Raw genomic sequence first — 288,358 nt, 5'->3', positions numbered from 1 at the left:
GCCATCTGTATGTCTTCTTCGGAGAAATATCTATTTAGGTCTTCTGCTCATTTTTTAATTGGATTGTTTGTTTTTTTAATATTGAGCTGCATGAGCTATTTATATATTTTAGACATTAATCCTTTGTCAGTTGATTTGTTTGCAAATATTTTCTCCCATTCTGAGGGTTATCTTTTCATCTTGTTTATGGTTTCCTTTGCTGTGCAAAAGCTTTGAAGTTTCATTAGGTCCCATTTGTTTATTTTTGTTTTTATTTTCATTACTCCAGGAGGGGGGTCAAAAAAGATCTTGCTGTGGTCTATGTCAAAGAGTGTTCTTCTTATGTTTACCTCTAAGATTTGTATAGTGTCCTGTCTTACATTTAGGTCTTTAATCCTTTTTGAGTTTATTTTTGTGTATGGTGTTAGGTAGTATTCTAATTTCATTCTTTTACATGTAGCTGTCCAATTTTCCCAGCACCACTTATTGAAGAGGCTGTATGTTCTCCATTGTATGTTCTTGCCTCCTTTGTCATAAATTAGGTGACCATATGTGTGGTGGGTTTATCTCTGGGTTTTCTATCCTGTTCCATTGATCCATATTTCTTTTTTTGTGCCAATACCATACTCTTGATTACTGTAGCTTTGTAGTATAGTTTGAAGTTGGGGAGCCTGATTCCTCCAGCTCCTTTTTTCTTTCTCAAGATTTCTTTGGTCATTCAGGGTCTTTTGTGTTTCCATATAAATTGTAAAATTTTTTGTTCTAAACCTGTGAAAAATGCCATTGGTAATTTGATAGGGATTGCATTGAATCTGTAGACTGATTTGGGTAGTTGAATCATTTTCACAATATTGATTCTTCCAATCCAAGAACTTGGTATATTTCTCCATCTGTTTATGTCATCTTTGATTCTGTTCATCAGTGTTTTATTGTTTTCTGAGTACAGGTCTTTTGTCTCCTTAGATAGGTTTATTCCAAGGTATTTTATCCTTTTTGTTGGTAATGGTAAATGGGATTGTTTCTTTAATTTCTTTTTCTGATCTTACGTTGTTAGTGTATAGGAATGCAAGAGATTTCTGTGCATTAATTTTGTATCCTGAAACCTTACCAAATTCATTGATTAGTTCTAGTAGTTTTCTGGCGGTATTTTTAGGATTTGCTATGTATATTATCATGTTATCTGCAAATAGTGACAGTTTTACTTCATCTTTTCCAATTTGTATTCCTTTTATTTCTTTTTCTTCTCTGATTGCCGTGGCTAGGACTTCCAAAACTATGTTGAATAAGAGTGTTAAGAGTGGACATCCTTGTCTTGTTCCTTATCTTAGTGGAAATGCTTTCAGTTTTTCACCATTGAGAATGATGTTTGCTGTGTGTTTGTCATATATGGCCTTTATTATGTTGAGGTAGGTTCCCTCTATGCCCATTTTCTGGAGAATCTTTATCATAAATGAGTGTTGACTTTTTTCAAGAGCTTTTTCTGCATCTATTGAGATGATCGTATGGTTTTTGTTCCTTAATTTGTTAATGTGGTGTATCACATTGATTTGCATATATTGAAGAATCGTTGTATTCCTGGGACAAATCCCACTTGATCATGGTGTCTGAGCCTCTTAATATGTTGTTGGATTCTGTTTGCTTGTATTTTGTTGAGTATTTTTGCATTTATGTTCATCAGTGATATTGGTCTATAATTATCTTTTTTTGTGATATCTTTTTCTGGTTTTGGTGTCAGGGTGAGGGTGGCCTCGTAGGGGAAATTGACAGTAACACAATAATAGCAGGGGACTTTAACACCCCAGTTACACCAATGGGCAGGTCATCCAAACAGAAAATAAATAAGGAAACACAAGATTTAAATGACACAATAGACCAGATAGATTTAACTGATATTTATAGGACATTCCACCCAAAAGTGGCAGAATACACTTTCTTCTCAAGTGCACATGGAACATTCTCCAGCATAGATGATATCTTGGGTCACAAATCAAGCCTCAGAAAATTTAAGAGATTGAAATCATATTAAGCATCTTTTCCTACCACAATGCTCTGAGATTAGAAATCAATTACAGGAAAAAAACTGTAAAGAACACAAATACATGGAGGTTAAACAGTGCACTACTAAATAATCAAGAGATCACTGAAGAAATCAAAGAGGAAATAAAAATACATAGAAACAATGACAACAAAAACATAATGACCCAAAACCTATGGGACGCAGCAAAAGCAGTTCTAAGAGGGAAGTTTACAGCAATTCAATCTCAGCTCAAGAAACAAGAAAAATCTCGTATAAACAATCTAACCTTACACCTAAAGCAACTAGAGAAAGAAGAACAAAAAAACCCCTAAGTCAGTAGAAGGAAAGAAATCATAAAGATCTGAGCAGAAATAAATGAAACAGAAACGAAGAAAACAATATCAAAGATCAATAAAACTAAGAGTTGGTTCTTTGAGAAGATAAACCAAATTGATAAACCTTTAGCCAGACTCATCAAGAAAAAAAGGGAGAGGACACAAATCAATAAAATTAGAAATGAAAAAGGAGAGATCATAAGTGACACCATCAGAATACAAAGGATTATAAGAGACTACTAAAAGCAACTATATGCCAATAAAATGGACAACCTTGAAGAAAAAGACAAATTCTTGGAAAGCTACAATTTTCCAAGACTGAACCAGGAAGAATTAGATAATATAAACAGACCTATCATAAGTAATGAAATTGAAACTGTAATTAAAAATCTTCCAACAAACAAAAGTCCAGGACCAGATGGCTTCACAGGCGACTTCTATCAACCATTTAGAGAAAAGCTAATATCTATCCTTCTCAAACTTTTCCAAAAAATTGCAGAGGGAGGAAGAATATCATTTTAGATATCAAGGATTTCATTACTGTTAACTGGTTGTACAGCTATTGTGAACTTTTGTATTAAATCACTAAAAAAAGAATCCTTCCATATATACAAAAATTCTTCATGAGATCTACAAATACAAAAATTGATTAGAGTTGGGAAACATAGATTGTCACTGAGTTAGGAATAAACATGTAATAAGAAAATAGAGGCCAGGTTATGAATAAAGAAGAATGAAAAGTTTGGATGAGTTGTACATTTTTCAAAAATGCCCAAATTCCATCCGCTTTCTTTCATTTTGCAGGAATTTAGCTCAACAATGGAGCAAAATTGCCACCCCAAAATGTGTCTCTTTGGCATGAGCATTAATTTAGGCTGATTATTTTTAAGAAACAAAATTCAGAAGTTTGTCTTGTTACTTCTCCCTTAACTGCCTAAAAAAATTTGACAAAGGACCTGTTCTCAGAATAGAGCAATCACCACAGATATCTGCAAAGAACATGAGCTAAGGGTGGTTAGGGAAACAAAGTCAGCAGGGTCTAGACATCAGAGTCCACTTTGTGTCCCATTGTTGTGTCCCCTGACCCAGCAAATATTTGTTTATCAAACATTTGCTTTTTCATCTCCATGTGAATTGCCTTCCTCCTCTTTGAAGTCCCAAACCACGGTCCCCTACATCCTCTTTTGTCTTTTGCTGAAGGTGGTGTTAAAAGGTGAGGTTTTCAGCCATTCTGAGGAGTTACAGTTTTCCTGGGTCTCTCCCATATATACATGTTATTAAACTTTTGTTTGATTTTTCTCCTGTTAATATGCCTCATGCCAATTTAATTCGTGGATCATCCAGAAGAATTTGAAAGGTAGAGGGAAATTTCTTCCTCCAAAACAGTAATGAAACTGATAAATGCAGACTCTTGGAATCTGCTCTACACTGTGTGTTGGTATAAAAGGCAAATAATGCCAAAGTAGAAGATCAAAAAAGGAAAATGTTGAATGAGAGTAATGTCCTCAGAATATTACCTTATGCTTTTAGGTCCTACCAAGAGAAACATTTCCTCTCCACCACATTTTTGTAATTGCTCATTTGGAAGACTGACCCCTTGCTCTAAACATAGCTTTAATGGCACAAAAAAAAGATAATTAGGGTAATTCAGGGAAGATAGCCCACAGAGATAGATGAGATATGCAAATTTTGTTAACGATTTTTAAAATTATGGATGATCGCTAAGTTATTCTAGAATTTTCATGCTAGTATTATAAATATTTCTAGTTGGATTGAAACAGTAAATTATACCAAATATCTGCTTAAGTATGGGTTCACTCATTCTAAAATAGGCTAAACAAACAAATGAAAAATTCTGTTGTCTTTAGTCAACTTGTGTTGGAAAATGTCTTCTTGAGAGTTATTAATAAATTTATAGAACATGTTCTGCACTTTAGATTCTGGTAGACAGAGAGGCCAAACAAATTAAGCAGAACCACTCACCAAACTGTGACCTTACCAGGCAGGTAAGGCTTTACCGAGGCTTACCTGGGTCTGAAGTGTTTGTCACTTAGGGAAGCATATGGCCTCAATCAATGAGTGAAAGTACAAATGTATGGAAAGTATTTTCACGGCAGATGACATAAAAAGTATTGGAAAAATTTCTGCTCTGAAACTTTAAAATATTTATGATTTAATTATATTTACTTACATTTTAAATACAAAAAGAAAAAAATTAAAACTCCAAAGCATATCCTATCATAAAAGATTTCTTTCATAGAAACACAATATTTCTTCTTGTAACATATAGTTGTTGAACTCTAATGTATCAAGCTTTGTGTTGTGTGCTCAAAATAACAGTGTGAACCTAACATAATACATGTCCTGAGTCCATAATTTACATTCCAATATTATTCTATTCATATGGACTTCAAATTCCAATGTAGAGAAGATACACTGTAACCTGTAGTTTAAAAACAAAGTGTACTAGAGACCAGAACTGGAATGCTGGAGCTAGACACTAGCATTAACATTTATTTTTTTAGATATTTTGGGTAATTTTAAGATAAATGTATAATGTATTCTTTGAGGAATTAAACCAATATTTGTTCAGCACATACAAAATAGTGAATATAAAAGTTAAGTCACAGACTCTGTTCTGCAAGTTCTCACCGGCTAAGGGGAAGGCAGATATTAAAAAAGATAGCTATGGGCTTCCCTGGTGGCGCAGTGGTTGAGAGTCTGCCTGCCGATGCAGGGGACGCGGGTTCGTGCCCCGGTCCGGGAAGATCCCACATGCCGCGGAGCGGCTGGGCCCGTGAGCCATGGCCGCTGAGCCTGCGCGTCCAGAGCCTGTGCTCCGCAATGGGAGAGGCCACAACAGTGAGAGGCCTGCGTACCGGAAAAAAAAAAAAAGATAGCTGTGGCAATTTGACAAGGGTTGGCAGTGGGATGACAGCAAAAAGGAGGAAGAAGTTAACTTTTGCAGAGGAAAACCTCAGCAAAATTTTCCCAGAGGGGATGAAAATTGAGTTGAGCCCTAAAGTTTACATGAACTTCAGTAAGTGAGTTCATGGGGGAGAAGGGAGTGTGACCATTCTTAAAAACAAAAGTACATGGAAAACTGGAAGGTGGAAAACCACTGCTTATTGGGCTTTAGCTTGACTTTAACTACAGGTAAACCACAAAAATCAAGAAATCCTACCTAGACCTATATGACACCAGATAGTATATAGGCAAAAATCTGCAATCTTAATAACAGAAAAAATATGGGCATATATTAGGTCCCTAGCACACTGTAGCTTCTTGAGTGTTGGTGGAATGAAAAAGTCAGAATATGCATACATAGGTACAAAAATGTTTGACCCATCCTATGTGGCAGGCAGAATAATGGTCCCAAAAGATATCCACGTCTAAATTCCGAGAACGTGTAAATATTCTATCTTGTCTGGTAAAAGAGACTTTGAAGGTGAAGATTACATTAAGAATTGGGGGATGGGGAGTTTAGCCTGAATTGTTCAGGTGGGTCCGATGCAATCACAAGGTTCATTATAAGTGGAAGAGGGAGGCAAGAGAGTCAGTGTCAGAGTGAAGCAGCTTGACAAAACCTTGACCAGCCACTACTGCCTTTGACGGTAGAGGAAGCAGCCAGGGTCCAAGGAATTCAGGAGGCCTAGAGAAGCTGGAAAAGCCAAGGGGACAGATCCCGCTCTAGGGCCTCCCGAAGGAACACAGCCCTGCCAGTATCTCTCTTTTAGCCCACTATGACCCCTTTCAAACTTCTGACCTCCAGAAAGCTAAGATTATAAACCTGTGTTGTTGTAAGCCACTGAATTTGTGGTAACTTGTCACAGCAGCAATGGAAAACTAATACACTCTACTCCCAGAGCAAACTGCAGAAAAAATTTCGTGTAAAAAAAGGCAGTGAGAAGGATGTATAGATTCATTCAATTTTGACTTTTCAGAAGTATTTAAAGAGGTCAGGCAGTTCAGACTTCAGGCCAGTTTGATTTTGTCCTAGCTGGTAAATTTATAGTTTTTGTATTTCCCTAGGATTAAGAGATCATGTGACAACCTCTGAAAGACAAGATTCCTGAAGGAGTCTTGATTTCAATACTAGAAAGGAAAAAAAACCAAGGCTTTGAATTTTGGTAGTGGTTAATATTTTTTTTTCATTTAGTTATAGCTTGCTTCTCCAAGCACACTGGCACTGTGAAATCACTTAGCAAGTTTAAATGAAGTATGAAATAACACTGAGATTGGCCAGCTGCTCTCACTTGGATAGGAGAGAATATACTTTGAACTGCTGTTTGCATTCCTACCAAATGAAAAGAGTCACGTAAAATGCAGCTGTTGTTTTCAGTTGAAATATGGCAAATCTGACGTAAATACATTTAACATAAAATAGTATGTGTTCTATAAACTCTACTTATTCTAAATTGCAACTAATAGTCAAATATTTAGACTAGCATTTGATTGATCCACGATGGCAGCAGCTGGATTTAAATAAATTCTTCACCTTTCTCAAGCATCTGAGAAACACGAGGATAGTTTAGCTTTTACTAGTAGACACTGCTGATTCCCTTCCAATTTTTGTTGTTTTTACAGAACCCCGATTTTGCTTCTATGATTCAGAGGAACATGGCTCCAACCCAGCTCCAGAGGAAGCCTCTAATTAGGTTAAACCAACCCCACCGTTATTTCCCTGGTACTATTTTTGGTCCAGGAATAGCTGCTTAACCTAAGTTAGCAAGTTAGCCATTATATGCCACTCACCCCTGATTGCCACTGAAGGTTTATTGTGACAGCAAGAGGAACCAGTTTTAGACAAAACTGACTATAATGATAACATTGACGGAAAATGGACAAACAACCAAAGGAAAAAAACAAAAAACTTGCTGCCCACTCTTCCTCTGAACTGATTATGTATGAAAATAATATCATCACTTAGGTCATTTTGATTCAGTTTTTCTTTTACTTACAGGTACAGTTAGGATGCTGATGACCTCAGATATTTACCTATTTTCCACTGACACTGGCTCTCAGTATGTTAATTTGAGTTCTTAATAGTTATGATAAAGACAGTCTCCAAGCTTTTGTGTTGGGCAAAGATAGCTTCTCAATGCATCTCAAGAGTCGCTGGCATATATGTAAGATTCATAAAACCAGTGCCTCTTCTTGGCCTGGTCTTGGCCTGATTAGCATATAAAAACCTAGTTGTGAGCTCCTGCCTCATTTCTGACTCCCCAAATGTGGTGGACAAAACAATGCGTCCCAAAAATGCCCAAGTCTTATTCCCTGAAACCTGTGCATGAGTCACTTTACATGACAAAAGGGAATTTTCAGTTGTGATTAAGTTAAGGGTCTTGAGATAGGAAGATCATTCTGGATTATCCTGGAAAACCCAACGTAATCACAAGGGTCCTCATAAGTGAAAGGAAGAGGAAGAAGAGTCAGGGTCAGAGAAGGAGATGTGTTGATGGAAGCAGAAGCTTGAGTGACAGGAAAAAGGGGCCATGGGCCAAGGATGCAGGTGGCCTTCAAAGGATGGGAAAGGCAAGGGAATAGATTCCACTGGAAAGCCTCCAGAAGAAATTCAGCCCTTTTGACACCTTGATTTTAGTCTAGAAAGACCCATTTCAGACTTCTGACCTACAGAATGATGAGATAATACATTTGCGTCAGGTCACTACATTTGTAATAATCAAGAAATAAATACACCAAGTTTAATTGCTATTTCAGACCCACAGACCATGGCTCTATTTGGTCTTCTTGACTGAGTGCTCCAGAGCTGTATTCTTTTTTTCCTGAAAAGCTTCATGAAGACCAGAAATTCTGAGGTTCCTTCAGGATTTTCCTCCTACAGTCTGACCCGGGAGTGTAGAGTACATTAAGATGCTCTCCATCGCCCCCTGGCGGAGGCTGGCGCAGTGACTTCTCTGTTCCTAGCTCTGAGGCTAAAACCAGTGGTTCTCCATTTGGCTACACAGCAGAAAGCTTCTTAAGCTTTGTTGCACCTGGGAAGCTTTTGAAAGCTCAGGATGCCCCGGGTTGCACCCCATACCGATTAAATCAGCATACTTGCGGTGAAACCCAAGCATCAGCATGGTTTAACTCCCCTTAGGTGATCTCAGGATGCAGCCACACTTGAGAATCATTAGGCAAAACAACTTCTCCTCACTTGTTCAGAAGTGGTTATAAGTCAAAATGGGAATCTAGCTGTACTTTACGCTACAGTATGGAATAGTCACAATGGCTCAAAGTTCTTTTTCTGCCCCTGGCACAGTGCACCCCGAATTTCTCTGGCATTTGGTAGCAAAAGCCTGAACAAATGCAGTGTAATAGCCCAGATGGGATTGGATTCTGGCACAGAAAAAGGACCTTAGTGGAAAAACTGGTGAAACCCAAATAAATTCTGAAACCCAAATAAATTTGATTTTAATGTACCAATAGTAGTGATGCACCATAGATATGTAAGAATAGGGAGAACCAGGGGGAGGGTATAGGGAAATCTTTGTACTCTCTTTATGACCTCTCTGTAAAGCTAAAATTATTTGAAAGTAAAACGTGTAATTGAAAACAAAGCCTGAACTAATTTCTCTATAGCAGCAGCCAAGACCCACGTCAGATCTTACGCGCTGGAATAAGCAAACGCCTTGAATGTGTCTGGACATGTCTGCCACCAATGGCTATTCCACCTCATAAAAGGATTTGATTTCTTAAGAAATTGGATAGCTCTAGATGCTGAGTTAACTGACAATTTAATTTTGCTTATTTTAATAGGAGGTTTTCAGATTCATTTAGCACAGCCGCATGCTGCTGCTTAAATCAAATCATCTGCTTAGAATCCTTCACAACAAACCTTATATGCTCACAGTGCTTGTCATTATGGAATCTCTTCAGCTTTCTGGTAATTGTTTAAGAGCACAGCAAGCAGAGGTCTGGCCCATCTTCATCCTTTGCCATCATTCTGTCAATAGTTAAACTGTCTGAGGTAGAATGTTGCTCTTTTTGTTTCCAAAGTAGGCTTCTCCCTGGTGGTCTAGCTGTACTTGGTGTCACATTAAAGACAACCCTCAGAATGGGAGAAAATATTTGCAAATGAAGCAACTGACAAAGGATTAATCTCCAAAATTTACAAGCAGCTCATGCAGTTCAATAACCAAAAACAAACAACCCAATCCAAAATTGGGCAGAAGACCTAAATAGACATTTCTCCAAAGAAGATATACAGATTGCCAACAAACACATGAAAGAATGCCCAACATCATTAATCATTAGAGAAATGAAAATCAAAACTACAATGAGATATCATCTCACACCAGTCAGAATGGCCATCATCAAAAAATCTAGAAACAATAAATGCTGGAGAGGGTGTGGAGAAAAGGGAACACTCTTGCACTGCTGGTGGGAATGTGAATTGGTACGGCCACTATGGGGAACAGTATGGAGGTTCCTTAAAAATCTACAAATAGAACTACCATGTGACCCAGCAATCCCACTACTGGGCATATACCCTGAGAAAACCATAATTCAAAAAGTCATGTACCAAAATGTTCATTGCAGCTCTATTTACAATAGCCCAGAGATGGAAACAACCTAAGTGTCCATCATCAGATGAATGGATAAAGAAGATGTGGCACATATATACAATGGAATATTATTCAGCCATAAAAAGAAATGAAATTGAGCTATTCGTAATGAGGTGGATGGACCTAGAGTCTGTCATACAGAGTGAAGTAAGTCAGAAAGAGAAAAACAAATACTGTATGCTAACACATATATATGGAATTTAAGAAAAAAAAATGTCATGAAGAACCTAAGGGTAAGAAAGGAATAAAGACACAAACCTACTAGAGAATGGACTTGAGGATATGGGGAGGGGGAAGGGTAAGCTGTGACAAAGTGAGAGAGTGGCATGGACATATATACACTACCAGATGTAAAACAGCTAGTGGGAAGCAGCCGCATAGCACAGGGAGATCAGCTCGGTGCTTTGTGACCACCTAGAGGGGTGAGATAGGGAGGGTGGGAGGGAGGGAGACGCAAGAGGGAAGAGATATGGGGACATATGTATATGTATAACTGACTCACTTTGTTATAAAGCAGAAACTAGCACACCACTGTAAAGCAATTATACTCCAATAAAGATGTAAAATAATAATAATAATAATAAAGTAAAAGAAAAAGAGAGAGGAAAGAAAAACAGGAAAAGCAGTCAATTCAGAGGCCTTGAAAGTTCAATGGTCCATTAATAAGATGGCGACAGGCTTCAGGAAGCACATCACAGCATGTGGAAGTTGCCTCAAACTCTGTTGTCAACACCATGCCCCCAGCTTCTCATTCATGGCATCCGTCAGTGCTCTCTATCCACATGAGATGTCCACACTTCAACCCACAGAAGGTGGCATCCACTGTCTTTCAGGAAGGAGCCCTCTTAACCGTTCCCTGAAATACAAGCCCCCTCACTATTGTGGAACAAAGCCCCTTCCTACTGCTCTTCTTAGGAGTATCTACTCGTCTAGAATTCTGGCTACTTCCTTACATTTCATTGATATTGGTTGGAATTTGGGAATCACCTTACGAGAGGTGTCAATCAAAACTTTGTTTGTTGAGGTAGTCCACAGAAAATAATATTTAATATCCTAAATGCTAATTTCTGCCAAGACAATGCTAACCAAAGTATAATTTGATTTAGCAAATAGAAATACAGGACACTCAGTTAAATTGGAATTTCAGACCAAAAAATACCTTTTTTTAGAATCATGTCATACTGATGCTAAAATATCACTAGTTATTTACCTTAAATTCCAGTTTAATTGGGCATCCTGTATTTTATCTGGAGATTCTAAGAGTGACTTTTGTGATCCAAGGAATACCTTCCTGTGTAGGCCAGTACTTGAGGGCACAACTCTTTGTGGCCTGAAATGGTGTAGGGAGACATCCTTTCCAAGAAGTCAAGAATAGAAAAGTGACTTTCATCTTTGATGATGGCATCTATGGCCCTGAGTAATGCTTTTTCTTCCTCCTGTACTTTCCACAATGTCTTTCCATTGTGTAATTTATTTTGACATTTATAAAAGTACTATAGATAGCAATTTTGAATAAAATTAATTTTTGCTTTTTCCTGCACCTAAGAAAGACTTTCCAGGAGAGAGAGAAGTATAGTACCTATCAACAGGTGATATCAAAATAGCACAATTCAACTTTTGGTTTAAAAATAGGGTGATATTATCCACAAGCCCTCCTGAGTGAAATATATATGCCATAGATAAGTGTTTCTCTTGCATCCCAGAACTAAATTATTCCTTAAAAATGGTTGGTCTAAAGTCTGCTGTGATACAAATACCATTTTTATGATCATTATAAAAATTACCATCATCCTATTTGCTGCAGCCGATATTGTTTGCTTTCTTTTGACTTGAAAGCTTCACAATGAGTTTTATGGGTTTTTTCTGACAGCCAGAAATTAGTACTTTGTAATTGACATAGGTCTTTAAGTTGGGAGTTTAAACAAATGCTTCCATTTGACTTTAAATTGTTTTCCCTGATATTTTTCTATTGGGTTATAGAGAAATGAATTCTTCTTTGTTATATCTTTAAAAAGGTTTATAACTGTTCATGACAATAAACAGGATTTTTCCATTTCGTTTGAGATGTACAAAAAGATTAGGAAAAAGTAGATATAAAATTACCCTCCTGGACCAGATGACCCACCAGATTACATCTTTCCAGCTTTCTAATATTCTGGAACTTTATGTCTAGGCATGAGTCTCCTGTATCATTATTCCAAAAATTATTTCTCAGAACTTTGTTAAAATGTATCCAAATGTAAGGTTATATTTCTCACCTGCTGGTGAGAAATATAAAACACATCTACCATTCTTTTCCCTTTTTTTTTTTTTTTTTAGCAAAATAGTGTCCAACCCAAATAGTAAGACATTTAAATTCACTGCAATAAATTACCAGTCTCCCTTCTCAACTTTGACCTTGATCATCTGCATTCATGTTTATGTGAATCACCAAGCAGTTCTCTTCCCAACAGACTAAATCTGGGCAACCAAGTTTAAAGAATAAATGATAGCATGATGACAAAATAGATGAACTAGATTTAAACAATAATTATAATAACACAATTCCCTGAGATCAATAAAAATTTGTAGTTAGCCCAGGCTTTTCCATCCATACTTCGTTAGATACTCATAATAACCCTATAAAACAAACAGTTAGTCATTATTATTTCATTTAATACATGAAGACACAAGCTCGGAATGGTTAATGGCTTGTGCCTAAGGTTATAACATTAGTGAGAGGTGGGCAGAGCCAGGAGCAGTGCTCATTAATTTTTGAACACCAACCCATGTTCTCTCTGGTATTTACAGGGAAAAAAATTCTCAAGCTATAAGGAAAAGCATAGAAATAATTTGAGGCTTGGGAGAAAACTGCTGCAATCCATCTGAATAAGAAGCATGATGAGAAAATATTCTATTATGAAACCCTTAAAAATTAAACTGTGATATTTTGAGTAAAGCCTCAGGATTAACCCTAAGTCTAAGGATGACACTTTAAGTAGCAGCAGGCACTGACAACAATGTCCAGAGCCACCAAAACAAAGATGTATTTTACAGGAGCACAGTATGGGACCTCTGCTCCCAACACTGGCTCCTCCAAATCCACCCATGCAAAATGACTCTTGTCCGCTCAGAATCCCACAGCACATAGCATTCCTCTTAGGACACACATATGCTCCACTTCAATGGCTAGTGACTGACCATTGTGTGTGCTGTGCTTTTGAAACAATACACGTTCCTAGTATAACCATAGTGTATCGCCTAAATCTGATTCTTAGAAAGTAGAGACAAGAAAATATTCGCAAACCAAATCCAACAATACTTTAAAAGGGTCATACACCATGATCAAGTGGGATTTATCCCAGGGATGCAAGGATTTTTTCAATTTCCACAAATCAATCAATGTGATACATCACATTAACAAATTGAAGAATAAAAACCATATGATCATCTCAATAGATATGGAAAAAGCTTTTACAAAATTCAACATTCATTTATGATAAAAACTCTCCAGACGGTGGGCTCAGAGGGAACAAACCTCAACATAATAAACACCATATATGACAAACCCACAGCTAATATCATACTCAAAGGTGAACAAATAAGATCAGGGACAAGTCGAGAATGCCCACTCTCTCCACTTTCATTCAACATAGTTTTGGAAGTTCTACCCACAGCAATCATAGAAGAAATAGAAATAAAAGGAATCCATATGGGAAAAGAAGTAGCAAAACTGTCACTGTTTACAGATTGCATAATACTATGCATAGAAAATCCTAAGTATGACACCAGAAAACTACTAGAGCTCATCCATGAATTTGGTAAAGTTGCAGGATACCAAATTAATATGAAGACCTTTATATTTTTATAAGATACTCAGGCAACTCTGATGCATATGTAGGTTTACTCAAGGTTATACCTTGAATTTGTAAACTGCTAATTACTTTCAAGCAACATTTATCGAGCATCTACTATATCTGAGGTACAGAAAAGAGGATCTGAATAAGATATAGAAACTTTCTTCAGAGGGCTCATGGTTGGTTAGGAAATAGAGCCTGTAAGTAAATTCAGTATAAATGTGACCATGATGCAACTACTGTAGTAACAACTAAGCAATGGAGTCTTTATATGAGAACTACAGTGGAATGACAGCAGGGCAGGGTCTATGCTTATTCTTCTCCATACTCCACATCACACTTAATGCAATCCTGGAATAAATGTCCAATAATCCGATGAGTTGGAATGATAAATGGCCTCAAATTGTTCTTTTTAAAACCTGATTTTTATGTTTCTTAAAATTAATTCCATGTTCAAAATATAAAACTTTTTTAAAAATAAGAAACAAAGAAGGAAAGTTCTTTCCCACCTGCTCCATATTCTGGATTCCTGTTCCCAGAGGCAAACTTTCCACTCCCTTACAAGTCTCATCTGTTCTTTACCTCCAGGTTTCCAAATAACCTGCTACTGTTATATCTCTTGAGTTTAGGTTTAGATTGTATCTGTTGGTTTCTGCACACGATTCTCTACTTGAATCACTCACATATTCCCCTCCCATCTTCAACATAATAATACACATTATTTGTTAAATCAATATTCAGTGTTTGCATTATTATATTATGTAGACATTATATTTAAAGACAAATTACCATTTCTAAATTACTGTGCATTTTTAAATTTTATTTTGATGGTAATAATTACCTTTTAAAATTATTTAGCTTTATATATATATTTCATATGCACATATATGTATATTTCTTATGCTTATATAATATATTTATATGTTTGTGTGTGTGAATAGAACGGTGCATACATGGATTAACTATTAATTCAGTCACAAATTAAGTAGCTCACGCCTAAAATTTCTTTTATCATCGTTAAATCTTATAACCAAAAATATCAGGTGAACTCTTTGTCCATTCTTTCTCTTTTTTTTTTCTTTCTGCTTCATGATGGTCTGTTTATTCTCAAGCCTTACACACATGTGTGCACGTACATGTGATCCTGCCTATGTTACCTTCCTGTCTTTCTCTATCTTGACTGATTCTTTTCTTTCAGTGAGCATTCTTACTATAGCTTCTGAGAAGGGTAGATACATCTGAATATCTTTGGTCTACCTTTATATTTGATTGACCATTTAGATTGGGATAGAAGTCTAAGTTAGAAATAATTTCTTCCATTTTGAAGCCATTGCTTCATCATTTGCTCATTTGTTGCTATTTAGAAGTCTGATGCCATCAGATGCCCAATTTTATAAAAGTTACCAGTTTATGTTTTCAATCCTTTCTCTGGGATTTGAAACTTTCTGGTAGCAGGTGTCATGGGTCATTCATTGTACTGAAAATTTGCTAGAAAATGAATCATTAAATAAAACCACTAATATTGGACTTCCCTAGTGGCGCAGTGGTTGAGAGTCCGCCTGCCGATGCAGGGGACGCAGGTTCATGCCCCGGTCCGGGAAGATCCCACATGCCGCAGAGCGTCTGGGCCCGTGAGCCATGGCCGCTGAGCCTGCGCGTCCGGAGCCTGTGCTCCGCAACGGGAGAGGCCACAACAGTGAGAGGCCCATGTATCGCAAAAAAACAACAACAAAAAAATTCCTCTAGCTGCACACTTATGAGTTGTTTAATTTTCTATGTGTGTACTTCAATAAAAAAACTAACAAAAAAAACTCAGAAAAGTATGTAACTTAATATTTAGTGTCATGGAATAATGCCCACACCAGATTGTCAAGGCATGTTTTAAAACAGTATGTAGAATATGAGCTCCCTTTTAATTTTAAAAAACCTTATATACATTTATAGATTTTATATAAATATAAATGCATGAAGAAATGCCTAAACATATGTTCACCAAAACATATTGAATATTATCTCTGGGTGGTAGATATAGTGGTGATTTTCCTTTCTTCATGATATATTTTCTCTATTGTTTGAATTACATTTTAACTGAGCATGATCTATTTTTGATAATAAAATGAGAAGGCTATTTTCATTTTGTAAAATAAAAAAATTAACATCCCAACTCTGTAGTTCTCTCCATGTTAAATACATAAATGTAGTGCCAATTACAAAGAGAAGATTTTCTAGCCTTAACTGAATACACAGAAAGTCGCCAGCGATAACTCTAGCCAATGCTCTTGCGTCCACCTTTCCTTGACACCCCTAATCCCCTTCTACCTACCATATTCTAATTTTGCCAATACATCTTAGGTTAAGTTAATTTTAAATTTTAAAAGCAGTAATTAACATTTATTATTTTAAATGGAGATCTAAAGCCCCATAGAATGTGAGCAATGCATTTCTTTCCTCCTGAACTCAATTTCACAAATCTTGCCCCACTCAAAAGAAAATATTCTTGTAACCAGCTTCAAATGGATTCACCTTTCTTATCTCTTATTACAAACTTAGTTTTTTTTCCCAATGTTCCCATATTTCTATTTTCTCTCTTCATTTCCTGAGAATTCTTTCTGTTACTCAGCACCAATCTGGTCTACTAAACCTGCTTTTTTTCTGCAGAGGCTGGATGTCTGGAAACTATCTCTATCTTAAACGTCCATCCAGCAGTCTTCTGGTCCGGATTACATCACCATGTAATGTGGCTTTTCGACATTTTCTTGAGGATAGCTGCTTCAGAACAGTAGGCAGCTGAGATGATCAGCATCAGTTTATTGTGATCCCTGAAACACGCTGATTTCCTAAGACTTTTAAAAAATTTTTATTGGAGTAGAGTTGTTTTACAATATTGTGTTAGTTTCTGCTGTACAGCAAAGTGAATCAGCTATACATATACATATATCCCCTTTTTTTCGGATTTCCTTCCCATTTAGGTCACCAAAGAGCACTGAGTAGAGTTCCCTGTGCTATACAGTAGGTTCTCATTAGTTATCTCTTTTATTATACATAGCAGTGTATACATGTCAATCCCAATCTCCCAATTCATCCCACCACCACCTTTCTCCCCTTGGTGTCCATATGTTTGTTCTCTACGTCTGTGTCTCTATTTCTGCTTTGCAAATAGGTTCATCTGTACCATTTTTCTAGGTTCCTTTTTGACAGCTACCTTAGAAATACTGTTCCTCCAGCCCTTCCAAAGGGTTTTAGAAGCATCTCCTATGTTAATTTCTATTGTGCCTCAAGTATTTAGATTAGTTTCTTTTTTCTTAACTGATGCCTAAATGATAGACCCTTCAAACTCCTGCTCTAATTTGGATAGTTTTTCTTTTTTAAATTGAAACCCACTTTGCATTTTTTTTACTGCATTGATTTTCCTTCATAAACCACCTGCATTAGATCCACTGTTTCTTGGATATATGTCTTGATATTTTTACTTATTTCTGCATGCTTCTTCCTAATTGAATGTTCAAGGAAACTGCTTTAATTTGGTACAATGAGATGTAGCCATGTATTACTTGTTTAGGCTGAAAAATATTTTTTTTAATAAGGCATGCTCCATATAATCTCGTTTAATCCTCACAACAGCTAGATAAATTGAAGCTGTTTATTATCATTTTGCAAATGTAAGAACCGAAACACAAATTTATGAATTAAGTTAATATACCCTCTTGTTCAAAAGTATGTTATTTCTACCACAGAGTAACATCTCTCTAAGCACAAATTAAAAGGTAAAAAATATCTTTCTTTCATTATATCTACAAGTTAGCTTTTGATTCCTACAAACTAATATAATACTGCCTGAAATTAAAAAGTTGGGTCAAAAATGTCCAATAGTGGTATTGGCAAGTTTATTTATAAATTGAATGGAAAGTATCAAGGTCATAATGGTAATAATAATATCACTAAATAATTTGAAAATTATAGACTTCTAAATTATGAAACATTTTATTTTTCTATGAATCAGTCTTTGAATGATAATAAAATACAATGTAACATTAGCAGTGGAGAAAAAAAAAAACATACACAAACATACACCAAGAAGTGAAGACAATTTCCACTCAAGCTATCCATGAAAGACTGATACTTAGAGCTCATATTTTTAATAGCATCTAATTCCCCCCTAAAAAATCACTGTGCATACAGTCAAGATGGAATTTATTGTCCCTAGCTTAAAATCATCCTAATTAGTACAGATATTCCTCTATTTTTGATGGGATTATGTCCTGACAGACCCATCATAAATTGAAGATAGCCCAAAATGCATTTAATATACTTAACCTACCAAACATCATAACTTAGTGTCCCATCTTTAACATGCTCAGAACACTTACCTTAGCCTATAGCTGGGCAATATCATCTAACACAAAGCATATTTTATAATAAACTGTCGAATATCTCATATAGTTTCTTTGAATACTGCACTGAAAGTAAAAAACAGTATGGTTGTCTGAGTCCAGGATGGTTGTAAGAGTATTCATTGTTTTTCCTCATGATTGTCGGCTGACTGAGAGCTGTGACTCCTTGCCACTGTCCAGCATCACTAGAGACTATCAGACCACATATTGCTAGCCTGGGAAAAGATAAAAATTCAAAATTTGAAGTACAGTTTATATCGAATGCATATCGCTTTTGCACCATCATAAAGTCGAAAAATCATTAAGTTGAACCATCACAAGTCAGGGACCGTCTATATGTGGACATAGGTCTCTACAAATTATTGACTGCAGATTTTGAACTTCTACTGGAGAAAGTTTAGTGGCTTGTGGTTAAGGCATGAATTTAGACTTTGATTCAAATCCTAGTTCTGCCACTTTGTCAAGAGCACCTTAGTAAGTTACAAAACTTCTCTAAGCCTCGGTTTCCTTATCAGTAAATTACTATACTGAACACATAGCCTGTACTTATGATTAAATGACATAAAGCCTATAAAGAACTCAGCAAGGTGCCAGGCACAAATATTTTTCTCAATGTCGGTTATTAATATTGCTGTTGCAAAAGATATGAGGTTGGTGGGGGAAGGAAAATGTACGCTGATGGCACGCATCCGGGTGTCATTTATTGTAAAATGGTTAAAAGAAGAGAAATTTTTAAAAATTGCTACCACACTCTAATCTTCCTTCTATAACAAATATTCTATGTTCTATGATATCATTTAATAATCACTCTCACTTACTGCTTTCCCTGCAGTACAAGGGAAACAAAGTGTGTCTCACACTGAAGTTCAGCTTCTTTCCAACACTGCACTTTGCCAGTGGCACACCCCCAGAGCATATGGCCAAAGGAACATTCTCTTCTACATTCTGCACTTAAATCTTCCCTTTGGGGAGGTCCTCTTTTTTTTCCAGTTTTATTGAGAAATAATTGACATACATCACTATATAAGTTTAAGGCATACAGCGTGTTGGTTTGATTTACATATGTTTTGAACTGATTACAATACATTCAGCTTACATCCATCTTCCCATAGAGATTCAATAAAAAAAAAAAAGGATAAAAGAAAAAAGAGAAACAGTTTTCTCCTTGTGATGGGAACTTTTATGGTGAACTCTCTTAACAGCTTTCCTATATATCCCACAGCAGTGTCAGCCATAGTCATCAGGTTCAGGTCCTCTTGCTTTAAGATGTACTGCACTAATATTACCCTCTATGGGTAATCTCAAAACTGAAAAAAAAAAAGAGAGAACATTTCTTTCTCCAACATAATTAACAAATCCAGTGTCAGCTTGGGTCCACATGTAAAGCGAGTCACTTGAGCCTATGTTAGACCATACGTGTCAATGCCGACAAGTTCTATAAAACATGTTTTCCTTACAAAAAAAAAAAAAGATGTACTGCACGATTCAACTACTATTTAATAGTAGAGAAGGAAGATGCACTCATCTGTAGACTTCACTTGATTTTGCACTAATATGTAAGAATGAAAATTTGTTTGATGTGTTTTAGTTGATACTATATAGTATCCTTCACAGAATTGCACTGCATTTGCTCATCCATTTGGAGTCCAGTTTTTAAGTGAGCCTATTTAAATCAAAATGGTAGTGATCAGTAAGAGAATTTTTGGAGAAAATGAGAGGCAACAGCTATCAATCACAAGCAAGAGTACATTTCTTCCTTTTATGAAACTGATTTACCTAATTATGCCCACAAAGTCAGTTCCTGCAGAGATACTGGTTGAATAGCCAGCATTTATGTAACCACTCCTGGCAGACCAGGGCAAGTACCACCTTTACATATGAACCAATTTTGCTGAGTGCATCTGGAAGCAAATGTTTCTGCTTTAACAACACTTGCACGAGATTCCTTAACTTTGATCTCTGGACAGGAATATATGGCTAATTGAGGTAAACCAGAAAAATACTTCAATGTGAACTATATACAGTATAACCAACAGCTTGTTAAGATAAGTAGTAAGGCTATAGACTCTTTAAATGACCAAAGAGTACATACTGTTGTGTATTTAACTTATATGTTGAAGTTATCAAAGATCTTCAAATAAAGGAATCAATCATTGCCTTCAGTTAATTTAATATGCAATATTTCAAAAATGGGCAATATCTTGACTTTGTCAACACCTTCAAATCCAAACTGGAGTATTTCTAGAATAACATACATTTTTTTCTATGCACAAGTTGAGGCAAAAGAAGATCAGCGTTTGCTGTAGCTTTTCTAACTCTAACAGCAGCATATTTGGCCTGATTTGTTTCATTATCTCGATGCTATTGACTGTCATGCATATCCAAGGCCTTAATTACAGAGAGGAAAGACATGATTCACAGTTGATAAGAAAGAAAGTCATTAGAATCTCACAAGCAACCTGCTTTCCTGAGCAATGATGTGGTCTGATTGAGGAACATTGCACTGTAATTATGGTATCCTTTTAGGCATGATTGTAAAAGATTTGTCCTCTGACCACAATCTGCTTTTTGTTCATGAGATAAATTGTCTCTTGTTCAGCAACTAACATATCTTTGTGCTTTGTCTTGATTTGCCAGATGATCAGGAACTCAACCAAATTTGCAGTTGTTTCTGTTTCACTGAAGCAAATATTGAGAAGGAGTGAATATTTGAGTTATTTTGGAAATTGTTTCCAGTGAAAAGCTTTAAGGACTGTTAACTGCCATTCACATGGCACAAAAGGAACAAGTTTTCATTTTTGAAATGGAACCTGTCTTAGGCTGGGGATCCATTAAAAATATTAGTAATGGCAAGTTAGATTCAAATGATCAGTTTTCTATTTCAGGATCATCCTTACTCGAATATTAAGATTGACAGCCAATCACTTATAACCTCAATTTATAAAATTTAGACAGAAATTCCCAAGTGCAGAATGTCTGTTTATAATAAGCTTTCCAACTAATCTGCATACATTTTTTCCCCTTAATGATAAAATGGAAGTCCAAACTCATACTATAGAAGTCTTCTAGGGAACGGCTTTAAAAAGTATTGACATAGGCAGGTGTGCTACCTCCCCACAAAAATCTTCCTCCAAAACCTCAAGTCATTTCTTTAAACCACACTTAGTTTTTTCACGTAGGTTAATTCAAATTGCAAGCCCTCTCTAGGGATCTCGCGTTTCTCATTTATAAAATGTTTTCTGAGTCCAATCAGCAACAAATCATAAGGCAATTATCTCACTACAGGAATTATTTCACTAAAGAAGAATATAAGACTTGGAATAATCACCCCTTTGTGGTCTTAACACAGCTTTCCCTACCAGGATGTACCACACACACGCACACACACACACACACACACACACACACACACACCCCTATGAATCTGCAGCATCTTGGAGGTGGAGGGATATTGAAGTCACTTCTATTTAGGTCAGTACTTTCTCACCGTGGTAATTAGCTTTCAGTATCCTGGCAGACTCAGGTATATTTTAGGATTTCAATTCTGTGTAACCATCTGGGTTATATATAGATTTTTCCCTACAAATCTCTTTTTCTCTTCCTCATTACCAATCTAAAATATTCCTCCTTTAGTAATGATATGCTGCTTATTAGACATCAGTCCAAGAGTTGAACATTCAAATATTTTCCAAGATAATTACAGAAAAAAAATGTTTATTTCTTTCACGTATGAGGGAATTCGTATTTTTTTATTAGTTTCAGGTATGCAATATAATGATTTGGTATTTGTATACACTGCAAAGTGATCACTACAATAAGTCTAGCTAATATCATTAACACCTGGGAATTAGCATTTTAATTATTACAGGGTATCTGAAAATCAGTAATCATTTTATATTAAAATTTAAAAAGTTAGACTTTAATATATAATAATTTTATTTATTTAAACAATAAATTAAAATGACAGCTCAATAGCAACATCTATGTACAACTCTTTATGAGTCAACAAATCTGTAATCATTTTATTGGATTTCTTTGTTTTTAGCTAATATGAGAGCTTTTTTATTTTTAATAAGAAAGTTTATTCATTTACATCTATCATGATAACTGATGTTGTAACTTTTTTGCACATTTTTCTCTTTGCCCTGATTTATAGCTACATCTACTAATATTGTTTTAGCCTTTTCAATATTTTACCTTATGGGCAGAGTAGAATCATTTTATTTTGACACAGAGAGTACTTAATAAGTAAATGATAATTTACCTTTTAGAAAGACTCAAGATTTTCCCTTTGTTTTCTTAAAATTCAGCACTTATCACGTTATTCTCTTGCTTAAAGTATCCTAAAAGCTTCCCAACAAAGACAGAATAAAACAAGTTCCTTGCTCTGATTGACAGAGTCCTGCATGGTCTTGCCAGCCAACTGCTCTCACCTTGTCTTCTATGACACTCTCCACTCTGCTCCAGCCACACTGACTTCCTCTCTGTATTTCACTCTTACCAAGCAATTTCCTGATGGCCTTTGCAATATAAAATTCAGAATCTCAGTTTAGAAACCATGCCCTCAGATCAGCATCCCTGATCACCAAATCTGGACTACCAGAAGTGTCCTGCCATGATGTGCTCCATGACATCAACCTATTTTTTTCTCTGTGTTGCTTTTTTTCATTGGCACTTTCCTAATGTTGGTCTCTCTCTAACATTATTAGTCTCTCCAATACAAGATCTTGTCTATCTTATTCACCATTTTATCTTCACTTCTTTCTAGGCAGTCATTCAGTAATATTTGTGGACTATATAAATGAGTAAGTAAGTACTTATAAGGTAGATTTTAAGAATTGTCATCCAAGCTGATTGTAATGCTTGGTGTCAACTGTCCTGTCACTACTGGTTTCTAAATAGGTCTGGAAGAGTAGTCTATTCTGAAAAGATTATGATTACAATAAATCCACTTTTATGTGGCCAATTCATTGATGGACTGATGAACATACAAAATATATAACCTGTCTCTCTACAGTATCATGCATTACACTGAAACAAACAAACAAACAAAAAATAGAAAATTATTCCTGAAAGTTTATCAGGGAAGACTTCAAGGAAACCTATGGCCCAAATACATGTAGCAACTACAAGTGTTTTCCCAGAATAAATGTTTTAGTCCTATCTAAATTGCAAACCTACAGTTTGCTATGAACCAGTGAAATATTCCAGAAATGCTAGTATTTTGGATTTCAGACAATATGTTCAGACTTCTCAAGTCTGAAAGCGGTTCGAATATTTTTTAGCCTATGAATCCAGTCTTGTCTTCCTATAAAATGTTTACCCTAGGCAAATAGAAGGTATCTGGATTTTCAGTATGGTTATGGTTGCCAGATTTAGCAAATAAAAATAAAGGACACCCAGTTAAATTTGAATTTCAGATAAAAAACAAAAAATTAGTGTAAGTGTTTTGATGCAATATCTGGGGCATACTTAGGGTAAAAATCTTTTGCTCTTTATCTGAAGTTCAAAATTAACTGGGAGTCCTGTATTTTATCTGGCAGCCCTGACCAAACGATCCTGCTGAGCTGTATGTCCTCTAATTGGTACACTTAGAATGACCATCATATTTATAAAGCAGGAAAGGGTAGCAACCAGTTCTTGATGAATCTTGCTTCCTGATCATAAAAGAACAGATTCACTGATTGCCTTGGACTCTGGACCTTAATGGGCATTTTGACTCTTAGTTTAATAATAAATCGTGCCCGAGATGTGGAAATAAGCATTGGTACATCCCACATCCATGTTTGTTTCTGTTAACAGCACATTTTCTTTTTCTCAGACTCTTCTGAGACTCCATTAAAACTCACTTGGTTCCATCATTCACTTAACAATCTGCTACCTAGTCAGTTATTCAGTCAAAAATCCAAAGTGTTTTGAGATGATAGCACTAGTGGGAAATGGTTTATGTTTCCCAAATAGTATAAAGTACGCCATCAACCTTGGTGAGACGTAAAACATGCCTACAACAGGGAGTTACTTCATTTATGTACAGTGTGAGCTGGAAGTTTTCACTTAGCAGGCAGGACTTTTTATACACTGGGGAAATATTATTGCTATATACTATGTTTATTTTTAATAATCATGTCCCTAATTTGCTAACTCTATTCTACTTTTCTTATCGGCATTTAACATGGAAAAGAGGACATAAAATGTGAACTTTTCAGATTTCTGCTAATAAACATATAAATGTACCTACATGTTTAACTTCATTTCTTATGTTTACAATAGGGATAAAGGCAGGCTTAAGGTTTCCCCCCTACCTGTTCTCTCAAGAACCTTAAACTATTGAGTATCATGTCTCTCTGTTGTATAGACAACCTCTCTCAATAGGATACTTTACATTGGTTTTTAGACATTTTCATGAATTCCCATAAAATAACTCTTCCTAGGTCCCAAACCACGCACAGCTACATGCTACTTCCTTTTTTTCACTCACAACCAAACTTCTCATAGTTTTCCAGAGTCACTCCATTTCTCACCACCTACTTCACTCTGTACCTACTGAACTACTACTTCCGTCTCTAGCATCCTTCCAAGCAACTGTCTTCAAGATCATCATCATATTACACACCCTGTGGATCGATCCTTAACTTTTGTGGCAGGCAGAATAATGGCCCCCAAAAGACATCTACATTCTAATTCCCAGGACCTGTGAATATGTTATGTTACATGGCAAAGGGGAATTAAGAAAACAGAGGGATTTATAATTGGTAATCAAATGACCTTAAAATAGATTATCCTGGATTATCCAGGAGGGCTGAATGTAATTACGAGGGTCCTTAAAAGTGGAAAAGGGAGGCAGAAGAGAGAGAACCAGATGGCAGTATGAAAAGGACTTGGATTGATGTTGCTGGCTTTGAAGATTGAGGAAGGGGCCTTGAGCCAAGGAATGCAGCCAACCTCTAGAATCTGGTAAAGGCAAGAGAACATACCCTATCTAGAGCCTCCAGAAAGGAATGTAACCTCACTTATGGCCTTGATTCAAACCCAGTAAGATCTGCGCCAGACTTCCAGCTGAGAGACTTGCAACATAATACATTTGTGATGTTTTAAGCCACTTAGTTTGTGGTAATTTGATACAGCAGCAAGAGGAAACTAATACAAGTTCCTTGATCTAACTGTCCCCTGGCTTCCCTCCCACCCCTCAGGCTGTCCCACCTTTGCAAGCATATCTTCTTCTCCTGAACCTTTAAATCCTCATGCTCTTCCTAGATGCACTTTCTTCTTATTCTATATTGTCCTCATCCAGGGCTCTCATCACCAGCTCTACACAGAGAACTCACACATTTATATTCCAAGCACATATTTCTTGTTGGGTTCCAGGTCTATAAATACAATTGCTTTCCTGACAGCTCTTCTCAGATGAATCGTGGTCACTTCAAAACACATACGACCTAAAAATGAAATCATGACCTTTCCTCCCAGACTAGATCCTCTTCCAGCATGTTCTATCTCAGTAAATGGAACCAGCATCCACCTGGCTTTACAAGTCATACACTTAAGGGTCATCTTTGACCTTTCTCCCTCTCTGTCATCTATATGAAAACTACCACTCTCTCCTATCCATTTTACTTACTAAATATTGATAAAATCCATCCATCCTCTTATTTACATCTCTACTGCCACAATTCTGTCTGTATTGTTTTTCTATTGTTGTGTAACAAATCAGCACAAATGTCTCATCTTAAACCAACACTGATTTAGATTTATTAGGTCACAGTACTGTAGTTCAGAAGCCCACAGTGTATGTGGCTCAGTTCTCTGCTCAGGAGGAAATCAAGATGTCAACTGGCAGGACTTCCCTGGTGGTGCAGTGGTTAAGAATCCATCTGCCAATGCAGGGGACATGGGTTTGAGCCCTGGTCTGGGAAGATCCCACATGCCGCAGAGCAACTAAGCCCGTGCACCACAACTACTGAGCCTGCACTCTAGAACCCACAAGCTACAACTACTGAGCCTGCGTGCTGCAACTATTGAAGCCTGTGCTCCCAGAGCCCGTCCTGTGCAACAAGAGAAACCCCTGGGGTGAGAAGCCCGTGCACCGCAACGAAGAGTAACCCCTGCTCGCAGCAACTAGAGAAAGCCCAAGCTCAGCAATGAAGACCCAACGTAGCCAAATAAATAAATAAAATTTTTTAAAAAAGAAAAGATGTCAACTGGCTGCATTGTCATCTAGGGCTCAGGGTCCCCTTACAAAATCATTCATTTTATTGGTAGAATTTAGCTTCTTGTAGTTATAGCACCAGAGTCCCCAATTCTTTGCTGGATATCACCAGAGGACTGCTCTCAGCTTCTGGAGGTTCCCCACATGCCTCATCACAATAGTCGCTCCAACTCCAAGTTAGCAAAGATGCAGTGACTCTTCTACTTTGAAGCTCTCTGACTTCTCCTCCTGCAACTAGCTAGAGAAATCTATGTTTAAGGGCTAATGTGATCAGATCGGGCCCACCAGAATAGTCTCCCTCTCTTGAAGTCAACTGTGCATACAACATAGAACATAATCAAAGGTGTAATATCTCATCACATTCAAAGATTCTGGGGATTAGGATGTGATATCTTTGGGAAACCATTTTAGAAATTCTCCTACAATATTGACGCAAATTATTATCATCATTCTCTGTACCAAGAATTGACCTCCTAATTCATCTTCTCAGATCCAGTCTTTCCTGCTCCCCTAGTCTATGCACACTACAACCGGAGTGATCAGCTCCAAACACATGCCTGATAGTGTTACCCACTTCCTAATGTTCTTAAGGACAGCTGTGGCCTGAAGCAGAGATGCCTGATTTGTTGTCTGCAGCCCAGTGCCTGTGACTGCTCCTGCCCTGCAGAGAGATCAGAACAGAAACCAAGAGCAAGTATTTAAACACTTTCACAGCGTTTCAGAGTAATTTTCTGTCTGATGAAGCTAAAAATAAATGGGGGGCGGGACTTGTATTTTTATGCATTTTTAAATTTTATGTTTTTGGTAATTTATTTTATTTTTATAAAACTATTAGACCATGAAAATTGAAAAGAGAAACAAAGCAAAACAAATACTGGTTCTTTACCTCGGAAAATTGAGGAGGTGCTGCACCCGTGGGCTCTGCACATCCTGGCCTGCACTCCTCCAGCTTTATCTCATTCCACATGTCCTCTCACTCTCTAAACTCTGGTCAGTGTCCTTCTTGTAGTTCCCTCTGTGTTCCATATTTCTGTACCCTGTTTACTGCCCTCCCTAGATTACAATCACCCCATTATATTCTCTCATTCCACGAGGGACGTCCAATATGCACCCATCAGAATCTCAATATTAATAAATATGTAAATATTTATTTTTTAAATGTTTGCTTGTCTCCTAAATCGTAAGCTCTGTGGTATCAGAGAGCATATCTTCCAGCTAATGGGGATATATGCAGCTCCCTGCACAGTGCCTGATGCATTATAGGTACTCAATAAATGCATACAGAATGAGGGAATGAATCAATAAATAAATATGATCCATATTATTCAAATCAAATAGTGCCTCAACCAATTATTATCTGTTTCACCTTAATCATGATAGTTAAATCTCCTAAGCTTCATTTTTTATTATAGGCAAAACTAGAATATCATTTCCAGTCGCGTAAGATTGATATGGACATTAAAGCATGTACAACTGTTTTGTTTCAAAGTGTAAGATGTTTCTAAAATGCAACTGATAAGCTGGTATGAATTATGTCTCATATAACATTGGTAGAAGGGTGAAATGTATAATGAATCTAAAAGCCTTTTGGAAATATGCTAAAATCTTTAAAAATATCAATTTTTGCTTCCATTATAGAGGTTCTAAAATTTCATTCTAAAATATAATTGGATAAGTAAACAAATATATATGTAGAAGCCTGTTCATTCCAGTGTTGTTTCTAATAAAAACATAGAAATTATGTTCTAAATGTGTTCTCATATACGAAAGGTCTGATGGGAGAGGCAACCTGGTTGGCATAATTTAAGAAACAACCTAAATATTTTCTTACTGTGTGAAACTATTTTTTCATTGCTGGTGGAGAGCTGATCCTGGCACATTGTGTGGCTGATTTACACCCAGTTACATGATGCTGAGAATGTGCTTTGGCTACAATATCAAGAGCATATGAGTGTAAACTAAACTTGAAGACTTATAAGCTCAAGCATGGAACAAACTTGACTGAACATAAAATTGAGAAAATAGGTTGAGATCTACACCAACGCTAGTGATAGTAGAGCAGGCGACTCATGTCCAGTCACATAAGTTGTACAGCTACTTCCATCAGAGATAACACTTCTGAAACAGCCTTAACAATAAGAGAGTCCCTGAGGGCTTTCCTTCTGATAGCTGTAATACCCTCAGCCACTTCTAAAGTAGATGTTTCAGAGGCAGTTGTAGGTTTGCAATCTCAATAAAACAGTATTTCTGAGCTCTGAAATATCTATACCAATGCAAGAGAGGTAAAAGCCTCTAAGGTTTTAGAAAACATCCAGAATTCTTGATTAATTCTTGGAGGACCCAAAATTGAAATATTGGATTGCCTGTTCATCTGGACAGATAGTGGCTTGAGACACTAATTTGAATTAAAAAAAAAAGAGGTATAGTATCTCCCCCAAGCTGATAAATCTGGTAATTCAATCTATAGATCTATCTACCAATATGTCTACTTATTATATGTAACAGAATGTCTACACTTTTTAAGTAAGAAAGTAACATATGCTGTTTTGTACCTTCTCTCCCATATCCTTGTGCTGATTTAGGAAAGGATGGACTGAAAAAAATATACCATTGATGAAGACCCATATGTCTGATTCCTGAAGAGCCATGTGGGGAACAGCCCAAAGGAGAAAAAGTATTTCAGGGAATGCTGTCTATTACTTACTGGAAAACACTCAAATAATCATTCTCACCAGGGAGAACTGAGTAGTGGTGGGGAAACAAGAGTGCCACACAGATGTTACACCACACAGAACTGTACAGTCCTCCACTAACATAGGGGTCAAACCTAGAAGTATAGATAATGGCTCACTGGATAGTCCACTCAGCTTTCAGACATTCATGTTCAAATCTTTATAATAGTATGGGAGGTCCTTAATTTCTCTAATATAGATTAATTTCATTAAACATATCCAGGACATGGGTTGGAAGTTGTTAGCTAGGGAAAGATAGGCTTCAGTTACAGCAAAGCATAGAAAAATGTTGTTTTCGGAAGACAGAAGAAATAGAGGATTTTTTTTTATAGTGAGTACTGGAAAGAGTTAATAAAAAGGGGTATGCAATATTGACATGAGATTTATAAGAATAAGTGTGCTTAATAAAAATGAATGCTTCTATATATAAAGTAGAGAAACAACAAGGACCTGTTGTATAGCACAGGGAACTATATTCAGTATCTAATGAAGCAATTAATAATTTGAATGTAGATAAGACACTTTGCTATGCAGCATTCTAAAATGCAGAACTTTGAGCAAAAAAGTATGAAGTATAAATAGAAAGTTTATTCAATTATGGAAAACAATACCATATGAGCTGTAATTTATAATCACATAATCAAAGTAATTGGGACAGAAATCACTGTTAATAAAGTGGAGAGACAATTGGAGAAGGGGGAGGGGAGAGAGAGAAAGAGAGAGATAGAGGCTTGTTTCATGAAGAAATGCTGTAATACATAGACACATTATAGTGGTTGAATTTTTTGTAAGTGGGAGGTAGGTATAAAGTTTGTGTATCAAGATATTTGACATCATAAAGTACCTAGACAATTAGGGTACTGTAAGAAACTTTGACACACTGACTGAGAAAACTGTCTCTTCAGAACAGATTAAGAAAACCAAGAAAACAGTTGAATTAATTAATGAAACAGTAAATCCAGAGAATTGCATACCCAAGATCATATGTCACCTGTATTTCATCCAGGTTTCTGTTCTATGTATAGCTTGTTAATTCAGTGGATTAAAAACTGAGACTTTAAAAGGGAAAGGCAACTCTTCCTTTTGATATGCTCTGCAGTTTTCCCTCATGGGCTGTAGATTGTGATTACAAGTATTGTTTGAGAAAAGACCAAGCTTTTGCTCGTTTATTTTTAGAAAAAAAAGATATATATTTCTTTTAAGAACATAAGTAGAATAATTATTTAAATTTGTGTAATTCTTTGACAAGGACAAAAATCTTAAGAAAGTTGAATCTGTAATGGCTCTTATTTAAAGTCCTATGTCATGTCCAGTATGTTCAAACACATGGTTTTGAATCAAGATGTTCCAAACTACTATTTAATAACAAAAATTCTTTGGTTCTAACCTTAAAAAATACAAAGTTATCCTAAATTTCTGTGTATTAAAGTAGCTTTTTCTAAAAATGTAGAGATATAAAATATTAAAATGAAGAAAATAAAATTTTCAGTTTTTTAAAAAGATTTGTTGTGATTAATATTTTTTCTATGCCCTTCTTTTTAATTCTTTATAAGCTGTTAGTATTCATATTTTGTTTTTCAGTATTTTAGATAAACTAGAGTAAAAAGTTGAATCCATAGTTTAGTGAATATAATCCTCATAGGTGGAAATTCTTACTTCAGTGTCTGTACTACCTAAATTAACAGTTGGATATTATATAGATACTTTTAATGAAAAAGGAATTATATAGTCATACACAAAAATGCAGTTAGCGTGAAACAAAACACAAAGTAACTTATCCAACCATGTAAATGGTTCTATCATGTAAATGCTCATAATCATAAAAAAATTATTCTTGGAAATTTGTTCACATTACTATCATTTTCTCAGTGAACTGGACTTTCTCTGCATATATCACTAATTGCTTAACAGCTGTGTACCCAAATCTATTATTTCCTCTTAAATCATACACTGAAATATCAGGGTTACTTGAAATTCAGGTGAATCATCAATTTTTTTCCCCAAGAACAGCAACAATTTAAAATCCCATCCCTAGGAGCCAAGCATTTTGTTTCTATCAATCATGACTCTACCTTTATTTTTATAGTATCACTTTGTTTTCTTAATTTTCTAATAAAACAAGGAAATAAAATACCAGAATGTGAAACTCTGAAGATGATAATTTAGATCGAGTTTCACACAGTTGAAAAAAAAAATGTCAACCTCCTAAACCTCCAAGCAACACACTTCTAAATACTTAAATAGTGGCAGTAATAACTAGAATATTTTGAAAAAAATGAGTTTCAAACACACACAAATACAATCAAACATGTGTGGTTGGAATGTTTTTTTCTTAAGACCAAAAAAGAAGTAAAATTTCTCCTCTCACCATTCATTTTTAATACCACACTGGAAGCCCTAGCCAATACAATAAGACAAGAAAAAGAAATTTAAAATTATATAGATTCCAGAGGAAAAAATGAAAGCATTTTTATTTGCAGACAATATGATTGTCTACAATGAAAGTTCCAAAGAATTCAGGGTCCTAAAACCAGTGACTGAATGATAGAACTGTTCTATGTGACTGTGCTGGTGGATTCACAACTCTATGCGTATTTCAAAACACATAGAAATGTACACCACAAAGAATGGATTTTACTCTATACAAATTTTAAAAAGTCAACGAAGACAGAAAGAGATCTCAAGATGAGGTATAACTGTGATGAAGAATCTAACTATATTACAAATGAGTGACATGATTATTTTAATTTTGTAAAGAAAGAAACTGACCTAAGTAACTTTGAAAAACAACATTTGACCAGACATTGGAATGTTAAATATTAAAAATAAGAGTGCACACAGTATTCTGGTTGGTAAATGGAGTATAAGTTAGCAATTCTGAAACTTCTTTACATTTTATTCAAGGACTGAACAGCAAGATAGTCTACATTGAAAACCAAAAATGAAAGTTATAATACATGCTGTATTAAAATCAAAACACAAAAATAAAATGTAATTTTAAAATATTCAATTTATACAGTTTTTAGAAGTTACCTAGGTAAAAATATAACAAAAGACATGTACGAGCCTTTAGAAAAAATACTAAAACTTTATTGAAGGATATTTAAAGGACCCATATTATTTTCTATATCAAATTTAAGCCATTCACTTGTAGATAACAAATAAAGCAAAATTAAAGAAGATTCAAAGACTTAAAAGTGTGTGTTTCTGAATATTTCCCTTTACAAAATAAATGCTTATGATAAATTGTTGTATTATTTAATTAAAATTTACAATTAATGAATAGATGTAGAATGTTATACACAAAATAAGTAATTTGGGGTAGAGGGTTTTGTTGAGTCGGTTGAAACAACCTGATTCTTTTCCACAGACTGTACTGATTAAACTACAGGTAGTCAATTTGCCTAATGAGTAGAAATACTATGAGTTAATGCAACTTCTATCAATAGGTGGTATATAAACTGGTTAAGAGACAAGCTCTTGGGTAAGACTATCTGTATTTGATTTCTAGACCATCTGTGATATCTGAAAAAAATGATAGTACTTGCATTGTAGAATTATAAGGTTTTAATGAAGTGACAAATGTGAAGTATATGTAGCATGATGTCTAGCACAAAGTGCCCAGTAAGTAGTAACAATTTATAATATGAATATCATTAATTAACTGAAAAGGAAACATCCAACAACTCTATGGATATGAAAATCTAGATGGTCTTATAAAGGGTAAAGATATATTATCACAAGCACACATCCACTGGAAAGGACCTCTCATTCATATTGCTCTCCTATCTGACAGCTTAACACTTAAGAAAGAAGTTAACAGAGCACCTGCGACATTCAGCTTAAACCCCTCCCGACTTCACTTTTCACATAAGCTCAAATTATTGCTATAACATTTCCATATTCAGAATGTTAAATGCATTATTTCCCAGAGGAAGCTGACACCCTCACATTAAATTAAGAAAAAGTGGTATAAAGTATGTAGTAATTTTCCATTAAAATCCAGCATTTGAAAAATAACCAAAGAAATACAATAATGCTCTCTCATTATTTGCCATATTTAAGACACAAAATTTTCTTGTACATGAACTGACAATATTCACCATATTCTTTTAGGAGTTTCCAGGTTTAAAATGTCAAGTGTCTTTAAATATGCCAAATTATGGCATATAAATATTTTAATAATGATAGTTTAATATATGCACTTTCTTTTCAAATAATAACAGAATTGAATAGAAATAAAGTATAAAAGTCATTACTATTAAATACTTTAATATTAACTTACCTGTGAAGTACAAACTTTTGATTAAATAAAACAAATTTCCATATTATTTTTACATGTAGTTAAATCCAAAACTATTACCTAGAACTTGATGCTATCCCTACTCATTTTTATCAATTTAATGAAAGAAGAATAGGTAACATAAACTTATGTAAAAGGGATCTTGTTTTGACCTGGGATTTTTAGTCTGCTTTCTCAGCTCACACACATATATAGGATTTGAGTTTCAGTGTATTTTTAACAATAATAAATTAATATTATTAATATTAATATGAATAATAAATTGTTATTGCCTTCATATACACATTGCTATATAATATGCATATGTATGTACATATATAATCAAATATATTTAAACACACAGTTGTATGTTGTGTGAAGACTGAAACAATGAAGCAGCAAAAATTAACATTGATTTTTCTCAGTCACCGTTTCTATGGAAACATGACAGCAAAGAGAAATATATAACACCTGAACCCCTTTGCAGTAACACTGGTATAATTTTCCCACTCATTTCTTGACAAAAGCAGTAGTACTGCTCAGGCTTAGGCTTTCAAAATTATGGTTTCAGGACCCAAGCTAATGGCTCATTTAGAAACCACCTCCTTTCTCTTTTAAAACAAATTCAATTTTTTCTTATAGTGAATTTATTTTTAAGTTTCTCCTCGAAAAATGTATTAAGCCATTCGTAATATAATACCCATGATTATGGTCTATGAACAGATACCATGCCTGTAACTGCCTGAAACAATGTCAGGCAGAGTGTGTTCAAAATTGTTTTAAATTCAGTTTTAAATGGTGAACATTTAATATATTTCTTGATGGTAATATAAAATGACTCGATTTTTGAAGTGAAAATTGAATGTATTTTGAAAGAAAAGCTGCAAAATAAATATGTCTTTACATTAAGCATATAAGTATCTAGCACGGGTAAGAATTGAGTATATTAAATGCTTTATTTACCAGGTACCATAAATGTTATACTTAAAAAGAAAATCTTTTAAAAGAACTATAATATAATCAAGAAATTTATCATTAAAACTTGTGCATCTATTTTTCATCTTGATTCAGAAAGCATTTTGATATCTTGCCTAGAAGGTAGTCCTGACATTTCTGGCTTTGTTATGTCCCAAAATATTTTTAGAAATTTCAGCTGATTTAACAGAAAAATAATAAATATCTCACAATTATTAGATATTAACTATATATCAGATATCACTGAATTAATTTAAAACATACCTCATTTAGTCTTCAATACAATTTTGTGAGGTAGGAAGTATCTTTATTGTCCTTTTAGGTATTTTATATAATATAGTTAAAACTTATGGAGCTGTGATTAAGATTGTGGGCTCCAAAATCAAAAGATCTTATAGGGAAATGGCTCCACCATGCTGCCCTGATGAGCTTGTACATATCCATATTTGCCACATAAACAAAGGCTTGCCCCACAAATTAATCTGAGTCTTGGTGGGACACCTGTGACCCTCTGGAAATATGAAAGGATGTGAGGTTTGTGAGGAGCTTCCCGGAAGCTGCCTCTCTCTTGTTTCCTAACTTCCTGGGATGCTGTCAAGCGACAGTTTCTTACTGCCTCCCATTTCTGATGAGTATGACACTTTCTGCCATGTCCCCTCAAGCTATTGTTGCAGACTATAAAACTCTATAGCAGTAGTATACAACTATATAATTGTACTTAGTATACAGTTGGGTCCTCAGCAATGGGGTGTTCCACAACTCATGTTGCTTTGCCACCTGGCTCTTGTTGCTTTGATGACATTCTTTTGTGTATGTAAGACGAGCATCTGGGAGCTGACACCCTTGGCTGCTCATCCTTTCACATGAGTAATAAACTGACTGAACCATTATATCTTTACTGGACAAATCAGTCAAGACTTGCTTTGCTGAGTGTGCTTGACATGTTTCAAGTTTCCAATCCTTTTAGGCAACCTATCTTTCCGTTGATAAGAGTAACAATTACTTCATAGGATTGTTGTGAGGATTAAATGCTGAAAAGCTGAAAAGAATATCCATACTCCATTTATATTGGCTATTAATATTATAATATTTATATTTCATCCAGGGTCACATAGTGAACAAGTGACATTATAGGAATTTAGTTCCAGATTTCTTGAAAGGCAAAGCCTATTCTTTTAACTACTATTCCCAGAAAATTACGATCTTTACTACTGCATACATGTATCTATCTGTCCCATTCCAAACTATCAAAGCTTTTCTAGTTACAAAACTTATTTAAATAGGTTTGGTATTTTTAGTTTGAAGAATACTCGAGATAATTATTTGTTATCTATCGCTATATAACAAATCATCCCCAAATTTAGTGGATTTAAAAACCAATAAACATATTGTCCTAGTTTCTGTGGGTCAGGTTTTCAGGACTGGCTTATCTGGGCACCTTCTTTCTTTTTCTTTCTTTCTTTCTTTCTTCCTACCTTCCTTCTTCCTTTCTTTTTTTAAAATTAATTAATTTATTTATTTATTTTTGGCTGTGTTGGGTCTACGTTTCTGTGCGAGGGCTTTCTCTAGTTGCGGCAAGCGGGGGCCACTCTTCATCGCTGTGCATGGGCCTCTCACTGTCATGTCCTCTCTTTTTGTGGAGCACACACTCCAGACATGCAGGCTCAGTAGTTGTGGCTCACGGGCCAAGTTGCTCTGCGGCATGTGGGATATTCCCAGACCAGGGCTCGAACCCACATCCCCTGCATTGGCAGGCAGATTCTCAACCACTGTGCCACCAGGGAAGCCTTTCTTCCTTCCTTCCTTCCTTCCTTCCTTCCTTCCTTCCTTCCTTCCTTCCTTCCTTCCTTCCTTCCTTCCTTCCTTTCTTCCTTTCTTTCTTTCTTTCTTTCTTTCTTTCTCTTTCTTTTTTTCTCTCTTTCTCTTTCTCTCTCTTTCTCTCTCTCTCTCTTTCTCTCTCTCTCTTTCTTTCTTTCTTTCTTTCATTTCTCTCTCTCATATTCCATTGTGTCTGCCAAAATGTTATTTCATGAAATTTTCTCTATTAGTTTGAATAAATTTAGGGTTTGCAAACTATAGCCAAAGGGCCAAATCCTGCCCAATATCCATTTTTTATTGACCATGAATATAGCCATGATATGTATTGTCTATGGATGCTTTCTCATTACAAAGGTAGAATATATATCCTCTTGGCATATGAAGCTAAAATATTTACTACCTGGTCCTTTGAAGGGAAAAAAAAAAGTTTGAATAAATGAATCTAACTCAAGGCAGAAAGGAACCTTAGAGGTCATCTGATAGTTCACTCTCTTATACCTTCATACTGTGAGATTTGAGGTTGCTTAAGCCTTGTTCTGTGGTTCTTAGTCAGTTATTTGTCCATGAGGGCCACTACACTAAATTTATGCTACTTATTATTCATATAGGCAGTCTAACCAATTCAGATGAGTCAGTAATAACTTACTTCAGCTTTTATATTATCTCAAGAGGATATTCCATTCAATATACATAAAGCATGAATATTCCTTGTTAATCATGCACTGATTATTTTTCATCTAGTATCATCCATCCCCTATGGTATGCCAAGATCAGTGCCAGTAACTAAGGGTATAATCAGTAAGTCTCAGTTTCTGGGATCTCCATGGCCTGCAGGAAAAAAGATATATTTACAGAGCTAATTATTACAAAGCATAGTGTGTGCTCTACCATTTGAGCTACATTAAAGAGCTACGTAAACAAAGTAATACTGCATGGAATTTGAGGTTACGGAGAACTATTATGTAGGGTCTTATGGATAAGGTCTAAGGCTGTGAAACTGGAACCATAGCAAGAATTTCACTAAAAATTTGAGCAAATTTGCATGAGTGTGAAGTCCTCGAGGCAGAGATGTCTGCAGGGGTTGACAACAAGAAGCTCATAAGCCCATAATGTTTTATGATGAAGTGTGCATGACACATCAATTTTTTTTAAAAGTTAGGGTTTATAATTTCATCAGATTTTCCAAAAATCTGTGATGAAAACTTAAGAGTAATGGTTACATGGTGGTAGAAATGGATAGAAACACTCGCCCACCATCATATAATAGAAGAGAGAGATTAAAAAAGCATATTCTAAAGAGATATTACTGTATTTGTCACATTATCATCGCTAACATACAAGGCATTTTGATAACCTTTAAATTTGATGTTAAAAATGTAGGGTGCATTGATAATAGTCAAAGTGTGTTATTCTTATTGCTACTATATGTTTAATGTAGTGTATCTGATAGTTTAATTTTTTAGAACAGATTTGGATTAGAAAGGCTGAGGCCTAAACTCTAGGGTCAACTTGCCTAAATTCTAATCTTAGATCTGCCCTTTACTACCTGTGTGGTAGGTAGCTTCTGAAATGGCCCCCACGATCCAGCCTCTTAGCATTCACACCCTTATAACTCACTTGGGTGTGAGTTGGACCTAGTGACTTCCTTCTAACAAATGAATATAGCAAAAGTGATGGCATGTCACTTTTGAAATTTGGTTACAAAGACTGAGATTTTCATCTTGCTGATATATTTCCTCTCTCTGGCTCTTCTTGCTTGCAATGATGAAGCAAAGTGTCATGTGGTAAACTCACCTTTAGAGGGGACCAAGTGTTAAGGACCAGAAAATGTCCTCTGGCCAACAGTCAGCAATAAACCAAGACTCTCAGTCCAACATCCATGAGGAAATGAATCCCACCAATAATCAACTGAGTGAGCTTGGAAGTGGGTCCTTCCCCAATTAAGTTGTTATGACTGCACCTCTAGCTGACATCTTGATTCCAGCCTGTGGGAGACCCTGACACAGAAGACCAAGCTAAGCCACACTCCTATTATGACCTACTGAAACAGAGAAAATAAATGTTGCTGTTTTGAGCCACTATATTTGGGGGCTAATTTGTTGTGTAGCAATAGATAACTAATATAGATTTTGTTACAATATAGGACTGGGGCAATGTCATAACAAATACGTCAATATTTGGCACTGGCTTAGCAACCAGGAAGTGGACAAAGATTGGAAGGACAGGCAGTGGACAGAGGTTGAATAGATTTTGAGTGGCATATTAGAGAAAGCCCAAATTATCTTTAACAGAACATTAGTAAATTATAGACATTAAGGATATTGTCAGTGCGAGCTTAAAAGGAACTGAGAAACATGTTATGCAAAACTGGAGGAAGAAAGATCCATGTTATATGGTGTCCGAAAATTTATTGACACCATCATCTGCACTTATGTGGAAATCAGAACTATGACTAATAAACGTTGATTTAAGCAAGGAGATTTCCAAATAAAATGTTGAAGGAGTTACTTGTTTTCTTCTTGCTGCTTATTATAAATGGGAAGAGGAGAGAAATAAATTAAGGAACAGACTGTGTGATAGACAGAATTCTAAGATGACTCTCTAAGGCCAAAACCCTTGTAAAATCTTCTCTGTTTGGGTGTGACTAGGATTTGTGAATGTGATAGATGTCACCACTATGATTAAATTATGTGGCAAAGATGGCAGGAATGTGCAGATGTAATCAAGGTCCCTAATCAGATGACTTTGTGTTAATAAAGAGGGAGATTATCCTCGGTGGGCTTGAGCTAATCGGGTAAAATCTTTCAAACAGGGTAAAGTGTCCACAAGATCTTCTTCCTGGCTTTAAGGGAAGCAACCAGTCACGTGGTGAACTGTCTCTGAATAGGAGTGGGTCAAGGATCTAAATGCCTCAGTCCTACAACCATAAAGAACTGAGTTCTTCCAACAACTTGTATAAGCTATGGCTTTTTGTTCCCCTCTCCATTTTGTTCCCCTCATCCCCCTTCTCTACATCTCCAGAGGATGTGCCTTGGCTGTGTTCTGTCATCTTGCTCAGTTGAGTAAGGGCTCCCCCAATTCTTGGGTATGAGTCTGCACCGGTTACTGCTGTCAGGTTTATTGTCTCTCTGCACATAGTCTGCTTTGGTCTAGTATCACTTCGCTGTTCCTGGTCGCACCCAAGACAAGGTGAATTTTCAAAACCACCTAAGTTTCTTTCCTCTGCTCAAATAAACCGCTTTCCTCTCTGTGGTCTTAGGGCTGCCTTCTGGGTAATTTTAGGAAACAGCTGTTTCTGTTCTGGGATCTGCAGGCATCTCTTAATGCAGTAACTGCTCAAGCTATGGTCCTAGCCCACATCTTGCCCTCACAATTATGGAATGGAACAGAATAGATAATATTTTGTATGATCTCCAGAGAAGACTAATAGAAAGTAAAACATAAAATAAAACACTTAAAATATTACTCCACTACTCATGAAATGAACCAAAATTTAGGATTAAAGAATGGGAAGTTTGTAATATATTAGGGCTATCAGAGAGCAACGAAATCATTTAAACATAGAACCAACTCTAAGTAATTATTAAAATATGTATACAATTCATAATTCTTTAAAAAAAGATATGTATTTCCAAGTAAATAAATAATATGTCAAAACCCAAGCTTATAACCAATACACATTGAGTAGGAAAAGCCTACTCAGTCAAGTGATATGTGTTAGCATCTTCTAAGATCTATGCACATTTCTAGGGGTTGGAACTAGTGTGATTATAAGACTTTGATCCTTATTCTAAGGAGCTTGCCTTCTAATGGGGAAAGACATCAAAATTCTTTTAATAAATACAATGGATTAGGTACCAATATGTGCCGCAGGATTATATGATAAAGAACGAGTGGGAGCTACTCTAGCTAGTTTGATCAGGGATGGTTTTTCTGAGGTAGAGATTTACATTCATTCATGATTCTTAATACAGTTAATATTTATGGAATATCCAACAGTACAATACAGTTAATATTTATGGAATATCCAAGATGATCCAAACAAAATTCTAGATAGACAAAAGAAGAAACCTTTTTAAGAAAATAATGACCAAATTTCAGAACACTAATATCAAATGATCCTCTGTCAGGGGAGCCATGCTTCTGGAAGTCAGTGGGTCCATAGGAGCCTTACTCTAGTGACCACAGGATCGCCCCTGAAAGTCTGTCAGTCCCTAAACACTCTTGCTTATAAATGTTCACCAATGCTTGAATCCCTAAGCTAACAAAAACTTTGTATAGGATAGGCTCTGGCTCTGTACTGGAAGACTGCACTTGTGTGAAAATGGTTATAGATCACCACTTCAGTATTTTAACTCTGATCAGCAACAGATCACTTTCAAGCACTTCACATCTGATCCTGATGCTTCAGTCACTGACATGTGAGGCTACAGTGAGAAGACTGCTGTCTGTGACTGCTGCCTGTGCTGTCAGTGTCCCAACAGACAATGAATCTGCCAGCACCTTAACTTGGACTTCCTAGCCTTCAGAACTGGTATTGTGCTCTGGCTGGGTGTCAGTCCTGAGCCTCTAAGCTGGGATAGCTGAGATCAGGACATTGCTCCACCAGAGACATCCCAGCCCCATGTAATATCAAACAGCGAAAACTCTTGCAGAGATCTCCGTCTCAATGCTAAGACCTAGCTCCACTCAACAACCAGCAAGCTACAGTGCTGGACACCCTATAACAAACAACTAGCAAGACAGGAACACAACCGCACCCATTAGAGGAGAGGCTGCCTAAAATAATAATAAGTTCACAGATGCCCCAAAACATACCACCAGATGCAGTCCTGACGACCAGAAAGACAAGATCCAGCCTCATACACCAGAACAGAGGCATCAGTCCCCTCCACCAGGAAGCCTACACAACCGACTAAACCAAACTTACCCACTGGGGGAAGACACCAAAAACAATGGGAAGTACAAACCATTTCAGCTCTCTTGTGTTGTTTACACTGTCTGTTTCCCATACTAGGGTGCATTTTTTTTTATTAAGACTTTATTTTTTAGAACAGTTATAGTTTTACAACAAAATTGTGGGGAAGGTATAGAGATTTCTTGTATATCCACTGCCCCCATAAATGGATAACCTCATCCATTATTAACATCCCCACCAGAATGGTACATTTGCTGCAATTGATGAACCTACTATGACCCATTATAGTCACCCACGAAGAAATAGAAAATATAAATAGACAGATCACAAGCACTGAAATTGAGACTGTGATTAAAAATCTTCCAACAAACAAAAGCCCAGGACCAGATGGCTTCACAGACGAATTCTATCAAACATTTAGAGAAGAGTTGACACCTATCCTTCTCAAAATCTTCCAAAATATAGCAGAGGGAGGAACACTCCCAAACTCATTCTATGAGGCCACCATCACCCTGATACCAAAACCAGACAAAGATGTCACCAAGAAAGAAAACTACAGGCCAATATCACTGATGAACATAGATGCAAAAATCCTCAACAAAATCCTAGCAAACAGAATCCAACAGCACATTAAAAGGATCCTACAACCTGGTCAAGTGGGGTTTATCCCAGGAATGCAAGGATTCTTCAATATACAAAAATCAATCAATGTGATACACTGTATTAACAAATTAAGGAGAAAAAATATATGATCATCTCAAGAGATGCAGAAAAAGCTTTCGACAAAAAAATTCAACAACCATTGATGATAAAAACTCTCCAAAAAGTAGACATAGAGGGAACTTACCTCAACATAATAAAGGCCTTATATGACAAACCCACAGACAACATCATTCTCTGTGGTGGAAAACTGAAACCATTTCCTCTAAGATCAGGAACAGGACAAGTTTGTCCACTCTCACCACTATTATTCAACATAGTTTTGGAAGTTTTAGCCACAGCAATCAGAGAAGAAAAAGAAATAAAAGGAATCCAAATCGGAAAAGAAAAGTAAAACTGTCACCATTTGCAGATATGATAGTGTACATAGAGAATCTTAAAGATGCTACCAGAAAACTACTAGAGTTAATCAATGAATTTGGTAAAGCAGCAGGATACAAAATTAGTGCACAAAAATCTCTTGCATTCCTATACACTAATGATGAAAAATCTGAAAGAGAATTTAAGGAAACACCCCCATTTACCATTTCAACAAAAAGAATAAAATACCTAGGAATAAACTTACCTAAGGAGACAAAAGACCTGTATGCAGAAAACTATGACACTGATTAAAGAAATTAAAGGTGATACAAACAGATGGAGAGATATACCATGTTCTTGGATTGGAAGAATCAACATTGTGAAAATGACTAAACTACCCATAGCAATGTACAGATTCAGTGCAATCCCTATCAAACTACCAATGGCATTTTTCATGGAACTAGAACAAAAAATTGCACAATTTGTATGGAAACACAAAAGACCCCGAAAAACCAAAGCATTCTTCAGAAAGAAAAACGGAGCTGGAGGAATCAGGCTCCCTGACTTCAGACTATACTACAAAGCTACAGTAATCAAGACAGTATGGTACTGACAGAAAAACAGAAATATAAATCAATGGAACAAGATAGAAAGCCCAGAGATAAGCCCACGCACATATGGTCACCTTATTTTTGATAAAGGAGGCAAGAATGTACAATGGAGAAAAGACAACCTCTTCAATAAATGGTGCTGGGGAAACTGGACAGCTACATGTAAAAGAATGAAATTAGAACACTCCCTAACACCATACACAAAAATAAACTCAAAATGAATTTAAGACCTAAATGTAAAGCCAAACACTATAAAACTCTTAGAGGAAAACACAGGCAGAACATGCTATGACATAAATCACAGCAATATCCTTTTTGACCCACCTGCTAGAGCAATGGAAATAAAAACAAACAAATGGGACCTAATGAAACTTAAAAGCTTTTACACAGCAAAGGAAACCATACACAAGATGAAAAGAGAACCCTCAGAATGGGAGAAAATATTTGCAAATGAACCAACTGACAAAAGATTCATCTCCAAAATTTATAAGCAGCTTATGCAGCTCAATATGAAAAAAAAATAACTCAATCCAAAAATGGGCAGAAGACCAAAATAGACATTTCTCCAAAGAAGATAGACAGATAGTCAACAAACACATGAAGGAATGCTCAAAATCACTAATCATTAGAGAAATGCCAATCAAAAGTACAATGAGGTATCACCTCACACCAGTCAGAATGGCCATCATCAAAAAATCTACAAACAATAAATGCTTGAGAGGGTGTGGAGAAAAGGGAACCCTCTTGCACTGTTGGTGGGAATGTAAATTGATACAGCCACTATGGAGAACATTATGGAGGTTCCTTAAAAAACTATCAATAGAACTACCATACTACTCAGCAATCCCACTACTGGGCATATATCCTGAGTAAACCATAATTCAAAAAGAGTCATGTACCACAATGTTCGTTGCAGCTCTATTTACAACAGGCAGGACATGGAAGCAACCTAAGTGTCCATGAACAGATGAATGGATAAAGAAGATGCGGCACATATATACAACGCAATATTACTCAACTATAAATAGAAACAAAATTGAGTTATTTGTAGTGAGGTGGATGGACCTACAGTCTGTCATGCAGAGTGAAGTAAGTCAGAAAGAGAAAAACAAATACTGTATGCTAACACATACATATAGAATCTCAAAAAAAAATGGTTTTGAAGAACCTAGTGTCAGGACAGGAATAAAGACATAGACATAGAGAATGGACTGGAGGATAGGGGAGGGGGAAGGGTAAGCTGGGACAAAGTGAATGAGTGGCATGGACATATATACACTACCAAATGTAAAATAGATAGCTAGTGGGAAGAAGCAACATAGCACAGAGAGATCAGCTCGGTGCTTTGTGTCCACCAGAGGGGTGGGATAGGGAGGGTGGGAGGGAGATGCAAGAAGGAGGAGATATGGGAATACATACATACATACATATATATATATATATATATATAGCTGATTCGCTTTGTTATAAAGCAGAAACTAACACACCATTGTAAAGCAATTATACTCCAATAAAGATGCTAAAAAAAAAAAGATTCACATTAAGGATAGAACAATAAGCATATTATTATTACTATATTCTAACCCCTTTATTTTTAGAGTATCAGCACCACTCCCAAAAAGTTAACTTCACAACAGTTTCTTGGTTCCATGATTTTGTGGGGAGAAAAACAAAACTCCCTGGGTGATACCTATTATTCCTGTATTCAACTTCCTCTTCTCCTTCTCTTCCTCCTCCTCTTCCTCCTTCTTCTTCAGTCTATCCTCTTGGATAGATGGGTTGAAGAATTATGTACCCCTAAAATGTTGCATTCTAACCCTCAGTACTTGTGAGTGTGATCTTACCTGGAAATAAGGTGTTTGCAGATGATTAGGTTAAGGTGAGGTCCTTAGGGTGGGCCCTAATCTAATATGATTGAGTCCTTATAAAAAGGGGAAATTTAGGGGCTTCCCTGGTGGCCCAGTGGCTGAGAGTCCGCCTGCCGATGCAGGGGACACGGGTTCATGCCCCGGTCCGGGAAGATCCCACATGCCACGGAGCAGCTGGGCCCGTGAGCCATGGCCACTGAGCCTGCGCGTCCAGAGCCTGTGCTCCGCAATGGGAGAGGCCACAACAGTGAGAGGCCCGTGTAAAAAAAAAATAAAATAAAAAGGGGAAATTTACACACAGAGACGGATGCCTAGAGACAGAAGACCATGTGAAGACACAAGGAGAATGGCAGCTACCAGCCAAGGAACATCTGAGGATACAAGAAACTAGGAACACTTTGAAACCATCAAGATGCCAGTTTTATCCTATGGACACCCAGGGAGGAAAGTGGTGGGAGGAGGGTGTGGTGGGACGCACTGGGAGATTGGGATTGACACATACACACCAATAAGCATAAAATAGACAACCAATAAGAACCTGCTGTATAAAAAAACAAACAAAACAAAATTCAAAAAAAGATGCCAGTTTTCTGTTTTGTATGTTTACTTTGTGGTTCCCTACGTATCCCAGCATCCATTCACATCCTTTACCTCCTTTTTCCCTACTTTTTTATGAGTCAGATTTTGGTTTTCTGAAAGTCTGAATGTTACCTTCATTACAATAAGCATATTATTAAATGCTTTTAACTGTAAAATATATATATATATATGTGTGTGTGTGTGTGTGTGTGTGTGTATATATATATATATATATATATATATATATATATATATCTCAAAAGATCGATACATGCCATTCATTACAGATTTGTCCAAACCTATAGAATGTACAACGCCAAGAGTGACTCCTAGTGTAAATTACAGACTTTGGGTGACTATAATGGGTCATAGTAGGTTCATCAATTGTAGCAAATTTACCATTCTGATGGGGACGTTAATAATGGATGAGGTTATCCATTTATGGGGGCAGTGGATATATAAGAAATCTCTATACCTTCCCCACAATTTTTTTGTAAAACTAAAACTGTTCTAAAAAATAAAGTCTTAATAAAAAAAGATGCACCCTAGTATGGGAAGCAGACAATGTAAACAATACAAGAGAGCTGAAGTGGAAGAGAGGTTTAGGAGTTGGCATTTTATAGAGGGTGGTTATATATTGAGGGTATTATTTTGTATACTTGATATCTGAATAATGAAGAGGTAGTACAAGCAAATTTCTAAGGAGCTTTCTAGGAAGAAGGACAGACAAGTACAAAGGCCTGAATATGTGGCTTGAACACGTGGAATAACCCTCGTGTTTAATGAGTAGAAAGAGCTCTGTTGTATCTCCAGCTTAGTGAACAAGGGGAAGAATAGAGGTAAGTTGAGGTCAGAAAAGTAGGCAGAGCCAAACCATTTTTCATCCAAGAGCTGGAAGCGTGTGTGTGTGTGTGTGTGTGTGTGTGAGAGAGAGAGAGAGAGAGAGAGAGAGAGAGAGAGAGAGGATGGTGGCAGGGCTTTATTGATGTAATAAACTATCATGAGGAGGAAGAGAAAGGTCAATGGTACATTGTGCCTGAGGTCAAAGATATCAAACATCCTATAATGTGTGAGACAGATCCTTTACATAAAAAGATTACTGCAAAATACTAATATTGCCCCTATTGAGAAACACTGAGCCTTGTGTGCCATAATGAGAAGTTTTGATTTTTTTTTTCTGTTTGAAATAGAAAGTAATGGAAAACGATTTATCCTGGGAGGGAAATGATCTTGGAAAGAGTAAGTTCATCAGGGCTGCTATATGGAGGCTGCAATGCAGGACAAGTAGCTGTTACACAGTGCAGGTGGGTGATAGTGATGGCTTGTATTGGGTATACAGCAGTGAGGATGTGGTAAAGTGTTTAGTTTAGGGCTGTGTGTGTGTGTGCGCGCGCGTGTAGGTGTGTATAAAAGTAATCAAAGATCATCACTCTCTTGCCTCCTATTTTAGGCTTCTTTAAATTCCTCTACTCTACTCTCTTCAGTTGACCAATGAGTAAAAAGAATGCAAGAAAGTGACAAAAAAATTTTAAGAAGCCATCATGAAAGTGGCCTATATTATTTCCACATATATTCGTTTGGCTAGAACTCAGTTATATGACCAATACAACTTGCAAAGTAGGCTAGGAAATGAGGAGGAACCACAGACATGTGAGAGAACAATTTATTCTGCCAAAATGAGACCAGAATCCACTTCTAAGTATAATAACTCAAGATATTCTTACATATGTACAAAAGTATATTCACTGCAGCATTGTTACAATAGTGAAAATTTGGAAACAACTGAAATATGCTTGAGCAGGTGAGTGAATGATTAAAATATGACATATTTACAAAATGGAATATTGTGTAGAGTTAAAATGAATAAATTAGACACCTATGGACATATATAATATGGACATCTTGAAAATAAAATGCAGAGTGCATGAAGCTAGATGTACTAGGATACATTTTCAATAACACCATTTGTAAAAATGTTAAAAGCAGGGAAATAAATATTTTATTATGTAATAACTATTTTTAAAAATTTTGGAATTATAAATATCGAATCAATAATATTAGTGGCATCTAGTGAAGAAGGAGTAGTTGCTGGAAAGGAACCAAAGTGCACTTCAAATGTATCTGTAATGCTTTACTTCTTCAATTGTTTTGAAGAAAATATGCAAAATAAATAAGTGAATTTAATGTTATTTAGTTAATTAAAACACCATCAAAATATACAAATAAATGCCAAGTTACCTTCTCAATACAACTTATTACCAAAAACAAATTTTTTAAAAAATCCAACAGACTTACTGCTTTTTCTAAAAGTTAATTATAGAATTGATCATATATATTGAATATTTCTGTTAAGTGATTTTTTTTTCTATGTAAAGGTTGACTATCTAAGGATAAAAAGAGTTGTTTCAGAAAATCTACCTTTCTAATCAAGTATTTCTAGTCTTCTAATTAAAATCTTATCCTACATTGTTTTAAAGTTCCCTAAGAAGGAAAAAAAATGTAAACTTTACAATTCATCAGAAATAAACTTTCCTTTAGTGTGTGATCACCATTCTGAGCAGTTAAACTAATGTAAACAGTAAGTCAAAAATTTCAGTTTGTAGATTATGTTATCTTGAGTCTGCTGTTGAGAACATTTATACCTCACATTTCACTTCATTTCCTAGACTCTGCAACTGTTTTGGACTACATTTTTGTCCCCACCCCACAAAATCCATATGTTGAAATGCTAACTCCCCAGTGGGATGGTATTAGGAGGTAAGGCCTTTGGGAGTTAATTAGGTTTAGATGAGGTCATGAGAGTAGAGCTCCAACTATGAGATTAGTGTCCTTATGAGAGAAAAAGACCAGAGCACCTTCTCTTGGCCATGTGGGAAACAGCGAGAAGGAACTCTCCACAATCCAGGAAGCAGGCGCTCATCAGAACTGCACCAGGCTGGCACTGTAATCTGGGACTTCCAGCCTCCAAAACTGTGAGAAATAAGTGTGTGTTGTTTAATCCAGTGAAACTACGGTATTTTGTTACAGTAGCCTAGAGCCAACTAATACAGGGACCAAGAATAAATGATTGGGAAAGTCACTTTTTTTGCAAACAAGCAAAATTAATATATCATGAAACACTGCTGAAGAAAATTGAATTCAGTGCCTTGGCGGACTCCCAAATAACTGTTCTATTTTAAGCGACAACTCAGTGAACCACTTAACCTACAAGAAAGGAAAGAGACTCAAGTAAATTTTTATAATAAACATAATTATAGTATCCTGTTGTTACAACTCAAAAAAAAAAAACAGTAAAAAGTTAATCACAAAATGCTACCATTACTGTATTCAGTCTGATAATTCAGCAATGGTAATAGCATAAGAATTGATGAATAAAAGTAAACAGACTTCTTATTCTTATGTTAACAGAATTTTCAAATCATTGCATTTTTTTTAGCCCAGGTGCATAAAAATGTAGAAACGTTACTTTGTTTGAGTAACCACATAATATGTACAACAAATTTTCTTCCTAGAATGAGCACTTGAGTCAAGGGTAAATGAGATGATCACATGGGACAAGAAATGAGATGAAGCTTAGGAAGAGTTAAGACTCAAAAATTAGGTGGTTTCAGCAAAAGAGTGAGAATCATAAATAGAATTAGTTTCTAAGGTAGCAAGGGGGTGAGATTCAGGGGTAACATGAAACTCATGAAAGTAAGGTTCAGATATGGTTTGAAATTAGGGACTTAGGGAAAACACAGGGAAGCAACAGGCTCTACTGAGAGGCAGGAGTAGATGCAGAAACAGGTTAATTTCTAATAATTGGTAAGGATACATGTGGTGAACATTCCTTTAGAATAAGACACAATATATTTTGGGCTGCACTAAGATATGCCTAATACCAAACAGCCATGGCACAACTGCTATGTCATGCACCCTGTTCCTTGATTTTGCATCTATACGTGGAGGCAAAGTCTACAAATAAATCTGGCAGAGTCAGAATAAAACAACACTGACTTCTGGATCTGCTAAAATGGAATAAGCACAGTCAACCCAATCTGTTTCACTGATTACAAATAAAAATTCTGGAAACATTGCATAAGACGGATCTGAGAACTCCGAAAAGTAAATAAAAGCAAGCAGATTAGGGAGGGAATTCAAAATTCGAAATATGACGATATAACAACGACTTTCCTATTTGTTTGTTTATTTCCCCTTCCCATTATCTCCTGATCTAGACTAGAAGAACCCAAATTCCAGAATGGCATATGTGGAAAGGACAGAAAGTTCTCTAAAAAATAACTCTTATTTCTGGTCAGAGAGTAAGGAGTGGGCCCCCTGTGGAAGAATAGTGCAGAAAGTCCTTATTTAACTTTTTTTCTATTTTTGCCCTGCTGAATCTGTCCTGAGGCAAGACCCAGGCATGAAACTGCACTTCTTTGAAGGAATTGGTATCTGCACAGGCTCCTAAAACTCTTAAGACTATGTTCCAGGCTGAGTTTGAAGGCCTAACAACCAGGAGATCCAATAGTGTAGTTCCAGTCCAAAACTCGAGACACAGGAAGAGCCCATGTTTCAGTTCAAGTCCAAAGGCAGGAAAAACGATGTCTCAGTTTGAAAGCCTTTGGACAGGAAGAATTCTTCATTGGGGAAGTCAGCTTTTTTGTTCTATTCAGGCCTTCAACTGATTGGATGAGGCCCACTCACATTATGGAAGGCAATCTCCTTTATTCAGTCTACCAGTATAAATGTTAATCTCATCCAAAACACCCTCACAGAAACACCAAGAATGTTTGATGAGTACGTGGGCCCCCATGGCCCAGTCAAGCTGAGACATAAAATTAACCATCACAGGTGTAAAGCACTGTCCAGGTCCCAGGGAAGCCCTGAAGGCACACACATGAATCAGGTGAGGACAGCACTGCAAAGGGCCTTGTCAACTATAATGGCACAGATGAGCATTGGGACTCGTAGCCTGAACCTACAGATTGAGTGCATGCCAAAGAAGGAAACAACATGATCCAGGGGATTACAAAGGTACCAGGGTTTCATTACATGATTTTCAAAATGTCCAGGATATAATAAAACATTACCTGACATGTAAAGAACCGAGAAAATATTTCATGGAATAATTCACAGGAAATGGCAATCAATAGAAGGACATCAAACTCAAAATGGCCCTGATGTTAGAAATATCCAACAAAGACTTTCAAGCAGCTATTGTACTCAGGGGCCGTGAAGTATGGGTAAGCACTCATGATACATATGGAAAAATATTAGCTCTCAGGAAAGAAATAGAAACTATAGAAAAGAACAAAATGAAATTTTATAACTGATAAAGATACAATGCTGGAAATTTTAAAATTCACTGAGGGGATTCTATAGCAGAAAAATGATGATAGAGGAAGGAGTCAGTGAACTTAGAGATCAATAAAAATCAACTAATATGAAAGAAAAAAATGTTTGAAAAATAATGGAAAGAGCCTCAGAGACTTGTGGGACAATATTAAAGCATGCATGTTGCCATTAGAATCTGAGAAGGATAAGAAAAAGAGATTGGTAAGGAAACAATTTTTGATGAAATAATGTCTGAAAACATCCAAATTTGCTGAAAGACATAATTCAACAGATACAAGAAACTCAACAAACCTGAAATACATTAAAATCAAAGAAATCATCTCAGTTATATCATAACTGAACTACTGAAAATCAAATATAAAGAAAAGTCTTAAATCATACAAAAACATGACACATTACATAGAGAGGAATAAGGATTCAAAGACTACAAAGGTTACATACTATATGATTTCATTTATATGACATTCTGGAAAAGTAAAAACTAAGCATAAAGAACAGATCAATGGTTTCCAGGGGTAAGATCTGATGACAAAGGAATAGCGTTAGATAATTTGAAAGTTCTGTTTTATATCTTGATTATGTTGGTGGCTATTTGACTCTATTTTTGTTAAAATTCGTTAAACTCTACACCAAAAATGTGAATTTTACAAGTGTGTAAATTTTAAAAATAAATAACCCATTAAAATACTAGCCTTTCATAATAGCCAACAGCTTTTACCCACTAACATTCTATCAATACCATATATCATTCCTCACACTTGATTATATGCCTCTAACTCCTTTTGGTGGGAAAAGCTGAGTAGAAGACTTTGATGTACACTAGTATCTCTCTCTACATATCAAAGAGTGGAGCTATTAAAAGCAAAGCTTGTGAGCCTCTCCTGTAAAGCCAAAGTCAGAGGAGGAATAAAATGTAGGACTCTTCAGCATAATAGCAGAGTTATTTCTAAGGTAAGGGCATCACTTTGCTAATTAATATGAAAAATATTACTTCATAAACAGGAATTTATGTCATTTTACATTCCTGCAATACAATGGTACTTCAAAGAAGAATGCAGGGTATAGTCAGAACTCGATGGCAATGGCTTAATCCAGAGCTGCTATTCAGCCAGAATGCAATGATATCAAACTTCTTGCCAAAATACTGTAAAACTTCTGTAACAGTTGGCAAATAACATCTACTCATAACTCTGCAAGTGCCTCATTTTCACCCTAGTCACTCCACCCTTTCTCTAGAACCTCCCCATAATCCAGTAACTAAAGAAGTAACATGTGACACAGTAAGGAAACTCTAAGGACGGCTCCAGCAGCCAGGCTGGGTCTGCTCTCACTGGTCAGTGTCTAAGCCAAGCCAGTGGTTAATTACCTCGATAATGACTCCTGTCCTAGCCTCTCATAGATGCATCTTAAACTTCCTAAAACATGATAGGCCCTTATGTATTAGCAATCTTTCTCCCCTACTGGACATGATGGAGAATAATGTTAACAAATGAAGTAGGCTGAAGTCACAATATGATGTAACCTTGAAAGAAACACCAACCCCTCTGTGATAGTTGGATTATGGTAGTGTCCTCAAAGGTGAGGAAGGTGCCCAGTGAATTCTCTGGTTACTCTTCTGTCAAAATCAAGATTCTGCGGAGGATGACTGCCTTATTTTTTTGTCTTCAATCCATAAACCTATCAGGTATTTGAGAAATGCTTATTGAGGGAATGAATTGAAAAATATTGAAAAGAAATATTTCTACTTCTAAAAATAAAAAATATTAAAAACAAACATTTTAAATGACAGAAACACACTGGTCATTAAAAATATGCAATATGTAATGCAGAGAAATAAGTATTTTGTGGTGTTAATAATAAAAATTGCAGTATAAATTATTTTCAGTCTCTATCCTAAATTTGCTGTAGCAGTAATAAATGCAGTTATATAGGATAATTTTACAACTATATTTTATGTTTACATGTGATATTTATATACAGAAAAATCTGTTTGCTACTTAGGATGTGTTTTAACAGCTCTGTTGAGGTATAATTGATACACAAAGAACTGCACACATGTAATCTGTACTACTGAATGAGTCTGGACAGATGCAAACACCCATGAGACTATCACCACAATCAAGGTAATAGATATAACTAATCCTTCCCAGAGTTTCCTTATGTATCTTTGTTTTTTTGTGTGTTTTGTGTGTGTTGTAAGAATACTTAACATGAGATTTACCCTCTTAACAAATTTTTAAATTATTGTATTGTTAACTACAGGCACTACATTGCAGAGCAGATATCCAGAACTTACTTGTTTAGCATAAAAGAAACTCGTTACCCATTAGGATTTAAATGAATACTCAACTTATTTATGTTACAAGTTCAAAAATTTAATTTTCCTTGAGCCTCAAGTATACTGTACAAATAGTATTCTATTCATAAATCTAGTAAATTTTAACAATTAATTTCAACAGTATCCTTAATATTTACCAAATCAAACCAAATCCCCTTAATTAATTGTTTCTACTTATAAATTTATAAAAATTCCTCAAGCCTCACTACAAGCAAAATTGTTCACTCTTTAAAAAAATCACATTGTTTCATAAATTAAATCAACTGTAAAATTAAAATTCTTCTATCGTTCCAATATAATTAACAAATTTAGTACAATTCTTACACATCTTTCAACTAAATGTCAAAAATTTTAAATTTGTCAGCATTTACATTGGAACTATAAAGCACATCTGTTAAACATTTTATAAGACCACATTATCTTACCTATTTTAAATGCCAAATATATGCAAATTGTTCCTAAACTTAGTATAGAATTATTAATGCTGTGATTTAAAAAATTTTAATCACTACAGTTACTTCTAGTACTTCCCTTGGTTTGACATTCACTCAACCACTAAGTGAACATTGATATCATTTCAAATGAATTGATATCACTATCCTGACAATTTGTGGTTATCATCTTAAATTCACTGACTGTATGTACTTAAGAGCCATACATTTTCAGCAAGGAAGTGGGGTAAAATACAGAGTTTTTATCCAGAGAGTCTTATGGCCTCACTGATCCTTGTTTCCATAGTTGCTACAAAAAAAAAAAAAAAGAAAAAGGATTTAATGTAGGTCCATCAAAGGGAGTTACAGCAGCTCACCTTCTTATTTAATTTTCATCATAATCTAATTCTTTTATCTGACTTTTGTAAACAGAAGTCTGTGACCTCCTATTCAAAGTATTGAAAACTTCCTTCATCCATTCTCTAAGAACATACCAAAATGTGGTGCTGGCATAAAGACAGACATACACATCAAGAAATAGAATTGAGTGTCCAGAAATAAACCCATAAATCTATGGTGAAGTGATTTTCAACAAGGGTGACAAAACCACTCAATGGGTAGAGTAGTGTTTTCAATAAATAGTGTGAGGAAAAATGGTTAATCGTATTCAAAAGAATGAAATTGGGAGTTTGAAATTGACATGTACACACTGCTATATTTAAAATGGATAACCAACAAGGACCTACTGTATAGCACAGGGAACTCTGCTCAATATTATGTAACCACCTAAATGGGAAAATAATTTGAAAAAGAATAGATACATGTATATGTATAACAGAATCACTTTGCTGTACATCTGAAACTAACACAACATTGTTAATTAAATTTACTCCAATATAAAATAAAAAGTTAAAAAAATAAAGAAATTGGATCCCTACCTCATATAACATTCAAAAATTAGCTCAAAATAAATCAAAAACCTAAATAAAAATATAGCATGAACACTTGTGACCTTGGATTAGGCAATAGTTTCTTAAAATAACACCAAAAGCACAAGCAATCAAAGGAAAAAATATGGATAAAGTTGACTTCATCAAACTTTAAATCTTTTGTGCTTCAAAAGATACTATCAAGAAAGTGAAAAGACAACCAACACAATGGGTGATATTTGTAACATCTGCAAATCATATATGTCATAAAGCACTTGAATCTAGAATATATAAAGAATACTTACAACTCAATAATAAAAAGACAAAAATCGAATTAAAAAGTGGACAAAGGGTATGAATAGGCATTTCTTCAAAGAAAATATACAAATGGCTAATACATACAGAAAAAGATGCTTACCATCATTAGTCTTTAGGAAAATACAAACTACAATGAGATACCACCTCATACCCACTTTAATCAAAATGACATACAGTGTTTGTGAGGATGTGGGGAAATCAGAACTTTTGTGCATTGCTGGTAGGAATATAAAATTGTGCAGCTACTGTAGAAAAGAGTTTGGCAGTTCCTCAAAAAGTTAAACATTAGGGTTAACATGTGACCCAGCAATTCTACTTCTAAGTATTGAAACATATCCATGAGACTGGAAACATATATCCACACAAAAACTTGTATACATATGTTCATAGCAGAATTACTCTTAAGAGCAAAAAAGTAGAAACAACCCAAATGTCCATGTACAGATGAATAGAGAAACAAAATGTGGTATATCCATAAAATAGAATAGTATTTGGCAATAGAAAGAAATGAAGTATTGGTACATGTTACAGCATGGAAGAACCTTGAAAACTTTATGCCAGTGAAAGAAACCAGACACAAAAGGCCATATATTATATGATTCCATTTATATGAAATATCCAAAATAAAGAAACCCATGGAAACAGAAAATAAATTCATGATTGCCAGGGACTTGGGGAAAAGGGAATGGGGTGTGACTGCTAATGGGCACAGAGAATATTTCTGGGGTGATAAAATGTTCTGGAATTACAGAGTGGTGATGGTAGCACAACTTTGTGAATATACTAAAAACCACTGAATTGTACATTACAAGTGCGTGAATTTTGTGGTATATGAACTATATCTCCATGAAGGAAAAACAAACAAACAAACTAGACTGGAGAAGTTTGAAGACAAGAGGATAAGAGGAACCAACACTGCTTGAACAGATTAAGATGACCCAATATCAGAGCTACCCACACAGCAGATGACTATGTAACAGCTCTACTCTTTGGAAGCCCTGAGCTTTAGCAACATGGAAATGGAAACCCCTGGTCAATGGTAAGCATCCCTTTGGAACTGTCTGTTCTACAGAAACTGGGGCCCAAAGCAACTCTAGGTCCAGCACACTACAATTAGCACCAAATTTTGGCCATTTCGAAGCAAACCGCTAAGACCTGAAAAATATCTGGGCAGGAGAGATCTCTAACTAAATCCAGGCATGTTGTCATCAAGCCAGACAAGAGCTATAGCTTTTCATAACTTATGCAGTAAATGTTAAAATAATTACATTTTTTTTCCTGTGCACTAGTGACCTACTAACTATAATTGCAGACTTTACTTATTTCTTGATATTTCAATGGCCAAAATTATAGTAATTAGTTTGGTTAAGTTGTCAGAGATGTACATTTATGTCTATCTTCACTCAAATGTATTCACAGAAGAAAGTATTTCCAGTAGCCAAGACCTTAAATAATTATTTTTAATCTATCTTCATGTAAATCTAGTTTATAGGCTTTTAATCAACCAGAATGTTTTACGCTTATCCTAAATCTGGAATCTTTTTTTTTTTTTTTTTTGTGGTACGCGGGCCTATCCCTGTTGTGGCCTCTCCCGTTGCGGAGCACAGGCTCCGGACGCGCAGGCTCAGCGGCCATGGCTCACGGGCCCAGCCGCTCCACGGCATGTGGGATCTTCCCGGACCGGCGCACGAACCCGCGACCACTGTGCCACCAGGGAAGCCCTGGAATCTTAACTTCAAACACCTACAAGGAATAGGCATGTACTAGTAAGGTTAAAAAAAAAAAAATTAAGCAGGCAGATGTTGAAGGTCGGAAGAGATGAGAACTGTAATAAAAGAGAGAGCCCATGTCCATCTAAAGGAAACTACTTTACTCAGGTGCAGCTAAGTTAAAAAAAAAAATTGCTTAGTATAGACAGATCTCCATTTTTTTTAAGGGGTGGAAAGAGTGGGGAATTGTAGAGTTTTATACAGGGAATATGCTCAATTTTTTAAACATTGGATATAGATTTTGAGCTAAGAACAGTACATATCATATTTTTATTTCAAAAAAAAATAGATTTTAAAGGCCATATACGACAAGCCCACAGCAAACATCATCCTCAATGGTGAAAAACTGAAAGCATTTCCACTAAGATCAGGAACAAGACAAGGGTGCCCACTCTCACCACTCTTATTCAACATAGTTTTGGAAGTTTTAGCCACAGCAATCAGAGAAGAGAAGGAAATAAAAGGAATCCAAATCGGAAAAGAAGAAGTAAAGCTGTCACTGTTTGCAGATGACATGATCCTATACATAGAGAATCCTAAAGATGCTACCAGAAAACTACTAGAGCTAATCAATGAATTTGGTAAAGTAGCAGGATACAAAATTAATGCACAGAAATCTCTGGCATTCCTATATACTAATGATGAAAAATCTGAAAGTGAAATCAAGAAAACACTCCCATTTACCATTGCAACAAAAAGAATAAAATATCTAGGAATAAACCTACCTAAGGAGACAAAAGACCTGTATGCAGAAAACTATAAGACACTGATGAAAGAAATTAAAGATGATACAAATAGATGGAGACATATACCATGTTCTTGGATTGGAAGAATCAACATTGTGAAAATGACTCTACTACCCAAAGCAATCTATAGATTCAATGCAATCCCTATCAAACTACCACTGGCATTTTTCACAGAACTAGAACAAAAAATTTCGCAATTTGTATGGAAACACAAAAGACCCCGAATAGCCAAAGCAATCTTGAGAACAAAAAAAGGAACTGGAGGAATCAGGCTCCCTGACTTCAGACTATACTACAAAGCTACAGTTATCAAGACGGTATGGTACTGGCACAAAAACAGAAAGATAGATCAATGGAACAGGATAGAAAGCCCAGAGATAAACCCATGCACATATGGACACCTTATCTTTGATAAAGGTGGCAGGAATGTACAGTGGAAAAAGGACAGCCTCTTCAATAAGTGGTGCTGGGAAAACTGGACAGGTACATGTAAAAGAATGAAATTAGAACACTCCCTAACACCATACACAAAAATAAGCTCAAAATGGATTAAAGACCTAAATGTAAGGCCAGAAACTATCAAACTCTTAGAGGAAAACATAGGCAGAACACTCTATGACATAAATCACAGCAAGATTCTTTCTGACCCACCCCCTAGAGTAATGGAAATAAAAACAAAAATAAACAAATGGGACCTAATGAAACTTCAAAGCTTTTGCACAGCAAAGGAAACCATAAACAAGACCAAAAGACAACCCTCAGAATGGGAGAAAATATTTGCAAATGAAGCAACTGACAAAGGATTAATCTCCAAAATTTACAAGCAGCTCATGCAGCTCAACAACAAAAAAACAAACAACCCAATCCAAAAATGGGCAGAAGACCTAAATAGACATTTCTCCAAAGAAGATATACAGACTGCCAACAAACACATGAAAGAATGCTCAACATCATTAATCATTAGAGAAATGCAAATCAAAACTACAATGAGATATCATCTCACACCAGTCAGAATGGCCATCATCAAAAAATCTAGAAACAATAAATGCTGGAGAGGGTGTGGAGAAAAGGGAACCCTCTTGCACTGCTGGTGGGAATGTGAATTGGTTCAGCCACTATGGAGAACAGTATGGAGGTTCCTTAAAAAACTACAAATAGAACTACCATATGACCCAGCAATCCCACTACTGGGCATATACCCTGAGAAAACCGAAATTCAAAAAGAGTCATGTACCAAAATGTTCATCGCAGCTCTATTTACAATAGCCCGGAGATGGAAACAACCTAAGTGCCCATCATCGGATGAATGGATAAAGAAGATGTGGCACATATATACAATGGAATATTACTCAGCCATAAAAAGAAACGAAATTGAGCTATTTGTAATGAGGTGGATAGACCTAGAGTCTGTCATACAGAGTGAAGTAAGTCAGAAAGAAAAAGACAAATACAGTATGCTAACACATATATATGGAATTTAAGAAAAAAAAATGTCATGAAGAAACTAGGGGTAAGGCAGGAATAAAGATGCAGACCTCCTAGAGAATGGACTTGAGGTTATGGGGAGGGGGAAGGGTGAGCTGTGACTGGGCGAGAGAGAGTCATGGACATATACACACTAACAAACGTAGTAAGGTAGATAGCTAGTGGGAAGCAGCCGCATGGCACAGGGATGTTGGCTCGGTGCTTTGTGACAGCCTGGAGGGGTGGGATAGGGAGGGTGGGAGGGAGGGAGACGCAAGAGGGAAGAGATATGGGAACATATGTATATGTATAACTGATTCACTTTGTTATAAAGCAGAAACTAACACACCATTGTAAAGTAATTATACCCCAATAAAGATGTTAAAAAAAAAAATAGATTTTATTTAAGGCCTTTATCCATTGTCAGAAAAACAAAATGGCCTTTGTCTCTGGTACTCCAGATTCTAGATTTCCATATTTCCATATTAGACTTCAGAGACCTTTGATGACACTGTATATTTTTCAAACCTATGCCATCTAATTCTCTGGATGATTGCTCAGTTTACCAGATCCATACCAGGCTTTGTATATTCTGTGTAATTAAATTGAATTAAACCAGGTACTGTCGGTTGTTATAATACTTTAAAGCTAATTCTTTTAATCAAAATGGCAAGAGTCTAGCATATTTTTAGAGACACAGTTGTTACTCTCTGAATTTCCAACTGGCTAGTATTATTTTCCACCTGAAGTCCATGAAGCATCTCAAAATCAAAATGTGTAAAGAATAATAAATGTTTTGATCATTATATTCCTTTCTGTCTCACTCAATACCATCCACATAGCTCCGTCACCCTTGCCTTTCTCACTATGCAATCAGTTAAGACATTAATTTTCACTCTGAAATACCTCTCATGTCTGTATCCCCTTCTGCACTGTGAGTACCATAGCAATCAGAACCTTTTTACCTTACATGTGAACAATGAATAACTTCCACATACTTCTTTCCAGCTCTCCACCCAACTATCTACTCTAGGAAGAGAAGTAATCCTGTATCATCTCACTGACTGGTTTACTCTCCTACTCTAAAAGTCTGAGGACTTTCATTACTCATAAAACAAAGACTAAACTCTATAGGGAGGGAAAAAACTTGTATTTTGTGGGTATGCATAATAAAATAACCTCTGGAGTCTGATAGACCTGGGTTCAAATTCTGGGTTCACATTTATTAGAATACCTCCATCAAATTACATTACATAATATCAAACTCCTTGACTATAACTGGACTCAACGCTTATCTCAGAAGAGGTGGTGTAAGGTTCAAATGAGGTAGCCTGTGTGAAGTAGTAACACATCTCAGGTTCTTGGAACTGTTCTGCCAGTAATAAACTAGATCTAGAATCTTATCTCCTCCCCTGGCTTCCGAGGGCTCCTGGTTCACCTTCACAGAGGTCAAATCGTGAGCAAATGTCCTGAAGATAAACCAACAAGATTGTGGATAAGGTGGAATTCATCAGTATAACAATGTGCATGTCACACCCACCTCACCTGCTAAACCTCAAAGCCACAAAGCAGTGACCTCTTGCCTGAGAACCTGCAATTCTTGCCCCGATGAAGATATCTCTTTTGTGTAACCTGTTCACATGGGAAGCAAACATTTAGAAAGTAGAAGTAACTTCATAAGGGCAATAACAAGAACAACAAAAACAATAAATATGTCAGTAAAAGATGGAGTCCTGGAATGCTAGCAAAGATTGTTGAATTTAGCCTCTTCCCAGTTTCTCAGTCTTTTATCTCTACTACACATTAAACTTACTACTTCACAACTTCTTCCTTAGTTTGCCCAACATATGGATTGGAATCTAAAATAGCAGTTTATTTTCTGCAGTTTCTATGTTGGAAGTTTTCAGTAGGTGTTGGAATCTGCATTTGCATTTGCTGCACCAACAGTTTGGATTACTTTTCCACATTTCTTTGCTGGCAAACAATGCCACGTGGTAATAATCATTTAAAATACCCCTAGTTGTTAATGTCCCTTGTATTGTTTGGGTGCAAGTGGAAGTTATCTTCTGTTCTCCTCATCTGAGAAACATGCTGAGTATCCTGCCTGACTTTGGAAGAATACGTCCATGGCAGAAGATGGGCTTGCATCTCTCCCAGCTTTCTCATGAAAAATAGCCACGTTTTTACAGGGGTGGTTTGTGACCATGTCAATGATCGTTAGGTCCTGTTACCTGCCTTACACTGTTTCCCAGAAACATACTCTGAGACAAGTACCCTGTGCAGATGGATTAGGGGTTATTCTTGGATGATACCTATAAGGAAGTGAGGAAGGGAGGACTGGGCAAAGGGCAAACCTACCTGCACTGCTGTCATAGTTGAAGGTTTAGCCAATTCTATGCAGAGCTCTGGAGCTGGGAAAGACCTTTGGTATTGCCCCAAATTAAGAAAATGTGGCTACATCTTTGTATCTTTTCATCAGCAGCAAGTCACCCCAGAGAGAGACTATAACCCTGATTGAGGAAGTATCTTGTGGCTGCAGGCAACTCCCAGCGAGGGATGCAGCTATAATCAGGAGTTAATATTTCCAAAGGTTGATGGGAGGGGGAAAGAAATGGGTGTGTCATCCCTGAAGAAGAAATCCGGTAATCACTACCGATCCCCAGAGACATTAAACCCTACGTCATGAGCTCATTAGCTCTTGTCTACTCAGCTAACCAGTCACATGAGACTTGACTCACATGGTAGAGGAAATGAGACTAACCAGCTTATTTCAATGCTCAGAGGACCCCTTATTCTAGTTGAATTATGTAACTCAGGGATAGGAGAAAAACATGAAGAAAATGAAAGTGAAACTCAAATTCTCTCTGGACATAAGCTAGTAGAGAGTAACATCTATTTTGCTTTAGATACTGGACAGAGAAGTTGGTTAGATAAAATGAACAATCAATATAAATTAAGAGTGCCTAGGTCTCACTTCAATACTGTGGAGGGAACTTCAATATTCAGCTCTCCAATATTGCAGCAACGCACTAACTTAAAACAGGTAAATACCAAGGTCATTCTTGGTGCTGTATCGTTATTTCAGATATTGGTCACCAGTTTCACTTGACCTTCTTGGTTTTTGTTCCAACCCGTCTTGTCTTTCTTGCCTTTGTCCCTTCCCAATTTCATACACCCTGTCTACAAGTGATCCTGGAATCTCCTTATCATCTCACTCCTGCAACTCCCCCAGCTCTCGCATCTCACTACGACCCCACCCTCCCTTATTTTCACTCTGCAAAAGGTTGATCTTGGACCTGTCAGGAGGACCCTGTGTTATACAAGGAGAGGCATGAGATTAAGGGCAGGGCCATTCTTCCCGGACTGGACTGGCGAGGCAAACATTCACAATTTTTGCAACATAGAGAACTTGGCTAAGAGAGAAGGAACGAACCAAATGATCAATTTTCATGACTCATCTTTCTTGAGTTTTCAGGAGCATTTGGCACCATTGATCACTCCTTTTGCTTCGACCATTTTGTTTAGGAAGAACTTTCCAGAAATAGGGTTCCTGAAATGTCCAATTAAATACACAAAATTGTGGGAAGTTCTTTGTTTGAAACCATCCATTCTCCTGGGTTTCCTTCTACATTTCTGGCAGTTTCTTCTCCATTTCTGTGCCTAGCTCCTCTTCTTCTACAGGGTGGAGATTATCAGAGTTCTGCTGTGTTTTAAACATAAGCAAAATAGTCAGAGTTGAGTTATTTAGGGTGGAGATTTTGCCGCTTTCATAACACAAGAGAGAGAGGGGCAAGGGAGTTGAGAGTGATTTCACAACATTGGTAATAATGTTGAATAATGGAATCCAAGTTTTTTAAGGAATAAAATAAGAATATGTGGGGAGTTATGGACAATGGAAAAATTGAAGAGTCCGTGGATTAGAGACAGTGAAACAAAGATGGTTCAAATAGAGATAATGGAGTGAGTGAAAGACCGGGTGTGGTAAAAAAGAGTAAGATGGTCAAAATAGAGGTTTTTGACATGGCAATACAGCGTCAAATATAAGATTGGAACTGGATCTAGTTTTTCATTCACTTATATAAATGTAAAAGATTAGTAATAAAAAGAAAGATGGTGAGACCAGGTGTTCCAATCTTCAGTGATGCCAGAGAGATATTGTGGTATTGGTAGGCAGTCACCATGAGTGAGAATAATGTGTAGATAGTATTATTCTATTTACCTCAATGGAATTACGTTTTTTTTTAATTTTTCTTTACCTTTGCATTTATTTATTTATTGTTAATGTAGGAAGAGGAAGAAGATATCTACCCAATCTTAAGAATCTCTGTAAATTGTATTATAGGGGGCAGGGGAGGATAGGAACGGCCATTTCTTGAGAGACCTGCCCAGCAGTGTCCTCAAAAAATTCTCACATTTTAATTAAAGCCATAAGGTAAAGGGAATATTCAGAGAAACATTTAAAGATATAAATACATGTTACAAATGACAGTCTGTAAGTTGCACAGGATTTTGAGAGGGTTAGAGATGTATAAAAAAATGGGTCTAGTTAGGCTAAGTTTTAGGTCAGATTTTCCACAAAATGACTCAAAACAGAGATTTGCTTGAATGAAGTTTATAGATGAGAGTTCTCAGGAGTAGCACCCGTGAAGGAGTGAGGGAAACAGTATTGCACAGAAGTAGAAGTTATACTTCAATGCAGTTTTAGCACAGCTGATCCCAAGGGGAATTTGGAAGCTAAGATGGCCCTTCAGAGATTCACTGAATTTAATCAAGGAGGTAGGCCTTTAAAAGGCCTCATCTCACTCATCTCACCTGCATTGAGTAGCCTTTGTGTTTGGACTGTCCTCAGGGAGAATATATTTGGATGAGGTTCCTTTAGACCATGTGCAAGTTCAGCTGATGGACTCAGCTATGAGCTCTCAGCAGGCAACACTTCTGACATCTAAGGGAATGAGTCACTCAGACTTGAAAGGGGAATCTGAATAGAACAGAACAGCATTCACTGTTGTCCAACACGTGCACCACTCAGATCCACTGCTTCCTTCACCTCCTCCAGGAGGTGGCATAAACCAGGTGTCATCCATAGCTTACAACTGATAAAACCCTTGCTGTGTTTCCTAATGAAATCATTACTTTTTTTTTTTACATCTTTATTGGAGTATAATTGCTTTACAATGGTGTGTTCGTTTCTGCTTTATAATAAAGTGAATCGGTTACACATATACATATGTTCCCATATCTCTTCCCTCTTACGTCTCCCTCCCTCCCACCCTCCCTATCTCACCCCTCCAGGCGGTCACAAAGCACCGAGCTGATCTCCCTGTGCTATGTGGCTGCTTTCCACTAGCTGTCTACCTTACGTTTGGTAGTGTATATATGTCCATGCCTCTCTCTTGCTTTGTCACAGCTTACCCTTCCCCCTCCCCATATCTTCAAGTTCGTTCTCTAGTAGGTCTGTGTCTTTATTCCCGTCTTACCCCTAGGTTCTTCATGACATTTTTCTGAGAACTAAGACTCCTAGACCTTCAGAGACTAGAATTGCAAGGATAGGAAGCACAAATTCCTCAAATGATTCTCTAAGAATCAATTCTAGTGCCTGGTAACCTTGGCTCTATCCTGAGGTCACAGAGCTTAAGGAATCTACAGGTTACTTAAATCCTCATATAAATTTAGCATATAATTAGTAACTACTTGCCCAATGGTTTGGTTTAGTGATTGCTTTTCTACATCTATTTTCAACATCTACTAAAGATAAAAATAGTAACCCACTTCATGCTGCTGCTTTAAAATTAGGTTTCTTATATAAGTAGCCTTATGCAAAGCACTTGAATGGAGAGCCATTCAAATATTCGTTGGGGCTATAGGGAAAAATAAAAACCTAAAAAGTCTTTATGACTATTCCGGTTATGCATTGCTGCATAATAAACCATCTTAAAACTTGGTGGGTTAAAATGACAATTTATTATCTGTCGTGTTTCTCTGAGTTGACTGGTCTCAGCAGGGTGGTTCTCATGAAATGAGAAACTGACAATTGCAGTCAGATAACAGATGGGGCTGCAGTCATCTGAAAGCTAGATTAGGCTGAATGTCCACGGAGGCTTACTCATGTGGCTGTCAGCTTCTGCTGGATGGCTTTTGGGAGCTCAGCTGGAGCTGTTGACCAGAGCCCATACACACTGTCTCTTTATGTAACTTGAGCTTCTAAGAGCATGGCAGTTGGGTTCCAAGGGGGAGTGTTCCACAGAGGGAGTGTTCCAAGAGGCAGGAAGCCTTCCTAAGGGCTGCGTAGAAACTGCAGTGTCACTTTATTCAATTCTTTTGCTCAAAGGAATTGCTGGGTCTGCCTAGACATCAACGGGGTGGAAAAGTAAACTCCATCTTTTGATAGTGAATAGCAAGGTTATATCACTGAAAATGTGAATGCAATCAGCAACAATGACTGAATTCAATAAAATCTGTGACAAATAGTACTTATTCTAAAGTAAACTAATTTCATGCAGGAAGCAAATTTTATGATACTTTTCCAGTATGGATTTTGACATATGTCACAATAATTTTCAAATTAATTTGCAGTTAAAAGGAAATGCTATCTAAGTATTCAATGAACTATAGTTTCCTTTAAAACTAGTTTATTTGTTTTCATTTCAATAAGAGCTCCTAGTTTAGATTTTCTTACTGTGCAATGTTCCCCGAAACAAGCTAAGCCCTGAAATGACTGTAAAAGGCAGGAGGTTACATGGGTTGAACAACTCACTCAGTGAGTAGAGAATGGAAAAGTCTTTCTATCTTAGAAAAAGCAGATAAATCATTTAAAAAAATTGGCACAGTGCTTAAGGATCAGGTTTTGCAGTCATTCAGAATCGGGTTTGAATCCCAACTCTGCCCCAAGACAGTTTTCCCTTTTGAAAAATGTGGGTATTACCTACCTCAATGTATCCTGGCAAGCAGTAAATGACGTCATGTTTCTTGTTTACAACTTTTATTATAATATTTTTTTGAAAATTATGTTTTCCACCATCTTTAGTGAGAAAGTAGTTCTATGCACAGAACACCATTTTATCTACTCTCAAAGTACACTGTTAAAGCAGTTTCCTTATGGAAACCGTTTTCATGGTTCTATAGAGAATAGACCTCTATTTTTAAAGAGTTTATTTAAAAATGTAGATAGTAACAATGTATTTCTCAAACTAATGCTAATATATTTATAAGATAACATGTCTTGATACATCCTCTTGCTTTCCAACATCATGATACTTTGTAGAACAGTACTTGCAGGTAGTTTGTATATATTAGATATTACATTAATATTTATTAATTTAATAACTTTTAAATATTAATAATGTTCATCATCAAAATTGTACTCTTTAAGTGACCATTTACTTGATCCTAATGAGGGACAGAATTATGCTGCTAAAAGAAGTATTAAATCGAAATCATTCTAGTATTTTCTAGTAATTAACAGAGTTAAGTTCATGTATGCCACTAAATTACTTTAATGGTTTTCATTCACTAATTGCCTTACCTCTGTTCTGCTGTTGTTCCTTAGCATTATCAATCAGGTATTTGACCTTACATTTAGACAGAAATAGCACTTGCTAAAATTGTAGATTGCATGTCTTAGTGCTAAAAACAGTTTCATAGCCCTTTGGGGCTAGCTAAATTTCAGTTCTCCTTACTGACTAAACTAATCACATGTTAGTTTGACAAACTGTATTTTGGTTTGAAATATGAATTAGTGGTCATATTTGTCAAGTATTGGTAAATTCCCTCTCAGCACATGGCAGACTAAGCTTTAAGAAAATCCTATTCTAGGAAAACTTGGTACAAAATTAATAAGGTGAAATTCAACAGTAGTATATATACAGCCCTAAAATAAGAAGATTCAAAGTGAATCATACAGGACTGAATGGGAAAGATCCTTCTTAAGATCAACTCCTGTGAAAAAGCTACTCAAAACTTAGCTAAAGTCAAGAAGAAGATGATGTAGATACATTAAAAATTGAAGTCTTAGGCTGCATACAAAGAAACATAGTATCTTTATTTACTGTAGTACAAGCCACTGTGCCATGCTTGTGTGGTTTTTAGAAAAGTTAAGACAGCTAGAGGGACTTCTCTGGTGGTCCAGTGGTTACGACTTTACCTTCCAATGCAGGGGGTGAGGGTTCAATCCTTGGTCAGGGAGCTAAGACCCCACATGCCTCCCGGCCAAAAAACCAAAACATGAAACAGAAGCAATATTGTAAAAAATTCAATAAAGACTTTAAAAGTGGTCCACATCAAAAAAAAAAAAAAACTTTAAGAAAAAAGACAGCTAGAATATAACATTATAATGATATCATGAACATGGGTACATAGACTTATGCAAATGAGAAAAAACTTTGTGGCCATGATAGAATAGCCAATATCTGACCTACCATGCTGCTGCAAATAACTAATACATTTGAATGAATGCTTTGTAATACTGTTTGAATATTTCCAAGTGTTGGACAGCAATCAACACTAAAGTCCTTGAGAGAACAGATGCACAACAGGTGACCCACATTCATCTGGCTTTCCCATTCAAGAATATTCTTCATAACTATGGTGCAAAGAAATAGAACACAGAAAGAGAACAGAAGTCTTTCTGGATGGGAAAAAAAAAACAGAGATGAAAGTTTGGGTTGCTAAGGCAGTTGGGAGCAGATTACTACAGAGAAGGGACCTGCAGAAAATGAGCCCTGAATATCTGCCGAAAAAAAAAAAATTATTTCAGTTCCTTGGATGAATCCCACCTGCGCATGTACAGGGAAAAGCTTTAGAAGACTTAGCAGGAAACAGTCACTGGGAGCTTGGAGAGATGAACATAGATTTCAGAGATCTCAGCATGAGGGAAGGTAAAGGAATTTGGATATAACTAGCTGGAGAGACCTTGGTGGACATCCTGGTTTGCCAGTTGAGACTCCAAATGCTCTCCAAGTAAGAACCGTTATCTAGGGGAGTAGAGTCTGTTGTGGATGCATCAGGTGGAAAGTAAAAGCTGTAATATAGGACACTGAGCATTGAACACAGCAGCAAAATGTCCCCAACCATGGGGCTAAGCAGATTAAGCTAGCAGTCTTATAAGGAAGTGCCTTAAGTATGGTTTAGAATACATTGTTTCACTTGCCATAAGGGTGAAACGAGATCTAGTGCTGCCAGGGAGTTGGCAGGGAACTTAGGGTTTTGCAAGCATTTTGATAGAGGAAATTTTCACGGGATAAGCAGCTAGCAATTTCAGAAGAATAGTATTCTATGGGGTCCTCAGGGTGGATCCGTTGGAGGCATTGTCGCAAGCTGGCCTCCAGGTCATTTCCCTCCTGGTGGGTAGGCAATCTAGGGAAGGCAGGAATTACAATGTCTAATAAGGTTGTGGCGTGTTGTCTCCCTTTGTTGTTCTCTTGGGCTGGAGTGACAACATCTGAAGCACTTGTGTACTTGAAGGTGTCAGAGGCCGGCCCAGGAGAGGGGATGGGGGGCTTGTCTTCCCACATAGGGGCTCATGAAAAGTAGGTAGGCTGGTGTTAAGTTCTGAAATGTGCTAGAAGCTTGGCTCAGGATGGAATTACAAGTAGGGGCTTTACCGCTGTTTGAGCCAAATTCATTAAGCTCCTTTGAATCATCAGGGACTCACCTTGCAAAGAAGCATTGGGCACCCTGACTGAGCTTTGTGGGGACCCTATCCATGATGCATACAAATTCTGGGCACATTGGTTAAGGACATTTTGTGGATGGCAGCTTTACAATCCTGAGATCGTCCCATTAAAATTATAGTAAGATTATTTATACACAAACCTGCCAGCCAGATGGGTCTGATTTGGTTACATTGGGAGAGCCATTCCACCTGGGATATAATTTGAGGCATAGTATAAGGAGAAAGAGACTCATTTAAGCATCATTTCCATTGGCATCATTTCATGTAAAGGGACGTGAGCTCTGGTTCAGAATCCAAGCCTGGTGGCACTCTAGCTGAAACCCTTGTGATAGAGCCTGCCAGCACCTGGTGCTCAGTTATCCTGGGTGCATTTGTGCACCTGGCTGAATTTGTTCCAGCACATCTCCTGGGACAGGGGTAAGCCTGAGAGGTCTACTAGCAACCTTATTATCCAGGCTGTACACGATAACAGCAATAGCCACACGAAAGGAGTACATTTGCATTAGTTTTCAGAGGCCTCCTTTAGGGCAAGAAATCTGGGTACTGACCCAAGAAGGAGTGTGGTTGCTTTGGAGCTTGTTCACTTCCTTGTGTAAACTGGGGTAGGGACCTGGCTCAAACCTGCTGATAGGACCACTGGATTCTGGTGTTCCTTTGTGGTGTAGGGGAGGAAAAATCATTTTCTCTCCATCCTTCTGTGTTTTGACTGAGACCCCTGTAATAATAGACAACTTAACAGAAGAAAAATAAGCAAACGTTTAATAACATGTATACCTCCTGTATACATGAGAGATGTTACCAAACCAAACTTGGGTCTGCTCACCTGACACACAGCAAAGGCAAACTACTGACACCGAGATGCGCTGAAGGAAAGTACAGCATTTACTGCAGGGCACCAAGCAAGAAAAAGGGGTAGCTAATGCTAAAAGCCAGAACTCCCTAATGGCTCTCAGGGAACGGTTTTTAAAAGTAACATTTAGAGTGAGGGTTCCAGGGTGTGTGATTTTCTTCTCACTGGTTGGTGATGAGGTAATAGAGTGATGTTTTGGGAAGCTTAATCATCAGCTTTCTGCTTCCAACCACTCTGGGGTCTGTGTGCTTGTGGTCAGCGTGTAGTCACCATCCTTCACCTGGGTGGCCGGGGGTGGGGTATCTTAGTTTCTACAGAAAAACTCTAAGATATGTGTCAGATTGTCATGTATATCACTTGAGGAGGAACTAAGACTCTGTCTTATTGTTAAACTATTATTTAAGCTATTATTACTTTTCTTACTTGACTGCTTTCCTTTGTTTCTGCATTCCCTCACTTCTCTAGTTAGTATCTGCTTGAGTTTGCTCTTTGGAACTCAGGGAGGGCCTAGGAGACTAAAGGCTTTTTCTATAAACGTGAATCAGGGGACACAGAGGGGCTTTTGTACCCGGGAGGACTCTGCAGGGTCCTGCTCAGTTTCAATCCCTCCTTTTCATTGATACTCCTCAATCCTGAGGGGAACAGGGGAGGGACAAGAAAAGGAATACAGTTTTGGATAGAGAGGTTATTCATAAACTTGGCAGGAGAACTCAGTTTTAGAAAGACTCAGCTTCAGAGATACTCAGTTACTCCCAAGATGGGTCAAGCCACCACCTGATAGCTGAGTAACTCCCAAGATGGGTCAAATCACCATCTTAAAGACTGTCTCCAGCTAAAAACACAAAATATGGGCATGAGAGAGGCCAGTTTGGGGAGGTAACCAGGAAAAGCACAATGAGCAAGTACATGGTTATTATGCAGACGTAAATCCTAGCTTTCTCAATTAGTAAGAGTTTCTAGAGATGTGGTCACCCTCCTCTTCCAGGTAAAGAGAGTAAGACTCCCTTACAAACAGAGATTTCTCTTATAAATGTACATATCTCTTACAAAAGAGTAACTTCTTGGTTTCCAGAGCTTTCCCTGTGTTTGCCATTTCCAAAACATAACCTTTTAAAATAATTCTTTTGCCAAAGGGGCGTATTTTGGGGTAGCAATTTCTGCTCCTTTTAGTGGATTTTATTTTCTAATGTGACTGGCATCCACTCGGCAAAAGGCCTCTTTTCCTCTCTCTCTGAGATCCACACAGTTTCACTAGTGGATCCTGGGGCTATAAAAAATTCCAATTGCTTGCAAAAGTTTTGATGAATATGGTTTAATTAACTGATGTTTATAACCCAACAGTGAGGCAAAGCTGGTTGCCTTAGCTTTGCAGCTGGTATTGAGCTATTGTCTGAGCCAATAAAATCTGTATAATCATGATCTCTGAGAAATTTAGTAGGCATTCATCTCGGGCTATTATAAGAGGGTCATATTGCACAAGGAAAAAAGTCATAAATACCTTGCGTATTAGTTTCCTGTTAATGCTATAAAAAATTACAACAAAATTTAGTGGCTTAACAAAACGCAATTTTACTGTCTTACAGTTCTGTAGGTTGGAAGTCCTAAAATCAAAGGGTCAGCAGGACTGTTTGTTCTGGAGGTTGTAGAGGAGAATCCACTTTCTTGCCTTTTCCAGCTTCTGCATTCCTTGGCCTTACAGAGGCTATCTGCATTCCTTGGCTCACAAATGCTTCTACTCATCACACCAAGTTTGCTTTTACCTTGACATTTCCTCCTCTGCCTCTAACACTGGTGCCTTCCTCTTATAGAGATCCTTGTGATTATAATGGAGATAATCTGGATAAACCAGGAAAATCCCCCATCTCAACATCCTTAATTTATTCACATCTGCAAAGTCCCTTTCACTTATTCACACACTTACTGGTTCTGGAGATTTGGACACGGACATCTATTGTTTGGTGGGGAGGGAATTATTCAGCCTACTGCACCTGGTAAGTTGAACAAGAGACACAAATAATAGTTCAAAACAACAATCAACAAGTGATAACAAGTGGCAACCTGGAATATACCATTAGGATTTCCCTTCAAGAAAGAACTTGCAAGATGTGCACTTTGCTGACAGCCTTTAGTTGCAGTACTTTCTGTAGCCACCACAGCTTTGGAGCAAATGTGAGGCTCTTCCTGGAAGATCTCCAGCCAATGACTGAGCACAACAAGGCTACTAGAGCTTCTAGAGACATTTCTGCCCAACACAAGACTCTTCTAATAGGCAATCTTTGCTCTCAATTCCCTTTTCCACTGAGTGTGACTGTCAGACCTGCATCAAAGCTGAGAGTTTCCTTGTCTACTTCTGCTTTCTTCCTTCTTTCCTTTCACAGATGTCAGATATACATCACAACCTGAAGCCTTTTCCTGCACCATCTTGAGTCCTTTGTCATGATCTTTCCCAGGCACCCCCTCCCCAATAAACCTCTCTATTCCTAACCCCATCTCAGTGTCTTCGTGTTGAACTGGCACAAGACAGTATATTAGGAGTGCCTGAGTGACCACTGGACTTTATGTGGTTTAGAAGTAGAGAAAAGTGTAGAATAGAGAAATTAGGTAGAACTTCATGGAAGGAGAAAGAAGTTGGATGTCTATTCAGAGGCTGTGTAAAATTTATATAAGCAGCAGAAAAAAGACAGGGCAATTTTGGCAAGAGGAACACAAGAAAGGGTGAGGGCAAACATAAGGTATCCTTGAAGGACCAGAGATAGATCTCTCTTCCTTGGGGAGTTCCATTGCTGAAAGTTAGAAATGAAAATTCTTCATAATAAGCGATATGTGAACCCTGATGCCAGTGTCTGAGATGTCTATTAAGACATCTTGGTCTAAGCGCATCATTATGGGCTCACCTTAAGTTCTAAATATATAAGATTTACTTCCTTTGTATTTATTGCAGATTTTTATTTTCTTTGTTAATTCGAAAGAGGAAGCACACCTGAGGGGTTTTTTCAGGCAAAAGTGAGGCAATGTTTGTTACCTTGAGTGGAGTACAGAATATAGTGTTCTTTGAACCCCCTTTCTAAGTAATCTTAGAATGAGTTTTCACTCTTATAGACACACACTTCACGCTTACAGGAAGCAGGCAAAACATTATTTTGTTCCTCTCTTTTTACTGAAACAAAACCATGGCTGATCTAACTTCTAGGCTCCTCAGCTGTGAGGGAAAAAAAGGTCATTGGGCCAAGAATTCACTCCTTGAATATTCCTTTTAAGATTCAGGAATTAGGTTCACAGTGACTTTATAAATATGGTGAAAACCTTTAGTTTTGAGTCTGGACTTTCCTATTCATGGATTATTCTCAGATTACATTTTCAAGTTAGTGTGTTCCTTGCAGAAGGCATGATACACTCAGTCCTCTTTTCAATTAGTTTTATTTTGCATTAATGTCAAATTTTAATATCCTACCATCCCCTCCAAGCACACCCTTCCCCCCATGTATATTTATCTTCCCACCCCAATAATTCTTACTTCTAGTGAAAAAGAGAAGGAATTCAGTGGCTAAAAGGAAGTCTTGGTGAGTTACAGGTTTCATTTTAACCTTAAGAGCAAGCCTGAAAATGATTCTCCCAGTGTATAAATTGAGTCCCAAAATAGTAACACACTTGTGCTGACAGATGGAGGTACGGATAGAGGAATGTGTACGGCGATTGCTGCCTGAAGCACTTCCATCTGTCACCAGGTCTCTGCTGTGTCTGTACATTCAAAACTACTCTGTCCACTAACAGGCAATTATACCTGTTTTCTTTCTTCATTCATTTTGCTATGAAGTGGACTAAATGGCCCACAAGGACCTCTGAAGCAATAATAATTAAAAATATAACCAGAGTTCTATCTCTCTGGAACTAAAAGTTAACCATTTTAAAATAACCTCTCATGATTTTCTCCAGGTAACAAATCTAGGGGAAAAAAAGGTGATGAGTGGAATGGGGAGGGGGAGGGGAAGGAGGACAAAGAGAGAACAGTTTCCCACTCAAGTGTCAAGAAACTATGCTTTCTTTCCTTAAAAAATTCTTTTCTTCCCATCTATATAATAAAGAATAGCCATATGAATGTTAAAAATCTAATTTATTATTCTTATATGTAGGTAACATAGCAAATATGAATACAGATTCTGCAACCAGATTATCTGGGCTAAATCCAGGCAGCCACCACTACCGGCATCAGGACCTTGGGCAAATTTCTGAACTTTCTATGTGTCAATTTTCTCACTTGTGAGGTGAAGCTTAATAAAAAGAGCTATTCCCTTGGTCTGATGAGGGTCAAATCAATAAATATATGTAAAGCTCTCAGAGAAGTGCCTGGCACATGATCATCCCGGACAAACCTGGACAAGGGCATCTAGCCTGTTGACACCAGTACAGACCTGCCTGGGCCCCATAACACTTACTGAGACATGATATGAATGCAGCAGTGGCTTCTGGTCACCACAACCCCAGGGAGCCTCCCCTAGACTACAGCACAGCATCTCCAGCCAGCCACTGCCTATCTGACCACAGCCCAAAGATGGCCAGCTAATTGTCAGTGCCCAGAATTTCTGTTTTCCTAATATAAGAAGTTTGTGATATTTTGGCTTTAAAAGACCTCCCTTGGCGGGATGGAGACACAGTATAGTCAAGATCCACACTGTTGGGTAGGCAATCCACACATGGGAGGATAATCACAATTGCAGAGACTCTCGCCAAGGAGTGAAGGGTCTGAGCCCCACATCAGACTCCCTAGCTCAGGGGTCCTGCACTAAGAAGACAAGCCCAAGAATATCTGACTTTGAAGGTCAGCAGGGAGAACAGGAAGGTTGTAGGAAACAGTGACTCCACTCCTAAAGGGTGCATGCAAAATCTCACATGCTCTGAGACCCAGCACAGAAGCAGTAATTTGAAAGGAGCCTGGGTCATACCCATTTACTGACCTTGGAGAGCTTCCCAGGGAAGCAGGAGGCAATTGGGACTCCCCCTGGGGACATAGTAATTGGCGGCAGCTATGTTGAGGAGCTCATTTTACCATGAGGACGTTGGTGCTGGCAAGTGCCAATTTGTACTCCTCCCTCTAGCCTTTTAGTGCTGGGGGTTTACCTGTCCACCAGTGGGCTTACAGCCACTGCATGAGGCAGGTCCTGACAGCCAAATGGGCCAGGAGTCAATCATACCTACCAGCATGTCCACAGTAGTTGATCCCACCACAAGAGAAGAGTCCAAGCAGTACACATAGAGACACACCTCCAGAGCATACAGCTTTGATGACCAAAGAGGAGAGTGCTGCTGGGTCCATATCCTATATAGGTCACTTCTCAAAGATGGGGAAATGCAACTGAACTAACTAATGCATAGAAATAAATATAGAAAAGTATACAGAATGGCGAGACAAAGGAATATGTTTCAAATGAAGGAACAAGAAAAAACCTCAGAAAAAGAACTAAACAAAGTAGAGACAGGCAATCTACCCAGTAAAGAGCTCAAAGTAATGATCATAAAGTTGCCCAATGAACTACGGAGAAGAATGGATGGACACAGAAAGAAGTTTAACAAAGAAAAAATATAAATAAGAACCAAACAGAGTTGAAGAACATAAGACTGTTAAATAAAATATGCTAGAAGGAATCAACAGTAAATTAGATATACAGAGGAGTGGATCGGTCACCTGGAAGATAGAGTAGTAGAAATCACCCAAGGTAAGGAGAAAAAAGAAAAAAGAATGGTTAAAAATGAGGCTAGTTTAAGAGACTTCTGTGACCACACCAAGTCTACTAATATTTGCATTACAGGGGTCCCAGAAGGAGAAGAGAGAAAGTTAAAGGTGCAGAGAACTTATTTGAAAAAATAATAGCTGAAAAACTCCTTAATCTGCGAAAGGAAACAGACATTCAGGTCCAGAAAGCACAGAGTCCCAAATAAGATGAACCCAAAAAGTTCACACCAGGACACATTCATTAAATTTGCAAAAATTTAAGATAGAGACTTAAAAGAAGCAAAAGGAAAAGCAACTAATTACATACAATATAACTCCCTTAAGACAATCAGCTGAATTTAGGCAGATATCTGGGGGCCAGAAGGGAATAGCATAAAATACACAAAGTAATGAAAGGAAAGAAAAAAAAAAAAACTACAACCAAGAATACTCTACCTAGCAAGGATATCATTCAGGTTTGAAGGAGAGATAGAGTTTTACAGACAAGCAGAAGCTAAAAGAGTTCAACACCACTAAACCAGCTTTCTAAGAAATGTTACAAGGATTTTTCAAAGCAGAAAAGAAAAGACAACAACTAGAAACATAACAATTGCTGAAGGAAAAACCTCATTGGTAAAGGCAAACATATGGAAAAGAGAAGGGAGTTCCTTCAAAAAATTAAAAATAGAACTGCTGTATGATACAGCAATTTCACTTTGGGTATTTAGTCTGAAAAAAGAATAAACACTAATTTGAGAAGATATATGTACCCCCTTGTTCATTGCAGCACTGTATACAATACCTAAGATATGGAAACAACCTAAGTGTCCATCAGTAGATGAATGGATAAAGATATATATATCAATGTTAGTCAAACAAACAAAAAAGAAATCTTGCCATGTGTGACAAAATAGATGGATGGATCTAGAGGGTATTATGCTAAGTGAAATAACTGAGACAGAGAAAGACAAATATCCCATGATCTCACCAATATATGGAATCTAAAAAACAAAACAAACAAAAAATAATGAGAACAGATTCACAGAAACAGAGAACATATGGGGTGTTGCCAGAAGGGAGGAGGTTGGGGGTTGAGCAAAATAGGTGAGGGGATTAAGAGGTTCAGACCTCCAGTTATATAATAAGTCACAGGGATGTAATATGCAGCCTAAGTAATATGTCCAATAAATTGTGCTAATACAAAAGTATGGGAACTGATGGTTATTAGACTTACCATGCTGATCAGTTCATAATGGATGCAAATGTGAAATCATTATGTAGTTCACCTAAAACTAACATAATATAGTATGTCAACTATATTTCAAAGAAAAAAAAAATGACCTCCCTCATTTCTCCTAACCTGAACTTCATCCCCAGAGTCTGGACTCTTGTTCCAGACTTGGAAGTAAAACCCCTATACTCAGTGAAGTCTTTGATCACTTGGTAGGTGTGTATGTATGTATGTATTTTAAAACTATGTAAAGTTTCAGCTTTTATTATTTGACAATCCATGATAAAAATTACTAGGATAAACAAAATTAAATATAATTGGAGTAGGTAAATTTGAATTTCTCATCTGGAAAACAAACTTAATGAGTTGGTGATGGAGAAAATACCCAGGTGTTTGTACAGTTCTACCACACAGCTTATTCATTTCCATACAATTCAGCAGGGGAGGCAGAATGGGAAGGTAAGCCTTGATTAGGGGACCCATTGTTCTTCTGCTTTTTACTTATAAAATTTAGCTGCTCAATAGGAATATCAGTGCCTTGCGTAGTTCTTAATTCTATGGAACATCCAATATGTTAGGCTTATTTGACATTCTGTATGGTAAGTACTATGTCCCTGAACAGTAAGAGTTACATGGACAGGAACTTGATAAAAATGGATTTAAGAGGACTTTACAAAAAGCGTGTTGGGCCCATTAGGGGGAAGGAGAATGATATGATAACTAATGTTATCACTTTCTTTCTGTGTCTCTTCAAAGCTCTCAAGCTTTCTGGGTACAATTATTCAACTTGGGAATTTGTTCACCTGTCCCCATCCAGACTGAAACACCTAGATGGATTGAGGATGGTTAACAAATAACTGCTACTCGCTGTGAGAAAGTAAGCCACTGTGAAAAGATAAACAGTAACTCTCTTTCCTCTCTCACATATTCTATTTTCTCATTTTCCTTGAAGAGTTTTAGATCAATAGAACCCAAATGCCTTGGAATCGTCCAAACAAGCAAGCAAACCAGAAACAGAAAATCCAGACAACCGTGGCTATAGCTATAAATTTACCTTTCTGTTTTTCGATTTCAAAAAACAAAAATAAAAATTTACCTGCAGAAGGCAGGAAATTTCTAGATGTTGTTTGAAGTCATGCAAGCAATTCATAATGGTTTTTCCTACTAAGAGTAGGAGCAAGGCATAAAACTCTCTGGGTTGTGCAGAATGAGGAACGGTAAGGCTAAATGCCCTCCTAATTCTAAAAGTCAGTTATCTTATAAATGTACTCATTTGGCTTGTAGGTTGCGGGAGGCGGACCAAATCATTTAGCACAGGGTGGCCCTCCCTCCAGGCAGTCCTACTTCGCATCCTTCTAGCTTCTCCCCTCCATCCAAGGTCTTCTCCATAATTTCTGATCTCCCCAGTCCCAACCACAGCCCTGCTGCTGCATGGGTCTGAGGCCCCTTCTTGTGCAGGTCAGCACTGCCAGGAAAGGGTCCTGTTTGAGCTCCCTTTGTGTATCACATACTTTTCCAGAAAAATTCAATTTCTTAGTTCTATATACACCCATTATAGATCAATATATGAAAGATGAGACATTTGAGAGGACACAACACATAGATTTCTAAATAAGCAACCTTCTCTTCTTATTCTAAAGACACAGGTAATATTTATGTCCCTAGAATTAGAAATACCTTTACGATTTTTCAGAAAAATAAATCCCCGAGTATAAATAGCCATTGACAACACTAGTGATGGAATAAGAGCTTCCTTTAAGAAGGTTAAAGACTCATATTTTAATATAAAACATATATAAAATATTTTTTCTTACGGTGTGTCAAACCATCTATATCTGAGTGTTCCCCTTGTATGTATATTAACTACTGAGACAAGTAAAAGCTAACCTTTGTTTTTGCAAAGGCTTATTGTGTAGCATAATGACCAACACATTCTAAGACTGCAATAAATACTGATAGAATAGATAAAGGGTTGGGATGAACAACTTTCCAGCATCTTGCAAATATTTGACTTCACATTTTGACATACACTTTCATATTTACTTCTGATGCTTATGAATGTATACATTCTAGTTTATGTTAAAGGGCTTTAATAAATATACTTGTGTAAAGTATAAAACTAGTTTTAAGTTTCACCGGTTATTTAAGATGTCATAATCATTATATGTAAAATCTTCATATCACAGTCAGAAGTCTCTATTCAGTTCCATTGACTTGTTTCACTTTCTTCTTTCCAAATGTCTTAATTAATATACAATTTTAATACTCTAATGTGTAGTCAGAACAGAGTCCTGCTCCTATGACTTCTCATTTTCAGAACAAAATGAGAAGTATTTCTGCATGATTATTTTCCCAAAAACTTTTAGCTACAATTTTTCTTTATGAAATCCCACAGAACGAATTCCTATAGACACTTTAACTGGAGGGCTTTGAATTTATAGACTAGCATAGGGAAAACTTCATCTTTACAGAAGTGAATTTTTCATTCTGTGGTCAAATATGTTTTTCCAGTGACTTTCATAACTTAATAAAAATGCCATCAGACTGAAGCCAAAATAGGACCCACCCTAGTCCAATCTTGACTATGTTTGGGGATGGATTTAGGAATGACAGTCTGAAAATCTACTTTAGACAATCCATTCTGTGAAAATTAGGTTGGTCAAAGACTTCTCAAATAATACTTCTGATAATAAAGGGTAAGCAAAATAATTTATAAAAATAGATTGTCATTTCATGCATCAGAGAAATATTTCAAAGATAAATTGTACCATAGAAAGATATTGCTTCTCTTCATGCGTGAAGCAATTACTGATTTCCATCCCTAATGTGCAGGGGGCTCTTTTCTCCACAGTTGATTGAGATTTCACTGAACCATCCACATTTTGTCACTTGATTCCCATTAAGAACATGCCTTTGTCAAGAGGCTGTTTGGGGCTTATCTGGGCAGGCAGCTTGAGCCTTGGATCTGATCATAAGTAAAAGGCCACTAAGGGATTAAGCTGATCCCCTGGCCAGCAGTAACTCTGTTTTCTAACCAACTGAGCTAACCAGCCATGGGTATCTTCTACACAAGTCCCTCCTCACTCGTTTTGTGCCACCTAGAACTTTCTGAAATAAGGATGGATGCTGAATTCCTTTGATACATATTCGTTCAGAAATGTGAAATTCGATAGATTCAACAGGATGCAGTGAAACATTTTTTAAATGCCAGTTGTTGGAATTAGAAAACTAACACATGCTTATTTTAACAATTCAAACAATAATTGCTTGAATAATTTATATAGAAGCATTCAACTTAATGCCAACCTTCTGAAGTAAGCACTACTATCTACTTAGTTTAGAAGCAAAAGCACATACACATATAAAGACATGGACTTTCCATGGATTTCACTTCAGGAAGGCCGAGGAGGAGCCACAAAATATGTATTTAAAGGGACAGCAATTGTGGTGCATCCTGCATTGCAACGGATGAAGCCAATTGCCTCAGCTTTGGAAGTATTGGAAGTATTTTATGGCATTTTCCAAGTTCTGAGAAAAGGTTTGCATTCTCTGTTTTAAAAGAAATGATATAGTCAACCAACAGGCTTTTTAAATTCTAGAATCATACCTCCAGAATGAGGAAATCCCTCTGTTATCCTCTCTGAGGAGCCAGAAGCCCTTAGCAAGTCTTTCTTCTCTTAGGTTGACTAGGTCCTCCCAAAACTCCCCTTAATCTTCCCACCCACAGGAACCCATGACATTTATTATCTCTCCCATTCATTTGACACTTGTTCTCAGTCTTTTGAAACTGCTTGCATTATCTATTGTCAATGTTATTTAACATTCTGTAGGTCTTGTCTCATTAACTAGGACACAAATTTCCTGAGAAAAGGGACCTTGTATTTTACTTATTTATATTTGTCGTAAAGTCCAAGATACCATTATGCTCATAACAAGCACTTGATAAGAAGTGATCTCAAAGTTTAGTGCACACACACACACACACACACACATATTTGGGTTTGAGTCTCACTTGGGCCAATCAAGAGCTGTGGAATTTTGGAAAAGTCACCCAATTTCCTTCCGTTTTCTTCTTGATAATATCGGGATAAAATACCCATTTACAGAATTGTTGTCAAGGCTAAGTATTGCCTATAAATGCTTCACTATTTACTATAGAAAAGCCAGGTACAGATATAGTTGATAAATATTTATTGAAAAAAATATACCTAAATCCCAGTTTATAATCACTAACATAATTAAGGTATAAGATTTGAAAATGATCTTAGAGATTACCTATCCTAATCTTGTTTGACAGATGAGGAAAAAACACAGAAATGACTTGTTCCAAAACTACACAGCTAGTGTACTGCTATACAGGTTTAATAGATTTTTTGTTAAATAAAACCTCACACCTTCCAATGTATTTACTGTTAGAATAATCTGCTTCAAGTCAAAAAATATTTTATTGGTAACTAACCTAGAGTTGATTATAATCATTTTAGTAGTCCCCTTGGTTGAGAATAAAAGAAGTATGAATAGACCCTAAGTGATGAATTTGCTCAATATCCTTACCTGTTGAAGATGTCAGGTTGATGTTTTATCTTTGAGCTGTTACATAAATATCTAGGGCTAGGAAATGTGAATGTACCTGATGGTGAATTGAAAATTGTATTCACATAACATCTAATGTATGCAGATTTTAAATATACATATGGTGAAATCATATCTCCCTGATGCTGAGGAAAAAATACACTTAAAAATGAACAATACCGTAGAGAGTTCCCATCTCCTTGTTATGTAATATTTATATAACTAGCTATAATACTGAAATTTTTTAAAAAGGAAAGAAAATGTGCGTCCGGTTTCTTCTGAATTTGTGATCGAGAGCCCTGGGCAAGGTATGTAGGGCAAGTGTGGAGTTGCTGGGGCCCCTGAAAGGAGAGGTGACTGTCCACCCATCTTGACAATTATCTACTTTTGCTTGCTTAGTCTTTATTTAAATCTGCATGATTAAAATACAGGCCTGCCAAAGGAAAAGGGTTGGCTGAGATTTCTGACAACTGCATATTTAACTAGCCAGCAGTGATGATGAATATGCCACAATATCTGTCAGCACTTTTGCATTTGCCAGGAGGAAGAGCAAGAAAACTGCACTTTAAATATCAGGCTCAGAAAATCATTAGGCCATGGGTTCATTTTAATAAAGAACAAATAAGCTTTTCTGAAGGGAAAAAAAAAGGCTTCATCTTAGGATTTGCCTTTTAAAACTCTTTAATAGAATCATCGTAGGGAATCTTCATTATATCACCTCATAAATGCTGGCCTCTGAAATCAGATGGAAGATAATTACTGAAAGACTTACTACCATTTCAATAATTTTACAGAAACAATCTCTGTTTCCATGCCCAGTCTTCCTGGACAGGTAGCCTATATTCTTTTCATTAGGGGTTTGGACAGTTCAGACACAAGAGGCACAAATGAAAATACATACCATCAAAGGATGACCCCAGGAAGATTCTCCCAACAAAACTATTAATTCCTATCTTAGATTCCTGCCACATGGCTGCTAAATATTTTTTTCATTTTCTTTTCTTTGTTTTTATAATTCAACATGAGTATAACGTAAGTGATCTTTGGAGAAAAAAATCAAAGTGTTGAATGAAATTGGATTGAAGGTATAGATGAATGATACCAAATCCATCTTTCCCTCCCTCCCTCCCTCCCTCCTTTTTTTGGAAGACAGTTGGGGCAGGAGAGAAACCATTTAGTGCTTGAAGGCTGGCATGCAGGTAATGGCTTCTCAGATGGGAGAAACAGCTACTATAAAAGAGCTGCTGACAACGCCAGCACCAAACTTTGTCTGCTTCACAATTTTTCTCAGACCTAACAGTTAATAATATTTCTTTCCCAATAGAACATTATATTCTCTTTTGAACTGCAGCTTGAGACAGTCTGGAAAATATAGATTCATTTAAAAGGGATAAAGGGAGCTATGTTTTGTTTTAATGCTATAATTTTCTTTTCAAAAACAGGTGATAGTTACTAACGGCAGCAATCTCTATTTTCCTAGACAAAAATGAATCCTAAATTCAACAGCCAAATTTAATTGAAAAACATAAACTTCATTACATTATGAATTTGAGAGATTTATTACATAAACAGGTAATCTTTTCTCTATTTGCAGTTAAAGACATGACTATCCAGATGTTGTAGAATTCCAAGGCTGATATTGGGGGACTTTTAAATCAGGAGCTCATGGGGTTATTTCATATGGAAATAAGAGCACACTCTTTTCTTTTTGCATTTTTTAACTGTATGTGAATTATTCATAAGTATTAAATATTGAGATTTATTTTTCAGCATGAATGCACAAAAAAAGAGGGAGGAGAATGTGTCATAATCTGCTGAATTTACATCTTTACAAATAGCTTGAATTCTCAAAGGATTCTTGACTAAGAAAAGCATGAAAATTTTAACATGATTTTTTACTGAGTATTTCTGCAGAAACTCCTGGGCAGCTCATCAGCGTAAACAGACTCACAGAGGAAATTAGGTCTTTGTACCAAAAGTGAGATCTGACAAGTGTCAGAAACCACAGCACAGCTTTTCGTGTTTGTGTGGATGAAAGAAACAGAAAGAAATGCAGTATCTGACCCTTTCTGCTAATCATTAAGCCAAACTCTTCTTTTTCCTGTTATTTCTCAGAGTTTTGGTGCCCATGGAAATATATTTTAAATATCGGGGAGGTCACGTAAAAAAACCCTGCTCACCTGTCTCACCCCTGGAGATCCTATCTCAATAGATCTGTAGCTGTGCCTGGCAATCTGTGTTTCCCAAAGGCCACAAAAAATTTTGATGCAATGGATCCCTAGACCAAATTCTCAACATCTCAAAAGCATTGTAAAAGCCTGAGATTTGAACATCAGAGTCACAGGTGGAGAGGCGGGAGAAAAAAAATACCCTTTGTTAATTTTAACAAAGGCCTTCCCTGGGGGTTAGCATAGATGGCATATCCTTGGATTGTAGGCAAAGAGCCAGAATCAGCTCCAACCGAAGTGACGGGTGCTCAGCACTGAAAAGCTCTCTCTGCTGACTGCAGTGACAGAGCTGGCAAAGATGCTAAAGTGCTGGTTGGGTTGGGAAGGGGGAACCGGAAAGCGGGGTGTGTGTGTGTGTGGGGGGGTGCATCCCTGAAGACAGCCACTGTGAATTGAAACTCCTCTCTTTCTCTCTCTCAGCACTCTGTAACTCTGGCCAGTGGCAAACGTTACCTTATTAGTAGTAATGCTTACATCGGTATAAAAATCTTTAAAAATGCAAAGTATTGTAAAGTCCTTTCTAATCCTTGGTGTCTCCAAAGAACAAAGGTCAAGGACTCAAGCCCTAAAAATTTCAATATTCTGTAATTCAGAAGTCAATCAGAAATGAATTAGTTTGTGCATAGTAAACACTTGGAGATTTTTTGATGGTGGCCATTCTGACTGGTGTGAGGTGATACCTCACTGTAGATTTGATTTGCATTTCTCTAATGATTAGTGATGCTGAGCATTCTTTCATGTGTTTGTTGGCATCTGTATATCTTTGGAGAAATGTCTATTTCGGTCTTCTGCCCATTTTTGGATTGGGTTTTTTGTTTTTTTGATATTGAGCTGCATGAGCTGCTTGTAAATTTTGGAGATTACTCCTTTGTCAGTTGCTTCATTAGCAAATATTTTCTCCCACTCTGAGGACTTTTTGTCTTGTTTATGGTTTCTTTGCTGTGCAAATGATTTTAAGTTTCATTGGGTCCCATTTGTTTATTTTTGTTTTTATTTCCATTGCTCTAGGAGGTGGGTCAAAAAAGATCTTGCTGTGATTTATGTCATAGCATGTTCTGCCTATGTTTTCCTCTGAGTTTTATTGTCTGGCCTTACATTTACACAAATAATTTAATAAAAATGAGTTGTTCCAACTAAAAAAAAACAAAAAACACTTGGAGAGCTTGTCATGTAAGGTGGCAGGATTAACTTTCCTGGAGATTAAAAAGCCAGAGACACACTTAGTTATATGCCTTAAGATACACTAAATAGACCTCTATTCACTGTTAAGGCAGTGAATCTGCCTAGAAGGGGCTGATACTTTCCTGAAGTTTTCCTTTTCTCTAGCTTCCTTGGACCATTTCTATCCACCTAACCCACCCACAAGGATTACTCAACATCTGAAATAAGCAGGTGAACCTTAAGATTAGAATTCCTCTGCCTGAGTTGTTTCTTCTTAGACAGAAATAAAGAATGTACTACGTGTGGTCCAGAAGTCAGTTGATGATCAGATGGTGGTATTTCTGTCTTTGCGTTTCTTACTCAGGGTACATGTGGAGTAGTTTTCCCATCAGGAAAATTATAGGGAACAAAACATGGTGTTTTATTATGAGGGCACTTGAAAAATTCAAAAAGTTTCTGTTTAGCAGAATAAAAAGAGAACAGTGGAGGTGACTCTTGTGTGAGGCTGTGTGGAAGGGAAGGAATAATTGATGCAGATTTTGTTTTACAGTGGTTACATAGAAATTTCTCTCCTCTCCCCTACAGTCTAACTTCTTGGATAAAAGTTGATGTGTAAGGTGGTGAAATAACACCAACTGTATTAATTAATTAATTCAATAAATGTGCATTGAAGGCTGGGTATGAGCCAAGCCCTTTTCTAAGAACTAAGATACATCAGTGAAGAAAGCAATGAAATAAGAAACGCCTGCTTTTGTGAAACTTATGTGCTAGTATAAGGATACAGAAAATAAATATAGTAAGTAGATAAATAATACGCTATGTGAGAATGTGATAAGTACTATGGAAAAAATAAGACAGAGTTACAGAGGATCCAATGAACAATAACTGCCTTTTGACCACATCCTCAGTCGGGTGCTGTGTTAGATGTAAGGGATTCAGCAGCGTCCAAGAGAGAATCCTGACCCCTAAGGAGGGAGAGCCCTGGGCTGTGACTGTCATAATCCAGAGTTGGTCGAGATGAGTACATGGGTTGCCGCTCAGCCTTACCTGGCCATGGACGGTATTCATCATGGATCATAGCACTGTTTCCCACTGGGCTGCCTCGCTCATCTCAGTACAGTGTTTCAGGCAGTTTTGACCCATGAGTCAGAGCTGACACTTGAGAGTAACACGGTTTACAACCTACGTACAATCAGTGTAAGGCTAGAAGTTGATCAGTGCATGAATATATCAAAACAGGAGGTCATACCTGACAGAGAGAATGGACTTTATCCTATTATCCCATGCACAAAAATTAACCCTTGTTAACCTGCATTAATATTTTATAACATTTATTCAATACAGCTTTCTTTCAGTTATGTTGTTAACGAGGTTTATTACATTTTCTCTTGAGTGATGAATACTATCCCAGGGATAAATTATTTTCCCAAATAATACATATCTCATTTTAAAAAAATGCACCATGAATAAGTATAATCAAGTTTAGCAAAAATTCAAAATAAAAAAAACTCTGTAAGTGTATACTATATGCCATAGAAGAAGGGCATCAGTTTGTCATATGATAAACTCTCTGACATCTTTTCCTCTGTTACTAAGAATACTGATGCCACTCCTTCATGTCAGATATTGTGTGATTCAGAGAAGGCATTGCATATATACATATACATAATAGGGAGGGGGAGAGAGTTAAAAGAATTAAGAGGCTATTATCACCAATCAATTAACAAGAGAATGGGACCTGGTTCCTCTTAGAGAAAAAAGAAAAAGAACAATAAACCATACTATCAAATAGTCAGTGGTCCATATCTGGGGCATACCCAGTTTTGTGAGGCTTAAAATTTATACAATTGTAGAGCCCTCTTTACAAAAAGAATACAAAATTATAAATACAAAGTTATGTTAGAAAGTGAGTTGTTATTAAGAATGAAAAAAGAAAATACAACAAAATTGCATATTTTATAAAGCTGACATATCACAAATGTCCTAAAATTCATAAAAATAATATATTGTTATCAATTATGTAAAAGTGTAGTCACCAAAGGTCATCTCCTGGCAAGTAGAGCTGGACACAGAATTGTGAAATTAACAGCCACAAATATAGCATCATTGGCAGAGTTCTACCCCAAAATGTCTATCACCTTCCAATTAGTCATTGCCATGGTAATGTACAATGTTGAAGTTCATATTAAATATTTAATATTTTGACCTAGAAGGGAAGCATTTTTAAATGACTCTTGCCCACTAACAAGTTTAAACAAAATTTGAGGCCACTCAAATTATTGTAATCAGACTGACTAAGCCCAAATCCCAAATTTCTAATTTATTTGGGTCACAGAATATTGAAATTCTGTGTGGCATTTTAAGTTAATCTTCCACGGTTACTTTAATTTGTACAGTTTTCAAAGAGGATGTGACCTCTATGATTCTAATTTTAAAATAATCTTCACAGATATACAGATTTATTTTATTAGAGCTAGATTATGGAGTACATAATGAGTTAATTTTCAGAAGGTATATGGATACAATCAACCTTATTTGGAAAATATAGTTTACAACTTTGAGTAAACAAATTTTAACAAATGCAGTTTTCTTTAAAAAGTATTTTCAGGGGCTTTCCTGGTGGCGCAGTGGTTGAGAGTCCACTTGCTGATGCAGGGGACGCCCCGGTCCGGGAAGATCCGACATGCCGCAGAGCGGCTGGGCCCATGAGCCATGGCCGCTGAGCCTGCGCATCTGGAGTCTGTGCTCCGTAATGGGAGAGGCCACAACAGTGACAGGCCCGCGTACCAAAAAAAAAAAAAAAAAAGTATTTTCAATTTTACTAATAGAATAAACAGTCTTTAAAACTTTTAAAACTAAACTTTAATTATACAAAAAAATTCTTCTCTCTTCTTGGAAAAGAAAACTTAGGTAGCAACTGAAATTTGTGGTTAAACAAAATAAATATAGATTAAAATAATTGCTGTGGTAATTTTATGTAAATATTCACTGACATTTTCCTTATCTGTTTAAACAAGCTATGATGGCTGAATACTTGTCTCCTGGAAGCACCTGTATCAAAAATCTTCCTTTGCTTTGAATTATACAAAGGCTTATGTTCAAGACTGAATTTTAAAATGCAGAGTTTATAATTTTCTATTTTTTGTTTTAATATTAGTATGTGACCCTCTACAAGTTACTTGAATTTTCTAATTCTCAATTTCTTTTCCTCTAAAATGTGATACTAGCAGTACTTATACTATACAAGTATTGAGAGAATTAAATGAGAAAGTAATTCATGTGAAGCATTTAACTCAGTGTTTTGAACATATAAAGTGCTCAGTAAAAGTTTGCTTTAAAAGTTAATTACGTAGGGCTTCCCTCGTGGCACAGTGTTCGAGAGTCCGCCTGCCGATGCAGGGGACGCGGGTTTGTGCCCCGGTCCGGGAAGATCCCACATGCCGCGGAGCGGCTGGGCCCATGAGCCATGGCCGCTGGGCCTGCACATCTGGAGCCTGTGCTCCACAACGGGAGAGGCCACAACAGTGAGAGGCCCGCGTACCGCAAAAAAAAATAAAAATAAAAAGTTAATTACTTAAGGATATAAATGAAATGTGAGGAGGATGATGCTTGAAATTAAAGGATGTAAAAATTGAGAGATTAATACAAAAAAGTAACTGAACAAGGAAGATAGTATAATATAGTGAAAAGATACACTGAAAGTAAAAAACCTGATGTTCCATTGCAACTAAGAGCCCTGAATTGTGTGAAATTAGAAATGTCACCGAACTACTCTGCAGCCCAGTTTGCTCCTCTTTAAAGGAAGGGACACTCGATGTTTTCAAAATTCCTGCTAGTTCTGAAATTTAGCATCTCGCAGGAAGCATATAATATGTACCAAATGAATTTTATGGACCCTCTTGTTCTAGTACACCATCATTGAATATGGGCTGGTTGCATTTACTTATATTTTTGCATATTCTTTTTTCTTCCCTGAGGTATCAAGTTGCTTTGTTTTATAATTTCCTTTCTGTTTACAGAACTTCATTTAGCTATTCTTTTAGAATGAGTCTGCAGATGACAAATCCTCTTAGTTATTTTTCATCTGAGGATGTTTTAATTTCCTCCTCTGGAAGAATAATTTCATGAGGCATAAGGTTCTAGGGTGACAGTTCTTTCTTTCAGTTTTTGAAAAATATTGACCTCCATGGTTTCTGATGAGAAATCTGCTATCATTCAAATTATTTTCCACTACAGATAAGTAATTTTTCGACGGCCACTTTTACAATTTTATCATTGTCTTTTTTTTTTCTTATTGTAGGGGGTTATTTTTTTTTTTAACATCTTTATTGGAGTATAATTGCTTTACAATGGTGTGTTAGTTTTTGCTTTATGACAAAGTGAATCAGCTATACACATACATATATCCCCATATCTCCTCCCTCTTGCGTCTCCCTCCCACCTTCCCTATCCCACCCCTCTAGGTGGTCACAAAGCACTGAGCTGATCTCCCTGTGCCATGCGGCTGCTTCCCACTAGCTATCTATTTTACATTTGGTAGTGTATATATGTCCATGCCACTCTCTCATTCATCCCAACTTAAAATTCCCCCTCCCCGTGTCCTCAAGTCCATTCTATTCATCTGTGTCTTTATTCCTGTCCTGCCACTAGGTTCTTCAGAACCAGTTTATTTTTTTAGACTCCATATATATGTGTTAGTAAACAGTATTTGTTTTTCTTTTTCTGACTTACTTCACTCTGTATGACACACTCTAGGTCCAACCACCTCACTACAAATAACTCAATTTTGTTTCTTTTTATGGCTAATATTCCATTGTATATATATGCCACATCTTCTTTATCCATTCATCGGTTGATGGACACTTAGGTTGCTTCCATGTCCTGGCTATTGTAAATAGTGTGGCAATGAACATTGTGATACATGACTCTTTTCGAATTATGGTTTTCTCACAGTATATGCCCAGAAGTGGGATCACTGGGTTGTATGGTTAGTTCTATTTTTAGTTTTTTAAGGAACCTCCATACTGTTCTCCATAATGGCTGTATCAGTTTACATTCCCACCAACAGTGCAAGAGGGTTCCCTTTTCTCCACACCCTCTCCAGCGTTTATTCTTTCTTTCTTTATTTTTTTTTGCAGTACGCGGGCCTCTCACAACCGTGGCCTCTCCCATTGCGGAGCACAGGCTCTGGACGTGCAGGCCCAGCGGCCATGGCTCACGGGCCCAGCCGCTCCATGGCATGTGGGATCCTCCCAGACCAGGGCACGAACCCATGTCCCCTGCACTGGCTGGCAGACTCTCAACCACTGCGCCACCAGGGAAGCCCTCCAGCGTTTATTCTTTCTAGATTTTTTGATGATGGCCATTGTGACAAGTGTGAGATGATACCTCATTGTATTGTTGATTTGCATTTCTCTAATAATTAGTGATGTTGAGCATCCTTTCATGTGTTTGTTTGCAATCTTATATCTTCTTTGGAGAAATGTCTATTTAGGTCTTCTGCCCATTTTTGGATTGGGTTGTTTGTTTTTTTGATATTGAGCTGCATGAGCTGCTTGTATATTTTGGAGATTAATCCTTTGTCAGTTGCTTCATTTGCAAATATTTCTCCCATTCTGAGGGTTGTATTTTTGTCTTGTTTATGGCTTCCTTTGTTGTGCAAAAGCTTTTAAGTTTCATTAGGTTCCATTTGTTTATTTTTGTTTTTATTTCCATTTCTATAGGAGGTGGGTCAAAAAGTATCTTGCTGTGATTTATCTCACAGAGTGTTCTTCTTATGTTTTCCTCTAAGAGTTTTATAGTGTCTGGCCTTACATTTAGGTCTTTAATCCATTTTGAGTTTACTTTTGTGAATGGTGTTAGGGAGTGTTCTAATTTCATTCTTCTACATGTAGCTGTCGAGTTTTCCCAGCACCACTTATTGAAAAGGCTGTCATTTCTCCATTGTATATTCTTGCCTCCTTTATCAAAGATAAGGTAACCATATGTGTGTGGGTTTATCTCTGGGCTTTCTATCCTGTTCTATTGATCTATATTTCTGTTTTTGTGCCAGTACCATACTGTCTTGATGACTGTAGCTTTGTAGTATAGTCTGAAGTCAGGAAGCCTGATTTCTTGAGCTCCGGTTTTCTTTCTCAAGATTGCTTTGGCTATTCAGGGTGTTTTGTGTTTCCATACAAATTGTGAAATTTTTTGTTCTAGTTCTGTGAAAACTGGTATTGGTGGTTTGATAGGGATTACACTGAAACTGTAGATTGCTTTGGGTAGTCTGCCTCATATATATAGTGAAAATATAGAATGATACAACTACTTTAGAAAACATTTTGGTAGTTTCTTACACCATATGACCCAATCATTCCACTTCTAGGTATTTACCCATGAGAAATGAAAGAATATATCCACACAAAAACTTTCATGCAAGTATTCATTGCATTTTTTTGTGTGTAGTAGCTAAAAGCAACTCAAATAGTCATCAATAGGTGAGTAACAAACATACTGTAGTATAATCCACACATTGGAATGCTACTCAACAATAATAAAAAATGAGCTACTAATCCATGCACCAATAAGAATGCATTTCAAAATAATTATACTGAGTGAAAGAACCCAGCCAAAAATAACAGCACATACTGTATGATATCATTTATATAAAATGTAAACTAATATCTGATGACTGAAAGTGTATCAATGGATGCCTGGGGACAGTGGCAGGGAGTGAAAGGAATTTAGGGGTGATAACTATGTTTATTAACGTGACTGTGATAATTATTTCATGGGTGTATGCATATGTAAAAATTTATCAAAGTGTACACTTTCAATATGTGCAATTTATTGTATTTCAATTATACCTTAATATGTCTTATAAAAGGTTAAAAATGTCTTAAAAGAGGTTAAAAAATACTACTTTAGGAGGTATATATTAGGAGGTGTATATCAATTTGCCTGGTAGCTCTTCTTAGCCAGGTCTATCCCTCACAGAAAATTTTTGTAAATTTGGAGCTAACAAAATTCCAGGTAAAAACAAGCCTAATAAAATGCAGGTGTTCATCTCTAAATATTAACACCCTAGTTACTATACTTAAGAAAAAATACCATGTAAATAACACCTACAGATGAGAGGCTGATCATACTTCTTTTATTTGGCGTTGTAGTATTTACTTTGCTTTTTTTTTTTTTTTTTTTTTTAACTTGGCTAGTAGCAAGATGCAAATAGGAGGATGGAGGTCTTGAAGGAAACTTTTATGTAAGATTTTTTTTTACAGTCTGGCATCAGATTTTGACACGTGTTGTCTGTTAGCAATTTTCAAAGTTTGTGACATTCTTGAAATACAATAAGGACCCTGTCAATCTGTGCTTCAAAGTATAGAGAAGCCTGAAATATTTCAGATAAAATAGATAAAAATTACAGCTGAACTTGTGAAAGTAGAATTACCATATTTTTATTTCAAAGATAAGCCATGAAAAAAGCTACTCTTTATCCAAGGGGTTTCTATCAACCAGGACTCAAAATTATGTACATATATATTATTTATATGTATATATTTTGTATATATATATATATATATATATGCACACACACACATTTAATATCCTTTAAATTTACTAACTGAGTGACTATTTTAAGGGGATTCCATCTTACATTTCTACAGGGAATAATTTTCCTTTAAAAAGAAAATTATTTTCATATTTATTAGATATCAAACAGTTTACTGAAAACATGAACTAATATTTTAATTTTGAGGACCCTTAAAATAAATAGGTGAAAGCCCTGTTAAAATTTTAAAATCATTATCCAAGCTCAATACCATAATCCATTTTAGGATAGAATTTAGACTAAAGTTCTACCAAATTTGTGTAGAATAAACTGATTGCTTCTTTAGACTATCAGCTGACACCATATTCTCCCATCATGCACTTCACTGGCCTGTATACTAAAGCTGCCTAATGAATGCCTTCCCTTCAGTTATCAACAGCTATGCTTTCTTCCACAAATAGTTTTGTAAGCCCCAGCATCATTGTCCTTACCTAGTGGCTCATCTTATCCCATATCTAGATGATCTCCTTACCAGGCAGGAGGATTGGGACACTAGCAAATTAAATAGATCTTGGTGTTTGTAGAAGTGATTTTGTACATATCAGGACATTTATGGAATCCCATAATCCCTTCTCAAAGTGTTCACCCTGCTCAAGCAACAATGATTTAGTAGAATTTTAAGTCTCTCTGTCTGAGTTAAACCTCTTCTCTAACTTTTGATAACTCATTTCTCTAACACAATATTTCTCAAAGTATAGCCCAATCATATACATTAGACTTGACCAATCACGTACATCAGACTTGATCAGTGCTACTCAAAAAAATGTAGATTTCTAGATCTACCACTAGTATCAATTTGAATATTCATTTTTAATTAGGATGTAGGTGATTATTTGGTGTGCTGAAGGACTGAAGTCCTGTCCTAGGGTGCTGGATTCAGTTCCTCACTGTCTCACTCATACCTCATTCTACCGACGGTCTCAGTTATTAAGAGCACTTTAATATCAGAGAGACCACTGACATTTTTCAGTTCTAAGGAAATTAATTTAATTTAAAATAAAAAATGAGAGCAGGGAGGGAAATTCGTAATTCAGAACTTAGGGATTTTTTGGAAAGGATATGTAATAGAAATCTAAGTCTTCTTAGTATAGGATTTGATTAATATTGCCAAATAAATAGCTTTTAAAAGTGTGAGAGAGAGAAAAACAGAAAAAGAAACTGAAGAGATCACCCTTTAGAGACAAGAACAGAATCAAAATTGGCTGTGTTGGTCTTTCAGTGAAAATTGAAATCCCAAATATGACCCCTTACATTAGGGTGCTACTAGTAGGCCTCTCAGAAGACGTCAATCTTATTTCTTGAGGCATTTCTTTTTTAACAGCAGAAGTATATTTTTAGCCTTTTTCTATATTTACATTTAAAAAAATATTTCTATGGACTCAAATATTGGTGTTGCACACTAGAATAGTATTCAGAGTTGAAATCTCACATGCGAACATTTGATATTTTTAGTTTTCAAAAGTCGAGAAAGTTCATCACATTCATTCCCCATTGGACCATCATGCTATTGTGAGTAAGATAATGCCATGAAAGATAAAGACATCTTGGTTGGAAGATCAGGACAGAAAGGTCACTCCAAAGAAAATAGTGGAATCTCCAAAACTGTGTACCCTTTGTACACTCTTGAAAAATCTGGTTGCTGTCTTTTGTTTTATTTTTAATCAAGAAAACACATTTTCTTCTTAGTTTTGATTATACTGTTTATCTAGTACTTAGCTTTGAATGAAGTAAAACAAGAACATAATTCTCTTCTCTCCATAAAATTATTGAATGTGAAATGATAGTAAAACAGTGCTGGATTATTTGTTGTCTCATATATGAATATCAAGGGAATGATAGGATAGTAAAGGAAAGAAAAATGTGATAGAGTGTGGAAAAATAGCACAGAATACTTCAAGACTTCCAAAATGGCAAATTTTCTGAGATTTAAAATGTCTTTTATTTCTGTCTTATTCTGAAGAATAATTTTAACCTTCATATTCACGTTTTATTGAATAAAAATTCTGTTTCGCTCATATAAATGCCAGGTCTCTGTACTCAGCCATTGTAGTAAACAAAAGCTTAAATTATGGACCAGGATAGATAATGACTCAGGTCCAGTTCTTCCACTTAAAGCCATATGAACTTGAGACAATTACTTCAACCACTTTAGATCTAATTTTTTCTGAATAATAAAATAAGACTGTGCACTATTTCCTAGAGTCATGGTGAGGACTAAAGTGGGTTACATATAAAAATAACTACCACAGGCCCTGGCACATTGTAGGTACCACAGCTGTAAGTCTCTATCACTCTTAGTTCTTTGTAGGCTGCCCTCCTCTACTGATGCACAGCATCCTATAAAGATGGCAGAGAAAGCCATTTCATAACGATAGTTTTTACCTTTTATAAAAATATATGGTTTTAACTAGATTTCAAACGGTTAACTGAGGTAATGGCCTTTTTTCGCCCCATGATGATGTTGAATATGCTGGAGGTAAATGTGAAGCTACAGCAAAACTGTGCTTTACTATTAGTTGCCATTTGAGTGGGTACCATGTGGACAATGGTGTATCTGTTTAACTTGTGTTCATACATTCCAGGATCACAATTACAGCTTAGGCTGAATATTTTCATTGAAGGACTGAGAGCTTGTTCAGACTCTTTCCGTGATTCAATATGTAAAGATACATTAAAAAATATCGTGGGTTTAGGGCATGTTACTACATTGCCCAGTTCAACCAGGGAGTTAGAGTTTGTCTTTGTACCATAATCTCATACTTGGCACCTGACAGTAATAGCTTTTCCTTCCACTGAATACAGAGAAAAGCTATTTTTCTTTGAAGTGTCTGTGATCCAAAACCTGGGCCTTGGCTAGAAATTATAGAAAGGATGTAATAATTCAGAGAATGCCTATGTGACCAGCTTCCAATCGGCTTCCCTGGGTAGAAACGTCTCATACGTGTGGCTGCATTTTGCTGCCGGAGGGAGAAAGTGCTCTGTGTGACCACTTGCAGGAAGGAGAGAGCAGAGAACGGGGAATGCATATTTATCCACACTCCTCCTGCATTGTTTTTTCCCTTACAGATCCAGCTGTGTATGTTTGCTGTGTTAATGTATAGAAGGATGTAATCTGGAAAGCAGATTACATTAATTTAATTTTGTAACCACTTAGTAAAATCTATTCTCTGCTTCTTAGATATATCTATTACTTCTCCAAATTGAGCAAACCCAAGGAACATAAAGAAAAGGAGACATAGTCCCCTTTCCAACTTAAAAGTGAGGAGTCCTTGCTCCACTTTATAGTATCCACATAACCAGCTTTGCTTTACAAAGTTCCAAATTTAAATGTACATTATTGGCTTCCATCCATATCACCAGCTCCCTTCTTCTCTAGCACTTTCCTCAAGTCTGACAGTTAATTACATCCACCTTTCATGTTAATTCTTTATTTTCCATCAACCTCTTCTTAAATACAATTTCCCACCTAAATGCCATGACCATTACCCTTTGTGCTGATGCGGGCTAAAATCATGTTTTAAAAATAGCAAAACGAATGTCATTCGGTAAAGTTAAATATATTATTCTAATTTTATTGTGCTTTTCTAGTGTCTCATAGAAATGTTAAAATTTTGTCAATTTTTTTCTTGTTTACTATACAAGTCATACTTCGGTTACTAAACAAGTCATATACAACATCAAACTGAAATCATTACAAAATAAACTTGAAATATTTTGACCAACTAAATATGTAATGAATGAGAATGACCCTGCCTAATTTTATTATGTAAATGAAAATGGACTGTGCAGAAAATAGTTGACATAGCAGGTCTTAGGCTGCTATCTTTAGAAGATTCTGCTTTCAAGGTTGGCTCTAGGCTTCTGACACTTTCCCTAACTGATAGGGGTGTTTCATTGTGCCTAGACAGTTTGTACATACAATGTGACTTATGTTTAACATCTGCTGGGAGTCTGGAATTTTTCTAGTTGCTAGGCAGAGAATGCCTATGTGACCACCTTCCAATGGGCTTTCCTGGGCAGAAACATCAGAAACACGTGTGGCTGCATTTTGCTGCCAGAGGGAGAATATGCTCTGTGTGACCACTTACAGGAAGGAGAGAGAAGAGGAAGGTGAACGCATATTTACCCAGATGCCTCCTATATTGTTCTTTCCCTTACAGACCCAGCTGTGTATGTTTGCTGTGTGGATGTAATAAATCTTAGGTAAAACATGACTTGGTGCTGAGACCCTGAGTTCTTTTAGCAAATCACTGAACATATGGAGGTCTTGGGGACCCCTGAAATAATGACCTCATTAAATAAAATACTCATTAGTATAAAATAAAACAATAAAATTTGCCCTTTTCAATCTCTTGAGACAGAGCCAATAATTTTTCCTCTCTTCTCCCATAATACATATGTTACTTCCCTGCTTAAAAACCTGCCTTTATTTGTAAATATTTTCTCCCATTCTGTGGGTTGTCTTTTCCCCTTGTTTATGGTTTCCTTTGCTGTGCAAAAGCTTTTAAGTTTCAGTAAGTCCCATTTCTTTACTTTTGCTTTTAGTGCCATTTCTATAGGAGGTGGGTCAAAAAGGATCTGCTGTGATTTATGTCAAAGAGTATTCTTCCTATGTTTTCCTCTAAGGGTTTAATAGTGTCTGGCCTTACATTTAGGTCTTTAACCCATTTTGAGTTTATTTTTGTGTATGGTGTTAGGAAGTGTTCTAATTTCATTCTTTTACATGTAGCTGTCCAGTTTTCCCAGCACCACTTATTGAAGAGGCTGTCTTTTCTCCATTGTATATTCTTGTCTTTTTTATTAAAGATAAGGTGACCATATGTGCGTGGGTTTATCTCTGGGCTTTCTAACTGAAAAAGGATTAACCTCCAAAATATACAAGCAACTCAAACAGCTCAGTATCAAAGAAACAAACAACCCAATCCAAAAGTGGGCAGAAGACCTAAATAGACATTTCTCCAAAGAAAACATATAGATTGCCAAAAAACACATGAAAGGATGTTCAACATCACTAATCATTAGAGAAATGCAAATCAAAACTACAATGAGGTATCACCTCACACCAGTCAGAATGGCCATCATCAAAAAATCTAGGGCTTCCCTGGTGGCGCAGTGGTTGAGAGTCTGCCTGCCGATTCAGGGGACACGGGTTCGTGCCCCGGTCCGGGAAGATCCCACATGCCACGGAGCGGCTGGGCCCGTGAGCCATGGCCGCTGAGCCTGTGCGTCCAGAGCCTGTGCTCAGCAACGGGAGAGGCCACAACAGTGAGAGGCCCATGTACCACAAAAATAAATAAATAAAAATCTAGAAACAGTAAATGCTGGAGAGGGTGTGGAGAAAAGAGAACCCTCTTGCACTGTTGGTGGGAATGTAAATTGATACAGCCACTACGGAGAACAGTATGGAGGTTCCTTAAAAAACTAAAAATAGAACCACCATATGACCCAGGAATCCCACTACTGGGCATATACCCTGAGAAAACCATAGTTCAAAAAGAGTCATGTACCACAATGTTCATTGCAGCACTATTTACAACAGCCAGGACATGGAAACAACCTAAGTGTCCATCGACAGGTGAATGGATAAAGAAGATGTGGCACATATATACAATGGAGTATTACTCAACCATAAAAAGAAACGAAGTTGAGTTATTTGTAGTGAGGTGGTTGGACCTAGAGTCTGTCATGCAGAGTGAAGTAAGTCAGAAAGAGAAAAACAAATGCCGTATGCTAACACATATATATGGAATCTAAAAAAAAAAAGGTTCTGATGAAACTAGGGACAGGACAGGAATAAAGATGCAGATGCAGAGAATGGACTTGAGGACACGGGGAAGGGGAAGGGGAAGTTGGGACGAAGTGAGAGAGTTACATTGACATGTATACACTACCAAATGTAAAATAGCTAGTGGGAAGTAGCTGCATAGCACAGGGAGATCAGCTCAATGCTTTGTGACCACCTAGAGGGGTGGGATAGGGAGGGTGGGAGGGAGGGAGATGCAAGATGGAGGAAATATGGGGATATATGTATATGTATCACTGATTCACTTTGTTACACAGCAGAAACTAACACACCATTGTAAAGCAAATATACTCCAATAAAGGTGTTTAAAAAAAAACAACCTGCCTTTACAACCCACTGCACTAAGATTCCATTGCTTCATGAATACCTACCTAGTCCCTCCCCAACCTCATCTCAGTTCCCTTGTTCCCTTGCCCACTGGAATTCAGCCATATTCTGCATCCCAGAAGAGAGTCATGCATTACATCTACTCACCAGATGGGCCTGCTTCTCTCCTCCATTCTCCTATTGCCTTCACAAATGTACTGCTCTGCCACAGCCCTAAAATCTGTTTAATCTGAAGCACAGTTAGAAAAGGTGGGCATTGAATATTAAAATTAATCTCCAAATCTGGATGCTTTCTTCATAATTATTTATGAGCCATAAGAGATCTAAAACTAAATTCAGCTGGCAATCCCTTTATGAACTGCTGCCATTGGTATGGTGTCTGCCAAAATGTCAGCATTCACAGTTTTTATCAGTTAAGATTTGTTGACTGAAAATGAAGGAACACCTGACTCTCCGTGGCTTAAACCATAAGGAGAGTATATCTTACCTACCATGAACTCTGGGCCAGGTGGTTTCCAGGTTTCTGAGGAGCTCTACAGTATCAGGCCACTGAGTTGGTACTTCTGCATTTCTCTTAGCCTTCCCTTTTTAGCTGCAATTAGGCAGCTGCTATCCCAGACACAACTATATTCATGCAGAAAGCAGGGGGTAGGTGATGTGTTGGTGGTTAAAATAGCTTTTTCTTCACAGGGCTGACTCTCGCTTTTATCAGGGAGTAGAGTCTTTCGCACAAGAGAACAGTCAGCTTATTTTATAATGCATTGGCTAAAAGTAGTTAGTCCCCTACGACAATCCTGCCAAAGATAAGTAGCATGCACAAGAGTGGCTTAGACCAGTCAGGACTTGTCTCAATGCCTGGAGGAAAGGCCTGAGCCTGTTGCTACTGAACAAAGTAGGAATTACATTAGCAGTAAATGTTGGGCAGGTCAGTTGTTCGGACACCATTTGCTTCATGATAGTCATCTGGAGTACTGATTAAAATACAGATCTTGGGCCTTAATCCCCAGAGTTTCTGCTTCAGAAGGTCTGATGTGGAACCAGAGAACCTGCATTTCTAACTACTTCCCAGGTGATGCTGCTGTGGCTGCTCTGGGGACCACACTTTGAGAACTACCGAAGAAGACGAACATCAGCTTCTACCACAAAACTCCATACGTTCCAGGTGACGTCAAGTTTGACTGCTGGCTTATTGACAGTCATAGGTAAGCATTAATGCTGATCTCATTTGTAGATGTAGACAAGGTTTATCACTGGCCTCACCTACAGCTGTAGACAAGGGTTGATACTGGCCTCACATGCAGAGTAGAAACATGCATTGAATCAATGCCAATCTTCATAATTTTAAAATCAATTTTTTGATGTGTTTCAGCATGTCAAATGTATAGGGAAACAAATTATAAAGTAACGAACACTTTATTTGTGTAAAACACATCAACTTTAACTCAAAATGCTGGCCAGCCCAGATCATTCAAAAAATCAAGAATTACTTTAAGAAATGTAAATGCAATAAAAGATTGCATTTTCCCAAACTCCTGAATATGTAAAATGAGAAGGATAATAATGTTTTACATTTTCTAAAAATATTACATCCTGGAAAATAGAATCTTAGCATGGATTAACAATCTCAAAGCAATTACAGGAGTAGAAAAATCAGTTTAGTGAATATACTTTTATGGGTAGAGTTTAGGGAAATTGAGAGAACATGTCTAAGAGACTATATAACCTATGCAAATAATGATTTGGATAAGTTTTTTTATTATAATAGGCAGATATGAAAGTGGTAGGTAACATTATTAACAAATGTCTATTAATACCATAGACTATCATCATGTATTTGTTGATTATGTATTATGTATTATCCAGTGTGGCAATAATGTCCTGTTATGTGTGTGTCTGGACAGTCTATAGAGGCAAGAAGGTTTACCCACATGAAGTGTCTAAGCAACAAGCAAAGTTACAACAAATAGATATTTCAATGGCCATAGGCCCGAGTACTATGATAAAGGGTATGCACATCCCTTGTAGTAGATGGAGAAGTCTTCACAGAGGAAAATTTTGCCTTAGATGGGATAGAATATTTAGAGTTAAGGGCAAGAGAGGAAATACCAAGTTAGGACAACAGAGAGGCGTAAAAATATGCCCAAAAAAGTGCAAGAAGAAACCACTTTCTCTGGATAATAAGGATGAAGTTTGGCTGATTCGAGGATGAGAATTATAGTTATTAAGAGCACACTGGTTTTTGAACGCAGTGCTTATCATGGTGAACTACATATGTGAGTAAACAAACCTATGGTGAAAATCTATTCAACTAAGCGTTGTCACAGAGTAAATTTCTAAGGTTAAAATTCACAATGAAGGAGCAATTAAATGTGAAAATAAGTTCTATATAAAATAGAGATATTCTTTTCCATGCCATAAGGGATTATCTTATAAACACACATCACATTTTACATGGGTTATAGGAGCCAAGTATTCCCATCTGTGCTCCAGATATTATTAACCATGTTAGAAAGAACTCAAGTTCTGCCTGAGCCCTATATTTGGATAAACACTTATGATCCCATGTAACTAATTGCTCTTTTGTCATGGATACTTTTATCTTCCTCCTTATAAGTCCCATATTTTTGTTAATTTTTACTAGCACTTCCTACACATTGCCTGTATTCTTTACTTAAGAAATCTAGGCTAATATTATAAAATTGGTTTACATCTTATCATTTCAAAAGTAAAGAATCGTTGGAGTGAGAGCAAGGGAAGTAGGGCTTTCTCTCTTCACTTTATGCACCTCTGTATTGTTGGGAAATTTTAACAAGCATTTACTATTTTTGAAATTTTAAAAAATATTATCTTTTTAACCGGGGTAAAGTGTACATAACATAAAATTTATTATTTAACCATTTTTCATAGTACGATTCATTGCCATTAAGTACATTCACATTGTTGTGCAACCATCATTACTCTCCATATCCAGAACTTTTTCATCACTGCATACTGAAACGCTATACCCATTAAACAACAACACTTCGTTCCCTTTCCCCTCACCTGTTAGAAACCATTATTCTACTTTCTGTCTCTATGACTCTGACCACTCTAGGTACCACAGATAAGTGGAATTGTACTGTATTTCTATTTTTGTGTCTGGTTTATTTCTCTTATCATAGTACTTTCAAGATTCATCTATGTTGTAGCATGTATCAGAATTTCACTCCTTTTTAAGGTTGAATATTCCATTTTATTCCTACACCACATTTTGTTTATCAATTCTTCCATCAATTGACACTTGGACTGCTTCCACCTCTTTGGCTATTGTAAATAATGTTATTAACACGGGTATACAAATATATGTTTACATCCTTGCTTTCAATTCCTTTGAGTATATATATTTAGCAGTGGAATATCTGGATCATATGGTAATTCTATGTTTAATTTTTTTCAGGAACCACCATACTGTTTTCCATAACAGACACACCATTTTACATCCCCACCAGTAGTGCCAAGGGTTCCAATTTTTCCACATCCTTCCTCATCAACACTTGTTATTTTCTGTTTTATTTTTTTTAAATAGTAGCCTTTCTATTGGGTGTGAGGTGATTTTATTGTGGGTTTGATTTTCACTTTCCTAACCATTAGTGATGTTGAGCATCTTTTCAAGTGTGTATAGAGCCATTTATACACCTTCTTTGGAAAAATGTCTATTTAAATTCTTTGTAAATTTTTTAATTGGATTGTTATTTTGTTGGTCTTCATTCTTTTGCGTATGGATATCCAGTTTTCTCAACACTGTTTGTTGAAAAGATTGCCCTTTCCTCACTGATTGGTCTTGACAGCCTTGTCAAAAAACATTTGACCACACATGCAAAGGTTTATTTCTGTTCTCTCTATTCTATTGTGCTATATATCTTTCCTCATGCCATTATCACACCATTGTGATTACTGTAGCTTTGTAGTAAATTTTGAAATCAGGAAGTTTGAGTCCTCTTACTTTATCCTTTTTCAAGATTGTTTTGGAAAGTAATTACTTCTGTATTTTGCTACTTGTTTTCTATATACCTTACAGATTTTTTTGTCCCTCATTTCTTGCGTTACTGTCTTATTAGTGTTTATTCGATTTTTTATCATGAAATTTTAGAATTCTCTTCTCATTTCCTTTTTCTGTATCTTCTCTAGCTATTTTCTTTGTGGTTACTATGGGAATGACACAACATCCTAAAGTTTTAACACTCTTATTTGAATTTATACCAGCTTGATGTCAATCACATACAAAAGAACTGTACTCCTGTACAGCTCTATCCCAACTCCCTTTCAGCTGTCAAAGTCATAAGATTCCACCTTTATGCTTTGTGTGTCTAAAACATATACAGTAATTTTTTTAATGTATTAAGTCTCTTTAATTATGTATAAAACAAAAAGTAGTTAAACCAGAATTACAATAATTCTAGGGATGTACTAGTTGACCCTAATATTTATGCTGAGGATAAATATGTCAGCATTTATAAACTTTTTGACCTAGAAAATATGGTATGAGTATTTATGTTACAGTTAAATATGAAATGGCAGCTGAAATTTATAGTTATTTGAACATTGAATTATTCCCTCACTTGAAATCACATACTTAGTCAAAATTTTTTAAATGTATTTGGAGGGCTCCCCTGGTGGCACAGTGGTTAAGAATCTGCCTGCCAAGATAGGAGACACGGATTCGAGCCCTGGTTCGGGAAGATCTCACAGGCCGCGGAGCAACTAAGCCCATGCACCACAACTACTGAGCCTGTGCTCTAGAGCACACGAACCACAACTACTGAAGCCTGTGCGCCTAGAGCCAGTGCTCTGAAACAAGAGAAGCCACCGCAACGAGAAGCCCATGCACCACAACGAAGAGTAGCCCCGGCTCGCCGCAACTAGAGAAAGCCCGAGCACAGAAATGAAGACCCAAAGCAGCCAAAAAAGAAAAAAATGTATTTAGAATATTTCCTTAGAAAAATTTACTTTTATTTCCATACAAATATTGGTTGGGTCAAGTCACTCTAGCAAAGTAAATAGCTATACCTTAGTTTTAAATCTCTTCTCATAAAATGATTAGATTTTATCTTTAAAATTCAATAGTAATTTAAGACTTGCAAAATGTTTTCAATTTTATGATAAATGTTTTCAATATGTCTTGTGGTCTTAAGATCAAATTATAGGAAAATATATTAAATAAAAGTCACACACTGAAATATATATCACATTTGGGCTAGAATTCAGAAGGACAGTTCTGCTTCAAATGAATATTTTTCCACCTAAGTGTTACAGTGAGCAGTTCTTTTTTCATCAGTCTCCAGCTTTAATTACTTGCACCTGTTAAAAAGCTAATTCATTTCACAGTTTCCTTCTTCACTGTATTTCAAAACATAGGACAATATCAATAACTTAAGATGTTTTTATGAGACTGCTGGTTTAAATATGTTCATTTACACAGTTTTTATTTCAGAAAATTGCATATTTTGGGGGCAAGTAGAGAATCGTGTCCTGATTTTTAATTTAAGCATTCCTTACATGAGTATAAATGGAAAGTAGATTAGGAAGAAAAATCCTAAACCAGGATTAAAGAGTATTGTGTCCTAAAGGGAAATGCATCACTAAATCGAAATACAAAAGTCAAAAAGCAGCTACCAAAGTCACATAATTTTCATAGATAGTATTGAAACATAATAAGATTAATTTCAAAAACTCTTACATTCCAGAAAAATTTAGATCCGCAACACTTATGGCACATAAAAGAGATTGTTTTCAAGGCCCACCATTAAAGACAGTAATGGTATGCCAGCCATAGCCACAACCCCTTTTCTTCTGAAAGCTGTGTTATACATGGAGGGGGAGATGCACAAAGGTGGTACTGCATAGTGATGAAGAGCAAGCACCAAGAGCCAATGTCAGGTATGAGCCTTTCTTGCTCTATGACCTTGATCAAACTTCTTAACCTCTCTGTGCCTTAGTTTTCTCCTTTGTCAACTGAGCATAACAATAGCACCTACCTCAATGGCAGTAACAGTTAATTGGTCGCCATATGTAACACACTTACAAGAGTGCTTATTACATAATAGGTATTTTTTAAATGTAAGTTATTGTTATAGTTATTATTATTATTAATTATTATTATGTCTGAGGCAGGGGAGAAACACTTAAGAAAGGAAGGATGTCGACTGTAATGGGTTGAATTGTGTTCCCTAAAAATTCAGATGAAAGTCCTAACCCCCATAGCTCAGAATGTGACCTTATATAGAAACAGCATTACTGCAGATATAATTAACGAAGTTGAGTTCGTATTGAAGTGGAGTTGGCCCCTAATTCACTGTAACTAGAGTCATGAAAAGGAGAAATTTGGACACACATATGCATACAGGGAGAATGCCATGTGAAGGTGGAGGCAGAGATTCAGTGATGATGTAAAAGTCAGGCCAAAAATTGCCAGCAAAGTGTCAGGCTAAGTAAACTTTTAATCTGCAGATGATATGATTATGTACATAAAACCCCACAAAAATCTACAAATTAGTAAAATAGTAAAGATAATTTAGAAACGTGGCTGGAAATAGGATGGATATACAAAATTGCATTTCTAAATGCAGCAACAAACAGAAATTTTAAAAAATATATAGCCTTTATAATAAACAAATATTGAAATACGTCAAAGCATTCATCTAATAAAAGATAAGCATCACCTATATCAAGAAAGTTATACGGTACTGATGAACCTAGTGACAGGACAGGAATAAAGACACAGACATAGAGAAAGGACTTGAGAACACAGCGGGAGAAGGGGAAGCTGGGATGAAGTGAGAAAGTAGCATTGATATACATACACTACCAAATGTAAAATGGATGGCTAGTGAGAAACTGCTGCATAGCACAGGGAGATCAACTCAATGCTTTGTGATGACCTAGAGGGGTGGGATAGGGATGGTGGGAGGGAGGCTCAAGAGGGAGGGATATGGGGATATATGTATGCGTATGGCTGATTCACTTTGTTGTATAGCAGAAACTAACACAACATTGTAAAGCAATTATACTCCAATAAAGATGTGAAAAAAAGTTATATAGTTTTATTTAAATATATTGTGAGACCTTAACAAATAGATATTTTATTTTATTAGAGAGGTAGAATCATTTTTCCATTCTCCATAATTTGATCTGAATATGCAATATAATTTCAATAAAAATCCCAATAGCATTTTATGTGAAATTTGACAAAATTATTTGAAAATTTATTTGGAAAAGCAAAGGGCAAAAGTATACTCAAAACATTCCTAAATTAAAAAAAAAAGAATAAAATGTGGCTCTATCAGAAATAAAAGCTTATAAAACTATAATAATTAATGTAGTTAATTTTAGTATAGGAATTCCCAAATAGTTCAAACACAGAGTCCAGAAACAATAATTATGATATATGATAGAAATAGCATTGAAGATCATTAAGAAATGGAACAATTATTCAACACACGAAAATTAGATAATAGGTTGCACAACAGAAAAATGCACAAAGGACATGAAAAAAGCTTTATACAGAAGAGTAAATAGATATGGCTGACATATGAAAAGACATTCAATCTCATTAGTACACTAAGAAACGTGAGTCAAGATCACAATGAGATACGGTTTTACGTTCATTAGATTGACAAATACTTAGAAACCTGACAATGCTGATAAGGACAATGGAGGAGCAAAAACACAAGTACTCGTGGAGATTGTCATCAGTATGACCACTTTGGAAAACACCTCATTTTCCATTTTGTAGCTGTGAAGACATGTATATACAAGGCCCAGGAAATTCCTATCCTAAGGAAACTCCTGAATATGTTCGCCATAAGAAGGGTACAAGAATGCTCCAAATGCTTGGGTGGCAAAAGCCCATCCACAGGAAAAAGAAGCAAATAAATTTTGTATAATCACCATGGAGTACTACACGGTGGTAAAAATGAATGGGTGTCATGCACAAATGACTTAGAGGAATTTTAGAAATATCATACTGAGTTAAAAATGCAAATCATGGGAGACTACATATGACTCATTAAAAAAGAAAAATTAATTGTTATATTGTTAGGCATAATTATATATATGATAAAATTATTTTTAAAAGCTGGGAACGGATAAACGTAAAATTAACGATATTGCTTACAGCTAAGAAAGAGGCAGGGGGAGAAGAGGAGGAACCCATGCACAGGTGAAAGTTGTTGTTCAAGGAGCTAAATTATATATTTACAAGGAAAGAAACCCTCTCACTTAAGAAACCTACATATTGGATTCCCATCCCTAAACATAGAAAAATTGAGCTAGTGGTTGGTTTCCATTAGGCATACTGGTAAACTCAGCTAAATGCTATAAAAATAAGAAATTATCCCTGGAAGTAGACATATCTGACTAGCCTCATGTTCTACCACATGACATAACAGTATAAAAATGCCAGTAAAATTCAGGGAAAAAAGACTTGCCTTCCCAGAAAATCTACTTAAAACGATAGTATTTTTCTAGTGTTTTAGCTGGCTTTTTAATGGAAGGCCACATGGTTTCAAAGGGCAGCTAGTCCACTAAAAGTATGCTGGCTCAAGGCTGCCATTATAAAGGATTGCTTTAGAATATGCACACTGTGATGAAAGTCAAATACAAAAAAGCATGTGATGACTCACTGGGTTGGCTAGAAACATCTGTCACTGAAATAATAGAATGTGGAAAGATGGAGTTCCTCCAAAGATAAAATAAAACTTTCTGTGGCCTTAAACAGGAATGTGTTCAGAATGCAATTGAAATGTCAGAATTTTTATGAGCAAATCTGCTAAAGCAACCTATAAATCATTTCCCAGGTTCAAGATTAACATTAAAAAACTTGGACTGCAGAAAGAGAAAGGGAACAAGGGAGTAAGTATTTACTTGCTAGGGGTCACTGGTTAAACTATCTTCTTTGTTATTTCTCTCATATTTAGGTCAATGTTTTTTCTCCTGTTTTTGCTCAGAAAATCATAGGAAATTATCCTTAATCTACCAGACCTGGGATCATGACTATTCTTTTCTCCAAAAATATTTATTTTAAATCACTTAGTGAAAACTCAGGCAGGTATTTTGTTAGGCAAATAAGCATGATAAAAAAGTATTATTAGTCTCAAAAAAAGCACAAAATTCTGAACAAAAGTCAGAAGTCATTTTAATTTTTAACTGTATATATATATATATAATTTAAATCTTTTATGTTATCAATTAGCTCCAGTGAGATTTCCAGTGCGCTCAATGCTACTAAAAGACCATCCAGAATCTGTGATGGAAATCTCTGCAGAAAATACATCAATTTCCTTCCAATTTTAAAAGTCAGCAGGTTATGGACATTTATTGACTTCATAGGTCAAAACATAACCATGAACATAGAGACCACATTCTGAGAAGTTATTTATGTTAGGCAGTCTACATAGGCTGATTTTTTGTCCATAAAACAACCCTTAAGGATCATTGTTATTAAGCCCACTTACAGATTAGGAAGCCCAAGCTCAGAAAGCTAAACAATTTACATGTACAGAATCTATGAGTATAAGCATGTAGATTCAAACCAAGACTGGCCTTATCTCAAGGCCAATACCAACTGAAGGGGTAAGAGGTGGCTCTGGAGTTATAACGGTTGGGTTTGGAATCAGAGCTCTGCCATTCACGAGCTGTGCAAACTTGAACAATTAGCTGAACCTTTGCATGTTTGTTTCCTCAACTCTAAAACAAGACAATAATAATAACACTCAATTTCTTGTAAAAATTAGAAAAAATCATATAAAGTGTCAGACATACAGGAGATACGCAAACAGTACGACTACTACTATTATTTTTACTCTCCCTAATCTTTCCAGTCATGTACCTAAAACTTCCTCTAACATAGCAGAACATCATTATCCACTCAGGTAAAGGAAGAAAATCATAACACAACAAAATAGTTTCAATACAGAATTTTCATCTGGGGGAATGTAGATCTAAAAGGAATTTAAATTATAAATAAACGTTTCCTGAACATTTTTCCTTTTACATGCTGAAAAACGTGATAAATACTTTTGAAGTCAGTTATTATATTTTGAAAAATGTAAGAGCTCAAGTTAAGTGGATTTTGTTCTTTTATTTGGTTAGTCATTAGTCTCCACTGGGTCACCTTCAAACTATGTGGAGCCTAGACCTCCCTCTTTGCTCTTGCCAGGAATCCTCACAATTGGATTCTCACTGAAATCACCCACAGAGCTTTAAAAACTACTGGTGTCTGGGTCCTCATTCCCAGAGATTCTGTTTAATTGTCTGAGATGAAACCCTAAAATCAGAATTTATAAAGAGGTTGTATGTGCAGTCAGGGTTGAGATTCACCACCTTGCCCATCCCTAAATAGCTTCATGATACACTTGCCATTGACTAATTAAAATTCCATGTGTATGTTAGAGTAGAAAAGAAAATTAGTCAACTGTACACACAAAAAGAGAGAAGGAAAAAATGAATGCAAGACTAAGAAACACAAAGGATAGAATGACAGGTTCGACATGCTCTATATTTCAGAATAAAAAGAAAAAGATGTTAAGGCAGGCATCAATATGGTTAAGAATTGTTGATTCTTGAAAGAAAATTAAAAATCTGCAGTTTGAAGAAGCACATCAAGTTGAGAGGGAGAATATGCTCTAAAGGACAGGATTTGACATCCTAAGATACATGTATACCCCAAAGGGGTCAAGATTTAGATAATAGATGGAATTTTAAAATATATATAGTTAACTTACAATATTTAGTTTCAGGTGTACTACATATAAATGGAATATGTTTGCAGTTTAGTTACAAATAGATAAAATACCATTAAATGCAGTAATAAAATGGTAACATCTGTACCAACCACTACATTAGGTATTTATATTTTCACGTCTGTTAAAAACCCTACAATAATATCATTGTTATCCCCATTTACAGTTGAGGGGACTGAGATTAAGCAGCATTAAGTGTAGGTGATAGAGGTTGAACATGGCCGAGGCATAATTTGAACCTAGATATATATGGCTACTGCAGCAAATGAGCCAAAGAATTAACTTTACTCTGAGTCAATGAGTGAAGAATGTCCTTTGAGAGATCACTGGTTATATAAAACAAAGAGAAATTGGATTTCTCTTTAAGTCACCAGTGCAACTCTTTGTTAAACTAGTGGAAAAGCAAACTTCTGCTCTTCTTTTCATGTGTGCTAATCTCACATATGATTGCTTAAAAGCTCTTTCATGGAAGAGCACACATCAGGCAAATAACTTCGGGAGGGAGTAAAGTTGAGATTACGTCATCCTACTCTGCTTATTTACTAGAAAGTTACATAACATTCAGGAAACACATGTGGGTTTTATTATGATTTTTTGGCAATATTTGTAAGGAAGGTGAGAGGCAATAAAATGGTTTCATTTTAATAGACCAAAAAGAGTTGAAAGTGAAGCGTGAAAAAATATTCTCAACAAAAAAATACAAAAAATAATTCAAAACATTACTGGGAGCCTTGCCATTAGTTTGTAGCAGTGCGTGTAGAATGGTTTTATTTAGTTAGTTACTTTTGAGAATTCATTGCACCTGGACACTTGGCATCTTGTAGTCCTGAAAACTGGATGGCATACATAAATGCTTCTGTAGGTGTTAAAGTAAATTACATGTGTTGACGTTTCCTGGCAGTAGCAATTGCTGATTATGTGTGCATTCAGAACGGATAAATGGGTCAACGGCAAACAATGATGGGTATGGAAAAGATGCCCTCAGTAGCCAGATGAGATTTCCCTTGCAACAAAGATCTCTCTGCCTCATTTCCTTGGGTCTGGAAGTAACCTGGTGCTCTTCCCCCTTCTTCATCCCCTGTCCCAGGTAGGCTGCATTACACAGCCCAGAGGGCACCATTCACAGTTGAGTTGTGCTCAACTGTGTTGAGGGGTGCCATTTATATAAACCATAATGTGGAAAGTCCTTCCTGCAATCATGCCACTTTGTGACCCTGACCGGGCTTCCTGCTCACCTTCCCAGCCTCTTCTGGCACCACGCTGGCTCTTCACATTCTCACCATATTGGCCTCTTTTCAGGTCCCCAAACGTGCCATGCTTGCTCTGCCCTAGAAGCTCTGCATTTAAGCTCCTAACTTCATTCATTCAACAAACATTTAAAACAGGTGGTTGCTGGAGGGTAGGAGGGGTGGGGAGGATAAGAGAAACAGGTGAGGGAGATTAAGAGGTGCAAACTTCGTTATAAAATAAATGAGTAACGGGGATGAAATGAACAGTGTGGGGAATACAGTCAAGAATAATGTAATATCTTTGTATGTTGACAGACGGTAACTAGATTTATTGTGGTGAACATTTTGTAATGTTATAGAAATAGTGAATCCGTATGTGGTGAACCAGGAACTAACATAATGTTGTAGGTAAATTGTACTTCAAAATCAAGCAAACAAACTTGTAGAAAAAGAGATTAGATTTGTGGTTACCAGAAGCAGGGCATGATGGGAGGGGAAATTGGATAAAGGTATTCAAGGGGTACAGACTTTCAGTTGTAAGATAAATAAGTACTGGGATGTAATGTACACCATGATAATATATTTGACACTACTGTATGTTATATATGAAAGTTGTTGAGAGTAAATCCTGAGTTCTCATCACAAGAAAAATATTTTTTTCTATTCCTTTAATTTTGTATTGTGTGTCCAGATGTCATCATCCACATCTGTGGTAGCTCAGCTGCTGAAGGTCCTGTTGGGGGCTTATCATCGACAGATGAATTGATAAAGAAGATGTGGTATGTATACACAGTGGAATATTACTCAGCCATAAAAAAGAATGAAATAATGTCATTTGCAGCAACATGGAAGGACCTAGAGATTATCATACTAAGTCAAGTAAATCAGTAAGAGAAAGACAAATACCATATGATATCACTTATATGTGGAATCTAAAAAAATGATACAAATGAACTTATTTATAAAACGGAAATAGAATCACTGACATAGAAAACAAACTTATGGTTACCAAAGGGGAAAAAGGGGAAGGATAAATTAGGTGTTTCGGATTAACAGACACACACTACTATATGTAAAATAGATAAACAACCACGACTTACTGTATAGTACAGAGAACTATATCATATATGCAAATATATAACTGAATCACTTTGCTGTACACCTGAAACTAACACAACATTGTAAATCAACTATACTTCAATAAAAAAATAAATAAATATATTTTTACTAAAAATAACATGAAGAAGCAACTATGGTGAGGAGACCCAGCATATTTTATATTTATTTATAACAGAAATATTATTTAAATTAGGCTATAAATAATTTTATTTATATATACAATAAATATACATCATTCTTTCCTATAAATACCCAGAGTTGTTAGGACAATCTGAGAGTGGCCAATCTGGGCAAGGCCACCCTTTGCTGATCTAAACAGCTCTCTAAAAACCTTGCATTAGCTCCCGCCGTGGTAAAAGTGACTCTTTTACCAGCAGTGGTGAAAGCTGTGCAGCAGCCCCATGAACCATGAAGATCACCTTGCCAGTCAATGCCCATGTCATTGTTCCTTAGCAACTTTCTCTAGCGACAGAAGGCTCTTCACTTTCCTTTCCCGACAGCTGGATGTCAGCTTTTAGTTGGTTAAGCTGCCTCTCCCTAGTCTCAACTCATATAAAGATACACCTCGAATTCAATTTGGGCTGTATTCCTTTCATCTTCCTTTGCCTGGAACAATAATAGCATAATTAATCTATTATTTGTTTGGAGTATGTTATTTCATTATGGCTTAAGAACCATCATTCTGTATGCTACTGGCTTGTGAAATTATTATAATTCCTTCAGTGAACCTGTGTTAAATAAATTATTGGCAAGAACAATCTCAGTCTCTGAGAATGTGTGTGTGTGTGTGTGTGTGTGTGTGTGTGTGTGTGTGCGTGCGCGCGCGCGTGCGTGTTTAGGTTCAGAAGTTCAGCACCTGGTACGAACTATAGTCTGATCCTTGCCATTTTTTGACATGAAAAGTAAACAACTTTGTTTTTTCATTTAATTCTATTTCAAAGTTATCTCAGAACTCAGACCAGTAGCTAGATAAAGTGAATTCTTGTTAAAAAGAATGCTTTGTCTTAGAAAAGGAATCTCATAAACAAATGCTCTGCATCTATTTATGTATATAATATAATTGTTGATTCATCAAGTCTCAGTAGCAGGTAGATCAAAATAATCAGAAGGTGATTGAAATAATCACCTTCAACAAAATGAAAAAATACTGAAGTACTTGCATTAAAGAATTTTTTTGTACATCTCAAACTTACAACTAGAAAAGCACATATGAATATAGGTTGAAGAAAGGTAAGAACTAAAAAGGAAATGAGGAGGAACAAGCAGTAAGGAAAATTTATTGGAAGATAGGTAATTATTTTCTGATTCTTCCAAAATATATTCAAATATGTTCAGCTGCAGCATTAAAAAAATTTGCATTTCAAATTTGAAAATCTATGAAAGGAAATATATTTCTTTTTTCATACACAATTTTTGATTAGTTTAAATACAGGTGTTTTCATTAACCATGAGACAAGACTTAATGGGCATTTAATGGAACTGTGATGACCCAGAATTGGTACTCAGTAGCATTAAGTGAGCTGAAATGAGAGCAATCTAATGGTCATAATAAATAAAAATACTCAGAGGAAAATTCAAAAGAATAAGACTGCATTTGGACAAATGTTTAAAATCTTAAATATTTGCTTAATAATTAGACAAATGTTTATCATCATTCACAAATAGGAGCAGTGATAGCTATAGTTTCAACAATCAGCTCTATTCTCAAATCAACATGTGTCTAAAACTATTATATTTGGATATTCAAACTACATTTTACAAGCTTTCTTACTGTGCAATGAAACTGTATTCAGATACCCCTAATTTTTGTCTTTAAAATAGTGGTCATTGCTTAAATGTCAAGAACAACATTTTAAATCCCCTAGTAGAAATATAGATGAATATCTTTTAGATTTCGGGTAAAGAAAGATTTTTTTAAATATGACACAAAAACATTCACTGAGTGGGAATAGCAATCGATTGTTTGCATTAAAATTAATTTTGTGCATCAAAAATGCTTTAAAGAAAATAAAAAACATGACTTACAAGCTTGTACACACAACCAGAAAAGGACTAACTCCAAGAACTTTAAGAACACTAAAACTCAATTTTAAAAGCACAAATAACACAATAAAAAGAAAAGTATTTCTAAAAAAAATCAGTTCCAGGAAAAAATAATTCCATTAAGCTAAGAAACATCTCTAAGAAGAGATGTTTAACATCATTAGTGAAAAACTACATTATGAACACAATGACTTGTTATCATTTCATGAGATATAAGTACATACCATTCAGTTGGTAAATTTTAAGGCTGACAAAGCCAAAGATTGAATGGGATTTTGAATCACAGAATCTTCTGTGCATTGCTACTAGAAGTGATAATTGGTGCAAGTACTTTGGAAAATATCATGTCAATATCTCCTAAAGTTGAATATTCATATACCTGAGGCCCAGTAATTTCACTGTTGGGAATATCCTAAGAGAAATTCTTGCACAAGAGCCAGAGGAGTCAATAACAGTATATCAATAACATTACTGTTCACAACGATAAAAACTTCGAGACAACCCAAGTGTCCACCCAAAGAGAGTAAATGAATTAACTGTTCATACTCTGGAATGCTGCATAATGGTCAACATTTATGAACCGTAATGACATGCGACAACAAGGAAGAATCTTAGAAAAATAAAAGTGAGTGAAAAAAAGAATCTGAAAAGATCAAAAGATTACATACCACATACTATTTTTATAAATTAAAAACAACTAAAATAAAATATACTAACTTTTTCAGAAGTATATATAGATGTACTAAATCTAGACAAAAGTGGAAGCAAAGGAATGATGGATTTTAGACTCAAGATGATGTTCATATCAGGTGGGTGGAAGCAGGATGGACTAGAAGGTTAGATGTATCAACCGTTACATCAAGAACTTCACTTTTGAGTGATCAGCTTAAGGGTGCTCATTATACCATTAGAAGTAACTGATTAAATAAATACAAGGAGGCCATACATTGGCCAAATGAAGACAGTGTGCCATGACCATGAAATTTATAATTACCCAATTCTTGTGCACCTCAATTCCAAAGAAGAAACACTATGATCCTTGTAGGGGCTGAGGGAACTAAGACTCAAAACAAAGAAATGGAGTAGGGTGTTTCAAACTGAGGACAACGTAAGGTATTGAAGATGGTTCTTTGGGATTTTCTACAGTAACATTACCAGCTAGCTTTCCTCCACCCCCAGGACCTCTGAGGTACCAGACACACTGATAGATGTGTTTACATGCATTATCCGATTTAATCCTTGTTACTTGATACATATCACTTTTTCCATTGGACAGACTAGAAAACTGACATTCAAAGAGTTTATTTTGCCTAAGAATCCAGCCCAGAATGTAGCAGAGATGACATCTAAGGGGAAGACAGAATAGCTATAACTGAGAGACCTTTAGGCAGTCAGATCAGGGGTCTTATAAAGGGATTGCTGAAAGGGAACAAAAGGCATTGCATTAATCAGAGTCCCAGCAGGAGACAGAAGATGTTTTCAGCTGAGATCGTGGCTCAACCTTAAGGAATGGCGTATTAAAAGAGTTATGGGCAAGCTCAAAGAAATCAACGTGGGATGCTGAGAAAGCTCCCTGGGTCAAAGCAGGGCCATGGGATCTGGATGAGTTGACATGTTTGGGTCAGTCTCCTTGGGGCACTGACCAGGGCAGAGAAGGATGGAGAATAGATCTCAGGGAGGGGGGACAACAAATGGAGAGTAAACAGCACAGGCACCTTTAAAAGTTGCTGAAGACAACTTGGTTAGAGATTCCTTATCAGATAACTATTATAAAAATACATATTGTTTACCAATAAATCAGTCATTGGTCAATCAATCTTGCTCCTTCTCTCCTTTTTTTCTCCCAGGCACATACATAAATATTATGGTCCATTATTTGAAAATACATACTCAGTTTATGGTGCACATTAAGCAATACTTTCCCCTTTTACTTTTGATCCTGACCCTAAAGATCTAGAAAGCTCTCTAAGTTCTGTACTTATATCTTATTATTAGGCAACCATACGATGATGATTTAATAATATGGAATTAAGAATGGGAATACTAACATTCCAGTTAACATTATTGATGTTTTAATTTTGACATTTATTTTATGCTTCATGTGGGTAGAATAATTGATATAGGATTAGAAAATATTTTGTAACTCTAGAAAATAGTATAGTTTTGTAATCATTTTATTGAATAATAATAATTCACAGGAAAAGCCTTCATTTTTTCCCTTTCACTACATGCATCACTGCTCTATTGTAACTTTCTTCTCTATCTCTTGAATACATCTCAGGTAGATGTTATAGCTTTTTGATCACTCTAAGTTATAGTAGTCTCATTTTTGTGCTAATGCCAAATCTCAGATATAAAAGGTGCACTTATCTAAGTCAAAACTTCCATTACACATCCAGTCCAAATCCTCCACCACCTGCAGCTCAAGCTCAATCCAACACTGGGACCAGTAGTGAGCTGAGGCAGTGAAATACTTTGATCAAGGAGATGAGAACAGTATGCCCAGGATGCAGGCAATAATACAACCAATGAAAATTCAGTTTTTTAATCACCGTCAATAAGCAATTTTAAACAATACCAGTAATTAAATATTCCTGTCCCCAAAAAATCTTCCAACATGTAAACACTTGCCAAGGTTACTGGCAAGTTTTAATAATACACATATAAGCTTCAAATGAGCACATGTGTCTTACTTTCCTTTAGTGAATATGGTATTAATAAATGTAGTATTCTACGCGGAAGCTAACTTGGGGAACTTCCAGTTATGGCGTCGACTCCTAACACACACAGCCTCAGAGACACACATTCGTTACAAGAGTAAGTTAGGGAGGTTTTGCCAGCTCGATTAGGCACAGTTCACGTCTCCAAACCCTACATATTCTTGGGTGTGAGCAGGAGATTCAGTATAGTGGTAGCTGTATACTACCATAAGTGGTAGCTTCGATTTTTTTCTAAGTTATTTTTTCTTCCAATGTGACGTTTTAGATGAGGCTATTCAGACACAAATTTGCAAACAGCCAGAATCAAACTTGAACAATGTACAGTGATACATTGGGCTTTAAAAATGTTCCTTGTGGAGAATGTCACTGACTATGTAACAATAAAATGTAAGGAAACAGAATTTATATACAGAAAATAATTTCCAAAAATGCCTGGAGAAATGACAAAAGGTGCTGGCCTTGCATTGCCAGAGATATCAAAGAGACAATGTTTAAATGCTTTGATCATTTTCACTAAAACTGGACACTTGTTCTCAATCAATGAACCAAGTAAAGTCATTTAGCCATTTATTCTGCCTTTTGCAGGAGAAAGAACAGGTGGAGGTTTCTTCCAAATATAACAGAAGTGTAAAATGAATTTTTGGCTAAGATATTTTAGTGGAAATGTTTCAACTATAGAGATATTCGATTGCTTCTAGAATTGACTCTGATGAAATAAAGATCTAAATAGCGTTGCGATTTCTGGAATTTTTATGAATTTCTGTCAAACATACTTATGTTTAAGACTTTTGTTAACTATTTTTAGATCTGTTGCTATGTGTGAAAGAAACATTTCATAATTAAAGTGATAAAATGCATTCATCAATCAGATATGAGCATATCTATGCAAAGAATAATTTTAACAGTCATTGAAAATTTGGAGAAAACTGAAATTATAATATTATTCATTATGGTGATAGACTAACATATTGGTGTAGGTTTTTTTCTTTTTAAAAATACAGTAATGTAATTTAAATGTATCAGTCCATTACTTTTTCCTCTTTTGTATCTTAACATTTATTTTATTTTTAATTTCTTTATATTTTTTAATTGGCATGATTATGTACATATATATGAAATTCAATTAAAGAATATTTTCACTTTCTGCATTTCTTTTCTTGCCATATAATTTTTTTCAAAAGTATTATTACTGAAAACAACGTTTTCATTTGGAGGATTGTGTTAAAAAACGGATCTGATCCAAGTGTCACTATCAGTTATATCATAGACAAAAATGTGCCTCTTTTTTCTTGAATTATTCCTCCTTGTTCTGTACTTCTTCTTCCATCTCATTACTTCTAGTACCTCCAAGGGGCGAGAAACAAGGTTAAAGAAAAGGACCAAAATTCCCTGCTTCCTGTCCACCTGTTGGAGTCTGTGCTTGATGTTTGATATCCTCTGGGAAACAGTGATGTTTCATGGGCTCCAGGACTAAGTTCCCTTGAGAAGCTCTTCTGGAGCTCTGATCTGGACAATTTTCTGATGTGGCCGACGTGATCTGTGACCATTATTTTATCACTCTCCCACCTTGACTTGTATTTGGAAGTATATACCACAGCCTTCCAAGCTGGAGTCTCCTTATGCTGGCAGACCACCCTCTTGGGTAGGGAACCAGCTGTAATTTTTGTGTCCACTAAGACCAAGGAAAATCCATGAATTTTTGCCATCACAAATAGCAGGAATATGGGCTGCCTGAATGCTACTTGCTCTTCCTCTCCTGCTTACGGAATTCTCCAGAGTATCAGGTACCTGTCTTGGTGTTCATGTACGCCCCAACTCCAGGATGTGCCTATGAGGCTCTCCCCAAATTCCATGCACAGCACTTTGCCCCACAGCAGGCCCAAATATGCATGGGTGATTTTCTACAGCACGTTTCTATCCAGTAGTACAGGACTGGTCTCTTATTCTTGCTTGGAATCTCAGTCTTGCTCGGGGTTTTTCGTTTTTTTAGGGGGGTTCATCGTTAGGCTGTTTGTTCTCTACTGGTTAAGTCTACTGGTTAGGCCAGTAGGGTGGCGAGTCTCAGAACTGGTATGATCAACTTGTAGTATGCCGTGGGGTGAGCTCTTATATGGTCACATTAGCAGAGAGGAAAACTTCTCACCTTTTTTAGCATTGGAAGGAGGAGAGAGGCTTGTCCCATAGGGACAAGAGTGGCAGTGACTGTTGGACAAGTATGAACTCAGGAAGACTTTTAGGATGTTTAGGCAGGAATGGAGAGAGCTCCAGTTTCATGATTTCTGTTCTCTCTGTGGAGTAAAAGATGAGACTTTCTATGAAGGGTACAAGTGGAGATGGGAATGGGTGGTAGATTTAAGGAGAATGAAGAAGTTTTGAAAAAGTTTTTTTTTTTTTTTTTTTTGGTAAAATGTGTAAAGATTGGGAGAGCAAGTTTATATGGGAGAACACATCTAATTATACAACTTGCTGAGCATCTATGTACAAAATACTACCTCCAAAGAAGGAGGGTGCACAGGCTGAAGGGCTGACAAAGACGAACCTCAATTACCCAACAATGTCACTTTAGCTGGGCTGAGTGTTTATAGTTAGATACATGAAATTCCTGAGATTTTTCATTCAAATTATCCCAGACACTTCATTTTTGAAATTAGAAGGGTAGAAAAGAACATGATATGGACAATAAAATAAAGATATAGTTGCTTGTATTTAATAATGCACGTGTTCTTTATATTTTGATAATAATATGGCCTCTTAGACATCTTTATATATGTATGTGTGTATATATATATACACATATATTCATATATATTTGTGCATTAATATATGTTTATATATACATATATATTTATTTATATTTATATATGGTTTTCCTATACTGCTTTTAAAAACTAAAGCTATCAATTATGGTTTAAGGAGCCTATCACGTCTCTTGAAAACATAGGTTAAGTATATCACAGGTAGATAATTTGAAGGAAATGTTCTAATTTTTCAAGTCCAAGTAATCAATTTTCAGACAGACCTTCCTTTCTATTGTTTCTATTTACAGAACACATCATGATCTCTTCTTAAATGCAGAGCATCACCTCTGCTATTTTTAATCTCTTAATTCTCATTTCAATTGCTCAGTCCACAGCTTGACACATCTTTGGAAATGATCCCCTTGGTGGGCTTAGTATATTTTATAAAGGAGCAAAAAAAAAAGGCCTTTTATTTTCACACTTCATGTGTGTTTCCCACTCCTAGCTTCACAGTAAATAACAACCACATCGTGTGCTATGAATGTAATCGATAGTCAAAGTTTTCCTCATTTGCTTTTCATCAACAAGCAGCAGTGCACGTTTGCAACAGCAGCAATATCTGATTTTCACGCATAGGGAGGACAGGCAGAACGTCCATGTTGCTTGCTTTAGTGACATGCTACTATTATAGAAAAGCTATTTGTTTCTGGTTGACTTCATTTGGTTTGCGGGGAGAATTTTCCTTTGTGAGTCATCTAATATGACTCGCACATTACTTTCATTTGACATCTCATGTAAAAGACTGTAATTCCCATTTTCATGGAGGAATAATTTGCAGAGCAGCTTCCTGATGGTAGGTCAGCAGTTACATTCTAACCCTCCTGCCTGCAGGTATATTTTCATTTATGTTTGGCAGAAATATCACCTCAATTACCTATCGCTGCCCTATCTAAACTTGTCTGTTATATGTGTCTCCAAACAAAAAAAGATAAAATGAGGGAGCTCATCTCCTTTTTAAATTTTTTTTATTTATTTATTTTTTTGGTGCGTGGGCCTCTCACTGTTGGGGTCTCTCCCGCTGCGGAGCACAGGCTCCGGACGCGCAGGCTCAGCGGCCATGGTCACGGGCCCAGCCACTCTGCGGCATGTGGGATCTTCCTGGACCGGGTTAACGAACCCGCGTCCCCTGCATCCGGGGGTGGACTCTCAACCACTGCGCCACCAGGGAAACACGGGAACTCACCTCCTTTTAAGCAATAGGGTAACCAGGGTTATTACTCCATGTGGTTCTCAGAAACCTACATTCAGGCACTGAGTTCAAGTCCAAGAGAGGACAATAGGAAAGCTCAAAGATTAAAATGTGTCCTATATTTTACACCGTGATTTGAGAGGTGGTTAGATGGGTGTGTATTCATTTGCCAAAATCCATTGAATTTTACCCTTTAAAGGAGTGTTATATTATCTATGTGTTAGATCTCAATAAAGGTAAGTTTTAAAGTTAAGAAAATTATTAGCTATAAAGATGACAGATTCTATGGAATATGCTTGTGTTATTTTATGAAATTTATTGGGGTTTTTTTTACCTTTAAAATAAAAAAGAGTGGCTGAAAATAATTGTGCCTGAAAAAATACCACATTCCTGATGTAACCTAGAGTAATATAATTATCTTTTTGTAATTAAAAGAATTAATATTAAGAATTTTTTTTAAAAAAAGAAAAACTAATGCTTGGCTCCAGTTCTGGTATCACCATTAAGGTTAATTTCTCTTTCTCTCCTCATCCATAAAATAGGAATTATATCTGTTTTACTAAGATCACAAAATGGTAGTGAACATCACAAGAAATCATACATATGAAACAACTTTATAAAATGATTCATAAATGTTCAAATCTGTAACTCATTTAATGATCTAATTAGATTATAAACCCTTTCTTGTCTTGGACTGTATCTTATTCACATTGTAGTTTCCAGCAACTCTAATAACACAGTGAGTATATACTAGATGCTCAATAAATATCTGTTGACTGAATAAAGAAACTGACCCCCCCGTCTTTTTACCACAGAATGCAATTTGAAGGAACCCCTTAGTTACATCTGCCTTTAGAAATGTATAAAATTTTTTATTAAAGTTTGCATATCAATCAGAATTTTTTTCTGTAAACCAGTGGGAACATTTGTTCATTTCTCTGACTTCTTTCTATATAAACTAAAATGCATCCTTATTACCGAGAAAATATCTAGCAGCAGTGCCCAGGCTTAGCTGTGATATGAGCAGACCTTTCAATGTGGAGCACAAATGTTTGTATGCTGGTCTTCCAACAAAGAAGTGCAGGGTATGAAGTTTTATCACTGTTGACTCAACAGACTACCATCTGTGCTAAAAGCTATTTTATGTTGGTCAGCAGGTTGTGTTTCTGAGACATCCTATTCATGTCACCACAGATATTAGGAATATCTCAGACAGCTATTGAAAAATCTGAAACTGCATTCAAGATGAGGGTGGATCCACCTGCCTCATGGAAATCAGCCTCCTGTGTCATCTTGTTCTTTAGCCGTAGAAGACAGTTTGATGCCCTGGTGAGTATTGCTTTGCCCAAAAAAAAAAACAAAATCTAAATCCTGGATTTTACAGGTTGTCCTTTGAAGCAAAACTAGGTTGTGAATTAGGGAATGAAAGTAGTTTACAAATATACTAGAGCTGGCATTGACCTTCAGGTTTCCAATCTGGGACACTGGGCTTTATGTTTCCCATGGGTGCATCTGCACATCTTCAGTAAACATAAATGGCTCAGTTAAAATGCTCCCCAGTCAGTGCTTAGACTAACAAGAGTTTCTGCTTGAGTGAAGTAGCGCAACGTCTACAGACCTCTATTCCCATGTAACCCTGCTATTCATGGAGATTAATTCCTGCATTTTGTAAAGAAATCTGGCATGATCAGTCAGAGGATGTTTTAAAGTGTCAAATGTGGTGATTTACAAGCACTATCCACTTAAAATCTCCTCTTCATCACCCCCAAATCCCCAACAAAAGACACGATGGCGAAAGTGAATGCTCATTGGCCATGTGACAATTTCCTGGGAGTAAATTTGTTTTGGTTAATAGCTCATGAAGCTGAAAGTTGCACACAATGAAATAGTTTTTCAAACTAGGCCAGAAATCTTTCAAGGACAGGTTTTTGGAAAGGTCTCTCACATTTCCAGATTTGAATGAATCGGGAAAATCTTGACAGGCAACCCTTAAGCTCAGCATCATATGTAAGAACAGTGCATTGTACTCTTTCCTCCCCTGTGGAGTCCAGGTTGGTTTATAGACAAGTATACGAATTTCAGAGTGAGCAACACATCCTGCTACCTTCACTGTCTGAGAATAATGCTTTCACTCAGTGTTCCAGTCTGAAGACTTGAACTGTTTAATAGATAATATCTCATCAATTTCCTTTGAGGGGGAAACCATTTAAAGGAATTTGTGGGTAGTGCCTATTGTACTAATTTGAGGGGGAGAAAGAATTGAAAAAAAGTATTGTGCTAAGCGTTCGCTGAGACTCTTGTTGTCTCCATGCCTCTTTCTAGTCGATTCCTGTGCTGGATAGTCTAACAATAATCCCAGCTCAAGCATTTATCTCACAGGAATGTCTCTAAACTCTTTCAGATCATCTTCACGTCACTGACCCCTTAGCTATACACTACAGTGTCATGGAAATAGCATTAGATTTAAGGTGAAAAGACTTATTTTCTTATCCCCACCATTTACCAGATGCCAGACCCTATGCTGTTCACCTAAATGCTCTGGTATTCAGTATTCTCATTTATTCACTTATTGAACAAATATTCATTGAGTGTCTTCTCCAGGCTCTGTACAGTGCTGGGTACTAACAATACAATGATTACCCTAAACAGATTATGGTAGCTGGTCTTCAAGATAGCCGTCATCAGTCTCTTCCCTCCCCACACGTTCATTTTCCCCATTGCAAGATGGAATCAATTTCCCCTCCCCTTGAATATAAATAAGCTCTAAATAATTGCCCAACAGAATATAATAAAATTGATATGGTGACAGATTCTGGGCCCAGACTTTAAGAGACTGAAGACTTCTACTTCCTGCCTGTTGGACCACTGGCTTGTGGAACCTTAAGCCCATCATGTAAGAATTCCAACTATCCTGAGGTTCCCATTCTTGAGGAAGCCCAAAGCTAGCCATGTGTAGAAACCATGGGAAGAGAGAAACAGAGAAGGGCAGGGATGGGGGTGGCAGGGGTCGGCCTTGGTCAGTCTCTGGCTACCCTAGCACCAGCACCATACTGTGTGAAGATGTCTTCAGATGAGTCTGTCTCACATGACATTTGACTTCAACTATACGAAGGGCCCAAAGCATGACTTTCCCAGTGGAGTCCATCAATTCCCCAGACTACAGGGAATAGTAGTAAATTGGTCTTCTAAGCAACTAAGCTTTCAGAGGATATTTCCACAGCAATAGATGATGGAATACATACTTGCTGCCCTCCTGGAGCTTAAAGTTTAGTGAGGACAGTGGGAGACCAAGCAAATGATCGCAAAAATGAGTGTCATTGAGGGAAGGTGTATGGGCCTGGAACATACAAGAGGGGATCGGGACCAAGTTTGGGGTAAAATGTGTTACAGAAAAAGTAAAGCAACACTACAAGTAAAAACATTTTCTTTAATAATGTTTTCTATTTGGTATGGTATAGCCAAAAGCATAGGGAATTAGAGGTCAGAAATTGTGAGTTGTTGTGTCACTAATTAGCCCTGTAACACTGGGCCCGTCTTTTGGGCTCTATAGATGTCAGTTTCCCATCTGAAAATGAAGAGATTATACTAACTGGTCTCTTTCCAGTTCTATGATTTAAATTGTATCTATTGCCTATAAAATTATTCCATGTTTAAGGATATATGAATATATGAAGGGAAAAGGTATGTATCATATTTTTTAAATTTATGAAAAATCTAAGCCAAAATGTATATTCATGACATTCTTTGCAGTAATTTATCAGTCATGAACTATGTGTCTTTCAAAGACTAACAGACCATTCTTGGCAAAGTTACCAGGTATTTTGTTCTTTAATTTTCTAGGAAATATGTAAGAACAACTGATCACTCTGAGTCTTATCAGAATAAACTGTTAATACATTCTATAAAAGGTTGATTAGTTCCATTGAAGCTAACTCACTGTCAGTTTCTGAGCTTCATTTCAAAAAAGGGCCTTAAAGTAATTATTGTTTTACACCTACTTATATGCAACTTCTATCCATCCTATTTAGAGATCTTTTCCTGAAGGAAGATGAATGTTATCAAGCCACATTATGTAAGGTTTTGTAGCCTCAGTTTAGGTAAAATTTCAGGCTCACCTAGATCCATCCATTATTAGAATTTACATGGACACATATGAATAAATAGAAATGGATTTCTGCAGCACCATCTAATTTAAAGTCTTCTTGCTAGATGAAAGTGAGATACATATGAATAACACTTGGTGTCTATCTCAAGTAGTCTGCAGTTCACTGAAAATTCAAAACACTTATTCAAATAAGTATTTTGTAAATCTGGTAGTATTATATAATGAAAAGAATGAAGTGGGTTTCCCAGCAAGATGGCATAGTCATGGTAAAGTTCCAAACCCCATTTCCCAGGCATCAACTCTGAGACATAGCTTCAGGTTTAAACAAATGAAATCAGATTGAAGGAAATTATCAGAGGGGATAAAACAGCATATCAAGGTGGTAAAAAAAAAAAGCACACAAGTTTTGTATTCATATACAATTAGGTTAGTGTTCACATTTTATATCCGTGATAATAATAGCAAGTTATATAAATATTCTGTGTCTGGTCCACATCTGTAAAATGAGAATGATACATACCTTCTTCACTGAGTTATTTGCAAATAGTGTTGTTGAGAAAATATCTGCATCATAGTTATCCTAATGCCTAGAATGTAGTACTATATAGATATTACCTACCAGGAAGATAATGTTGGTAACATTTCTAAATGATGAAAATTAACCTATGGTGGTGTCTGCAGCATTACACATAGGCAGCTACACATAAATAATCATGTCTTACGGACAAACCCAACGTCTCTGTTCATTGGACAGAAGAGACCCCTTGAAGTAGAAATTCACCAGTAAATTATGAAATAGTGAAGATTGCATTCTGGACTCATCACCTGACTGATTTGGTAAAAAATTTTCTTCCAGTAGTCAGAGAACTAGTCCACCATTCTCTGATGTCCAGTATCTTCACACTAGTTCTCCTTTTCTCCAATTAAAGCTTACTCTCAGGTACAAAATAAAGAATTTTAGCACATATAGAGCTACCTTCCCACAGAGATTTCCATTTTAAATATCCCAAAATTCTAAAAGAAATGAGCAAATCTCATGTAGGCACCAGTTATTGAGCGAATAAAGAATTGTCAATGCTGAGAGGAAGGGAGATTCTTCCCCACACACCCTGAAAATTACATCTAATCATCTATAACTAAAACCAAACTTACTTCGAGACTTGTGTTTACAATAACTAAAAAATAAACTGTCAATATAGTATGAAATATAAAGACCACTTAAGTTAATTAATGTGTAGTTAATGTATAATATTGTCTAGTTAATAAATTTTCATTGATAATGCTTCTGTTATTACAAGGTGAGTTCTTAGTTGAAGGGAAACAATTATGCAAGTAGTACAGGTTTCCTGATTCTAAAACTAATCTAAAGATAGAAATTCCAAAACCTTCTGGAACTTTTGTCTTATAGTACATATTTTGCATCATTAAAGAGATGAAGTCCAAAAAGCTATACAATAGGTGTTGGATTTCACATCTCTCCTCTTTTTAAAAGCCTAACTTTTATAGAAATGAGAACTGTGTCTTCAAATGTTGGAAAGAAGATGTAAATGTGTGTACGTGCATGCTAAGTCATTGATCTCATGAAGAACAAAACCTGAGTGTTGATATGTGTGTGTGCATGCACACAGAGCTGCGAGTAAATGTGTACAAGTGATTGCTAACCTGATGGTTATAACAATAGGAAACATGCCATTTATCCATTCCCTAGTGGTTAACTGCACTACGTTAGCTTTTTTGCACACATTCTTTCTCTACTTTACAAACCACATGGAGAGGCAGATACTATCTAGAAGGAAACTGAGAATAAGAGAAATTAATGAACTCCCCCCAGAGTCACACAGTAATGAGTTCCATATCTATGACTTAAATCCAGTGTCTGAGTTAGGGCTGCTATAAGAAATACCATAGACCAGGCGGCTTAAGCAACAAACACTTATTTCTCACAGTCGTAGAAGCTGGGAAGTCCAAGATCAAGGCGTTGGCAGATTCAGTTTCTGGTGAAGACTCTCTTCCTCGTTTGCAAGGGGCCACCTTCTCACTATGTCCTCACATGGTCAGGGGTAGAGGGGCTCAAGGTGGTGTCTCTTCTTATAAAGGCATTAGTCCCATTCATGAGGGCTCAACCCTCATGACGTACCTAGAGGCCTCACCTCCAAATAGTTCACGTTGGGGATTAGGGCTTCAGCATATGAACTTTCAGGAGTGGGGGGAGACATAAACATTCAGTCCATAGCATGCAGGTTTGACTAATTCCACAGATGTCCTTCTCACTCTGCCATATCCTTTCTCATTATTCCCTTCTGTTAATTAGTTTGATTATAACAAAAACAATTATATATTTTTTCATTTAGAAAAATATACATTCCTCATAATTGTTTTTTGATATCTTAATGATAAGATTTCACCTTGCTGTAGTTTTAAAAAGCCAAGTATGATTTCCATTCATCTAGAAACCATGCTAAGGCTGACATTAAGAATCTGCCTTATATTCCCAATTAACTTTCAGTACTTTGTGTTTTGTCATTAAAGATCAGTCTGAAAAACATTGCATGGGGAAAAAAATGCAAAAGTAGACTTATTGACTTAATACAGTGAAAGAGGACACTCCAGGAGAACCTCAGTGTTACCCAAGACAAAAGAGAGAAGGAGGTGTTTTTTGTAAAGTTTGAGTTCCCCTGAAAGAGTCAGAAGGAGAGCAGGATCCATTCTTGATTCATTGTTTTTTTCACTCATTAAGTCCGACATTGATTAAGTGCCCACTGCATGCTTTAATATTGGATGAGACTTAAATTTGTTAAAGGCAAAGTTAGAGCAGCAATTGCATAATGTCTCATCTTAAATATGATAGCAATTTCAATCACACCGTATAATTTTAAATTTTTCTACTCTGTTTTGGGAATATCATTGCTATATATCACATTGGATTAGTTTTAGATGTACAACATAATGAATTGATACATGTATATATTGAGAAATTTCAAAATATACAATATGGCAATAAGTCTAGTTACCATCCATCACCACACATAGTTAGAATTTTTTTTTCTTGTGATAAGAACTTTTAAGATCTGCTCTCTTAGCAACTTTCAAATATACAATAAAGCATGGCTAGCTATAGTCACCATGCTGCACATCACAACTCCAGGGCTTATTTACCTTATAACTGGAAGTTTGTACCTTTTGCTGGTTACTATTTCTGAGGCAGCAATAGATGCGGTTCTAATTAGGAATTGGATACCAACATGTGAGAGAAGTTTAGCAATGGTATTCTAGTAATTATGGGAAAGCAAAGCAGGTCTGGGGGTATCATTGACAAGAAAATAGACCCCAAGAGGGGGTCATCATGGCATTTCACAGTTGATGCATGACCCGTGAGAAACCATGTTTCTTGTTAACTTTGCAGCTGGCTTTATCTACATCTGTCCTGGGGCCTGATTTATGAGCTGCTGTGTTTTCTTCCTCCATCCAACCTGATTTTCACTCTTTTAATCTAGGATAGGTATTTGTTCTTTCTGATTGTTGAGGTTATAGATTGTTTCTATTATATTGCTCTATACCATTTTTAGCATGTTCCATATTTTGTACAATTGCTTTTAGGATCGGGAGAAATCCAGAAAGTCTTTGTGAAGGAATAGTTAACCAGCAGTAATGAGCATAAAATGAATTTTCAATCAGCGCTCCAGAAAAATAACTGTATTTACATTTATTAGTTATTCAGGTCTGCTGTTTGCACTATTGAGTAATAAATTTACATTTTAAATAATGTTTGATATGAACTGAATGGTTCATATATTTCGATCAGAACATTTTTCTAGGTTATTTTATTCAAAGAATCCAAATATTTTAAAAGGAAGACGAAAAAGAGGAAAGAATGGGAAAATAATAAGGTATAATGCTTTGCTTATTAGCACAGAGATGGTGTGACTCAAGAGCCATCATGGTGTATTTTGTCAATAAGTCCAACGTAAAAGACTTCTGCATAGCACAGTCTACAATCCACCTCTTGTTACTCATGACAATCAGTAACCTTAAGTATTTAGCAGCACATTCCAAATCTCAGGGTGACTGCAACTACATTTTGAGGAATTCCCAAAAGATGTATAATCCAACTTTCTTTCTGGATGCTAAAAAAAATGGACAGAAGCAAATCTGTTTTCTGTATTAGTGACTAATAAATTGACTTAAAATTCAATTTGGTTTTTTTAGGTCCTGAACAGAGCACTGAAATGTCTGAGGTATCTGGTGTGCCCATGTGCTGAGTAGACCTGTGGGTTCCGGTGGGCAATTCTTCTTATGCTATGTGTGGTGTCAGCAGGCAAAACTCTGCACCATCAACTGCTTGATGTCACCAACACCATCACTGATTTAATACCACCAGCTAAAAGACAGGACCCCGTTTGTTTTCCATGACAAAGGAAAGCTAAAATTGCCCTCTTTAGTGTGTTAAGCCATCACTCTCTTTTCTTTCATCTATTTTCTCAAATGTTTGATGTATGAAGTAAATTCTGACTGCGGGGCTTTCAAGAGTTAAGAAAATGACACAAATCTTGTTACCAAGATATTTATCTAACTGGCAACTTGGCAGGAATACATAAAGTCCCAGTTCTTTAACTCCAAGATTTAGGACGAGGAAACGTAAACTTAACTATTTTTTATTACAAACTTCAGAGATGGACTCAGGCTTATTTTCTTCATAATATAATATTATATTCCTCTTTATATTCATATGCCTGTCAATAATGAAGACTTCTTTCGTACTAATCCATTTAACTTTGAATCTTTGTTTCAAGAGGTTATTTATCTTACGGGTTCCTGTGTTAGAAATGTCTTGCTCTCTTCATCTTCATAAATGCATTCTGTGTTTTCTAACACTATAGAATATATACAGAGGTCTTGCCATTCTGAAATCTTTTATTTACTTTGCATGTTTCAGAAACAACTCCTAATATCAGTCTTCCAAAAATAACAAAAAAGAATTATTCTCCCTTTCATGTCAATCTGCTGCATCTTCCTTAGAATCAAATTTAAAGTTTGCATCCATTCTAGAAATTCTAGTTCACCGTTGAAAGTCACCTTCAAGTATTTCCTATTTCCAGTATTGTTTTTGTTCTGTTTCATGTTCTATTCAGTTTTTATTCTTCCTAGAGACAGTCTTAGAATGCTATTTTTCTCTCACCATTTTCTGTACCTTAAGGAATTAGATTTGAGTTAGAGAAACTTCCAAGCTTTATCAAATGAGTTGTTTTGGAAATAGATAAGAATTTTAAACATTAACTTCCTATTCCTTTCATGGCATCACCTTAGACTCCTTCAGCTATTAATAGCAGAAGGTTTATTTGTACTTAGCCGATGCACACACTAGTGCAAGCAAACTCAAGTCGTTCCAATGGTACCCTGTCTTCTTTCACTAGCTAGCACACTCACTACTGGTTTCAGAGAAAAGAAAACTGAAATCCTAGATAAGGAAAAGCATTGAGTTTTTACCTAAGCTATCTCCTTCATTTAAAGCTATTTGTTAAAACCCCAATTTTTTACTTCAAAGTTAAACTGGCATGGGCTCAATATTTTAAAATATATTGTCATAGTTGTTAATTCGCTATCTAACAGAACTTCAGCCTGTTCTCCATTGTCTTCACTTTAGAAGGAGCGATAGAGGCAGCTAAGAGTAGAGGTAAAAGAAATACAGAATAGTTAGAGAGGTGGAGGAAATAATAAGAACAAGAGGTGAGAATGGGAAAACCAAACATGACTTATCCACAATTTGCCCTAGACTGATTGGAAGGTGTTAACTGCAATAATATGACTTACTTTATACACTTTTATAAAGTAGTGAAACCATCAAAACATTTTCTTTGAGCAGAGAAACAACAACAAATCATTTCTCCGGAGCAACCCTGATTTTCCTGCTGTCATATATTGATACAAAATGATTTAATCCCATTCAAATCAGTTGTTCCTGGTCAAGCACCTCCTCCACTAGGAGCCTTGAGGAGAGGAAGAAACAACAAATAGGGGCTGCAAAATCCCACTTGCTCTGTGGGATTTTGAGGATTTAACGATCTCTAATGTCTCTTTTTCATACTTAATCTTTTACTGTCTGATTTGTTGGTTTTGACCAGCATGCTTTGACTCCCACCTATTAACAGTAAAACAGTCAATGATCTTATTCTACTTCTCCCTTCACTTTCCCTTTTCCTCCTATGTTTTACTGCATTCATTCCACTTTTTCAGAACATGTATTTACCTGGCTGTCTCCCAAACATGTCACCAACCTCACTGTAGTCATAATTCTACAACTATGTATATTAAATCCTTTCCATTTGTCTTTTAGCTGAAGTTTCTCCAGTTATTTCTTGGTAGGATGAAACTCACCATATAGTAGAATCCTTGGAAAAGGCTGATGTGTTTAGTATTCCTTGAGTTACTGAATATTTAAAGCTGCCTTTCTATAGCCTCAGTATTTCAAATACAGCTTTACTGGTATGACATTGTTGGCTCATGCTCTTTTTCTCTGTGTATCTTAAAAATGCTGCTCAGGGCTTCCCTGGTGGTGCAGTGGTTGGGAGTCTGCCTGCCGATGCAGGGGACGTGGGTTCGTGCCCCGGTCAGGGAGGATCCCACGTGCCACAGAGCGGCTAGGCCCGTGAGCCATGGCCGCTGAGCCTGCGCGTCCGGAGCCTGTTGCTCCGCAACGGGAGAGGCCACAACAGTGAGAGGCCCGCGTATCGCAAAAAAAAAAAAAAAAAAAAAAAAAAAAAAAAAATGCTGCTCTACTGTTCCTTTGTCTTGTATTCAGTTCTTGAGAAATCTAATGCCAGCCTAATTTTTTTTTTTTTTTACTTTATGAGTAGTTTGATCTTTCTGTCTTAGGCCCTGAGGATTCTTTATGCTTTGCTCTTAAAGACTATGAGCTTTACTAAGAAAAGTCTTAGAGTTTATTTTCTCCAAGTCAATTTTCTCAAATGAGCTCTTTCAATATTTTATTTCCAAAACAAGTTTTATTGGATTATAGTTTTGAATATTAGTTCTGGTTTTTTTTTTTATTTATTTGCTTTTGCTTTTTTTCCTCAAGGATTCCAATTTCATGTATGTTGGAACTTCTTTTCCTGGCTTCCATTTTAACCACTTTTTTCCTGAACTTTTTTGTTTCTCTCTTTAATTTTCATTCTTCTGGCTCTTTTTCTATGTTTCTTTGATATACCTTATTAAATTTTCCTTGGAACCTGTTTTTCTTTGAGCCTTATGTTTCTGATATAGTTTGCTTTCTTTTAATCTTTTTTCAAATTATTCCTTACAGGCACTCTAAGTGATAGGGACAGAGTAAAGGGACAAAGTTGGTGATTAAATAGTTAATCCCACTAAGGCATCATAAGGAAAAAGTATGGGAGACCCCTGTAAGTTAATGATCACTCAAGAAAGCAGGTTTGCTTAACCACAACACCAAGCAGGCTTGCTTAGCAACAAAACCATGCAACAGAAGCATGAGACATGCCCCAGAACATATTGTTCCACGTGGTGGAATGAGACCCACGTCCTGCCCAGTGAGCTCAGTAAGTTAGTTTCCCAGGACATGCTCCTCTGTGCACAATAAAAACAAAAATATAAGGAAAAGGTGACATTGTACTGAAACCTGAAATGATTTACCATATTTTACTATATGTTGCCACCTTTTTGCTCATTTCCATCATGCCATGACAGTCCCAGTTTAACCATGTAGGGACAGGAAAACTCCCAGGCCTGACTTGGAGGAGGAACTAATGATGTAAGCCTTGATGTCTACTCAAGAATGAGGACGAAGGCGGTCTTCCCCTCCCCACTTTTCCTTTGATCATAAAACTGTAGCCCTTGGGGCTTCCCTGGTGGTGTCGTAGTTGAGGGTGCGCCTGCCGATGCAGGGGACGCGGGTTCGTGCCCCGGTCCGGGAGGGTCCCACGTGCCGCAGAGCGGCTGGGCCCGTGAGCCATGGCCGCTGAGCCTGCGCATCCAGAGCCTGTGCTCCGCAACGGGAGAGGCCACAACAGTGAGGGGCCCGCGTACCGCAAAAAAAAAAAAAAGAAAAATCTGTAGCCCACTAAGTTCTTGGGATGACACTTCCTTGTCCACCCACTTGTAAGCCTCACAGCATCCTATTCTAATAAATCACTTCTTATCTATCACTTTACCTCTTGTTGGATTCTTTCTGCACAGAGATAAAAAGAACCAGAGCTCCTTGGAGCACCCCCACCGTGAGACGCATTTCTGTGGCTTCATAAGGACCCCCTGAAACAAAGGGAAATGTAAAAGAAAGGTAGCTAGAGTGGAGAGAAATAGAAGGCAATACATTGCAGTTAAATATTTTACTTTTACTTATTTTATCCCAAATATGACGTCATAAATCTCTACAAGGATGTGAAAAGGACCACTAATTAGCGGAGACCTGAAGGCTAAGATTTACTAACACCACAGTAATTCCACCTCTGGTGACAGCTGGTTGTCAACCACATGCAAAGTGCTTTGCATACATTCTCTCATCCGATAATTCTACATAAGAGAACAATCATTTGGATACATAGGGTTATAATCCTCATTTTAGGATGAGGAAAATGAGGCAACTAGTGGTAAATCCCAAGTGCTAAACTTTGGCTTAGAATGCAATACTCCATTACTGGAAGATATGTGTGTCTTCAGCCGCTCTTCTCTGATGCCTCCCTGAAGTAGACACGAAATCACCCCCACTCTATCCATTTATACCTCATTCAGCTTTTTCTGCCCTATTTGTTTCCAACTTTCACAGATTCTTCATCAATACTTTTTTTAAAAAAATCCTTTCTAGATACATGCATTGATTGGTCTGCCTCTGGTTCTAGTTCAATGTCTTGCTTACTCATTTTGTTGCAATACATTAGAACGGAAAACACATAGGACTTTTTCCACCTTCACAGCCTTCATCGTCATATTAAATATTCCTAGAACACATAGCAGAGCTGTAAGAGATTATTAAAATAGCATAGGAACCAGCAACTCTTCAGCATCTCTCCCTGTCCTGAACCACCTTGCCAACTTACTGCCCCCTCTCCATGAATATAGAGGCTAAAAAATTAGAGGGAGAGGGAAAAGGATCAAGGATGATGATTAAATTGTTATTTCAAACTACTGGGTAACTTTAGTATTATTTTCTGAGAAGTGGAAGTTTGGAGAAGGTGACTGGGGTGTTGGAAATCTCTTAATGCCAGCACCTTCTCTTTAAAATGGAAACTTCAAAAAGGAAGCTAAAAGTTAAGACAGGTATCTTGCAAGAATTAATACTTACAGCAAGATTTAATTTCATGCTTAATGGATGAAACAAAAAGAATTAAGGGAATTTTAATGCTTTCAATAATCCTAGCAACTTAATATTTTTTAACCAGGGAGAACATGGCAAAGGAATTTTAATCATATAACTTTTATCAATATATTTATTTGTACATAGAGACACTTACTTGATCATAATTGGTGTTGGTTTGTTTGTTTGTCTGCCTCCCAAACTAGGACATATGTTCCATAGAGAAATGAATCATGATTTCTTTGTTTACTGATGTATCCACAATACTAACTGCAATGCATCTGCATGTATTAGTCACTGTTAACTTATATTGAATGAGACTAAAACAATAACTTCAGCTATTAAATGTTATAATGATTATAAAATGTTTGTCAAAAATACATTGGATTCTGGATTATTTTAATATTGAGATCAGTAAGCACTTTTTTTTAATTAAATTTTATTTTTTTAACATCTTTATTGGGGTATAATTGCTTTACAATGGTGTGTTAGTTTCTGCTTTATAACAAAGTGAATCAGTTATACATATACATATATCCCCATATCTCCTCCCTCTTGCATCTCCCTCCCACCTTCACTATCTGACCCCTAGTAAGCACTTTTATTGCTGAAATTAACATTTAAATTTAAAAGTCCATTTTTCAGAAAAAAGTTATTCTTTTCTATGTCTCCCTTTATACTTACATAAAATGCAAATTAAGAGAGGCTTCTGAACTGCTTGGTGACTAGAGTGAGCAAAGGTCTACTTACAGGTGAGGGTTGAAAAATTACTTTCTTAGCATTATAGAATATGTGTTTGTACCACTTATTTCTACCTCTTGAAAAATCTGTGAGCCATCCTGGGCTGGGAAGTGGATTTATTCAACCAATGGCTCTACAACAGTGAAAAGTTGCCAGCTTCTTAGTGGTATTTCAGGTGTTCACCATACTCCTCTCTTCTTCAAACACATATCCTATAATGCCAAGAAAGCAATTTTTCCACCCTCACCTGGTACTTTTTTCCTGAGAATGTCCTGTAAGTAGACCTTTGCTCACTTAGCCTACCGTTAATTTCTAGCAGTATCTAATTTCTTTTTCTTACAGTATTTATTTCTTCATCAGTTGTGTTACACACACGATTGGGATGAAAATTAAAACCTATCCTGACAGTTATATCTAAGAAAGAAGTACACTCAGCTTGCCAGATCACAATAACTTTTAAACATTAAAGTTCCTGAATCTGAAGTGTTTCAGGCAATATTGTGATTTATTGGTATATTATATTCCTGCGACTACTGTAACAAACAACGTGAATTCATCTTACAGTCTGGGAGTCAGAAGTCCAAAATGGGTCTCACTGGGCTAAAAGCAAGACCTGGAAGGGCTGTGTTCCTTCTGGAGGCTTTAGGGGAGAATCCATTTGCTTGCCTTTTCCAGATTCTAAAGGGCACCTTCATTCCTTGGCTCAAGACCCCTTCCCCCACCTTCAAAACCAGCATTTTAGCATCTTCCAGTCTCTCTCTTTCCTTTCTGCCTCCCTCTTCCACTTGTAAGGGTCCATGTGATTACACTGGATCCACTGGGATAATCCAGGGTCATTTATCCATCTCCAAGTTAGATTATTAGCAACCTTAATTCCATTGCAAACTTAATTCTCCTTTGCTGTATAACCTAACATATTCACTTTTTCAAGGGATTAAGACATGGGCATCTTCTCTGAGGAGGGGATCATTATTCTGCCTATCAGAATTGATAAGAATATTTACTGGAATTTTAGTCATATCCTGACACTACTTAGCTGTAGAAACTTTGAAAAGCTAGTCCTTTTTTGTCCCATATGGGAAATTAAGAGTTCTGAACTAGCAACTCTTCTGGATGAAGCAGTGAAAGATCTATTTGTATTTGAAAGATGTAAAAAATCTAAAATAGATTCCATGCTATAAGCAAAATCTGTTTGGGGGAAAAGTCAGTTTCCAAAATATTCTGAAGTCCTACAAGGGACAGTTTACTTATAACTAAAAGTCTAGAAGAATTCTCTTCTGAATAAAGGCTTCTCTGAAAATGTGAAAAACACATCCGTTCATACTAATAGCCAATATCTTTTAAGCTATGTTATTTCAAGTAGTCAACAATAAAAACAATAACTAAATTATTCACAAGTTACAGTCATTGTTCATTTGTCAGCATGCAAATTATTTTCCAAATCAGAGGGGGTTAAAAACACTACACAGAGTCTTTTTCAGAACTACTCCATAAAAGCAAACAGCAAGGCTATATAAATTTCTTTCTCTCTCTGTCTCTCTATAAAATCTCTCTGAACACCTACCTCAGAGTATTGTTACCAGGGTTATATTTGTCCAAGGTCACCCAGCTAGCAAGCAGTAAAGGAATGAAGCTCGAGCTTCGACCTTCAGAACAACACTGTTTTCCCCACAACAACGTCCCAAACATATTTCACTCTTTCATTAAAAAATGGAGAGAAAAAATCTAAAAGAATAAAAACAGGTGTCCATTGCCTTGATCGGTTAGGAGAGGGCCTCATCTGACCATTTCATTGATTATGAATCTTCATTTTGTTTAGGGATTTCTGCCTCTATTTTAAGCCTTAGTCACTCATTTCTATCATCTGCACAACTTGTACAAAAAGGCTGGTAAGGGGCTTCCCTGGTGGCGCAGTGGTTGAGAGTCCACCTGCCGATGCAGGGGACACGGGTTCGTGCCCCGGTCCGGGAAGATCCCATGTGCCGCGGAGCGGCTGGGCCCGTGAGCCATGGCCGCTGAACCTGCGCGTCCGGAGCCTGTGCTCTGCAACGGGAGAGGCCACAACAGTGAGAGGCCCGCATACCGCAAAAAAAAAAAGGCTGGTAAGGAATGAGGAGAATATACTTCACCAAGAGCTTTTTATGGGTTGAGAGGTTCTTTGATTCACATCCGCAAATGAGTTTGTGTTGATATGAGAGCTCAATTTACTAGGCCAATATATAAAGTTGTATAAAAAGATAGTAAACAGGATGTAGTAGATGAGGAATGTAAGAACTCATATGAGATTTTAGCCCCATGAAGCTTCTTTCTTTATAAATAGACTTGACCAAAAAAAAAAAAAGGAAAGAAAGAAAATAAACTAGGGAATAACTTCTTAAAAGTTATTTGCTTCCTGAAATTTATTTTATTGTAAATCAGTACATAAGAGTTGCTAGCCAAATTTTATAATAATGATATATTATGTTAATCTTAAATTTTATCAATTAATAGTAAATAATAATTAAATTAAGCATACATTAAGTACATGAGGATCTCTGAGTAATGGCTTTATTTGTCTGAACATGGAGAAGGTATTCCAGAGATGTTGGGTCTTAGACCTGAATAATGACGGAAGTGATGCCTGGTAAAAACAAAAGGGGTAGAGGATGGGAGGGTCACAGAGGCATGGAAGTAAATGAAAAAATTGCCAGACACGTATTATTTTGTGTCATCTTGGCCTGCTGTGCTTGTCGATCAAGCATCTCCCAATTTGCTGCCTCCCAAGTTGGCCTCCAGGACTTAACTTAACCAGGAGGAAACTGACCCAAGTACAACCCATGCTTCCAGGGCATGGCAATCACTAGCCTTGGGGTAGGGAGAAGACAGCTGCTCAGTTTTAAAACACCCAGACTGCATGGTTAGCTAACCAGTACATCTAGGAGCCAAAATTTGACTCATCCTGTAAAATAAATTCACAATCTCTTATTTATTATTTTCTTTATTTTTGCATTAAAATAATGTTTCTTAGTCTTTTCTGATTAGAAGAAAATTTAGAATGTACAGATCAACACATAGTAAAATAAGTTGCCTATAATCCCACTACCCAGAAACAACCATTGTTAGCATTTTTGTATAAATCATTCTAGTTTTCAGACATATTATTTCTTTAGAAACTAATAGTAGGTTTGTTTGTTTTTTTCACCTTGGGATGTAGCAAGCTGAAAACGTCCTCATTCCCACTATAAAGACAACAACAAAAGCAGTGAAATAGCAAGTTTATAACTTTCATTAAACCCATCAGAGATCTAGAGCACTGGGTAACCAACTAGCCTAAAATCTAGGAAGAGACAGGTGCCTCAGAAATATACAGGGAAAAAGTATTTGTTTACCTGAGGCAGAAGCTGCCAGACACTAGTAGGAAAAATCCAGCTGGAATAGTTAAGGCATTGGTGGAGGCCAAGTGAGGTCTGGCAAGAGAGTGTATAGCCCCAAGAATTGTAGCTGTGTTGAGAGTTCTCACCCTCTTGCAGGCTATTCTCTATGGATCCCACAAAAATGTTTCATAAGAGTCTGGAAAAATGTCCCTGTGGTACAGGCCTGTGGGAGAGGAACAACAGATGTCTGCAGAAAAGGCATGAAACCCACCACACCTGACTCAGAGAACAAAAATCTTAATATTGGGGGGAAGGAAGGAGGACAAACCTGCTCTAACCTTATGCCCTATTGTAACCCATTGCAGCTGGAGAAATGAACAGAAAAAGTTTCCACCCCTGAGGGAGGAGCAGGAATACCATGATGGGTCTCAGAACTACAGCTGGGGGAGGGAGCCATGACAAAGTCACAGCCAGGAGACCCAGGGCCACAATGCGTGCTTGAGTCTGAGGCTTAATCAGAAGTGAAAGAACACCCCCTGCCCCTCCCTTCACCACCAGAATAACAAGTGTAGAGTACCAAGGAATGTGAAATACTGCTGGGGTAATTGCAGTAGCAAAGAAGCAGGTCAGTAGGAAGACAGAATAAAGGGAAGATGTAAAGGTGAAGGTGGAAGAGGCACCGAGTAAAGCCACCTGATAAACCAGCCCTCGCCCTAAACACAAGGCATCATCACAGGCATTTGAAGACGGATGCTCCAGCAAGCAGGGTGCAGAGGAAGGGGAAGGGTCTGCAGGACAGGGCCAGCTCTCTCCTCACCTGACAAGTTCCCTCATGGAACTTGGAGGCGTATAAGAACCTGGCCTCCAAGGCATTATGAAAATACTTTAATCAAATATAGAGATAAAAACCTGTTTTATTTAAAGCTTCTTAAGTTACTTACTATTGGAACACAGGGCCTGGGGGCCTCCACTGGGGCACTGTCACAGGTACAGCATATGTCAGCAGTGTGCCTGGGCGGAAGGTGGCCTTACATAGGCTCATTCATCATGTTAGACAGAGAAAGACAAGATCTCCCAGCTTTGATCTTTTGGGTTTTGTTCTGTACTTTTTCTACAACACCATTCACTCTCCCAAAATTCACCTCATCTATTTTCAATACAAGTAGAATGCATGGTTTTCTTTCAAGGCATCTTTCCAAAGGGAAGATTTGAAAACTCAACAAAGGCCAATATTTTTCACATGACATATGAAACTTCTGTAAAATAGTGCACTAAATCTAACAAAGAGACGATAAAAGACAAGTGTCCAATTGTTGAACTTTCACCAGAGCAGTTTTAATTCTTTTGTATAAATAAAAAATACGATTTCATAAACACACAAGTATTTTTCACCATATTTTCTGTATATATCAATATCAAGCCCTGCACATTTTTTCTGAGTTGGTCCATAATATCATGTGGTAATGACTTCACAGATATGGGGGCTTTGTTACTCACTGCCAAAAGCCACCTTAGCTATTCCACATGTATATGTTTTTCTAATACTTGGAAGTTATAAAGAATTAAACATTCAAAGTACATTTAACTCTGGTATAAGAAATACAATATTCCAGAAGGTAAGAAAACAACATCTTCCTTATGAGAATGAGTAATTCAAAACCATATTCCCCGAACTGATTTATAAATTCAGTGCAATCCTAATTATAATTCCAGCAAAATTTCTTGTAGATATCTGTTATGGACTGAGTGCATACGTCTTCTCAAAATTTATATGTTGAATCGCCAGCCCCAATGTGACTATTTGGAGATATGGGTCTTTGTGCAGGTAGTTAAGGTTACATGAGGTCATAAGAGTTGGACTTTGATTCAACAGAACTAGTGTCCTTACAAGGAGAGATAAGAGATATCGCTCTCCTTTTCTCTCTCGTGCCATATAAGAGCACAAATGAGTTGGCACCTTGATCTGGACTTTCTCGTCTCCAGAACTGTGATAAATAAATTTCCATTGTTTAAACCATGCAGTTTTTGATACTTTGTTATGGCAGCCTGAGCTGACTAACATACGAGTAATAGCTGACTCTAAAAATTTGTATGGAAAGCAAAGAAACTAGAATAGAATAGCCAAAGCACTTTTGATAATGAAAAGCAGTGTTAAAGGGTACACAGTATACTTATTATTTTAAGACTTATTATGACTTACAGTAATCCAGACTGTATAGTACTGACAAAAGGACAGATACATAGATCAATGGAGCAGAGCAGAAAGTACAAACATAGATGTACACAAATATGGTCAACTGTTGACAAAGGTACAAAGGCAACTCAATGGAGAAAGGACAATCTTTCAAACATATTGTGTTGGAACAATTAGATATCATTATTGAAAAACTTAACATTGACCAATAGCTTATTCTTTATACAAAAATTAACTCAAAATATGGTTATAGACCTAAATGTAAAACATTTAATTATGAAACTTTCAGGAAAAAAAATTTTTAAATTGGGTTAGGGAAACTGTTCTTAAATATGACTCCAAAATCATGGCTCATCAAATTTAAAAGATTGATAAATTATACTTTATGAAAATGAAAAACTCTGTATCTGTAAAAGATTCTGTTAAAAGAACAAAATAAAACCTATAAACTGGGATAAAATATTCATTAATCATACCTCTAACAAAGTATTACATCCAGAATGTGTGTATGTGTTTATACAAATGCAACAATATTCCAATAAAAAACAAACCAACAAACAAAAATGGGCCAAGATTTGAACAGACACTTCATTAAAGTGGTGTGGACAGCAGTGAAGTATAGGAAAGCTGTTTAACACCACTTCACTAGTTAAATGCAAATTAAAACCGTGTTGACATAACATTACACACTCATTAGAATGGCTAAAATAAAGCAAAACTGACCCCACCAAGTATTGATGAGAATGTGGAGAAATAGAACTCTCAAACATTTCTGGTAGGCATGCAAAATGGTGTGATGGGTCTGAAAAACAGTTTTCAGTTGCTTATGAGGTTAAACATAAGCACACCCATATGATCCAGAAATCCCCCTCCCAGGTATTTACTCTAGAGAAATGAAAACTTATATTCACAGAAAAAGTGGTGTGCCTATTTTACAACAGCACTATTCTTATTCTTCAAAAAAAGGGAAACAGACTAAATGTTCCTAAGTGAGTAAATAAACTGTGGTACATTCATACAATGGAATATTACTCAGCAATAAAAAGGAGTGAATTAATGATACATGCAATGACATGGATGAACCTCAAGTACATAATGCTAAGAGGAGGAAGTCAGACAAGTGATTAACATACCACTTCCATTTATGTGACATTCTGGAAAAAGAAAAACTTGGGAGATGGAGAAGAGGTCAGTGGTTGCCAGGCATTCGGTTTGGGAGGAAGGTTTGACTACAAAGTTCTGAAGTAAAGGAAGTTTGGGGGTGGGGGTAGGAAAATGTTCTGTATCCTGATCGAGGTGGTTGTTACCTGACTTGATATATTTGTCAAAACTCATGGAACTGTACACCCTCAAAAGAAAGGGAATTTTACTGTATATACATTTAAAAAACAAATTTTAGAACTGTACCTAAAATCAAACCAACCAAATCACAAAATATAGTCAGAATCCCCCTATTTCTCACCATTGCATTGCTACCACCATAAATCAGGCAACTGCTTTCTTTCCTGCCCCTCTAGACTCTGTTCCCACATCACAGACAGAATAAACTTTCAGAAACGTAAGTCAGATGTCACTCCTCTGCTCAAAACCCTCCAAAGACTCCCCATTTCATTCAGACTAAAACCAAAGTACTTAAAATGGCCTACGAGGGACTTTTTATGATTTGCTCCTCCACACTTCCTCTCCTAAGATGCTCCTGTGTCCTATCCTACTCGGGTTTCACTGACTTCCTTATTGACTCGTCTTCAACACACACACTCTCTGGCCATGGGGCCTTTGCCCTTTTTCCTCCAAATATTCACTCTCCAAATATTCACTCCCATTCAGGCTTTCTTCAATGATCACCATCTCAATAGGGCCAAATTTGAACACTTATTTAATGCTAGAAGGTGCCCCTACCCAGTAACTGCAATTCCCCTGTTCAATGATTTTTCCCCTAGCACTTATCATCTTCCATTAAACGAATTTATTTCCTTCTAAACTAATTTATTTCTAAACTAATTGATTTATTTCTGTTTATTTCTATGTGTCAATCGTCTGTATCCTAATACTAAAATGTAAGCACCAAGAGGCAAGAGTTTGGGTACTTTTTATTTACTGACGTAACCTAAGTATCTAAAAAAGATTCTGCCATTTCATAGGAGCTTCATAAATATTTGTGGAACAAATAAATAATTGAAAGCTATGGAAGTTTGTAAGACTTACTGGGAACTCTTAAGAATGTATAAAATAATATGACCCATTATACTATGTAATGACTTATATGGGAAAAGGATCTTAAAAAGAGTGGATATATGTACATGTATAACTGATGCACTTTGCTGTACAGCAGAAACTAACACAACATTGTAAATCAACTAGACTCCAATAAAAATTAAAAAAAGAAGAATATGACCCATTAAAAGCAAAATTATATTTGTTCTACATGACCTAGCACTTTCACTAGCACTATCATGGCTTTCTCAAATGACAAGCTTTAGAACAATTCTATTCTAAGCCTGGCTCTATATCTAACTCATTATGAAAACTTAAGCAAGTCATTTTCTCCCTAGACCTGTTTTCTGTTCTACAAAATAAGGTGTTTGGAAAAAAGCTTTTCAAGAGCTGCTGTAGAGTTAGTAAAAATTCTTATAGACTTAGCACATTAGAATCATATCAGAAACTTCTATAAAATGCAGATGCCTGGGAAGGCGTCATCTCCAAATGTTCTAATATAATTGATCTTTGTGGAGCTTAAGCATAGAGGTACAGCCAGGATTGGAAGCCACTGACCCAAAGCTCATGGTTCAACCATGTTCAAGAACAGTCTTCCATGGATATGTTAGTGTGTTCAGGTTAAAGTTAAATGTGCATCACATTAAGTTGATCATATTGAGATGCATCTTGCTGAGTTGATCAATATCACCAATGCTGCTGCAGACACCAGGGAGGGATACTAAGAGGCTGCACAGACAAGAGTGGCTGAAGCTGGGCTCTATGGGGGTGTCTTCCCATTTTACTGCTGCCTCTCCAAACTCCTTAAGCTGCTAAATACACCTCACATCTCACTTGCTTCCCTTCTAAACCTATATCCTTAAAGCTAAGTAGGTTGCTTGCTTATGCCAACACAGGTGGATATTCGTTATTTTCATGCACTCTTAGGAACTGTGCAGAACTTGAACAAAATCCTTTCAAGTTCTATGACTACCATTGATCGAATCTTGAATCTGAAACTTCAGAATCCTCACAATTAGCTCCTCAGACTTGTTGCAGAAATCTGAACCAAACCAACTGATTTCTGAATGTGTTTTGAGACCACGTTAAAAGAACAGCGCCTGGCGCCCTCCTACACCCCCAGGAGCTCAAATTCTGATAGCCATCATCCAGCATCATATGCCTAATTGCACCTCGTTTTTCTTGCTCTCAAAATTGGTAGAAGCCTACATTTTGGAGAGCAGTGCCTCAGGCACCAGAATTGAGAACACTGGCAAAGCTAAGAAACTGGAAATGAAAATTTCAGCCAAACTAATGTTTTTGAGGTTTCCATGATGCCATATCTTCCATTTACATTTTTTTAATATAAACTTCCCAACTATTTATTTTAACAGGATGCACAAAAAGTTACAAATATCCCCCATTAATTATTTTGGGACTTCATTGCTTAGTTGTTGTTGTTGTTTTTTAATTGCTTTACAATGGTGTGTAAGATTCTGCTTTATAACAAAGTGAATCAGTTATACATATACATATGTTCCCATATCTCTTCCCTCTTGCGTCTCCCTCCCTCCCACCCTCCCTATCTCACCCCTCCAGGCTGTCACAAAGCACGGAGCTGATCTCCCTGTGCTATGCGGCTGCTTCCCACTAGCTATCTACCTTACGTTTGGTAGTGTATATATGTCCATGCCACTCTCTCGCTTTGTCACAGCTTACCCTTCCCCCTCCCCATATCCTCAAGTCCATTCTCTAGTAGGTTTGTGTCTTTATTCCTTTCTTACCCTTAGGTTCTTCATGACATTTTTTTTTCTTAAATTCCATATATATGTGTTAGCATACGGTATTTGTCTTTCTCTTTCTGACTTACTTCACTCTGTATGACAGACTCTAGGTCCGTCCACCTCATTACAAATATCTCAATTTCATTTCTTTTTATGGCTGAGTAATATTCCATTGTATATATGTACCACATCTTCTTTATCCATTCATCTATTGTTGGACATTTAGGTTGCTTCCATGTCCTGGCTATTGTAAATAGAGCTGCAATGAACATTTTGGTACATGACTCTTTTTGAATTATGGTTTTCTCAGGGTATATGCCCAATAGTGGGATTGCTGGGTCATATGGTAGTTCTATTTGTAATTTTTTAAGGAACCTCCATACTGTTCTCCATAGTGGCTGTATCAATTTACATTCCCACCAGCAGTGCAAGAGTGTTCCCTTTTCTCCACACCCTCTCCAGCATTTATTGTTTCCAGATTTTTTGATGATGGCCATTCTGACTGGTGTGAGATGATATCTCATTGTAGTTTTGATTTGCATTTCTCTAATGATTAATGATGTTGAGCATTCTTTCATGTGTTTGTTCGCAGTCTGTATATCTCCTTTGGAGAAATGTCTATTTAGGTCTTCTGCCCATTTTTGGATTGGATTGTCAGATGCCATGATCACTTGCAATTGCAAAGCAGGAGAATGATGTTCTCCTTTGTTTTACAAATTAAGACTCTGAGTCTCAGTAATCTAGAAATTTTTAGGACTTTGAATGCACATAGATATTTTCTTTGTCTCTGAACAAGTTCTATACCCTAATGTGGGACATACAAATTACACACTGAACCACTTCCCTACAACAGTGATCTCTTTCCTGATACTTTAACTTTTTCTTTTCTCTTTATTTTTAAATGGAGAAATGTATATCATGCCTGTCACGTATCTTGGAAGAAAAGCCTCAATGTTAGTCAGTCAGTAATAAGTACAATCATTACAGATATTCATGCAGACGTGAGGAGACTCAGAGAAGAGTGGGGGGAAGAGGATGCTCACTTCTCAGATTTTGCCTTTGCCTTTGTACTCAACCTGGGAATGAACTGTGAAGTGCAAGATTTAGCGGGGCAAATCCTGCCTAGGGAAGAGGGAAAGTCATCACAATGAAGAAAATGTGCTCCAACTTTCTTTGTACTCCCAAGCCACTAAGTTCATTGTCACATTGGGACTGGGTCAGGAACAATGTCAGTAACAGTTCCCTCTGCCTCTTGCCCAAGCTCTTCCCCCTAGATCTCTGTATGTCTGACTCCTTCTGGTCTTGTATGAGCTTAATTGTTCCCTTTTTAGAATTATGTTCTCCAACCATTCAATCCAAAATTACCTTGATTAATTTATACTGTGTATCATTATCTAAAAGTTTCTCATTTAGTCTGCCTCCTCCTTCAGAATATAACCTCCACAAGAGCAAGCAGTAACCTTGATATTCCTGTTACTCCTGAAGACGTACATTACCTATAATAGTACCTGGGTCACAGGGTATGCACGGTGGGTTTTTACTGATTAATGGGAACATGAATAGTCAGAGGAAAGAGTGAAAGTGTGTCAATAAGTACAGTCCCTTAGAATCTCCATAATAGGGAGGGGCGGGGGCAGAGACAAACTGGGGATCACTGTAATAGTAAATCATGTCTCAGAAAGGAAGAACCTGGCAAGCCACTGCATTTGAGATGCATTTCCCGACCCATCACTCCAGCCCACCAAAACAGCTGATTATGGTAGGCAGAATAACAACCTTCCAAAGATGTTCGTGCCCCAATCCCCAAAAACCTGTGAACGTGTTACCTTACAAGGTCAAAAAGACTTTAGAGATGTGATTATGTTGAGGGTTTTGAGTTGAGATTATCCTGGGTTATCCACATGGCCCGATCTAATCGTGTGTGTCCTTAGAATTGGAAGAGCAGTGCAGAAGAGTGGGCCAGAGAGACGGCATGTAAGAAACACTTGACCCAGCATTACTGGCTTTTACCCTCCTTTTATGATGGAGGGACAGAGCCACAAGCCAAGAAATGTGGCAACCTCTAGAATTAGAAACACCCTTGAGTTTCCAGCAGAAAGAAAATGGAGACATTGGCCCTCTGACCATAAGGAACCGAATAACTGAATTCTACAAATAAGCTGAATCACCAGGAAATAGATTCTCCCTTAGAATCTCCAGAAAGGAGCAAAGCCTGCCAACACTTTAACTTTAGTTTAGCCTGATGAGATCAATATCTAACCTCTAACCTCCAGAACCGTGAACAGGTTTTTTGTTGTTTTGTGATATTTTGTGATAATATTTTACAGCAGCAATAGAAAGCTGATCACAACAGCCCTAAATCTGAAAAATATGGCAGAATGAGATGCAAGTAAAATAAGTGTACGCATGTGGTGGTGGAGTGCAGACACTTAGCCCCTCATCCATTCCTCTGATGTGTCCTTTGATCTGTGTTTCAAGTTACATGGAGCTGATCTTTCAGAGACCTTCTTCAACAAAATATTCCAAAATTATTTTATTCAAGTTTTATTTTAAAGCATTGAAAGAATTTAAAGAGCAAAGCCATGATAGCACATCTCTTTATTCCACTGTGGTTAAGAGGGTCTCTCTCTCTCTCATCTCTATCTCTTTCTGTCTCTTACTCTTGCATTGCCATTGATTATGGACACTGAGAAGGCAATTTTTTTCTTTCTTTAATGGAGACAGTAAAATCTAGAGGAAAAGTCTAAATTTCCCTATAGGATCTATAGTAGTTACTCCATGTAATGTACCAGTTGATAATATTAAAACAATATTTTCTAGAATTACCATACGACCCAGCAGTCCCACTACTGGGCATATATCCTGAGAAAACCATAATTCAAAATGACACATGCACCCCAGTGTTCATAGCAGCACTATTTACAATAGCCAGGACATAGAAGCAACCTAAATGTCCATCAGCAGAGGAATGGATAAAGAAGATGTGGCACATATATACAATGAAATATTACTCAGCCATAAAAAGGAATGAAATTGGGCCATTTGTAGAGATGTGGATGGACCTAGAGAGTGTCATACAGAGTGACATAAATCAGAAAGGGAAAAACAAATATAGTATATTAATGCATATATGTGGAATCTAGAAAAATGGTATAGATGACCTTATTTGCAAAGCAGAAATAAGAGACACAAATGTAGAGAACAAATGTATGGATACCAAGGGGAAAAGGGGGGTGGTGGGAGGAACTGGGAGCTTGGGATTGACATATATACACTACTGATACTATGTATAAAATAAACAACTGAGGGGAACATACTGTATAGCACAGGGAACTCTACTTAATACACTGTGGTGTCCTAAATGGGAGGGAACTCCAAAATGGAGGCGATGTATGTATATGTATGGCTGATTCATTTTGCTGTGCATTAGAAGCTAACACAGCATTGTAAAGCAACTATATTCCAATAAAGATTAATTTTAAAAAACAATATTTTCTTTTCTTAATTAAACTTTTATGTTTATATAACTGTAGCTTCACATAGAGTGGTAAGAAAGAAAAGAGAGTTATCCCATATACTCTTTATCCAATGTTTGGTTCACATCCTCCAGAGCTTCCCAGATGAAATCTGAAACTGGCCCCTACACACAGGGCAAGGAGAGACAGAGGAAGGAGGCAGACCGTTATAGATTGGTAGGTGGCAGTGTTAATAAGCAAAGGAACTTACATATGAGAATTGTTTTGGGTGGGCTCAAGACTAGATCTCTGCACCTTACCTCCAGAATCTTAAAGCTTTATACAGAAGCCTTAACTGGGTTCATTCACATATTCAGTCCAGATGGTCTCAACAATACCTTTCTCTCTCAAGGCCACATCCTTCAAAGGCTTTCACTGTGGCATCAGTGGGCAGAGTATACATTCCAAGGACAGGGGAGGGGGTGAGGAGGGTTCGATTGCCCAGGTCAAGTTCTCAGGTTAACCGGAGGTCAGGTCTTTTTGATAACCTCCTCCAACACCAATTTACTCCAATGGTAACATCTTGTAAAAACTATTGTTGGATATCACAACTAGAATATTGACATATATACAGTAAAGATATACAATATTTCCATAACATCAAGGATCTCTCATGTTGCCTTTTTATATCCACACCCACTTCCCTACTGCTCCCATCTCCTCCCTGGCAACCATTAACCCACTCTCCATTTCTATAGTTTTGTTATTTCAAGTATGTTACATAAATACAGTCCTACAAAAATGTAACCATTGTGATCGCTTTATTCACTCAGCATAATTCTCTGGAGTTTTATCCAGGTTATTGCCTATATTGATAGATTGTCCTTTTTTAATTTCTAAGTATTATTTCATGGTATGGATATACCAGTTTGTTTAGCCATTTATCCACTAAAGGACATCTGTGTTGTTTCTAGTTTTCAATTATTATGAACAAAGCTGCTACAAACATTCAAGTAAGGATGTTGTGTGAACCTAAGCCTTCATTTCTCTGAGATGAATGCTCAGGACTGAAATTGCTGGGTCCTGTGACTCTAGCATGTTTAGCTTTTCTAAGAAGCTGCCAGACTTCTTCCAGAGTGATTTCTTACAATTTGCATTCCTACCAGTAACGGATGAGTGATGAGTGACTCTCTTTGTCTGCATCCTCACCAACACTTTGTCTTGTCATTCTTTTTTATTTTAGTCATTCTGATAGGTATATAGTGAAATACCACTGTGGTTTTAAATTGCATTTCTTTAACGGATAGTAAGATTGAACATCTTTTCATGAGCTCATTTGTTATCTGTAAATTCTCTTCAGTGAAACGCCTGCTTCTGTTTTTTGCCCATGTTCTAGTTGAATTGTTTATTTTTTTTAAAGTTGAATTTTGAGAGATTTAAAAATGTATTCTAGACACTAGTCTTTTGTCTGATATCTGGTTTGAAAATATTTTCTTCCAATGTGTAGCTGATCTTTGTATCCTCTTAACAGGGTCATTCACAGAACAAAAAGTTTTAAAAGTCTAAGAACTTTTGCCTAGCCCTAGATCCCAAAAATTTCCTCCGATGTTTTGTACTAGAAGTGTTATAGTTTTATATTTTACATGTCAGTCTGAGATTTGTTATGAGTTAATTTTTGCATGTTGTGTGAAACTTGGTCAAGGTCCATTTTTTTTTTAACATACGAATGTCCAATTGCTCCAACATTATTTGTTGAAAAGTCAGTCTTTCCTCCATTGAATTGCTTTTGCAGCTTTGTTAAACATCATTTGGGCATATTTGTGTGGGTATATTTCTGGGTTCTCTATTCTATTCCATTGATTTATCTATCTATTTTTCCACCCATACTACAGTCTTAATTAATATAGTAACATGCTAATTCTTGAAATCAAGTAGACTGATTTCTACCACTTTATTCTTCTTTCTCTAAATTGTTATAGCTGTTTAATTCCTTTCTCTTTCTATATAAATTAGAATAATTTTGTCTATATCTACAAAAAGAAACCTGCTGGGATTTTGATAGGAATTGTGTTAAGCTTACATATGAATTTGGGGCGAATTGACCTTTTTACTATATTGAGTCTTCTAATTCATGAGCAAAGTATGTCTCTCAATTTATTTAGAGTTCTCCTGATTTCTTTCATCTGTATTTTGACTTTTCAGCTACTATTCCTGTATATGTTTTGTTAGATTTATAGCTCAGTGTTCCATTTTTTTGAGTAAATTTAAATGGCATTGCATTTTTAATTTCAATGTCCATGTGCTCATTACCAGTAAATAGAAATATAATTTGTTTCTGCATGTATCCTGAAACCTTGCAAGTTTTTATCTCTAGGCTTTTCAAATTTTATTATCATAAATTCCTTGAGATTTTTTACATAGACAAATTAGGTATTCTGCAAGTAGGATCAGTTTTATTTCTTCCTTTCCAATCTATATGCCTTTTATCTCCTTTCCCTGTCTATTGCACTGGCCAGAATTTTCAGTGCTATGTTGAATAGGTATGGCAAGAGTTGACATCTTTGCCTTGTTTTTTTATCTTAGGGAGAAAGAATTCAATCTCGCATCGTTAGACATAGGGTTTTGGCATTCATTTTTATTCAAGTTGAGGAAGTCCCTCTCTATTCCTATTTCTCTCCAATATTTTTTATCATAAATGGGTGCTCAATTTTGTCCAATGCTTTTTCTGCATCTGTTGATATGATCATGTGTTTTTTCTTTTTACTTGTTAATATGGTGGATTACATTGATTGATTTTCCAATACTGAACCACCCTTGCATCCCTGAAATAATCCCCACTTGGTCATCAGTGTGTAATTCTGTTTACTTGTTGCTGAATTCTGTTTGCTAATATTTTGTTAAGGATTTCCACATCTATATTCATGTGCTATGTTAGTTCATAGTTTTATTTGTGTCCCTCTGATATGGGTATCAAGGCATACCAACCTCATAAAATAAATTGAGACATATTTACTCCTCTCCTATTTTCTGGGAGAGATTATGTTTAATTAGTGTTAATTTTTTTTTCTTTAAGTGTTTGTAGAATTCTTCAGTGAAACCATCTGGGCCTGGAGATTTTTTGGGGAGGGATTTCTTTTATTATAAATTCAATTTCCTTAACATTTATAGGGCTATTCAAATTATTTGTTTCATATTGGGTCAGTTTAGGTAATGTATTAGTTTCCTATGCCCCCCATAAAAGAATACCATGAACTGGGTGGCTTAGAATCACAGAATTATTGCCTTCAGGTTCTAGAAACTAGAAGTCCAAAATTAAGGTGTCGGCAAAGTCATGTTCCTTCTAAAACCTGTAGGAGAAGGATCCTTGACTTTCTCAGCCTCTGGTAGTCCCAGACATTCCTTGGCTTGTGACCATGTAATTCCAGTCTCTGTTCCCATCATCACATGGCATTCTTCCTGTGTCTGTTCACATCATCTTCGCTCTGTGTGTCTGTGTCCACATTTCTCATTGTTATAGGGACATCAGTTATATTGGATTAGGGCCCACCCCAATGACCTTATCTTAACTTGCTTAAACCCACTAAGACTCTATTCCCTAATAAATTCACATTGTGAAACACTGGGGTTAGCACTTCAACATATCTTTTTGGAGAGGACGCAATTGAAACATAATAAGTAGTTTCAGTTTGGGGAGGCATTAGTCAATTTCATCTAAGCTGTCAAATAAAGTGTGTGCAGAGTTTTTCATAGTATTTCCTTATTAATCTTTTGATGATTGCAGGATCTGTGGTGATATTCCATATTGTGACTGGGATTGGTAATTTGTACCGTCTCCATTTTTCTGTCTATCTTGCTATAAATTTGTCAATTTACTGATCTGTTCAAAGATGTAACCCTTCATTTCACTGATTTTTTCTACATTTTGTTTCAATTTCGTCTATTTGTACTTTTATCTTTATTATTTCCTTCCTTTTTCTTACTCTAGGTTTATTCTGCCATTTTTTTTCTAAGTGCTTGAAGTGGGAGCTTAGATTATTGACTTGAGAATTTTCTACTTTTCTAATATATACATTTATCATGATAAGTTTTCCCATCAGGACTGGTTAATTATCTCTCACAAATACTGATATGTTGTATTTTCATCTTCATTGAATTCATTGTGTTTTTTAACTTTCCTTGAGACTTCCTCTTTGAGCCATGGATTATTTAAAAGTATCCTGTTTAGTTTCCAAAGGTTTGGATGTTTTCCTTTTATCTTTTTGTTCTTGATATCTTTGTTTCCATTTTGGTTGGGGAATGCTCTGTGTGTGATTTCAATTCTTTTACATTTGTTGAGGTTTGCTTTGTGCTTCAGAACTATCTTGGTATATGTTTAATGAACACTTGAAAAAATATATATTCTGCTGCTTTTAGGTGGAGTGTTCTATAAGTGTTCATTAGATCCTGTTGGTTTATGGGGTTGTTAAGTCATTCTATATCCTTTATGGTTTTCTGTCTAGTTGTTTTATCAGTTGTTGAGAAAAAGTGGTTAAAGTCTGCAACTATAACTGTAGATTTGTCTATTTCTCCAGTCTGTTCTATGAGTTTGTTTCTTCACAGGTTTTGAAGCTGTTTTTTGTCATGTACACATTTAGAGTACCTATGTCATCTTGGTAGATTGACCTTTTTATCACTGTGTAACCTCCCTCTCTGTCTCTAGTAATTTTCTTTGCTCTGAGGTCTACTGTATCTGATATTAATATAGCCACTCATGATTTCTTTTGAATAATACTAGCATGATATATCCTTTTCTAACTTTCTTATATAGCTATATTTGAAATGAATTTCTTATATACAGCATATAATTGAGTCATGTTTTTAATCCACTCTGCCTATTTTTGTCTCTTAACTGTTGTATTTAGACCATTTAAATTTAATGTAATCATTGATATATTAGAACTTAAAACTGACTTTTTTTGTTTTTTATTTGTTTTATCTTTTTTGTTTCTATTTCCTTTCTCCCTGCCCTACCATGTGTTACTTAACATTATTTATTTCAATTTGATTTATCTATAATATTTTGAGCATATCTATTTGTATAGCTTTTCTTAGTGATTTCTCTACATATTGCATTAAATACATGTAACTTATCAAAGTCTTCTGGTGGTATTAATTTACCAGTTTGAGCAAAGTGCAGAAACTTCATGTCTCTTATGTCCCTGTATCTTCTGTCCTTTATAATACAACTGTCTTAAATATTTCCTCTACATATATTTAGAAGTACATCAGACAATGTTATAATTTTTACTTTAACTGTCAAATATGATTTAGAAAACTCAAGAGGAGAAAGGAAACCTATTGTTTTATCATATTACTGCTCATCGTGTTTTGTTTTGTTTTGTTCCTGATATTCCAAGATTCCTTCCTTATAGTTTCTTTTCTGTTTGGAGAACCACCTTTAGCCATTCTTTTAGGGTAAGTCTACTGACGACAAATTTTCTTACTTTCCCTTCATCTGAGAATGTCTTGATTTCACCTCCATTTCTGAACAATATTCTCGCTGGATACTTGATGCTGTGTTGATAGTTCTTTTCCTCAGCAATGTAAAAATGTTACATCACTTCTTGCCTCGATGGTTTCTGATGAGAAATCTGCTATTATTTGTACTGCTTTCCCTTATAGGTAAGGTGATGTTTCTCTACAATTGCTTTCAGCATTTTGTCTTTGTCTTTAATTTTTAGACGTTTGACTATGATATGTCTTTGTGTGGATTTCTTTGGGTTTATTATGTTGGGATTTTGCTCAGCTTCTTGAACCTATAGCTTTAAGTCTTTTGCCGAATTTGGAGATTTTTTTCAGCCATTTTTCTTCACATGTTCTTGGGACTTTGTTCTTTTCCTTTCCTTCTCTTTTTTTTCTTTCTAGCATATATTCTCTCCTTTGTTCATATTGGATTATCTATATTGCTTATATTCCAGTTCACTGATTTTTCTTCTCTGTTCACTTTATTATGCTATTGAAATCATCCATTAGTGTTGTATTTTGATTACTGTATTTTCCAGTTCTAAAATTTCCATTTTTTTCTTTATGCATTCTATTTACTTGTTAAGACTTTTTTCTTCCTTTTTTCCTTCTTCCCTTTCTTTCTTTCTTTTTCTATTTCACATTTGTTTCAAGTGTGCTTTTAATTGCTCATTGAAGCATTTTTATTATGACTACTTCAAAATCTTTGTCAGAAATTTGTGACATCTTTGTCATCTTAGTTTATTGATTTTTTAAAAATTCCATTTGAAATCTTCCTTGTTCTTGGTAGGATAAGTAATTTTCTGTAAAACCTGTACATTTAGGGTACTATGTTAGGAGACTGTGAATCTCATTTGTTTTTGTTGGCTTTGGTGACACCAAGGTAGGGAGGGAAGGCTGATACTTCCTGCTGGAGTTTTCACCAATACCACCTGGGCTGGGGGTTTGGGATACCTCCTAAGAGCCTAGAAATGGTATTAATAGAATGAATCTAGGTACCTCACTTGGCCTTTGATGGCATGGGTTGAGTGGGGCCACAGGACTTTTTTATTTGATGTTCTGCCAGACTGAAGCTGTTATTTTCTGCAGAGTGTCTATCTTTCTGAGCTGTCCCTTTCCTGGTCCTTTGGCTAAAGAGAAGAGGCTTTTTTTGTCTGCATTCTCAGACATTTCTGGTTTTGTCAGCTCCGAGTCTGGGACATCTGAGGCCAAAAGAAAACCCCAGGAACTCACTATCTTGTCACTCTTGGGTCCCAAGGTCTCTAGCTTGCCCACCTTCTTCTGTCCATCCTTCTGTCTTCTTATGCTTGTTTTACAATCTCCAGAGCTTTTATTTGTGATTACCAGGAGGAATAGGGCCAAGTGCATGTCCTCCATCTTCCCATTTGTGGAAGTCCCATAGTTTTCTTTAAATTTTATTTTTATTGAATAAAAAAGATCATAATCAACAACACCCTCATCTTAACAGTCATTTGCTATTATCAATGTCTTCCTTCTAAAAACAATTGTCATTTTTGCTCAAGGAGACACTGAAGCAGAAAATACAGATTTTTTTGTGACAGCCCTTCCTTCCAGGGCCTGGTGCTGGCCTCTGATGGATGACCACTGTCATAGGTTCTGAAATCTCTGTGCACACAGGCTTCTAACAGATGAGGTATGAGTGAGTCACAATTAAGCAAAATGAGTTTGTTGCAGAATTGTGAGAACAGAATCTAGTCCAAGCAAAGGCAAAATAGTTGGCAGATCAAAGAGCATTGCTCTGAGTGATGAACCATTACATGGTAGAAGACAAATAAAAATAAAATTGAGAGAGGCAGCCAAAGGGGTGGTGCACGACCAGTGGGGAATGTAGGCATTGCCAGGAGTAGAGCCTGAATGTGGGAAAGTGGGTGAAAAACTTCAGGGTTCAAACTGCTTTCCCAGAGAGAGAGACAGAGATAGAGAGAAGGGGACGAGACTTTGAGGCGGGGAGAGAGAAATTCTGTCGGAGTCACCTCTGCTGGGCACCGGGAGAAGCAAGGAAAACTCAGAAGGGGCCACTGGCAACGAAGACTGGAGTTGCCTTGGAGGAGGGCAGGAGCCGGGTAGAAGGGTTGGAGCTTTGGCCAAGCGCACTCGCAAGATCAGAGCGGACGCCTGGGAGGAGACTATCTGGCGGTCGCAGGGTGCAACGCTTCCCCGCCCGGGAGGAGCGAGGCTCAGACAGCACCTTGCCGCGGTGTTCCCAGCCTGCGCGCCTCCGTGCCCGCGCGCGTCTGTCTCTGCGCTCTGGGAACCGGGTCCTAGCACCGAAGACTTCCCATCCCTCGCCCGCACTTTCAGTCTTTCTTCTCAACGCGCCCATAGACAATGGATGGCAACTCCCTGCTCTCCACACCCAGGTAAGACCTGCTTCCCCCTCTGCCCAACCCAATGCCCATCAATCTCCGTTCTCTGCTATCAGTCGCTCGCGAACTTGCCCTGCGGGCGCCGCGGTCTGTGCGGGGCTCGCAAGGAAACCGAGGACTCTGAACTTACAATTAAGTCCGGCCGCGGCTGTGCGAGGAGCTCTAGGGAGATCGAGGGCCCTGTCAACTGGCCCACAGGGAGCGGTGCTGGGTGAGCCTGCGAGCCAGAGCAGCACAGGGTGGGAGAGAGCTCGTGTCGGTCTCTAGGGCGGGGGTGCTGGGGAAGCCTGGAGCTTGGACTTTCTGTGGACCCAGCCTGGAGAGGTTTCGCGCCTTGTAGAGAGACAGGTTCCAAGGTAGAGATGAAAATAGGAGGGAGCAGGACCAGGGTAAAGTACCCCTACATCCCGTCCCTCTGGACCCGGGCGAGTGTCTGCGGTTGCTGGGCTGGGGAGACAGAGATGGGAGCGATTGCCCCTAACGCCCTACCGACCGGAGACCCTGGATAGAAAAGACCTCTGTCTGCCCCAGTCCCACCCGCCTCAGCTGCCCCCAACCTCCTGCCAGGCTGCGAGTTCCTCCTTAGCATCTCTGGCCTCCAGCGTTCCCTGACCACACCAGCCCTGGGGTCCGCACACGGGGGAGTCAGGCCCGCCACCTTAGACGCTGCCAGGGGGCAGCAACATGTTTTCCCTGATTTGCGTTTCGTCCTGTCTCCTCTCCCTTTGCCTCTACTCCGCGGTCCTTCCAACTCAGTCCTTTGCGAATTGAAGAAACAGATTTTAATATTTCTACCCGCATAAACCTCAGGGGTGAATTGAGGCGATCACTGGTTGGGTTCCGCCAGCCGGGCAGGTGGCTTTTGCGCCCTTTGTGCTCCGCGCGGAGCGTGCGCACCTGAGAGCACAGGATGCTGCTGCCCAGGGGTGAAGGTGTCTCACTGCCGCCTGCACAGCCCCACCTTTCCTAGGCAAAAGGGACTTCGTGTTGGCCATTCTTTTCCCCAAGCAAACGTTTAGGCAGCTTCCAGCCGCGTATCAGGCACTGGGATAAACATATGAAGCTCGAATTCTTGGAGAGCACTTAAATCCAACATCCACAGGCTGAAGCACACACGGAGCTGATACTATTCTGCCGAGTAGTCGAGCTGGCGGTGGGACTGAAGTGGGGAGTGGTAGAGGAGGATGGACACCGCTTTTCAACCCTGTTAAAGACTGCCATCTAGAGGCTTGAAGTATTTATATTCCGTAAGGAAATAGAGCTTTCCCAACTCCACAGGCATTTCCTCTTTGAGCATCCCTTCCCTGGCGGGCTAGCAAAGGGCTCTAAAAAGATTTCTAAGCATGGCCTGAAGCTGCTCAAATCTCTGTGAAGCCAAACACGGTCAAACTACCACTAAGTCATTCCATTCCATCCTAATGTATGAAAAGGACAATAAGAACCACAGGAATACTTCTTAAAACTTCAGATAGATGGATAGATAGATGACAGATAGATAGATAGATAGATAGATAGATAGATAGATAGATAGACAGTCATTATTTTTAGTTTAAAGTGTGAGGCATTTGAAAGTCAGGCAAACTGGGGGTTCACTTTCTGCACTGTCTGTTCTACAGCCTGAGGTCTTTAGTATTGAAAGGGTGAGCTGTGTGGTTCCAACATCCCAACAGAGACATTTTCGATAGGAGAGTGCTTGCTCTAAATCCAGTTTTGCTGATCAATACTGTCGTGCTCGAATCGGGATTATATATCTATTCAAATGCTGAGACATTTTCTAAAATATTAGAAACACATTATGCCAATAACTCCTTAAAATTATTTCTATTGCAGTACTCTGAAATGACCTTCTAAGGAGAAAACCAATGGCAATGAAATTGCTCCGTATCTTGGAGTAGCCTGTAAAGATGTTAATATAGAATTAACATCAGCTGCAGCAAATTAAACCTTTTGAATATTACTATTTATTCACCAAGACACGTCACATTTCTACAACTCAGTGTAATAATTCAGCTACTTTATTAGGGTCCTTATTCATATAAAACGATTCAGTTCATTTTATCGCCTATTTCATTGACTACAAGAAATCCAATTTTCCTTCTATAATATTTAATTGATATGCCAAAAATGAACTAGAATTTTAAAAAAGTAGAAATATTATATTCATTGTACCACTTGTCCACAAAACTTTGAAATTTAGATAATTGATGACGATACTTTATACAAACTTTTCAAGAAAATGGCAGTCAAGGGGAAAATCAAATTGTTATAAATCAATATCTGTGCTGTCTAAATCTGAAATGTTTTCAGTATCTAATAAAATTAAGCTGGTGATTATAAATCACTGTTTCTCTTAAGAATTATAAAATAATTTGACACTCTAACAATTGGGCAGATATGACACAATGATTTTGTAATATATCAAGTTAATTATGGAATATATTTTTGTGTTGGATTTTAGATTTTAAATTTTTTAATGAATCAAAGATATAAATTACTGAAATTTTAATCACAGTATTCTGTGGAGATTGATCTTATAATTTTATTTGATTCATATACTTTAGAAATTTTGAAGGATGGTTTTTTAAAAAGGAATTATTTATGTTTTTTTGAGTTATCCCACTATATTACCTTACCTCTGTGAAGGCTCCAATGAGGTTTTACTTTGAATATTTTCATCTTTAAATGTGCAATGTTATGTGGATTACATTACAGATTTCTTAAAACCACTGTTTATCAAAGCTGGAAGGTGTCTCAAAGAAGGAAGCTGAGCTGTGGAAGGATGAAATTTTCCTGTGTTAGTTGCATTGTAGACCCAGAACCCAAATGTTTTCTGACTAGTAGTCTAGTTCAAGGAAGAAAAAAAAAAGAGGGATTTTTGTTTTGTTTTGTTTTTTTAGATCTAAAAGTTTGGGTAAAGATTCTTTAGTCATCTCTTTTACAAAAAGTTTATTTGATTTGCTAAGGTTACATAACTGGGAATTATGAAAATAAAACAGAATCCAGGATTCTCACCCAGTGTGTTCTATTGCTGTAGTACATTGTACTACAATACCTAGTTACCTCTTACAAAAGGAAAGTCAATCTCACTTACATTGGTAACTAGTGTGTGGATAGTAAAGTTTGTATTTTATTAAGTGTTATACCGTTATATTAAATTATTTGATCATCACATCCCTGTGAGTTAATTATGACAGACATAATTGTCTCCACTTCCTTGTTGAAAAAACTTAAGTAAGAGGAAATTAAATGAAGAAAATAATTAGATTTTAAATCTACACAGTAGTCTGCAGCAGAGCTAGGTTGTCTACAAAGTTCTTCTGACTTCAAGTTCAGTTTTCTTTTTTGTACTGATTGAAAATCCACACTTTATTTTAAATGGGGGTAGAGGGGAAGAGATCCTGGTGCACAGTTTGGACAAACACTGATATCATTAGAACACATGGGGGCAGTCTAAAAGCCAGATCTTCGTTTAAAGCCAGCAAATGCTGAAAATACCACTTCTGCAAACAGAAATAATTTGTCACCTTGACGATATCTAAGCTTGAATTTGAAATTTAAGAAAGAAGTGATTTATTTTCTAAATCACTTGCATTTTTTATAATTTAGTTTTGTTCTTTTTATTCTGTTTGGCTTACTGGATTCTATTTCAGTAATAATGTCAGGGTTTTTATTGGAGTATAGGTGATTTACAACGTTGTGTTAGTTTCAGGTGTACAGCAAAGTGATTCAGTTATACATATACATATATCCATTCTTTTTCAGATACTTTTCCCACTTAGGTTATTGCAGAACATTGAGTAGAATTCCCTGTGCTATACAGTAAGTCCTTGTTGATTATCTATTTTTTATATAGTAGTGTGTATATATGCTAATCCCAAACACCTAATTTCCCCCCTCCATGGCACTCTGAATGAAAAACACATTAAAGACAGACTTTTGAAAAATAGCTATTTTGATTTAAATTTCCCATCAGTTGATTTTAACCAAGCCTAGGTGTAACCTAGCAATAAAGCTAAAGCCCATCAGAATCAAAATTTTGTCTCTAAGAATGTTAGTTTTATGGGAAAAAAACAAACAATTTTTTTAATGGGGCAAGCGACCCAATGCTATAAACTAGACTAAAGTCCTCCATCAACAACTTTTTATTGAAAGATTATCTGTTTTCAAGTTTAAATAAACAGAGAAATTCAAGAGTATATTTACATTTCTATTTATCAGAAATTCTCAGAAAAAAATTAATCTATCACTCTTAGCAAGTTGGGGATCAGGGACAAATATCAGATTCTGTCTTAAATCTAAACTTGAGATTATTCTCTATCTTGGAATGCATGTTCTTTACAAACTCAGGGCTGATGTGGCCACATTCCCCAATTTCTAATTCTCAGGGCAACACTGCCCAGGAGGTGCTATTTATTATAGAGAAAGAAACTAGAAATTAGAAAGTCCTGGTGCTCAGGACTCTGAGATCCTACATTGCTGAAGGGTAATAAACATCTGAAGAAGAGATGGAAACTGTAAAGGCAGTTTCCCATAGAAACATTATAAGAAGTCTTGAAACCCACCATGTATGCTACTTTTCACACCCTGACACTTTTAGGGGCCCCTGATCTCCATCCCTGTGGTTCCTTTAGTAAAGTGTGTATCTGCTGCCAGACACTCAATTTGCAAATGAACTATTAGAACTCATCTCATTCACAAAGGGCACCTTCATCTCGTATTATTCATTTGAAGGGAGTTTTACTCTGTGATTGAAGGTTACGGCTATAAGGAATTGTAAAGAGGGGAAGAGGAAAAACTGGTGTGTTGGATATTCGGAGACCATTGGGAGATGTAGTGATTAATTCTGTTCTGAACTTAACGGTTGTGACTGTGGAATTAATTGCTTGACTTGTTGATTCTCCACCTCCTCCTGTTTACAATAACGTATGCCCTACACATACTGACCTTCTGGGTCCCTTTCACTTCTAACTGTCTATAATGCCATGACCTTTATTGTAGCAGTGACTTAACTGGGCATGATAAGGATGAGCATCTCATTCTCCTGAAATATACAGGCAAAATCAAGGCATTAAAAAAAAAAACAAACGGGGCTTCCCTGGTGGCTCAGTGGTTGAGAGTCCGCCTGCCGATGCAGGGGACACGGGTTCGTGACCCGGTCCGGGAAGATCCCACATGCTGCGGAGCGGCTGGGACCGTGAGCCATGGCCGCTGAGCCTGCACGTCCTGAGCCTGTGCTCCGCAATGGGAGAGGCCACAACAGTGAGAGGCCCTCGTACCGCAAAAAAAAAAAAAAAAAAAAAAACCGAAGCAACACTCACCCATCCAAAAGAAAGCCCAGTTCAGAGAATGGGTTAGTTGTTTTTAAATCCCCATCAACCTGAGTTTCAGAATGATCACAGCGTGGAGCACAGCCCTCAGCCAATCCATGATGGACACATTGGTTGAGAAAGAAATAGACCTTTGTCATTTTAATCCCCCGGGATTTTGGAGTTGTTTGATTCTGCTGCATCACCTAGCCCACTGTGCCTTACCCTGTCCCCTTCAGGGTTGAAATGGTAGGTGGTCTGATGGGCTGCTGAATCGCTTGTGAAGGTTTCCACAGGATCTCACAGCTTCTCTTCTTGCTCTGAACTTCAAAAATCCTCATCACTATCTAACAGTATGTTCCTGGTATAGTGATATAAGGATGGGGTTGGAGAAAGGGAGGAATGGAATTCACCCTAACTGTTGAATCAGTCAGGAACGAGGCCTTATAGACCAGTTCTAGGCAGTAACAATAAATACAGTGACCTGTAGGTCTCCCCTCCTAAGGACATGGAGTGTGAACTAGGAATCTCACTCATCCTGATATCAATTCACACACCGCCCAGTTCACAGCCTCACACAGCTGCTGCTATTTAAGCACATAGTAGGGCATCATCTACACATTTAACTCGTGCAAATTCAATACTACACGTTCAATTTCCCTTTTTATTCTTCCATTTCTCTGCCTCTCTTTCATTATTAAAAATATGGTAAGCTTACGTTTAACTTGTATTTCTATCACATATAGAAATCTATATAGTATGCACACACCAAAAAACAAAACTTTATTAGACTTTTTTGCAAAATCCAACATGCCATGATTTCTAAGCTTCTTAAAGGATTTTCAAAGGTTATTTTGACTCCACACAATTTTCAAGATAGACTATGACATTAGACCTGAAATCCCACATTAGCTGCTTCTCTGTTTCATAGTGATTGTCAAAACACTGATTTTGGTAATATGTCTCCATGAGAAGAGGAGGACTGGAGAGTCAGGCAGGCAGCACTCTCTCCTGACACTTTCGTGATTCTGGGATAGAGGAAGACCCAGTTCCTGCCCTCCTTGCATATCATCTTTGTGGCAGTTGGGCTTTGTGAGGAAGGAGACATACTAGGAAGTTGATACCCAGCACCCCACGACTAGATTCTCTTTTCATTTCCTGAGTGACCTCTCTCAGGCTAACCAAACTGATCAGTTTTCTTTCTGATTCTCAGCGCATTGACATGAAGGAGAGTTGACCCCTAACTTCTTAAAACAAGTTTTCCCTAATGAGAAATTTGCCTACAAGATACGCCTTTTGAAATATCACATCCCTTTCTCTCTGTGCTGAGGAAATGGGAACCCATCGAGCATGGGATGTTGGAGCTCCAGAGGACATTGGTAATGGCCACCTTGCTCAGCCCTTTTCCTTTACAGATTAAAAAACTGAAGTCAAAAAAAGTTAAATGAATTAATCAAATCATACACATATTTATAGATGGGGCCAAGAATGAAATCCTGACCTCCTGATTCCTATACTTACCACTGCATTGGGTTTATTTAAAATAATAATAATAGTTAGCTCCAAAAAGTAGTTGGAAGCTCTTGGAATTTGGGGGTACAATAGAACTCGTTAATCACCTATGTCTAAATACCTTCCTTATTTTTCCTTAAGAAAAATAATATTTTTATGATTGCTCATGTCTCCATTTCACTTCAGCTGCCAGAAATGCCAGAAACAAGTTAAAAGTTTAATTATGACAACAGTGTAGGGGTTTACAACTTAAATCTATGCTGTTTTTCACTATGATACTAACCTCTTGCCATAATGTCTATTTTCCTTAGCCCTGAGTTTTAACTTACGTTCGACCATTTTATTGTGTTTGTATTTTCTGTCAGCTGTCATAATTTTTTAGTGGAACAAGATGGATATCCATTATTAAACCCATCATGCAGTCAATCAATCAGTTTCTTTATAAGCAATGCAAAAGAATAATGTTCCTCTGTATTAGAAGAATTAAATCGATTGTGACAAATTGGAACTCATAGGGATCAATGGTCTATTCATATTTAATTAGACTTTCTTTGATGACAGACTGTATCTGAAAAGTCATAAGCAGTTTCTTCAAAGTGATTATTAAATTATTAACATTAAAGTAAAACCAGCTGTTTTAGAATAAATGTAAAATAAAATAAAATGTGAAAGTTTTGAGGGATGTAATTCTCAATTACTTATTAAACATGATGTTACACATTTATTTTAAATGTATGTGGATACGTCATGAATATCAATTTGTATCAAGGGTATTATTACCTAAAAGTGCCATTTTTAGTTTGTACATTTTACATTTCGGACTACTTTGCTCAGGTATTAAAATGCATTAAATAAAATAATAGGAATTTTAAAATATTTAGTTTTGCTTCCAAAGATACAAGGAGAATTGATCATTTTCTCCCATACTTCAGTATTAACATAAGTTAAACAACACACTTAGTTGTTTCTGTCCTAAAAATCTATAATTTTGAACATAATAAAAAGAACAGAATAAGAATTCAATAAATGACTTCTGATACATTGTGCCTATGGATAGATTATCTGTTCAATTACAGTTTGATCAGCCAGTTCTTCCACTTAATTTATGCAGACAAAAAACTTCAATCATTTATCTGGGTAATTCAGACCAAAAATCATATAAAAATAAAAAATACTTGTTTACTTGAAAGGAAAGAATGAAACCTAGTGACTTGAATGCCATTTCATCATGTGAGGATAATTGGAACCTGGAAAAGGGCACATAAATTTCCTACAAAGAAGACTAAATGTCATTAAATAGTGAACAAAATATGTTTGATTAGAAATTTATCTTTAAGAATAATAAAATTTATAAAAATCAGTTCAATTTATCAATATTTTAAAAATAGAAAGTGTGAATTATGTAGTAAACAAATAATGAATCTGGTGTTGATCGTATTGGAAGATCATAATTTTTCCTTTAAAGTTGTATGTTAACGGGGCACTTTCTGTCACAATATCATAAAGAATGTCAGTTCTGTAAATATATTCAGTAGTCTCATCAGTTGTGCCAATTGGTTTGTTGGTTTTTTTTTTTTTTGCGGTACGCGGGCCTCTCACTGTTGTGGCCTCCCCCGTTGCGGAGCAACAGGCTCCGAACGCGCAGGCTCAGCGGCCATGGCTCACGGGCCCAGCGGCTCCGCGGCACGTGGGATCTTCCCGGACCGGGGCACAAACCCGTGTCCCCTGCATCGGCAGGCGGACTCTCAACCACCGCGCCACCAGGGAAGCCCCCAATTGTTCTTTTAAGTCTGATTCTCAAATCAGTCCCCTGTGAACTGTCATGTCACGAACCTCACTGATTTTCTCTTCTTCCGATTTTAACTGATCTCACTCAGACAGACTCTCATCTGCCGACAGTTTGATATGTGATAAAGAGTTCTCCCACATCATATTCTTCTCCTTTCTGAAATCCTGCATTTTATACGAGATTTGCCATTTTGATTTATTAATGTTTTATTTAAATAAAACTCACAACATCTTAAATCACCAACAGGCAACTACCAAAGGCGTTGATGCCATGGGCAGAGATAAACACTCATGTTAGGCGGGGAGGGATCCTCGCTGGAGAGTAATTGTGAGCTGTCAGTCCATTCGTTAATGAAACTTTTGCTTTCTTATACAAACTTTTAACTGAAAAGACTGGAAAATGAATAACAAGGACACCTGATCTTCGGGGGGACAATTTCCAATGACTTTAAATTTACCAGATTTTCTCCAGTGAAGGCACTGCTGAAAATCTTTTCCATTTTTCCAAACATTATCTTATAGATGAGTAAATTTTCTAATGAAGCAATGCAGGTAGAATTGACTATTTCAAAAACCTGAAACAATCTGCTGGAAAATTATCCACTGTAGTTAAGACTAAAGAGGTCTTTCTGTTTCCAAAATATCTCACAATTATTAGTCCATTTTTAATATACAGGAAGTAATTTAAGTTGAATGAATGAAAAACACCAAACAGTGTTCCAGGATAAATGTCAATCCTTTTCTTCTCCCTTTCTATAAGACTACCGTGTTGATTAAAGTCTAAAAGGCAACAAGTATATCAATTGGATTAAAACCATGTGGTAGGTCTTCTGATGGTGTCTGTGGTGACCAAGGCTTGGATGAAACAGATCCACATCTAATCCCTCACAATCACCGAATCACTAATCCCTATAATGGGTCCCTTTATGCCTCTGAGGAGGGCAAAAAAATGCTACCACAGAAACAAGCTTTTTTTGTGGAGGATTAGAGTCAAATGTAAGACAGATATAAGACTTTAAAAACAAAATACATTCATTAATGTATTTATTTAGTACAGACAGTCCACTGTCTACATCTGTGGCTACTGCACCCTCAAATTCAATCAACTGCACATCCTGTACTATGTTTATGATCCAAAGCCTGTTGAATCTGTGGATGCAGAACCCACAGATAAGGAAGACCAACCCTGGGACCTGAGCATCTGCGGATTTTGGTATCTGAAGTGGGTCTTGGAACCATTCCCCCCTCGGATAACGAGAGACAACTGTATTGTATATTTGAAAACTGCTGAAAGAGTAGATCTTAAAAGTTCTCGCCACACACACACACACACACACACACACACACACACACACAATGGTAATTATGTAAACTGACGGACGTGTTAACTAAACTTATGGTGGTAACTATTTGTCAACATGTGCATATATCAAATCACATTACATTGTACATCTTAAATTTACACATTGTTATATACCAATTATATTTCAGAAAAGCTGGAAAAAAATACTGCCCACATTTGAAAACACTCATGTTGACTGATTATACGCATTATAATTAGGTACAGTTGTCTGTTCAGTATCTCTTATTCAATAAAGGAAGGAGAGGGGTATAAACAGAGAGAGAGAAGAAACAAATGTAAAAAATGGGGAGGGGCAGTTAGAATATGTCACTTAGGTGCCTTAAGCTGCATCTTACATGGTGGGCACAAAAGCTGATGGAATTCAATCAAAAATATTTTGCCCCTAACATGTGCTAAGTGTACAATAAATATAATTTTCTTTGTTTTTTAAAAAATTCAATCCCTATCTATCTAGTCTCCGTATGACTCAATCAGCTTAATAATCAATCTCAGTCATTAAAGGGACTCTCGTCCCCTCTCTATGATCTCACAAGAATCCAAACCTACCAGAAAAATTGGGTAGTGTCTGTAATTCCCCAATCTCTCATTGTTTCTGATGATATCTTGTTTTCCACTGACATGCAATCACTTTCTGTGCACTTTAAAAGTGGGACAACAGGATCTTTGCTTTATCTCTGAGCCCTAATACTTAATGACTCAGCTTCTGTCAGCTCAACATAGCCATTCCTTCCAGAGTTCTACCACCTTCTCATGACACTTACTCTAAGAAAGGCTGGGTTCCCTCTCTCTGTGGTTTCTACCAAGCTCTATACCCTTCCTAACTCCTGTTGCTTCTCAAAGTCAAGTTAGTATAGAAATACGTGATATATGTGTGCAACACAATCCCCGTTGTCAATATTAACAGTAAACAACTATTTTATTGAATTCTTTCCACTAAATATTGACAACTTTTGAGTGGATGCATGAATATAATTTATTAAAAATGGCCCATTTAGTGGTCTTGTTCAAGCTTAAACTAAGATAAAACTTACCAGTAGATAATCAAGGGGAAGAATCTGACTGATTTGGTCAATTAGTATAATTCAAATCTAAGAGACTTTTCCATAAAGTAGTACCTATGTCATAATTAATTACTGAAATTCACCTAAATTCTCCAACTGAACTCTTCTGATTCTCAAATGCAATTTTCAATAGGCAACAAGCATGAAAAGAGTTTCTCATTCTGGGGACCTACTTTTTTTCCCCTAACCTCATCTGTTTGGAATTAAAGTGCATAGAAACGGCCAATCCCAGGCTCTGAAGAGTCTGCCTGACCCTACATGGCTCAAGAGTAATTTCTTAAAGAAAGAATATGAATGGTTTACAACCAAAGTCTATCAAAAATAAAAACAGAATTCTGAGTAATTTTTAAACATCTTTCATCTTCTACTGACTCCTTCCCCTGGCTCACCATTTTTGTTCACGGATTGTACTTCTGAAGGAATATGAGTTTGAACCATGCTCTGATTTAATACAACACAGTAAATAGCAAACCCAGAATCATTTCTGCCTATGGTACTCGCTACCCTACAAACAAGACATTGCAACTGATGAACACATACTTAATAGAAGGGCACAAAAGCTTGGAGGTAAAGGTGGCAAGAACAAAGAATCAAAGGTTCTAATCAGGTGAAGTTTGTAAAATTGGATTAGGTGCCATGAGGATTTGTGCTTCTGAGCAAATATCTCCTAAACCTTTTTTGTTCTCGTTGATGGCTGAAATTCATGTAGCAGGTGACAATTCAATCACTATCATTCGGAAGCAAAATAGCATTGTTTCTAGATTGGACCAATTCAGTAGCCTCTCACTTACATCTACTGAGAATGCCGACAGTGTCTCACATAGACTCACCCTTACCTTCCTATCCAATCTTTCCTTGGCTTACATTCTCCCTCACTGTCTAAGCACCAGCTGCGTTGATCTACTTCTGGTCATTCCTACACACCAGGTCTCTTTGCCTGGATGCCTTCCTCTTCTTTACCTGATTAATTCCTAGTCATTCTTTAGAAGCCAGATTCTCAGTGAAGCTTTCCCTGGGCTCCCTTTACTAACTCAAACCTTCCTCTAACGATCACAGTTTACACTATAGTCTATTAAGCGTGCGGTAGCATTATGTCTAAAACAACAATGTACACACCTTAATTTAAAAACACTATTGCTAAAAATGCTAACCATCATCTGAGGCTTCATTGAGTCATCATCTTTTTGCAAGAGTAAAATCAAAGATCACTGATCATAGATCACCATAACAAATATATTAATGATTTAAAAGTTTGGAAGATTGCAAGAATTACCAAAATTTTACAGAGACAAGAAGCGAGCAAGTGCTGTTAGAAAAATGACACCAATAGACTTGCTTGACATAGGACTGTCACAAACCTTCAATTTGTAAAAAAATAAATAAAATAAAATAAAAAGCAATATATGCAAAGTGCAATAAAATGAGTATGCCTGTATATTACAATATTTCATTTAGAAGGTTCACACAGATCCAGCTAAAGACCATTTGAATGTCATGATTATGGAGAAAACTAACATGATTAATACAGTATTCCACCTCCCCTACTTCCAAGCCCACAGATTCCACTGACAGTATCAACTCTCAGATTCATTCAAAACATCACACTAAGCTGAATTTCCTCCTCTCCAATCTATATTTTGACTCATTTCTGTCTTCCCTAAAATCATGTTTTTTATTAAAAGCCTTATCTTGCAGCTGAAAGTAGTGAATGTCACTTCCCTTTGCTTCCTTTCCTAATGAACAGGACTCTAATGGCTTCAGGCTCCTAGCACCAGAACACATTCCCAGCAGCAGTCTCGAGAGAGATTTTAAACGCACACTTATTTGGAAATTATTTCCTCAGATATAGTGAGGATGGCATAGAAGTGAGGCACATGGTCTGTGATGAGAAATAAGGATGGAGAAGAAGCCAAGAGCTCGACGATGAAAGACCCACAGTCCATTGACCAAGATGGACTTAACATTTCCCTCATCTTGACTAAACTTTAGTCATCATCTTTCTGACTCCAAGACCAGACTTATCTTTCCTTAGAGGTTTTTTTTTCTAGATAAATTATACTTTTAAATTCTTTCTCTGCCCCTCTGAGATATAAATCTTTTCAAAAGCCTCTTGCCAGTTTTACAACCCAGGAATGTCTTTCTTAAGGACCTGGAAGACTTCTGTTTGAAATATAAACTTCATGGGACATAACATGTCTATCTTCCAATTTCTTTGGGAGGGTAGGAGCCTGAATTCTGTGGGTACCTTGCTCCAAGTTATAAAACTATCCCATGTCACAGAGATATGAGAGTTTCTTTTTCCTTTGGGTAAGGACGATTAACAAAAATGATGGCCTATGCTCCCCCCACCAACCACCACCATCCCTGTTCTTAAAAAATCTCCACGCTTTGTTTCAATGGAATTGAGTTCACACTGAATTCTGGTCTCTCTCCCCTATTGTAATCACCTTGAATAAAGTCTTTCTTACCTGTTTAACTTTGGTACAAATTTGCTTTGAGATTATGCTTAGGAATCTTGATTATGTCTAAGTTGTTAGTAGGACAGTGGTGGAGAGCTCAGACTTGGCGGTCCTACAACCTAGACTAGAATTCTGACTCTTCCACTGCTCATTTGTAAATTACTTCACCGCTCAGTCTGTTTCTTCATCTATGACACACGAGAAGGCATTGAATTCTTTCAGAGATAATAAGACTGGAAAGAAGGGGATAGGATGCAAGATGTATCTAGAGAGTAAAATTGGAAGGATTTGATAATCGATTAGATATGAGGGGTGAGAGGAAAAGGATTCAAAGATAAATTCCAGGTTGTTTTAGCTTGGAAATTTGGGGTTGATTGTAACAGAAAAAGCTGAGCTGAAAATTCATGGGGAAAGGCAGATCAGGTAGAAATAAGTTGACCTTGAGATAGGTGCAGAACATATCGATGGAGATATCCCACAGGCTGCTGAGTATTCAAATCTGAAGCTCGAGGAGAAGTCTGGAGTGAGAGAATGAATCTAGACCAATGTATCAGAGGCATGAGATCTCTTGGGTGAATTGGTTAGGTAAGAATAGCTCTCCTTTTCTCACTCCCAATTCTCATCCTCCTGAATTTTTAATATCTTGTTAAATATATATACTTTAATTTTCCTGGTGGGTCCCAGTTTCACTCTATAGAAATGGCAATAGAATTCAGTCTCTTGGACTTTGACTTTTCATGTTACTTAGGACATACCTTAAATTGGCCTCTGGTTCTTCCCACTCCTGGCTACTCTCACCACCTCCAGACCGGGACTGACTGTGTTTGATCTCTTGGTCCTATTTTAAGGGGTAAAATAATACAGATTATGCTGGAAAAGAAGGAAGTAAAATACAATCACAATGATCTTACTTGTGCATATTTTATTTCCACATAGCCATCTGAAGTCTGAAAAAGAAGAAAGTAGGTGAAGAATGTAGTTAGTGGACAATTTGGACAATAAATAGGAAGTTGCTTGGCTAATCAACACTGAACATTAGCACTGATGAACAGTCTCCCTGTTGCTTTGCCTTTGTGCAGTCACAGACAAATCCGTGGGTGTGTTGTCCATCCTATCGCATAACTCCTGACCTTTTGCAAGCACATCAGTCATAATTAGTTTCAGTAAGTTTGGCATTTTGTTGTGCCCTTGGCATTTCCACATCAGTCTTGTGCATTTTGCAGCAGATTAATAACTATGGCTTAAAAAAAGGCAGCTCTATTTAAAATTTGGTTTCTCGTTTTTCTTGGCAATTTTACTTTCCTTTCAAGAATCATAACTATTCAACCTAGACAAAACAACTACTGCCCATCTGTGACCATCTAAATAGTGTGTGAAAATGTTTCAGCCTATGTGTTTATTTCCAAGTCTACCCAATGAAGCTGTCCTAGCAATTGTAAACCAACCAAACTCACCCAAATTCCAGGGGTCTCTGTTGGCTATCGCTGTCCTTACATACATATACTCCTCCTGAGCTTTCTTCCATTGCCTTCCCCCCAAATAATACCTCCTTATCACCCATATTAATAGGCCTATGTAATAGAAGCACATGCAATGAGGCAAATAAACTCAGAAATCCTCTGAAAGCAATTTCCATTAAAAAAAATGTGAGAAGAGGATAACAGGTGTTTTATTGCAAGTTATCCAGCTGCTTTATTCTTTTCTCATTGTCCAGCTTTCTTTGAGACAGTGAGTGGAGAGCCCTGAAATATTCAGATATATATTCAATTGTTCAGTTCATTTGGCTATTCTCTTTCCATGATATTCAGTACACAACTCTTTGTGAACATTTAATTTACTTTTTTGTGGTTGTTGCTGTGTAGACAATGCTTCATAATGGAAAAATCCCAAGGTGTGGAATTGGAAGACTTGGAGTTAAGAGCATATTCTTTGATACACTGTGTGACTTCGGCAAAATTGTTTAACTATCCTGAACTTGTGTATTAATGTTTCCTGAATCACTTCTCATTATTTGTGTGAAGAAAAAAAAAAAAAACTAGGCAAGCTGTGTGAAAATATTCACTATATAAAAGTAATATTCAAGTGTGATTTTTTTTAGTCTCTTACATATTTTTACTTCTATATATTGCTTTTTTTTTTTGTCTTTCTCCTCCAATACAGCATAAACCCCAAGGTGGTGAGGAGTCTCGTATGTTTTATTCACTGCTGTATCTTGAGCTCTTCTCACAATTCTTGGTGCTCAGCAGCTATTTGTTGAAAGAATAAAAACAAGCGAATGCAGATTTGTACTTAGTTTTATAATTGTTCAGAATGAATATGTTCCTTCTGTTTTTTCTGCTTACAAAGTGGCTAATGGAACTGTTAACATATCATTAGAAAGAAATCTCATTTTGATTGAATTTCAGAAGAAATTAAATGTTTGTGTGTTTCTAGAAGATCTTACCTTAGAAAATGAGAACTTCTGAAGTAAATCTGAGTCAATGACCAGAAGGTCTGGAATAGATAACTGTAAGTGTTTATTGATGTTAATTAGCTCTTGCACTTGTAATTTTGGTTGGTGGGATAAGCTTAAGTCCATCTGCAGTGGAGAAGAATATATCAGGAATACCAATATAAGTAAAGCTTCTTCATAATTCCCATTTGTAGTTCTCTCACAATCGACATGTAGCTACATTTGAGACATGCATGTCAGATTCTTTGGGAAATCATACTGTAGACTCTATGACAGTACAGATAAAAGAGAGTAATCTTATTTCAAAGTAGGTCTTGAGGGGGAAAAAGAAGTCTTATTCTCTTAGTCGGCATATCTTAGCTTAATTCTTTCACAAGGGAAGACATTCCTCGCCGTGGTGATCTTCTATATGGGACACGCTCAGTTCTGCTCTGTCAGGAAACTGACTGATGAACTGGATGGCTTGCTGAGTTCCCTCCCTGAGCTACAATGAACAAGTGCTCCTAAACTTTGAGCCTTTGCTTCGCCCTCTTTGCGTGTACCACATAGAAGTCCTATTTCCTGTCTGCAACTAGAATTTGCTATGAATATTAAATTTACAGGATTTCTCTCAGAAATATGTTTATAGCACTCTTGAACACTTTAGAAATAGGGACTAATTGTTTTAAGCCCCTAAGCAGCCTGGACGTCTCTTTACATAACCTCTCTAGCTGGATTTGCTCACTGTCTGCTCTCAGCTCACTTTTCTCAGTGGCATCTAACGAAGCAATAGTATAAATCTACTGTGCCAATGGCTATATTGTCCTAATAATGAGGAAACCTGTTCATCTGTTCAGCTTCACTAGAATTCTGTGCTCCACTTCCCCTAGAAAGGATGAAATGTGATTTCTAAGAACAAGCCACACTTTCTTGAATCTTGGTTATTTGAGCATCTACAGAGTTATAAAATCTGAAATGCATATTTGTATATATATCATATTTTATGGTCTTTTTAGTGAACAACCTTTTTATGCTGCTATAATTCATATGTGGCCTAATATTTGAGGTTCTCATTAATAATAGTTGCATATAGGTTATAGCTATTTAATAATTTGTGTTCCAACTGCTTTATTCTCATCATCTACTTTTAGAAAGCAAAAAATTTTACTCTTATCAAGTTTTATCTCAGAAATAGCTACCGCTGAATGACTGAGAAGAGTATTCACTGCTAACCTTCAAACAGAGATGCTGGTATAATTGGCTTCAAATTTTATCTATAAATTGTGCAAAGATATAATTTAGCCAGTAATATCTGTTATTACAATTTCTGAAGTGTTGCTTAAATTAAAACTTTAACTAAAAATTTCCTCTTAAATATAAAAGCTTAGAGGTATACTATCAAAATCTCCCTAATATTCTTTGCACATTGAGAATGGTTTACATGTCGCTTGGCTCACATACTATTTTTCATGAAGTGGAAAATGTAGACATATTTTTTTCTCTTGAAAGCTCAATGTATTTAAGCATTATAGCTTGGGACCTAATATAATGAGCTTCATTTTTCTGTTTATATTAATTCATTCACTATTATTTTAGTTGAATGAACCCATGAGAAAAGAGAAAATAGATGTTTGATTATTTCCTCCATTTTTACATCTCATTCTAAAACCTGATGATTTTAAAGTTGCTTTTTTAAACTGAACTAGAGTGAAGAGCCACCTCTAATATGCTGGGCTGTGCTACTCAGCTTCCATTCGGGTAAAAACGTTTTTGTGGGGAAAGCAATTCAGATCTGGCGGGGAGGCCTCATGCGTGCTACTTGAATTTTGTATGTGAGTCACTTTATTAAGGTTTTTCTGCAAAAAGAAATCTACAAACACAATGACAAAGTATTGTTATAATGAATTTATAACACAAAAAAATAAGATTTAATAAGATTATTAATAAATTCACATATTGTGTTTTCTCTGCCTGAGCAGTTTGATATATCGTGTAGAAGTAAACCTCTAAAGTATGCTTGCTTTCCAAGAAAGAGATTGTGTGCTATTCATAACTATATATAAGTACCATGTTTTTCAAACTAAGAATCAAGACACCTACTCTACCAAGTATGTGGTTTTGAAGTACAGTTCAGCAAATGATTTGAAATCAGGTCCATCTTGAAAAACGGAAGTCATTTTAGCTATACACAACTTTATTTTAAAATGAAGATGGTTTTATTTAACTTCTGAGGGGAACATATAATTATTATTACCTAATTATAGTATTATATATTAATTATCCGTGGTAATAATTATTACCATTGTTGTTATTTTTATTGCTACAGCTTGTTGCTATCGCGTGAAATGTTTAACTGAGTAAGTAGGTACATTTGGGTCACTTAATTATCTACTTCCTTCTCCATCCAACTGCTTCTAATTCTTTATGAAAAGCTTTTCAGGAGATAGGTCAGTTTTTCCTAATTTGATCTTCTCGTCTGCTCACAAACATTATTAGATCTCTCTTGTCCCACTCTCATGTTTCTCAACCTTGAAATCTCTTGGTAATACTTTTCTTTCTCTGTGTCTTTCCCAACACCATGAGATAATTTTCAAGGCCTATCAGTTTTTTTTTTTTTTTTTTTTTTTTTTTTTTGCGGTACGCGGGCCTCTCACTGTCGTTGCGGAGCACAGGCTCAGCAGCCACGGCCCACGGGCCCACGGGCCCAGCCGCTCCGCGGCATGTGGGATCTTCCCGGACCGGGGCACGAACCCGTGTACCCGGCATTGGCAGGCGGACTCTCAACCACTGCGCCACCTGGGAAGCCCAAGGCCTATCAGTTTTAACTCCAGTGATATTTTTAAAATTATTCATCATTGCTCTTACTTAAAATGACTAAAATCGCTTTAAAATTTATTAAAGAATTGAAGAGTAGATAACTTAATAAATTATTAGCTAAATATCAACAGGCCATCAAAGATAGACAGAAAATCTTAAAAGCAGGCAGAAAAGAAGATACAATGCCTTTAAATGAAATTGACAATTAGATTGACAGCTGACTTCACAAAAGCATAACTGGGATTCCCAAGATAATGAAGTGATAGCTTTGATATATAAAGGAAAATAATGGCCAGTTTAGAATTCTATATTCAGTGAAAATATCCTGCAAGAATAAATACAAATATTTTCTTACAGACAAAAACTGGTAATGCTATTTCTCACTAAAAGGAAAATTGTAGTGCATTTTAAATATATCAAGCAGTTACATTAAAAGCGGGATGGGGGCGTCCAAGAGGGAGGGTGTAACTCATTCACGCCTTTTACCCCATGCCCCCAAATCAGGTGTCTCCTGCTGTGATATCTTTGATGTTTTACCGCCTTTGTTCTCTGGCATCCTCATCCACACAGGAAAATTTCCTTGAATTCTAATTATGTACCAGTAACTACCAGCAATGGAGATGTGACGATAATTTCACCGACTCCTTCTGGTTTATTTTGTGCTCCAACATATAGTGATATTATTGGTTTTTTCATAGTTATAATGGCTTTATAGCCTTTGAGATTTGAAGTAATATACTATTCATTTTGACTGAAAAACAAAGAGCTAGAGCATGCCTACAGGTAAGCATTGTACAGAAAATTAATTACAAGGCTTTCAATGAAGCTCTAACAAATGTCCATAAAAATCTGTTGCCCCACTATTCTCTTAATATTAATATAATAAGATTGAGTAGCACAAACTGAGCTCCTCACCTATAGATACCCATAAACCAGGTTGGAAGTCTCTGAAAGTCTTATCTACAAGATTAATTTAACTTTTGATTCATCCAAGATGTGGAGCCCAATCTCAGACACACATCCAGGGTATTACCCAGGACAGACACTACCTGAAAATATGCATGCAATCTTTGAACCCTTTTCTGAGTTTCTAAAAATTATTACAACTTCATCATCTAGCTATTTTTGTTCTTTTTAAAGACAGCTTGCTCTGCTGTGTCTTTCCCCTTCAATGATACTAGAACTGGCTTCTTCCCCCCACCGCCACCCTTCTCCTCTCCTGCTTCCTCTCCAAATCTGCTCCTGCTTGTAACTCCTTTACTGTGGGTGTGGTCCTCTCCATCAGCCATGTGGGTAGTTGAACCAAACTCACCCACCTACCTCTCTGCTGCCTTGTCTGCCAGGAGACACTCCCAGGAATCCAGGTTGGTTGTCGGGGGGTGGTGTCTAGGAGGACATACAGCCAAGTCATGACCGGGGCCTCTTCTTTCATGCCAGCATTCCATCCGCCCCCGGGCTCCCAACCCTCAGATTTTGACCAGTACTTTGCAGGCTTCCTGGTTCATGGTGCCAAACTGCACATTGTGCTGTGCACCTGACCTCTTTTTTAACATCAAATTTCACCCTCTCTGTGCCCCATCCCTTTGGGTTCCTGCTACGCTCTTCTAGTTTAAATGACTGACTCCAAGTCATTAGTAGGGATTCCATCATCAAGATTAGACAGGTGGTGGATATTTTCAGTTGGACAGTTTTCCTCATCCCTCCACTCACAAAAGGGGGATGTTTTTCTATTTCATTTTCAGGGAGGTCTAGGCCTGGTAGTGTGTTTGGTGATGTTCTCTATGATTCAAGTCCCCCTCTTCCCTCAAGAGGACCATCCATCCAGTCTGGTGCAGCAGCGCATCTCCTCCTGCAAACCCTCACCCTTGTCCGCATTGCTCTTCTCTGGACCCCAGGGTCCCCATGAAATGAGAGCACCCTGAAAAAACACAGTTCTTAAGAAGGTTAGCATGTGACCAAAGCAAGTGGCACCATGTGAAGACATCAGGCCTCGGGGAAAGAGCTCAGACTGGGGTCAGGTTCATCTAGGCTTGGATCCCAAATTATGCCACTTAACTGTGTTACTCTGAGCAAACTCCGAACCTCTTTGTCTCAGTCTTCTTATGAATACAATAGGGTAATAACACTTCCCCTACTCTGAAGATATGAAGTGACAAATGTAAAGTTCCTGTCACAACAACTGGGATAGAGTGGGTGCTCAGACAAGTGTACCTATTAACATTGACTGAGATTTTCTCCTTTCATTAATAGCAAACCTTGTACAGTAAAGTAAATAATATTAGTCCCATTTAACAGATGAGAAAACTGAGGCTCAGAGAGATTAAGTAACTTTCCCAAGATAAAGCTAGTAAAGTGACAGCTGAGACCCAAATTCAAGTCTTCCAACTTCCAGCACATAGTAGGATTTTCACTACATCACATGTCATAAGGATATTTTTTTTAATTTTGACATATATATTTATATTAATCACAAATCTTCTCATATAGCGTATTGTTTAGTGTGTGGATGTTCTTATATGTTTCTTCATTCTCTTGGTTTCAAATATTACAATTATAATTTACATGAATTTTTTCTTGATAAAAATATGACAGTTCCACTTATGGTTTATATCCATTATATCTAGCTAAATGTTAGTTTTACTAACATTTGTATTTCAGGACTATAGACTCTCACAGACAAAAGCATAGAGATAGAATTAAAAGATCATGTTCACCTTTATCTGACAACTGGGGATAAATCACTAAAATTTTTGGGGTGCATTTATTGATCCTGTCATATTATTGAGTGCTGATTAATTGGCAGACATGGTGCTAAGTATTTTGTAGGGTTCCATAGTGACTTAGATGTATAAATCCTAATGTGCTTACCACATGTCCGAGAGCAGGAATGATCCGGGAAATGTTATCCCCCCTGCCCCTTTGAAAGGAATGTTATTCAACCTCATTGTAACACATGAGATGCTTCCTACAGGCTTTGGATATTTTAAAAGATAATCTAATATACCCAAAAAAGACCTCAATAAAAATTCTTTAAACTATTAAGATAGTTTCAGAAAGATGAAGCCATTAGCATTGGCTGTCCTTACCCAATCGGAGAGCAGGAGCTACTCCTTTTGAGGTGATCGGTATTTTGGCGTGATGATGCTATTTTAAATCCAGCAGCTTCCAGGATCTTCTGCTCCTGATCTAAGTAAAATCTCATTATCCAGAATCAGCACTTGCTCCATAGGACTGTCGAAGTTTAATTTCATTTGGCCAGTTACTTATACAGCCAACTATGAAGCCATTCAACAGCCTTATCCCCCAGAGATATAAGGAAAACCAGATGTAGGCTCATATACAGCAGACCATGACAAAGGACTCTTCAGCATAAAAGCTTTGCCATGGAGGTTACCTTTGGTTAAAGGCAGCATTTGCTTGTTTTGTTGTTTTATTACTTCTAACAGTCACATTAATCCATTTTCACTGTAGCAGCTTTGGTGGGTCCCATGAGAACTCATCACTAAAATGATAACCTATATGTTAAGATGGCAAATTTCATTTGATTTTGAAGGAAAAAAATTATTTAATAATCAGGGAAATTCCTTATGACTGTAAGTATAATAGATTTTGCATTTCCAATTTTTTCATAAGCGCTAGATTTTCAGAGTTTACAGAGATCACACATTTTAAAATAAAGAATTCTTTTGAGTCACAACACACACACACACACACACACACACACACGTGTAAAGAATGTAAAGAATTTAGAAAATGTAGAAAAGAACGAGAAAGAAAATGTCACAAGTAATCCCTTTACCCAAAGATAAGTTCTGTTAACATTTTCATATGTTTCTATGCATATGAAACTATGTATACATTTGTTTTAATTAGCTCATCGATTTAACAAACATTTACTGAGCTCCTACTATATGCCAGGTATTATGTTTGGCCTGAGAATGCCTCATGCAAAACCGAAAAAGATCCCCACATTTTTGGAGTTTATACCCAGCAGGTAATAAACCTGCAGGGGAACGCAGGGAGGAGAGATCCACAATAAATAATAAGCATAGTAAATAAATACATCCTATAGAATGTTAGAAGATGATGTTGATAATGAGAAAAATAAGGCAGGGTAGGAGAGATGGAAACGCCAGGGATGGGGGCCCTGGGTGACAACAGGATGATCAGTAAAAGCCGCAGTGAGAAGGGGCATTTGGGAAAGACCTGAAGGAGGTAATACAAAGGGATTTTGCAGACAAAGAGCAGAGGGGCAGCAGTGTGCCTGTCCCGTTCTAGGACTAGCAAGAAGGCCAGTGTAGCCAGAGTGGAGAGAGGCAGGAAGAGTGTGAAGGGCACAAGGTCTCAGAGGTCATGGGATTTCAAGCATATAGAGCCTTGTAGTCCGTGGCAACGACTTACAATTGTACTCGAAGTGAAATGCAAACCTATGGCAAGGTTTTAAGCATAGAAATGACCGGATTAATCTTACATTTTAAAAGGATGCCACCTATGTCAGGAGTCATATTGTATAACATTTTGTGTTCAACTGTATTCATTCAACAGGGGAGCATTTTCCCAAGTCATTTTGTATTTATGGGGAAGAGGCATCATCTTAATATCTGCATACTAATTCCACCAATGTACCTATTAGTGAATGTATTATTTATTTTCAGTTTTTCTCTGCTCATGATATTGAGTTGAACATCCGGTACGTGAGTCTTTATCTCAGTGTCTGTTCTTTAGAATACATTCTTGCAAGGGGCGGTACTGAGTAACATGTATGAATAAGAGTTGTGAAACGTATGTCCAGATTGTTTTTCAAAAAAGCCACGTACATTTATACCCTCAGCAGCAACATGTAAAACATGACATATTATCTTGATTGACAGAATAGTACGCGAGTTTTCCTAACTTAGGAGACCAACAGAACTCGTTCACTCACTTATTTATCAACAAAGACTTCTTAAAATCTATACTGTACAACAATCACTAGACACATCAGAATGACACAGGCCCATACTTTTCACACACAGCTACATTTCTTATCTTCCTTCTTTCACTCCTTTTTTCTTCATTAACCCACTTTCATATAACTGACTTTGAATGTAAATGACCAACATGCATGGCTCAAGCCAGGATACATCCCTTTTCCTCCCTCTCCTAACGTTTCTTATATCAGTTCCTCAATGTGACTTTTGATGATACCTGAAGCAGAGGCTTCACAGAAGCCTAACTCCCAGCATCTCAGAAGAAAGGGTTTGCCAAGCAAATGAAGGGGGCAAACAGAAACACAGAGGAAAATATATATTAAACGCTTTAGAAAAATCATTCTTATGTAGTTATTAGTCTTATTAAATTTTTTCAATTAAAGTAGCATTTAAGCAATACAACTTCTTTCCTCAAGAAACACTTTCAATTCAAATTTTCACTGAAGTCAAACTAGTCCTCTGTAAGCTTTGGGGCTTTGCTTCAATGATCTGAATATTTCCCCATGTTGACAAACATAAGACTGTGTGTCTGAACAGGCCATATATTTGTACAGCCTTAGACTAATTGAATGAATTTTATGTTCTCCTGGATTTAAAAAAGTTTCATCATTCTTTATTTTATAACCTCATGGTAATAGTCAAGAGTCAGCATAAGTATATATATATATTTTCGAAACTCAGAACTGAGAACAGAGAAATGTCACTATAACAAGTATTTATGCATTTATTCAAAAGGCCTGCATGTATTATGTTTAATTTACTATCAAAATGTACTTAAAATCTAATAAGGAGACTCTTAAGAGTAAGTAAATGTACAGGGCTTAAGACGGTATCATTTCCCAATTTAATAGTGAGTGCTTTCCCTATGCCAACACTATGCTACTGCTTTACAAGAAGAACCCCATTTAACTACCAGAACAGTTCCATGACACAGCTTGCATTATAATCTGCATCTTACAGATGAGGAAACGAATGCTCAGAGAGGTTTAAGTCACATGTCTAATTTCATCCAGCTAACAAGTGGTAAAAATAGAAACTTGAACCTATGTTTCTCTAATACTAAAGCACTAGAATTTGGCTACTTCGGGACTCATTTAGAGGTCATGGTCATAGAAGCAAAGGATTAGAAGGAAAATTAGAAGTTACAATGGAAAAAGCATGGTGTAGAGATAAGAGAAGAAGGGCAAGTCTCAGATCACTTATTTACCAGTGAAATAAACTTGGATTACATTTACCTCTAATCCTTGATTTCCCATCTATAAAACAGATATAATTAAAAGACTGTGTAAAACACTCCATAGATGCTAAGCCCCTGCTACATTAAATGATGGTAATGTGTTCAGAAGTAACATAGAGAAGATTGCATAACAGAATGAGGCACTTGCCCAGGTGGTTTGGTGGAAGAACAGAAATTAGCTGGGAGTGGAGGTGGTTACTGTAACATATATTATTAAGTATCTGAACTAAACTCTAAATGCAGCAGACTGCAGTGACATATATGATGTGTTTTGACCCTCCAAACAAATATCACCTAAATCATTTTTTTAGAAATAAAGCACTTTGGGATAAATATATCAATAGTAAGCGTCTAATGGTCTTCATGTATAAATGCATGTTCATGCAACACTAACTTAGCAACACTTTTTGTCTGACATTACAATAATATTTTTGCACACACCATTTGTAGGGCATATGTTTTCAAAAGTCTCCCCCTAGCCCTCATTAACAGAAGGGGGGAAAAAAGCTAAGCTATCTTGTTCTTTCGCTTGGCTTGATCCTCTTTTCTGAACAAGGAGTTATATTTCAAAATTATTTCTTGGGCGTCTTGGTGAAGGCTGAGATTGTGAAACCACCTTTTAAGGTACAAAAATAAGCTCCTAAGGTAGTGATTAAATTCTTGAGGCCAGGGCTTCCCTGGTGGTGCAGTGGTTGAGAGTCCGCCTGCCGATGCAGGGGACACGGGTTCGTGCCCCGGTCCACATGCCGCGGAGCATCGGGATCGGGGCCCGTAAGCCATGGCCGCTGAGCCTGCGCACCCGGAGCCTGTGCTCCGCAACGGGAGAGGCCACAACAGTGAGAGGCCCGCATACCGCAAAAAAAAAAAAAAAATTCTTGAGGCCATTATTTGTTGTCACCTATTTACTCAGAGATAATATATGAATTTGCAAAGCACAGTATTCTGACCCACAGAATATTGTTCAGTTGAGCCCCTTGTTTTATGATTAATAATAAATGATCTGTTTATACTCTTTTTATTGTCATTTTTTAATAGTACCTCACAAAAAGTACACAAACTCAGGTCTGCCACATTTTCACTGATCTGAGGACAAAAAAATTATAGTGAAGTTTGTCAACCATCTTTTCTTAAAAAGAAATATTCTTCATTCTTAGATAATGTATCACAGTATTGTTACATTGTTTAAATGTCCCTTCTTTGAAGAATGAATGTGAGAGAGAGGTAGTAAAGGATTTTCTTTAAAGGTCCTTATTTGGGAAAATAAAAGCTTGGTTGCTTTATAATATTATTGTTGTTGTTATTGTTATTTTACTGGTCCAGGAGATCAAAAAAGTCTGGAATTCACCATTCTACAGTTCTTTGGTCACCTTTAAAAATTAAAACAGGGCATAATGGTGGTTTTAAAATATTTTCAGGGTTGAATAGTCATTTCCTGTAATACTTTTAGTAAAATCCTACAAAATTAATGAGGAGTTTGTAGGTCTGCTAGTCACTGATAAGCTGGTGACATATTTAATTCTCATGGATGACATGATGAGAAAGCCATGCTCTGATGTCTCCAACCCAGAAAAGAAAAACATGAGTACAGAAGGAAAAACATGTGAATTTCTTACCAGAGATGGAACAGAAGGTTACACGGTGTAGAAGAAAAACCTTGCACCAGACACTTGTTAGAAATGCAAGACATTTTATTTGAGCTACTGCAGTAGGGGAGAGAAATAACTCTTTATAGAACTGAGCTCAGCTCCAAATACAATGGGGACAATTGGGGATTTATAACCATTGGGCAGGGTGGGGGTTCAGTGGATAGAAAATTACTAAGAGGAGATATCAAGGGGAGGGGGATCCTTGCTAAAATGGCCTGGGATTCTTGCTAGAGTCTGACCAAGGACTTAGATATTAAGGGTGAAGGATGAGGAACTTAAGTAGATATCAAGGGTGGAGAATTTTACTAAACTGACTTAGCAGAATTCTTTGCTAAAACTGGGCTCAGCAGACTAAGGTCAAAATCTAGTTGAATAGATGGTTCAGAGGAACTTGACTAGAGTTTGGTCAAGGAGGGAGTGTTTGTCAATAGATTGGTCAGAAGATGAAGGTAAAAGAAACTAACATATCATGTGATTTTTAATACAAATCATTTTTAAATTAAATTTATTTAAAATTTAAAAAACAAAACAAAAACAGTTCACCTATTTCTCCCACCTACCTCTCCCTCTTGTTTTATAGATAAAGATATAAATATAGATATATAGATATACACGCACATATGTATATGTTTTTAGATTCCACATATAAGAGAGATTGTACAGAATATTTCACTTAGCATAACGCCCTCAAGGTCCAGCCATGTTGTTGCAAATGGCAAGATTTCATTCATTTCTATGGCTGAATAATATTCCAGTGTGTGTGTGTGTGTGAGTGTGTGTATCCACCCATCCATTGATGGACATTTAGGATGTTTCTATGTCTTAGCTATTGTAAATAATGCTGCAATGAACATGAGGTGCACATATCTTTTCAAACGAGTGGTTTTGGTTTCTTTGGAGAAATACCCAGAAGTGGAATTGCTGGATTGTATGATAGTTGTATTTTTAATTTTTGAGGAGCCACCAAACTGTTTTCCATAGTGACTGCACTAATTTACATTCCCACCAACAGTGCACAAGTGTTCCCTTTTCTCCACATCCTCTCCAACACTTGTTATTTTGTCTTTTTACTAATAGTCATTCTAACAGGCATGTGGTTATAGCTCATCACTGTTTTGATTTGCATTTCCCTGATGATTAATGATGTAGTGCATCTTTTCATGTACCATCTTTTCATTGGCCATCAGTATTCAGATCTTCTGCCCACTTTTTAATTGGGTTGTTCAGTTTCTTACTATTGAGTTGTATGGGTTCTTTGCATACTTAGGATATTAGCCCCTTATCAGATACATGATTTGAAAATATTTTCTCGCATTCAGTAGTTTGTCTTTCCATTCTGTTGATGGTTTCCTTTGCTGTGCAGAATCATTTTAGTTTGACGCAGTCCCATTTGTTTTTTTTTGCTTTTTTTGCTTTTGTTTTCGGTGTCAGATTTTTAAAATTATCTGTGAGCTTACTGCCTATATTTTCTTCTAGGAGTTTTATGGTTTCAGGTCTTATGTTCAAGCCTTTAATCTATTTTGAGTTAATTTTGTGTATGGTGTAAGGTTGTGGTCCAGTTTCATTCTTTGGCATGTGGCTGCTCAATTTTCCCAACACCATTTACTGAAGAGACTGTCTTTTCCCCATTGTATATTCTTGGCTCCTTTGTCATAAATTAATTGACCCTATATGTGTACATTTATTTCTGACTCTATTCTATTCCAATGATCTATGTGTCTGTTTTTATGCCAGTATCACACGATTTTGTAGGTTTGTAATATAGTTTGAAATCAGGGAGTGTGATGCCTCCAGCTTTGTTCTTCTTTCTCAAGATTCTTGTGGGTTTTCAGAGTTCTTTTATGTTTCCAAAAACAAATCAGTTTTTGAAAGACTAACCTAAACCCCTGAGCTTCATCTAACAAGTTAATCCCTTTAGCTGAGGGTAAAAGAAGGACATTCACTTTAGCAAATTTTCATTTTGAACCACACAAATGTCTATTTTAAAATCCTCTAAATTCTAGGTTGTGACACATTGTTAAACTTGCTTTAACAAGAGCAACTTGATTCTTTGCTCAAAATTCCTTCTGATAGATGTGAGTTTTTATTTTTTTTCCGAGTGTCGCAATTAAAGGATTTGGTATTAAAGCTCAAGAGTGGATATCCTTAACAGAACTGAGACAGTCAAACCAATTACTATATTTCACTGAAAGCATTCTTTAACTGGGGAAGAAGATAAGAAATCTTACCTTTTAGAATCTTACAATTGTCTAACTTTCACTGTGTTTACTAGACTCTCGCAACAATAGCAGCAGGACCCCTTTTCGTTAGAATTATCCTGGGAAATACTTTAGGTTATCTTCTCAGATGTGGCTTATCTCACCATATGTCACCACTGCAGAAAATTAAGCATTGAATTCAAACACTCTTTTGTGCATAATCTTTTGAGGTCAAACAGGATGCTCAGAAAGATAAGAAAAAACAACATTAATAAATACTAATTGAGCATCCATCACTGCACCAGACAGTTGTTAGAAATGCAAGACATTTGCACCATCCTAGGTTGTAAGGGGTCCCTAATCCTTCAGTATTTACAGCCTAAAGGGGGATACAGACAAACATTACATAATTATATATCATTTTGACAAAGGCTAAAACAGGATAAGGTTCAGGGTGCTGTTGGGACACACAAGAAGAGTATGGATCTCATTTCTTGGGTTGGGTTGAGTGTTGGGAAGAGGGTGGGAAGAGGTGAGAGTGTATGTTTGTGTTTGTGCATTGGACAATGGAGGTTGGAGAGGAGTAGTGGCCTCTTTGGCAGAAAGAGGGAAGGGAGAAAGTGCAAGAAGTGATTTATAGACTGAGACTCAAATGATAGAGAAGGAATTATCCAGGAAGAAGAAAGGGGACTGAGAAGAGTGTTTCTAAAAGAAGTAATATCATATGCAACGGCTCAAGGGCAAAAAAAGAATGTATATTTAACTTAATACATTAGATAAATGCTTCTCAAGCTTTAATGAGAATACGAATCACCTGAGTTTAATGTCAAGATACAGATCTTATTCAGAAGTTCTAGGGCAGGACCTGAGCTCCTGGGTATCTAACAAGCTTCCAAGAGATATCAATGCTGCTGGTTCATAGACCAAACTTTGAGTAGCAGCATATAAACAACTCAGTTTCCAGTAACTGGACACTTCACTCTGGTGAAATAACTGAATATTCCTTAAGCTATTTTCTGATGTGACCTACTTATTCACACTGCATGAATCATTAATGATTGCAGTGTGGTGACAGCTCAGGACTCGGGCAATTCATATATAACATTGCTCTACAAAGGAGTCTGCTTCTCTTCCTATAATATTTTTAAAGTCACTACTTTAAATTCTGCTTTTGTACCTTCTTTCCTACCTTCGTCTTCCTCCTCACTGAAATGTATTTAGCAGTTTCAGCACGAAACCAGTCTGAAAGGATGTGCTTAATAAATACTGTCAACACTTGTCAAAATCAAATGAAAATGTCCCAGGAAAGTATTTGCAGCCATACCCATTAGGAGCAAGTTATAAGGCTGTACTGTATCTTGATAGCAGTTCTTTTAATGTCAGTTTGAACTCATTTTAATAAATGCATGAGTTTCATGTTCTTGCCATCTCTGTCTCATCCTGTAGCAGCAAATGTTCTGCTTCTCTAGAGACAACATTTTTGCAAATACTCTAAAAATTCCATTTCCATTCCAAAGACATGGGAACAGATTGGGCTGTGTTGTAGCCACCTACTGGAAATTTACATCCATGTCACATGATTTAAAAGATATGCCTCTCTAGATATATTTTGGATATAGGTGTCAATAAATTGATTCATAATGTGTTTCAGGAGAGTGAAAGATGCATTGGCTTTGGTGCAAGGAGTTGCCTCACAGTTATTGTGAAGTAATGCACAGATTTTAGTCCCACTATGTGACTCTATTGCCTCATTTAATTCTTATAACAATAAACAAATATATATATATATATATATATATATTTTTTTTTTTTTTTTTTTTTTTTAATGCTATACATGCTTAGCCTTAGAACAAATGGAGTGAACCCTACAGGCAAGCAACAGTTTCAAATTCCCTTCTTCACCTTCATCTCAGACCAGGATCTCACAATCATCTTAAAGGCAGAAGGGCTTTCAGGATACATGTGGGTAGACTTGTCATTTCTTCTTCCCATTAGACTAGATCAGCAGTTAAACTTTTATGTACATAGTAATTACTATAGCACCCGCGGCTACTTGCAGTCATATACATTGTGCTTCATGGGAAAACAAGGAACTTCCAAGGGTGATCTTTCACTTTTCCCGATGTTCCCATTACTCCCTGATTTTGGAGCTACTCTCCCTAAGTTAGATGTGATCCCCCTTTAGAACGATCACAGATTGTTGAAGCTCTGTTTCTACTCTGTTTTATATCAGGCTTGTCTCCACCTTACTTCTCAGTCTGCCTACTTCCCACTCTCAGGACCGATAACCCTGCAAAGAGACATGGGAGGTGTCCTAACAGTGAACCTAAGTCCTTTGGTGGCCTGGATGGAAGTGATCCACCAGCTCACCAGAGTTGCCTAAGGGACACAGTAGCAAACAGGACATGTAGCTTTGTAGATTCTTCAGCCTGAACTCCTGCACATGGAGCTTTGGCTCCTAGAAGAAATACAATTTCTCTGACTTATGGGCCAAGTTATTACAGCCCAAAGGTAGCTTGGTCTGTGGTCCTGTCTTCCACGTGAAAATGATTTGGAACCTCACCTGTTTGGTGTTTGTGTAAAAGCCAAACTTTCCTGTGGCCAAGAAAGCATTCAGAGGGACATCTGCAGTTGCATTTGAGGGAGAATCACACTTAATAGCGTAAAAAGCTATAACCTCACGTGTGGGAAGCCTGTAAAAATACGGCTGAAAACTCAGACTCTCTATGATATTTTGAAAGTGATGTCCATAGCTAGCAGGGACCACAGACTTTACTCCAAACATGTCATCTATAAAAGAAGAGACAGACCCTGAAAAGCTAGGCAGTATCCTGGCTAAGAAGTTATAGCCAGTATCGGGAGCCAGTTAGCTTTTGCATCCTTTCCCCCTCCCTCCCTCCCCTCACCTTCCTTCCTTTCCTTCCTTCCTTCCTTCCTTCCTTTTGCAACCTTTCACCAGTTCAACAAAAATAACATGGGTGCTATCTTTTCATTTAAATTATACTCATTCTATTCCTCAAGGTGGCAATTTCTCAGAAAATAATACATAAAGTTTAAAATAAAGCAGATCTTACTTGAATTATTCTTTGAAATTTTTACCCAAATTTCTGATCTGTTACATAGCACCATCAGCAGTCATGTAAAAATGTTATAATTAATAATAGAAATACAAACAGACTACATACATGCAATATTTGACTTACGGTTAATTGCAATGCAGTGAAAGTTGACTAATTCAGAACTTAAAGCATGAGGGTTATATGTTATTCAGAAATACATTGTTTATTTAACTGATTTTCTATTGTGCTTCTCTTAAGAAAAAAATTCTATATTTTGGGTTGATAATTGCATAAAGAATCATTAGACAGTATTCCAAAAAATGTATTTCAATGAATTGTATATATTCTATGTGGCAAACAACCATGAAAATAAAATGTGTATAGACTTGAGATAACAGTACATTTTTTTAAAAACCCAAATTTGCATATTTTCAGAAGAAAAATATTTAGCCTAATTTAAATACAAAACAACCCTCTGAATCTTAATATTTATAAATATTCTAAAAATATTTTCTAAAAATAATTTCAATTTATATCACATCTTGAGGCTGCAGAAATAATTTCAAATCTTTTAAAATATTTATACAGCCCCGTATATAGTCAAGCCCACCAAGATTTGACAGAAATAGGGGAAAAGGATATAAGTCTAGAATAATGGAGTTAGAGAAGTTAAGATACCATCCCCAGCCACAGAGATTATAAAGAGATGACCTGTGTTTTCTAAAGCTCATGTTCATTTCATAGTACCACCCTGCCTCCCAGTTAAAATTATGTTTTTCCCTCATTTTAAAAAATAAAATGAGTTGGGTTTGTTTTTTGTTTTGTTTTGTTTGTTTGTTTTGGTTTTGGTTTTTTTGCGGTGCGCGGGCCTCTCACTGTTGTGGCCTCTCCCCTTGCGGAGCACAGGCTCCAGACGCGCAGGCTCAGCGGCCATGGCTCACGGGCCCAGCCGCTCCACGGCATGTGGGATCTTCCCGGACCGGGGCACGAACCCGTGTCCCCTGCATCGGCAGGCGGACTCTCAACCGCTGCGCCACCAGGGAAGCCCAAAATAAGTAATTTTTATGTGTCCATTTTGGCCGAGCAGAATTAATGTGAAAATTGAAAGGATATTACTTGGGTTTTAAAACTGCTTGCTTAAGAAAAGATGTCAACCCTGCTAGAAGTCATGCAGATGCACTGTGTCCATCCACCTACACTGGAAGGTGATGGGTCGCAATTTTATATTCACAATGGAATAGGTCATAGTGCTTCCACCAATTACAAAAGTGAAACCAACGAAGAGGCAAGCATCAATGTCAGCAGGAGGGTTTGCAGTGTTCAGCACAATCTGAAAAGATGATTTTCCATAAAACCACATCATGCTTCTTTCTTTCTGAATATGGAGATGATTCACCAGAATGTGTTCTCTTTTGTGTTTTGGGGCACAAACAGCGAGTTGGAGTCACCCCTGATGTATGAGGTTCCGGAACTGCAGCAGGGCAGCGCCAGCGGCAGCTCGGGAAGTAGCTTGGGTAGCTCCATCACTGCGTGTAAGAAGGTAACACTGCCTAACACCACTCTCCTCTCACCGATTGAACTTGAACACTACTTTAGTTTGACTTTTCAAGCACTTCTTCTAAAGCAGGAACAGCAACAAAAACACACCACAAAATCACCCACAATTTGCTCCCCAGGACAACCCCCTGATGACATTCAAAAATCTAATTCATGGAAATGATCGGAAAACTCAAGCATTTCAGAAACGTCTGATTTAAAAATTCTAAGCCTCCAGTGCTTCACCACACCTCCAACTTTTTCTAGTAACTCTTTCCAGACATAGCCATGATTGACGGCTTCTTGGATCTCGTTGTAGAAAAATCTTCACAGGTTTTGAATGGCCCAACTTATCATATTAAGCTCCTAAGTCTATATCTAAGAAAAATTCATGGCTCCTCTCCTTTTGCTATTTTCTTAAAGGGAAGGGTATGCCTGATTATTTTATTAGGAACAGAATTGCATTTCCTGGAGTATAGATTTTAGAACTGATAAACAAGTCTTGCTTTAAGACACTTGCAGAAAGTTATCATTTGAACAACATAAAATCATCTAATTTAATTGTCCGATTTTTCCAGCCAATCCAACTTCAGGCCCAGAAATTTAAAGCCAAATGCCCAATTCCTCATCTAATGCTTTTATCACTATTTGATGCTGAATTCCAGAGAAAAGTGTGTTCCTTTTCGTGAAAACTTAGAGGAAATCACACTGGATTAGTTCATTTATTGTTAAAACAAAGTTCAATTATAAAAAGTACTTATAGCTATAAATTAAGATAAAGTCTTTTACTAATCATATTGTATAAGTATATATAATTACGTATACATAATGTGCATTATATATATATATTTCAATTTATTGATTACTGTACCCAGTTAAGCAGCCTTATGTATTCTGTGCTTGTGTGATTTTGTATAGTTCTTAAGTACCAAAGAAAACAAATATCTTCATTAGAAAACATATATTGATTATAAAAAAAGTAGCATTAAACATAATTTTACAAAATATTTTTATGCATATATTCATAACCAAATATAAAAATATACCTGCCTGATTAATTAAGGATTCTTATTATCATGTGTTATATGATCCTCATAAAATTCTTATAGAGGATTCCGTACTATGAATTCCAGTTTTTAATGTAGAAAACTGAGGCACTACAATTCAAAATGACTTTGAATTACTTATGAAAGAACTAAAGCAGCAGGTTTTCAAGCCCTAGGTATGGTCTATTCAACTCTGTAACTCTATAAAGTCTTCACTGGATGCTATGTCTATCATAAGGCTAAATGATTTTTAATTTATTCTAATTTTTAAATAACTCTATTTCTATTGATTAGAATTCCAGCGGCATTTAAAAGAAAGATTGAAGCCAGACTGCCTGAATTTGACACCCAGTTCTATAATTACTAGTTGTGTGATTTCAAGCAAATTACCTCTTCATGACTCAATTTGCTCATCTGAAAAAAGATAATATTACCCACTTCACAGAGTTGAGGTGCAGAGTCAATGAGTTTATAGACGTGAAATGTTTAGAACAGTGCCTGGCATATTGTAAGCACTCAAAATAATGATTACCTACAACTAATAGTATTCTAAAGAATGATTTTATCAACAAGTAAGCAGTGCCAGAAAAAAAATTCAATATTGGCATTACTGTGCTGAGAGAGTTAGTACTTTATTATCTGTTATCTCAATTATGCTTATTTCCCTAGAAAATAGGTAGTCATATTCATTTTTTTAAAATCTTGTCTGGAAGTTAATGAACTAATAGAACTGTTTGGGACTGGGCAGCTACTAGAAAAAGTAAAATAAAAATTCAGTCATCTATTCTAAATGATTTCATATATATATATATATATATATATGAATTTAAAGTTTTAAATATAATTCTACTCATTCCACAATTATTTCTAGAACAACTAGTATTAGGTTGAACCATATGAAACTGACTTTTTTATGGATCAAAAATGATCAAATAGGGGCTTCCCTGGTGGCACAGTGGTTGAGAGTCCGCCTGCCGATGCAGGGGACACGGGTTCGTGCCCCGGTCCAGGAAGATCCCACATGCCGCGGAGCGGCTGGACCCGTGAGCCATGACCGCTGAGCCTGTGCGTCCGGAGCCTGTGCTCCGCAAGGGGAGAGGCCACAACAGTGAGAGGCCCGCGTACCACAAAGAAAAAAAAAATCAAATATGGGTAATTCCATACAGTCCAACCCAAATACTTTTAAAACTTTGTTACATCCTGAGGAAAGATACAAGGATAGATCACAAATGGCCCCTGGTCTGGAAGAATTTACAGTCTAGTGTGGGAGATAATACTGGTTTCTCATGTGAAAAGTCAAACAGTAATTAATAAGTTAAATAATTATGTGAGGTAACTACACAGGCATATCTCAAGATAGACAAGTGCATCTTAATTTGGACTTTGAGGTATGATTAAGATTTGAATGAGTAAAGACATTATCCAACTAAATTTAGGAAGGATTGTTACAAATTAATGCAGGAGAAGTCAATACTTTTGAGTACTGGCAATACTTTTCTAATATTCATAGCACATTCCTTTCATTTTAAATATTCTCTTAAGCTTACATACTAATTGCATTTTAAGACAATTTAGTAGCCATATATGCCACGTGTCATACACCATGTGGGCTATAGCTGTTTTCCTTGCCTTCAAAAAAGTAGCTCACCTGTGTTTCTTCACTTCTTTGTATCAGGAACATGGACCCTCAGGGAAAGGCATGAATATTGAGACTTAATTCTTTTATTTTATTATTATATATTACTACAAGCTGATTTAAGTGATCATGATTATATTTTTAATTGCATTAATCACAGATAATGGGATTGGGGAAGTGAGGATCTATATATTCACAAATGCACTATACAAAAGTGACAAAAAGAATAAGGGCAGCTCTGTCTTAGAAATAGCAAGGCTGTCCAGCTGAATCACCACTCTTCACAGTCAGTCAACCTTCTATAAGAGTAATATGGATAATTGAAGTCTATTGGTAATTCCCCAAACTCATTTCATGTAATAGCTTCATCTTCTTCCCCATCAAACCTTCTTATCAGAACTGATATATTGGAAGAAATGAAACAAGGCTCCAGAAGATAATGCATTAGTTGAATAATCAGCCTCTGAAAAATTGCAAATTGACCGAATGTATTTCATGTGCCGTGTGCTTCACAGTGAATCTCTAAGGTTTTTGGGAATCCTACCCAGGTGCAATTTTCTTGTTAGGGAAAAATGGTCACTGGACACCATAGCAGTGAAAAAGCCATATCATCAGGAAAAAGACTTTGGTGGTCTTATTTGAAGGACTTATTAACTCCTTAATATATGTTTTTATCAGTAAGTCTTTCCCCAGAGCTAAGATTACCATATCATCTAGTCACAGTCTATATATACTCTCCTGGAATTTTGTGGATAGACTCCCCTTTTGCTCTCAAAATTTCCCTGGTATGCACAATGTTATACCATTATCCCAGCTCTAGCTTCAGAATTATTCTTTCTCTTCCTTCTCCCCTTCCTCTAAGCGCTAAGAAAGCTATCAGATAAATTCACACTGAGGTGTTAGTGATTGCTTAAAATAAAGCAAAAAAATTGCAATCACAATAAAATAGTGACTGCAAAAATAAGATCTATTTTTACTTAACTACTACTACTGCTAAACTAGTTCGATTGCCCCCTCCCTTAACTGACATTGACAACTGAGCTCATTGAGCCTGGACATGATTTCAGAATTCCATTCATCACAAAGCATCAATCCATCCAAGTTGGGATGTAAGCTAACCCCTATGTCACCCTAATTTAATGAGCACCAAGACCCAGGGGAAGTTTTAATATATGTAAAATAATGCATTTAAATGATAGTATTCCAAATATTGCCAGAAAAAAATTGAGAGAAAGAAAGAGAGCTGCTGGTGGAGAGGGAATACTGGAGCTCTCCGTGGCATCTCTTAAAATTGTATCTCACACGGACATTCCCTGATGTTTCCTCCTCTCATAGGACAATTCTTCCTTACAAGACAAATGCAACCACCTTTGTGAAACTGAATCATAGGGACTTTCCATTAAATGAGCTAAATTATTATAAATGTTATCCTTTTATGTCTGTTAAACACTAAGTGACACTATATTGTCTCTATAATAAATCAAAATCTGTTATCTAAAGGGAGGTAGTGAAATGTTGTGTAACAAAGCTGGACTTGGAATCCAAAGTCCTGAGTTAAATTCCAGGTTTCTCTTTTTACTGTGTGATCTTAGGCCAGTGATGTAACTTCTCTGAGTCAGATGTCTTAGGGTTGGTGTGACGTTTATATACAGAAAGTTTTGTGTAAGTCCTTGGCACATAGTTGGTGCTCAATAATTACTAGTTCCAAGTAAATAATCTTTATACAAGGGCAAAATTTATGTAAGTAAAATTTAAAAACGAATCTGGACGTAGCATGCATTGTGCCTTCATTGTGTTGAGTATCTGTTAGACTTTCCTCTAGTTTGAAAGCATTATAGTCAATGCCGTATTTCCACAATAGCTGACATTTTCAATGCATGCTTTACTTGATGGGCTGAAGATTTGTAACTTGGGATATAGTGGAACCAAGTCTCTGAATAGGATTCATGTGAGGAAAGAATTGTTGGAGAAGAATCAATACCTCAAAAGCCTTCTCTTTTTATGTCATGTTAATTAAATCCACCTTAAACTTTGACTTATCAAAGGCAGCAGGCTGATAACATTTCAGTTTCCCAGAGGCAAAGTTTGATCTTAATATGACATCTGATCAGCTCTCTGAAGTTTCAAGAGCATTCTTTGGTGTGACTGACCTCCTTTAAACTGACTTAAATTTGCTGTCAACAGTGGCACAGATACAACTGAAGAACAAAATGGAAGCTCCTTGATGTTTCATCCTACTCTGTAATATACATTTTCATCTAAGCCCATATCATTTTGATGACATGTAATTAACAAAAGCAATTCAATTAATGTGTGCAGGCGTGAGCATACAAACTGAGAAGCTTTTTCAGAATCTGATCCATATCTCTAAAGACCTTTTTATTAGTCAGAATTATACTGTTCTTGGCCAAGAGGCTCAGTATTAATTCTAGGAAGTACATGATGGAAAATAGCTATAATATTCTGTATTTGTAGAAACTCTTTCTTTTTTTTTTTTTTTGCGGTACACGGGCCTCACTGTCGTGGCCTCTCCCGTTGCGGAGCACAGGCTCCAGACGTGCAGGCTCAGCAGCCATGGCTCATGGGCCCAGCTGCTCCGCAGCATGTGGGATCTTCCCGGACCGGGGCACGAGCCCGTGTCCCCTGCATCGGCAGGCGGACTCTCAACCACTGCACCACCAGGGAAGCCCTAGAAAGTGTTTCTTTAAAGGAAGGAAGGGCTTTTAAAAATATATAACTAAATAAATAAAATTTAATACAAAGCCAGCATAATTGAGCCATAGCCACCTTTCTATAGAAGGAAGACACAAGGTTTTTCCCTCTGAAATGTAAATTACTCAGAGCTCTATAAATACTCTCTTCTGATCAAGCAACCTGGTAGTGATTTTCAGGCTCAGATTTTGATACCAGAGAATGGCCTATCCAAATTTTGTTAAACTGCTAGGTGTCTTGTTGTATTGCCCTCCTGCAGGAGTAATCAGGGGCATTAAAGAAACAGGGAGATTTTTAAGAAAAGAATTAGACAGTATGGACTCCTCTGGCGGTCCAGTGGTTAAGACTCTGCACTTCCAATGCAGGGATCACGGGTTCGATCCCTGGTCACAGAACTAGGATCCCACATGCTGTGTGGTGCTGGGGAAAAAAAAAAAATGTATCTATTATATAATATGTATATATAATACATATACATAAATTTTTTAAAAAGAAAAGTGTGTATTGTCCAGCAATAAAACGACCTTTAAAAAAAAAAAAGAAATAGTTGTCTTACTAAAAGTGGTATTTGATGATGGTTAATATAGTAGTTCTAAAGATAATTCCTTAGAGCAAAGGGAGAGTGGAGTCTGGGATGCCAGGGGAAGCATAGCTGAAATGGATAGGGAAGCAGGGAAAAGAGAGGCAGAATCTGTATACAGGCAGTGGGAGGAGGGAAAAACGAACTCTGATGAGACACATTTGGAAGTCAAGGTCAATAGGTCTCCATGACATTGAGAGTTGAACAGAACCATGAACTCTGACTATTTGAACCAAGACGTCCATGAGTGGTGGTGTCATTGAGGTCATTAGGAAGAAGAGCTAGGAGACAAGGTAGCGAGTTCACAGGTTCAGATTCAGCCAAGCTGCATCTAAAGAGCCAGCCACAGAATTCCCTCTGGGGGCCATTTCGCTGACTGCCTAAGGAAACTTCCTCATGTGCTGAGCCACACTGACATCCCAGAGGCTTCAAGGTTGCACTGAGGCCAGAACAAAGATGATGCAGGCTCTGTTGAAGACTAATTTCCTCTGCCTTCACCAAAAGCAGGTTGAAATGATGAATGTCTTCTCTTGCCTTTAAAGCAGGCTGGTCCACACTGAACTTTAGAGAGGTGGGGCTATATGTGCTACATGGCGAGTTTATTCTTTGGAAAATGTCAATTCAGTAATCTTACGTGGGAAACTTTGTTGCAAACCAGCAATTATGGCTCACTTTGCAGTTTGAATACGATTCGGCTTCTTACTTCAAAAGTCAAGACTTCTATTCAGGACTCCACACCACCTCTCCTTCCTGCCAACAATTGCTATATAGAGTACTTGAGACTCCAATATGCTAGTCTTATTCTGTTCTCTACAGCTCCGTTCCTTGAGCGTCCTTTTTGCTGTGTGTGAAGAACTCCTGGAAGGATTTTGCAGTGCCTTTCCTTTTCTTTCTTTTTTTTTTTTTTAACCAAAAATTAGGACTCTGAAAACCCAGAATAGCTTAAAACATTTTGTGGAATTGAGAGTGATGTTGCACTATTGAAACTAGGCAAGTGATCTTTTTTCCTGAATTATTGCAATTACACCAAACCTTTATATTAGGTATTCAATATCTCTATCGAAAACTGAGAGGGGGTCTAAATTTTTTTAAATATCTAATCTGGCATTCAAAACTCTCTTTTCTCTCTGTGGGCCTTTAGAATATCTTACCATCCCAGGGTTCCCCATCACTAGCCTTAAGGTTCTCATCTCTTTCCCTTCAGTCCTCCATGTAAACAACACTCTCAGCCTTGTAGCCGGCAGTAAACACCATGTTCCCCACCAGTCCTAACAGCATCCACCTTCCCTGTATCTGGCCAGGCTCACCCTTCTGATAAAAGTGCCCACTTTTCAATTCTGCCAGAATGGGACGGAAAGATTTGGCTCAGATAAACTTGAAGAGTCTTCCATAGGGGCCTTCTGGCTCATGAATCTCTGAAAATGAGCCCTGTCATGTGCATGACCACATTTACCAGTCTTGTCTCTACATGTTGAGAAGGAGACCTGCCCTAAAAGGTCCAGATGAGGGCTCACACTCTCCAGAATGAGGACTATCCAAGAAGCAGGTGTGAACCTTAGCAAATCATGTGTCCATATGCTGACATCTTAGAAGGTAGTTGTTCCCAGCAGCTTCTTCCAAGGAAGAGTCAAGAAACGAGAAATGCCACTTTCTTATAATTGCCAAAGGCCAAAGGTACACATCAGTACTCAAGGGATAGGTGGCCAAATCCGCTGTCCCTTTGATGAACAGCAAAATCCGCGCTACTTACACTTTGCAGAAAAATCATACAAAGTCAATGGTAGGTCTAGATACACATCATGTGTTTTCCTATACGTGCGTTTTTTCTTATCTTTTGCTTCTCCTAACATTAAAAAGCACATTTCCATCACTGGTCATATCAACATGACAGCATTATACTGCATCTAAATAGCAATTAAATAGCAATTAATCAGCTGTCCTCCATGTATGTCTAATTTGACTCTCTTTAAATCAGACCATTCATAAATTACACTATAATAGCATTTCCTGAGTATATCTGTGTTTGAAACTCTTGTATTTTATACTTGAGACTCAAACTTGGTTTTCATTTTCATGTGGAGAAAGCTCTGATCAACTTTCAAAGCATTCTTCAGCCAGCCGACTGGCTGAAGTGTGATGTGGCAGAAGTAAACAAGCATGGCTTGATACTGCTGAATTGCCCTCTGTGCTCTTATACCTTTCTTGTGATTGCATTGATATACAATGTAGCTTCCAGGACAGAGTAATTGTGTGGCACAAGAAAAGCAGGGAGAGATCTGAAACAGTATACCTAGTTCATTTCTTGCCACATTAGGATAAACTCTGTGCCTGGTTAATATACAAAGTCTCCAGATTACATACATGGGGACATTAATTTCAAAGAAAAGAGTCCTTTTGTTCGTGAAACATTTCCATTTTATACTCAGTTACTTGCATGTGTGACATTTGTCAGAAATATTTATAAATCAGTATATTTCATATTTATTTCCCAGAGGCAAGCTTAGTTCGACCAGGATTGCTAAAAGCATCCCATAGATAAGGACTCTCTCGCTATAAGAGTACAGTTTATCTTGAGGTTAGTATGTTTATAACGAGATATGAGAATGTCACCTTCTTTCTTCTCTGGGGGTATTCCCTCCCACCATTCTCCACAGTAAAGAGAGAAAGAATTGCAGATCCGCTGCTAGGCATTTCCTTCCCAAACTTCCAAACCATCTATGCCTTTGATCTGCTCCTTGACAGTGGAGAATTGCTAGTTCCAAGGCCTTAAAAGAACTCCATTGTTTTCCAATACTTTTGTAATAATCAATTACAAGATTTCCAAACTGTACTAGGTGTCAGTCGTGTAATGCAAGAATGTTTCACATCCAACCAGATGATCATTGCAGAATATGTCCTATGAATAATCAAACATGATTATTCATACTTTGGAAACAGTTTCCCCCTTTTGTCAAAGGAGGCTAAATACATAAAACGTCAGGCAGTCAGCCAGAAGAATCATCATTGAAAGGAAAATGTTATCTTAACATTTAATTCAACCTTCTGAGAAACTGAGATGAAACCACTGAGTTTTCTATGCCACTTTTTTCCCTCCACACAATAATTTAATTTCCAGTTTGTTTCCTTGCCTCTTTTTAGGAGTTCAGTGTGCTTTAAATAAGCAATAGAGTTTCGCTGTGAGGTAATGAAAAGGTATCATATCCCAGAGTGGAAAACAAAAGATTACAGAGTTCTCCAAAAAGTTCGCTAAGGCACAGATTAACTCAACATAAAATAAGTGGGTAAAATTATACAAAATGATCCTTTGTATTTCTGCAGGGTCAGTTGTTACTTTTGAAAACAAAATGAAAAATGTTACTTTTTCATTTCTAATTCTGTTGATTTGAGTGTTCTCCCTTTTTTTCTTGATGAATCTGGCTAATGGTTTGTCAATTTTGTTTATCTTCTCAAAGAACCAGCTTTTAGTTTTATTGATATTTGCTATTGTTTCTTTCATTTTTTTTCATTTATTTCTGATCTGATTTTTATGATTTCTTTCCTTCTGCTAACTTTGGGGGTTTTTTTGTTCTTCTTTCTCTGATTGCTTTACATGTAAGGTTAGGTTGTTTATTTGAGATATTTCTTGTTTCTTGAGGTAGGATTGTATTGCTATAAACTTCCTTCTCAGAACTGCTTTTGCTGCATCCCATAGATTTTGGGTCATCGTATTTTCGTTGTCATTTGTGTCTAGGTATTTTCTGATTTCCTCTCTGATTTCTTCAGTGATCTCTTGGGTATTTAGCAGCGTATTATTTAGCCTCCGTGTGTTTGTATTTTTTACAGATTTTTTCCTGTAATTGATAAAAGGGTGAATTTTATAGGGATGTGATAGCTCTATGAAGAAAATGTTACCAGCAGTAGAGATGCCACTGTTTATTGCAGAGCAAATAGGTAATACTATCTGACGAATAGCTGCCTTCGTTCTTCCCTAACATCATTCTTATCAACTCTCTGCCATCTTTACCACTCACTATGCAAATCTAATTGCCCTGCTCACATTACAATCTCTTTGTGTAAGAAAAATTTAATTGAGTTTCCTAGAAAACGGCTAGAACAGCAATAGGGGCCTGGAGATTCTCTCTGAGGGATGCTCAGGGCTCTATTAATGCACTTATCTGGCTTCCTTCGTTTTATCGCTCCTCTTGCTTTTTCTTTCCTCATCTCCAGCGCACATTCATGAAAATGAAGTGCAACATTTGAAAGGATGATTTCTTTAGACGGTGTCTCCAAATCTTTTCCACATTATTATACATATTTTTAAAAATAATATTTGTTTGGAACTCTTGAATAAGCAGATGGCCAGAGGCGCTTGTCCTGGAATGGACAACCCAGGTTCTCTCCAGCCTCCAGACAGCTGAGAGAGTCAATGTCTCAAAATCCCAACACATCTTAACTTCTCTGAGTCTACCTGTTTGGGGTTGGGGGAACGATAAATCTCTGCTTTTGAAGAATGAGTTCATTGTTCTGATGACATTATTCAATTAATTTTAAGCACCATTCCATCGTTAATCATGATACATGCATTAGGCAAATGTAGCATTTTGTGTTTGAAATTTTTCTTTTTAAGGGCTTTGATGCTTCTTAACATCGTTATACTTACAATTATCAGAAAATAAAATTTGGCAATATTTGATAGTACAGAAGTAGAAAATGGGAATTTGCTCAACATAAAAATTCTTTGTAACCTTTCCATAAAATCTCTGAGGAAAACAAAAGCCTTGCAGAAATAATACTCATATCATCTAATGGGAAGGACAAGACATGCATGTACATTCCAAAATTCTGAGATAAAAAATTGTTTTCATCATGAAGAAGAAACATTTGATAGGGAAAAGGGGTTGGTTTCAATTATATCTTGATAGCTGGGAAGGAACTTTTGGGAAAAAGTTCAGGGAGCTGGTGGAAAGATATGAGGAAAAGCATGTGCATTATAAAGTCCAGAAGTTGGAGCTCTTTTAGTAAGTGGGAGATTCTAGCAGAGAGTGTGTGCAGAGAAAGTATTGGCGACAAAGCCGGGAAAACACCTAAACTGGGCATAGTTCAGTATCCTGAACATTGGAGCTTAATACCTATTCATGAAATGATTAACAGGTGGGAGCTGAATTAGGTTCTGTCTTGAATACTAGGCCATAGTTTGACAATAAGCCCATAAAATTGGGAGCTCACTGAGCAAATATGTCCTTCCTTGTTCTCCAGGGCCTGGTCTGGTTTCCAGTAGGAATAGATGGTACGATGCTAATGTTTATTGCGTCAATTAATCAATTGAGGTTAAGGGCTTGGGAGAGAATTACATAACATCAGTAATCGTATTTGTGATAATAATAGCTATTTATTATTCACTATTCACTGTTTGTGAACACCTAAAGTCGTCAGATACTGTGTGTGTTTCGTATTTTTAATGTCTACTAAAAAAATTCCTCATTGTGGGTGCAACACCGACCTCATTTTGTAGGTGGAAAAACTGAGTCTCAAAGAGGTTAAGTGACCGCCTTAGGTTGCACAGTTAATTAATGGAAAAACCGGAATTTGAAACCAGGTTTGTCTTCAAAGGCTAGAACTTATCTCTGATTCTGGTTTCAGTAAGCTAGATGGATTTGAGAGGCAAGGGGTGAAGGAGATAGAAGAGACAGACCATTACAACGTTAACAATTGTAATTGTTAAGGACCCTGTGGGTGTCCAGCCTTCCCTAATTGCCCTTCCCAAGTATCATCCCATCTCTTTTATTCTCTATCACTGCACCATGTTGAATTTCTTTATACTACCTACCACGATTTATAATTAAAAGTGTATGAAGTGTATTTCAGTGCTCCTTTATTTACTGCTGGGTTTCCATGCCAGATTTTCAGTTCCATAAATGTGGAGATCGGGTCTGCATTATTCACTATTGTATTACCCAGAGACTAGTCTAGAGCATGTACTTAAATGTTAAGTGAATTAAAGAAAAAATTAGAGGAAAATATAAGACTAGAAACAGATAAAGAGGCGTTCCAGATGGCACAGACGTTTCAAGCCAGGGTAGGAGAGAATTGCTCTTCCATTAACTGCAAATACAGAAGTCAGGGAGTCAGGTTTCTTTTAAGGGCCGGAATTGGGGAGGAAAGGGTTTGGGTTTAGACACAAAGAGTCCAAGGTGACAGCAGGAGATCCAAGAAAAATAACTAACAGCTAAAACTGTGAAAAGCCAAGCTCTAGAGAAAGGTCAAAGATGAAGTCGTAGACCAGTGAGTCATCCCCCCAGGCGGGAATTAGTACCCAGAGAGTCAATAAGATCTCCGAGGAAAAGGGTTGTGAGGGGTGGAAAGAGCAACACGCTGAGGCCCTATGCAGAGGGGATACTCCCTTTTAGGGCATCAGAGAGGAAAGCTAGTTAGAAAGAGAGACATGTTCTCCCAACCTTCTCCAACATCCCCAGACAACTCAGACGCATCTTTCAACTTGACATGAGGGTCAAGTGCACAGTCTCAACCTTCCGCAGGTTGAACTGGCTACTCCATCCTGGGTGATCTCTGACACGGATCGTGCTGATCAAAGCACCTGCTTTCTCTATCACGGGCCTGTCAGTGCTTGTTCTCCCCTCTTAGAGTTTAATTCCCAAGGCACAGCAGTCATTTCGTTCATCTTAATATTCCCAGTGTCAAACATCAAAAGAGTTCAATGAACCTCTGTTGACCGAATATTGAGTGAAGGAGGAGATGAGAGAAGCGAGAGGGGTAAAATACGAATGAAGCCCCACAAATACAAATGAAGAGAAACCGCCAGGTGCCGTGCGGAGATCAAGAAAATGTTAAGATGGAAAATGTGTTTTCTAAACTTTACTGCATTCTCATAATAAAAGCCATCCCCTATCAATTGCCTACTTGGTTAAGAGGGTAGATCCTTCATGAACCTTCCCTTATTTGAACCTTGGAATAACTTTTTGAAGTGCCTGTAATCATCCTCCTGTAATAAATGCAAAAACTAAGTCCTGCAGAAGCTAAATGACTTGCCCAAGATCACTCAGTAAGTGATGAGATGGAAGAGAATATCAGCTCTGCCTCCAAACCTCTGTGACTAACCTTAAATTACTGTCTTCTCCAATCTAATTACTATTATTTTTTTCTGCCCAGCAATGTTTAGAGCTGTGTCCAGGTTACCAGGAGTCCATTTTCCCCTCCCCATGCCATATCAATACAAAATTCCTACAACTTGCTTCTCTAGATAAAAGAGGAAAGTCACTGTACAAGAGAGCAGAACACTCTTTCTCCATTGCTTAGGACGCTCATGAAATTTTAAGAGAAAATGTGCCCTTGTTATTTCAAACTATTGAATGCATAGCATGTTTGCTATTAGCTCTTCATCTGAAATAATTGAACCTGCAGCTAAAAATAGCAGATAAATGAATGAGCCATTGAGAGCCTGGTGAGTTTTTCCCTTTCCCTCCCCGCCATCAGAAAGTGACTGTCTCAGCAGGGAGATTATATTCATAAAGCTTCAAAATCATTAAATTCTCAAGCACATATTCTTCTTTCAAGCATTCCTCTTTTTCTAATGGCTTGGCTAAACTATTACACCAAAAGCTTTTCGCGGGTTAAAATTGCTTAACGTATGATTCTAAGTGGTTTATTGAAACCTGCATTTTTATTTTCTTTGCTTATTTGGCTCTTAATGTATTTGGGAGTTGGAACAGCAGAAGGAATGAAAGGAGGATGAAGGCAGAGAATTACTGAAGTTCCATGTAGAATATGGCCCTTCAGATCACAGAATTTAATTGTATACAAAGGACAAACGGAGCCTGGGAGCTGCTGGGTAGCCTGACCACACAGACAGTAGGGTCAGGCTGGAGCTCAAAGCTCCTGACCACCCAGACCAGGCCCGTGAGGGAGAGGTGGATAAATGCATAGACATATGTTTGGTAGAATCCAAGGATGAGAAATTATGTGACTTTACCAGCTTGCAATGGAGCCATGCCTAATGGGGGCTTTGGGACCAGAGGGCCTGGCTCAAATGCTAGCTCTCCACTAACAAGAAAATTATTGACCCCTCTAAGTCTGGGCAAACAGAATAATAATTTTCATAATAGCAAATGTTTATTGAACACTTGCTATATGCCAAGCACTGTTTTAAGCGCATTTCACATATTAGCCCTCAAATTCTACCTCGTAAGTCTAGAAGTTTAATTCAGATAACATCTATTAGGGCCTTAGCCCAGAGAGTTCTCAATTAAATGTATTATTTTTTGGTCAATAATGAACGAATATAAGTATTAAATAATTAATGATCTCTAAATATCAATGAAATGTATTTTAATTATTGATAAGATCAAATAAACTATTTTTTAAATTATGATGAATAAAATTCACATTTTAAAATTACACCGTGAATGAATATTCTCATGAAAGATGTTCTCCTCAAAACATTTGTTCTTAAGCAACTGAAAGATTTAGGTGGCACTTTAAATTTCACTTCCTCGCTCTGACATTTCTGTTTCCTCTAAAGCAAAGATGGACCTTTGAGAAGACACTCAGGATCCAAAGGATATGGAATAGCCAAGTGGGAAGTCTTTCTAGCATTTTCCACTGAGTAAGCAGGTCCATAAAGCTGTCGACTTTTTCCCCCCTCTTAGGATAGGGCAGAACAAGATCTTTGTATACGTTTAGTTATTATTTATGTTTAAAATAGGTGCAAAAAATGCCCTTATAGTAGAAGACTCAACATATTAATCTTTCTGTGCTATTTCCCTATATCAGAGAAGTTCAACACGGGAGAAACCTGTTAGGTAGCTGACAATTCTCTCAGTCAGCCTCACCATGAGACAGTCTTTTTCATGGCCTTGGGAATCTTGCAGTGTGGAAGTGTCAGGGTGATGCCTTTCGGCATTTGCATCTCTGACTCTCTGCGTTTCACCTGGAAAATATGCCAGTCCAGCCCACCACTTTTCTGGAAGACCTAAGTGAATTGTGTCTGAACTCTGCCCCCCCTTAGGGCTGACTTAAGACAGGAATAATTCATAAGCTCCGATCAGTGGCAGTTGTTTCCTCCTGTTGACACACAGTTTGTTGCAACCATGATACATGTGCCTTGAATACATTAGAATACAGAAAAGGTCCAGGGCCTAATTTCTGTGGAGTGAGCTTTGAAATGGCTAAGAAGGGATTTTTAGTCAGAGGAGTTATTAAACTGCATTGCAAAGTATTCTTAACTGGTATGTTCATTTGATGCTTCCATTTAAAATCTCTAACATTATTGTGATGCAGAGTAAACGTAGTTATGTTTACAAAAATTAGAGGCACATAACGCTTCAGAAACATACCCCAAATCACACCCATCTGTAGCGGTTATGCAAGGCAGCATTGTTAAATGATTTCACTCACAGACTTGCTACCTTCAAAACCGAATTCAAAGTCCAGCTCTGAGCAGCTTGGGGCAGGAACTCAAATCTCTCTGAACCTCAAGGTCTTCATCTGCAAAATGACAATTGCCATGAAGATCCTTCTCTTTAATTCCTACCTTATAGTACTGCACTAAGGACTAAATTTAAAAGTAATAAATAAATATATGAAAAATTTAACACATTTCCCAGCACATTCTAAGCACGCAAAAAACAGTAGCTGCAACCAGTAATACTACAAAATGTTGAACTGAAGTTACACCTTAGGTCAGAATATTTGCTGAAGAAAATTTGTCTTCATCCATCTGAAATGCTTTCAATCCACTAATTTCAGGCAAAGGCTTCCAATTTTCTATTTTCCTTTGAAGTGCGTATCAAATAGTAACAATGAGAACCATGTATTGAGAGGATGACTTGTCATCTTTCATGCTGAAGTGTTTGACACTTGTCATCTCACTGAATACCCCAATGATCCCACCACCAGGTGGGTGTTACTCTCTCCATTCACGGGTGTAGAAACCTAGACTCAGGACTTTAGGCAACCACCCAAGGTCTTCCTCCTACTAATGACCAGGTTTAGATTTCAATGCAGTTAGATCACTAATGTCCAGTCTCTTAAATTCTATTCTAAATATGCTGAAAGTAAAAGTGAATGGCAGTGGAGGAGGTGGACTGAGAAGCTTTTTCTTCTTTAAATAAAGTTAGTCTAGATCAATGGTTCTCAATTTTATCTTTTTGGAATCAAAATTCCTTTGCACTCTAAAAATGTTGGGGGACCTCATGAAGCTTCTGATTGTAGGGTTTATACTTATTGATATTTTCCATATTATAAATTAAAGCTAAGAAAATTTCCACACGTAAGCGATATCATATATTTGTCTTTGTCTGACTTACTTGCAGAATCAAAAAAAAAATGATACAAATAAACTTATTTGCAAAACAGAAACAGACTTAGAGAACAAACTTATGGTTACCAAAGGGGAAAGGTGGCAGGGAAGGATAAATTGGGAGTTTGGGGTTGACATATCAATACTCTGTAATAACATAAATGGGAAAATAAGTTGAAAAAGAATAGATACATGTAAACCGAATCACTTTTTTGTACACCTGAAACTAACACAACATTGTTAATCAACTATACATCAATATAAAATAAAAATTATAAAAAACAGCTTTTGCTATATACTAAATTGTATTTTCAGCATATTTTGATGAAGTCTGAAGCCACATAGAAAGAAATGAAAATACTGAAACTTAAAGAAGCTATATAAAGTTATAATTCATAGAAAAAAAGCTAAGAAAATTCTAAATATGTGTAATTTTAAAATAACAGTAACAATTTAAATAACCATATTTATTATTTTAAAATTATTTTAAAATAATAACAAACACATTACATGTTAACATACATATTTTTATGGAAAATATCTATGTTTTCCGAAACAAAACACTTTAATGAGAAGAGTAATTTCATCTTACATTTTTAGCAAATCTTCTTAATATCTGACTTAAAAGAAGACAGCTAGACTCTCCTATTTGCTTCTGCAGTCAGCCTGTTACACCATCACACCTCGTGTGGACCCTGGAGAACTCCACTGAGTACTCGTGAGATAATTCGAATGAAAAGGGTGAATAAAATCTTAGTATTATAATAAGCATAGTTTGACTTCTGGACTCTCTGAAAGATCTCAGTGACCCCTAGGGGGTCCCAGCTCACACTTTAAGAACCACAGTTTAGATAAAATCTTGGCATTGCCAACTTGAGTCTGCAGTGATAACTGAAGTTCGTCATTCAATTACCTTCTCATCAAAGTGTCTCTTTGTACTGTTCTGGAAAAGAATGATGAAAATTTGTCATCTCCAGGAATAATAAACATTGAGTGGGAAAAATATTTTAAAAGTAATAATATCACTTAGCTGAAACAAAAATGTTATACAAAAATGTGTCAGACATATTTGGTTAACTCAACATGCAGAGACAAAAATTAATGTACTTTTATCTTTATAGAACAAAAGAAGACAATCCTTCACTGTGCAAATGAAATGTAATTGAAGTGTCATTCTATTTTTATGGCATTAACCAAACTGATTAAATTTGTTATATTAATTAAGTGAAGGTAGTTGTCAAATAGTAGCGGACATGTACCTTAATAAAGCAGAGGGTACCAGGTGAGCATTGGAAATCTTATATAAGATGAGAAAAATCCTATACAATATTTGAATAGAGTTAAGGCACATCAGAAGTTGAGTCATTTGTTTGTTTATGAGATTGAATCTTCAGAATGTTTTGGCTCAGAAATGCAATTTTTCTTCATTGCTTTAAAATCAAAGCCCAGAAACAAGGCATTTGTAAATCCCAGTCGGTGTTGTTCATTTATGTATTGAAATTGATTTTGCTTTACCATACTGCTTCTACAAGGGAAAGGGTTGTTGTAAGACACTTACTTATTCCTAATCATTTTAAAATTTAATATAGTATCCTAAGTGTTCTAGAAGAACTGTGCCCTATTTCACAGATATATTATCAAAGCTGAAGAACTAAAGAATCATAATTTCGGTAACAGTATTGCACCAAATGGAGAAACTACATTTTTTAATCGAAAATTTTCATATTGTAGAATGTAAAAGAGTTCCAACACTTAAATGAAGTTTGATTCCCCATTGCCAATTGAACCATACCCCAAAAAATCACTTCACTGCAAATTATGCAAAAGTCACAGGTACACTGAAGTTTCCAGATGTTGAATTAGATGAGAGAAGAAACAACAGTATTCACTTCAATGTATCCCTCTAAAGTGGATTCCTGGTTGAATATTTTACACATTCTAGAGGTGCTGTTATCCTGGAAGTTTTTTCTAATATCCAGATGCTCTGAGGCAAACAAAACACTTACAGATTCTTCAGAAAAGAGTTCCTCGTTTAAATAGAAAATCTTGCCAATAACACTGAGAAGTTTGTCTTGGTTCCCTCAGGTTCTCCGCAGCAACAGCCTCCTGGAATCTACAGACTACTGGCTGCAGAATCAGAGGACGCCGTGCCAAATTGGTTTTGTGGAAGACAAGTCTGAAAACTGCGCTTCTGTAAGTAAACACAACTCTGGGGATGCGGGCTGAGAAAGTGGGAAGTCGGGCGTATGTACTCCTACCAAGGACATAATCATTAAGTACAAGATTTGGAAAGCATCCTTTTGAAAATACATAACTGGTTTATACAGTGTTAACAAAATAACAGGCAGAAGCTCATGATTCTTCTGCTTTGCTCATTTCAACAGGTAAATTAATCTTATCATTTCTCTGAAAAGGAAAAACAATGTTTTCATTTTCAAAACTGACTGTGTAAAAGATTCAGAAATAGCATCATATGATGAGAAATAAAAGCCTATTCAAGAGTGCTCTTGGATTCTTTTCAATATATTTTATAACTCCTACTAGTAGGTATTTTTCAACATGAAAACTGTGTAAAAATGTCCTACCATTCTTATAAGTTATAGTCATTATTTGAAAACATTTTCAACATAAGAAATATACAGGCATGCTTTTTAATGTTATATACTGGATCTGAGCTTTACGTATAAAACCCTCCTTTTCAAGGGAAGAGACGTCCTTATAGATAAATATTTCTTGTGGCTTAGAATGTAAGGGCGTATTGTTGATATGAGAAATCAACAACGTGATTTCTCCTTCCTATATGAAGTAGTCTGCTTCCTATATGTTCTACAAAACTATATGTTTCATTTTAACTGCAGTCGCCTAGCTCTTATGGGGTCATGATTACAGAGACTGGGGGAGAATATTTCCAAAGAGGAGAGAAATGTAATTCTCATGACTAAGTTGAGAGCATCAGCTCTGAGCTATTCCTGGAGGTGAGTTGCATGCCAGCATTTCTGTTAAAAGAAAAAAAAAGGGGGCTTCCCTGGTGGCGCAGTGGTTGAGAGTCCGCCTGCCGATGCAGGGGACACAGGTTCGTGCCCCGGTCCGGGAGGATCCCACATGCCGCGGAGCGGCTGGGCCCGTGAGCCATAGCCGCTGAGCCTGCGCGTCCGGAGCCTGTGCTCCGCAACGGGAGAGGCCACAACAGTGAGAGGCCCGCGTACCGCAAAAAAAAAAAAAAAAGAAAAAGAAAAAAAAGGAAGCTGAAAATGCGATGGAGGAGCTTTTTATATATGATGAGCAGAACCAGAACTGGCAGACAGAGGATGTAAAACATTTCACACTGCAGTCTCATAGCACAAGGAAAGCAGAGTCCATTCAACAGACTTAATTCAATCTCTTTGTTTAGGCAAAATGATTTTGATCCTGCTATTTTGGGGACTTTTCAATCCCTTGTCCAGAAAACCAGTTGATGCTTAAAAATCTTTGGCGAAAAACGAAAAAGGATTTAGGTGGCAAGTAATTTAACAGCGATACCTTCTTTGCAAATTCAATTCTGAGACGAGGTGGAAAATTCAGGCATTTGCTGATATGGATCTCTAATTACACAGCTTTGAATTGTAAAAGGAAGAGAAATGGAGAGTAAAAGCTATCAGCATCTACACTCTAGTCAAAGTTGTCATCAAAGCGGCTCCTGTATTAAGGAGTCTGCCGTTTGGAGAAGGCACCAAAGTTGGGGCACAAAAAATGGTGTAATAAAGGTCAAAGAGGTCTTTTCTAAACTTTTTATTTTTGGAATCTATATTGCAGATCTACAATTAGAAATGGTAAATTTATAGCCAAATTTAAGATTACCATTGGATTTTCTTTCCTAAGTATAAGAAAACTCTACTCACACGCCCCCAATCCCAATGAACTCAAATTTGAACTTAAAACTGTATGACTTTCTTCCTTAATTCTTTGTCCCTTTATAGTTTCAGATGACATCAGTGAGCTTGAGCGGGCTGATTCATACTGCCGTTATGGTTCTTTCTCTACTTCCCCAAAGGGGAAAAATCTAAACACAAGTAAAAGGCATACTGGAAGGTTAGTTTTCCTGCAAGAGTTTATAATAAATGAAACTGACACAAATGTTAAAAATTGTCTATGACTCTAAACTAAAAAAATTTCAGAATCCCTATGAAAAATGAACACCAATCTCTCAAAAAGTATCTTGTAGTTACTTTTTCTTAGTTTCTGAGTCCTTTCTCTCTTTCTTACTTGGCACAGATTTCTAGGGTGAGGAGAAGAAACAGAATCCAGAGCTGGACATTGCTGAGGGGAAGCTATTATCTAGAGGAAAATAGAGTTGATCAACAGCAATGCTTGACAGGACAAGGATCTCTTGATCAAAATAGCCAAACACAAGGAAGGAGTCACTAAAATGGTCAGGGAAAAAGTACTTAATTCCTTTTCAAAACAAATTATCCACAAAAGGATAACAATGAAGTTGTAATTTAAATTTAAAAAAAATAGAACTGTATTTTAAAATAATATTTTCATTAAAGTTTAATTTAAAAAATTAGTCTTATGAAATAATCCCAAATCTAAATTTATTAACAAATAATCACAACAGATTCTGAGGAAACTGTAGCAAAGCTTTCCCATATTTTATTGCTTTATACTCTATTCATAACTCTGGGGTACCCCACTCTTATGTTCATTCTTTAACTCATTTCTTCCTGATCAAACTTAGCAGCCAACTTTTTTATATCCAATTTTGATTGGTTTGGTATCCATCATGCTGAACTCCAACTATCTGGATTTGCAGTTTCTTAGAACTAAGTGCCTCCGAGGACCAATGTTTTCTGAATTCAAGATGTTCATTTAGAATTTTTATTGAGGGACAATCTCAGGCATAGAAACCCTTCAGGGTGTTATGGGCATGGGTCAGTACAGCTGTTTGTTCTCAAGCATCAAACAAGCTTCAAAAATAACTTTTGGTCATTATCTCAATAAAGAACTGCTTTCATTTCACAGGTAAAATGAGGTGTCTTAGTGAAGAGCAGTTTGAAGCTGTCAGAAATGGGCACTCTGTAATGGCCTATATGGGAAAGAATCTAAAAAAGCGTGGATATATGTATATGTATAACTGATTCACTTTGCTGTACAGCAGAAACTAACACAACATTTTTACGCGGGCCCCTCACCGCTGTGGCCTCTCCCGCTGCGGAGCACAGGCTCCGGACGCGCAGGCTCAGCGGCCATGGCTCACGGGCCCAGCCGCTCCGCGGCATGTGGGATCCTCCCAGACCGGGGCACGAACCCGTGTCCCCTGCATCGGCAGGCGGACTCTCAACCGCTGCGTCACCAGGGAAGCCCTAACACAACATTTTTAATCAACTATACTCCTATAAAAAATTTTTTAAAATAATAAAATTTTTAAAAAAGAAATGCTATAGGCCAGCCAAACATGAAGTCTGACTTAGAAGGCCCCTGAAATTTACCCTTAAATTTTTTTCAAAAGATATCAAATATGAAAACTGTGGTTTTGTTTTTGTAAATAGAGTTCTCCAATCAAACTATACAATTTTATTTCTGATTTGCCATTCTGAGAAAAAAATCATATACCAACCTTCACCGTGTTCTTTTTTTAACCTAATTATTTAAAAGGGAAATGTGGAGGAGGATAATGAAATTGGAAGCCATTGTTCAAACCCAACAGCAGAAGCATTATCTTAGTAGAGGTCCTTAACATGAGTGGTAGGATTTGGACTTTTCAGGACCCTTGACTTTTTTAAATTAAAAACTAATTTAGGGCTTCCCTGGTGGTGCAGCGGTTGAGAATCCGCCTGCCGATGCAGGGGATATGGGTGCGTGCCCCAGTCCGGGAAGATCCCACATGACGCGGAGTGGCCGGGCCCGTGAGCCATGCCCGCTGAGCCTGCGCGTCCGGAGCCTGTGCTCTGCAACGGGAGAGGCCACAACAGAGAGAGGCCTGCATACCGCAAGAAAAAAAAAAAAAAAAAACTAATATAATTACTTTTTAAGCCCCTATTGCTCTTTACTAGAATTTAATTTTTTATATTTCAAGAACCATCTTTTGGTTTAATGCTTCATTAAAATTACCTTGACAATTCACATTCTTTCTTTTTTTTTTTTTAATTTGAACAGACATATTTTAAAAAGAAATTGAACATATAGTTTTCTTTTTTTTAAAATTGGGGTATAGTTACTATTCATAGTTACAGTCAGACTCTTTCCTTACTGATCATTTTAAGACTTTTGGCTATCATCACCCCACAAGTAATTTATAGCCTCTAGACTGCATTTTAATCGATGAATCATGGCATTTGAAAATGTGTTACATTTACCATAAATTTGTAAGTAAATGAATCAGATTCTCAAGCAGCCTTCAACATTCCATACATGATACTGTAAAACTATGAAGATATTTGACAGCTGTTCAGTGGGACCTAGTCTATTCTGAAACTTAATAGAAAAGTTAAAGAAGAGACAAACACCCCACTTGATAAGCTGGTCTATGGAAAAATTTAGATTTACATGATTAAGGAAATATATAATTATAGAACTGTGAAGAGACATTTACATTATCTAGTCCAGATATTTACCAAGTTTTCAAACAACTTTTAAAGTTTTTTTTCCTTAAAAAATCAACTTTTCTACTTATTTTTTAATTCTTTAGACTTACAGAAAAATTGCATGAAGAGGGCAAAGAATTCCCAGATTCCCTAAATGCTCAAATATTACTGCATTAGCTTTTTACCCTCTCCTTTGTGCATGCATTCATTGATACATCTGTGTGTAAACACACATATATGATTCCTTTCTAAAACTTTTGAGAATGACATGATGCCCCTTTATATCTACATACTTCAGTGTGAAATGTAAATATTTTAAACTCAGGTTGAGCCCAGAGTTGCAGAAACCCTTGTTTAGGCTACTAATCAGTTCATTGACTTTGTTTACTGCCTCAAGGAATTACAATGTAGATCTAAGCAATATTCTTTAAATACTTATTCAACGATTTTCAAAGAGAAGCTAAATGCTGCCTGCATAAAAGTGAAAAATCAGACAATGGTGGCAGAGTCAGCCAGACTGAACAAAACAGAAGGTCTAGATAAAACAGACAAAGCAAGTCTGCACTGAGGCAGTAGAGCTGGTCCATGTGACCTCATCTCACCCTGGGCAGTAGCTCTGGACACATTTTAAAAATCCAGGAGTCCCAGAGAAAACTTTTGAGGCTCAGTCAAATGAGAGTTCCACTGAACCTTCCCAAGCTTCTAGAAGCCAATAAATTAGAAAGGACACTTTATTGGGAAGCATGACACAGAGGGATGGTAGAGAAAAGAGTCTGCCACCAAAGAAACTAGGTGGCTCTATATCCACGAAAGCCTAGAAAAGTGATCAATAAAACTGAGAAGGAGCTTTTGATAAATAATTTGAGGGCTGAACCTAAAGTGTGTGGACAAATAATACAGTAGTAATTTGGAGGTAGGTCTTAGACCTAGTCCATAACATTTATCAATGTCTTAGATCCTGAAACTATTAAAGAGAAACATTTTATAAGTTTATTTTGATTGAAAATTGAGTCCAAATTCTATCTTATAAGTTGTAGGTAAAATGTTACATAATAAAAATTAAGATCATTGACTTTGTTTACTGTCTCAAGGAATTACAATGTATATCTAAGCATTAAGTAAGTGGATTGAGACTTCCAACAATTTATAATAGAAATGAAAGCTCACAATGTAATTATTAATTTAAAATATGCTTCAAAACTGTACATATTGTATATTAAACAGGACATGTTCTTAGAGGAAAACATAGGCAGAACACTCTATGACATAAATCACAGCAAGATCCTTTTTGACCCACCTCCTAGAAAAATGGAAATAAAAACAAAAGTAAACAAATGGGACCTAATGAAATTTAAAAGCTTTTGCACAGCAAAGGAAACCATAAACAAGACAAAGACAACCCTCAGAATGGGAGAAAATATTTGCAAACAAAGCAACTGACAAAGGATTAATCTCCAAAATATACAAGAGGCTCATGTAGCTCAATATTGAAAAACAAAAACCCAATCCAAAAATGGGCAGTAGACCTAAAGAGACATTTCTCAAAAGAAGATATACAGATTGCCAAGAGGCATATGAAAGGATGCTCAACATCACTAATCATTAGAGAAATGCAAATCAAAACTACAGTGAGGTATCACCTCACACCAGTCAGAATGGCCATCATGAAAAAATCTACAAACAATAAATGCTGGAGAGGGGGTGGAGAAAAGGGAACACTCTTGCACTGTTGGTGGGAATGTAAATTGATACAGCCACTATGGAGAACAGTATGGAGGTTCCTTAAAAAACTAAAAGTAGCACTACCATATGACCCAGCAATCCCACTACTGGGTATATACCCAGAGAAAACCATAATTCAAAAAGTCATGTACCTCAATGTTCATTGCAGCTCTATTTACAACAGCCAGGACATGGAAGCAAGCAACCTAAGTGTCCATCGGCAGATGAATGGATAAAGAAGATGTGGCACATATATACAATGGAATATTACTTAGCCATAAAAAGAAACAAAATTGAGTTATTTGTAGTGAGGTGGATGGACCTAGAGTCTGTCATACAGAGTGAAGTAACTCAGAAAGAGAAAAACAAATACTGTATGCTAACACATATATATGGAATCTAAAAAAAAAAAAAAAGCGGTTCTAATGAACCTAGGGGCAGGACAAGAATAAAGACACAGACATAGAGAATGGACTTGAGGACATGGGGAGGGGGAAGGGTAAGCTGGGACGAAGTGAGAGAGTGGCATGGACATATATACACCACCAAATATAAAATAGGTAGCTAGTGGGAAGCAGCTGCACAGCACAGGGAGATCAGCTTGGTGCTTTGTGACAACCCAGAGGGGTGGGATGGGGGGGGTGGGATAGGGAGGGTGGGAGGGAGATGCAAGAGGGAGGGGATATAGGGATATATGTATATGTATAGCTGATTCACTTTGTTGTACAGCAGAAACTAACACACCATTGGAAAGCAATTATACTCCAATAAAGATGTTTAAAAAAACAAAACAAAACAGGACATGCTAATGGATTGAATGAAGGAAAGATAAGTCAAGGATAAGTCCTACGATTCTGGCATAAGCTTCTAGGTGGATGGAAGTTTCATTTACCATGATGAGGAAGACTGAGGAGGGGGGGAACTGGTTGGAGGTAGGAGGAGGGGGTGAGGCTGGGTGTCTCTCACTCATTCAAGTGGAAATCCAGCCTGGTAGTTGGATTACAAGTGGGAGTTTTTGGCAAGATCAGGAGGAGAGAGAAGAGATTTGAGGGTCTTCAGGGTGACCCTCAGAAAGTAGAGAAGATCAGTCACACCAGGAAGAATGTGTGGATGAAGAAAGGAGCTTCGGTGCTTTGTGACCGCCTGGAGGGGTGCGATAGGGAGGGTGGGAGGGAGGGAGACGCAAGAGGGAAGAGATATGGGAACATATGTGTATATATAACTGATTCATTTTGTTGTAAAGCAGAAACTAACACACCATTGTAAAGCAATTATACTCCAATAAAGATGTTAAAAATATGTATATTATTAGAAAAAAAATTATACTTCAATTTTTTTAAATTTAAATAAATAAATATTTAGTAAATATATGTATATCTTTGCACATTTTCAAGTTAACATATTTTATCAAATGATTATTTTTGCAAGAGGTAGGATTTCTAGTATATTGCAAAAATTGGCATTAAAACAATCTCCTATTTCAAATGTTTAAAAAAAAAAAGAAAGGAGCTTATAACTGAGAGCTGGGGTTCTGATAAGTGCACATACAGGGATCTCTATCTTTCAGGGTCCCCTCAAAAGCAAGAGATTATTTGTTAAGCGCGTGAGTCGAGTTTCAAGTACACAATGAGGTATTTTAGTGGTATTTTTGCCACTAAAAATACAGACAGATGAATAGACCTGAGTGTAATTTTAAACCTGGGTGTTCAAACCATTTTTCAAATTTTTTAAAATTCCTTTTGACAGAAGAATGCATTATTATAATAGCTCAGATTTGGTTTGAGTTTCCATTTTCATACAATTTCTGCAATTATGGCAAATTTCCTTTGAGTTGAAAGCCAATCAGTCAAGAAAAACCAACAGCAATAAACAGTGTTTCTCATTAAAATACCTTTAAGCTTCAAGGATGTTGACTACATAATTTAGATATCTTTTTAGCAGAATTGTTTGGTTTAACTTGTCTTTCTTAATCCATTTTTCCAAAGTCCCAGGAAAACTAGTTAGAAGTAATAGTGTTAATTTTTTTTTTCACAACTTAGAGACTGAAGTTTAAAAACAAACAAATAAATAAATAAGAGGAAGAAATACAAAAGTGGGCCTGGCTAATGACCAGCGTAGGATGTCTGTTTTCAGTTCCAAGCCTCTGGAGTACTATTTCCTCTCTTTTGTAACAATGAGACAAGCTCCCCCTAGGCCTTTCTTAGGAAATGAGAAAGTGCTGCAAGCAGAATTCCTGCCCTTCCATCCTTGGATATTACACTCTTTTTAAGGTCAGAGACAGCCTCACTGTATATTCCAGACAGTACCTGGCATGTCCGCTGGTCCATAGCATCTGTGATGTTGGTGGAATTTAATTGGATTATCTGGAGTCATTCAATGTACTTGCCAGAAGCATCTGAATTGGCTGAAACGAGTGAAGGAAACTTTGCCCATTGCTAAGTTATGCCTCAGGCTTGCTTTAATAGTATACCATGAGTTTAGCAGACAGTCTGTCAGCAGTGAGTAGGGTAGATTTGCTAAGTACCTAGGGATGAATTCTTCTGGGAGGGTCTCTCAACCTTCAGCACCATTGCCCTATTAAGCTGGATAATTCTTTGTCGCAGGGGCTTTCCTGTTCATCATAGGCTATTTAGCAACATCCCTGGCCTCTACCCACTAGATACCAGTAGCACCTACTCTCCAGTTGTAACAACCAAAAATGTCTCCAGGTATCACCAACTTCCCCTGGCTGGGGAAGGCAGGCAAGGGGCAGCATCACACCCAGTTGCAACTGCTGTGCTGCAACTGCTGCAACTTCTCAAGTTTCTGAAATTTTAATCTCTACTCTCCCCGAAGGTACCTCCTATTCATGTGTTTCAAACTGAGCTGCCGCCTCACTCTTGCACAGACATGGAAAGGAAAGAGCCTCTGCTTCCCCCAAAAGATCCCAGTCCTCTTGTAGCTCTCATCAAAGGCCATGTGCACTAGGAGGAAGGACTGAAAGTGAAAGGCTCACGAGACAGTCAAAGCCGCTTCAGGACACCTGCCTGTAGGTCAAGATCAATTAGTTTATGGCCCTAGCTTCTACCACAAAACAGAATTCAGTCCCACTTGGACGTCCCAGGCAACCAGTTTTTAGACTGAAATGTATCATTTTTACTTATAACTTATTTTCTTTCTTTTATCAAATATAATGCAATTTCAAAACAGAACATTTGAAAGCAGTAAGAAAGAAAAGCTCCCTAACTCTACTAGTTAAAGGATCTACTCTTGACACTGGTTATTTCCTTCCACACTTTTCCCCACAAGCTAAAAAGATCAGGCATGTCAATTCACCTTGATTCCAAATGCTAATACAGGTCTTGGGTTGAAGATCTTCTAATATTTCAAAATAAGTCAGAAATCTAGTTTTCTACATGAAATCTGATTTCTAAACGTTGGCCAGCAATAAAATTTTCTTTCAAAACAGACCACCCGTATCAGATGGAATCAGCTGGGGGGACTCGTTTCTGACATCTGTCATTTCACCTTGTGTCCACCTGGCCTCATTCTTGTTGCCTGCTAACTTCTATTTGCATTTGAATTTAGGATCCCTGTCACTAAACAATCTCTTAAGTGCTTTCCAGCTCAAAAATTGTATGAGTCCAGGACCAAGTACATTACTAGAACTTCCTTTCTCATTACCTGAATTAGCTTGTCCAAAATGTTACCACTCTCCACAAGCAGACAATACCACCCTCTGTGGCCTTATTCTCAGAGGATGATTTAGAAAATACAGTCTTACCTAACCTGGAATATAAAGGACAGTGGACATGAATTATACCAATTTATTTATATGTGTATATAAATATATAATGTGTATTCTATTGAAATATATGATATATATAAATACACATTACATATATACACTATATACACATTATATATATAATATATATATATATATTTCTGTTGAAATGTTGTTCTGGTAAGTAAGCAAATGACTTCATGAAGACCTAACAAAGAAAAAATGGTCCAAAAGATAAAAATCAATCCTGTAAGTACATTTGCCCCCAAACATCCAATTCAAGGTCCTCCACCGTCTGCCCTTTCCAAATTTGCCTCTCAGTCAGCCCTCACTTTCCCTCACCACCCTTTCCCTGGGTTCATTAGGATACTTGCCATTCTTCAAACATCTACGTCCTTTTGCCCATTCTGTTTCTGTACCCCAGGCTGCCCTGGAACCAGCCTGCTGCCTCAAAAATTCTTACAGGCTTGTCAGTCAATCTGTGTTTATACAAAACAGTCATTTCAACTTTTTTGTCAACTTTTAATCATTACTTATTCAGGACAATTTGGGGGAAAATATTCCATTATTTCTTTCAGATTAATTCCTGGGGGACTTAACTGTAATTTCCTGTATTACTGACTTCACTGGGAACTGACAGCTAGTTTGTCAATTATTTCAATATTGTATTCCTTCAAAATTGCTTTGTCTTAAAAGAGAACAAATGTCATCATTCTTAATGAAAGTACTCTTCACCATAGCATTCTTACATGTACACATATATTTACATATATACTTCTCCTCCTTCCTTATAAATACTTATGTTACTCCGAATCCTCTTTAAAAAGCAAATATTAAAACAAGCAAAACACTTCCTTTGACCCTAGCTCCCTGTGAAACCACTCACCCTATGTTCCTTCTTCTCTTGACCAGACTTAAAAACTAACAAAAAGTGTATTGTCTCTGGCTACTATCTGGCTACTATCTGGCTATCTTACCTTTCTGCTGAAATTGCTCTTATTTGTGACAGCAAATCCACTAACATGTTGTCACTGCTTATGTTCCTAAGCTTTGAGCAGAACACTAACTAAACATATACCCCCCCCCCCAGCTTCTGAACTGGCTATTTTTTCCATGGCTTCAGGAACATCATTCTCTCTTTTAATTATTTCCTTACCTCTAGGATCATTTCTTCTTTGTCCTATTCCTGGACTTCTGCTCCCCACAACCTTGCACTTAAATGTGGCTTTTCCCAAAGGTCTTTGCAAAAGCCTCTCACTGGATCATTCATCCTTACCTTATGGCTTCAGCCACATCTTTATACCAATGACCACCATCTGAGGACTACAGACTTATTTCTAAGTGCCTGTTAGATACACCCACCTGAAAATCTAAAAAATAACCCATAGTCAACATAACTTGGGTATTATCCAAAAATATGTTCCTCCTCCCAAAATTTCTATTGATGGTTTTGTAATCTACACATTTTCCCAAGCTATAATCCTCCGAATCACACTCATCTTATTTTTCTCCCTCACGCTTCATCTCTAACTGGTTATCAAAAGTTGCTTTTGGGCTTCCCTGGTGGCGCAGTGGTTGAGAGTCTGCCTGCCGATGCAGAGGACACGGGTTCGTGCCCCGGTCCGGGAAGATCCCACGTGCCGCGGAGCGGCTGGGCCCGTGAGCCATGGCCGCTGAACCTGCGCGTCCGGAGCCTGTGCTCCGCGACGGGAGAGGCCACAACAGTGAGAGGCCCGCGTACAGCAAAAAAAAAAAAAAAAATGCTTGTTAAATAGCATTGATTTTTCAACTTTAAGGAATATAATTTCATCATCAGCCCACAGAATAGACCGTGAAATGTTCCCCTTGATACTGCATGAATTGATTCACAATATAGTTGTTGGCTGGAAGCTACTTAGACATTAAATGAGGTCTGGCAAAGGATGATAAATGTCAAATAGCTAAAACTGAGTCGTTCTCTCTAGTACTGACTGCATAGCAAACCCAGTTGTCTATTTATGTCTCTCATTTGTTCCAATAAATTATATTATCAACCTACAAGAGAATTTAGTCATGTATCCTTGAAATCACCAGAATTTTGTGTATTTTCTATCATGGATAGATATATCTATATCAAAGAAAATTCTCTGGTCACTGCAATTTTCATCTAATAACGTTAATAATATGAGGCTGGTGCAGGCTACAAAAACTGGTATTAAAATTAAGGGCCATACTTTACTTATCACAACAAATTCTCAAGTGACTTGCCTATGTGATCTCAAAGGTTCCTTCCAATTTTGAAGCCTCTTTTCAAATGCTTATTCATTGTTCTTGACAGTCCAGTATTGGAAGAAAGTGATATTTTGCTTGATTAGTGAAAGCAGCATAATTTTCCTACCTTTACTTTTTTGCACTGACCTTCAGTGTGGTGTTCTATTAACTCAGCAGAGTGTTGTTGTTCTAACGTTTTAGTCTGTGAAAGCATATTCCGGCTGAATTTCTTAAGAGGCAAAGAACTAGGGATGTATATTTGGTTTACGTTAGTAACTGCAAAGGGAATTCATCAATCAGTGTCACAGGCTTTGAGCTATTCTTATGACAACTCAATTTTACTATTCTTTTTTTCCTTCAGTAACTTTGTCTTAAAGATGCCCTCTTCCCTCTATCCATCACAACCCTTTCTCACGCTTCATATGGGCAGAGATCTCTTTGATCTAAAGAGAAGTTATTCGAAAGTGGGAAAGCAAAGAATTGGACTTGAGCCCTGTTCATGCGCCTGGAAACTGAAGGGAGAATTGATTTGCTTAGGCAAAGTCCACTTGGGTTTTTCGTTTATGAAAGCACTTTTCACAGCTAATCAATGGTGAACATTTTAGAAACTGCCTAAAATGAAGCCCCACAAGACATTTCAGACGACACAAAAATATGAATTCCTGTGGTGCATGAAAATTTACATCACATCATTTGTTTGAAAACAAAACCAAAAATATGAGTAGCTTATAATTAATAATATTTGTATGAATATTTTTTAAATGTGATACTAACAGACTGATGTTTTCTTGTTTTATTTTATTTTATTTATTTTTTAATTTTTTTAATAGATCTTTACTGGAGTATAATTGCTTCACTATACTGTGTTAGTTTCTGTTGCACAACAAAGCGAATCAGCCATATGCATACACATGTCCCCATATCCCCTCCCTCTTGAGCCTCCCTCCCAGCCTCCCTATCCCAACCCCGTAGGTCAAAGACTGACATTTTCTTAGTGTGTTGATGGTTATGAGAAAAATTCATGCAGGCTTTAAGCCCCTTTCAAATCAGCTGTGCAGACATTTACTTGCCTTCTTATTTGTAGTCCTACTATTATTAACGTCATCTCTTGTTTAAATTTTTTTTATTTTTAATACTAATTATCCATGCCAGGAAGCCATTAATAATACACGCTGCCCATGCAAGATGAAAAGGGCAAATAATAATATTTCACCGAGTTTTTACAGAAACCCTATGAAATAGCCAGAGTAGGTATTATAAGTAAAGAGAGGTGTGTGAGTGTCGAAAGGTTAAATGTTTGTCCAGGAACATAGAGTGATGGAGTTATTGCCTGAAATCAGGTCTTCCAATTACATTTGCCAAGCAACAATTAACTGGGAAAGTAAAGTCTTATGATTTCATATCCTTAATTTTCTAGAGAAGCAATTGACAAAATACAGTCCTCAAGCCAAATCTGGCCCACTGTCTGTTTTTGTAAATAATTTTATTGAGACACAGTCACGTCCATTCTTTTATGTATTGTCTGTGGCTGCTTCCCCACCATCACAGAAGAGGTGAGGAAATGCAGCAAAGACGTTTGCAAGATAAATACTGCTGCTTTGCATTATTGGTTTAGTACGGATAAAAACAAGACTATTTCTGTTCTATCTGAGGAATCTCTCAGGTCTGTTATACATCAAGTATTTGAAGTATATATTCATCAAGTGAAATTACTTTTCACCATCAAGACTTTAATTCATTGATCTCTGCTTCCCATTACTTAAAACCATGAAATGTTCTGAAATTTTTATCAAAATGACATTTCCATGACTGTTTCCCACAAACTCGCTTATTCTTGTTTCACTTTAATGTAGCCTTTTTGTGCCTTACCTCTTAATGGCTTCCAACTTAACTACTCAAAGTGTCCTAAGAAATTACATGTTTCATAGCATTTTCTCCTGACTTACATTTGAGAATTAGACAGAAATATTGCCTTTTCTTTTCCCTCTGAAGAGTAATCTGGCATCTTTTTAGGAGAACAATATTGCTTCCTGCATAAATCTAGCTTTTGTTTTTCTCAAAGCTGTAGTTACTGATCGTATTTTTAGTTCTGTAAACATTAATTTACCATCTCATTTTACTGTAGCCTGTTAATCACAACCTACCAGCAGTCACAAAAGCCATGGTCATGGTCTTTGAGAAATATTTGATGTGTGCTGGGCAATTCAGAAAAAAGAACAAACACTTGTCAGCTCTTTAGAAAAGGAAAGCAAGTCCTTGGTAATTCAAAGAGGGTGTGATCAGAGGATACATGTCCCTATTTCTGGGCCTGAGATTTCATGAAGTAAGTTAGCAGGGGCATACGCATACACACCTGAGCCCTACCTAAGTCATTATTAATTTGAAAACCAGACATATCTGTGTATACCAAAAGACAATGTACTAAAAGGTTACTACAGCCATGGCATAAGAGAAAAAATGCAGGTGCTATAGAAACCTTTTCATCTTTGAGATCCATTTTATTGATGATATTCTGTAATTTGAATTTACTTCCATAATTATGTGCTTCCTACCTTAATGAGAGTTGTGCTACTCCCTGGAACCACAGTGGTGACTGAGATAGACATAGTCTCTGCCCTCCTGGATCCAAAATTTTCTTGGCTTTGGAATAGAATGGCCTCATTTTTTATGATAACATTTGTTATAACATGTGGAACAGAAACTGACTGGCAGGAATACTTGTTGAAAGAAAGAGAAAGAGAAGGAAGGAAAGAAGGAGGGTTGGAAAGAAGGAAGGAAGGGAGGGAGGGAGAGAGAAAGGAAATAAAGCAGTCAGGCAGGCTCAAATAAAATGAAGGCAAAGTCATATACTATAGGGGGTCAATAACTCAAGATTAACTTCTCATGGACATTAACATAGAATATAGATAATGGATGTGAGATTATATCAATTACCCCATTATAGAACATTTTTTACATTTAAATACACTTTTTAATCACAGCATGTATTTACAGTAATTTTTGCATTGCTAACACCTCTTTCCAAATGGCCAAAAAATACCACCTGCCTCAGTGCAGACCGTTGCTTGGCTTAAGGTCAGAGGGGCACATTATAGAAATTTCAGCCTTAAGGTTAATCTCCAGAAGTTTATCTTTGTCCAGCTGTAGCGTCATTTTTGCAAACTGAACAAGATGTCTGCCTTGATTTTTTTCCCTAGTTTTCTTAACATTGCCTCTACTATTTCATAGAGCTGTTCTCTCCTAAGTTAACTATACGTCACTGGAAATGGTCCTCTGGTCTTTCCCATGACACCACATCACTGTTAACTTCAGATTCAAAGGTATTAATTTTATGCAAAAAAAGAAAAAGATTTTAGATGATGGTAGGAGTACCTGCTAAAGTAACATATATCAGAATCACTCCCAGAGTGGCTAAGAATTATCTTCTCTGGTCGGTTTGTGTTATCATGAGAATTCATCATGGCAGAACGGATCATTCTGTCGCTCCAGACAGCTCTACTAGCCGAGAAACATGCTCTCTTTTGCAAGGGTGCAGAAATGAGTGTGATTTGTCTCTGTCAGAGCAATGTGCAACCTAGAAACTAGAAATGGTGTGCTCATCAGAGCCCTGGGATCTGACTCTACTGCCCGCGCACAATGTGGGACTCAGGGTGGCACCAGCTGGCCTGGAAGGCATTTTCTCTGGAAGGTGAAGGGGAACTTTGCATGGACAGATTCAAACAGGTTGACTGTGGTTTTAAGGGGACAGAGGGTCCCCTTGGATAACCTTTTTAAAAAAGGATAAACTTCCAAGAGACACAAATGATCATTTTCTAGAAAATGAATTACCTTGTGTCAAGGTGAGACCCACGGGAGAGAGACAAGAATGGAAGGTGCAAAAAGGATGCAACCTCTGCATGATGACGAGGTCAGCTGTGAGCATTGGGATCACAGTCTTGGAAGTTTCTGGACACGGGCATATTTCAGCTGGAGGTTAAACCATATTTCATTAGAAAATCAACTGGGGACAAAATGCAAGGGAAAACATGAGATAAATGAAAAAGAACCACTTGGAGCTTCTCTGGATTTTATTTAATTGCCTAATTACTAGAAAAAAAAAGTTAAGCATACTTCTTTCCTTCTTTCTGGCACTACTACAGGTTTTTTTTTGTTCTTAGCCTCTAAAGGCATATTTAAGTTCTGCTGTGAATTATGCCCTTCCAACCTAAGCAGCAGGGGCCTCCTGGGATAAAGGATGCTATCTGAAGCTTCACGCCTCTGCTCCTGAGCCCCTCCAGTATGTATCATTCTGACTCAAAAGTCTTTACACAAACTATTCACACTTCTCCAAACCCTCTCTCCCCTACTTTGGTGGCTAATAAGCTCTTCATTATTCATGTCTCAGCTTAGTCAGCGTCTTATCTCTCTCTCCCTGAAAGGCTTCTGGAACTTTGAGGTCTGCAACTGTACCTTCTACACCCATGTATCGTCACCCAGTACTATTCCTGGTACTTAGTTGACTCACAGTGAGAATTTTGAATGCAAGTAAGGAAGTCATCTCTATAGTCTGGGGTTGGTTTACTCAGGGACAGATTCCTCCTGAGGGTCCCCTGAGGCAGCTTTGCCACAGATCCAAAGAGCATTCCTTCCTCAAATCAATATACTGCCTCTCTCCGGAGAACTATTATAATAACCCTACTTGGGCTTCCCTGGTGGCGCAGTGGTTGAGAGTCCGCCTGCCGATGCAGGGCACACGGGTTCGTGCCCCGGTCCGGGAAGATCCCACATGCCGTGGAGCGGCTGGGCCCGTGAGCCATGGCCGCTGAGCCTGCACGTCCGGAGCCTGTGCTCCGCAACGGGAGAGGCCACAACAGTGAGAGGCCCGCGTACCGCAAAAAAAAATAATAATAATAAAAATAACCCTACAATTACGCTATAACTAGAAAGTAAATGGTATCCCTTGGAATTATACTACAGGACACACTTGAACAACCATATCAACAGTCTTAACAGGAATCACAAACAAAATTAGGGGAGGGGGGCAAAATGAAATAACTGAAAAATCACTGCCAGAAATTAGAATTCTCCTTTGATCATATTTCTTCTTTTGGCAGTTAACCTCTGTACTCCCATTTGTAGCCAAACTTTTGAAATAGTTTAGACTCATCTCTTCAGCCCTCAGCACTCCATGGATAATGTTCTTTGCCAAGTTTATCAAGGACCAATAGACCATTTTCAGTATTTACCTTTCTTGAACTCTTGGCAATGCTGGTACCTCCTTTCTTGAATGAGTGTCTGTAAGGACTGTGAAAGCTGAGATTTTGTCCTACTTTCAAGCTGACTGTTACTGTTAAATGACTGCTTAGAAAAGACATGAGATTTCTGGGTCAGAGAAAAAGTACTTTATTACTCACAGCACAGCAGTAGCCAGAGTCAGTATGTTTATGTTTGTGTCAGTTTTTCTTTCTTTTTTTTTTTTGCGGTACGCGGGCTTCTTACTGTTGTGGCCTCTCCCGTTGCGGAGCACAGGCTCCGGACGCGCAGGCTCAGCGGCCATGGCTCACGGGCCCAGCCGCTCCACGGCATGTGGGATCTTCCCGGACCGGGGCACGAACCCGTGTCCCCTGCATCAGCAGGCGCACTCTCAACCACTGCGCCACCAGGGAAGCCCTGTGTCAGTTTTTCTTGCCTCCCAAGAACCACAGGGACGACACAGGTGGGTCCCAGGTATATGCCATGCACACAGTGAGTTTGCATCACAACCAAGGTATGCTGAGCGTGGAGAATCCGCTGATTTTATAGTGAGCCGCAAGCAAGCTTACTCTTTGTTGGTGGGGAAGGGAGACATTACTTCATCTTTTGAGATTGCTTTCTACAAACACAAGACTGTGAAATGGCCCTGGGAAAGAGCATTCGGGGCCTTGCATTTTTGGTGTAGCCAGCAGGAGCGCACAAGGATGCTCAGGGCTCATGGTGGATCACCTCTGCCAACACTGTCTTCTGTCAAGCTCTGTAGCCCCACACTTTCCTGGTTCTCAGGCGACCCAGTTCTCTTACTCTCCCCCTATGTGAGCATTTTAATGAGTTCTCTGTTGGTCCCTCCTTTCTTCTTGTTCTGCATACTCTTCCTCTTCATGATTTCGTGCTTTAATTCACATCTGTATCAGGGAACACAAACTCAAATGCCTACAGGGGTGAGGCAGGTAATGTAAATGAGTGACACACACCAGGAGGAAAGCCAGCATCTGCCAGAAATAGAATCACCTGCCATTCATTTTTACTGAACAGAGAGAAAGATACTTAATACAAACAGGATTGATACTGAAAATAACTTTAAAGTCAAAATTTTTTAACTATATACTCTAAAAATAGAAACATTGCATTACTACATTTTTATATCGTAAGTTACTAGAACTTGATCTGAAACTAAAAATCTGAAACTTTTTCTTCTACACAAGATGTCAATGGCAGGCTTTACATTTCAGTTTACAATGTGCAAGACCAAGTTCAGTCATGGTTCCTCTAGCTGGGTGTGATATTTACTTTTATTGCTTTCCATAATGGAAAACAACTGTTCCCAAACACAGGTACTGCCAAGGCTGGATACACCTGTGCTTCTTATACTTTAGGTAATTCCATCTTGGAAAGATAGAATTACTGTGTCCCAAAGTCATCATTTTTAGATTCCAGTACTTATGATTTTATGATTCTGTATTTCAGTAATATCCAATTCTTCCTTCACAATTGGAAATATTAAGAAAGAGAAATTGAGCAAAATTAATTAAATTTACTTGCAGCTTAACATCAACCAGAGAAATCTTTTTAAACATCAGCCTTCAAAACCATGGTGTGAAGAATGTGGTTCCGTTTCATTTGGGAAACTGATTTTAGCATATAAAAGTGGGCCAGGGCTTCCCTGGTGGCGCAGTGGCTGAGAGTCCGCCTGCCGATGCAGGGGACACGGGCTCGTGCCCCGGTCCGGGAAGATCCCACATGCCGCGGAGCGGCTGGGCCCATGAGCCATGGCCGCTGAGCCTGCACGTCCGGAGCCTGTGCTCCGCGACGGGAGAGGCCACGACAGTGAGAGTCGCGCATACCGCAAAAAAAAAAAAAAGTGGGCCAGGTTATTCCTTCCCAAATGGCATCTGCAAATACCTACTTTCAGGATTACTGGAGCAGTGAAATCGTGCATTTTGGTAGCTATCCAGTGATTGGAAGAGTTGTACTGGCAACTTAAATGGCCAAATCTTTAACACAGTCATGAACCCATGAATAAGTCGATGTTTTGAACAGTTAAACTTCTCAGCACTTTGTCATATGAAGCCATCAGAACCATGTAGTACTGCATGTCCAGTTCATTCAGAAATCTCATCTTGACTCAAGCAATGGGAGCTTATTGAGTTGATGGAGTTAATTGCAATGTTCATAACGTCATCTAGTGTTAACTTCTTAACCAAAACAGACAAACAAAAACTAGTTCATAAAGTACTACATGAACTAAAATTCTACATTCTTGAAAAACGTTACCACCTGGTATGTTAGTTTTCTAATGTCTCACCAGTTTTGACTAGTCTACAATAAGCTGTTCAACTTCTCTCAGTAAAGTAGCTCATTTCCTGGTATTATGCCATCAGGAGAACTATATCCAAAAGTTCTCCATAAAATCAAAATGATCAATACCGAGAACAAATAGAATTAACTGGTTGGTACTACATAGACAGATAGATAGATACATAGACAGATAAATAGATAGATAGAAATCAATCTGTGCTTTGAGCAGATGCCACAAATAACTTTTTCCATGTAAATTATATAGTAAAATAGCTGTCCTTCAGCATGCCAAGCAACATTATTTCCAGCTAGACTTCTGTTTGTAAAACTTGTTTCTGTTCAGAACACATGATTTCTGCTACACTCAATAGACTATTTAATAAACCTGTCATCTGTAAAAAGCAATTGCCCAGACAAGTTATTTCCCCTAATGCGTAACTAATTCCACAGAAGCATCAGTTATTTTACTCACATCCAAAGCAAATGCCTTAAAAATTTCAGTGCGTTTTAACAGATCACCAGTTGTTTCATCATGCATCTTTTTTTATACCTGTGTAGCTCTTTATGATGGATGTTTCATAATATTATTTTATCATTTTGTTTTGTTTCTTTTAAACACGGATATACTCTGCATATCAAACATGGATCTAGCACTAACTTTCACAAAGAAATGGGCTCTCTACCATTTTTCTTAAAACTCACAGTCTTGGCATTTTTATTTCCCCACTTTTAATAAAGACATGGGTACAGAGATAATTTTCTCTACTCTTAAAAAAATTACCATGCAAAAACCAATGACATGGCGTTTACCATGCTACCTCACTGTTCAGGATACAATAGGAAGTGATGGAAGACTCGCCACACTTAAAAGGATCTGGGGGAGACTGTCATATGGAAATGAAAGCTTTTGTCCCAGAGATTCTCTAGAGGTTGGAAATCCAGAGTTTTTATGAGAAATCACTCAATTGTTTCGTGTTACTTTGAGTTCACTTAAAATACTACCAATGCACACTAAACACACTTCCTGGCTATATTGTCTAATTCTGGAGTGAAAGTACCAGTTTGCAACGTGTGAACGGAACTGGGTGACATTCATTATACCAGGGCTAATAAGGCCAGAGTCTAGATTTGGTCACTATGAGATCCATTAGTTTTTCAAGGAAAATATTTTTTTTCTTTTCTTTTTCTTTTTTATAGAAGCCACAGCTAATACTCTTTTCCAAAAAATTCATGCCTTGGATATTCAGAATGTAAATACCTTGACCCAAATATCACAGCTATCGCCAAGCAAAAATCCTTGTTTGGATCACATATTGTAAACTTCTGTTTACCAGGTCAAGGGTAAAATTGAGACTCCAACTAGAAGTACTAATATTAATAAATAATAATAACACAATAATAAAGCTAATTGACTTAAGCTTTTATCCATGGAAATGTCTGCGTGAGAAGTTGCATAATGAAAGTGTCTGCTACCGCATTAGCTCTGAAGGTCTCAGCTGGACACCTGTATAAATTGCTTAAAAAACTCTTTTTCTAATTAAGTTATGTCTAAGTATCAATGTTTGAAGCTCTGTAGAAATTTAATTCACCTTCTTCCTAAGAACTATTTTTATCCTCAAAAAGGAAAACAGAAACCTTGGATGGGAGCAGTTTATCCCAGTGTCTCATACTATGTTGAATTAAAGTGGTGGGAGTGGGCATCCTTGTCTCATTCCTGATCCTAAAGGAAGTGCTCTCAGCTTTTTTCTTCATGGAGTATAATGTTGGCTGTGTGTTTGCCACATACGGTCTTTATTATGTTGAGGTATGTTCCCTCTATAACCACTTTGTTGAGAGTTTTTACCATAAGTAGATATTAAATAATGTCAAAAGTTTTTCCACATCTTTTGAGATGATCATACGATTTTTATTCTGCAGTGTGTTAATGTGGTATAGAGCATTGACGCCAGTAGGCTGTGGTCAGCATGCATTTAACTTCTTCTACCTGGTGGGGTTTCAGTATCTGCAAAACAACTCAAGGATATGCTCAGAAAATTACCTATAGACCTTGAGGAGGAACTAAAGGTCCTTGACTTTGTTTTATGACTAAACTGTTATTATTTTGTCTTGCTTGACTGTTTTCCTTTGTTTCTGCATTTTCTCACTTTTCTGATTAAACTTGCTCTTTGGAACTCTGGGAAGTTGTAAAAGGCTAAAGGTTTTCTATACACAGGATGCAGGGGACAAGGGGGTGGGTGGTTCCTGCTCAGTTTCTATAAGATAAAATTTACCATCCAGTCCATATAGTAGCACCTGAATGAATGTTCTTTGCTGTATTTTAAGTTTCATCTCATCTAACAACAAGAATTGGAGGATAAAGTAGCTAATAATGAACCCATGTTTCAGATTCTGCTTTTCACAAGAAAAAACTTTTCTTTTCTCTCCCAGCCTTTGCACTCACTGGCTGGAATACGTAGCCAGCACATGCAGTTTCTTTTGCAACACCATGATGGCAGTTCAGTCTTGCCACTTGTATAAATCAGTTTAGAAAATGCTTGGAGAAGATCATTTTTTCAGTCACATTAAAAAATTGCAGAAGTGAATAAGCAAGGAATAAAATATGTTATAGTCACTGTGGAAAACAGTTTGGCCTCTTCTTAGAAGTTAAACATACACTTACCAGACAACCAAGTAATCCTGGACCTAGAGTCTGTCATACAGAGTGAAGTAAGTCAGAAAGAGAAAGACAAATACCGTAGGCTAACACATACATATGGAATTTAAGAAAAAAAAAAATGTCATGAAGAACCTAGGGGTAAGACAGGAATAAAGACACAGACCTACTAGAGAATGGACTTGAGGATATGGGGAGGGGGAAGGGTAAGCTGTGACAAAGTGAGAGAGTGGCGTGGACGTATATACACTACCAGACGTAAAATAGATAGCTAGTGGGAAGCAGCCACATAGCACAGGGAGATCAGCTCGGTGCTTTGTGACCGCCTGGAGGGGTGAGATAGGGAGGGTGAGAGGGAGGGAGACACAAGAGGGAAGAGATATGGGAACATATGTATATGTATAACTGATTCACTTTATTATAAAACAGAAACTAACACACCATTGTAAAGCAATTATACTCCAATAAAGATGTAAAAAAAAAAAAAAAGTATCCCTGAAGTATCTTGGAGAGGTAAAGTTTGGAGTTATTTATTAGTTTGGTTTAATTATTTGCATTTTAAAATTAGGTTCACTATCATTTATTCCCAGTGATTTTAAGTGTTTAAATTGCCTTTCATCTACTCTAAAATAATTGAGCTACTAAGACTACAAACATCAATTTCTACACTTTTTACATTTTCTTTGTGCAAATATGTATGACTTTAAGAAGAGGAAAAAGGTAACTTTATTACTTTAAAGGTGAAAAATGAGAAATAATTTTATGGAAGTTTAGTTGAAGAGTTAAAACATAAAATTCTACAAAATTTAAAACCATGCAATATTTCAGTATACAATTCATGTTCAGTTTATCAAATCTATAGCATTTCATTCTAATGCCATAGTCAAAGTTGAACTGTCTCATCATGCCTGGAGGAAGATTTTTGTCAATTAACTAATTAACGTTTCAATACTGATGAAAAGCACATTCTCAACTGACTTTTTAAATGTTTTAAAATAAAGCTAAGCCATGTATCCTTTTATACGCTGTACTGAGAAACTGAAATCATGCATTGGCTTCAAATGGTTGATCTGTATGTGTAAAAGTTTGTGTTTACTCATTCTCATTAAAGATCTTTATTTCTAAGAATAGAGGCTGTTTTCTCTCTAGATCTATAAGTTCTCTCAAACAGCACTATTCTTATTAAGGAACTAAATAAGCGATGATGATTAAGCAGTGGTTAATGTTTTTAACATGTCTACATTTCTGCTGTAAATTATAATTTTTTTTACTTTCATATTCATGAAATGGTTCCCTATTTCATGTCTGTTGCAATCATCTACTGGTTTTATGACACATGATAACAACATCACCATAACAGTTGCAGGTATTCAGATGAATTAAGTCATAAACACCTCTGGGAACAAGAATGAAGGCATTTCTTAATTAAATGTTTTATAGTCCTGAAAAATAAGGTAACACACTGTACTTGTATATATTTGGTTCCAAACATAAGAAATAAAGGTTTAGAAAAATAATTTAATGTTTTTCATCAATAAATAATGTTTACATAATCGAACTAAAACAAACATTTATATCAAGTAAATAAGATTTGGGTAGCAGAGGAAGTAGCTACACGCAAGGAACCAAATTTTCATTGCTTCACACTCATAAATAGCTGTATTTTTTTTTTTTTTTTTTTGGCGGTACGCGGGCCTCTCACTGCTGTGGCCTCTCCCGTTGCAGAGCACAGGCTCTGGACGCGTAGGCTCAGCGGCCACGGCTCACGGGCCTAGCCGCTCTGCGGCATGTGGGACCTTCCCGGACCGGGGCACGAACCCGTGTCCCCTGCATCGGCAGGGGGACTCTCAACCACTGCGCCACCAGGGAAGCCCAATAGCTGTTTTTTATAAGTATTCTACCTCAAATTATTTAGGTTATTTAGGTTAGACCTTATGAAATTTTTTTTGTATGAAAAAAATTAAAGAGCAACAATTTCAATTAGTTCACCCTTACAGACTATAACACAGAAAGCAATAAAGTGTCATCCAGTTTGCTCCGATATTGTTTATTTTGTATTTCATCTAATCTTCACAGAAATTCTGCAAATCACATATATTTTATTATCCCCATTTTTTCTATGGCTTATTAAGACTACAAACTGTTAAGGGGTGAAGCCAGGATTTGAAGCTAAGCTTGTCTGTAGGCAGAGCACATCCTCCTGTCATTTCTGCACTACTGTGCCTCAAAGATGAGAGAATGGTCCAGCCAGATATGGGGAGCACATTGTCCCATTTACTGTGTCTGGAATTTCCTCCATTGTTATTTGGTGAAACCTATAAAATTTTAATATTCTGAACAATGACTGTGTCCTCTACATGAAAACAGGATTGTTTTGAAAGCTTTGAAAATTAGGTGGCTTTCTGCTGCATAGCTTACTTATTTCTTCAGTTCTTTGTTGTTAGTTCTTTTATTATGGCTGTTCATAGACTTAGAGGAACTGGTTTATTCCTGGCTTCCATGATTCAGGAACTGTCCTGCTCCCTCAATCATTCTTTTGCTTAGAGGATGCTTATCCAGATTAAGTAGAGTTAACCTTTTGAACTGAAGGCATCCAAGAGAGTGGTAAGAACTTATTAAACAAAAAAACAGCAGTTTGAGCACAATGAATTTCAAAGAGTGAGATGTGTAGAACCATCATATTTAACTCGATTACAGGTAAGAATTTCATGTTCTAGTCATGTTTTAGGATCAGCAAACAGATCTCATCTCCCACCTCCTGAGGTGCTGTTCATCTATCAGAAGACATAAATCCTCTGACTACTCCCCTCCCCTACACATGCTCCATGTACCCCAGAAAAAAAGATTTTCCCTATTAAACATGCTAGTGATTGCTGTGTGACTCTCTGAAACTTGGCTTAATTACAGTAAGCAAAGTGAAGACTTGAGAAATCATCTTGATCAGAAAGAAAACAGAAGTGTGCTGATGAGTAGAAGATACACCACCATCAACCAAGATGTCTATAATAATTCATCTACTTGATAGTTGATCAGCATTTGACTCTTCTTTGCCTGCATTATCCCAGGGCATGACTCCTGAGACTTCAGGAATGTATCTCAGCTCTTTGTGTATTAATAATCTAAATAACCTCTGTGAGAGAAGAAGTAAGCAAGATGGAACCAAGTCTAATGTATTCTTTGTCCTTTCAATCTGACATAAAAAAAGATAAAACTTTCAGATAAACCCTGTTCTAAGGGAAAGTTGACTCATCCCTGCCCCCACCATCTCTGGGCATCATTTTTCCTTAAGATCACTCCTTTTTATTCGGAAGACGTGACAGGAGAAAGTTCTCATCGCCAAGATGAGGGATGAAAAAATTACAGTCAAAAATCATCTTATCTTATGATTCCCAAGTCCTCAGTTACCAGGGGAGATTGTGAAAAATTCATATTTCCTTGGAAACAACACAAATATCCATAAACTGATAAATTAATAAATAAAATGCAATATATATGTGTATATATGTATATATACACACAATGGAATATTATCCAACAATAAAAAACAAACTATTTTTACATACTATGACATGAATGGACTTTAAAAACATTATGTTGATCAGTCACCAACAAATATATATTTTGTTTCTAAAACACATGATTCTTGTTACACTAAATGTCCAAAACAGGCAAATATATAGAAATAGAAAGTAGATGACTGGTTGTCTAGGGCTAGAGAGAGGGTATTTGGGGAGAAATAGAGATTGACTGCTAATAATACATTTTCTTTTGTGGATGATAAAAATATTCTAAAATTTATTGTGGTGGTGGTTGCACAACTCTGTTGATATATTAAAAACCATAGAAGTGGGACTTCCCTGGTGGTAGTGGTTAAGAATCCGCCTGCCAATGCAGGGGACACGGGTTCAATCCCTGGTCTGGGAAGATCCCACATGCCGCGGAGCAACTAAGCCTGTGCGCCACAACTACTGAGCCTGCTCTCTAGAGTCCACGAGCCACAACTACTGAAGCCCGTGGGTCTAAAGCACATGCTCCACAACAAAGAGAAGCCACTGCAATGAGAAGCCTGTTCACTGCAACGAAGAGTAGCCCCCTCTCGCCACAACTAGAGAAAGCCCGCGTGCAGCAACGAAGACCCAACACAACCAAAAATAAATTAATTAATTAAAAAAAAACATAGAAGCATACACTTTAAATGGGTAAGTCATATGGTATATGAATTTTATCTCAATAAAGAGTATCTTTAAAATGAAAATTTAAAACAAATACCATACGTTCTTTACCTGGTAAATGTATATCAGATATTGCATATAAGTTTATCCTCTTGCTCCAAAAGCAATGTCTTTTAAAACAACAAAAATTGTGGGAAAATAAACAATTAATCTTGAGTAGCATCCTTATTTTTAATTTTTTAGGTTAGCAATAAAATTGGCTTGATGTATGGCTAGTTAAAATATCTGTCACTGTTCAGAAATCTCTATGCCTTTTCCTGTGTCTCTTATCACAAACTGCTTGAATAGCTACCCCCAAACAGCATTTCAAAGTTATTTTTAAAAAATATTGACAATGAAAAAAGCAGAAAGGTTTGACTGTCTCAAGTGTAAATAAAACTTCGTATTTCATTTTGTGTGATTACTTCAATCATTTCAAAGCAATAATAACTGGATACCAAAGCAGTATCATTCCAAATAGTCAAGTCTGTCCCAAAATATCTGACAGCTCTGTGACATAACAACATTGATGTATAAATTGTCATTTTAGTTATCATCAGCCTAAAGTACTAATAGGGAAAAAGCCATATTCTTGAAAAGGTGCTTTTGGTCCTGAATCTAGCTGAAGACTTTTGGTTGAGGGAAGAAAGGAAGCAATTTTTACTTTGAAAGATTTGTGGATCAGTATTTTAATACCACCAAATTAAGAGATCTTATCATTGCCACATGGCCAGATGGTTGCATTGTTAGAAGCTGCAGAAATAAGGAATTGGTTTTCTTCTAAGATAATACATATGTATATATTGGTCATAGTAAACATTCAAATGCCTAGATGCCAAAGGCAATTTGACATCATGTTTTTTAACATTTTCTAAGCAGGATCTCCATAAGAATGATTTCCTTAATAGATTTTAGCTGAATTCAGGAGAGATGAAAACATACCTGGGAAAGAAAATCAAAGGTCCCACATCCTGGGCTAAAACTCCATTGTCATATATCCTTTTGCACAGGATTTGCCTTTAGTGAGTGCATCATGCAATGGCATTTCTCAACTGTTGCATTTGACTCTCTGAACAATCCAAAATGTTGACTGAAATGAATACATGATAAAATAAAACTGTCCACATACAATATAAGTTTGAGTCTGACAATCATCACCAGTTCTTTTTCTGTGGGTCAATTCAAAGAGTCAAACATGAATTTTTTACGTTACGTATAGTATTGTTTTTGTTTGACTTAATTTGTATTGAAATAAAACCATTAAATACAGTTAACTTACAAAAGTTGTTATGAATTACAATCCACTTAAAATTACTGTTTCTTATTTTAATAAGGTTTAAGGTTAACCTCTTTCTCATAGTAGTTTTTTACCAAAATATATCTTATATCACTAATAAACCGTCATAGTAAAATTTTATTTTTAAACAGGTCTACGTGGTCCTCCATTTATGAAACTAGACTTATAAGTAAAATAAACAATTGAGATTCCTTGACTAAATAATCTATAAAAACTAAACAGAGAAAACAATGTATTGCCTACAAACATTAAAATGTTAACTATTTATGAATACCTTTGAAGAATATTTTATTAGATTATTTAAAAGTCAAAATTATAAAGTGGCATCATTTTCTCAGTGATTCTTATTCCGATAACGTTTCATTTTAAAACCATAATAATAACAGAAGAGAGGCTTTGAATTTAAAAGTTATGGACAACCACAAAATTAGCCTTTAGGCAAGAAAAGAGATGTTTGTGTTCTCTCGGTGATGATGTTGTGTTTTCATCTGCTACGGCTGAATATGTTTGCAGATGCTCTAAACAAGGGCGTGTGCAGACACAGAGTGGAATGTACTTTATATGAAGAGAAAGGAACTTTCGGTCCAAGAAAAACGTTACTATCTTTTATGTGTATTTATTACCAATTATGGTTCTCAACTTTTTGCCTATTTCTATTTTTTTTAGCAAATCCTTATTCACGGGATAAAGAAGCCAATCTAAGCACTTTAAGCAATATCAATAGCTGGATTAATATTAGCCCAGTTAATTATCCAATAACTTCTCTATTTAATCCCTTGCATACTTGTTGGAAGAAAACTATGTAATAAATAAGGAAAATATTTATTTAAAATAACTTATTACTTATGTAATAAAATTATTACACCTATCACCTGTGACAGTGCTTTCACTTCATTCATGCATGTACATTTATCAGCAAGGATTTATTGAGCATCTATCAAGTGCCAAGCTATGCTAAGCACTAAGAATACAGTAATGACCAGGACCTGCCCTCATGAGTTAATAATCCAGTCAAGGCTAAAGGAAATGAACTGTGTTTAAAAGCAAAGGTAATTAAACAAACATGCCTACTTTAAAAAAAAAAATCTTTCCCTGTATCATTTGACACATTTGGATTTGCACATTCAGGCATTTTACAGTTAACTCAATAACATCACTCCAGATTGAGACAGAGTCAACACAGAGTAGTTACGTCTTGTTCCTAATTGGCTGATGTCTCAGACATACAGCCTCAACCTCCCTGCCCACGGTGCTCTTTCCAGACCCTGAGGGACCCCTTTCACTACTCAGCCCCTTAAACTGTAATGAATAATGTCCCAGGCTTTAATATTTTAATCACACATAACACTCACCCTAAGCCTCTAGAAATCTTAACTTCCCATTACCAAGTTTCCTTATATCCTCCTGTAATAACATGGAAGCGGCCTCGTTTGTAAGAAAGGAAATACCTAACTCTAACCCACAGGTCTCCCTCAATTCTTACTGCACAGGAACTGTATCACAAAATTATGACTTCCTCTTTCATTTGACTCTTTTTAAAAAGTCTGCTATTATAACCAGAGTCTTTTATTGTGCAGAAAGAAAGGCATTTTGTCCACCCACTTTGATCACACTCTGGAGTTTCTCAAGGAAGCTTCTCTCGCCTTGGACTTCACAGCCTCTGTCTTCTCCCTCTACTCAGCCTGTGCTTAAAACAGAGCCTCTTAGCATTACCCAACAGGTGCTGATCAGGGGAAAACCATCCATGCACTGTTTGTGTCATTTTCCCTCTTCTGCTTTTAAATGTGTCCTGCCTGCCTTCCAAGCTTACTTCAAATCCAGCTTCTCTGAGATGCCATTTGTGATGGGTCCCCTTTTCCCAACTTCCTTTACCAGCACACAGGCCTGTCACTTCTGTAGCACTTCATGTTCATCGTGTTAGGGATGTGTTCTGCTTTCAGCAGACCATAACTCCCTGAGAGAAAGAAAAATACTTGTTTGTCTTCTCAGCACCTGACACCAAGCCATAAACCTCGGAGACGTAGAGCACGTAGTCCCCTCATCAACCTACACAACCGCTACCCCATACGCACCATTCCCCAGCCCTTCTGGACAGAGTCTTGTCTTATACTCTCCACTTGGAGTTCAGCAACGGAAGATGGCTAAATCTCAAGTAAACAGCCCACGGTCATAGAGGGTGAGCATAAGCTAAGAGCATTCTCATCACAGAGAACATTTCACCATGAAGTGCACTTACTGTAAAACTATCAAAGCTTAAAATTTAGGACTCCTTGGTTGCATAGAACCCACTCCCAGGTACTCACATGGTTGTATGTTTGTGTGATTTTCAAAGTGAAGACATTTTAACTGCAACTGTCTCCTCCCATTCAGACTCTCACTACATCTTATCTCTTCTCGTGTGGAGGGTCATCAGAGTGACCACAGACATGTGTGTGGTCTAGCTTAAGGGAAATTGAGTAGATTAGTGTTTACATGAGATATATTTATGTTGCTTGAGATCACTTTCATGTATAGTTAAGTGACTGCTAGCCATCCACATGTAGGAATGGCTTCCTGAATGCCCCCATCATGGACTCAGCCAGACATTGCTGCTTGAAGATTTTAGATCAGAGACAGTTTCACAATATGAGGTGTCCTACCATCCCCAATACCAGAAACATAAAATAGTGAAGAGAAAAGAAGGTTTATGTGCCAGAAGCTAGTCTGTGGAGAACTCTTCCAGTCACCAAACATGTAAAATTATAAATACGAGACGGGGTTCTCTTTGGTGCCTAGAAAACACAGAAGTCCTTTCCTGGTGGGAAATTGGATAATACAGCATTGAAAATTATAAATGAACCATGAACTTTTTTTTTCTTTTTTAACAGGACTCAAACAAAAGAGAATTTATCCAAATTTTTATGTTTGTAGAGCACAAACTTGTAATGGTATTAAAATGAATGAATATATAACAAGCCATATAGGAAAGAAATTATGTTGTGGTTTCTCACTAAATTTGACAACACCTGGAAAATGTATAAGATATTATCAATAAAAGTTTGCGAAGTTGAAAAAACTTAAATCAACAGTATTAAAGACTAAATTATCTTTCGATTCTCTTTAGAGAAAATGATGTCGTAAAACTGCTTTTATATGAAGAGATGATCAGAGTATGGGGCCAAAAATGTAGAGAAAAAGGATCATGGAGGTGCACTGGGCAGTTTACTAATTAAAATATCATTTTTCTGAAAGCTCTCATGTTTGTGGTATTTGTCAGTCTATTTTTATTTTTTAATTAAATTTTTATTGGAGTGTAGTTGCTTTACAATTTTTTTAACGTTTTTATTGGAGTATAATTGCTTTACAATGGTGTGTTAGTTTCTACTTTATACTGAAATGAATCTGTTATACATATACATATATCCGTATATCTCTTCCCTCTTGCGTCTCCCTCCCACCCTCCCTATCCTACCCCTCTAGCTGGTCACAAAGCACCGAGCTGATCTCCCTGTTCTATGCGACTGCTTCCCACTAGCTGTTTTACATCTGGTAGTGTATATATGTCCATGCCACTCTCTCACTTCGTCCCAGCTTACCCTTCCCTCTCCCTGTGTCCTCAAGTCCATTTTCTAGTAGGTCTGCGTGTTTATTCCCGTCTTGCCCCTAGGTTCTTCGTGACTTTTTTTTTTTTTTTGGATTCCATATATATGTGTTAGCATATGGTATTTGTTTTTCTCCTTCTGACTTACTTCAATCTTTTTGACAGACTCTAGGTCCATCCACCTCACTACAAATAACTCAATTTCGTTCCTTTTTATGGCTGAGTAATATTCCATTGTATATATGTGCCACATCTTCTTTATCCATTCATCCGTCGATAGACACTTAGGTTGCTTCCATGTCCTGGCTATTGTAAATAGAGCTGCAATGAACATTTTGGTACATGACTCTCTTTGAATTATGGTTTTCTCAGGGTATATGCCCAGTAGTGGGATTGCTGGGTCATATGGTAGTTCTATTTTTAGTTTTTTAAGTAACCTCCAAACTGTTCTCCACAGTGGCTGTATCGATTTACATTCCCACCAACAGTGCAAGAGGGTTCCCTTTTCTCCACACCCTCTCCAGCATTTATTGTTTGTAGATTTTTTGATGATGGCCATTCTGTGAGGTGTGAGGTGACATCACATTGTAGTTTTGATTTGCGTTTCTCTCATGATTAATGATGTTGAGCATCCTTTCATGTGTTTGTTGGCAATCTGTATATCTTCTTTGGAGAAATGTCTGTTTAGGTCTTCTGCCCATTTTTGGATTGGGTTGTTTGTTTTTTTGATATTGAGCTGCATGAGCTGCTTATAAATTTTGGAGATTAAGCCTTTGTCAGTTGCTTCATTGTCAAATATTTTCTCCCATTTTGAGGGTTGTCTTTTGGTCTTGTTTATGGTTTCCTTTGCTGTGCAAAAGCTTTTAAGTTTCATTAGGTCCCATTTGTTTATTTTTGTTTTTATTTCCATTACTTTAGGGGGTGGGTCCAAAAGGATCTTGCTGTGATTTATGTCATAGAGTGTTCTGCCTATGTTTTCCTCTAAGAGTTTGATAGTGTCTGGCCTTACATTTAGGTCTTTAATCCATTTTGAGTTTATTTTTGTGTATGGTGTTAGGGAGTGTTCTAATTTCATTCTTTTACATGTAACTGTCCAGTTTTCCCAGCACCACTTATTGAAGAGGCTATCTTTTCTACATTGTATATTCTTGCCTCCTTTATCAAAGATAAGGTGACCATATGTGTGTGGGTTTATCTCTGGGCTTTCTATTGTCAGTCTTTTTAAATTTGAGATTTTTTTGTGATTTCTTTTCTCCTTCTAAATAAATAAATATTCACGTTCACATCTAATTTAGAATTTTGAATTTCATCATTCTTTTTCTAAAAGAAGGTCTCCTAAAATTGGATGTACATCAGGCCCTAAAAACCTCCCCTACCACCAAGCTGCAGAAATATATACAAACTAAATAAAAGCAAGTGGTTGGTTTATGTCTTGCTTTGTTTTGGTCTTGGCCCAGCTAGCAAGTATGGACGGTTTCCTCCGAATATAGGTAGAGTTTCACATTGTAGCAGAAAATTAATGAAAAAATTGTTCATCTTCAGAAACTAAAGACAATATTGGAGGGCAGATAAGTGGTTATTATAGATGCTTTTCTTTGGTCTCTCTGCTTTGCCCTCTCCCACTGGGAAATAAGATAATAGAGCTTTGTGATGCCCAGGGGCCAGGTAATGCAACTTTCTTTAAGGTGAATGGAAAATTGTCTAATGAATTCAATAACTGTCATCCCAGCTGCATGTCAAGAAAAGTCCCTGAGTACTAATGGATATTGAACCAGTTTTCCAAGGGCAAAGTAACTATCATTATATGAATATTCTCAAACTCCTCTAGATCATGAACCCCTTCCAAGCATCACCTACTATTTATGCTTCCATTTGCATTGTCTGCAAAAGGACTCAGGCCTGAATCTTCCCTGTTTACCCATCTTATTAACCCAAAAGAAGAGAACCTCTGAATGAGAGTGAGGGTGGCATTTCATGCCCTTCCTTGCCCCAAATGCCCATTGAGTTATTCTTAAGAAGAAATACTGTAGGATGCACTGCGAAGATATTTTAAGCCCAGGAAACTTGAAGAAATCTCCCAATACTTGGGATAAAGACAGTAGAGATCTTTACACTTCAGCAGTATATAACCATTTTAGTTTTTAAGGCCTTTCCCAAAATCTTTCAATTATAGTTCTTTTTCCCTCAAAAAGAAAAAGAATGGACTCTAAGAAACCATGACCTCAAACGACTAACTGAAATCAGAAACCCCCATATGCTTGCAGGCATCTACTTAAGTCCAAACGTCTGACTAAATACCCAGATAATTAATGTTCTCATCCAGTTTTGTATGATCAAATCGACATGTTAGGAATAAAAACCTTTGAATGATTTTTAGTAAAATATTGTAAAACTTCATTTGCATGACCTCATTTAACATGAACCTTCCAAGACCTTATTTCTAACACTTTTCTTATCCAGGACTTTGCTGCAACCAGACTCCCTCCCTGCTTCTTTACAGGGCATTGCTCTTTCCTACCTCCAAATATTACTCATACTATCTGACCTCCCAGGGACGTCAGCCTCTTTCCTTACCCACCAAAATCCTATTCATCTCTCAATAACGTATCTCGTCTCTTTGCAAATTTTCTTAAAATTTTCTTCTCACCGTTCCCATCTGAATGCCCATGGTGGTTTGTTTAATCTATGTGATGTGTTTAAATTGTACAATTCTTTTACTGTTGCTCTGAATTATTATTTAATCTTGTAGCTGTTGTTTTCATACTCTTACGTATTCAAACACTTATTTAAGATAGCTACAGAAGAGGTAAACTCTACAACAAGATGAAATACATTAAAATTAACTAAAACAATGAGACAGAGAAATCCATTGATCGTACATGATATGAACAGTGGTGGAGAAAGGGAGCAGGAAATAAGAGGAAAGAGGGAAACAGCAAGAAGCGTTTGTTGCAATTATAAACAGAGGTTGAGAGTATTACAAATCTTTTTCCTATTTTATGAGATTTGACAACACTTTATAAACCTGAAGATTTTCTTGGGACTGTTACACTGGTTCCATACAAAGGGGCTTTGTTTTGTTTGTCGGGCCATGAAAGACGGAGGGCATTTGGTGGGATCAGTTGGAACTATGAGTAGGAATTGGGTGCAGACGCCCAAAGGTAAGATGGCTGTTTCTAGGCCAGATCAACTACACAAGAGATGTACGACTCTCTAATCATTTGTCCCAAACTAATTCCTGCTTTCTTCAAAAATGACTGTCATGGGGCTTCCCTGGTGGCGCAGTGGTTGAGAATCTGCCTGCTAATGCAGGGGACACGGGTTCGAGCTCTGGTCTGGGAGGATCCCACATGCTGCGGAGCAACTAGGCTCGTGAGCCACAACTACTGAGCCTGCGCGTCTGGAGCCTGTGCTCCGCAACAAGAGAGGCCGCCATAGTGAGAGGCGCGCACACCGCGATGAAGAGTGGCCTCCGCTTGCCACAACTAGAGAGAGCTCTCGCACAGAAACGAAGATGCAGCACAGCAAAAATTAATTAATTAATTAATAAACTCCTACCCCCAACATCTTTTAAAAAAAAAAATGACTGTCATGTTTTTCACTTAATTGACAATATTTGCCCTCTTTCCCAGGTCTGCTTTGTGAACCTGGATGTGAACAAGGATGCATGCAGTACAGAGCACCTGCAGCAGGTAGCACTGGGAACTGGGCTCTCTGGGAACTCACTTCAATGACTGGCTGTACTGATGAGAGAACTAACATGACTCCACTTAAATGATGCTCACTTTGTAGGAGACTCTTTAATTAGGTGGTTTCATCACAGCCCATCTCCCTGACCCCTTTTCTGCCACTTTCCTACACAGCTTGCCCTCCTTATATTTGTGAAACTTGCTTTCCCCAGTAGACAGATGCTTTCTCCTGCCTGCCAGTGCCCAGGAGTGGCTTTTCTACTCTCCCCTTCTCCACTCTCAAACACTCTGTCTGTGATGACTTTTCCAAGGTTTTTGCAAAACCCGCTTGATACCAGCTAGCTCTTCCCTCTGCTTTGTCCCTCCTGCTGCTTTCATCAAATGTTTTATATCTAACCTCAGTTTCCTAGCCCTACACTCATCTAGGACTCAAACTTTTTGCACTCTGCAGCAGCTAAATGTTCCAAGCTCATCCCAGGTTGTAAGATCCTGATGTAAATCCTTGACAGCATGCAACAACTTGAAGGCCCACTCAATCCTTTGGAACTAGAGCCTGTGGTTACAGTGAGAAGGATTCATTCCCAAAGCTGAAGATGGTTTGATTTCACTATTTGGTGTAATACTCTTTAATGAATAAAAGCACACCATTTGCCACTTGATTATCACACTATGGTAGACCTGCAGTTACTCAGTTACTCCCACAATGTTCTCTTCTTGATGATGCTGCACCCGAAGTTCTCCAGCTCAATTGCCCATACAGATTATTTATTATTGACTTCCACTGAGCTCGAAAATATCACTCATCAGTGTAGTACTGGAGAGATCTTCAAAAGAAATTGTACATATAATTTCATTTGATGGAATTATGGTGCAGAGTACATCAAAGAGAGAGCAGGAAGGACCAAAGCAATTGACATCTTAAGAACTGTGTTTCCATCAAACTTTATGACATAGAAAAGACGCATTATAACTTAACAGCATTTTTTCCTACTCATTTCTCTGATTAACGTGATCTTCATGAAAACAAAACTGTTTCAGCAGTGATCTTTGGGACAGCTATTACAGTATTTAAATATGCAAATAGATTACAGATATTAATTTTTAAATTATGTGAAATGGAAATTTGGTAATATTATGGAAATCACATTTTTAGAATCTATAAAATGCATATGTAGATGTGTATTTCTAATTAATCTGTGCTGTGTATGAATCTCTTAGTATTCCCTGCTTGTGTTCTCAGGTTTTGATATTCTTTTGTTTGATATGTAAAAGAAAATTAAGTATATATGTCTACCACAATAAAAGACTAAAGCAAAAAGAAATAAAAAGAACATTGTATTTAACGAACTTAGGTGTGATTTGAGACCACCTTCTGCTATGCCTAAGGGTATACATAAACTGAATAAGCTACATAAAGGTGTTCAAGGAACTCATCTCATCTTCTCTGGATCTGAGGCTACTTATGAGTGAAAGGAAAGTAATAGTGGTACAATCCATATAGGGGTGTTGCAGTGATTGAAGATAGTAATGTAACATATGTACAGTCCTTAATGGTGCCTTGTAATCAATACATACAGAAAAATCAATGTTAGTAATTATTTTATTATTAATATTATTGTTGACTTTATTAGAACACATCATTATTAGTTAACGGGTTTCTTATTCAAGGATTTAAAGGAAAAAGTTCCCAAACTATCATGTATAACTGTGGTGTCACAATAATCATTAAGTGTTTACTTCGGAAAACTTAGAAGTAAAAATGTTTAAATCTTTATGTTTAGGAAATTTTCTATTCCCGTCTAAACCTTATGCTTCAATTTTATACAATCTCTTCTAGTAATAATCTTAATAGATTAAGTAATCTATATTATGAATTGTTACTGAGTATATTATTTTTGCAAGCAAAATAATTTTGGGGTAGTATTTTGGAAGTGAAAATAAAACATCTAAGCTAATAAAGATTCTTGTTCTACAGAAATTGGTCAATGTCTCACCAGATCTTCCAAAACTTATAAGCTCCATGAACGTCCAAAAGCCAAAAGAAAATGAAATTGTCCTCCTAAGTGGGTTAACATCTGGAAATCTCCAGGCAGATTTTGAAGTTTCGCAGGTAAGAAATATAAGCTCTTGATAACCTATTCACTAGTAATAAGTTATCTGTGGTCAGCTCTTGACACAAATCAGTACAAGGCCCAAATAGATGCTATACATAGACTCCCATAGCATAAGAATCAAAAATGTCCTTGTATTCAAGAATAGGCTTTACTTGTATTTCTCTTAAATATTGCCCCTCATAGCTTGACAGAGTTTTCCTTACATCAACTCCTGACATGTGTTATCTTCTCAAGTTTATGGTGCTGAGTTGCACTTAAACTAAAGCAGACACACTAGGCATTGGTTGGTTAGCTTGGTTTTCTACAAATCTACCGGATAATCAAAAACAGAATTGTCTTCTGTTTCAGGAACAATAGCCAAATTCTAATTCATACCTTGTGGTCCTAGAATCGCACAATTTCTTCTTTCCGGATACTATTTATTTCTTAGGATATATCAAACCAGCCAAGCTAATAAATATAGGATAGGGCTTCCCTGGCGGCGCAGTGGTTGAGAATCCGCCTGCCGATGCAGGGGATGCGGGTTCGTGCCCCTGTCCGGGAGGATCCCACATGCCGCGGAGCGGCTGGGCCCGTGAGCCATGGCCGCTGAGCCTGCACGTCCGGAGCCTGTGCTCCGCAACGGGAGAGGCCACAACAGTGAGACGCCGCGTACGGCAAAAAAAAAAAAAAAAAAAAAAAAAAAAAAAGGACAGCAGCCCCAAAGATGGAAATGAACTTTCCTAGGCCCAAAAATGAAGTTCCCAGTATAAAAGAAGATTACTGAAAATAAAGTAGTACTATTATTATCATTCAATCTACTAATGTTCATTATTATTAGATATATCATTATAACACTGAAGAAAACTTTAAAATTTTAAATTGTTTAACCAATTTACAGAAAAACACATGAAAGATTTCTAAAGACATACTGTATAAAAGATCGCAAATTTTCTCAAATAAGATATGTTGATAGTGATAGCTCCAGTTTAAAATAATGAGCATGTGTTTTCCTCTAACAAATTTCTCTTCCTTGTGTTTTAGTTTTGCTGGAACGTTTTTAAATCTTCTTTTATTCTTTAATCCTTCAAAATATCAAAAAATTCAGAGGTCCACCCACTATTTCTTGCCGTACTCCAGATACTTAATGAAAATCTACACACAGCCTGTTACAATTTGCTCATCAAGCCTAGAACAAAATTCTTCCTCGTCAATCTAATGACACATTTCCTTAGTGAGAAAATGAATTGTTGGAAAAGAGAATAAACAGCTCTAAGTATCCTCTCTTTGTACTAGGCAAAACCATGATAACCAAAAGCAATTTTCAAAGCTTAGTTTTAAGAGTGGTTTCGGCACCAGGCCTGTCAGTAACGATTTCTAATTAAACTCTCCGTGAGGAGAGTTGGAAAGAACACAGGAATTGGAGTCCAGCAGACCTGGATTGCATTGCTGGCTCTTCCACGTTATATTTCTGTGACTTTGAAAGGATCGGTCAGCCTTTCTGTGCTTCTGATTTCTCATCTGTAACAGAGCAGTAGCAACAGACACCTCATAGAAAATTGTTTGCATTAAAGGTCATAAGGTATGCAGACACCTAGTAGACTATCATAAAAATTATATAATAATATCCGCCATTATTTTACAGGCTCCATTGTTTGCCATCATTTACCTAAGACTCTCAGGATGGTTATTTACTTTCAAGAAGATTGTAAAGAAAATACATTTTCTTCCTAAGGGTACCACAGCGGTGTAACATTGAATGTTTAATAACAACCTCCTTTCCCTAAGCCTATCTTGAAGTATTATTTAACTGCTCATATTGCTTTCTTAACATTTCTTTTGATTCCTACCCCATTTCACTTTGTTATTTATATTTAGGCTAAATGATAGGAAATGACAATATGCAATAATCTTGACCTGCAAATCTGACAACTTCTTACGGTTCAACTTTATTTTTATTCATGTCTGATCTACTGGGAGTATGTTATGCTCCAACCCCTAGAGTAATTATTTGATTCATGTTTGTACCTCCCAGCATACCTTGCATATAATAGGCACTCAGAAAGTATCTATCAAATTTCACTTTAGTATATTATGTCTGAATTCAGTGGAAAGAAAATTAATCAAGCCAGCTCTCATTACTCTATAGCAGTGGGTCCTCACCATTTAGGGGAGCACAGATCCTTCGTGAATTTCATAAAAGATATAGACCAATACTTCTCAAATGTTAATGCATGTTGGAATCACCAAAAGATTCCTTGAAAATGCAGATTCTGATTTAGTAGGTCTGGGGTGGAGTCTGAGATTATACATTTGTAACAAGTTCCCATGTGTTGCTGAGGCTGCTAGTACACTACCCACACTTTGAAAGGCAAGATTATGGACCACCTTCCTTGAGAACAGACCTAATCACATAAGCACAGAGATAAGTTCTATTTCTGAGCCCCCTAGGGATCCCTGGACCCTTAGAGAATTACTGAATTTTTCATTTTATAATCATCTATCCTAGAATTACTCTAATTATAATATGCAATCAAAGAGATTGATAAATGATATTTATGTCAGAAGAAGATAAACTCCAGAAATACAGTATAAATGTCTACGTGTTTGTGTTCCTCTGCATATACACATCCTCACTGCTCACACACACACATACATTCAGACTCAAGGATTCTAAAATGTCAAGTTAACTAGGATGAGACCTAAGTAACTCCAACCACAGTCAGCATGTTTTAAATAATCCCGTTTAGGACATAAAATATTTCCAAACATTTTGAATTCCATTTGAGATAAGTTTATTTCGCTTCCCTTTGTCCACTAACTGTTGTTTCCATTCAAATAATTTTCTCTTAAAAATTACTATAAATAAGCATATTGTTCCTCTTACAGGAACGTTTTCATTTTTGTAATGCACAAGACATGTCTGTGATTTACTAGTAATCTGTGCATGGGCAATCGAAACTTTTTTTTACTGTTTTTCTAATGAATAACACTATGAAGAGTGAAAATGTGTAGCAGAGAATAGGGAGAGGGTCTGTAACCCTGGAACTGAACAGAATTAACAGGTCTCGGTGGGACACCAGTCAATGATTTGACCTCCTTCACTGCTGTCCCCATATGCCCATCCTTTAGACAGAATTCGTTCACTTCCAGGGGATTTCTTTAAATCTCATTTTGGCTACTTCTTCAAATGAACAATACAAATTATAAAGTTTAACTGTAATTGAGAAAATACTTGCTATCCGTCTGAAATACTGGCAGAAGTTGTATTGAATATCACCAAGGCAGAAAAAGATATTGATCTGAGAACGTGGGATTCAATTTAATCAAGAGGGATGCCCAAGACAGCCTGAACTTTCCCCTCAGCTTGGTTAAACTTTAGACAGCCTTCCTTCTGACTCCAGGCCCTAAACCTCCCTTTTCTCAGAACATTTACTTTAGAAAACATCGTTATAAATTATTTCTCTGCCCCATTGAGATGTAAATTGTTTTAAAAGCCTTTTGCCAGTTTTACAACCCAAGAATGTCTTTCTGAAGGACCTAGGACCCATCTCTTTGAAATGTAACCATCAGCAAAGCTAGTGTCCCTGTCTCTGTGGAAGGGTGGGAGCCTGACTTCTGTGGGCACTTTGCTCCAATTTGCAAGACTACTTTCAGCATGAAGATACAAGAAAGTTTACTTTTCCTTACCAAACGCAGATGGATGTCAATCCTCCTATGCCAGCTCTTAAGAACCCAATTGCCTTTTGTTTCAGTGGAGTTGTGGTCCAACTCTGTTCTGGCCTCTCTCTCCTATTTTAATAACTTTGAGTAAGGTCTTCAGTTCCTGGTAAATGTTGCCCAGGGCAATTTTTGCTTTGACAGGAGAGAACAAAAATATGTGATATAATTAGTCTATTTTCCACTAAGTCAAACTTTCTCCTGGGTACCCTGTGTTCCCCAAGCACCACTTGAATTTTTTTCAAGCAGTTCATCAATAAAAGCCCAGAAAATATTCCAAACATTTTAAAGGTCCCCATTCCTTCTAACAGGAGAGATTGATAGAAGAAGAAAGGTCAGAGGGAATGGTTTTATATTTTCTCTTTTAACAAATGCCTTTTTCTCTCTCTGCTTTCAGTGTCCTTGGTTGTCAGATATCTGTTTGGTCCAGTGTGCAAGAGGGAACAGACCAAACAGTACCAACTGCATCATCTTTGAAATCAACAAATTTTTGATTGGTCTGGAACTGGTGCAGGAGCGGCAGCTCCACCTGGAAACAAACATCTTAAAAGTGGAGGATGACACAAACTGTTCCTTGTCTTCAATTGAAGAAGACTTTCTTACCGCATCCGAGCACTTGGAGGAGGAAAGCGATGTGGAAGAATATAGGAACGGTGAGAACTTTCCAATAAAACGAATGTGCATCCTGAAATTAGCCACCCTATAAAAATGTCTGGGTTAAATTTCAGAAAAGTTTCAGGCCACATCAGTTTGGCTGACACATCACAACCTTCACTTAAGGAGTGTAAAGAGGGAGAGAGAGTAAGAAAACACTAGTGGGGATGCTGACAGAGGCACTTTAACAGATTTAATGGTTAGATGGCCCCATTCTCCCTAAAGATGCCTTAGGGATGCTGAAGGAAATCTACGTGTTTTAAAACAAAATCCTCCTGCCTGCCGAGAGATGGAGACTATCACTTGGAGGAAAGTTAACGTCCCTAAATTTTCCATTAAAACCATGTATTAGTTGAAACTGAGTTAGATTGACCTGAATCCTAGCACTGCCTCTTTGAGGCTGTGAAACCTGGGGCCAGTTATCCCGTCTTTTTGAGCCCCTGTTTCCTTGTCCACAATTTGGGAGTATAGCAGTGCTCTTAGCACTATTATATTTAACCATATGTTTGTTATATATATATATATCATTTAACCATACATATTTATTATATTTAACTATTATTGTTGTCAGTACAGAAGGAAATAACCCAGGAAAGTGCTTAGCTTTCATTTATTCATTCTTTTTTTTTAATTAGAGTATAATTGCTTTACAATGTTGCATTAGTTTCTGCTGTACAATGAAATGAATCAGCTATATGTATACATGTGTACCCTCCTTTTTGGACCTCCCTCCCACCCACCCCATCCCACTCATTTAAGTGGTCACAGAGCACCAAGCTGAGCTCCCTGTGCTTTATAGCATGTTCCCACTAGCTATCTATTTTACACATGGTAGTGTAATATGTCAATCCTAACCTCTCAGTTCGTCCTACCCTCCCCTTCCCCTCCGTGTCCACAGGTCCATTCTCTACGTCTACGTCTGTAGCTCAGTGAACAATGGGTTCCTCTTCCCACAGAGGAAGGGATACCCCATATGCTGTTGCCACTGTCCTTGGGGCAAATCCTGTGCCAACTTTAGAATAACTCTTTCAACAAGGCCATGATTTAGGTGACCTGAACGTCCTCCCTTCTCCTCCTGTACCCACTGGGAAGCTTCAAGAAACAATTGTCTGTGTTACTTTCTCCCTGAAACATGGTGACCAGCCCTCAGCTCCCAAATGCCCTCCCACACTCTAGCTAGCACTTGCATTTGTACCCCGCATTGAAAGCCGCTTTGTTGAGTGGCAGTCCACAATGAAACTCAAAAGACTTTTCAGATTCATTTTTCTTAAAGAAACATTCAAAATGCTATTTAAAAAAAAATAAAGATACCTGATTCCGTAAAGCATCTTTAGGAATTAAATGTTATTTTAGACTCATGGAAACCTGCTATCTAAAATGTAATAGCGGGTATATTATACAGCACTTAAAAGAAACAAGCTATTCATGAAAAGATAGGAAGGAAAATTAAATGCATATTAGTAAATGAAATAAACCAATCTGAAAAGCCTGTATTCTAGAAAAAGCAAAACTATGGATACAGTAAAAAAGATCAGTGGTTGCCAGGAGTTTGGCAAGGGTGCAGATGGTAGTCGAAGGGATGAATCGGTGGAGCACAGAGGATTTTTTGGCCAGTGAAACCAGTACAACACCGTAATGATGGATATATGCCATTATACATGTCTAAACCCATAGAATGTACAGCAGCAAGAATGAACCCTAAGGTAACTGTGGACTCTGGGTGATTCTGATGTGTTATTATGGGTTTTTCAATTGTAACAAATGTACCACTCTTGCGGGAGGAGCTCATAATAGAGAAATCTACACACGTGTGGAGGCAGGGGATATATGAGAAATCTCTGTATATTGTCTCAATTTTAACCTAAAACTGCTCTTAAAAAAATGAAGTCTTAAAAAAGAAAATAAATAAAAAGTAATAGTGGCCCTCATTTTCTCTTCACTAGGTTATGAAAATATAAATGTCTCAGACAATGCTTTGGAAAATAAAAAGCCAAAGGAAGCCACTCAGGAGGAATGGAATTACAAAAAGGAAAAGTTACTTTATGCTTTGGAAGATCAATATGTTAGCAAATATCATACACCATTGATTAAAACAGAAGGATCTCTGGGAAACGTGGCAGAAGATACAAGTTTGCAGAGTCTAGATCCCTCAACCAAGCCATCAGAGTGGAAAGGTGAAGTTGTGGGGAATGATAAGCCATCCACAAATGATTATTATTCAGAAAATTTTAAAGGTCAAGAGGGAGAATCACAGGCACTATGTATTCCAGGCAATGCTTATTTCTCGAGGATGGTTAAGAGAGATGGACCTTCTGCATGTGGTACTTTCTCTGAGCATGACAGCAGTTTAGACCCAGGAGACCATGAAGACGGGACAAACTCTATTCTTCCCATAAAAGATGGAGAAGCCACAACCGGCGAGTATGCTACGAATTTAGCAGAATCTGTGCTGCAAGATGCTTTTATTCGATTATCTCAGTCTCAGCCTGCGCTACCCCAGGACTCTGCAGTCAGTGTTTCTCTAGGAAGGGCACTGCTCCCCAGTGGTTGCTCCACAGAAGATATCGTGGTCCCTCGGTCATGGAATGAACTCTCCAAAATTGTCATTGTTCAGAGTTCAGAAGGCAGCGTTGCTGGCCCTGAGCCAGGTATCTCCTCAGGGCCCAAGACACAAGTCTCACTTGAAACTTCAGGCATCCTCTCTGGAGAGAACTCCAGCAAACACCCCCAGAGTGCTCTAGAAGTAGCATTAGCTTGTGCAGCCACTGTGATTGGAACCATCTCCAGTCCACAGGCCACAGAAAGATTCAAAATGGAGCAAGAATCCCTGGTTTCAAACCATCCACTGGGAGGAAATGAACCAGTGCAAACTCAGTCATCTCAAGTATTCAAGGAACACTCCATCAGCAAATATTCCTTTCCATCTGCTCTGTGTGGCATGACTCAGGTGGTAAGCGCTGTTGCTGTCTGTGGCCTGGGTGAAGCAGGAGAGGCGAAGTGCCCTATGGCTTCAAGTGGCTTCTTGTCTGCAGCTGAGGTGTCTGCAGCAGTCCCCCCACTTTGTGGTTCAGTGACCGGGAAGAGCATGGAGCTGGGGAATGAAGCCATTGCAGAGGCATTGCTCAAGGAGGCCACTCTGGTCTTAACAAGACCTGATGCCTACAGCAGCATTGGAGACCTCATGCAATCAATGCATAGGAGAATCACAGAAACTGTTTCAAAGCCTCAGACCTCGTGCTCAGAAAATGTCCTTGGGAATGAACTGGCACAGACCCTGTCTAATGTTATCCTGAAGCATTCCATTGATGAAGTTCACCAGAAGAATAAAATAATCGACCCCAGCAATGGCAGGCACTCATCTGAAACCCTGGACGCCTTAATGGAAAGTACAAATCAGCTGCTCTTCAATGTAATATGCGTCACTTTCAAGAAGATGAGCCGCCTTGTACAGCTTGGTGAATGTCCCACCATCCTTTCTAAGGAGACCGTCAGAGGGAGGGAAACCGAACTAGACTCTCAGCCAACTGATCAGGCCACTTGTCAAGCATGGACAAAGGCCACTGACTACGCCAGCAGCCATCCACCTAGCAACCTGCAGAGCACCAGTCTTGTTATCAATGATCTTGTAGATGATGAGCGTCCAAAGCAAGAAAGCAAGAGCCCAGAGAAGCCAGGCCTCTTCCAGAACCCCACACTGCAACCTGAATTGTCCTGTATTCCCAGAGAGTCTGTTAAAACATCCCCCAAGGAGATATATCTGAAGGGAGTGGTGGAAGAGGATACAAAAATCCCTCATCAACAATCCAGTCACAATGAGAATGAATGCAGAGCCCCTTCAGAGGGAGAAATGACACCGAGCGTCAGCAAGTACATCAGTTCCCAGGACGTTGAGGACAGCATCAATCCAAATGCTCCAGAAAAGTACAGTTGTGCCTCACCTCTAAACAATGAAGTTCAAGGTAACCTGTCTTTGTTAGGGAACGATTTGCTGCTTCCTGCTCAATCCCTGCTACCGGCAAAACACCCAGACATATACTGCATTGCAGACTTTGCAGAAGAATTAGCAGAGACCATTGTTTCCATGGCAACTGAAATAGCAGCGATTTGCCTTGACAACTCCAATGGAAAACAACCCTGGTTCTGTGCATGGAAAAGAGGGAATGAGTTTCTGGTTACCCCCAACGTACCCTGCCGATCCTTGAAGAGGAAGAAAGAGAGCCAGGCCGGTGGGGCCACTGTGAGGAAACACAAGCCACCACGACTCAGCGAGATCAAGAGGAAAACAGATGAGTACCCGGAACTTAAAGAGAAGCTGATGAACAGGGTTGTGGACGAGTCGATGAACCTTGAGGACATCCCAGATTCTGTAAACACTTTTGCAGATGAAGTGGCAGCCAAGATCGTGAACCTCACAGAGTTCTGTATGGTGGACGGTGTCTGGCAAGCCCAGAGCTATCCTCGGAGTCGGTTACTCAGTGGAGACAGGGGGAACCGGCTGAAGGCCTCCAGCTGTGAGAGCATTCCAGAGGAGGACTCTAACGCCGGGGCGTATGTGAATAGCCTGGGTTTAATGAGTACCCTAAGCCAGCCAGTTAGCAGGGCCAGCTCCGTCTCCAAGCAGTCGAGCTGTGAGAGCATCACCGATGAGTTTTCCAGGTTCATGGTGAACCAGATGGAAAATGAAGGAAGAGGGTTTGAGTTACTGCTGGATTACTACGCAGGCAAGAATGCCAGCAGTATTCTGAACTCAGCTATGCAACAGGCCTGCCGGAAAAATGACCACCTCAGTGTGAGGCCAAGCTGTCCCTCAAAGCAGTCCAGCACCGAGAGCATCACCGAGGAGTTCTACAGGTACATGTTGAGGGACATTGAACGAGAGAACAAAGACGGTGCCTCCTCCGGACGAAGCAGCCAGGACTGGACGACTGGCTTGCTGTCGCCTTCTCTGCGATCCCCGGTGTGTTACAGACAGTCATCCATGCCCAACAGCAGATCCCTGGGCGCCAGGCTGACGGTGAACGTGCCCATCAAAGCCAACTCCTTAGATGGCTTTGCTCAAAACAGCCAGCAAGATTTCCTCAGCGTACAGCAGGTCAGTAGCTCTTCCTCATCGGGTCTCTGCAAATCTGACTCTTGCTTGTATCGGAGAGGTGGGGCCGACCAGATCACAGACATGTTAATTCACGAGACGTGGGCAAACTCAATCGAAGCCCTCATGCGGAAGAACAAAATTATAGTGGACGACGCCCGGGCAGCTGATGCTGAGCCTGCTTCCGGTGGCTCTTCCTTGCAGGTGGAGAAGTGTACAAGCAGATTGGCTTCGAGTAGAGTGCAAAGTGGGCCAGCTCTGCTTGTTCAGGAACCTGTTGATTACCCGAGGAAAAACTCCATTACTGAAAGCAAACATCCCCCACTGTCGTCTCCAAGCAAAGCTGCGCCGCTTGCAAATCACAACAGTTTAGATTCTAGAAAGGAAACTTCCTCGTGCCAGGATGCTGTCCTTCTAAGCCACACCAGGCGATCACTTTGCTCAAGGGAAGTGCCTTTAATTCAGATTGAAATAGATCAGAGAGAAGAATGTGTTGGAGAACCTGAACACGTCCTTTCCAAACGCAGCCCCCTAGAGGAAGCAGAAGAGTGTTTGAAAGAAGAAAAGGTCCCACATGTGGCGAGGGGTGGAGACACTACTGTGAATTCCTGCCAAAACCCTAGGTGAGTCAATGACCTCTTAGACGAGGTAGGGTGCATGGGACTGGAGTTTGCATCTTAATTAGTATTTATTCTAAATCTTAGGGGCTTACTGACACAAGAACTGAATTTCTGAGATAGTAATTGACCTCCCTGGGTTACTATGCACTTATAATAGAAAGATGTAAGGTTTTTTAAATAATCTCTAAAACAAATTTGATTTATGTATATAACAGAAGAAATGAGGTATCATTCTCCCCATTACAGTTAATCTCCCATAGAATGCTACTTTCTGAAATTAATTCATGGCAGTTTTCAAGCAAAATAAGAAAATTACATCAACTTGTCCATTTAAAAACAGTTAAATTGTAAATAAATTTTAATATTGGAATCTGACATTAAATATTTTGGTATCATTTTTCTCCAGGGTCTCTCAAGTTTTTCTTTTTTGTCTTATTCTAAAGGTCTTTGCAAGGACACCATGTCCCAGAGTGCTGGCCCTTTAGATGCATGGTATACCATGGTAGCATAAGTGCAAAACAACATCATCAGCCTTAGAAATTTGAGAGCTGAATCTTTTTCCAAAAGATAAGGACTAAGTATTGAATATATTTTTCTTTGTGGAGCAATATAAAGAATTGTTATGAAACATGATCTCCACTAAATAACCTTGAAACCATCACTCTAAGCCATTTTGCTGATCTCTGCCTCAGTTTACTCACCTGTTGGGGGGAATAATAGTAATAATTACATCATAAGAAGATTCTTAAGGTTTAAATAAAGAAATGTACACAAGCCCTTACCTCAGTGCCTAGGCCATTATAAACACTCAATAAATGTTTACTTTATGGTTGTTGTTGTTTGGGGTTAAGGTATATGGTTGCCTTTATTCCAGGAGATCTTTTTCCCAAGAGAAACCTGTTATGAACGGCGTGAGAATTTTATTAAAACTACAGAATTCTCAGGATTTGCAAAAGGGGAAATTAGTTATATTTAGATCACATTTTCTAAGCTCAGAGTTGTTATCAGGGGATTTGACATGTCAAAATAGCTAAACATGGAACTCAATTCCCTGTGAAAGACTTCCTACCCTCTTATACACAAGAGAGAGGGAAATGATACAGGCACTCTTGATTGTTTGGAAGTGGGGAGGTGTCACGTCCTGAAGATATTTTTAGGCTATTCTCTGAGGGACATTTTCATAATTCTTACTAAAAACTTCATAAAATCTCAACATGATGAAATAAAAATCACATTCTTACTTTTTTACTTTCTTGTTATTTGAAACAGAATTCAGAATTCATCATGGCAGGCCCAAATAAAAATACCTATTGTATTTTAGGCTCGCACATTTGTCCAGGTACCAAATTATATCAATTATAAAGAGCTTAAGGGTGATTTAGGATAACCCAGTTCTTGATTTGGGGGAAAATATTATCCTACTGGTGAGCAGCGATGTGTTCTTAACTCAGCCACCTTCTCTGAGATTTTTGAAAAGCAATTACCTAACTTTTTGGTAATTTGAGACCACAAGGTAATAAACACCAAACTGAGAATTTTGAGCATTCACATGTTGCACTCACAGACCTAACATAAATTTTTTAGAAATATATTTTATGTCGTGTATTCATTTATATTTGCTTCAAGAAAAATAATTATTCATCCAACAAATATTTGCATGCTCACCTGTGATACACACTGCCCTTGGGGCTGCAAGCACAGAAGAAAATAGAGATTTAGTGTCTGTTTCCATGGCTTCTGCACACCAGTGCGAGAGACAGACAAGATGCATGGAAAAACCCTTTGGAAAAAGTGTGTGATGTAGAGTGTGATGAGAGGAGAATAAAAAGAGGAATGTGGTAGAGAGTTACCTTTTGGGGGAAGTGGCCACTTAAGACAGGATGTTGGCATTTGAGACGAGACCTAAAGGAAGAGACAAAGGGTGCCAACGAAATGAAGAATTGAACTGAAGGACTTGTATCTCTAGCATTGTGGTGTTCTAGCTAGAAACTAGTCCACCCACCAGAAAAAGGACATGGTAAGAAAACATATCTTTCTGAGCAGAGCTCAGAGTAGAAGAGAAATTCCCCTGAGCATTTATAAACACAGCTTGCCTTAATGCATGTTTGGGGTTCTAATTTGCACCATCTGCGTGATGTAGGAAACCACAAACTGGTAAATTACCTTAAAGCAATCTTAGGTTAACAACACTGTGAAACCTTGGCAGAGGCAAAAATAAATCTCTTGATATTTAATCCCAAGTCTCAAAGGATTTCGATAGATAATGCCTGTCAAATATAGGCTCAGAACTTCAAATGTCAAGATACACAGGAATCAAGGCACTATAAGAAAGACTCACAAATATCAAAGTAGAATTATCGCTAGCAAAGATTGCAGACGTGGGGATGCTCAGATACAGAATATAACATATTTTAAATATTTGAAAAATTAAGGTATACAAAACAGGAGTGGGAAAAACTGCAATCAAAATAGAATGAGGTAGAGTTGGGCTTCCCTGGTGGCGCAGTGGTTGAGAGTCCGCCTGCCGATGCAGGGGACACGGCTTTGTGCCCCGGTCCGGGAAGATCCCACATGCCGAGGAGCGGCTGGGCCCGTGAGCCATGGCCGCTGAGCCTCCGCGTCCGGAGCCTGTGCTCCACAACGGGAGAGGCCACAACAGTGAGAGGCCCGTGTATCGCCAAAAAAAAAAAAAAAAATAGAATGAGGTAGAGTTAAAAGTCAGTTAATTACTACAAGAGATAAGTATAGTCATTGAAATTAAATATTGCTAGATATAAACATAATTATTTAACATTAGATTATTGGAATCAAAACTTTAATGGCATATCTGCAGAGAAAACTATAACAAAAGATAAATGTGAAAGGACTACTGTTTCCACCCATGATGGAGTAATTGAAGCTGAACTTGTTCTCCCTCTGTAAATAACTAGAAAAGTGGACAAAATATATGAAACAACTGTTGTCAGACATTTCACAACAAGCAGCATTCTGAGATAAGGAAAACAAACATGGTGAGCTTTAAAAATAGTCCAACTTTCTGCCTGGATTCCCTTTTTTTTTTTTTTTTTTGCGGTACGCGGGCCTCTCACGGTTGTGGCCTCTCCTGTTGCGGAGCACAGGCTCCGGACGCGCAGGCTCAGCGGCCATGGCTCACGGGCCCAGCCGCTCCGCGGCATGTGGGATCTTCCCGGACCCCGGCACGAACCCGCATCCCCTGTATCGGCAGGCGGACTCTCAACCACTGCGCCACCAGGGAAGCCCCTGAATTCCCTTTTCAGACAGAAGTACAAAGAGGACAAATCTGAGCAGAACTCAGTGGTCACTCAGCTGAAGATTGAGAGATTGGAGGGCGCTATCAGAGAAAGAACTCCAGAAGTCTGTAGAGGGCTCCCCTCGAGTCTGTTACTGAACCCTAAGCCATGCATGTATAGTTGAAACCCCATGAAGCTAGAAAGCTGTAAGCTAACAATGCCACAGGCTCACACAGGACTAGGAAAAGTTTAGTTCCAACCAGCCACAGTGGAGAAACCATGTTAAACATATGCAGGATTTAGCAGAGACCCTGAAAGAAATCATACCGTAGAATTAGGGCTAAACTATCCCTGAAAAATAAAAACTGATCTAAGCTTGCCCTAACAAGAGAAACATTGAAAAATCAGGCTGAACTGAAGCTAATTTAACCTAGAATGAGTCCAATAGTCTTTAAAGAAAGACAACAAAATTCAGCACTCAACAATATAAATTTTCAGCTTAACGTCCAATTAAGCTGAAAGATTTTACACATTCAAAGAAGCAGAAAAATGTCACCCGTAACTGAGACAATAATTATTCAATATAAATATACCTAGAAATTACAGAGATGACAAAATTAACCAACAAAGACTTTAAATAACTATTATAAATATGCTTCAAAATTTAAAGTACACGTGATTATGAAAGTTGATGAAAATGATAAACTTATAAATCAGGAAGTACAGTGAACTCTAAGCAGAACAGACAAAAAGAAAACCACATCAGTGTACATCACAATCAAACTATTAAAAACCAGTGATAAAGGAATAGTCTTAAAAGCAGCCTAAGGAAGAAGAAACCTTACATACTGGAGAACAAAAATAAAAGTTGCAGCTTTCTACCGCAAAAAATATAAACTAAAAGACAAACAATGACATCTTTACTGTGCTGAAGGAAAAATAAAACTCCCAACCTAGTGCTTTTTACCTAGTAAAAAATAAAGGTTATTCATGAATAGGAAGACTCAATATTGTCAAGATGCCAATTCTTTCTAATCTGATCTATAGATTCAATGCAGTCCCATTCAAAATCCCAGCAACTTATTTTGTGGATGTTGATAAAATGATTCTAAAGTTTATGCAGAGAGGCAGAAGATCCAGCATAACCAGAATATTAAAGGAGAAAGACAAAATCAGGCTGACACTACCTGACATCAAGACTTACTACAAAGCTTACAGTAATCAAGACTGTGATACTGGTAAAAGGGTAAATAAATAGGTCAGTGGAACAGAATACAGAGCTCAGAGATAGACCCACACAAATATAGCCAACTGATCTTTGGTAAAAGATCAAAGGCAATACAACAGAAAATAGATAATTTTTTCAACAAACAGTGCTGGAACAACTGGACATCCACACACAAAGAATGAATCTAGACACAACTCTAACACCATTAGCAAAAATTAACTCAAAATAGATCATAGACCTACATGTAAAAGGCAAAACTATACAACTCCTAGAAAGGAACGTAAGAGAAAATTTAGGTTACCCTGCTTTTGGCAATGACTTTTTAGATACAACACCAAAGATATGACCTATAGAAATAATTGATAAACTGGACTTCATTAAAATTAGAAACTTCTTGTCGGTGAAAGACACTGTCAAGGAGACCAGAAGACAAGCTGTGGACTGGGAGAAAATGTTCCCCAAGACCATCTCTGACAAAGGACTGTCATCCAAAATTTACAGTGGCAAAAGACTTGAACAGAATCCCCATCAAAGAAGATATACAGATGGCAAATAAGCATATGAAAAGATGCTCAATATCATATGTCATTAGGCAATTGCAAATTAAAACAAAAATAAGATACAACTACACATCTATGAGAATGGTCAAAATCCAAAACGCTGACAGCACAAAATGCTTGTGAGTATGTGAAGTAACAGGGACTCACAGTCATTGCTGGTGGGAATGCAAAAATGGTACCGCTACTGTGGATTACAGCCTGGCTCTTTCTTACAAAAATAAACATACTCTTACTATATGATCCAGCAATCATGATTCTTGGTATTTACCCAAATGAGTTGAAAACATATGCCCACACAAAACACCTGCACACAAGATTTCATAGCAGGTTTATTCATAATTGCCAAAACTTGGGAACAACCAAGACCTCCTTGAGTAGTTCAATAGATGAATAAGCTCTGGAACATCCAGACAGTGGAATGTTATCCAGCACTAAAAATAAATAAGCTATTAAGCCATGAAAAGACATAGGGGAAACTTAAATACACATTATTAAGTGAAGGAATCCAATCTGAAAAAGCTACATACTATATGATTCCAACTATATGACGTTCTGGGAAAAGGCAAAACTGTGGAGCCAGTGAAAAGATCAGTGGCTGCAAGGGGTTTAGGAGGGAGGAAAGGATGAATAGGTAGAGGACAGAGGATTTTTAAGGCAGTGAGTCTATTCTGTATGATACTATAATGGTGGATACGTGTCATTATACATTTGTCCAAATCCATAAAATGTACAACACCAAAGTGAATCCTAATGTAAATGGTGGACTTCGGGTGAAAATGGTGCATTGATTTCGGTTTATTAGTTGTGACAAATGCACCTGGTACAGGATGTTGATAGTGGGGGAGGCTATTATGTACACGTGTGGGCAGGGGACATGGAAACTCTCTGTTCTTTCCGCTCAACTTTACTGTTAACCTAAAACTGCTTGAAAAAAAATAAAGCCTATTTTAAAAAATAAAGCTAACTAGTAATTTTTATACAACAGAATTTTAGAGAATATGCCAATAGGAGATTTGCACAATAAGAAGTGTTAGCGGAAGTTCTTAGGCTGAAGGAAAATAATGCTGATTGGAACTTGGATGTACACAAAGAAACAAAGAATCCCACAAATAGTAAATACAAAATATTTTGTTAATTTTAAAATTTCTTTAAGAGATAATTATTTAAAACAAAAAATATTGCTTTGTGACATGTGGGACTGAAATACATGTCAATTATGGCACAAATGATAGGAAGAGGAAATGGAAGTGTAAAAGTCTTCCTTTCTAAGTGAATTTGTATAATGTAATCTGAAAATTGACTGTAACAAATTGACGATGCATACTGTAAACCCTGAGATAACTACTAAAAAAGTAAAACAAAAAGCCAATAAGTCAATACTGGAGATAAAATGGAATGGTAGAAATTACTTAGTTAATCCAGAGAAATGCAGGAAAAGAGGGAAAAAGTAACAAAGAATAAATGGTACCAATAGATAATAATTTAAACCCAGGCATATTGATAATTACATTAATTTTTTTAATGATCAAAACACTCCAATAAGAAGCAGAGATTGTCAGGCTGAATAAAAAGGCAAAACCCTACCATAAACCATCTATAAGAAATGTGTTTCCAATATAAAATAACCGATAGGTTAAAAGTAAATGAAAGGAAAAAGAAATATCATAAGAATGATGGAGTAGCTATATTAATATCAGATAGAATCAACTTCAGGATAAGGAATTTTGTCAGGGGAATTTTATCAGGAGTAAAGAGGGATATTTTATAATGATAGAGGGGCCAATTCATCACGAACACATGGAAAATGTATGTATGTAATCACCTAAATAATAGAACTCCAAACTACATGAAACAAAATCTGATCAAGCTGGAAGGAGAAATAGACAAATCCACAGTTACAGTTGGAAATTTCACACTCTTCTCTCAGTAACTGATAGAATAGTAGACAGAAAGTCAATAAGGATATACTACAAGACTTGAGTAACATTCTCAATCAACTTGACCTAATTAACATGTATTAAGGACGCCACCAAATGGCAAAATACACATTTTTTTCAAGTACACTTGAAACATTCACCAAGATGGACCATTAGGCCATAAAACAAGTCTTAATAAATTTAAAAAGAATTAAACTCATATAGAATATGTTGTCTGACCACATGGAATTAAAATAAAAATCAATAACAAAAAGATGCCTGGGAAATCCACACCCCAAAAAAATTTGAAAATATTTCTAAATTATAAGTTGGTCAAAGAATGTCACAAGGGAAATTAAATTTTTAATTGAATGAAAAGGAAAACATACCATATAAAAACGTATGTATACACCTAAAGTGCTTAGGAAAGAAATTTTTCTTTATTTTTTATTATTTTTTATTTGTTTAACATCTTTATTGGTGTATCATTGCTTTACAATGGATGCGTTAGTTTCTGCTGTACAACAAAGTGAATCAGCTATATGTATACATATATCCCCATATCCCCTCCCTCTTGCATCTCCCTCCCACCCTCCTTCTGGGTGGTCACAAAGCACTGAGCTGATCTCCCTGTGCTATGTGGCTGCTTCCCACTAGCTATCTATTTTACATTTGGTAGTATACATAAGCCTATGCCACTCTCTCACTTCGTCCCAGCTTACCCTTCCCCCTCCCCGTGTCCTCAAGTCCATTTTCTATGTCTGTGTCTTTATTCCTGTCCTGTCTCTACATTCTTCAGAACTTTTTTTTTTAGATTCCATATATATGTGTTAGCATACGGTATTTGTTTTTCTATTTCTGACTAACTTCACTCTGTATGACAGACTCTAGGTCCATCCACCTCACTACAAATAACTCAATTTCGTTGATTTTTATGGCTGAGTAATATTCCACTCTATATATGTGCCACATCTTCTTTATCCATTCATCTGTTGATGGACAGATGCTTCCATGTCCTGGCTATTGTAAATAGTGCTGCAATGAACATTGTGGTACGTGACTATCTTTGAATTATGGTTTTCTCAGGGTATATGCCCAGTAGTGGGATTGCTGGGTCATATGGTAGTTCTATTTGTAGTTTTTTAAGGAATCTCCAAACTGTTCTCCATAGTGGCTGTATCGATTTACATTCCCACCAACAGTGCAAGAGGGTTCCCTTTTCTCCACACCCTCTCCAGCATTTATTGTTTGTCGATTTTTTGATGATGACCATTCTGACTGGTGTGAGGTGACACCTCACTGTAGTTTTGATTTGCATTTCTCTGATGATTAGTGATGTTGAGCATTCCTTCATGTGCATGTTTGCAATCTTATATCTTCTTTGGAGAAATGTCTATTTAGTTCTTCTGCCCATTTTTGGATTGGGTTGTTTGTATTTTTGATATTGAGCTGCATGAGCTGCTTGTAAATTCTGATTACTCCTTTGTCAGTTGCTTCATTTGCAAGTATTTTCTCCCATTCTGAGGGTTGTCTTTTTGTCTTGTTTATGGTTTCCTTTGCTGTGCAAAAGCTTTTTAAGTTTCATCAGGTCCCATTTGTTTATTTTTATTTTTATTTCCATTGTTCTAGGAGGTGGGTCAAAAGGATCTTGCTGTGATTTATGTCATAGAGTGTTCTGCCTATGTTCTCCTCTAAGAGTTTGATAGTGTCTGGCCTTACATTAAGTCTTTAATCCATTTTGAGTTTATCTTTGTGTATGGTGTTAGGGAGTGTTCTGATTTCATTCTTTTACAGTTTTCCCATCACCACTTATTGAAGAGGTTATCTTTTCTCCATTGTATATTCTTGCCTCCTTTATCAAAGATAAGGTGACCATATGTGTGTGGGTTTATCTCTGGGCATTCTATCCTGTTCCATTGACCTATACTTCTGTTTTTGTGCCAGCACTCTACTGTCTTGATTACTGCAGCTTTGTAGTATAGTTGAAGTCAGGGAGCCTGATTCCTCCACTCCATTTTTCTTTCTCAAGATTGCTTTGGCTATTTGGGGTCTTTTGTGTTTCCATACAAATTGTGAATTTTTTTGTTCTAGTTCTGTGAAAAATGCCATTGATAGTTTGATAGGGATTGCATTGAATCTGTTGATTGCTTTGGGTAGTATAGTCATTTTCACAATGTTGATTCTTCCAATCCAAGAACATGGTATATCTCTCCATCTGTTTGTACCACCTTTAATTTCTTTCATCAGTGTCTATAGTTTTCTGCATACAGGTCTTCTGTCTCCTTAGGTAGGTTTTTTTCTTAGGTATTTTATTCTTTTTGTTACAATGGTAAATGGGAGTGTTTCCTTAATTTGTCTTTCAGATTTTTCATCATTAGTGTATAGGAATGCAAGAGATTTCTGTGCATTAAGTTTGTATCCTGCTACTTTAACAAGTTCATTGATTGGCTCTACTAGTTTTCTGGTAGCATCTTTAGGATTCTCTATGTATAGCATCATGTCATCTGCAAATAGGGACAGGTTTACTTCTTCTTTTCTGATTTGGATTCCTTTTATTTCTTTTTCTTCTCTAATTGCTGTGGCTATAACTTCCAAAACTGTGTTGAATAATAGTGGTGAAAGTAGACAACCTTGTCTTGTTCCTGATCTTAGTGGAAATGTTTTCAGTTTTTCACCATTGAGAACAATGTTGGCTGTGGGTTTTTCATATATGGCCTTTATTTTGTTGAGGTAGGTTCCCTCTATGCCTGCTTTCTGCAGGGTTTTTATCATAATCGGTGTTGAATTTTGTCGAAAGCTTTTTCTGCATCTATTGAGATGATCATATGGTTTTTCTCCTTCAATTTGTTAATATGGTTTATCACACTGATTGATTTTCGTATATTGAAGAATCCTTGCATTCCTGTGATAAAAACCACTTGATCATGGTGTATGATCCTTTTAATGTGCTGTTGGATTCTGTTTGCTAGGATTTTGGTGAGGATTTTTGCATCTATGTTCATCAGTGATATTGGCCTGTAGTTTTCTTTGTGACATCTTTGTCTGGTTTTGGATTCAGGGTGATGGTGGCCTCATAGAATGAGTTTGGGAGTGTTCCTCCCTCTGCTACATTTTGGAAGAATTTGAGAAGGATAGGTATTAGCTCTTCTCTAAATGTTTGATAGAATTCGCCTGTGAAGCCATCTGGTCCTGGGCTTTTGTTTGTTGGAAGATTTTTAATCACAGTCTCAAATTCAGTGCTTGTGAGTAGTCTGTTTTTATTTTCTATTTCCTCCTGGTTCAGTCTGGGAAAAATGAACAAACCTATAAATTTCTCTCAAAAGAAAATGGAAACTAGTGTTTTAGATATAATCACTATTCATTCTGAATCCCTAGTTATGTGACATGGGATATGAGATTTACTGTAAATAGAGTGGGAAATTGAGACAAAATAAAATATACTGACAGATTCATTTCTAAGCTGGATGTTTAATGTCAATCACTGAGATTTAACTTCGATTTAGTAAGAAATATCCTATAATGAATTTTTTTAATAACATAAGGTCCTAATTCAGTAAGGAATTAGTCCAGGAAATTATTTTTTAACCAAGTAAACAAATTCTTTAGGAGCCCTCCCCTTTGTGCTGAGTACTTGCCTCATTTCCACTTTGGGGAATATGTATATTGTTTCTATTTGTCATCAGTGAACTAACTTATCTTTCATTTGAATTTAGTTAAATTCAGTGAATATTCCTTTGGCTACATCCATTCTTCTCCTTTCTATCTGCTCAATTTAGAAAAATCTCAACATTTTTGAAAGAAAAATCAAGCTCATTAAGGATCTCTTTTCACCAAATGTTAGCAACAGATCACACTAGAAACAGCCACACCTCAAAACCGCACCTGTACAGATACTTTGAGAAGGAATCTTAGGGACAATATTTGGTGTGCTATTACCTATGTAATTCATTCACATATCAAGGGGATATTTAATCACACCAAAAAAATTATACATTTGAAACTCTACACTCTATACTAGAACTCATTTTAGCAAATATTGTAAAAAGTACAACCATTTTTGGAGAAAGGATAACAGCACTAAGATTGAGGAAAATTATGTAGATCTTTCTGTAACCGATCAAGTGTTTTGCATAAAAGTGATCAAGTGTCTTAAGTTGTATTTCCTGGGAACAGACCTTGAGAAGGAGAGTTCAGGCAAATATATATAATTTGTTAAGGAGTGTTTGCCAGAGAAAAGTGTACATACATGGGTAAGAAGGAAGGAAAGACAAGAGTGGACAGAGGGAGATGGTCCCCCCCAAATATGTTTGTACCTGAGGGCACAGCGCATCCTATAGGAAACCCTGAAGCTGGGATGGTCTGTCATGTTTAGTGCAAATTGAGGCAAGGGTGGACTTTTATATCTCTGTGTCAGCTGGTCATTGGGGTGCTCACTGGGATAGGGTATAACCCTGGCAAGGCAATTCCCAATCTGAGGACAGCTCTCAGTGTGGACTGGCAGCTGCCCTTACTCTCTACAGCCAGTGCACAAGGGCCAAGAAAAGCATTCCAGTCTCCACTCACCGAGTTACCATATTTTTCATTGTCAACTGAGAAATACACTCTTGCTTTTTGTTTGCAAACATTAATGTCCTTCTCTTTGTGCTATTAGTTTTTTGATGAGACTATGGAGAAAAGTCTCCATGAATCTGTTCACATTTCTGTACATTTGGCTTTCTGAGCAAAGAGCACTGGCACCTGGACTGAAGGTTGATCAAATACTAACCCTGAAGATAGAGGCTTCTAAAGAGATACAGTGATCCATTTCCCTGGAGCTGTCTAATTATATTCCAGGGTAGTGATATCTCCTCCTCTCCACAGAAAAGATTTGAATGTGTTTCTAATCTAGAGCAAAGTGCTCTCTCCTCCATCATGTCTCTCTCTCTCCCTGGAGAAAAAGAGAGGCAGATGTGTCCAGGCATGATAATTTTGAGGTTCCTCTCCTGTGGTGCAAACCTCACTACAGGTGCAGTGTGCAGTAGGGAATTGGGGCACAGAGAATGAATGCAAGCTGCTCTGTGAGAAAAGAAGTGGTCTGATCTCTAATCCAGAGCACTTGTGTGTGTGTGTGTGTGTGTGTGTGTGTGTGTGTGTGTGTGTGTCACTGTGCCAGGCAAACAAATGGAAAGTCAAGCTTATTAAAAACCTGCTTTCACCAAGTGTTAGCAGTAGAGTGTGATAGAAACTGCCACACCTCAATACCGTAGTTATTCAGAATGCCGTTAGCTTGTAAGAAAGATCTTTCTCATATCTTTCCACATGAGACTTAACAGGTAGGGCTATCTAAATTTGAATATGGTTGTACTTATGAAGCTAGGCAATTTTAACAATAACATATTCATCTAAAAAATATTTAATGTGTTCACAGCTCTACTCCAAATACATAAAAAAGTAAAAAAGCTCTTAATAATGTATGGTATATACACTAGACTGCAAACTAGGAAGCACTATGTGCTACCAAAAAGAAAGACAGACTAATTGCTTTGATCATTCAAGAGAGAGATGGCCCTAGTGAGAGAGATTAAGGACGACTTCAGGGAGGTGAGAGCATCTTGGCTAAGGAATAGTAAGAAACAAGGATCAGGAAAGAATGTTATTAGACATATGATTCTTAATGAATTATATAATTTACTAATAAAGAATAATATATACTTACATACCAAGCACTAAGATAAATGCATTAAATGATTTTATTTTCTAGCTTATTTCTTCCAAAAACCATTATGAGGTTAGTATTCTTATTTTTCTTGGAAAGTTTTATTAACTTGTCCAAGTTGAATAGACGACACGTGGTAGAAGTGGAAGCTACAGCACTGGACTGCAGGAACAGTGCTCAAAGCACCCTGGTCTCCAGCATTTGGTCAGAGGAAGCAACGGGGCAAAGGTCAAGAGGCAGGAAATGTATGGCACATCTGAGGAGAAGCAGAGAGTCTGCTTTTACTCAGTAATGAACTAGAGTCAGACGGATAAAACTGGATAGGCAAGGCAAGACCGTGAAGGAAAGAGTTTAGCTTTAGGAAGCTCTTGAAGGTTTTTGACAAGAAAGGCCAAAGATATGCCTTGAGAACGTTAATTAACATTAACCTGGCATATGTGTGAAGAAGGTTTTGAAAGAGGAAGAATAGTCATGGCTGAACTGTTAGGAGGCTGACACAATATAGTCCAGGCAAGAAGTCAAGGTTCAGTGCCCAGGAGTCTCAAAACTTGAGATCCGATGTCTGGTACCAACTTTTGTTGTAACTTCAGGTAAATCATTCCACCTCACTGGGCTTTGGCATCCTAATCTACAGGAAATCTGTGAGGTTCCTTCCAAATCGAAATTCTAGAAATTTAGAAAGACCTCAATTAACATAACTACCTGAGCACAGAGACAGAGATAAGTATGTGAGAGAAACTTTAGAGATGGGACTGAAAACATAGCAAATGATTGAATGTAAAGGTCAAGGAGAAATCAGAAGTTTTCTGCAAGATTTTAAGCCCGGACACTCAGAAAAGTCAATGAAATAAGAAATACAGGAAGAGGATGGGAGGGCAATTAGAATTTGTTTTACATAGGTCGATTCTGAGATGTTAGTGAGACAGATTGGAGATGTTCTGAAGACCAACTGAGGAAAAGAGCCCCAGAATCAGGAAGAGGGGCCCTGCCTGGAGCTCAGATTTGGAAGCTATTTTCACAGGCAGAATAGATGAGACTGCGTAGGGACAGACTGGAAAGGAGGGCAGTGAATCAATCCGAGCTGGCTATACTATGTTTAAAGGACAAAGAGAGAACCAGGTTCCAGGCATGGAGTGTCCAGAAAGGCAGAAATTCATGGGAAGCCAACGAGGAAAGGTTTCAAAGAAAAAAGCTTGTCAGATCAAAGGTTAAATGCTTGATATAAAAAGGTGCTCATCCAGAAAAGTGATGCTGATATAAATCAGAGGTTTCAGAGGGAGAGGATGGGGTAAAAAAAAAAAAAAAAAAAAAAAAGGCAGCTGCAAGTGCAAAATACGTATAGAGGCATTTACAGGCAAAATGGTTTGGTAACCCACTAGAACTGGGCTGGGTGTTGTTCTCCCAACATGGTCCACATACAACTTGCATTAGAATCACCCGGGGTGGTTGTTTAAAATGCAGGTTTCTGGGCCTTCCTGCAGAACCCCTGAATCGTAATCTCAGGGGAAGGATGCTCTGGGTATATTTATTTTAAACACCACTGCCCTTCAATAATTCTTATGTATGCAGGCCAGGTTGCTTCAACATGTTTTTTAAATGAATGGAGGGAGTCAGTAGAAAGAGATCAAATGAAGAAATAAGAAAGCTGATAGAGAGTAATCCTGAAAAGGCAAAGTGGGACCTAGGGCATCGGCAGAGGATTAGCCTAAAAGAAAGTTTCCATCTATGTCCTAGGACATCCTGCTGACTATGGCAGAGATCCATGCTCAACAGAGCATGCAGTGAGGTTCCCCTGAAAAGGTCAGTCTTGTGCCTGCACTCTTAGTAATATCTTACCGTCTACAGTGACAGCCCTGATGCCAGAGATGTACCAGAGGCTGAAGTCTCAACAGAAGGCAGAGCCCCCGATGAGTTCTCCAGCCCTCCCGGCAGCAGTGGAGAGAGCACGGACAGCTGGTCCCAGCTCGCCAATGAGGAAGAAAACCCAGATGACACCAGCAGCTTCCTGCAGCTCAGTGAGCGATCCATGAGGTACCTGCTCTTTAAATGACTTACCAGGGAAACAGGTCTCAACACAGATTCCAGAAATGCATTTTAAGCATTCTCTGCAAAGGGTCCCTAATAGCCGAAAAAGGAAAGACTGCCCATCATAATTTGTGCTGAGAGCTATCTTAATATCCAGTTATGGTTTCAATTAGCTTGGCCAAGGTTGAGAGTCATCTGTGTTCCCTTCTCTGCAAGCTCCAGCTAGTGCATTCAATGATGACAACTGTGAGTTTTTAAAGAAGAGCTGCTATTACACCTGGTGTGTTTGATACTTTCTTTCTGGTTCATTTGTATTTCAGATGCAAGACAGGCTGGGTTTACATGAGGCGTTTCCATACTGTGTTGTGTTGTTTGGCCTGACTGTTCCTCCCCTCTGTATTGTTGCTCTAGAAAAGCTAGAGAGGTGCTAAAGAGAGATCAGATTTGGGAGGACCTGAGCCAATCAGGAGACATAAACTAAAAACTAGTCCTTTGTGAGGTGAGAATGAAAAGAATCTTCATGTTTCTACCCAAAATCTTATTTGATACTGGGCCAACAAGTCCACAGACTTTCCAGAAAGGCCAGTTGGAAAGTGGGCTTCCGATGCATCTGGCTGTATGGCTCCTTGAAAATTTTACTTCTGACAGTTCAGTCTGTTTAGACTTAGGAAAATTTCACAATGTTAAGCGATTTATCTAAAATTTCAAAAACTGGTGGGAAATGTTATCCTATAGAGATAGAAAGCAAAGAGAATTTGCATCTCTGGACTTAGCATAAGTTTATACAGTTAATTACCTCCAGAGCAATGTTTGAGTCATCAGATTTCAATCAGTGAAGACATTCAGTACCCCACACGAAAACCAAGACAGGAATTTGAAATGAGGGGATTTAGTTGCTTATTCATGGAACTCCTGACGGAAGACTGTCCCATTACACGATATCCCAGCACTCACTCTTTGAAAACCTTACTTGAAGAGATGTCATTGGAAAATAAAGAAGGTATGAGGAAATATAGTGAGTTTGGTGAAATTGGATGCATTCCATTTTGCAAGGACCTAAAAATGGGCTTAACTCTTCTGTGTTTCAGTAAACAAATTCCAGGCTAGTAACTAGACCATATGTTGATTGTGCATCCTACAAAAATGTTGCAATATGTGATCCCTCCTTCTCTACAACACACAAAGCATCAGGTGTTGCTACTTCTCAAAGATTTTAAGATAGAGTTATAAAACTCTGGCATTGCCCAACTTTGTACTTGTAAATTCTGCAGTCCCTCAGGAAAAAAAATGAGACAAATGCATGTCCTATGGAATATCCCTGACAAAAATCCCCTGAATGGCAAAGGAAAAAGAGAACATGCATCGCTGGTTTCTGTCAAAAGCCAAGAAGCAGGCAGATAAGCATTCCCGTGTCTTCCCCCTCAGCCAGCGTTCTCAGAAGTATCTTAGTCTCTGGAGGTATACTCAAGGCGTCTCTTGCTGATGGATAGACATGCTTACGTCACTAGGATGGGGAAGAAAGGAGTCATGCTGATTGTCACCCACTAGGTGTGGTCCACCAGGTACGACCACTGCAGAAATTACGAAACATTGATGATGATGATGATGATGATGATGATTGGCTTGAGCCAAAAATGTCTTTTGTTGTGTTTTCCCCTGATTTGGTCAGAAATAAAGATCAATTCAGGAGTCCTAGACACTAAGCAGTATTCTTCTGGGGACCAAAGGAAGAACCTCTTAGAATGGTGGAGCAGCAGTGTCAGCAGTGTGGCCAGGTGGTGGACACTGGCATTAATATGTAAACTTTTGCTTTGTCAGCAATGGCAACAGTAGTGCCACTAGCAGTCTTGGCATTATGGACCTGGACATTTATCAGGAAAGCATGCCATCTTCTCCCATGATTAAGTAAGTAGCCACTGAGATGCAGTGATTGTGAGACCACTACTCCGATTCCATCTGGCCATCCATTTTGATCATTCAAGTTGTTCCCGACCACTGGTTTCATCATGTCTGTCCTGCTGAGGTTCCCAGACATGTATGGTTTCATGTCACTGGAGTAAGAACTCAGGCCTGCAGTAGCCTCACCCTTCCCACCACCTGCCTTCTGGATTTCAATTCTGCCCCCTATAATATAATCATTTATATATATATATATATATATATATATATATATATATATAAACATATATATAATATAATATAATCGTTTTGGATAAAGCTTATCCATGTAATCAGACATATATGTCATTTTACCTAGTTGGTCACAGAGAAACAAAAATCCATTTAAATTGTACTATGCCAACCAGCAAAGACTATTGTTCAATAGAATATAGTGTGAATGGCTTTTCCTTTACTTGTAGACACCTGGGATTATTGCCACTAATGAGTCTAATACCAAATGGCACCGTGGTGGAACGTGTCATTTTTATATATGCTCCCCACAGTATGAGGACCTTCTAAAAGACCAAGGGAAAAAAGTACAATATGCGTGTCATAAAATATGGTGCATAAAGGGAAGGCAACATGAGGTCAGGACTATATCTAGAGTTTGTGATTGTCCTGGAAAATTAAATGAATTGAAACCTATTTTTGACCATTATGACTTATTATTTGGAGATTTCTGAAACTTCAGAAAAATGAAAATGAAGTATAGGACTAAAGTTGCTCCCTGATCTATTTTTTCAATTATTATCTATAGCTAAATCATTTTTATTTCACCATTTAATCAGGTATCCTGCCTGCGGGAATATTTCTCAGTGATTAAAGGTTGCAGTGCATTCTTTATTGTTCCACACAGCCATCATTCACAGGTAGAGATGAACATAAACATTATCTTGGGTTTGATTTGTTTTTTAAAGGAGGCAAAACAAACAAAAACACGTTGGGGTAAATTTATTTTTCTCCTACAGGAAACATTTGTTTAGGTATTTTGTCCATCTTTCTCCCCAGTATGAGCCTAGGACCCCACAGACTACAGATAGAGAAAACCAAGACCACCTCTACCCATATCAGCATACTGCAGCTCCATAGTAGTAGAAATTGTACCTACCATATGTCATTTCACTTATGTCACTTGGATAGAGATCTAGCAGAAAATCTAGACCCTTGGGAAATTGGCCATTCTTCTACAAATAATTAGGTGTTCATGAAAGAACAATTACACTTTCTCTCGACATCAGGAATACAATGGGATTAGCCAGATCTTAGCAGTAACAGAGAATATAAGGGAGAATCCTCTCACATAGAGACACATTTTTAAGAGCACCTGCAGTTTAATTTCTAGACCAGACAAAAATACAGAACAACCGTGGGCTTCCCAAGATGGTCACTTCCTTTCAGCTGTTGGGTCATATACTCTTATTTTAAAAGCATTAACTGAGTCCTCCCACTATTTACAAATCTCCCTAATAAGTACTCACTATGTGAAAGCACTTCAGATGTTGAACATGACTATATTTAATGAAATCCTCACTTCCATTATGAGTATCTAGTTCTAACCCACCCCCAGCCTACTACATCTTCCCAGTAAAAAGAAAGAAAAAGAAAATTTTCAACTAATTGAGATATTTTGTCGCCCTTCTTAAGTTCTAAAGTTTGTGATTGTCTTTTCCCTTATTTCAGGTCAAATAACCAAGTATAGGTAGAAAAATATTTTCCTAAATGAAAATGCAAGTTTATGTTGCTATCATAGTATAGAAAAATATCATTGTCTCAAGATGGAAATATATGGTTCTGTAAATGACAAGCAAATACAGAAGAAGGATAAGTCCTCAAATCTGATCTAGATACCTACAAAATCCTTCCTTGACTGTTCAAACCTGTGAAGGTTTATGGAAAGGAGGTCAAGAAGAAGAAAAGATTGCATCTCTCAGAGTCTCCCACACCAATTATCCCAACTAAAACCATGCAGTTTATCTAGCCTTTATTTTAGGGGTAGTGTTATTCATTGCAGACCCAGTAGTCCTACGTAATAGCCACGTTGGTATTTCCCTAGTATTTGTTTAGTTTATTCCACAAAAACAATAAATATATGAAACTTCAGAAGCTTTTAGATCAATAAGACCCATCACCTCATCTAGCACTTACAGCTTGCTCTTCCTAAACATTACCAACCATATATTGTTGTTTTCTCCCAAAGTGAATTAGTAGAAGAAAACGAGATTCTTAAAGGACAGTCAGAAAACATAGAGGGTAAGCCACGTTCCCATAATTTTGAGACACAATTTGCCTGTGATCTTCGTATGGAAAGTATAGTAAGGCAGTTGTGTCTGTATTCAGAACGTGCCTCTGGAATGCCAGTGGGAAAGGCCAGCCGCCAGGGGAGCCTGCTGGTGATCAACTTTGACCTGGAGCCAGAATGTCCTGACACTGAGCTTCGAGCCACTCTGCAGTGGATAGCTGCCTCTGAACTCGGGATCCCCACTATCTACTTTAAGAAATCTCAAGAAAACAGAATCGAAAAGGTACCGTGTTCCCTGTTTGTATACCATAAGGCTTTGTGTTTTATCCCTGCTTAAAACTCAGTAAATGCCCAGTTAACCCATTTAAATTTTTTCCTTGACTTTTCACCTTAAAATTGTGATTAGAACTTTGAAACCTTCCACCTGCATAAATATAATCATGATAATTCTTTGACCGTCAGTTTGTCTTAGCTAGTTGGTGATGATGAGAAAGTAAATTGAGGAGACAGGATAGTTTTCTAAGAGTCTTATTTTTGTGTGTGTTTCCTCACTCTGGAACCAACCTCTTCATAACATTCATTTAAATAAAAAGTAGAGAAGGAAAGGCAAAAAGGATTCTTCAGTTAATTTTGAGTCAATCAAAAGGGAGGCTATCTGGTGAACCTAATCTAATTGAATGAACCCATCAAAAGCAGAGAGTTTTCTCTGGCTAGTGGCAGAAGTAAGAGAGACTGACAGCATGAGAGCATGAAGGGACCGCATGACAAGAAATTGGGCAGCTTCTAGAAGCTGAGAGTGGACCTCAGCCAATAATCAGCAATGTGAGGCCACCCTGATAATTAAACTACGGCATGGCGTCAAAGAGAAGGCATTTTTAATTCCCTATGGGACAGATTTGCATTGGATGGGCTTTCTCATTATTTTCTCCACCTAGAAATATAAAGCTAAGAAATAGATCCCTAGCCAACATCTAAATTAATAGCAACTCTAACTCCCTTTCTCTAAGACCAGCCACTTACTGTTGTAGAATCTCAGTTATTAAGATTAAAGCAAGAATCCATCTACCAATGTCTTCAAGCTCAATTTTCCATAATTTAAAAGTATGTTTTTAAAAAATTCAAATTAATAATAATGTTGCTATATTGGTTTTCTATTTCTGTGTAACAAACTGTCACAAATTTACTAACTTAAAACAACAATACCCAGCTCTGTTGTCAGAAGTTTGGATGAATTCCATGCTCTCTACTGAGGGACTTACAAGGCAGAAATCAACATGTCAGCCTGGCTGGGCACTTATCTGGAAACTGTAGAGAGAAATGAGCTTCCCAGCTTGTTAGGGTTGCTGTCCTAACTGACTTCCTTGTGGTTGTAGGACTAAAGTCCCCATTTCCTTGCTGACTATTGGCTGAGGTCCACTCTTAGCTTCTAGAAGCTGCCCAATTTCTTGTCACACAGTCCCTTCATGCTCTCATGCTGTCAGTCTCTCTTACTTCTTCTGCCACTAGCCAGAGAAAACTCTCTGCTTTTAATGGGTTCATTGGATTAGATTAGGTTCACCAGATAGCCTCCCTTTTGATTGACTCAAATTTAACTGAAGAGTCCCTTTTGCCATTTAAGATAACATAATAAGGGCATAATTATCTCATTCTATTCATGGTACTGAGGATTAGGGCAGAAAATCTTGGAAACTGCTTCAGGATACTGCCTATCTCTGCCACCGTGCCTTTTTTAATGTCTTATAGTCACTTCCACATACTCATTATACTTGTTTGTCAACAATGCTGTGAAAAGAGCAGAATGGATATTATTGTCCCTTTTTTACTGATGAGCAACTCAGTACTCAAAAGCTAGTCCATGAGAGAGTCCTCAGATAGTGATATTTGAGCTTAGTGGTAGAACCCCACTTTCTCCACAGATACCTGTCAGTAGTGCGTCTCTCTCAAGTTAGATTGCCTTTGAGTTACAATCTAGATTTTTAAAATGTGTAACTGCATTTTAACCCTCACTGCCAGAATCCTACAGCCTGAAATTAAAGGTCCTCTACCCTTTTGCTCAGGCACATGGTAATTAGATCAGCGTACCTATGTCTGCATCCCCAGCCAATGGGATTGGCTACTGAAAAAAATCGAGAAGGAGACCTAGTTTATTTTCCATGCCCTCTTCCACTTCAGCCTCTCTCTCTAGCCAGTAATTCCTATTTCTCTTCAGGCCTAGAACTGCCTACAGCTCTATGCTCTCTGAATCTAGATACGATCCTATGCTTGGCATACCTTTATTTGCAAGGTGATGAGTGGTTTGCTATTTAATAAATTCTCCTTCCACCTTACCATCCAGCCTGCCTAGTGCAAAGGGTGCAGTGAAAGAGCACTTCACTTTTGACCCCTCCCTCCTGCCATACACAATCCCAAGACCCCCTGCCATGGGGAGGAGAACAAGAACATTCTCAGCCAGAGTACATTCTCAGTTTCCTGGAAAAATGAAAGGCAGTTTGGTTTCCAAATGTATCTCAAGCCTCTCCCTGAATAAAAGCATTACCTGGTGCATTTTCAGATGGTCTCTTAATGGAGTAGATTTTTATACAATCCACCATTTTGAAGAAACAACGTAACACTCTATGTGAATATATGTCTCATAAATTCCCCTTAGATGAAAGGACAAGGAATATGTCATTGACACCTTAATTATGTACATGACGCTTTGACACAATATTTATTTATCCCCACTGATTTTCAGTTCTCGAAGAGGATGCCTGTCTTTGCTCATAACTATTTTTCTGAGAATATAAATGTTCCACTAGTGTCATCAAGATAAACATTAATGATGTTTCACTCCTGTTTAGCATCAGTTCAAGGAGGTTATTTCCAAGTAATGTAATTTTATGGACTGAATCTTCTAACAGTTTTTTTCCGAGTCAGTTAGGGTTCTCTACACATAGTGGCTTCTCCGTAAAAGGGCACTTGCCTGTGCCCAGTTCTATGACAGAACTGGTGAAATAAAGCAAACCGTTATGTAAAATTCTGACATCCTTTCTTTTACCGATAACGCATTTGAAGACCTCATTCTGATTGTTTTTAAATTAGCCAGGAAGTTAAGTGGCCATTTTCAAGTGGTGTGGAAGAGAGATTGTGGCTTCCTACCGAGGAGGCTGTGTCACTTGAGAGCAGCAGTGTCTATTAGCTCCTCATTGGCTTGGAGAAGATTAAAGAAATGTCTCTGTTAAGTTCAGCAATGACATTCCCCCACTGTCACTAGAGTATGAAACACCGTTCACAGATACATACCCTGAGTCCCTATCTGTGTAAATTCTGAATTTTTTGGATAAACTAATTTAGCCAACACACCTCCCTTGATGGTGGTCTCAAGCATGAGCTAAAATGACAGAGGATATCATGAATGAATACTGAAGCAGCTCATCCTTCCCACCACTGCCGGTGAACTTGGCCTTGGAGTTAAAGGGCACCTAATGTCAGCTTGTAACTACTTCCAGCCTTATTTCTATTCAAAAGGCAAATTCCAAACATTCTGGGTGCCCACTGTACTGTCACTCCTCTCCGATAAATGACACCTTTTCAAGCTTTCTCTTTTAGTGTTCTGTCTAATCATTAAAATTCCAAGTCCACTTGAATGTCGTACATTCGGAACATTCATGAAAAGTTTATCGAATATGTACAATATTCCAGCCACTGTTCTAGGCTCTGGGGACACAGGGAACAAGAGAGACAAAATATCCTACCCTTCTGGAGTTCACATTCCAGTCTAGGAAGGACCCAAGGTAGGGAGAACATAAACCAAGAGGCTCAGGTTGTAAAGACCAAGTGTGAAAGTGGTGGGAGCTTATTCTGAACAAGGAAAACGAGAAGCACACTGAAACAGTACTTCTCACCCTGTGACCATGAGCCAAATGCACAGAGTCACCTGGGACCCTTATTTACAATTCATACTCCTAGACCCCTTCTTGGAACTTACTTTCTAAGAGTGGGGCCCAGAGATATGCATTTTTAACAACTTTGCTCAAGTACAGTGATGCTAATGAACACCAAAATTTGAGACTCCCTTCCATAAGAAATATCTTGAAGGAGTGGCAGAATTTGAGGAGGCTTTAAAGTATGCTAAATTCCAGAGGAAAGACTGCTGAGAATTCCAACACCTTGAAATCTAAAACAGTTTGTGAATTTAATTCACAATGACCTTGACATCAATTAAATTTAATCTACTTAATTCAAAGCAGGGATGGGGGGGAATGTTGAGAGCAATTGTTTTTAAAAACAGATATCAACTAGCTAATTGTTCTGCTTTTTTTTTTTGCGGCACGTGGGCCTCTCACTGTTGTGGCCTCTCCCGTTGTGGAGCACAGGCTCCGGACGCGCAGGCTCAGCGGCCATGGCTCACGGGCCCAGCCGCTCCGCGGCATGTGGGATCTTCCCAGACCGGGGCACGAACCCGTCTCCCCTGCATCGGCAGGCAGACTCCCAACCACTGCGCCACCAGGGAAGCCCTGTTCTGCTCTTTTGAAGCCAAAGCATTATTTTCTCTAGCTCTTTTACTTCTGTTTAAATTCAATGAGCTTCTGTGAGCTAGAATGGGCTGATGACTGGCCTTGCAGTAAATCAGGTGCCTTTCTCATCTTTAAGCTCATTTTGAGAATTACTTCCTTTTCTTGAAGGCAGTGCATAGAACAGAATGTGCAAAGAGGAAACAGATGTAAACTTACCTTCCTAAGAAAGTGCGAGTCAGGAGAGGAGTGGCCTCGCCTTTAATTTCTTATTCTTTTCCATATGCAAAGCAGTGGGAAGAGAATGAGAGAGAAAACGTTGATGGCATTTACAGTTAACCTAACTTTCCCCAAAATACTACACTTTAAGTCTCAGTTTTGAAAAAAAATACATGACAAAGGAGGGAAAAATAAGGAAGAATTAGATACTGTCTTAGCTCAGGCTGCTCTAACAAAACACCATAGAGAGTGGCTTGAACAGCAGACATTTTATTTCTCACAGTTCTGAAGGCTAGGAAGTCTGAGATCAAGGTGCCAGCAGATGCATTTCCTGGTGATGGGCTTCCTCCTCTCTGTGCCCTCATGTGGCAGAGAGAGAGCTCTGGCATCTCTTCCTCTTCTTATAACGGCATAAATCCCACCATGGGAGCCCAATCCCCATGACCTTATCTAAATCTAATTATCTCCCAAAGGCCCCCACCTCTTAATGCCATCATATTTGTGTCTTAGGGCTTCAATCTATGAATGGGAGTGGGGAAGGGGGGGGGACACAAACATTCAGTCCATAACAGATATTGTCTCTTCATTTGTGAATGTAAGAAACTGTCTGCCTTGAACTGAATATTTTTCATTGTTCTCAAATTCAGTGTGTGCGGGAATCACCTGGGGAGCTTTTATAGACCCCAGTGGGTGAGCCAATTAAATCAGACTCTCCTCTCGGGATGAAACCCAGGCTTTGGGGTTTTCTCGAGGTCCCTGTGGGTTCTAGGGTAAAACCAAGGCTGAGAATCACGACTCTACAGGCCATAATTGCAGGAGCAATATAAAGACCAGCTCACTTGTGCTTAATCAAGTGGAATTCACCTTGGAGCAAAAGAAGGTGTCTGCTTTCAGAAATCTAAGTTGAATGTTTTCAAACACCCATACGACTTGCAACAACTCCCATAGATTCCACCATATGATTTGGTAAACAATTAATCTAATTTAGTAAATGCACCTGAGAATATACAAGGCATCTACCATGTGATACTTTTCTTCAAATGAGTCTACCAATGATATACCATCACAGGATAGAAATTCTTCTAGTTACCTAAGACGAAACATTTGTTCATGGGAATGCCAACTATGATACACAGGAAGGGAACCTAATTATTATTGATTGTGAAATAGCAGGAAATGCAAATTGGAAATTGGAAAGAAAAACTCAGATCTCTGACACACTAAAGCTGATTATGAAATTCCCAAGTCAAAAACATGGACAGATACAGTGAAAGATCTAGAACCAGCTGCTAAATAGAATGCAGTTTTTCAAGGCTGAAGTAATGAGCTGGAAATGTCCTTTTCTGGTTTCTTCACAATCTTAGCTTCGTTTTTGTCTAGAATTTTTTTAAATGAAGGAAGAAAAGAAAGTGTAAGACCTTCCCTGCTCATCAGCCCCACAGGTGGTTCAAGGTCTCGATGTCTGAGGTGAAGTCATCATGGCCTAAAAGCATGCTGTATTTAGTGGGGCCAGATCATTTTTGAAAATTGCTTTATTGGGATATTGGCCTGGATTTAGAAATCATGAGACAGATTCTAGCGTGTGACCATTCGACCTAGGTGATGGGGCACTTTGACAACTTCGGCCAGTCAACAACATGTTATGGTCATCACCACAGTGGGAGACCCTGCTTCAGCAAGCCCCAAATAGACGGAAAGTAGCTAATCTTGGGCTTCCAGAAAGGTCTGAAGCAGACAGCCTTCTGGGAAAGGTTCAGCCAGGACTGGCATCGGCTCTAGAATTTTGATTCTTTCTCAGAGCAATACCTGAGAGATGCAAGTTGGGAATAAGATGGTGGCCCAGTGAACCAGTGTGTATAGAAGGAAAAAAGAAAAGAGCTAAGGCTAATTTTCTATTTCTGTTCACTTTATATTGACTGTTTCTTTTATAAGACATGTTAAGGAAGAGCAAATACCCTCAAGGGATGAGTCTAGCCTAAGACCACTTATGACCCTGGAGGGAAATCTTGAAGCCAATGAATTATGAGCCGCTCTCAGTGAGACCTCAGAAACTTGATGTTCAAGTCCTCTCCGCTAGGAGCATCTAATTTCTAGACTTCCAGTAAGAGCTGGGAAAGTCTGACTAACCAAATCATGCAAAGACATCCTAGCCTTTCTCCCCCTTTCCCTGAGGCCTTATGTTTTTACCACTTTGTCCAATAGAAAACACGCCTGGGATCTTTCATACACACCAAGAAACAAGTAACAGCTCACAAAATTATTTTTACGCCTCTCCGTAAATTACTAGTAATCACCTGTAATGTTCCCCTTTCTGAGGGTATTTGTGTTTTGAGCAAAGCCTTAACCTAAAGGATTAAGCTGTCTAAAATTTCAGATCTAACAGACAGAAAGCTAGGCAGAATTTTGAGGGAAACCAGACAACTAATAGTCTCTGAAATTCTATCACTGAGACTGAGGGAGCTGATTGGCACTAACCTTCCATAGCTGTCACAGTGACCAGTGAAGAGAGGTCCTAGGAACCTTACCCCCACAATATGCATGCCCACTCCCAGGCACAGTGTGATGAGACACCTGTCGCATGACCAGCTTTGACTCTCCTCCTTGCCTACTACCATTGCACCAGACTAGGCTCTGCCCAGCCTTTGCCTAGATCCATGGCCCCCCAGTCATCTTTTTGGAGCATCCTATCAGTAGAAAATTATTGAGTAAGAAGCCCCAAGATGTGCATGCTAATTTTTAACTATATATGTGCAAATACATTATATAAAACTCAAGAATGAATATTTAGACAAGGTTCGTCTTCAATGATTCTGGATGTCACTCCATATTTCAAATAGCCTTCTTGATCTTTTTGAATGCATTTGATGCATTTGACTCACATTTGGTTGTTCATCCCTTTTGTCATTCTGCAAATATTTATTGAGCCCCTATTAGGTGCAGGCACTAGACATAAAGAGGTGGCTAAGACGATGTCCTTTCCTGGGACATTTACTCTCTGTAATACAGTTGCCATCGGCTTCCCATTGGTCTCCTTTTTTACATCATCTTTTAGATGATGTTTATGTTTCCATGTATTAAAAGTTAAGCATTTTATTTTCCAGCCTAGAGAATTGCTTTGTTCTGATTAAGCCAACACAAGGCGAGTGAGTACAATAAAGCACTGATTTCTGTAACTGTGCAGTAGTTGGTGCCGCCACAGCTGGGAGAAGACACGTAATTTAGTAGTAGCTCTCTATAAGACAACTTCTCAGCAATGGAAATGAATTAGCAAATGCAAACTGAAGGGCGGGGAGGAAAAGACCAGAAAAAAGTTAGCATTCCACTCTCCGGCTGATCTTGAGAGTCTGAACAAATGCGAAATGAGCAGAGGAAAGACATTCTAGAAGGAAACATTGAAGAAATAGTAACTAAACTACAGCCCTCATCTTTTTTAACAAATAGGTTTTTCTTCCTCATTAAACGATACCGGATTCCCAGCTTATCCTTTCTCCCAGTGTTCCAAATAAATATCAATGGCTTATTCTCCTACGATCAAAATGCATGGGGTGCAATAGTAGAAAGAGCTTTGGGCTGGAGTGTTAGAAGACCATGCATCCTACTGCCAACTTTTCATCTCACAAACCCACAGTTTTTCATCGTTAAATGCCTGCTTTACAGGGTTGTTGACCGAATTAAATGAGATAACATGCATGAAAGTAGATACTTCCTGCAGGTTTGGGCTCTTATAATCATTAGTTTGCTTTATACGTATCTGACTAAGAAGTTTGAGAAGCCTTCATTCTGGGCTTCATCCCACGGTTTCACGAAGGGAACCATCTATAATGCTTTTCCCACCTTCCCACCCCCAACTCACAATGCACCTGTAGTCATAAACTTTCTACATTGTGGCCAACTGAAGCTGGTACCATTAACCAGGTGACGAATCTAAGATGTTTCCTCAATCTTTGCTTTTCCTGTTCCAATGGAAAGCCAGTGTCTCTCGAAACTTGATGAAGAGGGAGGGAAATGTTCAAGATGGACTGAGGAACCGGTAAATAACCCTACCCAAAAGTGTAACACAGTTTATTTGGCCTAAATGTATACATCCAATGAGAACTTATCTGTGACACCGACAGAAGGGACTGGGAACCATGCTCTACAGTCCTGTTAGAGAGAGTCCAACCCCGAGGAAAGCAGATCCGAGGAAACTCTTCAAATATCTAAAAGATAGACCGTGGCGGGAAGAAGTCCATGTAGTCTCCCAAAATTGAAGGATGGCAACTGTTGTGAGGAACATTTCAGTTCAGTTGAAAGAACTCGCTAATTATCTGAACTGTCTAAAAAGAAAATAGACTGTCCTAGAATATAGTGTGCTGTCACTAGAGATATTAAAAAATAACCTGGAGAGCCACTGGCTTTGGAAGAGCGTTTGAACGATATAACTTTGAGGACCCTCTGTGATATGTGAGCCTAACCCTGTGCTTTACTTTAGTTTCTAGATGTCGTGCAGCTGGTTCATCAGAAGGCCTGGAAAGTGGGAGATATCTTTCATGCAGTTGTTCAGTACTACAAAATGCGTGAGGAGCAGAAGGATGGGACCCCGAGTCTCTTTGACTGGCTCTTGGAACTGGGATAAGGCGGCTCTGCCTTTAGGGTACCCCTTCCTTCATTCCAGCTTAGATCACAGTGGTTTGCTCTAAATTTTCTCAAAACATCACATCACATTAACAGAGCTATGAAAAAATCTGCTGTTCAAGTCTGCTGCACATCGAATAAATCTGAGGAAAAGCAAAATACCAGTCTGTACAAATCAATACAACCGGTGGGTGAGTTCAAAAGAGCTTGTATTAGAATGGCTGGAAAAAAACAGAATTTTAATGGGCCCAAATGAAAAACTTATAACTAGGCCCAAACTCCAGGAAAGTTGCACTTACATATTTTTAATAATATAAAATGTTATGTAATGTCTCCAATTATGTGAATCGACTGGAAACAAAGTCACTGGTCAAAATCATTTTATAAACTCTGCTGTAATGTTTATTTTACTCTTTTGGGCAGATTAAGGGGTCTGTCAGCCCAGGTAAATACTTAAGATATGGGCAAGACATTTCCAAAACTTTGATATAAAAGCTTTTCAGCTTCAGACAATTATCAGTGGTTATTAACAGAAATGCAAGAGTATTATCAGTGTCCTCTACCAAGGTGATTTCATTTATCCACTACAGCCCACTGATAAATATTCCACATCTCCCAATAATATCTGGGTTCCTAGCTAATCAGAAATCGATTGGTGTTCAGCTGAGAGAGAGAAAGATCAAAGATTGTCTTGTTTCCTTCTATATATTACATGAGTAAAATGATTACAGAACTCTTACCCAAAGGGAAGACGCTTTCTTACAAAAGAACATCTTTTGAGATAAAATCTGCTTGTATATTAAATTATATAAAATCTAAACTTTCATTTTATTTTTATTGTAAATTATGAAGAGATTGTTATCTTAAATAATATATTGAGTTAACCTTAGAGGTTCATAAAATATGAAGAGATTATTGTCTTAAGTCATATATTGACTCTTGAGCTCTGTGGTTTCATTATAAAAGTACCCATATGGCAGACTTGCTAGTCTTATGACATTTATAATGATGGATGCAGGATTTGACATAACCAGTTAGGATCATAGACTTCCTGATTTAAGGATACTAGCATTTAATTTGAGAGAAAGAAAATATTATCACATTTAAGTATTTTAAAAACAGGGATTTACTCTTTTGAAAAATAAAGGTATCTAACTTCTCCCCAGTAAGTCTTCTTTCCCTTCAACTAAATGAGCTAGACTGGCTTTTATCTTCTTGATCAAAGAAAGTGTTTATTAAAGATTTCCTGAGATACTATGCTCTTACACTATTTTTAAGATTGTGAAGTAATTTTAAATGTGAACAAGACCCCACCCCATCAATGCTGGCCTTGTGTGTCATCCACATTGACAAGAAATTGACATTTCTTGAAATGTCAAGAAAGCTTCATTGGAAACTCTATTTCCTCCCTACCACCCATGCCAGGAATCCTTTCCAGGACTCTTTAGGCATTTATTATTAAAAATAGTCCAAATTTAGATTGTATGTTTAATTTGACACATTAAACAAATGTCAAATCTTAACATTTACCCACCATCTCAAACTGAAAGTTCTTCATGGTATTAAATGGAAAAGGATACGTTTATTTTTTACACAACCCCAGAATATTCTGTGTAGATTTTTGTTGTGCTCAAATGAATGTTTACTTATCCTACAAAGCACAAATACTGAATTGTAATCATGTGATGAAATTATATTTGTTGTACCTAAAGTTGCAAACTAATCAATAAATTTTTGTTGCCAAATGGTTGATCATTTTTTCTCCAAGAGCTTAAGTGCCTCAGAGAAAAAAATAGTCACAGTGAAATTGGGTGAAGGTAGATTTATCCCTTAGACAAGTGTTACAGTTCCACTTTCAATTTTTGAATAAGAAAATATTCTTTGAATGGCCATCATCAAAAAATCTACAAACAATAATGCTGGAGAGGGTGTGGAGAAATGGGAACCCTCTTGCACTGTTGGTGGGAATGTAAATTGATACAGCCACTATGGAGAACAGTATGGAGGTTCCTTAAAAAACTAAAAATAGAACTACCATACAACCCAGAAATCCCACTACCGGGCATATACGTTGAGAAAACCATAATTCAAAAAGAGTCATGTGCCACAGTCGTCATTGTGGCTCTATTTACAATAGCCAGGACATGGAAGCAACCTAAGTGTCCATTGACAGATGAATGGATAAAGAAGATGTGGCACATATATACAATGGGATATTACTCAGCCATAAAAAGAAATGAAATTGAGTCATTTGTAGTGAGGTGGATGGACCTAGAGTCTGTCATACAGAGTGAAGTAAGTCAGAAGGAGAAAAACAAATACCGTATGCTAACACCTATATATGGAATCTAAAACAAACAAAAAGATGGTTCTGAAGAACCTAGGGGCGGGACGATAATAAAGACACAGACGCAGAGAATGGACTTGAGGACATGGGGAGGGGGAAGGGTAAGCTGGGACAAAGTGAGACAGTGGTATGGACATATATACACTACCAAATGTAAAATAGATAGCTAGTAGGTAGCAGCTGCATAGCACAGGAAGATCAGCTCCATGCTTTGTGACCACCTAGAGGGGTGGGATAGGGAGGGTGGGAGGGAGACGCAAGAGGGAGGAGATATGGGGATATATGTATCTGTATAGCTGATTCACTTTGTTATAAAGCAGAAAGTAACACACCATTGTAAAGCAATTATATTCCAATAAAGATGTTAAAAAAAAAAGAGAGTATGGCTAAGAGCTAAGAAGGGCCAAATTATTGGGAGCTTTGTAGATGGCTAAGTTACAGTTGAAGGTAGCAAAGGACTAATATTTTTAAAATTTGACTTTTAAAACTTACTTTTTCTGTTCTGTGGGCATTGGGTTATCTTGTGCAAAACTGATAGCAGGAACACCACTTAGCAGAATATTTCACCCCACTGTATTGAGGCATGCTGCCACCTAGGCACAGTGGGTGAAGAAATTTAATTTTGTCCATTGTGTAAATGATGTGTATCCCAAGCATTTGGAAGAGTGTTTGGCACATAGTACTCAATAAATATTTGTTGAATGAATAATAAAGTGAACTAACAATTGAAAAAAGAAAATATTCTTTGACTAAGTTAGTTAGGATCAGTAATATTTATGTAAATCAGCATTTCTCAATCTTAGCACTACTGGCATGTGGGGCTGGATAATTCTTTGCTGTGGGGATCTGTCCTGAGCATTGTAGGATGTTTAGTAACTCCCCCTCACGGGCCTCTAAAATTCTCCTAATATAGCATTTCCTGTGGGGCAAAATCACCACAGGTTGAGGACCTTTAGTGTAAATAATGCCTTGAAGAGGCAGAGCCTGAGGCTCTAGGAGGAGTTAAGGTAAAGGACGAGGTCTCTGTAGCCCCTAGTGTGGAGAACCCCGGTAGGAATATGAGAACCAGGCATTCTCCCCCTAACCCTCCCAAGACTGATGGTCTGTGGCCTTTACAGTAAGTCTTAACAACAGGAGAACGAGTCACAAGACAAAAAGGAGTCTATAGACCTGGGGTAAACCAACCTAGATGCAAGTAAACTAGAGGTAAATTTTCAGTCTTAGAAGTAAATGGACCAGTGCTCTTTGAACTCAATAGAAGTTATTATGACAAGGATATATTGTATAGCAAAAAAAGAAAAAAAGGAATATTATTCAGGTAATTAACAGTAAGGATAATAACACATCTACTATTCTCAACAGTTTTATTAATTGCAATTTTTATGGTGATTTTCCAAAAGGGAGAACTAAAATACAGAGAACCTAAATCATCCCTACAATGCTTAAAACAATGAGTGGCAAAAGTGGAGTCTGTTTTCCTAATATCTATATGAAAACTGGAAGATAGTGTAGACATAGCTGAACAATTGTGTCAATATTTTAATTACAATCTGATGTTTTCCAAGTACAAAGTCATATCCGGTAAAAATCACAATGCATCTCTTAAAATCAAAATTATTTTATTGAGATTAATTTATGTATGAGACTATAAGCCTGTGTGTGTACTGATATTCAGAAACTTAGACAATAAAACAAATATATTTTCTTTTTTCTATAGGATAATTATGCTTGCAAACAAAAACACTCATTATAAACACCAGCCCACATAAATAAAAACATATTCAATCTCAAAAAGTATTAGATTTTATAGAAAGAAAGTATTGAAATTCCTAAGCACTTTATTTTATTCACTAATAAGAAGGCTTGGATATGCTTAGGTAAAGGATTCTCCAGTCAGCCAGAGGACAATGTCAAATAAAAATAAGACTCTGGGAATTCCCTGGTGGTTCAGTGGTTCGATCCTTGGTCGGGGAAGCCGCATTGGCGCAGCCAGAAATAATAATAAATAAAAAGAAATAAACAAACTCTGGACATTAATAAGGAGAGACTTTATTGGAAAGAATTATTACAAGAAGGGGAAAGGGACTGTTGCAGCAGGAAGGAAGGAGGACTGGTGTCTATTGTAAAGATAAGCTCCAGCTGGGAGATCTAAGAGTGTCTCGGGGGTTGGCAAAAAAGTGTTTTTTTGGCAAAAAAGACTAGAGAGAACCAGGTGTGGAAAGTGAGATGAACAAGGTGAACCAGTGCAGGTGGCGGGCACGATGGGACAGTAGATCAGAGAACATGTTATCCTGGGCTCAGCCTATTCCCAAAGGGGCTCTTTAAGGAGAGGCTGTATGCTGGACCGAGCTGAGGATGGGTTAAATTTCAGCAGCCTGGAGAAAGGGGAGAAACTTAAGTTTGGTTAACAAGCGTTTTGCTCTAGTTGACCAGTGGGTGCAAATATTTCAGCTAATCATTTATGAGACAAAGAATGGAAATTTGGAGGGCCTCTGTGAACAAAGGGGGCGTCCATGAGTCCGAGGCTCAGAGCTCAACTCCTAGGAGCCAGTCAAAGGCAAGACCTGAAAACAGACCTCTTTTAGGAAGAGGTGTGCAGGGTGTGAGCACCCAGGCCTCCCAGGTTAACCATTCCCTGTACTAGCACATCGCCATCTGCCTTCTAGCATGGTAAGTTGAATACCTGTGTCTCCATAGATGACTGTATGCTCTTTGAGGATGGAGCCATCTTTAACTCACCTGTGGATTTGGTCAGAGTCTCTATCACAATGCCTTGTCCAAGGCAGATGTCTAATTGAACTGATAAAGCTAATGGGCCTTGGGTAACTGAGGCTTTGGTTTACATCTAGTGATGTTCAACCATTAGTTCAAGAAACACAATTTTACTTTAATGTTCTCCTTAGTTTTCCAGAGACCTGGTTTATTAAGAGTCTCAAGACTTTTTATAAAATTACTTTTGGACTCATGCAAGTGAAACTTTCTAAAAATACTTGCCTTTTATTTTAGTTGCATTAGAACATTTGATCACAGAAAGGAGACTGTTTTCCTTCTGTGGTTTGGGGATGAATTTAAGTGATATCCAGGACATTATCAGCAAGACTTGAAGGCCAATTGAGTGCAGACAGATCTGAACAAAATGCACAGGAGGAAGAATCTTTGGACCTCCCTTCCTATCAAGAAATACTGTCTGTGCTCAAACAAAAAAATGCTAATCTACTGTTATTGTTGCAAGAATCCTTTGACCACTTAAATTTTTCATTTCCTGAAATAGTCCCCTCAGAAATGCCCCTTCAAAGCCTCATATCCAGTTTCACTTCTTTTCAGTTTTCATATCTCCTTCCTATTTCTTCCCCTTCTGTCCTTCAGAATGGCTTTTCATTTAATATGTATCAACAATTATTTGTTTGCCTTTGGAAGGTTCCCACTGCTTTGTTGAACTCTGTCCCGTTTTCTACTTTACTCCCTGCTCTGCCTGTTTCTGGTACAGAATGTTGCAGGAACTCCAGATTCTACCATGATGCTCTGAGCGCCACAAAACCCAGGTGCAAAGATTGTTTCACAGCAGATTGTGTTGTGTCTGAGCTGAACCCCTGGCCCAAATCCTTATACACACACAACCCTTCCTTCTCTGTCACATCACAAACAGTAGCATGTGGCACAGATAACGTAGGAGCGTACATTCTGTTTTCCTTCTTACAGAGGAAAGCAGAATGAATCAAATCACCATTTGTTGAGATAGAATAAAGATGGATGGTACCAGGAGGGCCTCTAGTTTTCAGTGCACTGGATTCTTCTCCATGGTCACGTATGCCATTTGTGAAGGTTACTCTCGCCTACTCTTTCAAACAACGGGACAGTTAATTTAAACCTAGCAACATTTTTAGTGAAAAAGGCAGTAGACCACATATTGACCTTTCGTGACACCCACAGAGATGTCTAATAAAGCTTCATCAAATTAGTTCACTTATTTCCTTCTTTCTTAATTTTTGACATCAGCATCTCCTTTTAAAATTTTTTTTTTTTTTTTTTTTTTGCGGTACGCGGGCCTCTCACTGTTGTGGCCTCTCCCGTTGCGGAGCACAGGCTCCGGACGCGCAGGCCCAGTGGCCATGGCTCACGGGCCCAGCCGCTCCGCGGCATGTGGGATCCTCCCAGACCGGGGCACGAACCCGTTTCCCCTGCATCGGCAGGCGGACTCTCAACCACTGCGCCACCAGGGAAGCCCTATTCTTAACATT

At 37.4% G+C, this 288,358-nt stretch overlaps 1 protein-coding gene across 3 annotated transcripts; it reads left to right on the top strand.

The window, feature by feature from the left end:
* Nucleotides 1-153,853: 153,853 nt before the first annotated feature.
* Nucleotides 153,854-283,506, top strand: SPHKAP (SPHK1 interactor, AKAP domain containing). Of its 3 annotated transcripts, XM_033426064.2 has the most exons (12): nucleotides 154,152-154,498; nucleotides 187,786-187,891; nucleotides 206,241-206,348; nucleotides 241,360-241,419; nucleotides 243,392-243,526; nucleotides 247,627-247,882; nucleotides 249,827-253,595; nucleotides 268,088-268,273; nucleotides 270,086-270,172; nucleotides 272,406-272,458; nucleotides 272,546-272,730; nucleotides 281,631-283,506. In XM_033426064.2, exons 1-12 carry the CDS (start codon nucleotides 154,467-154,469, stop codon nucleotides 281,772-281,774), a joined length of 5,121 nt encoding a protein of 1,706 aa, XP_033281955.1. In that variant the 5' UTR covers nucleotides 154,152-154,466; the 3' UTR covers nucleotides 281,775-283,506. The 3 variants fall into 3 exon arrangements, with proteins under 3 accessions (XP_049568471.1, XP_012388404.2, XP_033281955.1); XM_012532950.3 differs by lacking the exon at nucleotides 270,086-270,172 and having other exon boundaries at nucleotides 154,149-154,498; XM_049712514.1 differs by lacking the exons at nucleotides 272,406-272,458; nucleotides 272,546-272,730; nucleotides 281,631-283,506 and adding an exon at nucleotides 271,889-272,399 and having other exon boundaries at nucleotides 153,854-154,498.
* Nucleotides 283,507-288,358: the final 4,852 nt, after the last annotated feature.

The sequence above is a fragment of the Orcinus orca genome, chromosome 7 (assembly GCF_937001465.1).
Source record: "Orcinus orca chromosome 7, mOrcOrc1.1, whole genome shotgun sequence".
Taxonomy (NCBI): domain Eukaryota; kingdom Metazoa; phylum Chordata; class Mammalia; order Artiodactyla; family Delphinidae; genus Orcinus; species Orcinus orca.
This window is presented reverse-complemented; position numbering and strand designations above follow the sequence as displayed.

Excerpts from the sequence above, each read along its gene's own strand:
- SPHKAP (XM_033426064.2), top strand. The coding sequence starts at position 154,467 with ATGGATGGCAACTCCCTGCTCTCCACACCCAG. Across the intron at positions 241,420-243,391 it reads GTACAGAGCACCTGCAGCAG|AAATTGGTCAATGTCTCACC; the intron begins GTAGCACTGGGA and ends CTTGTTCTACAG. Across the intron at positions 247,883-249,826 it reads TGTGGAAGAATATAGGAACG|GTTATGAAAATATAAATGTC; the intron begins GTGAGAACTTTC and ends TCTCTTCACTAG.